The following is a 216,469-nucleotide window of genomic DNA, read 5'->3' on the forward strand; positions in this document are numbered from 1 at the left end:
ATCCATGACCTCTGAGGGAGACCCAGCTTTCTCACACTGGGCCCTACATTATGCTGCAAAATTTGTTGGTAGTCTTCAGACTTCATAATGCCATGCACACGGTCAAGCAGTCCAGTGCCAGAGGCAGCAAAGCAACCCCAAAACATCAGGGAACCTCCGCCATGTTTGACTGTAGGGACCGTGTTCTTTTCTTTGAAGGCCTCTTTTTTTTCTTGTAAACTCTATGTTGATGCCTCTTCCCAAAAAACTTTACTTTTGTCTCATCTGGCCAGAGAACATTCTTCCAAAACGTTTTTGGCTTTCTCAGGTAAGTTTTGGCAAACTCCAGCCTGGCTTTTTTATGTCTCTGGGTAAGAAGTGGGGTCTTCCTGGGTATCCTACCATACAGTTCCTTTTCATTCAGATGCCGACGGATAGTACGGGTTGACACTGTTGTACCTTCGGACTGCAGGGCAGCTTGAATTTGTTTGGATGTTAGTCGAGGTTCTTTATCCACCATCCTCCCAATCTCTCATCAATTTTTCTTTTCCGTCCACATCTAGGGAGGTTAGCCACAGTGCCATGGGCTTTAAACTTCTTGATGACACTGCGCATGGTAGACACAGGAGCATTCAGGTCTTTGGAGATGGACTTGTAGCCTTGAGATTGCTCATGCTTCCTCACAATTTTGCTTCTCAAGTCCTCAGACAGTTCTTTGGTCTTCTTTCTTTTCTCCATGCTCAATGTGGTACACACAGGACAGAGGTTGAGTCAACTTTAATCCATTTCAACTGGCTGGAAATGTGATTTAGTTATTGCCACCACCTGTTAGGTGCCTCAGGTAAGAAACAGGTGCTGTTCATTACACAAATTAGAGAAGCATCACATGATTTTTCAAACAGTGCCATTACTTTTGTCCACCCCTTTTTTTATGTTTGGCAAGAAAAGGACATATTCTGGAGATGTTTTTGAGGTGGAGGTGACATGAACGTGCGAGTGATTCAATATGAGGGGTGAAGGAAAGGTCTGCATCAAACATGACTCCGAGGCAGCGGGCAAACTGCCTAAGAGTTATAGTAAGGCCTGAGACTACAATGGATATATCAGGGACAGATCTATTAGATGGTGGAAACAGTAGTAGTTCAGTCTTAGAGAGATTTAGTTTCAGATAGAGCAAGGACATGATATTAGAGACAGCAGAAAGACAGTCACTGGTGTTCTGTATGAGTGCAGGGGTGATGTCACGAGAAGATGTGTATAGTTGGGTGTCGTCAGCATAAAGATGGTACCTGAAGCCAAATCTGGCGATGATTTGTCCAATGGGGGCTGTGTAGAGAGAAAAGAGCAGGGGGCCTAGGACCGACCCTGAGGAACCCCAACAGCAAGGGAAAGAGGGGAGGAAACAGAGCCAGCAAATGATATGCTGAAAGTGAGCAGACATGCATCTGGCCTACAGTGCCACAGATGGAAACGCTAACGGGGCAAGGAGGATTTACACAGAAAGGTTTCCCTAACCGTCAACTCAACTATACAGATATGTCTCTATATAAGCACTATACTAGGATACCAGCACTATATAGATCTGTCTGTATATAAGTACTATACTAGGAGACCAGCGCTATACAAATCTGTCTCTATATAAGCACTATACTAGGATACCAGCACTATATAGATCTGTCTATATATAAGTACTATACTAGGAAACCAGCACTATATAGATCTGTCTATATATAAGTACTATACTAGAAGACCAGCACTACACAGGTCTGTCTATATATACACAGTCCAGTCACATTAATGTGACCACCAGTGGCGTAACTAGGAATGGCGGGGCCCCGTAGCGAACTTTTGACATGCCCCCCCCCCCTTCCTGACCGACACCGAAGACCTTCACTGACCGAACCCCCCCCCTCCACGCCGCATTCCTGCGTGCTCTATTATGTCCCTCAGCGGCCCCTGCACACAGTATTACACCCCATTGTGGCCCCTGCACATGGGATTATGCCCCATAATGAACATCCATGAACAATTATTATACTCTGGGGTATTTTCAGACCCCAGAGTATAATAATCGGAGACCGAGGGGAGATAAAGACATAAAAAAAAGTTACTTACCTGTCTCCGGCTCTGCTGCAGTCTTTGGTTGTGTTGGCCGTCTTTAATAACGCACGGATGTCACGTGACATTTCATGCCCTCCCTCCATCTGCCCCCAGTTTCATGTCCTCCATCCATCTGCCCCCAGTTTCATGTCCTCCATCCATCTGCCACCAGTTTCATGCCCTCCCTCCATCTGCCACCAGTTTCATGCACCCCTCATCTCTACCCCCATTTTCATGTCCTCCCCTCCATCTCTGCCCCTAGGTTACTGTTGCTCCTCAATTGCTCCACACATGCATACACACTCTCACACACACACACTCTCCATTCTGCATCTCACATCCCCCTCCCCTTCAGTACAATACAATACAATACACAGAGCGCCCCCTGACTACTATTAGACAGTCATTAGTAACAGCAATTGCAGGCAAGTCTGAATACAAACAATGTGTAGAGTACTGATCCATCTACTGACACTGACCTCTCCCTCCTCCTAATACACAGATATCAGGACACTGACCTCCCCCTCCTCCTAATACGCAGATATCAGGAATATCAGGACACTGACCTCCCCCTCCTCCTAATACACAGATATCAGGACACTGTCCTCTCTCCTCCTTGACACCACACATACATACACACACACACACACTCTCCATCCTGCATCTCCCTCCCCCTCCCCTTCAGTACCTAGCAGCACATCTCTCCTTCTCTTTATCTCTTGCAGGACTGCACAGGCTATAAAGACACGCCCACCTAGTCATGTGACAGCTGACGTCACACAAGGTCCTTCAAGCTTTCCCCCGATCTTATCACAGTTACAACAGTTTGTAAGTGATAAGAGTGGGGGTAGCTGTCACCGGGCCCCTAATGTCCCGGGCCCTGTGGCAGCTGCCTCTGCTGCTATGGTGGTAGTTACGACACTGGAGACCACCTGTCAAAATCCAGAATAACCTCCTTTTGCAGTGCGGACCGCTGCAAGACGTGCAGGAAGAGAAGGGATGTTGTGATGATGTTCACTGGGATGTTGAGCCATTCCGACTCCAGTGCCATGGCCAGCTGTGCTAGGTTACGCGGTTGAGCATCCATGGCACGAACAACTTGATCGAGGTGGTCCCACAGATTCTCGATTGGGTTCAAGTCCGGGAAATTTGCTGGCCAAGGGAGTACGGTAAACTCATCCTGGTGCTCTTGGAACCACGCACGTACACTGCAAGCTTTATGATACATCGCATTGTTCTGCTAATAGATGCCATCATCCTGAGGAAAAACAATTCACATGTAGGGGTGAACATGGACCGCAAGGATAGATGCATACTTGTGTTGATCCATCGTGCCTTCCACAATGATGAGTGCACCCAGATGGCTGATGACACGTGCCTTCTGCGATTGGTTATTTAACGTTGACGTCAGAAGTAGGCGGTGGTCACATTAATATGACTGGACTGTGTAAGTACTATACTAGGAGACCAGCACTATACAGATCTGTGTATATGTAAGTACGGTGGGTAGCAAAGTGGCTTAGTGGTTATCAATTTCAATGTGATCCTTGTCCCTCACTTTTTATGGATATGCCATATATAAATGTCTATGTTGGGAAAACCCTTTAGCAGATCAGATTGAAGGTATTCTAGTAATCTTTTCTGCTTTCTCTATCAGTTGTCAAAGGCATTTTCCAGGCTAAATATATTGATCACTTATCCTAACGATAGGTCATCAATATCAGTTTGGTAGTGCCAACAAGGGAGCCTCCACTGATCAGCTGTTCTCTGGAGCGGATACACAAAGAATAGAACCAGAAAAAGACATCTCGATTTTCTGTGTAATGGCCGAGCCTTGTCACTGTAGCTTAGCTCCCATTCACGGACAGGGTTTGCATTGTCCTAACAAAATCGGAACAGTTGACTTGCACACATATATCATAGCAAAGCTGGGTTATGAGCAGTAGCTGCATTTATTTCAAACTAGGATTATGTACTAATGCCTAAAACACACAGTAAGTGTACATTAGGATTATTGTGCTGACATTTAACACCATTACGCTTAACAGGACACGCAGTGCTGCCAACTGGATATAAAAGTCAGTGCTTGAAACTCCACTTAGATTGACAAGATTGTTTGCATGTTATACTCTGTATGTATCACTTAGTCCTGCAAGATCTGACATTGTGTTAAAGTGGTTCTCTGCACAGAATTCTGAAGAGGAATTGGAGGGGTTGGCAATTTTTTTCTTATTGTGTGTTTTTTTTCTTACTCTTATGCGATATTAAAGGGGCTCTATCAGCAAAATCATGCTGCTAGAGCCCCACATATGCGTGCATAGCCTTTAAAAAGGCTATTCAGGCACCGTAAAAGTTATATTAAACTACCCCCCAGTTTTAAAATAATAACCTAAAAAAGAAAGTGATCTACTTACCGAACGTGCATGCTGGGCGGGCATTCAGGGTGTGTCTTCATCTTCTTCCACGCCCCTTCTTCCTCCGATGTCCTCCGGTCCCGTCTTCCTCCAGCGCTCGCGAACGGACAGTGATAGCCTGGGCGCATGCGCAGTAGCTGTAGTAGAAGCCGCATGCTACTGCGCATGCGCCCAGGCGGTTTTTTAATATCAGTGTCCGCGAGCGAGCGCCGGAGGAGGACAGGACCGGAGGACATCAGAGGAAGAAGAGGCATGGATGAAGATGAAGACACACCCTGAAAGCCCGCCCAGCATGCACGATCCATAAGTAGAGCACATTCTTTTTTTAGGTTATTATTTTAAAACGAGGGGGGGGGGGGGTAGTTTAATATAACTTTTACGGTGCCTGAATAGCCTTTTTAAAGGCTATGCACGCATATGTGGGGCTCTATCAGCATGATTTTGCTGATAGAGCCCCTTTAAAGGGGTTGTCCCATCACAAGGATCCTATCTATACTGCTTGTTAATGTGGATGTAAGACTTTTCCTAAATACATTGCTTCAGCAAAACTGGTTTGTTTGTCCACTATCTTACTTTATTCTTTTTTTTTTTTTGACACATCCCTTGACTTATCTGGTCATAAGTCAAGTGATGTATCTGCTGCTCTGAGGGGGGAGGGAGGAGGGGCTAAGTGCACGGGAGCGAGCCTGGAGGGGGGTAGTTTACACTTGGGGGGGGAGGGGCCACCAATACAGACCCGGCATCCGCTGTAATAGAGAGGTGGATGCCGGGGAGTGTAGACGCCAGCACAGGTGAAGCCAGCAGCGGCAGGAGCGATGCTGTTATTCCGCTCCTCCGCCCCCCCCCCCCCTCCCCTCCGGAATAGCAGCATCGCTCCTGCCGCTGCTGGCTTCACCTGTGCCGGCGTCTACACTCCCCGGCATCCACCTCACTATTACAGCGGATGCCGGGTCTGTATTACATTGTGAAGGCTGTACGTCCGATGCCTAGTGCATCGGCAGCGCACACGCAGGGCCAGCGGCATAGAAGCGACGACTGCTCGCCGCTGGCTTTGCATATGTAACCCCGCCCACCAATGACGCAACAAATCCGGAAGACAGAAGAATTTACTTCAGCGAAGACTAGCGAGTATGCGACGTGGGAATACCCCTTTAATGAAAATAGCTGATTAAAAAAGTGGCTCTCTACTTTGGACAATAGGAAGGGTCCCTAGACAATGATCTGATTATAAAATTTGTTCTCAGAAATCCCAGCAATCAGCTGTAATCTGTGGAGACATATGACAGTAATAAGTTTTTTCACTAAACTAAAACAGGTAGCGAGAGTCCTTGTAAGGGTATGTTCACACGGCGGAAAATGAAATTCCTCTTCATTTTCCGCCGCCAGGATTTTTGCGCAGGCTAGTCGTGATGGGGTGCCGATGCAGTGCTCAGCATTCCATCACGGCATGCCACTCTTCATTAGGCCCAGATGAATGGGCCTAATCAGGAGGGTGTCTCGAGCCGTGAACCCCGCAGCTGAATTAGCCGCAGAATCCGCAGCAAGATCGAGCAGGATGCTTCTTTTTGCCGCGGATAAAAAGTGTTATTGCTCTATTCTTCCGCACTCTATACTATCATCAGGTCACGTGATAAGCCTGACCAAACACATGTGATTTTAGGGCAGTTTTGAAGTTGCTGTAGTTGGGGACTAATCAGATTGTCCAAGGTAAAGCATTCCAGAGCACTGGTGCAGCTTCTGAAAAGTCTTGGAGATGGGAATGGGATGTTCAGATAACAAAGGATACAAGTCTAAGGTTATTAGCAGAACAAAGAGGCGGTTAGGATGGTAGACAGTGACAAGAGATGAGATATAGGGGGGCGCAGAACTATGTATGGATTTGTGGGTCAGTGGGATAATTTTATATTGTAGTCTGTGAAGGATGGGCAACCAGTACATCGACTGACACAAGGTGGATTGGTCTGTGTACCGGTTTGACAGAAAGATGAGCCTGGCAGCTGCATTCAGGACAGATTGTAGAGGGGAGAGTTTAGTAAGAGACAGCCCAATTGGAAGAGAATTGCAATAGTAAAGACGAGTCAGAATCAGAGCCACAGTGAGGGGTTTTTATGTTTCTTGAGCACTGAGGTCTATGACAGGTACACCCACCTTAGGCGTGAGGAGGGGGTGAAAGGTGTCAAAGAGTCATTTAGGGTTATTGGAGAGAGAAAAAATGAGAGGTGAAGTAGGCTTGTTTGGCAAGGTGAAGGGCAGAATTATTTGAACATAAACTTGAAGTGAAGAAAATTTGCAGATGTGTTAGATTTTTGCCACAGACGTTCGGCACATCTTGAGCATTGCTGAAGAAAACCTGTTTGAGTAGTGTGCCAAGGTTGCCGGTGTCTGTGTTGGGATTTTCGGATGGTCAAGGGTGCTACTTTATCCAGAGTGGTTTTCAGAGTCTCATTCATTCAGTGGCGTAACTACCGCCATAGCAGCAAAGCCAGCTGCCACAGGGCCCGGGACATTAGGCGCCCGGTGACAGCCGCTACCGCTGCTATCATTATACTCCGGGGTCTTTTCGGACCTCCGAGTATAATGATTGGCGGACCGGGAGAGGTAAGAAACATAAAAAACACTGTTACTTACCTCTCCATGATCCTGGCCAGGCCTCCTTCCTTGTTGTCTGACGTCACATGAACCCGGCCTGCGTCCCGGGTCATGTGACGTCCGAGGTCATTGAACAAGGACGGCAGCGGAGGGCGACAGCGTAGGAGCCAGGGGACAGGTAAGAAACAGTAGTTTTTTATGTTTTTATTCTCTATTCTTTTAGTCTCCGATTATTATACTCTGGGGTCTGAAAAGACCCCAGAGTATAATAATTGTTTATGGGTGTCCACAGTGGGACATAATACTGTGTGCAGGAGCCACTATGGGGTACAATACTGTGTGGAGGGGCCACTATGGGGGATAATACTGTGTACAGGGGCCACTATGGGAGATAATACTGTGTGCAGGGGCCACTAAGGGACATAATACTGTGTGCAGGGGCCACTAAGGGACATAATACTGTGTGCAGGGGCCACTATGGAGGATAATACTGTGTGCAGGGGCCACTATGGGGGATAATACTGTGTGCAGGGGCCACTATGGGGTACAATACTGTGTGCAGGGGCCACTATGGGGGATAATACTGTGTGCAGGGGCCGCTATGGGGGATAATACTGTGTGTAGGAGCCACTATGGGGGATAATACTGTGTGAAGGGGCCACTATGGGACATAATAGAACAAGCAGGAATGCGTAGGATCGGGGTCGGTCGAGGTCTTCGGGGTCGGACGGGGGGTGGCCCATGTCAAAAGTTCGTCACGGGGCCCTGCCATTCCTAGTTACACCACTGGTCTCATTGTAGTGTTTGGTGGCCAGTTAAGGACAGGAGAGAGAAGAGATGGCAGACAGTGATAACTGTTGTGTGTCTGAGAGGTGCTATGTGTTTACAGCCCGTAAATTTCTGCATGTGCAGTAGGTCAGTGTGTTTTGCGAAGATCGAGAGCCTTTCATGGTAAAGTAAAGAGGGATGTGGTCAGAAATTGGTAGGCGAATGTTAGTAAAGTCAGAGACAGAACAGAGCCGTAAGAAGACCAGATCAATGATATTACTATCTCTGTATGTGGGAGAAGACATATGCTGAGAGAGACCAAGAGAGACAAGGCAGATGGGAAGACAGGGGTGTTAATGGGAATGTTAAAGTAAAAATGAGAATAGGAATTTCATAGGATAGGAAGTGACCTAAGAGCTAAGAAGAAAAGGGATCTAAGAACTGGTAGGGTGAGCCAGGGGGGCAGTAGATGACAGCTACTCACAGGGAGAAAGGGTGGAAAAGTCTGATAGTGTGGGCCTCAAAGAGGGGAAAGAAAGCGTTGGTACTGGAGGAATGACCTGAAAAGTACATTGTAGTGATAGAAGGACACCTACCCCTCCATCTTGTCTATCCTCAGGTCTAGGAGTGTGTGAAAATCAAAATAATAATATAAAAAAGTAATAAAAGGAACCAAACCTCAAAACTCAAAAAGAAACATCTTTTATTTGATCCTGTTGGTTTTCTGCAGGAGAGGCAGTGTCAGACTGTTTAATCCAGGTTTGAGTGACATCCAGCAGGTTTAAAGACTTTGAAATGAAGAGATCTTGAGTAACGTCAGGTTTGTTGCAGACTAAGCAGGCGTTCCAGAGAGCACAAGAGAAAAAGACTAGTGGAGGAGAAGGAGACGGCAGACAAAGAATATTAATAAAGTTAGCAGGGTTTCATGATGAGACAGATGAGTTGAGGTTAACAGAAGGAGGATCAGGGTTTGGAGAGACGTCACCAGCAGCTAGTAGCAGGAGTATGGAGAGAGACATCAGATGGTTAAGCATACCTCCCAAGTGTCCCACATTTGGCAGGATAGTCCCGCTTTCATACCCCGGTCCCGCGCAGCTCCCTACATGTCCTGCTATGTCCCTTTAATGTTTTACTGAACAATCATTCCTTCGATCACGCCTGCTCTTATATCAGATAAAAGGCTGTGGTGATCGGAGGAATGCTTTACTATGGTTCAAGGATCTTGTGTGATATCACACGGTCACGTGACTAGGTGGGTGTGTCAGTGTCCCGTGCAGTGAAGAGATGCGTGTAAGGTACTGAGAAGGGAGGGGGTGTGTGAGATGCAGGATGGAGAGAGAGAGAGAGAGAGAGAGAGAGAGTGTGTGTGCGTGTGTGTCTCTGTCTGTCTGTGTTTGTCATTATACTGGGGCTGAGATGGAGGGGGGACATGAAACTGGGGGCAGATGAAAGGGGATATGAAACTGGGGGCAGATGAAAGGGGATACGAAACTGAGGGAGAAATGGAGGGGGGGGGGAGATGAAACCGGGGCAGAGATGGAGGAGGGGACATGAAATGGGGCAGATGAAGGGGGCACTTAAACTGGGGACAACTGGAGGGGAGCATTAAACCGTGGAAGTAGCTGGAGGGGGATCTGTCTTCCTCTAGTTGCCCCCAGTGTAATGTCCCCCTCCAGCTACACCTACGGTTTAATGTTTGCTTCTAGCTGCCCGAGTTTAGTGTCCCCCACTAGTTGCCCCCCGTTTAATGTCCCACTTCATCTGCCATTAATTTATTGTCCCTCTCCAACTACTCCCATTGCTAATGTCCCCCTCCAGCTGCTTCAGTTTCATGTTTAAAATGGGGCACCAGGAGAGGGACTTAATACTGTGGGGAAGATGGAAGGGAACATTACAATGTGGGGGCATATAATGTATGGGTGACTGGAGGAGAATTATACTGTGTGGGGGCACATGAAAAATGAATGAGAATGGGTGGAGTCAACAAAAAAGTGGGCGGAGCTAAATGTGCTACGCGCGCCGCACATTATGTCCCTCTTTCTGTTGTTCAAAAGTTGGGAGGTATGGGTTAAGTGACTTGTGAGATCGTCTAATTGTGACATATTGAGGGGGCAACCTAAAGGAGACATAATGCTGTGGGGGCAACTTGGGGGAGTGGGACATGACACTGTAAGGGCAACCAGAGAGGTGTCGGGGATATGCATCTGAGGGGTCATTATGTGGGGCATTATACTGTGTGAGAGCCACTAAGGGGTGTTATACTATGTGGGGGCCATTATAATTTGTACAGGTCAGGTATTTCTAGGTAGTGGTGATGCGGGGGACACTTATGAAACCTTTTTACAGGGCCCACCAATGTGTTAAAACGACCTGGTCACCCGGTGGATCCCATTATAGTCTATGAAGTTTGCAGGTATCCATGGGTAAATGTTTTTATAGTGGACAGGCTCTCCGTCATTTAGGTTCCCCGGCAGACTTCAAGTATGAACAGACCATCGCAAGTGCGAACATAGCCTATGTTACTGTGTTACTAAGATCATGGACTGTAGGTGTCATGTACAGGTCCATAACGACCATGAAGAATCAGAGTGGAGCCAACCTAAGCTGAGATACTCCCCTATACAAGCCTTATACCAGTCACATAGGTTAACTCTGTGGTACCTATGTTCATGAGCCATTGACTTAATGAAAAAGAAAGTCTTCAAAAAGTAGTAAAAGGGATCTAACCATGATACTAATCAATTCGGATGATGAGAGAGCGAACACCAACAACCCTTCCCCAAAACTCCAACCACATTCCTTCCAAATGGGAAATTAACAAGTCCACAGCTTAAATGGATCCTATCATTAAAACTCAATTTTTTGTCCGAAACACGTAGGAATAGCCTTAAGAAGGGCTATTCTTTTCCTACCTTTAGATGTCTTCTCCGTGCCACCGTTCCGTAGAAATCCCGGTTTTCGTTGGTATGCAAATGAGTTCTCTCGCAGCACTGGGGGCGAGCCCCAGCACTCAAACAGTACTGGGGGTGTCCCCAATGCTGCAAGAGAACTCTCCAGCGCTTCTTCAGGAACGGGCTCTCTTCGTGTCTTCCTCCTCCGGTGGTGGCTCCAAACATCTAGGCCTCGGGCAACCGACTGCGCATGCCCGCCAGCCACAAGAAAATGGCCGCTTATAATACTGTGTAAGTGGCCATTTTCTTGTGGCTGGCGGGCATGCGCAGTCGGCTTTGCCCTAGGCCTAGAAGTTTGAAGCCACCGCCGGAAGAAGACGCGAAGAGAGCCCGTTGCTGAAGAAGATGGAGGCAACACTGGAGAGTTCTCTCGCAGCCTTTCTTAAGGCTATTCCTACGTGTTAGGGGGCATTCACACAGAGTAACGCCGGGCGTGTATCACAGCCGTACATGCCGGCGTTACGACAGACTGCCGAACACTTCCCATTCACTTCAATGGGAGCGCTTGTAACAGCGGCGTTTACGAGCGCTCCCATTGAAGTGAATGGGAAGTGTTCGGCAGTCTGCCGTAACGCCGGCATGTACGGCTGTGATACACGCCCGGCGTTACTCCGTGTGAATGCCCCCTTAGGGACAAAAAACTGAGTTTTAGTGATAGGATCCCTTTAATTTGTCTTACCTCTAAGAACTAAATATGGAGGAATCTGATTTTAGCCAATATTCTAGGAACTCCAGTGACAAGGTATGGACCTGCAAATAAAGTGCTAGAAGTCTCATATGAAAGAGAACTAACTTCTGAACCTAAGGAGAGACACAAGGTTCTTGGAGAAAGACTTTACCATGAAGGCTTAGCCATCTTTTGTTTATGATAATGGCAAACTCAAGAAAAATCATAAGGGCCATGGGACAGTGGTTACTGTCTTTAAAGAAAATCATTGTCACCCTTATCTATGTTCAATTGAAGTTATTGGAATTGAGCTGCAATACCACACACATGCTGTAGAAAGGTGTGGCACTGTTGTAGGAAGAAAGCAGCCATGGTTTCCCATCTTAATCATTACCATTTAAAATGGCTGCAAAGGTGTATATAGTGTAATACTACAATATACAACATTGAAACCTAATCTATGTGCATTGTATTGCTGCTATTGACACCCATCTGTACAGCTAACAGATTGTATAGTAGGGATACTTGATGTATGGATATTCTTTATGTGGAGGAAGTACCCGCAAGCATGCCTAAGAAGAAGTCCAGAAATAACTGTAAATGCCTAGTGGTCCATCGATCTCATAAAAATCCCTGAGCAAGCAGACAGTAATGAGAATAAATGTGTCCATTGGGATAGAGCCATTTGTAAATGTGTCTGCTGGTTATCAGGATCTCCTTCATTAATTTGTGCAATTTAACCATGATATACACCCCGGCTTGTAACCTTTCTACTTTGGGGACTGAATAACAGGAATTTTGTGCCTCCAAATGCCTTTTAAGCAGAAATGCATAAAAGCGTTAAGACTTGAAGGCTAGGACTACACGGCAATTTTGGCTGCTGCTCCTATTGCGTGACCAAAGATTGTAGGATCACCCTTTGACTTCCTCACTAATATAAGTAAGTGGAGCCACATTCACTGAGGGTTCTACAACCACCACTAAAGAGGTTGAGCAATGTTAAAATTTTTGCGACTAGAAATCCCTCGGGTCACAATGTGACTCCATTAACTAACATGATTGAAGGCGTCACCAGGTGATATGGCGATCTTTGGTTACATGACAGGAGTCGCAACCAAAGTCATCTTGCAACCCTAGTCTAAATTTGTCTGGATAATAACTCTCATCATAATACTGGCATGAGTTATAGCTAAAATCTACAACAATACTTGACAGGTGTAGATTTCAATTCTGGCAAATGGGACATCCCAAGATGCATCAGAATTATAAGACGACGGAGTATCTTAAAGGGGTTTCCAGGCAAGAAATCTTTTTTTTTTTAAGGTCTGGTAGTGCTATTAATGAGTTTAAAGTGTATCCATATCCTTTTAGCAGTGTTTTGAGTGATTTCTAGGTGTCTGTGGTATCTTCTGCATTTGTTTACATGTGTAGCTTTCTACTATGTAAATTCCTGTGTAGCTTCCACTCTACCTCCCTGTCAAAGCTCCCCCCCTCCGTTTCACTGCGTTACACCCCCCTCCCTGTCTGCCTAGCTAAACTACACTAAGCTATCCTGCCCACTACTAGGCCACCCCTCAATCCCTGTCTCCCTAGCTAAACTACACTAAACTATCCTGCCCACTGATAGCCCTATCATGTAACTAAGTCCATCTCCTGTCCCATAGCATCATACTTATCAAGCTTCCGATGTGGGAGATGTCTCCTCCTTTCCTCTTCACCGTGCGCAGCCTGGAGACGCTGAAACAGAAGTAACTGTGAGGCTTGCACAGTAGAGATGGATTGCCATCTCTACTGCACATGTTTTGTAGTCATCTCCAGACTACGCAGGTGCTGGAAGAGAGGAGGCAAGGAAGAGCCACTATGGACACAGGAAGACACATAAGTATTGATGTGGATGGGGGAGAAGGGAGAGTACGTTCCATTTCGGAAGAGGTGAAATGGAACGTCACCGGATTACTGGGGCGGTTACCTGACCGCTCCAGGGATATAGGTAATTATACATTTAACCCCTTCCCGCCGATGGCATTTTTTGATTTTCGTTTTTCGTTTTTGACTCCCCTCCTTCTAAACCCCATAACTTTTTTATTTGTCCGCTCCCAGAGCCATATGAGGTCTTAATTTTTGCGGGACAAATTTTTCTTCATGATGCCACCATTAATTATTCTATATAATGTACTGGGAAGCAGGAAAAAAATCAGAATGGGGTGGATTTGAAGAAAAAATGCATTTCTGCGACTTTCTTACGGGCTTTGGTTTTACGGCGTTCACTGTGCAGCCAAAATGACATGTCCCCTATATTCTGTGTTTCGGTATGGTTCCAGGGATACCAAATTTATATGGTTTTATTTACATTTTGACCCCTAAAAAAAATTCCAAAACTGTGTTAAAAAAATTTTTTTCTAAAAGTCGCCATATTCCGACGGCCGTAACTTTTTTATACGTAAGTTTACGGGGATGCATAGGGCGTCTTTTTTTGCGGGGCCAGGTGTACTTTTTAGTTCTACAATTTTCGGGAAATGTTATTGCTTTGATCACTTTTTATTCAAATTTTTATTAGAATCAAAACAGTGAAAAAACGGCGGTTTGGCACTTTCGACTATTTTTCCCGCAACGGCGTTTACCGAACAGGAAAAATATTTTTATAGATTTGTAGAGCGGGCGATTTCGGACGCGGGGATACCTAACATGTATATGTTTCACAGTTTTTAACTACTTTTATATGTGTTCTAGGGAAAGGGGGGTGATTTGAACTTTTAATACTTTTTATATTTTTTTATATTTTTTTTTACTTTTTTTAAATTTTTTTTTGCATTTATTAGACCCCCTAGGGGTGTTGAACCCCAGGGGGTCTGATCACTAATGCAATGCATTACAATGCTAATGCATTGCAAAAATCATCCTTTCTTTTGCAGGCTGCATAGACCAGCCTGCAAAAGAGAGGATTTGCATACAAGCCTGGGAGCCTTTTACAGGCTCCCGGCTGTCATGGCAACGGGACGTCAGCCCTGGAGCATGCTCCAGGAGCCGGCGATCCCGGGCAAAATGGCGGCGCCCATGCGCCGCCGGGAAAATGGCGCCTCCGGCGCCTTTGACCGCGGCGCCGGAGGGGTTAATGCCTCCGATCGGTCCCAGGCATTAGAGCTGGTTGTCTACTGCTTAAAGCAGTAGACACCTGGCGGCTATGGCGGTCGCCATAGTTACAGACCCCACATGCGCCGTACTATTACGGCGCATGTCGGGAAGGGGTTAAAAAAACAAACAAACAAGTAAATTAGAAGTTAATCAGAGGGATGGGATTTAGTATAGGGGAAGAATTTGAGTATATCCCAGGCAACCCCTTTAATAATTCTGGCGAGTCTTATGTTAGAGTAAATGCATTCTCCTCTGTGTGTATAATATATGTACAGTCCCTGACAAAAGTTCTGTCTCTTATCCATGTAGTTCAAAAGCTTATAAACTGACTTTAAATTCAACCATTGGTTTTAGAATTGACTCATATGAAAGCTGAAACCCTCAAAAATGTTTTTTTTTTGTTAGGAAAATAAATTGGCTTCACTGCTGAAATATTGATCATTTAAAGGGGTATTCCCATGTACATAATCATTAGAAATGAGCGAACAGTAAAATGTTTGAGGTTCGATATTCATTTTGAGTAGCCCCTCAATATTCGACTACTTGAATCAAATATCGAATCCTATTATAGTCTATGGGGGGAAAATGCTCGTTTCAGGGGTAGGCAACGTTCGATCAAATTATATGTCAGAATACGGAGTCGCCGCGGTCTCCTTGCTGCGCGGCGCCTCCCTGGGAGACGTGTTAAGAGTTCTATTGGTGGTGCTTAGGTGATTAAGGGTTAAATCTTTTTCTTGCTCTCAGTTCTCCATGCCATTAGCCATCACAGGTGTTGTGGGTTGTTTTCTCTGCTGCTATTTAAACCCTACCCAGGCATGGATCCTTGCCAGCCATTCACTTAGTGTTTCCTGGTCTCCTGCTCTGTCAGATATCCTATCTGTGTGTCTTTCAGTCTGTGTATTAGTTATTGTATACCCAGCTTGTATTTGACTATTCCTTGTCTTCTGATTTGGTACTTTATTCTTATCTCCTGGCTAGAAAGTTTCTGCATTGGTGGTCGTATCCATGGCAACCGATCAAGATAACAGACTGTCACCACTAAGAAAGTTAGAGAAAATCTTTAAAACTCTGCAGAATTTTTAATTACTTACATTTGCAAAAATGTTCAACTTTTAATCATCTACAAATTAAAAAATAATTATGTAGATGGGAATACCCCTTTAATGAACACAGAAAGATCAGATTTTGGCAAGACAAAAGTTTTGTCGCCCCCATAAAGTAATGTGAAAATCAAACCAATAATTCAGTTCAAATACAAAGATATGTTTCCTAACATTGGTGAATGAAGTTGTGGTGCTATTAGAGCCATATTTAATATTTTGTGTGACTTCCATGAACTTGAAGGACGGCATCCATGCGTTTCAACAATGATTCATACAATTTATTAATGAAGTCATCAATAATAGCAAAGAATGCAGTCTAACATGCCTCCCAGAGTTGTCTGCCAAGCGTCCTCTTTCATCCTACCCCAAACATGCTCAATGATGTTCATGTCTGGTGACTGGGCTGGCCAGTGCAGGAGTACCTTCATCTTCTTTGCCTTGAGGAACTTTCATGTAGAGATGGATGTATGAGATGGAGCACCATCCTGCGGCAAAATTTGACCCCTTTTATGATTGGGAATGTAAGAGGAAGCTAATACTTGTTTATATTTTAGGCTACTGATATTGCCTTCCACCTTGCAAATGTTTCGCATACCCCCATACTGAATCTAACCCCAGACCATGATCTTACACCCAGAAAACAGTTAAGTTTGGTGGTGGAATCTTGGATCCATACGGGCTCCAGTAGGTTTCCTACAGTATTTGCGATGGCTATGGTGTAATTCAACTGAAGATTCATCTGAGAAATCCACCTTCTGCCACTTTTCCAGCGTCCATCCGTTTAGTAGGCTGTGGACCTTTAATTGCCTTTTGTTTTGTGATGGCTTCTGGGCACTAATTCGACCATGGAGGACATTTTGAGGCAGAATCCTACAAACTTTTTTATCACTGACGGGTAGTTACTCACATAAAGACTAAATCACTGTAGGAGTAAATAAAATATAACTTTTAATAATCTTTCTTAAAAATGGCCTCGATTTATTTAATGTTTTTTAAATATTTTATTTAAAAAAAACTGTACTATGACCTCATTGATAAAGGGTAACCAATAATTATTAAGTCAATCCCTGTCTGGTACAGCCATTAACAGTTTCATTCCCTGATAGTGTGCCAGGAGCTAATCTGGTATGCCCCAGTACACCTATATATCCCTGGAACTCTAGATGAAATCAGGTGCGAGGAAATCTAGATACAAATCCCTAGTGGTTCCACATGGGCTGTGAGTAAGGCCAGAGGGAGGTCCTGGAGGAGAAAGCTCTGTGAGCAGTCTCTGTTACTGACAAATTAACCCCCGTATATGATAATGACAGCAGGAGCTATATTGAAACGGAGGATATTCAATACAGTACAGTCTCACGTTCTCACAAGCCGTATTCCACTCAACTACACCTCACACAATGCCCTACTGATCTCAAGTATGCTCCAATTGCCTATGTTAACATTGTTGCCACTTAGGGTATAGTTACATTAGCCCTATTAGTCTCTATTCATGGGCTACGTATCCTAACTAGATAAATACAATATATGGTCCCTGATGTATCCACCACCTATTGTATAAGTTTTCCCTCACACTTCCCTCAACGCGTTTCGCTAGGGGTCTAGCCTAGCTCATCAGGAGGATGATAATGCAGGAGATGATAATATTTGCAGTTAAAACTGCATTTCCCGCGCCCTTGATGGTAGGACACAGTATCAATATGTGGCCGGCGAGCCAGACTGCCGTCTCTTTATAGCCAAAACTCCGCCTCAAGACCCGCCTCCCGATGACTCAGCGTGCTCCCATTGGTCACGCCTATTCCTCTGTCATCCGGCTGTCTCGTACGGCGTGTTGGATCCATGAATGCTCACTACGATCCCTGTTTATCTGGCCGGCGAACCACAGGTCCCAGCCAGTATACAAATGGCTTGATTTCTTTGCAGCTACGATTCTACTACTGGCCGGTGAACCACAGGTCCCAGCCAGTGTATAAATGACTTGATTTCTTTGCAGCTACGATTCTACTGCTATTAAAAAATCTCAATCTAAAACTATATCCAAGACTCCCCTGGATCTTATTGATTACATCAAATTAACCCATTCTTCAAAAGGGAAGTTATCCGCATCAGAGTGTGAACAGGGGTTTATTTTCATTCCTAACATGTAGGTTTAACCACATCAAAGTGTTTACCGGGATTTACTTAATTTCTAACATGTAGACTAACCGCATCAGAGTGTGAACAGGTGTTTAATTTGTTCTTAACTTGCAGATCAACTGCCTCAGTGTGTGAACAGGGGTTCATTTTTTCGGGTCATAAATGACTTGATTTCTTTGCAGCTACCATTCTACTGCTATTAATAAATCTCAATCCAAAACTCCATCCAAGACTCCCCTGGATCTTATTGATTACATCAAATTAACCCATTCTTCAAAAGGGAAGTTATCCGCATCAGAGTGTAAACAGGGGTTTATTTTCATTCCTAACATGTAGGTTTAACCACAGAGTGTTTACCGGGATTTACTTAATTCCTAACATGTAGGTTAACCGCATCAGAGTGTGAACAGGTGTTTAATTTGTTCTTAACTTGCAGATCAACTGCATCAGTGTGTGAACAGGGGTTTATTTTATTCGGGTCATAATCAAGATTCATATGATGTTTACACCAAAATTACCCCCAAATATCAATAAACCAGGTTTATTATAATATCATAGCCTCCATTAGTTATCTTTACGGTTCAAAAGGTGACCTTTTGAACCGTAAAGATAACTAATGGAGGCTATGATATTATAATAAACCTGGTTTATTGATATTTGGGGGTAATTTTGGTGTAAACATCATATGAATCTTGATTATGACCCGAATAAAATAAACCCCTGTTCACACACTGATGCAGTTGATCTGCAAGTTAAGAACAAATTAAACACCTGTTCACACTCTGATGCGGTTAACCTACATGTTAGGAATTAAGTAAATCCCGGTAAACACTCTGTGGTTAAACCTACATGTTAGGAATGAAAATAAACCCCTGTTTACACTCTGATGCGGATAACTTCCCTTTTGAAGAATGGGTTAATTTGATGTAATCAATAAGATCCAGGGGAGTCTTGGATGGAGTTTTGGATTGAGATTTATTAATAGCAGTAGAATGGTAGCTGCAAAGAAATCAAGTCATTTATGACCCGAAGAAAAATGAACCCCTGTTCACACACTGAGGCAGTTGATCTGCAAGTTAAGAACAAATTAAACACCTGTTCACACTCTGATGCGGTTAGTCTACATGTTAGAAATTAAGTAAATCCCGGTAAACACTTTGATGTGGTTAAACCTACATGTTAGGAATGAAAATAAACCCCTGTTCACACTCTGATGCGGATAACTTCCCTTTTGAAGAATGGGTTAATTTGATGTAATCAATAAGATCCAGGGGAGTCTTGGATATAGTTTTAGATTGAGATTTTTTAATAGCAGTAGAATCGTAGCTGCAAAGAAATCAAGTCATTTATACACTGGCTGGGACCTGTGGTTCACCGGCCAGTAGTAGAATCGTAGCTGCAAAGAAATCAAGCCATTTGTATACTGGCTGGGACCTGTGGTTCGCCGGCCAGATAAACAGGGATCGTAGTGAGCATTCATGGATCCAACACGCCGTACGAGACAGCCGGATGACAGAGGAATAGGCGTGACCAATGGGAGCACGCTGAGTCATCGGGAGGCGGGTCTTGAGGCGGAGTTTTGGCTATAAAGAGACGGCAGTCTGGCTCGCCGGCCACATATTGATACTGTGTCCTACCATCAAGGGCGCGGGAAATGCAGTTTTAACTGCAAATATTATCATCTCCTGCATTATCATCCTCCTGATGAGCTAGGCTAGACCCCTAGCGAAACGCGTTGAGGGAAGTGTGAGGGAAAACTTATACAATAGGTGGTGGATACATCAGGGACCATATATTGTATTTATCTAGTTAGGATACGTAGCCCATGAATAGAGACTAATAGGGCTAATGTAACTATACCCTAAGTGGCAACAATGTTAACATAGGCAATTGGAGCATACTTGAGATCAGTAGGGCATTGTGTGAGGTGTAGTTGAGTGGAATACGGCTTGTGAGAACGTGAGACTGTACTGTATTGAATATCCTCCGTTTCAATATAGCTCCTGCTGTCATTATCATATACGGGGGTTAATTTGTCAGTAACAGAGACTGCTCACAGAGCTTTCTCCTCCAGGACCTCCCTCTGGCCTTACTCACAGCCCATGTGGAACCACTAGGGATTTGTATCTAGATTTCCTCGCACCTGATTTCATCTAGAGTTCCAGGGATATATAGGTGTACTGGGGCATACCAGATTAGCTCCTGGCACACTATCAGGGAATGAAACTGTTAATGGCTGTACCAGACAGGGATTGACTTAATAATTATTGGTTACCCTTTATCAATGAGGTCATAGTACAGTTTTTTTTTAAATAAAATATTTAAAAAACATTAAATAAATCGAGGCCATTTTTAAGAAAGATTATTAAAAGTTATATTTTATTTACTCCTACAGTGATTTAGAATCCTACAAACTGTTGTAGTTGACACAGGGACTTGAGGTGACCAGGCCTGTTGGAGCTCTGCTGCAGTGGAAGAGGGGCTGGCTTTTCTAACCAACAAACGTTCTTCCTGAACAGTTGTCTTGCAGGGTCTGCCGGACCTAGGCTTGTCAAAAAACATCTTCATTCTGTTCAAATCTTTTTTTTAATTCATTGTACTTGACGCTGAGACACATGAAAGGTGCAGTCACCTCTGCAGTGGACCTGGTCTTCAGCTTCTTGATAATCAAAGCTTTGGTCGCAGGGTCGATTTTTGGCATGTTGTCAGAGGTGAAGTTGCAGTTCAAGTGAAGGTTTGGGGTACTGAAGTTTTTCTTATACACACCCACTTATTAACCGATCAATTAGTGAGCATCGGCGAGGCTGTACACTAGGATTGGGCGCATCACATGACAAGGCGACAAAACTTTTGTCTTGCCAAAGTCTGACCTTTCTGTGTTCATTAAATGATCAATATTTTGCCATTGAAGCCAATTTATTTTCTTAATAAAAACACATTTGGGAGGGTTTCAGCTTTCATATGAGTCATTATTAAACCAATAGATGAATTTAAAGTCAGGTTATAAGCTTTTGATTCCACAACATGGGTAAGCGACAGAACTTTTGTCAGGGACTGTATCATTTAGATTCTACATGCATACAGCACGTCACTCCTATACTACATGCATTCAGCACATGTCACTCATATACTACATGCATATAGCACATATCACTCATGTACTACGTGCAGACAACACACCTCACTCACAAATTGCGTACATATAGCAAACGTCACTCATACAGTGGGTACGGAAAGTATTCAGACCTCTTTAAATTTTTCACTCTTTGTTTCATTGCAGCCATTTGCTAAAACCAAAAAGTTCATTTTATTTCCTAATAATGTACACTCAACATCCCATCATAGAAAAAAAAACAGAAATGTAGATATTTTTGCTAATTTATTAAAAAAGAAAAACTGAAATATCATATGGTCATAAGTAATCAGACACTTTGCTGTGACATTCATATTTAACTCACATGCTGTAACTTTCCTTCTAATCCTCCTTGAGATGGTTCTGCTCCTTCATTGGAGTCCAACTGTGTTTAATTAAAGTAATTGGACTTGATTAGGAAAGGCACACACCTGTCTACTGGTGTACATACAGTAAGACCTCACAGTTCACAGTGCATGTCAGAGCAAATAAGAATCATGAGATCAAAGGAACTGCCCAAGGAGCTCAAAGACAGAATTGCAGCAAGTCACAGATTTGGCCAAGGTTACAAAAGAATTTCTGCAGCACTCAAGATTCCTAAGTGGCCTCCATAATCCTTAAATGGAAGAAGTTTGGGACAACCAGAACTCTTCCTAGGCCTGACCGTCCAGCCAAACTGAGCAATCATGGGAGAAGATTTGTTACTGTTTTCTAGGCCTAGGACCAAGAGAGGGAAAAGAAGCCAAGACAGCAGACTGTCATGAAGAAAGAATAAAGAAAAAAAGAAGACAGGACCCAGATCTGAAGAAAGGGTAGAGTGTCCTCTGATACTCTAAAAACCCCGAAACGCGTCATCCTTCCTAAGTAAAATAAAATACTTACCTTTTTAACCATAACTCGAGTGAGCGCGTTCACTTACCTATATTGGTAAATCCAATATCCAAGCATACATTTAAAAAAAAAGTTTGTTTACTTTTGAGATGGAAGAAAAAGTCTGAAGATATGACTTTATCTTCCATTAAGTAAACAAACATGACAGAAGAAAGCACCAAACATGTTTTTTTTTTTAGATTACATTGACTCTTTTTATCAGCATGTAAATCCGTTTCCATGATGCTATGACAGATGAGAGCAACGGACTTCAATAATGGTAGTTTGAATTTACCCTAAATATGGAATTGTTTTGTAAATGTGTAACATTTGAACCAGCAACTCAGCTGAAAACTTAGTTTTCTCTGCACATTCCCCTCCACATCGCTGATTTACAGCACTTGTATATAGAAATAATTCATTGTTACTGCTCCCAGAAGGCTTGTTCTATCCTGTTACAAATGCTTTAATGAATTGGTCACTATAAATGCATATTTTAATGAACTAGTAACCATAAGATATAGTTTCCCTATTCTCTAAATATCAGACTATGCATTCAGAATTTCCATATACTTTACACATTCATCACATTGCTGCTGCAGGGCCACCAAAATTCATTGCAATTTCATGAAAAAAAAAGTCCCCTAAAGAAAGAACGGAGATTCAACTAAGAGAAAATGAAATATTTTCCGGAGCCACCTGCCACACCGCCATCAGCCAGGTAATTGTATATAGAAATTACCACTTGCTTGTTTAATATGGCAGCACGGCGGAATATATGCTTGTCTGAGAAGCATCCGGAAAGGTTCACAGCTGTGGAACTTTGTGATACCTGTCACCTTTAAGCAGGACTCATAAATCATCACACAAAATGTAAATGATCAGGTTTTGAGAGTAACTGAATGCATAATGATTTCATTTATACAGAAGACGTGCGTCTCAATAACAGAAAGGAGCGGGAGTCCTTTGTTGCTCTCCCCGCAGGAATTAGGTAAAGATAACGGAAAATAATTTGCATATCTTTCCTGCGGCTAGATTGTGCCGTGTTTAATGAGGTTCTTCCTCTGTGAGTTCAGTGTTGACTAGAAATATAGAAAAATTAAGAAGTATTCCAGAGAACGGCACTTCGGATCCAGCTACATTCATTCTGAGATGTATTTGCAGATTCATGTCTTGCTTTGCTGTAGGCCTTTTACTCTTAGAACTTAAACTGGCCGTATCAACCCAATAACGATTTTCAAGATCAATTATACATGCAGTGAAATGACAGCTATATCATTTTGTGCCAACTGATCAACGACTAGCAAGTCAGCACTGGGTTACTCTTCTCCGGGACCGTAGACAGACATTATTAAAGGGAATCTTTCACGAGGTTTTGGGACACTCCTGTTCATCCTGGGGATGTATAAAATAAAAATAAAAAAATCCCTGTTAGTGAGAGATGTGTTCCCAGCACATGCACACAAGTATGCATTGGGTTCACTTCGATATGTACTACGCCAGTGACATTGGAGAAATGCACGGGGTCTGTCAGCACCAGAAATAAGGACAGATGAGAACACTGGACTCTTGTCTTGGTATGTAGGCTAAGGTCCCAGGTTGCAGAGACGCAGCTTTTTTTGTTGCAGATTTTGCTGTGTTTTTTTGAGCCAAAGCCACGAGTGACTACATAAGGATTGGAACATATCTAGTAAGATCTTATACTACCTACTGCTCAATCCACTTCTAGCTTTGGCTCAAACTAAACCAGCAGAATCTGTAAGGGGCGTTCACACTTGTGCCTGCAGTCTGCCCATCATGATTCTGCCGAAATTGCAGAACAACAGCTTGGGGATGGCTTACATACAGTCAGTTTAAAAACCCATTCATTTCAATTCGTTTTTAAAACATTCTGCAGGTTTCCGTATGCAGCCTCTCCACCGTGAAAGTGCTTTTTTTCATGGACACAAAGTTGGGCATGCAGGACTGAAATGAATGGGTTTTCAAACTGACCATATGCAATCTGTCCCCAAGCTGTTTTTCTGCAATTTCAACGGAATCACGGCATGCAGATAACATAGATAACAGGTGCAAGTGTGAACGCCTCCTAACAGAAAAACCTGCATTTCCGCAACATGGGGACTCAGCCTGTAAGCAACTAAATTTTTCCTGTGCTGTATTCAATCAAGTGGTCTGGAAAGCCCTGCATACAGTCAGCCATATATGGTGATACAATGGCATGGCTAAATTGAATTAAGTTTAGCCATTGTATCACCCCATATGGCTAGTTGTTACTTATCCCCATGACATTAGCCTAGATAGGGGCATGTGGTTATTGGTTTTACTGCAATCATGTTTTAAGCATATAGGTTAATTATCAGGATATTTGTACATTGTGCTCATGTCTTACAGCCCCTTTTGGGGGTTTTTTTACTTTCACCTGAAAACACCTTTGACCACTGAGCAACAGTCCAGAACTTTTTGATGATATTCTAATTTATTGAGATGCACTAGTAGATGTTTCAGTTAAACTCATTCTACTTTCTGTTGAATGCCTTTTCTGTCCAACTAGGCTGAAGCTTCTTAAGGAGAGTCAAGAAAGTCTGTAAGGCAAATCTATCATAATTACTTTTAGCCTTACAGGAAACATCATTGCATAAAACATATCTTCATTTTTTTCATCTTTTCTCATCTTTTGTTAACCAGAACATATTTTTGATGTTTTTTCTGTATATCCGAAGAGAAATCTGAGAAGAGAATAATTGTGGAGACATTATACTGCAAGTTGGATATAGATATAAATTCTAGTTTAACAGATGTTAGGATCTCACTCATCCAGGCATAGACAACTGCTATTTATCATGCTTTGGATGCCAATTCTCTGGTATGCAAGACATGAAAAGTGGACATTTCTGTCATACTTGCATCTCTTTTGGCACAAAAACTGTGACTTATCCCATTTTCTGGTCCACTCGCCACAAAAGTGGGCAGATCAGGTAGCCAGGGCTGTGACACTGGACCAATCAAATTTACTGTAACATGCCAGAAAATCTATGCCAGTCTCTAACAAGGCACCTCCTTGTTTCCACCAAAATTATTAAAAAGCCTTAGCCTCTTAATTATTCTGGTGCCTCTTGTGCCAACGCAAAAAATCATACCCAATCTGTTGGCAATAGCAAGTCCAGTCTGAGGCGGACAATCAAAATACAACCCCCCTCCTCGACTCAATATGGGGGGGGGTGCTAGTGGTAACATTATAGTGAATACAATGCAGTAGTAATATTTTGTGCAGTAATACTTACAGGAGACGTCTTCCTACATTTACCATCCCTTCCCTTTGGACCGCCATGACCACTTCTTCCAGCTGTGACTTTACTCAGTAAGGTTTGCATAGACATCTTTGACTCCTCACTTATTTATATATTTATTTATTTATTTATTATGTCCCACAGCAGCCCCTACAGCCTATATTATGCCCCGCAGTGGCACAATAGACTGTGGAGCATAATTGAAGTTTCAGGGGAGCCTCTGGGGGGCATAATAGAGGTTACAGTGGCCACAGTGGCCCACCCATGAACTATTATTATACTCAGGGGTTTTTCAGACCACGAGTATAATAATCAGAGACCCAGGGGAGGTCAGGGAACATAATAATAGTTTTACTCACCTCTTCGGGATCCGATGTTAATCCTAGCAGGCTTCGGGCCTGTATGGTAATGTCCCAGGCATCACATGATCTGTATGGTACTGTATGGGCCTGTATGGTACTGCTAGCACAAGCTTCAGGCCTGTATGGTACTGTCCCAGATGTCTGGGACATTACCATACAGGCCCGAAGCCTGTGCTAGCTGTAACAGGCTGTTATTACTAGCACAGACTTTGGGCCTGTATGGTAATATCCCAGACCACATGATGTCTGAGACATTACCATACAGGATCAAAGCCTGATAGAATTAACATCAGATTCTGGAGAGGTGTGTAACACCGTTTATTATGTTCCCTCACCTCCCCTGGGGTTCCATTTATTATACTCAGGGGTCTGAAAAGACTCCCGAGTATAATAATAGCGGTAGTGGGATCGCGGCCCGGGCCTGCTCACTGCCACCCTCCGCGGCCTATAGTAGAAGAGGAAGTGGGGGCGGCTATGAGCAGACCCGGGGAGGTAGGTAAATAGGCTGCTACCTGCTGGGGATACTCCAGCAGGTAGCGGCCTATTATAAAACAAACCAAAAAAGTATTTAACTTAACGACCTCACCGCTGCTCCTGCTTCCGCTGCCTCTTCACTTCCCCAGCAATAAGACGTCTGTATATCAGCACAGGAGTCGTGATGATGCCACCTGCACTGAGAGGTCTAAACCAGCACAGGAGAGGGCTGCTCGGGTTGTTTTCAGAGTGGTCCTCTCCTGCGCTAGTTTAGAAAAAAAAAATTAAAAAAAAATCTGATTGCTGCGACTGCTGCACCCTCCAGAGTGCTGCCTGAGGCCGCCGCCTCACCTCGCCTCATTAGAGGTGCAGTCCTGAGTCCAGTTGTCAATTTAGTCATACATTTCCAAAGGATTTAGCAGAGGAACAGTGCAATACAGTGTTCTAAGAAAATGTGTTGCAGAATTGTTATTTCATGAGAAATATTAGTATTTACTCATACAAACATGTTAGGAGATCCAACTGATGCTCATTAAGAACACAGCTGGACATCTGTTATAAGGGATAATCCCATAAATCCAAATTGTATGCTTTTTATATATTTGTAGATGCTCTGGATGTTTATCTTATGTTCTCAGACTGTTCAGTCATCATCTTTATCTCTTTTCTTCTCGTGTTCTGGACATTGATTTTAGCTGAGATTCATTTATTTATTCTTTCTCAATGTTCTTTCTTCTCCACATATCCCTCCCGGCTTTCAGTTAAGATCTTTATTATGGTTCTCTGTTCATCTATTTCCTGTTAACTATAGAATCAGAGTTTTATGGAACAGACCTAAAGCAATTCCCCTTGTCTTGGACAAGAGTATTATTTGTGCTATTGTGGCCCAGCTATGAATAAAACTTATTTCTACAACTGAATAGAAGGTTAATGCCTCTATATACTACTATACTGTGAATGATGACATCAATGTCTTATTAAACTGATATCATTATTTATATATTTTGACAAATGACAAGATTATGAGATGACATAAAACTTTCTAAGTAGCAGAAATTTGCACATACATATTGCATAGCCCAGGGAATAAATGGATCTTTATCCCTTGTGTGATACCTAGGTAATAGAACAATGTCTGATCAGTGGGGTCTCACTTTTGTCACTACAGGTGGGGTTTCCACACTGAGTTTCCCTCCAATATCACATTGATGACAAATGTTGGGGATAATCTACACTTAAAGCGTACCTCCAAATATGAACAACTTTTCATAAATAAATATTATAAGTTAATTTAAGAAACATTGTAATTCATCTTATTAAAGAAATATGTTTCCTTCCAACTTTTCAGGCAGAGTTACATTCTATATATCAGTCTATAAAGAGGGAAGGAGGATAGAAAAGACACACAAATAATTGTAGTTTTTACACTCTGCTAGTTTAAACTATTTTAATACTGCTATGTTGTAGATACAAAGCTATGAGTGCACAGAATCAGGCAATAAATCAATTAACCAACTGGCAGCAGTCCCATAATCAACCTTTCCATGGTACATAGAGCTCTATGTGAGAAGAGGATTAGTACTGAATATAATGTAAACTATCAGTCAGACAGAAGATAAGGAGCAGGGAAACAGCTTAATAAGTGGTGAAGTAAACATATATCCATAATAAGGTATATAACAATGTTTATTTAGTCACCTGTATATATCTTTACATATATATTGCTGTTATTACTTATATTCTGATTCTTGACCTCTGTTTTTCCCTATTGACTATTCTTTTGGATTCCGATTTTGACACTTTATTGCTCGACTGTTACTGACCCTTGGCTAGCTGACCTCCCTTCGTTGTTATTGTCTTGTCTGCGTTTTGTGTGCCACATATATAGGTAGGGATCGTCTCCAAGTTGCCGCCTATTGCATAGGATAGGGCCAGGCAAGAGGAAGGGACAGTGGGGGGCTTCAGCTTAGGGCTCACTGTCTCTTGTGCCCCCTTCTCCCCAGGGTTCATCTACGCACTGGGGAACTGCTGTCCGCACTTCCCTAACAGCAGTACTGAACATTACTGATAAAACACATGGGGTAAATAAAAAAAACAAAAAACTGCAGCAGCCTCTATTCTACTTCTGCATTTCTACTTCTCTTAACTGGAGTACCCTTTCCTCTGTGCCTCTCCATAGAGTTCCATAGGTGGCTAACATCTAAAACCTCTGAGCTCAAAGATAGTTTTAAGTGACTAAGAAGGATACAGCAGCTAGTGAACAGTGGAGGGAGAAAAATAGCCTGATAAGTGGATAGAGAATTTTTCTCTGATAAGAGTTTCTTATTTGTGCCACCTAACTGGTTTAGCTTTGGGCAACTCCCAAGGGTGTCCTTAGTTTTCACCCTGCTACAAGTTTACTGCTCAGTTAAGCATTTCATCAGGGTATGTTGCAAAGGAGTAGAGGTCAGGAACAAGCCAAGGTCAGAGACAGGTATCAGGCAGATCAGATCAGCAGACAACAGTGTGTCAGGGTCTGGTGTTGCTAGGTGGGGTGATGTAGACACAAAAGTCCAGTTTCTTTAGTCCAACACAAAGGTAGAGTTTATTTTCACTCAAAAAGGTAGTGCAGCAACAATATTTATTATTCATTTATTATGCTTACTTATATAGCACCATCATATTCCGCAGCGCTTTACAGATATTGTCAGTCACTGTCCCATATAGGGCTCACAATCTACATTCCCTATCAGTATGTCTTTGGCGTGTGAGAGGAAACTGGAGTACCCGAAGGAAACCCACGCAAACACGGGGAGAACATACAAACTCCTTACAGATGTTGCCCTTGGCAGGATTTGAACCTAGGACTCCAGTGCTGCAAGGCTGCAGTGCTAACCATTGAGCCACCGTGCTGCCCACAAAAGGAAACAATATAAAAATAAATACCTGCCCGGCTAGTCTCTAACTAAACATAGAATAGGTTACCTCACCTAGAATAACAGAAATCAAAAAGCCAGTTGAATCACTCAGGACACAGCTCCAAAAATATGACATCTTTTTTTAGCCCTCCAGCCAAGCTCTGCCCCAAAGTCTGCTGCTGGAGCTGGCTTCTTAAGCCTCCTTGACAAGGAGACTTTCTGCAGCTGAGTCACTCACGGAACATCCCCAAATTGTGGACTGGAGGGGGGTGGAATGACAGGTCCCACTACCAACCTACCGGCCATTCCTAAAAATCCAGCCCAATACTGAGCATTTACCAAAATGCTCAGTAGATGAAAGTTGTCTGCTGAGAACAAACATTCCTTCTGGAGTTTTCTCATCTCACCCACCTTAGTAGTCTGGGTGAGATGTACACCCCCTCCATTACCTGACCAGCCATCGGCTTACAAGTGTAATTCAGAAACAAGCCAGTGGTCATCAGGAACCATATACCCCATTCAGCAAGACTAGCAAGCTAAGAACCTTTGTTCAGGCAGCTAGTGAAGATGACCTTTAATAATTCAGATTGTTAGGGATAGGCTGGGTAAGACTTAACTCTTGAAATAAGAGAAAGGGAGTGCTATGAATTTATCCATCCGCAGCAGGATGTGCACTTGCATATTAGCATGGAGGAGAAAGTAGTGCATAGGTTTTAGCAAAGGCAACCTTGTGCCTGCTTCTACTGGGGGTGGTAGTTCAGCAGTGGGTACTACAGTGGGTACAGAATCTATCACTTGTCTGAAATGTCCTCACCCAGCAGCTCATTGTCTATTGTTAGAAATAATAACACAGCAATGGCACAATGTCAAGTTCTGAAAAAGATGTTCCGGACCTGTTATTTTATGGAAAATGCATATCCTGAAAAGTGTCATGTCCTCTTCCACAAAAGTATAACATACATGAAAAAGGTTGTACTAAAACATGGCAGAATAAAGGTAGAAGAGCCACATATTTGAAGTGAAATAAAATACTGGCCCCTGTTGCGTTGCCCCCAGTTTTTATAATGTAAACAGCCAAAAGTAGCAGTGACTACTATGTTATAGGCAGCTTTGATTTTATTGTCTGGGATCAATGTCAGGGTTAGGAAAGGAGGATCGAGGTTTGATAGGGAGGAGGAGGCAAGACGAGAGTTTTAGCTTTGGGACACAATGCGGTTAACACGGGCCACCGTCCTGCGCTGTACTATAAGTCCTCTATTAGGCTTTCCTCCTGATAAAATCACTTTGAAATAAATTAAATTAATAAAGTACCATCTCAAACTACATAATTCTGAGTTCTAGCAGACTACTTACATATTCATTATCACAGTGGGAGCTAATGAAATTCATTGTATTCTGCACAGCTCTACTAAACTGAATATTGTTTAATTGATGGGCATAGGTAATGTACTGTACATCAAAGAATACCCTGCTCCGGCGAGTCACACTGAAACTCGGGCTGAATTTATCCATGTTAAAAATCATGGGAGTAAAATAAAATGATTATTAGAGTACCCATCTTTATTAGAGATGAGCGAACAGTGTTCTATCGAACTCATGTTCGATCGGATATTAGGCTGTTCGGCATGTTTGAATCGAATCGAACACCGCGTGGTAAAGTGCGCCATTACTCGATTCCCCTCCCACCTTCCCTGGCGCCTTTTTTGCTCCAATAACAGCGCAGGGTAGGTGGGACAGGAACTACGACACCGGTGACGTTGAAAAAAGTAGGCAAAACCCATTGGCTGCCGAAAACATGTGACCTCTAATTTAAAAGAACAGCGCCACCCAGCTTCGCGTCATTCTGAGCTTGCAATTCACCGAGGACGGAGGTTTCCGTCCAGCTAGCTAGGGCTTAGATTCTGGGTAGGCAGGGACAGGCTAGGATAGGAAGGAGAAGACAACCAACAGCTCTTGTAAGAGCTAAATTCCAGGGAGAAGCTTGTCAGTGTAACGTGGCACTGACGGGCTCAATCGCCGCAACCCAGCTTTCCCAGGATCCTGAATGGAATACACTGTCAGTGTATTCCCGTATACCCGATATATACCCCGATACCCGTTCCAACGGTGTGCCCCCCCACCTTCACCCCAGAAATACCCTGCAAGTCCCCTAGCAATAGAATTGGGGCTATATACACCCACAATTTTTACTACTGGTATACAGTGCCATTGTCTGACTGGGAATTCAAAGAATATATTGGGAATACAAATACCCTCATTTCTTGCTACTGCCATATAGTGCCAGTTTCTGACTGGTAATTCAAAGAATATATTGGGGTTACGTGCACCCACAATTTTTACTACTGGTATACAGTGCCATTGTCTGACTGGGAATTCAAAGAGTATATTGGGAATACAAATACCCTCATTTCTTGCTACTGCCATATAGTGCCAGTTTCTGACTGGGAATTCAAAGAATATATTGGGGTTACGTGCACCCACAATTTTTACTACTGGTATACAGTGCCATTGTCTGACTGGGAATTCAAAGAATATATTGGGAATACAAATACCCTCATTTCTTGCTACTGCCATATAGTGCCAGTTTCTGACTGGGAATTCAAAGAATATATTGGGGTTACGTGCACCCACAATTTTTACTACTGGTATACAGTGCCATTGTCTGACTGGGAATTCAAAGAATATATTGGGGTTATAAATACCCTCATTTCTTGCTACTGCCATATAGTGCCAGTTTCTGACTGGTAATTCAAAGAATATATTGGGGTTACGTGCACCCACAATTTTTACTACTGGTATACAGTGCCATTGTCTGACTGGGAATTCAAAGAGTATATTGGGAATACAAATACCCTCATTTCTTGCTACTGCCATATAGTGCCAGTTTCTGACTGGGAATTCAAAGAATATATTGGGGTTACGTGCACCCACAATTTTTACTACTGGTATACAGTGCCATTGTCTGACTGGGAATTCAAAGAATATATTGGGGTTATAAATACCCTCATTTCTTGCTACTGCCATATAGTGCCAGTTTCTGACTGGTAATTCAAAGAATATATTGGGGTTACGTGCACCCACAATTTTTACTACTGGTATACAGTGCCATTGTCTGACTGGGAATTCAAAGAGTATATTGGGAATACAAATACCCTCATTTCTTGCTACTGCCATATAGTGCCAGTTTCTGACTGGTAATTCAAAGAATATATTGGGGTTACGTGCACCCACAATTTTTACTACTGGTATACAGTGCCATTGTCTGACTGGGAATTCAAAGAATATATTGGGGTTATAAATACCCTCATTTCTTGCTACTGCCATATAGTGCCAGTTTCTGACTGGTAATTCAAAGAATATATTGGGGTTACGTGCACCCACAATTTTTACTACTGGTATACAGTGCCATTGTCTGACTGGGAATTCAAAGAGTATATTGGGAATACAAATACCCTCATTTCTTGCTACTGCCATATAGTGCCAGTGTCTGACTGGGAATTCAAAGAATATATTGGGGTTACGTGCACCCACAATTTTTACTACTGGTATACAGTGCCATTGTCTGACTGGGAATTCAAAGAATATATTGGGGTTATAAATACCCTCATTTCTTGCTACTGCCATATAGTGCCAGTTTCTGACTGGTAATTCAAAGAATATATTGGGGTTACGTGCACCCACAATTTTTACTACTGGTATACAGTGCCATTGTCTGACTGGGAATTCAAAGAATATATTGGGAATACAAATACCCTCATTTCTTGCTACTGCCATATAGTGCCAGTTTCTGACTGGGAATTCAAAGAATATATTGGGGTTACGTGCACCCACAATTTTTACTACTGGTATACAGTGCCATTGTCTGACTGGGAATTCAAAGAATATATTGGGGTTATAAATACCCTCATTTCTTGCTACTGCCATATAGTGCCAGTTTCTGACTGGTAATTCAAAGAATATATTGGGGTTACGTGCACCCACAATTTTTACTACTGGTATACAGTGCCATTGTCTGACTGGGAATTCAAAGAGTATATTGGGAATACAAATACCCTCATTTCTTGCTACTGCCATATAGTGCCAGTTTCTGACTGGGAATTCAAAGAATATATTGGGGTTACGTGCACCCACAATTTTTACTACTGGTATACAGTGCCATTGTCTGACTGGGAATTCAAAGAATATATTGGGGTTATAAATACCCTCATTTCTTGCTACTGCCATATAGTGCCAGTTTCTGACTGGTAATTCAAAGAATATATTGGGGTTACGTGCACCCACAATTTTTACTACTGGTATACAGTGCCATTGTCTGACTGGGAATTCAAAGAGTATATTGGGAATACAAATACCCTCATTTCTTGCTACTGCCATATAGTGCCAGTTTCTGACTGGTAATTCAAAGAATATATTGGGGTTACGTGCACCCACAATTTTTACTACTGGTATACAGTGCCATTGTCTGACTGGGAATTCAAAGAATATATTGGGGTTATAAATACCCTCATTTCTTGCTACTGCCATATAGTGCCAGTTTCTGACTGGTAATTCAAAGAATATATTGGGGTTACGTGCACCCACAATTTTTACTACTGGTATACAGTGCCATTGTCTGACTGGGAATTCAAAGAGTATATTGGGAATACAAATACCCTCATTTCTTGCTACTGCCATATAGTGCCAGTGTCTGACTGGGAATTCAAAGAATATATTGGGGTTACGTGCACCCACAATTTTTACTACTGGTATACAGTGCCATTGTCTGACTGGGAATTCAAAGAATATATTGGGGTTATAAATACCCTCATTTCTTGCTACTGCCATATAGTGCCAGTTTCTGACTGGTAATTCAAAGAATATATTGGGGTTACGTGCACCCACAATTTTTACTACTGGTATACAGTGCCATTGTCTGACTGGGAATTCAAAGAGTATATTGGGAATACAAATACCCTCATTTCTTGCTACTGCCATATAGTGCCAGTGTCTGACTGGGAATTCAAAGAATATATTGGGGTTACGTGCACCCACAATTTTTACTACTGGTATACAGTGCCATTGTCTGACTGGGAATTCAAAGAATATATTGGGGTTATAAATACCCTCATTTCTTGCTACTGCCATATAGTGCCAGTTTCTGACTGGTAATTCAAAGAATATATTGGGGTTACGTGCACCCACAATTTTTACTACTGGTATACAGTGCCATTGTCTGACTGGGAATTCAAAGAATATATTGGGAATACAAATACCCTCATTTCTTGCTACTGCCATATAGTGCCAGTTTCTGACTGGGAATTCAAAGAATATATTGGGGTTACGTGCACCCACAATTTTTACTACTGGTATACAGTGCCATTGTCTGACTGGGAATTCAAAGAATATATTGGGGTTATAAATACCCTCATTTCTTGCTACTGCCATATAGTGCCAGTTTCTGACTGGTAATTCAAAGAATATATTGGGGTTACGTGCACCCACAATTTTTACTACTGGTATACAGTGCCATTGTCTGACTGGGAATTCAAAGAGTATATTGGGAATACAAATACCCTCATTTCTTGCTACTGCCATATAGTGCCAGTTTCTGACTGGGAATTCAAAGAATATATTGGGGTTACGTGCACCCACAATTTTTACTACTGGTATACAGTGCCATTGTCTGACTGGGAATTCAAAGAATATATTGGGGTTATAAATACCCTCATTTCTTGCTACTGCCATATAGTGCCAGTTTCTGACTGGTAATTCAAAGAATATATTGGGGTTACGTGCACCCACAATTTTTACTACTGGTATACAGTGCCATTGTCTGACTGGGAATTCAAAGAGTATATTGGGAATACAAATACCCTCATTTCTTGCTACTGCCATATAGTGCCAGTTTCTGACTGGTAATTCAAAGAATATATTGGGGTTACGTGCACCCACAATTTTTACTACTGGTATACAGTGCCATTGTCTGACTGGGAATTCAAAGAATATATTGGGGTTATAAATACCCTCATTTCTTGCTACTGCCATATAGTGCCAGTTTCTGACTGGTAATTCAAAGAATATATTGGGGTTACGTGCACCCACAATTTTTACTACTGGTATACAGTGCCATTGTCTGACTGGGAATTCAAAGAGTATATTGGGAATACAAATACCCTCATTTCTTGCTACTGCCATATAGTGCCAGTGTCTGACTGGGAATTCAAAGAATATATTGGGGTTACGTGCACCTACAATTTTTACTACTGGTATACAGTGCCATTGTCTGACTGGGAATTCAAAGAATATATTGGGGTTATAAATACCCTCATTTCTTGCTACTGCCATATAGTGCCAGTTTCTGACTGGTAATTCAAAGAATATATTGGGGTTACGTGCACCCACAATTTTTACTACTGGTATACAGTGCCATTGTCTGACTGGGAATTCAAAGAGTATATTGGGAATACAAATACCCTCATTTCTTGCTACTGCCATATAGTGCCAGTGTCTGACTGGGAATTCAAAGAATATATTGGGGTTACGTGCACCCACAATTTTTACTACTGGTATACAGTGCCATTGTCTGACTGGGAATTCAAAGAATATATTGGGGTTATAAATACCCTCATTTCTTGCTACTGCCATATAGTGCCAGTTTCTGACTGGTAATTCAAAGAATATATTGGGGTTACGTGCACCCACAATTTTTACTACTGGTATACAGTGCCATTGTCTGACTGGGAATTCAAAGAGTATATTGGGAATACAAATACCCTCATTTCTTGCTACTGCCATATAGTGCCAGTGTCTGACTGGGAATTCAAAGAATATATTGGGGTTACGTGCACCCACAATTTTTACTACTGGTATACAGTGCCATTGTCTGACTGGGAATTCAAAGAGTATATTGGGAATACAAATACCCTCATTTCTTGCTACTGCCATATAGTGCCAGTGTCTGACTGGGAATTCAAAGAATATATTGGGGTTACGTGCACCCACAATTTTTACTACTGGTATACAGTGCCAATTTCTAACTAGGAATTCAAAATGCGCAAGGCTCCCGGAAAGGGACGTGGACGAGGCCGTGGGCGAGGTCGGGGGAATGGTTCTGGGGAGCAAGGTAGCAGTGAAGCCACAGGGCGTCCCGTGCCTACTCCTGTGGGGCAGCAAGCATTGCGCCACTCCACAGTGCCAGGGTTGCTTGCCACATTAACTAAACTGACACAGGGTACAAACATTCCTGGCAGGGACACGAGAAGAACACCCCCCTCCTCCTCCTCCTCTACCGCCTCCTCCTCCGCCACCGCCTCCTCCTCCGCCACCGCCTCCTCCTCCGCTGTTAGATTGACCCCAGCTACGAGTTGGAAACGTTGCAGCACTGGCGTTGGTAGACGTCAGCAGGCTGTGCTGAAGCTGATCAGCTTGGGGGACAGACAGCACACTGCCTCCGAGGTGAGGGATGCCCTCCTCGATGAGACGGCAATATGGTTTGAGCCGCTGCACCTGGGCCCAGGCATGGTCGTTTGTGATAACGGCCGGAACCTGGTAGCAGCTCTGGAGCTTGCCGGACTCCAACATGTTCCATGCCTGGCCCACGTCTTCAACCTAGTGGTGCAACGTTTCCTAAAGAGCTACCCCAATGTTCCAGAGCTACTGGTGAAAGTGCGGCGCATGTGCGCCCACTTTCGCAAGTCGACAGTAGCCGCTGCTAGCTTAAAATCTCTCCAGCAACGCCTGCATGTGCCACAACACCGGCTTTTGTGCGACGTCCCCACACGCTGGAACTCAACGTTTCAGATGTTGAATAGAGTGGTTGAGCAGCAGAGACCTTTGATGGAATACCAGCTACAAAACCCTAGGGTGCCACAAAGTCAGCTGCCTCAGTTTCACATCCATGAGTGGCCATGGATGAGAGACCTTTGTGACATCCTACGGGTCTTTGAGGAGTCCACAAGGAGGGTGAGCTCTGAGGATGCGATGGTGAGCCTTACAATCCCGCTCTTGTGTGTTCTGAGAGAATCCCTGATTGACATCAGGGATAACTCAGATCACACAGAGGAGTTAGGGATAGCATCCGATCCGTCACAGCTGGAGAGTAGGTCCACACATCTGTCCGCTTCACTGCGTTTAATGGAGGAGGAGGAGGAGGAGGAGGAGGAAGAAGAGTTGTCCGATGATGTGATGGTGATACAGGAGGCTTCCGGGCAACTTCGAATCGTCCCATTGTTGCAGCGCGGATGGGTAGACATGGAGGATGAGGAGGAAATGGAGATTGAACTTTCCGGTGGGGCCAGAGGAGTCATGCCAACTAACACTGTGGCAGACATGGCTGAGTTCATGTTGGGGTGCTTTACAACCGACAAGCGTATTGTCAAAATCATGGAGGACAACCAGTACTGGATCTTTGCTATCCTTGACCCCCGGTATAAAAACAACATCTCGTCTTTTATTCCGGTAGAGGGGAGGGCCAATCGCATCAATGCTTGCCACAGGCAATTGGTGCAGAATATGATGGAGATGTTTCCAGCATGTGACAGTGGCGGCAGGGAGGGCAGTTCCTCCAGTAGGCAACCAAGTTCTCACCGGTCCACACAAACGAGGGGCACACTGTCTAAGGTCTGGGACACCTTGATGGCACCCCCTCGCCAAAGTGCCGCCACGGAGGGTCCTAGTGTCACCAGGCGTGAGAAGTATAGGCGCATGTTGCGGGAATACCTTTCCGACCACAGCCCTGTCCTCTCCGACCCCTCTGCGCCCTACACGTATTGGGTGTCGAAGTTGGACCTGTGGCTTGAACTTGCCCTATATGCCTTGGAGGTGCTGTCCTGTCCTGCCGCCAGCGTCCTATCTGAGAGGGTGTTCAGTGCAGCCGGTGGCATCATCACTGACAAGCGCACCCGTCTGTCAGCTGAGAGTGCCGACCGGCTCACTTTGATAAAAATGAACCACCACTGGATAGAGCCTTCATTTTTGTGCCCACCTGTGTAAAGCACCCCAACATGAAACTCCATGTCTGTACTCAACCTCTCCAATTCCTCCGCATCCTCATACTCATCCACCATAAGCGTTGCACAATTCTGCTAATACTAGGCTCCCTCCAACATGATTTCCCCCAACTCTGCTGGTTAGAGGCTCCCTCCACCCTGATTTCCACCAACTCTGCTGGTTAGAGGCTCCCTCCACCCTGCTTTCCCACAACTCTGCTGGTTAGAGGCTCCTTCCACCATGAATTTGCCCAAACTGGGCTGTTTAGAGGCTCCCTCCACCATGAATTGGTCCAAACTGGGCTGGTTAGAGGCTCCCTCCACCATGAATTGGTCCAAACTGGGGTGGTTAGAGGCTCCCTCCACCATTAATTGGTCCAAACTGGGCTGGTTAGAGGCTCCCTCCACCATGAATTGGTCCAAACTGGGCTGGTTAGAGGCTCCCTCCACCATGAATTGGTCCAAACTGGGGTGGTTAGAGGCTCCCTCCACCATTAATTGGTCCAAACTGGGCTGGTTAGAGGCTCCCTCCACCATTAATTGGTCCAAACTGGGCTGGTTAGAGGCTCCCTCCACCATGAATTTGCCCAAACTGGGCTGTTTAGAGGCTCCCTCCACCATTAATTGGTCCAAACTGGGCTGGTTAGAGGCTCCCTCCACAATTAATTGGTCCAAACTGGGCTAATTAGAGGCTCCCTCCACCATGAATTGGTCCAAACTGGGTTTTTTAGAGGCTCCCTCCACCATGAATTTGCCCAAACTGGGCTGTTTAGAGGCTCCCTCCACCATGAATTGGTCCAAACTGGGCTGGTTAGAGGCTCCCTCCACCATGAATTTCCCAAAACTTGGCTGTTTAGAGGCTCCCTCCACCATTAATTGGTCCAAACTGGGCTGGTTAGAGGCTCCCTCCACCATGAATTGGTCCAAACTGGGGTTTTTAGAGGCTCCCTCCACCATGAATTGGTCCAAACTTGGCTGTTTAGAGGCTCCCTCCACCATGAATTGGTCCAAACTGGGCTGGTTAGAGGCTCCCTCCACCATGAATTGGTCCAAACTGGGTTTTTTAGAGGCTCCCTCCACCATGAATTTGCCCAAACTGGGCTGTTTAGAGGCTCCCTCCACCATGAATTGGTCCAAACTGGGTTTTTTAGAGGCTCCCTCCACCATGAATTGGTCCAAACTGGGCTGGTTAGAGGCTCCCTCCACCATGAATTGGTCCAAACTGGGGTGGTTAGAGGCTCCCTCCACCATTAATTGGTCCAAACTGGGCTGGTTAGAGGCTCCCTCCACCATTAATTGGTCCAAACTGGGCTGGTTAGAGGCTCCCTCCACCATGAATTTGCCCAAACTGGGCTGTTTAGAGGCTCCCTCCACCATTAATTGGTCCAAACTGGGCTGGTTAGAGGCTCCCTCCACAATTAATTGGTCCAAACTGGGCTAATTAGAGGCTCCCTCCACCATGAATTGGTCCAAACTGGGTTTTTTAGAGGCTCCCTCCACCATGAATTTGCCCAAACTGGGCTGTTTAGAGGCTCCCTCCACCATGAATTGGTCCAAACTGGGCTGGTTAGAGGCTCCCTCCACCATGAATTTCCCAAAACTTGGCTGTTTAGAGGCTCCCTCCACCATTAATTGGTCCAAACTGGGCTGGTTAGAGGCTCCCTCCACCATGAATTGGTCCAAACTGGGCTGGTTAGAGGCTCCCTCCACCATTAATTGGTCCAAACTGGGCTGGTTAGAGGCTCCCTCCACCATGAATTTGCCCAAACTGGGCTGGTTAGAGGCTCCCTCCACCATGAATTGGTCCAAACTGGGTTTTTTAGAGGCTCCCTCCACCATGAATTTGCCCAAACTGGGCTGGTTAGAGGCTCCCTCCACCATGAATTGGTCCAAACTGGGCTGGTTAGAGGCTCCCTCCACCATGAATTTGCCCAAACTGGGCTGTTTAGAGGCTCCCTCCACCATTAATTGGTCCAAACTGGGCTGGTTAGAGGCTCCCTCCACCATGAATTTGCCCAAACTGGGCTGTTTAGAGGCTCCCTCCACCATGAATTGGTCCAAACTGGGTTTTTTAGAGGCTCCCTCCACCATGAATTGGTCCAAACTGGGCTGGTTAGAGGCTCCCTCCACCATGAATTTCCCAAAACTTGGCTGTTTAGAGGCTCCCTCCACCATGAATTGGTCCAAACTGGGCTGGTTAGAGGCTCCCTCCACCATGAATTTCCCAAAACTTGGCTGTTTAGAGGCTCCCTCCACCATGAATTGGTCCAAACTGGGCTGGTTAGAGGCTCCCTCCACCATTAATTGGTCCAAACTGGGCTGGTTAGAGGCTCCCTCCACCATGAATTGGTCCAAACTGGGTTTTTTAGAGGCTCCCTCCACCATGAATTTGCCCAAACTGGGCTGTTTAGAGGCTCCCTCCACCATGAATTGGTTCAAACTGGGCTGGTTAGAGGCTCCCTCCACCATTAATTGGTCCAAACTGGGCTGGTTAGAGGCTCCCTCCACCATTAATTGGTCCAAACTGGGCTGGTTAGAGGCTCCCTCCACCATGAATTTGCCCAAACTGGGCTGGTTAGAGGCTCCCTCCACCATGAATTGGTCCAAACTGGGTTTTTTAGAGGCTCCCTCCACCATGAATTTGCCCAAACTGGGCTGGTTAGAGGCTCCCTCCACCATGAATTGGTCCAAACTGGGGTTTTTAGAGGCTCCCTCCACCATGAATTTGCCCAAACTGGGGTGTTTAGAGGCTCCCTCCACCATGAATTTGCCCAAACTCTGCTGGTTAGAGGCTCAATCCACCCTGATTTTCAAAACAAATGTTGGTGCCAACCTCAACTTACTACAAGGGCCAAATTCACTGCTGGTGACAAGCTCTCCTCACTGCAAGTGCCAAATACACATGTTTCAAGGTGTTTTCCTACTGTCAGAGAGGTGGTATTGAGTGTGTAAAGTGTGTAGTTGTTAGGCTGTGATGTTGGGGTAATAGAGGGTCTTTGGTGTGTTAGATGCCCCCAGACATGCTTCCCCTGCTGTCCCAGTGTCATTCCAGAGGTGTTGGCATCATTTCCTGGGGTGTCATAGTGGACTTGGTGACCCTCCAGACACGGATTTGGGTTTCCCCCTTAACGAGTATCTGTTCCCCATAGACTATAATGGGGTTCGAAACCCGTTCGAACACACGAACATTGAGCGGCTGTTCGAATCGAATTTCGAACCTCGAACATTTTAGTGTTCGCTCATCTCTAATCTTTATGTGTTGCAAATACTTTAAAGTGCAAAAGTTTTAGGCAGTTGTGAAAAAAGTGCTGCAAAATAGAAATACTTTCATAAATAGAAGTGTTAATAGTTTATTTTTTTGTCAATTAAAGGGGCTCTATCACTGGGAAAAGTCATTTTTAACTAATCACATCCTTGCATAGCCTTTAGAAAGGCTATTCCACACCTACCTTTAGTATGTAAATTGCCTGAGCGGTTTTTGAATAAGTCTGTTTTTATTCATATGCTAATTAGACTGGTGCACAATGCTTTGCTATTATTTGCTATTGTTTCCTATGAGTGTATACAGCACAGGCTGAGGATGATGATGATGATGATGACTCAGCTTCCTGTTTGCACATACACATAGGAGATAATAGCAGAGACGAGTGCTGCTGGGAACTTCCTGTGCTGGCTGGAAGCTCATTAGCATATGAATAAAAACGGACTTATTCAAAAACCACTGAATCAATTTACATACTAAAGGTAAGTGTAAAATAGCATTTCTAAAGGCTATGCAAGGATGCCATTAGATAAAAATGACTTTTCCGAATGATAGAGCCCCTTTAAAAAAAAAAAAATGAAGTGAATGAACAAATGACAAATCTAAATTCCATCAATATTTGGTGACACCTTTGCCCTTTGAAGGAGGAGTCCTGGAAGTGATGATATGGACCCCACAGAGCCCTGATCTCAACATCATCCAGTCTGTCTGGGATTACATGAGACAGAACGACTGGTCTAGTCTACATCCAGAGAAACTGCTTATTCCTCAAAAACGTTTGGAACAACTTCCCTACCGAGGTCCTTCAAAAACTGTGCACAAATATACCTAGAAGAATTGATGGAAAGCAAAGGGAGGTCACACCAAATATTTATGGGATTTTGATCTCTCTTTTGTTTGTTCACTTTACATTTTGTTAATTGACAAAAATAAATAATTAATACTTTCTATCTTTGAAAGCATTCTTACTTTTCTATACCTCCCCCCCACACATACCTGCCTAAAACTTTTGCATATTGCTGTTTACCCATTTAATTTTACTATGAGAAAGAGATACAAATGATCAGAGCCTCTATATTCCCTGTTATATTTATCTACAGATATTTTGAACCCTGTTAAATATATTTGTTGGAACCAGTGGTGTAACTAGGAATGGTGGGGCCCCGTGGCGAACTTTTGACATGCCCCCCCACGACACCGAAGACCTCGACCGCCCCCCTCCTCCGCATTCCTATTATGCCCCATAGTGGCCCCTGCACACAGTATTATACCCCATAGTGGCCCCTACACACAGTATTATATCCCTTAGTGGCCCCTGCACACACTATTATGTCCCTTAGTGGCCCCTGCACACAGTATTATGTCCCTTAGTGGCCCCTGCACACAGTATTATTCCCCATAGTGGCCCCTACACACAGTATTATGTCCCTCAGTGGCCCCTACACACAGTATTATGTCTCTCAGTGGCCCCTACACTCAGTATTATGCCCCACTGTGGACACCCATAAACAATTATTATACTCTGTCATCTTTTCAGACCCCAGAGTATAATAATCGGAGACCCAGGGGGGATAAAAAATAAAAAGACACTGTTACTCACCTATGTCCTGGCTCCGCTGCAGTCCTCCGCTGTTGGCCTCCGCTGTAGTCCATCTTCTATGACGTCAGACATCACATGACCCGGGACGCAGAGACGTCAGACGACTAAGCCTGAAGCCTGCCCGGATTGTGGAGAGGTAAGTAACAGTGTTTTTTATGTTTCTTACCTATCCCTAGCCTCCGATCATTATACTCGGGTGTCTGAAAAGACCCCCGAGTACAATGATAGTGTTTGTGGGGCCCGCGGCGTCACTTACTGATCCCGATCCTGCCAGGAGTAACTCCAGCCAGTAACGGCCTATTAAAAAACAAAACAAAAACGCAACGGTAGCGGCTGTCGCCGGGCCCCCTAATGTCCCAGGCCCTGTGGCAGCTGCCTCTGCTGCTACGGCGGTAGTTACGCCACTGGTTGGAAGATAAGGAAGGCTATTATACTTTGGCTCAAGACCAGTGACCCATTGCTTGTGAAAATGTAGGACATCATGTTGAGATCCAGAATTGCCATTCATCACCTTTCATAATCTCACATCTCTCATCCAGAGACTGGGGTCCTAATACAACAGGGACCAACAGGGACAGGGACCAAAGGTCCAGCAGAAGATAACTCCATTTCTGATCATTTGTTACATTTCTATGCATTTTAGAAATTATGTGGTGTGCAATGATATCAAGAAGATTATAGTACTATTAAATGTGCTGTATAGAAGGGGAAGGGGGTAAACCCTTAATACAATTTCCACTGGTTATACCAAAGTATAATGCACTGAGAGTGTAACACCACTGTTAGTGACTTAGTGAATATATCTTATTTGTGTCAAAGTACTATCTTGCTGCCAAGAACTTTCCATATGCAAATGACCTATTTGAAATGGGTGTATCAGCGAATATTCATTTTTCACCTCTCATGACTACGCAGTGGCAGCTCCTAACATAAAGTTTGGCAGCTGGGGGGGTTATAAAATAAAGAGGAATCTAAGGCAGATTTCCACCTCAAATTGCTTTTCACTTTCTGGTGTCTGAAGTGGGGCACTAAACTGGGGCAGATAAAGGGGGACATTTAATTGGGGGCAAAAAAGGGGGACATTAAACTGGGGTAGATGAAGGGGAGACATTAAACTGGGGGCCAATGAAGGGGGGGCATTAAACTGGGGAAGATGGAGGAGTAACATTAAACTGAGGGCAGATGAAAGGGGACATTAAATTGGTGGCAGATTAAGGGGACATTAAATTGGGGGCAGATTAAGGGGGCATTAAAATGGGGGCAGATTGAGAAGGGTCATTAAACTGGGGCAGATGGAGGAGGAACATTAAACTGATGGCAGATGAAAGGGGGACAATACACTAGGGGCAGATGGAGGTGGACATGTCTGCCTCTAGTTGCCCCCAGTTTAATGTCACCCTTCAGCTACCCCCACAGTTTAATGTTCCCCTCCAGCTGCCGCAGTTTAATATCCCCCTCTTGTTGCCCACAGTTTAATGCTCCATCCAACTACCCCCACGGTTTCAAGTTCCCCTTCCAGCTATTCCAGTTTAATGTCCCCCTCTAGTTTCCCCCATTTTAAACTGAGGCACCAGGAGAGGGGCTTCATACTGTGGGGCAATTGGAAAGCAACATTATAATGTGGGGGCATATAATCTTAGGGTGACTGTTGGAGCATTATACTGTGTGGGGGCACATAGAAAAATGGATGAGAATGGGTGGAGTCAACATAGAAGTAGATGGGGTTAAATATGCCAAGGTGCACATAGCGCGCTGCACATACTGTCTCCCTTTTTATTCTTTCAAAGTTGGGAGGTACAGTACAGACCAAAGTACAGACCAATTCTATTCATCTAGTTTGCGTTTAGTTGGACCATCATTTCTTTTTCAACAGGACAATGACCCCAAACACACCTCCAGGCTGTGTAAGGGCTATTTGACCAAGAAGGAGAGTGATGGGGTGCTACGCCAGATGACCTGGCCTCCACAGTCACCAGACCTGAACCCAATTGAAATGTTTGGGGTGAGCTGGACTGCAGAGAGAAGGCAAAAGGGCCAACAAGTGCCAAGCATCTCTGGGAACTCCTTTAAGACTGTTGGAAGACCATTTCCAGTGACTACCTCTTGAAGCTCATCAAGAGAATGCCAAGAATGTGCAAAGCAGTAATCAAAGCAAAAAGTGGCTACTTTGAAGAACCTAGAATATTTTCAGTTGTTTCACACTTCTTTGTTAAGTATATAGTTCCACATGTGTTAATTCATAGTTTTGATGCCTTCAGTGTGAATCTACAATTTTCATAGTCATGAAAATACAGAAAACTCTTTGAATGAGAAGGTGTGTCCAAACTTTTGGTCTATACTGTATGCTCAATAGAAAGCTTATTGTACAGTTTGACTATTGAAACTATTAGTAATAGAATAAAATGTGCATTTTTTTTTAATAGGAACCACATTAAGAAACTGCGGAGGGACTAACATTCAGACTTTACAATAAGAATCAACTCATGGTTTAGATCAAGAAGTATAAATTACATACTGGGGATGAATTACTTTTCACATCTTATGGCAGAATGGCAAATCTTGACATTTCCCCCAGAACAACCCTTCTGAGAGAAGTGAAACATGGCCCGCCAACAGTAAAGCAGCTCTAGTCTTGTGAATGTTTGTACAGGGAAGCTACATATACCAAACCTTTACTGAACTATAAATTTGGACTTTTTCAAAGCTATAATTGGATATGTCAAGAGAGCTGCAAGACTATGATTACTTGCTCAACAACACTGTGAATGGAAAGATGAAAGGAAGAAATGCCTCTGGTTTCTATGAATGGAAATGCCAGGGTTGTTCTAGCAGGGGTATAAATAATGCATCCAGCTCCGTTATTGATTTAATCTTCCTGCAACCACTGAAGAAGAACAGATAACACTTCTTGTAGATAAATATATATGTGTGTGTATATATATATATATATATATATATATATATATAGGATGCCATAAGTATGGATAATGTTTACTGCCTTAAAGGTTTTTTTGCAAGTTAATTATTGATGACTAGAGATGGACGAACCTCTTTGTCACGAGCCAAGTTCAGCCCAAATATCCCAATTTTTTGTCTTTTTAATGACACCAAATATTGGGGAATCGTGTTGGACAAACTAAAATGGCCGCCACAACATGCATTGCGGAAGTGACATTATCATACTCTGGGGTCTCTTCAGACCCCAAAGTATAATAGGTGAAGGCCCAAGGGATAGCAACTCATCGCAGAGGCTACCAGCCAGGTAAGAGGGTGCTATTCCTAAATTATTGGTCTGTAATAGCAACTTGAATATACCAACAAGTTAATTAATGTGGATAAATAATGAATACAAATAATATATGTGGACAGTGGAATCTCCGTGATGGAACTTTGTAAACTAATGTGTGCCAATGTTTTACTTCTGGCATAGATTATAGAATACACACTATTGTTATTCTCATGCAGTACACTATTACCATTTTTATTATTATATGTATACCATCATTATTATTACATGGATATTAAAAATTGATCCAATGCATTTTGTTGAGATTTTTGTGTTGACTTGGACATGGAACATGCTAATTGAGCATTTGGGATGATGTAATACTATTAGGCACTTTTGAATCTTTATGTTTGTGGAACATCCAATATGGATGTGCTAGGAGGATATACTCGAGTATAAGCCAAATTTTTCAGCACAGTTTTTGTGCTGAAAAGCCCACCTCGGCTTATACTCGAGTCAGCAAAATATTATTTTTTTTATTATTTTTTTTTTTAGGAGGGGAGGGGAGGGAGTCTATGACCAGCCACAATATCAATGTATAGAATCTCCCAAAATAAATAAAATAGTGCAAAAAAATAAAAAAAGAAGAATTGAAAAAAATAAAAGTTCTAAATCACTCCTTTCCCTAGAATACATACAAAAGTAGAAAACTACTGTGAAACATACACATTAGGTATCCCTGTATCTGAAAGTGCCAGCTCTACTGAATATAGGGTATCTGCAGTGCTCCTCTTTCGTCAGGAAGGGGTTAATAGGAGCACTGCAGATACCCTATATTCAGCCAGACTGAATTCCAAATGGGGGAAAAAAAAACAGTCCTCAAGCTCAGGGAAGGGGCAGACAGACAACCAAAACACCCCCTCCCCTTTCGCATCCACCATCTACTGCACCCAAATACTCTGACCATTTTAATTTTTGAAAATTTCCGGTAGCTGCTGCTTATTTCCCCCCCCCCCCCCCAGGCTTATACTCGAGTCAATAAGTTTTCCCTGTTTTTTGTGGTAAAATTAGGGGCCTCTGCCTCTGCAGTCCCTCTCTTGTTCTGCAAGGATGTACCGGTATGTTCTTGCAGTTTTCAGCAGCTGCACAAAATTGTTTCAGGGGAAATCAGCCTGAAAAGTGATCAGAGGTCCCCAAAGGTCTATAATGACCTTATGGGGACACAACGTAAAAAATAAATAAAGAAAGAAAAAAGTAGAAAACTAAAAAAATTAAATCATAGTAAAATAATAGTAATAAAAAAAAAATATGCCAATGTCACACACTTATTACAGGTTTTCGCTCCACCCTTTATTTTATAAAGTTTTTTTTCATACCCCTTTGTGCTATTATATAAAAAAAAGTGGAAAAACAGATACATTTTCCCTCCTCTTTTGTTTATATTTTCCTGAACATAAAAAAATGTAAAAAACGTGCAAAAATAAAAAAAGCATAAAAATAAAGCCCTATGTGACACCGAAAAAAGATGCAGAAATTAGTTGAATAAAGCAAATGATAAAAATGTTATAGTCCTCAAAACTGCACATACAAAAAACCCGAAAATGCGTCCAGCACTGGACCAGAAACTGAAGTGGTTGGAAATTCTTCTCTAGCTCCCACTTTTCCTGACCAATCGTTGATAATTTTAGTACCCAACATGATAATTAGACTCTCTACTGTCACATCGGCGATCTCATGCTAAGGGAGCATTCACGTTACCATTAATGACCGTCAGTAGTGTCGTCCGTAATTATTATCCATTACAAGATTTTAGCAACGAGCACTAGCTGAACCATCAGTAATCTGTAAAATTTCCTTTCATTTCAAGGGGATTTTATCTTGTGTCCTTTAGTGTCTGTTTGTGTCCGTTTACACCCAATCAGTCAGAAGTCCGTTTTTTTCCAGTGGACAAAAAAATCCTACATGCAGGACTTTTGTGTCCGTTTGAAAAACGGATTCTTGACAGACATCAAGTGTCTGTTATTTTTTTCTAACATTGAGGTCTATGGGCAACGGACATATGACGGACAGTAACAGATAGCCATTAGTTACTGTCCACTATTTTGTGTCCATTATTTTCTGTGCATGCTCAAAAAGCAGAAAGAAAAAAAAAACGGGCAGTATAAAAAAAACGGGCACTATCTAACACTAAGGGCTCGTTCACATCTGTGCCTGGTCTCCATTATGCAGGTTTCCGTTTCCTGCACGAAACTGGGCAGGAAACGGAAACCTACAGTCATTTTTCAAACCCATTCATTTGAATGGGTTTGAAAAGTGTCCGGCCGTGAGTGCCGGTGAGCGTTTTGTGCTCTCCGCAGCGAAACTTTTTTTTTTTTTTTTTTACCCGGATACAAAGTCGGACATGCAGAACGCTCATTGGCGCTCACAGCCGGACACGGTCTGACAGGTTTCCGTCTTCTGTTGGCAGAAGATGGAAACCTGAAAAACGGAAATAAGATGCTGGTGTGAACCCAGCATCACTGACACTAACTGATGCTAGTATTAACGTAAATGGATCAGTTAAAAAATGGGCACATTAACATCAGTTAGTGTCTGCTAATGTATGTTATTGTAGGTGTTTATTTTATTTTTATTTTTTTTATGGACACCTTCATAACAGAATTCAATGGTAGTGTGAACCCTGCCTAACTGTTCGAGTCCGGGACCACCCACCAGAAAGCCTAATTAGCATATAGGGTGCTGAAATTAACGGCATCAATTGCTCAGGAACATTGGGGGCTAAAGAAAACATTCATCTGTGCTAGAATCAGTGAAGCAGCATCTATTGAAGAATGAAAGGAGTAGTATTTGGTTGAGGTGGTGGAAGGTTCTCTTTAATTGACCAATGCAGTGGCAAAACCAAGTACGTTGCTTGGGGTGGTGTGGGAGGGAATGAAAGGTAATGTAGTTGTTTGCATACAGTAGTTTTTGAAGGCAACAATAGATTGTACTAGAGACAATCTTGAAAATCTGATATAAATACAAGTATGAACACAGTCTATGTTGCTCTAATAGTTGACATGCAACACAAATACATATTTAGTTGTGTTTACCTCTTTTTAGAACTAAACCAGATTGCACAGGGCAGCAAATGATCCAGCAATTTCTCAGGGAGAAGAAAACAAGCCTAGAACTGAGTCAGATTTTACTGAATGCCTAATTTAATCAGAAATGACTCATGCAAAAGAAAAAAGTATATACACGCGTACAGCTGTGCTCTGCAAATACTGGGGTGACTGTGGTAATGGAGATTAATGATGAATGAACTGATCCCATCTGCTAAGACTTTTTACATTGAACTTTTGTGAAGTTAAAGGGGTTTTCCGGGCAGAATTTTTTTTATTTTTTATTTATAAAGGTCTTTTAGTGCTAGTGATGGGTTAATAAGTACACCCATATACCTTTAGCAGTTTTTGGAGTGATTTCTGGGTGTCTCTGGCAGCTGATGTATCTCCTCTGTGTTTGTTTACATAGTGTTAGCTTCCTTCTGTGCAGCTTCCTGTGTAGCTGCTGCACTAACTCCCTCTCACTCATCCCCCCTTCCCCAACACTGAAAGTCTACTGAAGGTGAGTATTTTTTGGGAGAACCTCGCAAGTTTCGGCTCACGAATATTTCCAAAGTTTGCCCGCCAGTGTTATTCGTACAGAACACGTCTGAGCCAGATCTATTATTATTATACTTTGGACCAAAGAGTATAATTAGGCCTTGGGGGTTGGGCAGACATAACAAACAGTGTTATACTAGCGTCATAATGCATAGACACAAGTGGCTTGATACAGCGTGACCCATGTGACTATTGAGGCCCAATCACAGGTCTTAGTGCTCCTGTTTTGGATTGGTACTTTAATCAACGCCGGTATGCTAATTAGTTCTCTCGCAGCGATGGGTGCATCCCCCAGCGCAGGAGATGCGATGGGGGAATATCCATTGCTGCTGGAAAACTGACTGCAGCACCACCTCTATGTTCTTCTGTATCTTCACCTTCCTTCTTCAGCTTGATGTCGGACGCCTGCGCAGCACGCTCTGTTCGGCGAAGACTTCGAGGAAAGTACTGCAAAGTTTGCCGAAAAGAGCGTACTGTGCAGGCGTCCGACATCAAGCTGAAGAAGGAAGGGGAGGATACAGAAGAACATAGAGGCGGCGCTGCAGTTGGTTTTCGAGCAGCAATGGGGACGCCCCCATCGCATCTCCTGCGCTGGGTGACGCCCCCATCGCTGCGAGAGAACTAATTAGCATACCGGTACAAACCGATATTTCGAACGAACGGCGTGGCGGAGAGCATTTCCAAAGGTAGGAGACGAATAGCCTTTCTAAAGGCTATTCCGACGTGTTACCTAGAAAAAATAGTTTTTTAATGGTAGAATCCCTTTAAGTAAAATTGTGCCACCCAAACCTAAGCTTACCTTTAGAAGAGCCCAAACTCTTAAAAATTTATTAGCCCCTAGCAGGCTACGGCCAATCAAAGAAAATACTGGACAAAGTTTAATTAAACCTATTGTAGGGAGCTATAAATGCGGTCACCAAAAGTGCAAGTGTTGCAAATCAATTAAAAATCGTACCACTTCTTTCAATAACAGTGTTACGGATGAACGATTTCAAATTAAACATCATATGAATTGCTCTTCTACTTATGTCATATATCTGTTAGAATGTACTTGTGGGCTACAGTATATCGGTCGTACTATGCTTAAACGGGTTTTATTAAAGATTTTTCAATAAAATACAGAACGAACAGAAGAAATACAGTAGAGCAACAATGCAGGAGCATACAAATCAGCGGGCAGGGAAGCCAAAAGGGCCCCCCTCCGCACAAACCAAATACAGCCCAACAAGAGAAGGAAAAGGGAAACAAGAGAGGGACACAGAACAAACAAACAAGCACGAGACAAATACGGAGAAACAACAAGTAAGACAAGAAAAGCAAGGAAAAAAGGGAGAAAGAAAATAGACGGCCAAGTGACACTCAAGCGAAGGCAGAAGAGAAGGCAGATGATTCCTGAAACATAACCCAGGGACGCCATCGAAGTTCAAACTGGGGATAAGCGGGAGAGTCTTCAGCCACCAAAGTCTCCATCCGCTGAATAAGAAGGAACTCCTGGAGGAAGTCAAGCATGGAGGGGGGAGTAGGGCTGCGCCAGCGTCTAGGAATGACAGCCCTGGCGGCCATGAGGAAGTGCCCCAGAAGGTCCTTCTTAATCTCCGATAGACGGCCAGGAATGACCGACAGAAGTGCCAGCTGAGGAGAAACAGCCACCGAGCGCCCACTGACCCTGGAATACAAAGAAAACACCGCATCCCAGAAGGGGCATATCGGTCGTACTATAACGACGTTATGCGAACGCATTAATAAACATCGCTCTAATGGAATAATGGTTTTGCAAAACATAGTGTGTCACATCATGGGGGACAACACCACATGTGTAATTTTAAAGAATTTTCATTAACTCTGATCGATCATATACCTGAGAACCAACCGAATCGTTTTGAGAGTCTGAGCAAAAAGGAGATATACTGGATATACAAAATTAACACCTTAACCCCTATGGGACTTAATGAAATCTTAGAGCAGACCTGGGCAAAGTCCGGCCCACGGGCCATATCCGGCCCTCTGACTGATTTAATCCGGCCCGCACAGCTTGACTAGGGGGCGTGTCTAGGGGGCGTGTCTTAGTGCCAGCAGGAAGATGGAGACGTGGTGTGTGTCATAAGGTACTGAAAGATGTAAGGTGAAATGCAGGGGGGAGTATGTGTGTGTCTATATGTGTCTGTCTGTCTGTGTGTGTGTCTATATGTGTCTGTCTGTCTGTGTCTGTAAGTGTATGTCTATATGTGTCTGCCTGTATGTGTGTGTGTGTCTATATGTGTCTGTCTGTCTGTGTCTGTAAGTGTATGTCTATATGTGTCTGCCTGTATGTGTGTGTGTGTCTATATGTGTCTGTCTGTCTGTGTCTGTAAGTGTATGTCTATATGTGTCTGTCTGTATGTGTGTGTGTCTATATGTGTCTGTCTGTCTGTCTGTGTCTGTAAGTGTATGTCTATATGTGTCTGTCTGTATGTGTGTGTGTGTCTATATGTGTCTGTCTGTGTGTCTATATGTCTGTCTGTCTGTATGTGTGTGTCTATATGTGTCTGTCTGTCTGTGTCTCAGTAATCTAGGGGCAGCGATGGAAGGGGAATGTTATACTAGGGCAGAGATGGCAGATAGAGGGGGGGACATGAAACTGAGGGAGAGATGGAGGGAGGGACATGAAACTGAGGGAGAGATGGAGGGGGGACATGAAATGGAGGTAGATGAAGAGGGCACTTAAACTGGGGGGGACATTAAACTGGGGACAATTGGAGGGGGCAATAAACCATGGAGGAAGCTGGAGGGGGACCTGTCTGCCTCTAGTTGCCCCCAGTTTAATGTCACCCTCCAGCTACCCCTACTGTTTAATGTCTGCTTCCAGCTTCCCGATTTTAATGTCCCCCTCTAGTTGCCCTCAGGTTCATGTCCCTCTCCAGCTGTCAATTTATTGCCCCCTCCAACTACCCCAACTGTTTAATGTCCCCCTCCAGCTGTCCCAGCTTCATGTCCCCTCTATTTTCCACCAGTTTATACTGGGGCACCAGGAGAGGGACTTAATACTGTGGGGCAGTTGGAAGGGAACATTATAATGTGGGGGCATATAATGTTAGGGTGACTGTAGGAGGATTATACTTTGTGGGGGCACATGGAAAGATGATTGGGAATGGGCAGAGTCAACATAGAAGTGGGTGGAGCTAAATTTGCCATGGCGCGGCCCTCTAGCACAGTTTCAATTTCTTATGTGGCCCCCATGGGAAAATTAATTGCCCACCCCTGCCTTAGAGGATATAACAAAATATTAACTGGAATATTTTGGAGTTTCTGCAAGTTTATGTATTTATCCTTTTTTATATCAAAATTATGTGCATTTCTATTGGATCATGTTTTTAATTGATATTTAATTTCAATTTTATGTAAATTTTATGCAAATTTTATTAACGCATGCAAATTTTATGTATTTATGCACATTTGATCCTCAATGGTTACCATTTGGTATTACACCTTTAACTTATTTATTTATTGATAACCTAGTCTTCTAATGAACTCAAAACTAGTAACAAAACTTTAATTCTCAGAAAGCAGTTTGCTATCAGACATACGCTTATATAATGTTCCTAGCATTACGTTTACAAGTAAGCATATAGTGGGCACCTGTGCATTGTAGATGCCAGGTGGACACGCAGAAGCGAAGCAGCATACTGGTATTCACCACTACACAGGTAAGAACTATAAGAAGCTTTACTACAGCACTGTTTTTTATTGTACCCCGGCCCTTTTTGGTTTAATAGTAACTATTTGGATTAGTAAGCACCTTTTGCTACAGCACTGTATTCTGTATTCTGTATTACTCAGGATCATTTGGTTTAAGAGTAAATATTATTGTGATGAGCCAAACACCTTTTAAACTATTTGTTGGTAATATTGAAACCTTTGGTGCATGTGTCAGTATCTATATGATTTTGGATGATCACATTGGCTAACGATGGAAATTTGTATATGTTGATTGATTTAAATATGTTGCTACCATATTGGACTGTTCTTTTTATAGTTTGTATCACACTTGAGAAAGGGCAGGTGCCCGAAACGCGTTGTGTTTAATAAACTGTTCAAGATCATACTTTGGTGTGCTTGCTTACTCCCTATCCCTCCACTCCTGTCGGGCTTGCCTGAGGAATCACCTATCATTTTATCCATAACAGTCCCTGATGTCATTCAGGCCTGGTTCATATCTGCGTTCGGGTTTCCGTTCGGGGAGTGCGCTTAGGTACCCCCCGAAAAGAAACCTATATGCATAAAAAAGTGGTTACCTGGGAACCCCACGAACCCCATAGACTATAATGAGTCCGCGTGGTTTCCGCTTGGTTTCCGCACAAAACATGCAGAGAGAAAAGTCCAGCATGCAGCACTCTCTGCATATTTTATGCAGAAACCACACAAACCTCATTATAGTCTATGGGGTCCGCGGGTTTCCCTAGGTAACTTCTTTTTTTATGCGTATAGGTTTCCAATCAGGGGGTTCTCAAGCAAACTCCCTAAATGAAAACCTGAACGCAGATGTGAATTGGGCCTCAGAAGGCTGGAAGAGGCCCAAAGAGGACGGGGACCTGCACCGAAGCCCAGGGGAGGTCTGTAGCACTGTTTGATACTGTTTCTTACCGTATATACTCGAGTATAAGCCGACCCGAATATAAGCCAAGGCCCCTAATTTTACCACAAAAAACTGGGAAAACTTATTGACTCATGTATAATATATCATAACACATAAAAGAGGCAAAAATGTAAACGTATGTGTGGGTATACAATCATGTCCAACAGTACAAAACTACCACACAATTGATTAATAAAACATAATAAATTTTTATCAATACCTACTAAAACAGTAGAATCACATGACATATATGAGAGACAATTACATAATACAATTCTGTTGCTATAAGCAAGTGGGGGTAGACGAAACTACATAGTACCAACTAGCCAGTAATAGGTAGAAAACAGATGGCCAATAACAGTTACATGAAGTAGGAATGGTCCTGGATAAGAACAACAATATATAATAATGTATGGTGCAAGATGCACCTAACCATTAACAGTAGTGTGACAAAGCCTGGAACCCAGTATCTCTTCTAGGTGGTATAACAATACAGTGTTGCCATCTTACCTACCAACAAGAAAGGAAACGCCCGACGCGGGTTTAACCTACACACAGGCAGGCTTCGTCCCCTGACGAAGCCTGCCTGTGTGCAGGTGAAACGCGCGTCAGGCGTTTCCTTTCTTGTTTACCGTACAGGAAAAATATTTTTATAGATTTGTAGAGTGGGCGTTTTCAGACACAGGTATACCTAACAAGTATGTGTTTCACAGTATTAATTTTTTATTAATATTAATTAATTTAATTTTTGTGTTCTAGGGAAAGGGGGGGGGGTGATTTGAATTTTTCATATATATGTTGGGTTTTTTTTTACTTTTTTCTGGGGTCTTGAACCCCAGGGGGTCTGATCACTAATGCAATGCATTACAATGCTAATGCATTGCAATACTTTGCAAAAATCGTCATTTCTTTTGTAGGCTGCATAGAGCAGCCTGCAAAAGAAAAGCACTGCAGCCGGGGAGCCTTTACAGAGACGCTGAGGGGAATCCCCGGCAGGAGCACTGAGGGGCGGACCTGAAGGAGAACCTCAGCCGCTGGACCTGAAGGGGAACTGTGGCTGGCTGCCGGCAAACGCGCTGAGGGGAATCCCCGGCAAACTCAGCTGCCTGGATTTTCCCTCAGCGCTTCTGCTGGCGGCCGGCTGCAGTTCCCCTTCAGCTCCGGCGGCTGGGGATCTCCCTCAGCACTTCAGGGCCGCATTTGAGAGAGCGGTCGCGCCCGCTCCCTCCTCTCTCCAGGGGCATGGCGGCGCCTGCCGCTTCCCCGCAGCGGAGGGCATCTCCACTGTAAATCAAGTGCTCAGAAACTCCGGCATTACCACTGTAAGAGTTACAGCGGAGGTGCCAATTGCAATGGCAGAGCGGCACCATTATAGCTACAGACCACTACAGACTACAGCTACCGTAGTTACAGACACCGGGGCGATGTTGTTCATTTCAAACTACAGAAGTACTTACGGTACTTCTGCTAGAAGGCCCCGGTACTTCTGCCAGGAGCATGGCAATGCTGCGGCCCAGCACCCACCCCCGTGTCTGCATGCTGGGTCTGTAACTACGGTATTACCGTAATGACTCGAATATAGGCCGAGGCGGACAAAAACTGTGCTGAAAAACTCGGCTTATACTCGAGTGTATACGGTATATTTGTGTATGTCTGAAAAGACCCCAGATTATAATAATAATTTGTGGGTGGCAAATCCCAAAATTCCTAATGAGAATTTATTCAGTTATCCTTATGTACTGTATGTGCTTTTTTCATTTTATTATTGTTGGGGACCACTCTGCGATATTATACTGTAACCCTAATCCGCCCCTACAAATGTACCTAAAAGAAATGATAGAAGGGTACTTACACCAAATATTGAAGGCATTTAGATTTGTCTCTTGTTCATTTACGTAATTTTTTTAATAGAGAAAAATAAGATATTAATACTTCCGTTTTTTTATTTTGCATTTTTAATTTGCAGTATTTTTTTCCACATTTGCCTAAAAATTTGACACCATAAGTCTCAGAAGATCCCTTTGATAACATTGACAAACAGCAACATCCATATCAGAGGAATCCTAGATGCATTTCTATGCTGCGCTCACTCCCACACACTAAGCAGTACACTATGGTAAACTACATCGAGAAATCTGCTGAGGGCTGCACAAAAGTTGGATATAATTCCGGAGTTCGCATACAAATTCCATACATCTATCACTGTGCCTAGATTACGCTCCATATTTCTGCCACAACGTCGCTTTGCATTTTATCAATTGTCTATGAAGCTTTCAGCAAATCTGTCAGCCACAGGAAATATGTGCAGAGGGCCGCACCTGGCCGACAGGCTGCAATTTGCATAATCATGTGTTACAGAATGAATTTAATGAATGCAAAGAGAATTTGGCTCTTGAATTAGGTTTTCCCAGATTATATGTGCTTTCAGCAGCAGGGGGCGATAATGAATAGATAAATATTTGCTTGCTAATGTCAATGAAATCTTTGCAGAATATTAACCCAGCTCAGTCCTAGCAGAGCAAAGTCAGACATGTTATTTACTAGAACATTTATACATGAAGAAGTCTGTCATCTACTGAAGCATCATACATGCAGAAAAAGGCGTAATGACAAGGGAAACTTATCTATGAAAGATCAGACATTAGATAAAAGTAGGTGGAGCCTACCGGTATAGGCCGGACTGACCAACCAATTGGGTTTTTGGGGTTTGCCAACTCTCCCCTGATGATTTCACCATGTCTAGTACTTAGTTGCCATGATAGATGAGTCCCACCAGAGGTGTTTGCACTGGCTTATTCCACTCTTAATGGCAGGAGGAATAACTGACGCCCGAAAGCACATAGATTGCTAACGTATTTTATATTAGCCAGATTGAGATCATACTTGCCATCGTCTAGAAGGCTCCTGCAAAAAGGGGTAACCTCCTGGCACCCCTGAAGAGTGGTCGAATCTCCCAAGCCTGGCACAATGCTCCTGCATCCTCTGGTCATATTATACATGACATGGACACTTTACATGCCGGGCAAGTCACAAAGATTGTGTCCATGTCACAAAAAGGGGATGTGTTATGCCCCAAAAAGAGGCCACGACACACCCTCAAAAGGCATGGAGCTTTAGTACATGTTTGTATGCCCTGTCAATGAAAGTTGGCAAGTGTGAAATGTTAGCAAAGTACAGCATCAGCAGTGAAAGAGAAAGAAGCCAATTTTTTTGCTACGGGCAACATGGCAACTTTTCCTTTAACAGATTTGATACTTGAAGCCCCGTGTGTCTTTCCAGGATCCACAAATTATTTAAAGAAATGTGAAGTAAATGTCATGGGAATGATTAGCTCGCCTGTAAATGACATTTATAGGTTGTATCTGTAGACAGCCAAGGCAGCGACAACGGGGCCGGGGGAGATAGGAAGGTCCTAGGGTGTACGAGGGGTCACGCAGCTTTTCTCTTGTGTTATGTAATGTATGTTTGAGAAATAGTTCTAACAGAATCCTCGGGTGTATATAGCACAGAGCGGCATCCAACACCCATAAGTACTGTATTAATGTGTGATATATTACTGGATGCCTCTATATAGCATAGTACAGACTTCAAATCACAGTCAGGGCTCGTTCACATCTGCGCCCGGTTTCCGTACTTGAGGTTTCCGTTTCCTGCCTAAAACAGAGGTAGGAGACGGAAACCTGCAGGAGACTTTCTCACCCATTCATTTGAATGGGTGAGAAAGCTGTCCGGCCGTGCGCGGCAGTGAGTCGGACACAGAGTCGGACATGCAGTACTCTGTGTCCGGATAAAAAAATCCGGTTTCGCGGCGGAGAGCCTAAAACGCTCACCGCCGCGCACGGCCGGACCCGGTCTATGGTTTCCGTCTTCTGGCATGCAGAAGACGGAAACCATAGAACGGAGACCGTGAACGCAGGTGTGAACCTAGCGTCAGATGCTGATTTTTCCTTAAGTGGATGTTTCCAGCTAGTGGAGTTATCAAGCAGATGCTGCCTGATAACTCCCATTGAAGTGAATGGGAAGCAGAAAATACTGCCAGCTAGGTGCGGAATTTGGAACAGCATTTGGAAACATTGAAAATTCAGCTTCAAATTCCTGAAGCAAAATTTTTCAGCTAGGAAAAATTCCTCTGTGTTCAATGCCCCTTAGGGAATGTTCACACAGAGTATTTTTCAGGTGGATTTTGACACGGAATCCGCCTCAAAATCCGCCTGCAAAAATAACTCCCATTGACTTCAATGGGAGGCGCTCACTTTTTTTCCCTGCTAGCAGGTTTTTTCCACTAGCGTGAAAAAAAAGCAAGATGCCCTATCTTGCTGCGGTTTCCGCCTCAAAATCCGGTCCAAAAATCCCATCTGAACCCGGCTTTATATTCTCTCTTCTGCTTAACTCACTCCTGGCTTTGACTCAAAAAATCGCAGCTGCAACAAAAAAAGCTGCGTTTCTGCGACATGGGGCCTTAGCCTAAGGCAGAATTTAGACCTTATTTTGAGGCAGAATCCACCTCAAATTCAACTCCAAAATAGGCTGTGTAAACATACCCTTAAAGGGATTCTACCATTAAAACACTTATTTTTCTCGTTGACACGTAGGAATAGCCTTCAGAAAGGCTATTCTTCTCCTACCTTTAGACGTCTTCTCCGCGGCGCCGTTCCGTAGAAATCCCGTTTTTTGTCGGTATGCAAATGAGTTCTCTCACAGCAATGGGGGCGGGCCCCAGCGCTCAAACAGCACTGGGGGCATCCCCAATGCTCTGAGAGAACTCTCCAGTGACGCCTCTATCTTCTTCAGGAACGTCCTCTTCACGTGTCCTCTTCCGGCACAGGCGGTCAAATTTGTAGGCCTCGGGCAAAGCTGACTGAGCATGCCCGTGGCCACAAGAAAAAAGACTGAATCTGTTCACAAATATGTATTTTGGTGCCATGTTATATCTGTGTTATTTGTGGACTGCGTGCATACCCAGGGATGATTCCATTGTGTGCCTATAGACTTCTGTTCATTCTCCACAGATTAATGGTTCATGAAAAAGAATGGAGACCCGTTCTATTTTTGGTACATTTTGCAGACTACCATTGATTTCCATAGGTCCATGAAAATCATGATGCCATCCGTGTACTGTCCATTTTTAACATAGTTATTTACATACGTGTGAGCATATAGAAAAATATAGGAAGTAAAAAATATATCTATTTATAATGGATAAATGGACCTGAAAAACAGATCAACCATGGGAAGCGCGTGACCCTAAAATAAGGAGCATCATTTCTTGTCTATGATTATCACCAAAATCCCATATCTGAAAAAGCGGACATGTGAATAGCGCCTTACAAGAATGGAATAAATTATCAGTTGGAGAAATTTCTACAAACAAAATGGGTCATTTGCACTTGCCCCTAAATTTCATCAATCTCACCATTTAGTGAAAACAAGCAGATATCTTACAAATCATATTTTCTATTTTTTTGTTTTTTATTTTACTGATTATGAAAATGCTGCATTATAAACTCCACTTTTCTCTCAGCAGCCGATTGACTGACACAAGTTATCCAGCTTTCCTGCAATATGGTGACAAAGGAGGCAGCAGGAAGGGACCTCCTAAACTGCGGGAGGTAAAGAGGTCAGTCACACTGGGACGGCCCCAGCAGACTACGGGTTAACCCCGTGTCCTCTTCTGCGGTACCCAGAAAGACCAGATCTGCGCATGCGTGCAGCATCCTTTCTGCTTCTGAGAGCCCCGTAGGGATGCAGTGACGTCACGAGCCATCCCTCCTGCCCCCTCCCTTCCCCAAATACTGAGCCGAGGAGCCAAGAGGGAAGCATGAGGATGGAGTGAGTGGGAGCAGGAAGAGTCCTCCTCCCCCTTTACCCTCCCACCCACCTACCCATCACCTCTCAGCCTACCCACAAGCTAGACAGGCAAGGAATCTCTGTAGTGTGGAGCGAGGAGCACACTGAGGCAGCAGGAACCATGCAGACATCCATGGAGTTAAAGAAATCCATCTCTGCCACCTTGGAGACAGACAAGCCAATGAAAAGATATGGAGCAGTGGAGGAGACTGACTGGAAGGCAGGGGGGCTGGGGAGAAGAAGTAAGTACTGCAAGCAAGCAGTCCTACTACCCATTGTGTGCAGTGTGCCATCCAGTGTGCAGTGTGCAAGCAGGGCAGAAGTGCAGACATGCCCCGGGCACCCACATGCTGACAGTGCCATTCTATAACCATCTGTTTTCCTCTGGTTTTCAGAAGATGCCAGGAGCCAATTCACCCCAGTTATCTGTATACCTGTCCTCAGTCCTGTGCACACTCCAGCTGGTGGATATGCCAGTAATACCTATATATATATTATATGTACAGGTAGTATAAGTAATATCTTTTATATACGGTATATACAGATAGTCCAGGTTGTGTATCTGCGAGTAATATCATATGTATACTATACATTCAGACAGTCCAGCTTGTGTATCTGCAAGTAATATCGTAGATATACTATACATACAGACAGTCTAGCTTGTGTACCTGCGAGTAATGTCTTATATATATATAGACAGTCCAGCTTGTGTACCTGCGAGTAATATCTTATATATACAGACAGTCCAGTGTGTGTATTTGTAATATCTTTTGTATGCCATACATGCAGTAAGTCTAGCTTGGGTATCTGCGAGTAACATATATTGTATATATGTGTAGCTAAGAGCATATGTCTGCAAGATATATGTATATATATATATATATATATATATATATATATATGCAGTTCAGCTTGTGTATCTGTAATATCTCATATATGCTATACATAGCAAGCGTGTGTATCTGCTAGTATTTTATATATACAGTATACTGTACATACAGGCAGTGTAATAATAACCAAGGTCTTTATGCAGAGGATTAAGTTGGGTATTGTGTTATTGGTAGTTGTATATGCATAAGCTGTATGTGTATGCAGTATATAAATGTCCATTCATTTATATTCCATTATATAACCTGTCTGCTCTTATACATGATTGTGTACACAGTTACATAGTATCACAGTCAGTCATTGTACATCTGATGATATTTTGTTACTACTTCGCAAGTGACGTTGTTAGATAAAATCAGACATGTGACTAATTATTTTGGATTTTTGGATCACTTTAGTAAAGCATAGTATATCATACGTTATATCATAGTACATATCATTATATATACTTTTTAGGGTCGATGTCATAGATTAAAGTTGGAGCCCATAATCTGATGATCTCTCTTTGTTTATATATTCAGAGGAGTCTTCTAGTTGCTTATTTTTTTATTTCTTTTTGCATGATAAGTTATTATTAATTTCACAAAAGAATATGGACTACTGAGAAAAGTGGAAGGCGTTAAATAACAATATAGTTGGTTATTTTTCCTCATATTTCTGGTCTTGGTTAAGTGAGATTTCAGAATATTTTGCACTTTTACGTACAGTTAAGAGATATTCTGGAGTATTGCACATAGTAAATGGTCTCTGAAACAATCTGTATCTGCCCATAGGGTCATTTCTAAAATGGGTAAAAGAGGTGAAATTGGATAACAATTTATAGTTTGTAGATTTGGGTAAAAATAACCCAGACTTATTTAGGCTCTGTCGACACCTCTGTTTAATGTCATCATGGCAGCTTTGATGGATATATATCCCATGTAATCCTGAAAGAACTCGTTGATTTACAACTGTGTATAATGGGTCCATCGGGTTTCTGTCAAGAATATAGTTGCAGAACGTGCAATTCTTGGCATCTAAAGGCAACAATAACTCAATTGAACAGAACCCAACTGGAGTCTGAACAGAACCTTAAAGAACATGTTTTAACAACAGGTCAGAGATGCAGAAAAGGTTTTATTATTATTATGCTTATTTTTATAGCGCCATCATATTCCGCAGTGCTTTACAGACATTGACAGTTACTGTCCCATATAGGGCTCACAATCTATATTCCCTATTAGTATGTCTTTGAAGTGTGGGAGGAAACCGGAGTACCCGGAGGAAACCCACGCAGAACATACAAACTCCTTGAAGATATTGTCCTTGGCAGGATTTGAACCCAGGACTCCAGCGCTGCAAGGCTACAGTGCTAACCACTGAGCCACCGTGCTGCCCAGGTTTTCTAATGGATAAAAAGTGATGGCGTTGTGGGCTGGTTTTCACAATAGCTTTACAGGTTCCTGTTATCTATATTGCAGTAACCCATGTCCTATGTCACAACAAATATTTTTTGAGGTATATACACCATTTAATTATATTTATATATTTTTCGACAGTCACAAGTTTGTTCTATTTTCTAAGACCTGCTGGCAGAATGGCAACTTTCACAAGTGCGATCTTCCATTCTGATTCGTACTTTCAACAATAGCTCAAGGAGATCGTGTAGAGCCTACACAGCAGCGTTAATATTGTACACATGGCCAAGTGTTAACTCCACTGATCAACAAACTCAAACACAAATGCAACAAAGGCACCAAAAAGTAAATCCACATAAATACTATGAAAAAACAATGTCATGAAGACAGGATCACTCCAAAGATAAAGTACAAATATTTATTCAGATAAATATAAACAGTAATACATAATATTCGATAAAAGATTAGAATATGAGGGAAACCAATACAGTAAATGTACCATAGTATGGGAGGCAAATATAATAAAGTCTAAGAGTGGTAATAGAAGTCTGCTGGGTTGTCTGTGAAACCATTATGTGAGCAACATATGCAAAGTTATCAAAATACCATAGAAATCTTCAGTGTTAACAAAAAAACACGTAGTGTACAAAACAGTAAACCATGTAACTGCTATAGTGAAAAACGTGTTTAAAACATGACCCAACAGAGAGTGTAATCCACTAGTATAATAAACCTACCCAAACTATGGAACGCCCGACGCGCGTTTCGCCACTTCCTGGCTTCGTCAGCCAGGAAGTGGCGAAACGCGCGTCGGGCGTTCCATAGTTTGGGTAGGTTTATTATACTAGTGGATTACACTCTCTGTTGGGTCATGTTTTAAACACGTTTTTCACTATAGCAGTTACATGGTTTACTGTTTTGTACACTAAGTGTTTTTTTTGTTAACACTGAAGATTTCTATGGTATTTTGATAACTTTGTATATGTTGCTCACATAATGGTTTCACAGACAACCCAGCAGACTTCTATTACCACTCTTAGACTTTATTATATTTGCCTCCCATACTATGGTACATTTACTGTATTGGTTTCCCTCATATTCTAATCTTTTATCGAATATTATGTATTACTGTTTATATTTATCTGAATAAATATTTGTACTTTATCTTTGGAGTGATCCTGTCTTCATGACATTGTTTTTCCACTGATCAACAGCAGCCCAAACAGCATGCAGCTGACATTCTGGAACAATACATCTGCCTAAGTGGAGTGTGACTTATTACAGAGTAAAGGATTATGGTGAATTCATCTAAAGAGGGTTACCTGTGTTAAACAAGCCCCAAAAAGTAGATGACACAGTCTACTGTTGCTGAAAATCCCAGTGATTAGTGGTAACCTGCAGGAGCAATCTCATTGTAACTGTGCAGCCTCACCTCCTCAGGAAGAATAAAGTATTCCATGGTGCCCTTAGAATTGTGTAGACCTTTGATGGTGAACCTATGGCATGGGTGCCAGAGGTGGCACTAAGAGCCCTCTCTGTGGGCACCCATCTGTGGAACCGATTATATTGTAAAGGCCCACTGTGGAGCAAACTGTACTGTGTAAGAGGCACTGTGCAGCAGATTGTACTGTGTGGGGGCCTGTGTGAAGCAGACTGGACTGTGTGACGGTCACTGTGGAGCAGTATCTGTTTTATAGCAGACGTAATAACATTGCACAGTCACTATAATACAGGTCTGTGCGATGCAAATAGTGAACATTAATTGTTCAAAATTATACCAAATGTGTTACAAAGTTGTTTGTATTATTGAAAGCTCTGTTAAGCCCCATTCACATAACCATTTTTTTCGAGTCCCTAATTGTCCGCAATTGTGGATCCGCACAGCATTAAGGTTAAATTGCTGTGTAGGCACTTTGTGATAAAATAGTGGGTTTTGGGTTGCAGTTTGGGCACTTGGTCTCTAAAAGGTTCGCCATCACTGGTGTAAACTATCCTTGTAGCATAGAGACATTCCTCGTCTTCAGGAGACTGTCTTTTTAGTTGCCCTTTCTAGATGGTTGTCTTCTTTTTTGGAAATGGGTTTTCGAAACCCACACAACCACTTTAAATAAACCTGTACACAGTACATGGATATCTTCTGATAGGCTTGAGATGATTTAATTGTATGACTACATTATTACCTGATTTGCCTGAGAACATTTCTAACAATGTAAAATTAAATTAATCAGGTTAACGTATAAAAAAATAACAGAAATAATTTGCCCCTGAAACAATGATTGATAATATGCATACAGCGATCAGCAATTGCCCATGCTTAAACTGGCCATACACATTGGATTAATGTAAATTGAACCTACCAAGTTTGGCAGAGTTGCCAACCATCAAGTATATACGGTTCCTCCAAGCTGGATTTCAACATGCCTAATCCTTTTGGGAAAAGCTACCATGAGAGTTGTCTGGCAGTGGCTTACTCCCCTCTCCTTTTGAGGTCATATGTATACTTGACCAAGCCAAGTTGACATCTATATAGAAATATAACTTACTTGGCATTGCGGTATTTTTTGGTTTGTGGGTTTAGGTAAAAATAGCTCAGACTTATTTAGGCTGTGTTGACACTATTGCCATAGCTTCTGGGTTTAATCTAGGCTAGGCAGTTTTGATGGATATGGATCCCAAGTAATCCAGGCAGATCCTGTTGATTTACAGTTGTGTGTAATGGGTCCATCAGGTTTCTATCAAGTATACTGAATTGAACCTAGTTTGATTTTGTGCTGAATGTTAGCAAAACATGTTGTAACAACAGGTCAGAGATGTAGAAAAAGTTTTCTAATGGGTAAATGGGGTGTCCTGGTGTATTGAAGGTGGGGAGGAGTAGCCGAAAGCTTAAAGGGGTTGCTCAGCCCCAAATCATTATTTCATTGTTGATAGGTCATCAGTATATGATCAGTGGGGATCCGACAAACATCGTGAACTGTTGCGGCAGTTTCTGGGTGCCAGATGTTACAGCAGTGCCCAGGACTATAGCTCTGCTCCTATTACTTGAATAGGAGAGTCTGCACACACTCCCTATCCACTGCTGTAACATACGGAGTCTAGAGACTTCTGGAATAGCTGAACTATGTGGTGTCCGTTGTCAGACTCCCTGAAATCATATACTGATCTCTGGATAGGTCATTAGTATGAAAAATTGATTTGGGATCAAACAATCCTTTCAACAAGCCTTTGACCGACAGCTGTCTAATATGTATGATCATCAGCTTCAGATTCCAAACAAGCAACAGCCAAAAAAAAAATCCAACATGGTAGATGAGATTTACAGCTGATTCTCTGTCACTTGTCAGCACCCAGGACCAACAATCTGATAATAAATTACAAAGTGACAACAGATGCAGTCTGGATTGTTTGTTTCGACTGAGAATTATCTATTGTGTATAGACATTTTCCCTCTCCTTTGTTGTTGAGTTTTATCTATGTGCTGTATGTGGTTTTTGTGCCAAATGCTGTATATAGCTCATGCTATGCCGCTCTCTTGTCTGTCGTAATAATGACCGTTCATTTTGATGATCAGTTATCTGAGGCTTCAGAGGGATCATGAATGGGATGGACAATGCTGGTAAAGAATAAAGGCTGGAGAGTTATTATGTTCATGTTACATTTTTAATCAGGCTATTTTGAGTAAATTCTTCTGATTCCTGTATTTGCAGTGTGGTGAGTCATCCAGACAAGAGATCACACACAGTAATAAGATACCATTAATTTAACGCTTTATATTACCAGTCGTGAACATACCAGAACAGAAAATTGTATCATGTTATGAAGCTAACATCTGACTGGGGGAAGTCACTGTGTACCCTGGCAGGAGAAATGAAGGACACTTCCTTCTAAGGCTTTTACTCTGTTTGTGTGAAATAGAGTACATTGTAGACAATTCCCATTAGAGAAAAACAGGAAAGCCTTTAGTTATAGCCCTTTATAGCAAGCAAAATAAAACCTATATAGAGGATCTTTGGACAGTTTTTTGGCTTTATAATGCTCTCTTATCCTCAAGGAAGATTAAAGAATACCCATCACAATGAGAGTTAGTATAGCTGAACAGAGATATTATATATATATATATATATATATATATATATATATATATATATATGTGAGAACTGCAACTGTTTCACTATTTTTACTACTAAGAGTTTACAGGGAGAGACCATCTCATATACTGCATTGCCGGTAAGCAGAGATGTGTAGCAGTTGCTGTATTTCCATTGTTATAGTCACCTAGAGCAGTGATTCTGATGCCATATGAAAGCTAAGATTCTCAGCTTCCATGTACTATCAAGATCGCCACTGTTCCCAGAACTACTGTTATAAAACTGAAAATATGTCAAAATAAATAAAATACTATTCCCACAAAAAAATATATTCTCAGGACCTTTAGAAATGCACATTATAGAAATTGTAGTACAGGTAATCTTCTTACTGGTGCCTGTATTTTTGAGTTATCTAATTCTTTCTGGTCCTCAGCTATTTTATGTAAATAGGTGATCAATATTATATAAATGGAAATCATCCATATCTTATTGGCGTGGGGTCAAATATCTGGCAATAAATGGCAGCAACACTTGTGTGAGCACTGTTTCTATTTCACGTGCCAGTAAAGTCATTTTCATTCATCATGTGGCCCTGTTGCAACTCAATCCCATTCAATAGAATAGGGCTGCGCTGCAATACCAAGCAGGGCCACTATACAGTTAACAATGCTGTACTTAGTATGTGGTCTTTCCAAACACCTGAGACTCAGAACATGCACCAATCTGATATCAATGACCAATTTTAAGAATTGACTATCAATGTTACAATCTTGGAAAACCTCTGTATCTTCTCGCTCCAATTTTCATGCTTGATCATCACCAAACCTCTTTAGGGTAAGGCCCCCTGTTGCAGAAATGCAACGGTCTTTTTTTTTTTTGTTGCAGATTTTGCTGCGTTTTTTTTGAGCCAAAGTCAGGAGTGGCTTGAAAGGGAATGGAATATATAAAAATCTGCAACAAAAAACACTGCACTTCTGTAACGTGGAGCCTTAGTCTTAAGTCTTCAGCCTAGTCACGCTGTCCCTAGGTAACCACATCTCCTGGGTGTGATTGACATCTCCTTCGTGATGTCAGGGAGTGGACTGTGAGGAAGATCTCAACCACACCCAGATGATGTAGATGTGGTTAGCTATGGGATAGCGTGACTAGGGTGAAGCTGCTCCCTGCCCCCTTGAGCATTTCCATATGATTTTGTATGTTTTCAAACATTTATAAAAAGATTACAAAGGGACGGCAATGGAAAGGTAAGTACTTCCTCTTGGACATGATGGGGACAACTTATAATTGGAAAAACTATCTGACAGATTTGTATTTGGATAGCCTCTTCCTACTGGTTGCTTTCCATTGTCTGGGACCACCATTTGGATATAGCGACATCGTGTCTAGGATTAGCTCTTGATGGCGGGGATGCAAGGGTAGCCATACACAATACATATAGTAACTATCAGCCAGTCATTCAGGCAACTGCTTTTGGCCATGTCTTCCTCAATTTTCAAACATGCATATTGTTTTCATGTTGCTTCAATTGTTTTATTGTGTATCACTAAATAACCAGCAAAATACCAAGACAGTAACACGGTGAAAATATTGAGTTACTGCTGATTTGTGTCACTTGGTGGATTCCTTTGTGTGTTTACGAGCTATGAACAGTCCCTGGCCTGCTGACTGTCGAGATCTTTCAGCATTACAGCTGTCTAATGCAATCTCATGCTGAGGACACTATGTAGCCATGGTGGATTCTTAAATCTGGAGCATTTGGGGATTTGCTTTTTCATAATATTTACAGTGTTGCTGGAAATTTCACTAGAACATTGAGCTTGACATTTCATGCAAATGCTTGTCACAGAGGTATTTACATCCATATACTAAATGTAAAATAGCTTGAGAATATGTTCAGCATGGTAAAATAAACATTAGCTGTTCAAAATTGAGCTTGTGGGCCATGAGATTGCCAAATGGTAGACAGAATAAGAGGGTCAAATAGCAAGTGGGCCATTACAGTGGTGATAGTGATCATGATCACAACCCTCCATTGAAAAACAGTGGGGGCTCATCCACTGTCAACCTATAGAAATTAAAGGTGCCATACACCTTCAATAACTGTGGAGCACTTGCTTAGTCAGCTGTTATTTCAGATGATGCCTGCATACACATGCATATTTGGTTATGCCAAACATAGTTACATAGTAGATGAGATTGGATGAAGACATTAGTCCATCAAGTCCAACCTAAAACCCTACAGTCCCCTATATTGATGATCCAGAGGTAGGCAAAAAAAAAAACAACCATGAGGCTTAGGCCAATTGCTCCATTTTAGGGGAGAAAAATTCCTTCCCGATTCCAATCTGGCAGTCAGTATAAACACCCTGGATCAACGTGTCATTAAACTCTAGCGTCCATAACCCGTAATATTGTTCTCTTCAAGAAAGGCATAGAGGCCCTCTTTGAACTTGTTCTATGAATCCACCATCACCACTTCCTGGGGCAGAGAGTCCCATAGCCTCACTGTTCTTACTGTGAAGAATCCCCTTCTATGTTTCTGGTGAAGCTTTCTCTCCTCCAGACGTAGTGGATGTCCTCTTGTCACTGTCACTGGTGTAAGAGCAGCGCCGCACCTCCCATGAGGCGACCTGAAGCGAGCGCTTCAGGCGGCGCTATGTCAGGGCCCCAGGGAGGGCGGCATTTTTGATTATCTAAGCCAGTCCAGGACAAGCTGTCCTGGACTGGCTTAGCACTGAGCGGTGGTTTGGGGAGGCCACTGGAGCAGCGCTGCTCCAGCAGCCTCCCCTCACGCTCAGGCAGAGAGCAGGTCTTCTCCGTGCCTGCTCTCTGCCTGCGAACGGCGCTAAGCCCCGCCCCTTCACTCCACTATGCCCCTTCGCTCCGCCCCCTCCTCCCGGGGGGGGTGGGGGTGGCTTTCTGTAGTTCGCCTCTGGCGGCGAAAGAGGCAGGTTCACCCCTGTGTAAGAGTAAAAAGATCATTAGAAAGTTCTGTGTATTGTCCCTTCATGTATTTGTACATTGTTATTAGATATTCCTGTAGACGTCTTTTCTCTAAATTGAGTAATCCCATTCCCCTAATTATTTTAGTTGCCCTTCTTTGCACTTTTTCTAGTTCGATTATGTCTTTCTTGTATACTGGGGCCCAAAATTGTGCACAATAGTCTAAATGTGGCCGTAGCAGTGATTTGTATAGAGGCATAACTTTGCTTCAGTTTTGTATGCAAGTCTTAAAGGAGTTATTCCCTGAAAATGATTTATCCTCTTACCGCTAAGACCCCAACCCATTATGAATGTAGTGGATATGGAAACAAATGCACCTCCACTCCTTATATTTGTCAGCAATGCATTCCTTATCCTATGGCACAACCCCTTTAATTGTCCTAATAGGCTTCCTTTAAGTTGCAAATGTAAAATGTCTTGCAAAGTGTGAGGAAGGGAATGATACTTTTTCTCTTTACATGCCTATGCTGTTAAAGGGAATCTGTCAAGGCGATTTGGGACACTAAACCACCCACAGGTCCTTATGGACTGAGGTTTTAGTGTCCCAAATTGCCCTGCTATTAAGCCATCAGTGCCTGCAGGAGAAATAAAAAAGCTTTATAGTCACCCTGCCGCTGTATTCCTCATGCCGGCGCAGTTCTTCACTGAAGCCAGCAGACTACACTTAGGCTTCAGTGTGCATGTCCCGTACTTCTGGCACTTGTACAGTGAAGCCGGGATGTATGTCCTCAACTTCACTGAAGAACTGCACAGGCGCTGGGAACACCAGAGACTCATGATGAGACTCATCGGACATATCTCTAGGTAAGTATAACTGTTTAATTTATTTTAATTGCAAATACGGATGGATTTATAACTCGGTGATTTGGGACACTAAACCCCCAGTCTATAAGTACCTGTAGGTGATTTAGTGTCTTAAAGAGGACCTTTCACCATATTCGGGCACAGGCAGTTCTATATACTGCTGGAAAGCCGACAGTGCGCTGAATTCAGCGCACTGTCGGCTTTCCCGATCTGTGCCCGGTGTAAAGAGCTTACGGTGCCGGTACCGTAGCTCTTCTATGGTCAGAAGGGCGTTTCTGACCATTAGCCAGAGACGTCCTTCTGCCTCGCGGCGCCAATCACGCTGTGCTGTGGAGCAGGGAGGAACGCCCCCTCCCTCTGCTCACACAGCTTGTCCGTAGACGAGCATTATCAGGAGAGGGAGGGGGTGTTCCTCCCGGCTCCACAGCACAGCGCAATTGGCGCCGCGAGGCAGAAGGACGTCTCTGGCTAATGGTCAGAAACGCCCTTCTGACTGTAAAGCGCTACGGTACCGGGACCGATAGCGCTTTACACCGGGCACGGATCGGGAAAGCCGACAGTGCGCTGAATTCAGCGCACTGTCAGCTTTCTGGCAGTATATAACACTGCCTGTGCCCAGATATGGTGAAAGGTCCTCTTTAAATCTACTTGACAGATTTCCTTTAAAGGTACTCTTTAGGCATATATACACATTACTGTATCCCTAGCATACATGCAGGAGAAATTGGTATGTGAAGCAGCTACCCCTAGTGATATCAGCAGATTAATGACATTGTCACATTAAGGAGGTTGTAATGATGTCACAGTTTATTCAACCTCCATTGTTATGTCTGTATTGCATTAGTAATGATTTTGTTAATGAGAACCTTTCAACACAAACCCCAGTTCCCTGCATCCTATAATAGGTTGTAAACCCTTGTTCCCAGCACAGTTGGAAGCCACCATTGTTTCCAAGCAATAATTGCTTTTATGTTCTATTCTGAATGCTAAGTAGGCTGTCTGCTGTCAGGTGGGGAGGCAGGAACAGGTAAAGGGGTGTAATTCTGAGCTCAGAATCATGCCCCTTCTCTCCTTTTCCATGAGACCATTCTCTTGACAATACAAATTAGCATATCAGGCACCAAAACGAATCCCACTGATTCGGAAACGGTGGGGATAAAGAAATTATTCCAGCTATGCCCAAATAAATGAGCAATATCTAGTGTAGGATGTAAGAGTTGGAGTTGGTGGAGGTGGTGAAGGGTCCTCTTTATGCTCCACTACGTTATAATAGTAATTTTTTTTTTTAGTTATATTTTCTCCCTTTGATGTACTAAATACATACATATGCTATGAAAAAAAAAATCCATGTTGGTGTATTGGTAGAATTTAATAACACCATGTATTTTTTAAATATTAGGGAGTAAAATCACCAGATGGATATTCCAACATGTAAATAGAGTTGAGTAGTTAAATAAATGCCAAATTTGTAACCGTTTGACATATGTTTGGCTGAGATATATCCAGATCCCACAGACCCAAATGTGATGAAAAAGCATAGTCAAATGTACTTTATAATACAGTTGCATGCCAAAAAGTCAATTCTTTAAATAAACTGTCAATAGCCAAAGTCGCTAACTGTATAGTTTCACACATCTGTCTCCATGTTTTTGGGGAAATTGTTCCTTTCTCCCAGAAGGTACCAAGCCTAATAAGGACATTACTTGTATACTGAGGCTTTGCTATATTTATGTATCACTGGCAATTGCAGACTTTTCCAAAGTAGAAGTGGATCCATTATGTATGTTATATTAAAATAATGAACAACTGGAAAGGACAAATGAGATTATAATCTCATTTGATGATTATCAACCTCCGGCAATCTAAATCTCCATTCTACATGGTGCTTTATCAATCTACTTGAGGAGATCCAGATGTTTAATGTGTTTTGCTCCTTTGATGCTGCTAACCATTCATATGAATTTATTTGCACAAGTTCATGTCTACTTGCTTGTGCTTATTTTCTGTTGCATGTGTCTATAGTAAGGGTACAACTTTATAAGTAGTTATTACATTGAAAATGAAACAACATGAAATTGAATTAGCCTATGATATGATCCATTGCAATGAAATGGCTCTAGTTCAGTGAATGGTTTCTGTTCTTCTGATGTGCTGTGATATTTGTACAGTAAGTACTTATTAGATGTCTATTGAGGAAAAGTCAGCAAGGCAAAACTTACCATGTGATTTTTACTTCTCTGTTGGATATAACATGATATGACAGAGAGAGAGAGAAGCCAATCTCTTAGCGCTAGTTTACATGGAGTTCACTGCAGTGCACTGGCCTCCCATTGTGGCATTCCGCTCTGAATTAGGCCCAAATGAATGGGCCGTAGCCTCGCGCCGTGGAATACGCGGCAAGATAGGGGAGTTCGCTTCTTTTTTCTGCTGCTAGCTAGTGGAAAAAAGAAGCGAGCGGCTCCCATTGAAGTCAAAAGGAGCCATTTTTGGCAGTGGATTTTGAAGCGGATTCCGTGTCAAAATATGCTGCCAAAAGACCCCGTGTGAACTAGCCCTTAGATATATGAATGTATATAATATAGTGCAGGATTTCTGAGTAAAAAATAGGCTAAACCTTGACAGGACTCTTAGCAAAGACAGTGAGAGTCCTGATTACCCTGCCCACACAGGATGATTGACAGCCGACAGCCTTCTGTGTACAGACACTGATGCTGGGAAAGCTGTCAATCACTGTGTGTTAGTAGCAGATTTGTCACATATCTAGGCTGATTTACTGTTACAAATACCAATCAAAAATAACCTACACATCAATAATCACTAATAAACAATACATAGTTTATTAGATCTTAAACCAATTCATTAAAAACACATAAAAACAAATAGCAGTAGAGAATACAAAAGGGGAGGAGGTCGCACAAATTCCAAGGTGAATAGTTATATCATGTAATTGAAATATATATATTCATATATGAGGAAACAGACCAATACAGATGCATGCATAAAAATACAACAAATATATACAGGGTATATCAATACAATTATATTACTATAACGTGATCACAGCACATAGAATTCATGATATAAATAGAATAATGAAAATAGTAATGTAAATGAGTTGCCATACCCCAACGTTTATATCTAAGAGCTATAAATAACATGATTTCACCAAAGTAAATAAGTAATGGCTTGCTATATAGTGCAGCTATGACAGTACTGAACCTCCATTTATTATGTCTGTGGAGTATAACCCATTTGAGTATAGGTGAATAACCACACCTTGTTATCAGATCAATAGAGGTAACACCACATAGCCAGCAAGATCAATATATCAAACAATAGGTGGACTATAATCCCACCAAGAACATAAGACACTGGACTCAATAAAAATCACATAGTACCTTACCCTGGTTTCTGCTGCCCTCCACCTCCAGCCCAAATGTGTGTTTCTCCCCTGCTTCCTCGGGGGCTCACATTTGTAATTTGCATTACTATTTTCTTTATACTATTTATATCATGAATTCTATGTACAGTTTGCTGTGACCATGTTATAGTAATATAATTGTATTGCTATATCCTGTAAATATTTGTTATATTTTTATGCATGTATCTGTATGGGTATATTTTCTCATATATGAATTGGATTGATTAATATTTCAATGACATGATATAACTATTCACCTTCCCTGGTATTTGTGCGACCTCCTCCCTTTTCTATTCTCTACCGCTATTTGTTTTTATGGGTTTTTAATGAATTGGTTTAAGACCTAATAAATAATGAGTCGTTTAGAATGTTCTATTTGTAGTTATTGATGTGTAGGTTAGTTTTTATTGGTATTTGTATACTTTGGTAAATATCCTACCCGATTATTATGAAATAATAAAACATGATAAAACAAGATGAAAAATTGGTTATTATATTGATTTACTGTTATGACCATTGTAGTCACAGCATTCTGAGGAACTTCTATCCCTAAGAAACACATAAATAGAATTTCTATAATTGGACTGGCTTTCTGTTTAAATTGATAATGAACATTTATAATCTGTGTAACTATGGTAACAAATGTATTCTTTTCAACTAAAGTATTCCATGTAGAGAAATTTCTTGATATCACAGTAAGATCAAAAAAAAAATCAAGAAAAAAAACCAAAACATACTCACTTGTCCCCAGTGCTCCAGTGCTTCAGAGCATGGTCCTGCTGTTTGGCTGTTTTCTTTTGCAGGAAGTCCTCACCGGCTATGACATCCCGTGTCACTTTGATTAGGCCGCCAATTGGCCTCAGTGGTCTGTGTGACAATCTCTACTAGCACTCCGTGGAGCAGAAGGGGGTTAAAGGGCTTATGCAATGAAAATTATTTAGAGATAGAGGATAAATTGCTGACCGCTGGGGTCCAACCCTGGAGACCTCTACTGATGCTGAACACAGGGTGGTGTTTTACCCAGTTGTGAATATAGCCATGGTGGCAGACGCGTCCTTCCTACATTGATTTCAATGGGAATGCCAGAAATAGCTGAGTGCTGTGCTATGGATAGATGATAAATCATTTTCATTGCAAAACCCCTTTAATAAATATAAAGAAACTAAAACACTGTAGTGCAGCTGTCACTCACCAGGTGGCAGTGTGGAGACATGCCTCTTATCCTGTAATATAATACAGTATATAGTGTGTATTGCAGTGGGTAGCAGTCAAGTTTTTTTTTTATATGGAATGTACTCCTGTATGGATGGGGAAAGGAAGTACATAGAATTAAGCTTGACTAGTACTTAACTGGTATGTGATATTATTTAGCTTAAAGAGGACCTTTCACCACTTTTGGGCACATGCAGTGTTATATACTGCTGGAAAGCCGACAGTGCGCTGAATTCAGCGCACTGTCGGCTTTCCCGATCTGTGCCCGGTGTAAAGAGCTTACGGTGCCGGTACCGTAGTGCTCTATGGTCAGAAGGGCGTTTCTGACCATTAGCCTGGGACGTCCTTCTGCCTCGCGGCGCCAATCACGCTGTGCTGTGGAGCCGGGAGGAACTCCCCCCTCCCGCTCCTGATAATACTCGTCTATGGACGAGCTGTGTGAGCAGAGGGAGGGGGCGTTCCTCACCGCTCCACAGCACAGCGCGATAGGCGCCGCGAGGCAGAAGGACGTCCCTGGCTAATGGTCAGAAACGCCCTTCTGACCATAGAGCACTACGGTACCGGCACCGTAAGCTCTTTACACCGGGCACAGATCGGGAAAGCCGACAGTGTGCTGAATTCAGCGCACTGTCAGCTTTCCAGCAGTATATAACACTGCATGTGCCCAAAAGTGGTGAAAGCTCCTCTTTAAAGGGGTTCTCTGGAAGATGGACAAAATAAAAAATAAAAAACATGTCACTGTACATGACAAGTAATGGAAATTTATTGTCAATGGGTTGACTCTAGGGCAGCTGTTCAGTTGGGTCTTCTGCTTTAAAGTATACCTAACCTTTCTATAAAAAAGTGTATATAAATCAACAGTACAGCATGTGTACATGAGGAGTAACAATATTTCTGGCCATTATGTGATTTATATGTTGCCTTTTGTAGCTGTATTTCCCTCTACAGGTTCTATCTCTAATTTTCCTTGAGCTGGTGAGTGGAGTCTTGCTGCTATGATGTCTCCCATACACTACACACATAAAGTAGAGGAGAATCTGTTCCCTAAATCTCTTTCTCACTCATTTAGAAGCAATAACAGCATCATTTAGACTAACCAGTACCATTTAGCTCTTGAAGGCTTTGCCTGTGCCTTTGACTTTTCTTTTGATCAGCTCCTGGTGACTCCTTTCCCTGCACTGTCCATAGTCTTCAATGTAATCCCATACTGCCAGGAGTTGCAGTCCACACTGGTTTTAGCTAAGATTTCAGAGTAAATGCCATTTTAACTGGGAGGGTTATAGTGGAAAATAGCTAAATCGTGCAGAAGTGAAACATTTTTCTCTGGTATACCAAAAAGTTTCTAAGATTTGCTTGCACTATTGATTTATGCAAAGTTTGCTGAAAAGTTAGTGACCTTTTGAATTGAGTCTCTCACCAGTGTCAAGTATGTTAACCCAGTCACATAGATATTTGTGTAACCATATGGGACCCAGTGGCCAGGTGACGCTCCACGCAGTAAAGCTTGATGATTTTCTTTCATGCCTAACAATCTGTGTTCATAAATTTATTACCACTGCCCTCTGGTGAAATGTTGTTAGAAACCTCAATATGTGTATTCAATACAACACTGCTCACAGTTGTCGCCTTAAAGGGGTATTCCCATGTACATAATTATATCTATATTTGTAGATAATTACAAGTCAAACTATGGATGGGTCTGCATCCAGTCAGAGCTTTGTGATACAGAGCCAATCTGAGAGCTGCCTCCAGAGGTCACAAGAAGGGTCAATGCACATAGTTTCTTGGCGACGATTTTGACAATAGAACTCTATTGGGAGGCTTTTTTTGGAGGCTGATTTTGAGGCGGATTCAGCGTCAAAATCCTCGCCAAAAAACTCTGTGTGCATTGACCCTTATGACTGTAAAAGCATTTTTATGCGTTGAAAAAAGTCTTATCTGCATTAATACATGAGACTTTCCCTGATTTCAGTACTGAGCTCTGCCTCATTTTCCCCCCGTTGCAACTGCAGATATCCACTGTATTATTATGGCGCTTGTCTGCAGTTAATATGCGTCTGCAGCATAGTGAGAACCATAACCACCGGGTTGACACTGTTTTGCACTTAGTGCATCTGAGGCCCTGATCCCTTCTCTGTGCTCCCCTTCCTCCAGTCACAACCTTCACACCTCTGTTTACATTCAGATGATAAACGATAAGAAAAGATAATCCTTTAATAGTCCCACCATGGGGAAATGCAGTAATATATTACAAGAAAGAACACATAGAAGCTCATAGCAGATAGAAAAAGATATTAGGAGTCATAGCAAGTAAAAAGAAAAGAAGACTTCAGGATCATTTACTTCTCAGTGTAGAGTGATCTTCACTTAGCCTGATTTTGATTATACAGCCTGACTGTGAGTTTGCAGGAGCCATCTGGGGTCTATGGAGCTAGGGGCCTTGAAAGGCAAAAATAAAGCCACCTTGCACAGTTACACAGAAGCTTAAAAAGTTACAGATGTCCATATATAGCAACTAAAATAATTTTTTGCATCTTTCAAAGTTTTGGATATTTTTGAAGGTAAAATAGAACAAACAAATATTAATTTGGTATTGCTGTGATAGTACTAACCCCCAAAATAAAAAGAACATGTCATTTTTTACCACGTATTAAACTCATAAATTTGCTATTGATACATGGAAGTCAGTTATAGTAATGTTTATTTAATATTATTATTATTATTATTATTATTATTCAGACATATCATTTACTTCCATTACTGTGAATTTTATACATCTCAAATACTTCTCAAAAATATAAGAGGGGTATTTTTACTGTTCAGGAAGAAATGTAGTGTGACTTCTGGCTGCCACACTGTCCAATCCTGAGCTGAGGCGGGGTATTTAATTGAGACTACTCTGATACCTGATATTGATTGTAGTTAGGTTTGTTCCCAGAAATTATTTGGTTATATCCTGTATCCCTGGTTACTGATTTTGGCTTGCTTTCCTGGTCATCTGACTTCTTACTTTTTTGGATTTTCCTGTGAACACCTGAATTCTACCCTGGCTTGGACACTTTTTTTCTGCTGTCTTTAAGCTTCTGTGCTCTCCTGGATTGACCTGGCTTGTATGTTACGCTCTGTCTGTTGTAGGTTTGCTGGTCTGGTCTATAGTTTGCAAGTTCACCTATTTTCTGGCACCAGAAAATAGTGCATTAGACTCTACCCACCAGAATTGTGTTGGGTTATACATAGTTTGTTTTAGGGCCCCTTCACACAGAGTTTACGCTCCGCTCATTCAGACACGTATACACAAGCGCTTCAAAACACATCCAATTCACTTCAATGGGAGCGCGTGTAAAGCCGGCTTTACACGCGCTCCCATTGAAGTGAATTGGATGTGTTTTGAAGCGCTTGTGTATACGTGTCTGAATGAGCGGAGTGTAAACTCCGTGTGAAGGTTCCCTTACTTGTTCTTCTTGATCTGCCATTTTCCTGTAATATATTGCAGTATAAGAAATGGCTTAAACAGAAATCCTATCACTTGGTAATTGTTTAAGTGGCAATTTCATTACAGCTGAACTGACAGGGTTTATGATACACAGCCTTCCATGGGAGACAGGAGAAAATTAACTCATTGCTGTAAAAAACCCCCCAAAAAACAGCTGATCAGGAGCACATAGTAGAGGACAGGTTTCGGTGTGGGAGGCTGTAGCACAAAAGGGGGTATAATTATTATATTTGAGGCACCAGCAGGTGATGGGAATGATAGTAAGCTTGAGTGCACAAGTTTTCACAGCAATGAAAGTGCTGCTAAAATATATGGATGAATGTCTACCTTATAGGGCCCGTTCACATGCAGTAAACGCGAGTGTATTTTGGCAAAATACACGTGTAAAAAATACACGTTTAAAAATAAGACTCCCATTGACTTCAATGACATTTTGCTTGTGTACTTTGCCAAAATACACACGCGTTTACTTGCTCCGCACTGCTCACATGAATCATGCAGACAGGAAAGTAGATTGTGAACTACTTTCCTGTCCGTATGATACCTGCAGAGATCTGGCGGCCAGCACATGGAGCCCATTATTGTCTATGGGGTATGTGTGCTTTTACTGGCACACCGCTTGCAGTTGCGTTTGGTATTCCGTTTCGGGGGGGTCCTCATGCGGACTCCCCTGGATGGAATACCAATGCAGATGTGAACGAGGCCTTAGGATTACCTGAATCAAAAAGTGTTTGATTCACAGCCCCTTGTGAATCGGTCCATCCGTTGCTGAGATATTGCTGGTTTTGTCAATATTCAGATGAGTTCTTTGGAGCAATGGGGACATTGCCACTTAACTTTTTGGAATCATGGTAACACTCCAAAGCGCTCAATTGCATTGACAAAAAATGACATAATCTCAGCAATGGACTCACTGACACAGGGAGAAAACTGTTTGATCTAGGAGACTCTGCAAGGTTGGGTTGATATGCTGGATTCCCTGCAAGATAGCAGATTTCTATAGCTGTCAGAATGGCTGACTATACTTCATGTGGCCAGTTTCAGTAGGAAGGGAAGCTCTGAAGCCTATAATGATTCTCTAATGTGTACAAGCTAAAAGAAAGGGTAGTATTCATGAGCATTCTTTCATTTAGATGGATCTCTGTTTTAGGCTGAGGTCTCACACTGCGTAAATGCAGCTTTTTTGTTGCGGTTTTTTTTTTTTAGCCAAAGCCAGAAATGGATTAAAGCAGACGATAGAAGTATAAGAACTTCCTACATATTTCCCATTCCTTTTGTAGCCATTCTTGGCTTTAGCTCAAAAAGCCACAACAAAATCTGCAACAAAAAAAGCTGTGTTTCCACAATGTGGGGCCCCAGCCTTAATGTTTTAGCGATATTTCATAGCTATAAAATGTAAATTAAGAATCTGAAATGTGTCCCCAGGACCTTGTAATAATATACTAGGCATACATGTAAAGGCCATCCATTAATTGCTTTGGTTCATTGTATGTGAATCATTACTACCCTGCCATGAAAAGCAAGAGAAACATCAGCATCCCTGAGCACAGATCTGTATTTTGTACATTGTACCTTTCCATCAATAAAGTGATTACAATGATGGTCCTACACCCAATTTCACCACAATTGCTCACCGAAATACACCATTACTGCATTATGTCAATTCTTACAATTGATTTACCATTTCCCCTAGGAACGGATTGTAATTAGAGACATGCAGTTATTTGTTGTACAGCTTCGCGCGGATACCCAAAAAGCAGCAGTCAGTGCCTTTAGACATATGATCTGTGGAACAAGGGGAGTTAGAGGAGAAGTAGTGCAGTAAGGCCAAAGGCCATGTAATAATGCCATCTTTTGTTAGATATCATTGATTCCACCTATAAAATAATGTATAACAAATATTTCATTTTATGTAATCGATGTATATGAGATAGGCATGAGCAAAAAATGCAAGGACTTGAATTATTTTCCACTCTATTAGTCCCTACATTGTAAAAACACAGCATTTTATGTTGCAAATTTTGTTGCGTTTTTTGGAGCCAAAGCCAAGAATGGCTACAAAAGGAATAAGAAATGTATAGGAAGTACTTCTCTTATACTCCTACTTCTTGCTCAATCCACTCCTGGCTTTGGCTAAATAAAACACACAACCAAATCTACAACAATAAAAAGCTGCTTTTCCGTAACGTAGGGCCTTAGCCTAAACCAGATTATAGTCACTGACTATTTCTGGTCACGCCACTTTTTGAGTATTATGTGTATGTTCTGTTTTTAACCCTTCGTACCTCTCTAAACAATCATTGTCATCTAAATCAGAAAAATGCATAGATGTGGTACGTTGGAAAAAAGAAAAAAAATATCCAAATATCAAAATAAAATGCATTGTTTGTAGCGCGTTTCATATTTTACTATATATTTTCAGCTAACTATATAATGTATAAATTCTTCCCACATCTCTGCTCGGCAAATGGAAATATTTTAGTTTATATCCAGTGGCTAAAAACCTGACCTAATCCATTCAGCTGGTGCCCAGTTTGTTATTAGGCCAACAAATTTTGCATCTATGAACATAACCAGAACAGATTTTTAACCAGCATAGGTCTTGAAAATCATCACACAAAGGTCGGGGCCCTACGGGCCAGAAACGCCGCGATTTGCCAATGGTGGAAACGCCGTAGGGAAAATCGCAGCATTTTACAGTAACTGCAAAGTGGATGGGATTCTTGCGAATCCCATGGCCACTTTGCGGTAAAAACTCCATTGTGGACACGCTGCAATTTCCAAAACTGGTGCAGTTTTGGAAATGGCAGCATGTCAATTATACCTACGGAAACGTCGGTGGTTTCCCCATAGGTATAATTGTAACAGAAAGTCCACAGAGGAAAACTTTGCAAACTTTTTGTCTAAAGTGCTGCGGGAAGAACTGCGATGTATAACCGCCACGGTTTTTCCTGAAGTGTTTTTTTGCTGCAGGACGTCCCATGGAGCCTTAGACTAACTATTTATATTTGAAAAAATGTTTAACTTTTAATTATCTACAAATATAGATATGATTATGGTCATTGGGATTCCCCTTTAAGCGCAAAAACCCTTTAAGGCTAAGACCTCACGTGTTGAAGTGCAACAAAAAAACATTGCAATGAAAAAAACACAGTTGAAACTCATCATTTTGTTACGATTTTGCAGAGTTCCTCTGCTGACTTTCTGCCCCTATTATAACTGTTCGGAAAGCTCCAGCGTTTCCGCAGCTATAATTGACAAGCTCTTATTTTTAAAAACACAGCTTTTCTTCTGTGGATTAGTCAGAATCCCATCCATTTTGCAGGTACTGCAAAAGGCAACATTTTTGCAACATGGGATGACAGTCGTAGGCTAAGGCCCCATATTATGGAAATGCAGAAGAAAATACACTGTTTTACAGTATCAGTAAATGTAAGCCCTTCCGAATCCCTAAAACAAAACTTCTCTGTTCCCGCTCCCACATTACCCCACACGATATGATGCCATGTCAGGATAACTTTAAATGTCCAGGCACCATCTGCACGTTAAAGGACAAGACTGGTGATGGCTCATACAGTTCTGTTTGTGTAATGACAGTAACCTGTATTACGAAATTGTCTGGCCCCTGTATAAGCAATGCTACCTCCAATGCCGCCCCTGCTACCTCTTGTTTCACCCCCCTCCACCTCATAGATTGTAACCTTTTGTTATTGTATGTTGCAGTATACAGTATGTCAGTATACAATATGTCAGTATACCTTTTTTTGGTGGATGGAATACTGATAATTGGACACATAGCAATTTGTGAGTATCTTGACATCTCCTTAACAAATTTAAAATAAGGATGGATTTTCTTCCTCCCTTGCTTTTACCTACCATTACTACCTGTGAATATAATATGACCCATATCAATCATTTCAATTATACTCTTGTCCGCTGACATGCTTAGTATACGCCGCATTAGGGGCATGCTACAGAAATAAATCTTGCTGATCTCATAGGAATAAGATGTGAGTACAGCAGATGTTAATGTCAATGATTGACTGCTGGGTTAAAGTCTACAAGGCAACTGAAGCCCACCTCCGCCAATTCAATGTGCCATATGGCATTACACGCTTCAGCATGCACTGCACACAGATACAGCTTTGTGCCCAAACCCAGTTTCCCAGCTTACTAAACAGGCAAAAGCAAACCTTTAGTGTCACCAGTAACAAGATATAAAATAAGTGTTTACATGAACCCTTGGTTAAAAAAATTAATATAAAATTCCTAGAAAGATCTAATCGATTTTAAATAAAAAAAAGTTGACCTAATTATCAAAAAATGATTATAAACTTAATACAATATTTTTTATTCCAATTTCTCTCTCTGTTATAGGACCACCATTCCATGCCCTCCCCTTGCCCAGAAAATGTAAAAAAAAAAAAAATTCAGTGTGAATAAGAACAAGTTTTGGATATACTTCAATGTCTTTCAGCAAAGCATTGAACACATGACCAGTGTCAAAGCGGCACCGCATTCAGCGGAGCAATTCAGCTTTGTCATTTTGTCAATTGGTGGGTTCTCCGCAGTCCCTCGCTGGTCAAAATTTCTGATAAGTCACTTTGACATGTTAGGGCCCATTCACAAGGAGTAAAATGGTGAGGAATTTGGTGTGGAATTTCAGTGCTGAAAAAAAAGCCTCCCATTGACTTCAGTGGGTTCCTTTATCTTTTCAGTGCTGAAATTCCACACCAAATTCCTCACCATTTTCCTCCGTGTGACCCTGAGAAGTCAATCTGAGCATTTAAAGAAGTCAGTTTCAGAAACCTCATATGTCTTTTGCAGCTTAGACTACCATGCATCTAAACTGTAGTCACTGACCATAGATATGCCCATAGCTAAAAAAAAAAAAAAAAAACAGCCAGTCTACCAACACTGAAGAATATAAATAGCAGGTGAATTTTTACATCAGAAATTTAAACAAAATATACTGATAAAAACCTGCCAGGTCCACATTGCCAGCTTCTCTACTCTTTACTAAAGACAGGCAGAAAATCACATGAAACGGGGTTGTCACAAATTCTTAAGAGTAGATAATTTACTAAAATAAAAAAATAACTAATATAGTGCCACTGCTCTGGTGGGTCCCATTAGTCCCAGGTGGTCCTAAAGTGATGACATTACATAAATCAAATAAAACCGGTACTTGTTTTTTGTGTTATTGTCTTACTTAGTAGCCATTTTTGAAAATCACAAATAACCCCTTTAAAGCCTGCTAAGGTCAAAGTGTCAGTCCAAGCCAAGGTAGCATATGAACTGTTTTTACCGCAAAATTTTTAATAGTTAGAGACCTAGGGGAAGTGTAAAGAATTAAAACATTCATACTCCTTGCGTCATCCAACGCTCTCTCTCTACTTCCTGCTATCATGACACTCGTGCCCATGTTAGCACTGGTGGCCCAATCACAAGCCTCAGCAGTGACATTGGGTACATGACATCACCAGGACAGCGCTGGATGTTGTGAGGATGCCCAAAAGAGGTAAGGAAGACAAGTATGAATGTTTGGGTTTTCTTTCACCTCCCCTGGGACTCCACCTATTATACTCTAGGGCAGGGGTAGGCAACCTTTTTTGTTCGGCGTGCCGATTTAAATTAAAAAAATCAAAGATGAGGTCCTCGGAGTGCCGGGCAATAATTGTAAAGCTGACGACACCTACACTAAAGTCATATAGCACAAACCACAACATAGGGGTGCTGTCATACTGCGCTCCCAGCCACATGCGCTTACCACTATTTGCCTGGGTACACATGTGCTTTTCCTTTAGAAGCAATGTAAGTACATGCGTAACCCACAATTAGTGGTAATGTATGTGACTGGGAGCAGTGTAAGGTCATACCTGTAAAGCTCTGACACACAATGTACCTGTATGCTCCATCCAGTCCTTGGCCGTTAGTAACTTCAGTTTTCTGTAAGGGAGCGTTCACACTACCGTCGGTGTCCGACAGCTAGTGTCCGCTGCTAATGTCCGTTCAAAATCTTGCACGGACATTAGCATCGGACACTAGCTGTGTCCGTGACATTTTGCATTGATTTAAATGGACATCGGGTGCGTTCTTTTACTGTCTGTGGGTGTCCTTAAGTGTCCGTTCTCAAAGATGTCCGACTTTTCAAGCGGACAGCAAAACCCGACATGTAGGTTTTTCTGTCCGCTTGAAAAGTCGGACATCTTTGGGAACGGACACTTAAGGACACCCACGAACAGTAAACGAACGCACCCGATGTCCATTTAAATCAATGCAAAATGTCACGGACACAGCTAGTGTCCGCTGCTAATGTCCACACAAGATTTTGAACAGACATTAGCAGCGGACATTGTCTGACGGACACAAACGGTAGTGTGAACGCTCCCTAAGTGAAACGCAGATTAATTTGTCACTTTTAGTTCCTGATGGAGCAGTAACAGCAAAACCCCAGCCAGGAATTAATGGGTGTCACACTTTCAACAAAGTGGCCGCACTGGTGCCCAGGAACTGGATTTGGCTTTAATTGCATCTAGTTACAGTGTCACCATCCAATAGAATCACACTAAGGCTGAGGCCCCACATTACAAAAATGCAGCTTTTTTATTGCAGATTTAGCTGCGTTTTTTTTTTACGTCAAAGCCAAGAATGGCTAGAAAACGAATGGGAAATATATAGGAAGCTTCTTATATGTCTCCCTCCTGCTCAATCTACTCCTGGCTTCGGCTAAAAAAAAAAACCCTGCAAAATCTGCAACGAAAAAAAAGCTGTTTCTGCAACGTGGGGCTTTAGCCTAAGGCCCCCGCGTTGTTGGAACACAGCTTTTTTTGTTACATATTTTGCTGCGTTTTTCTGAGCCTGAGCCAGGAGTAGATTAAGCAGAAGGGAAACGTATAAGAAGCTTCCTATATATTTCCCATTCCTTCTGTAGCCATTTTTAGCTTTGGTTGAAATAAACCGCATGAAAATCTGCAACAAAAATGCTGCATTTCTGCAATGTGGGGCCTCAGCCTTACGCCTCCTGCATACAAATGGCATGGATGTGGTTTTCACTGACCTATATGTTAAAAATGAATTGACAGGGCTGCAAATGCAGACAGATATAGGGGATGTATAGGACAGATATAGGGTACGTATAGGACAGATATAGGGGATGTATAGGGCAGATATAGGGGATGTATAGGACAGATATAGGGGATGTATAGGACAGATATAGGGGATGTATAGGGCAGATATAGGGGACGTATAGGACAGATATAGGGGATGTATAGGACACATATAGGGGATGTATAGGACACATATAGGGGATGTATAGGACACATATAGGGGATGTATAGGACACATATAGGGGATGTATAGGACACATATAGGGGATGTATAGGACACATATAGGACCTGCTCAATAGTTTTCAGCTCTTCAATTTGGCCCAGATACACAGCCACAAAAATAATGGCTGTATATACATGAGTCCCCCTTTGACAACAATAACAAAGGATTAAGTCCCGCCCTTCCTATTTCCGGTCGAAGATCTCTTTCCGGTTTTGAGAGTTTGCCATGTCTAGCAGGGGTATAGGCATACTGTTTCGTGGTTACGACGAGCCTGCTGCAGAACCTCATTTGCTAAATGCTATACAGTATATATATTTATTTGCCGAATGCTATATATATGTATAGCATTCGGCAAATGAACACTGATTCTGCAGCAGGCACGTCCTTGCCACGGGCAGGCAAGAGTTTTTCTCATTGGAATGAATAGTCCGATGTTAGACTCCGCCTCCTCAGACGAGCCTCTGGCAGAACCAGCGTTGATTGGCCAAATCACTGGCAACTGGCCAATCAACGCTGGTCTATTCATTTCAATGAGAAAAAGTCAACTGGTAACAGCATACTTACCTGCTCGTAGCAAGGACGAGCCTGCTACACAATCAGCCTTCATTTGCCGAATGCTATACACTGTATAGCATTCAGAAAATGAGGTTCTGCAGCAGGCTCGTCGTAACCCGAGGACCATACCCTGAAGTACATACCCAGCCCTGGTTAATTCACTAAGGAACAGGAAGTCTTCTTGCCGCCCTTCCATTGCGCATGTGCCAACCGGAAGTTCGCAGGGGGACTCATGTATATGGGTCAATTGAAATATATAGGTCTGTACTTTTATCCACAGTTGTAGAGTCTGGTCATGTGCATTACAGGTTAACTCAATGTGCCTCATATTAATAGCAGTTAACCCCATCATGTCCTTCACATTAACCCCCTGTGTGTTTTACATAAGGGACACTGATATGTGAGACATATGGAGGTAATAAGTGAATATCTTCATTATATAGGTCCTTTATTAGTACCCCCATATGTCTCACACCTCAGTAACCCTTATGTGAGCCACACAGGGTTAATGTGAGGGACATGATGGGGTTAACTGCTATTAATGTTAGGCACATGGGGTTACTAACACTAAAGTAATAACCCCAAATGCCTAACAATGAGAATAGTTAGTAACACACGTACCTGGTGTTTTTACTTTCACTTTGCTCCCGGAGCTTCCTCTCTCTCCTCAGGGCTGCAGACGGCAGGAGCTCCTCACATGTAGCAGCAGGTCCAGGGAGCCCTTACCCTGTGCAGTGAGAGGCTCACCTCTGATTGGTGGGCAGTGAGAGAAGGGGGCGTGTCCTCAGCTCTATAGCAGAGCACTGAAGGGACGCTCTCTCTCTCTCAATTTGTATGAAAGTTGCAGGCTGGCTGCCATGCCAGCAAAATATGCCTCGCGTGCCAGGGGTTGCCGACCCCTGCTCTAGGGTCTGAAGGGACGACAGAGTATATTGTGGTGGTCATTTTAGTTTGACCTAGACTTATCTCCATTCATTTAGTTTTGTAAAAAATAACACAAACGGCCATTAAGAAACCGTCGGGCTCCATCGCACATATTACTTCTGATATCGCTTCCGCCTTTTCGGACTATTATAGCTCCCTCTATCATCTCTCCCCTCCTGGACCCCCTCACTCCCCTTCGCCTTCTGCACTTACATTGGCACAATATGTGGCAGAGACCGCTTTGCCGTCCTTGTCGCGTGACGACGCGGCTTTGCTTGAGGCTCTGTTTTCGGAACAGGAATTAGAGGCGGGTATTTCATCTCTTCCGGGAGGTAAGAGCCCCGGCCCTGACGGCTATACGGCTCGATTTTATAAAACTCTTAAGGCTGAACTGCTCCTGCCTCTTTTACGCGCTTTCAACTCAGTCTCTTCTGATACGCCCTTCCCTTCTTCCTTTCTCCAAGCCCACATTACCGTCCTACCAAAGGAGGGCAAGGATCATACCCTCTGTTCCAGCTATAGGCCTATCTCCCTTCTTAACACTGACGCTAAATTATACGCCAAACTGATAGCCAACCGACTTAGCCCACATATGGGGGATCTTGTTCACCCGGATCAGGTGGGTTTTATCCCCTGTAGGGAGGCTCGCGACAATACCCTGAAGGCCTTCTCCGCCATCCGTCATGCTCAACGTTCGCATAAGCCTATGTTACTTCTTTCCTTGGACGCGGAGAAGGCCTTTGACAGGGTGGACTGGGGGTTCTTGGAAGCCACACTTCTTCAACTGGGACTTGGCCCGTCTATGCTCACTCGTATCCGAGCTCTTTATAACTCCCCTGAGGCTCGGGTTCGGGTCAACGGATCCCTCTCCTCTCCCTTCGTTATCTACAATGGTACGCGCCAGGGCTGCCCCCTGTCCCCCCTATTATATGCCCTAGTCATGGAACACCTCCTGGTGGCGATTAGGAAGAACCCTGATATTAATGGCTTGCGGACAAGTGACCTACACCTAAAAGTTTCTGCATTCGCTGACGATGTCCTTCTCTTTGTCACACAGCCCCTTACGTCTCTCCCATCTATCCTTAAGGAAATTGACACTTACAGCTCTTTTAGTAATTATAAGATAAATCTTTCTAAAAGCTCCGCGCTTAATATTTCAATGCCTGCGACGGACCTTAGTTCTCTGCGAGCCTCTTTCCCTTTCCAATGGTCCCACAAGTCGATCCGATACTTGGGAGTTCAGCTTCCTACTCTCCTGTCAGACACCTATTCATTGAACTTTCTTCCGTTACTGCGCACGCTGCGATCTGATCTCGGTCGTTGGGATACGAAGGGTCTCTCCTGGTTAGGGCGCATCAACCTCCTGAAAATGAACGTTCTCCCCCGTCTATTGTACCTTTTCCAAACGGTCCCATGTATTCTCCCAGCATCTTTTTTCACAGCGGTCAAGCAGGCTTTTTGTAAGTTTATTTGGTCTTCTAAACCCCCTCGAATTGCTCGGAATACTCTGTCCCGACCCAAAAAGAAAGGAGGCCTGGCGGTGCCTGACTGCTCTAAGTATTACCTTGCGGCAGTCGCTACGCGTATTCTTGACTGGCACCATTCGTCCCGCTCTAAGCTCTGGGTTGCCTTAGAAGAGTCTTTGAGCCCTATACCACTCACGGCGCTTCCTTGGCTCCACAGGAAATTTTGGACGGACTGTAAGCCCTATTTGCTCCCGTTCATAGCGAGTCAGACTATGGGTGTGTGTCGAATCTATAGTGGTATGCGTTTGCTCTTCCAGAATGACGGCCCTCTGACTCCAGTCTCGGGCAACCCCGATTTTCCAGCGGCGTTTAATTCCTCCTTTCTGGGTCGCCCCCCTGTCCATCCTCTCCTCCGGCTTACACATGTTTCCTCTGCCTCTACTCTCCTTCCCCGCTCGGAGCTGTTGGCTTTAGCCCCCAGTCCGGACTCCGTAACTGCTCATTGGCACTGTTCCCAACTATCCCATTTTTATTTATCCTTGAAGCGGTCGCAGAATGTGCATAGACCGCTACTGCCTTTAGAACGCCTTTGCCTCTCTGCTTCTCGACCGGAACATACGGTCTCTCTTCTATACAACTTCCTGTTGGAGGGTCCGGAGAGTGGCTTACCACCATTCGTGGGGGGCTGGGAGAGGGAGTTGGGGGTGGTGTTCCCGCCGGGTGTGTGGTCGTCGGCCTTCGAAATGTGCCATAAGTTCTCCATCTCCTGCAAGGCTCAGGAGACGAACTATAAAATCCTCTCTAGGTGGTACAGGGTCCCGACTCTGCTCCACACCATCTTTCCAACCACCTCTGATAGGTGTTGGAGATGTCTCACCGATCGAGGTACGATGGCTCACATCTGGTGGGGATGTCCCCTTCTTCGCCCTTTCTGGGATAGTGTGAGAGGGGTTATTTTTCAGGTGACAGGTGTTGCTTTAGAAGATGATCCAGCCCCTCTGCTCCTTTCTCTTTTCCCTCGCAAATTCCGGAAACCTATTCGCAAGCTTTTGGGGTTTATGTTGGTAGCCGCGCGTTCAGTCATCCCGAGACTGTGGAAGTCCCAGTCCCCCCCCACGCTCCTTTCCTGGCTTAAGGAGTTCCTCCATATCCGCACAATGGAGGACATGCTGGCGATGCTTCGCCCTGATGACCGCCTTCACCATCAGACCTGGCTACTGTGGAACATGGTCTATTACTCTGCTGACTTTCGTGCTCTTTTCCCTTCCTCGCCTGTGTGATGTCTGCCTATTTCTTGAATTCTTTCTTGTCAATCACCTTTCTGATGTTCGCATAACCTCAGTTAGTACTTCAGTATTGCGGATTGCTGTTCCTTTTGTTATGCTTTTACAACGCATTATGGTTCTTGTTGCATTTCTCCTTTTTTTTTGTTTCTCTAATTATCTGATCTGCATTGTTCATTGTTACTCTGCTGCGTCAGAGTCCGCCTCCCCCTCCCCCTGTTCCCTTTTCCTGACCCCTTTTTCCCCTGTTCTTTCCCATTGTTTCCCTGATCTTCCCCTGCCTTTCCTCTCCTCCACCTTCCCTTTTGTAAAACCCTTGGAAAATCCTTAATAAAAATTTAATGTTGAAAAATAACACAAACAATTTGGAATATTCAGGTTGAACCTGGCTTGGACAATTCGATTCGCTCATCTCTAGTCATCAGCATAAAAATTCAATTTGGGGCCGGAAAATCCCTTTAAGCAATACGCTACTGAGAACAACCTTTTAAAGTTAAATTATTGCCTTGTGTTGTAATTGCTACTATTTCACTGAATGTCAAAAGCCTCTTTTTTACAAAAAAAAAAAAAAAAGATTCTGCCTCAGTTATCCTTGCAAACCAAATCTAAAGGTAATCTTAACATATAAAAGAAAAGAGACTTGAAATTAACATTAGAAATAAAGCCAGAAAGTTGTAAATCAGTTCAAGTGAGCTACTGACATTTATGATTTGCTTTAATATCAGGACAGTGGATGATAAAGTTGGAAAATCTGTAGTCATTACTTTGCTAATTTTTTTTAATTTGCAAGTGTAATCTGTACTAATTCCGTAAAGGCTCTATGCTATAATACCCCCTGATAAATAACTGGATAAGGAATGTTTTTTCTCTTAATTGAAGGACATTTGGTTTTTTTGATCATCTTGTCAGCATGTTAGGTAAATTCTAACATTTTCACAGAATCACATTAATGACAATAGGTGATGGTCACAGCTTAAAGGGACACCATTCATTTTTTTAATTGTCTGAAAGGCCATCCCCTCTGTAGTAATATTTGTCTATTCACAGTGTCTTTACCTATCCTTTTCCTTATCCATTTAAGTTTTCACTTACAGTTTATAGCAGAAACCGGAAATAGACATGGGTACAGGTACCAGGAATGGCTACACATGCTAGACATGGATAACAGCATTAACATTTATTAGTACATTTGGAGTCTACTTTGTTGACTACACTGCATAGGATTAAAAAAAGACACTAGAGTATAGCTTTATTTCCTCCTTCTGCACAGTGCTCTCTGAACAAGTCACAGAGCATGCCCACAACACTCTCTCATAAAATCAATAGGTCACTTTGCAACTGAGGTATTCCATGTCCAGGTGCCTACTGTAAAGCATTCCTCTAAAGCAGGGGTCAGCAACCTTCAGCACTCCAGCTGCTGTGTAACTACAACTCCCATCATGCTTCATGAGAGTTCCAAGAAAAGCAGAAAAAGTATGCATGCTGGGAGTTGTAGTTTTACTACAGCTGGAGTGCCGAAGGTTACCTACCCCTGCTCTAAAGTCTAGATTGCAGCTCAGAGGAGGAGCTCAAGCAAGGTGCCTTCTCCCAAAAACACGTACAAAAAATGGAGTGAAATATATACAATCAGGAAATTAAAGTATATAACATATTTCATTTCATATATAGTTTTATTTAGTAAACCTGCTAAAAATTATGTAAACGTAGCTGATTTTTGCCTACATGACAGCAATATATGAGAGAGGGATTTGGAGCAGGATTTCAGAATAAAAGTAAGAGTAAATCCGGTGAGAACTTCTAGAAGAGACAGCAAGAGTCCTAATTACCCTGCCCAGACACACACAGCTTTCCCTGTATACAGAAGACTGCCAGTCACTGTGTGGTTGGGGTAAACCAGACTTCTAGTCATTTCTAGGAATCCAGTCAGGATTTACTCTTTATTCAATTTTATATTGCTTAGATTTCCATAACAACCCCACCGTTTTTCTTCACATGATCGCATGACGCTTATGGACCAATGGAAACTTGTAGGATCTTCAGTCTTCACATACACACAACTTTACACCAGGTTTCCACAACAACCAACCTATTCCTATGGGGCCACTACACAAACAAAAAACGAAATATACCAGTGCAAAGCTGAGTCCTTCTACTAGTATAATATATACTGTATGATATAAATCTATATAAAACAGGGCTCAGCTTCTATTCCTCTATTTTGATCTAAGATAGGACAGCATAAATCACCTAACACACTTTAATGGGGTTGTCTCATCAAGACAACCAATGTCCATAGAGCGTATTAGGGCATATTTACCATATAGAGGGAGATGTGCCGATTAGAGACATTAGAGAAATGCCTGGAAGAACATAGCTTCTCCAGAAAAAAAGAGCAGCTTGCCATGGTTGCTGTATGGCCCAAAGACAGCATTTTGACTACTACTACTGCATGTGACTACTACCTCTGTGCCAACATTCATCCCATTCCTGTGCCACCAGTTACAAAACAACTTTTCATAAATGAACATTTAAGGCAAGGAACAACTTTTCACTGAGTTACTTTTTACATAGAAGCCTATAAAGAGGGAGGAGGATGATGCTAAACTGTGCTATACTGTGAGTGAGGGAGCTCTTATAACTCTGCTATGTTTCAAGATAATAGTCTACTGCACAGAATATGGCAATTAACAGACTCTTCCGTCCCTCTCCATAGACTTGTATGAGTGAGGGAAATATGGAGACCGAGTCTTTTTTTAACAGTTTGAGTGAGAAGGAGAGCAGCCTAGTAAGTGGAGAGGGAAACACATTTCCTTAAGAAGATATATTACAAAGTTTATTATATTTACCTTTACTATTCATTTATGAAAAGTTGTTTTATAATTGTAAGTACACTTTATTATGATATATAATAATAAAGAATCATTGCATTGGACAGGGACACTTCAGGGACATAACTCTCTATTATATATTACATAATGATATAAGAATACAGTCCCTTCATATATAATCACAAAATAGCACATTGTTTTCCTTTATAATTCTTTTACCGCATAACCTCATTGTACCTCTCCCACAGGCAAAACACAGAAGATCCTGAAAGTACATCCAAAATCAAATTTCACTGACATTTTAATGAAATGGTAATTTGGTTCTGGACAGCATGCGGGAAAACTTCAGGTTGTCCATGCATCACTGCACCAGACAGTTTAGCTCACAGCAAAATAAATAAATTACAGAGTTTCTCACAGCGGGAAATCCTCTGGATTGGGAGGGGGCAACACACTCCTGTGAGGTCATAAAACTAGCAATTCATGGCTTTAGGCTTTCCTTTTACACCTGTCAAACATCCACCTCCATGACCTCTGGTGAAAAGCCCATCAATCTCAGCAAATACCTGATGTCTTGCATTTTGTACACAATACTACCATTCTTAGCTCTCGCAAAATAACTTTTATTACACCCTTAAAGGGGTGGTCCCATGAAAAGCATCCTATCTATACTGCTAGTTTATTTGGATTTAAGACTTTTCCTAAATACATTGCTTTAACAAAACTGCTTTGTTTGGCCGCTATCTTAATTTATTCACTTCATTGTTGACACTGCATTTCTATGGCCACTGGGCTTATCTGCTCATTTCCCAAGTGACTTAGCTGCCTGCTCTCAGGGGGGAGGGAGGGACTGACAAGTAACGGAGCTCCTCAGATAGGGGAGGGGGGAGGAGAGAGCTCCGGGATTACTGTGCTGTCTTATCTTCAGCTTTTCCACTTATCAGCCGGTTTAATTGAATTTGGCTGATAAGGGCTGAGATAAGGAGTCGTTACCTCTGTATGTAATGCAAGCTGGCTCAAATCTAGCTCTGCTACATCAGTTTCCACATCAGCTTCATACTGTGGTAATGCATTTATAATCAATCCCTCATTACTGACTGCAAACATAGCAGAGCAAGTGAAACCCCGCCCACCAATTTGCCCAGAAAACCAGGAAGTGAAGAGAGCCCAGAGCCAGGCAGGCTGCAGAACAAGAGTTATGGGAATACCCCTTTAAAGTACTGAGAAAAAGAATGTAGCAACCAATCTAATTTTCTAGTTGAGATGAAGTCTTCTGACTTTTCAATATAATTTAAAGGGTTGTTCAGATGTATAAGCGCAGCAAGTGGAGACAATGAAATAAAAAATGTACGTTCCTGGTAGATCTATTTTAATATTAGCTCTATTAGAAACCACAATTAGACATGGGTACAAGTGCTAGACGTGGGTGACAGATTTTCAATCTACTTTGATGACTACTTTGCATGGGTCTAAAGGGATTCTACCATTAAAGCAACTTTTTTTCTAATTACCACGTCGGAATAACCTTAAGAAAGGCTATTCGTCTCCTACCTTTAGATGTGGTCTCCGTCGCGCCGTTCCTTAGAAATACATGGTAATGAGGTCTCGGCAGCAATGGAGGCGTCCTTCTTCTTCATCTGCCTCCTCCCCTTGTCTGTCTTTTTTTTTCTTCGTCATGTCTGACGCCTGCGCTGAAAGAAGAAGAAAGAAGAGGAAGGTGTGCCAAAAGGTGACGTCAGACTGTGCATAGCCGGCCACCGTGCACAATAAGTATAATTTGCATATATGTTTTTATGGTTTTATTTTAAAACGGGAGGGGGTTAAAATAACATTAGCCTGAATAGCCTTTTTAAAGGTTATTCACGTGTATGTGGAGCTCATAGAGCATAATTGATAGAGCCCCTTTAATGATAGAATCCCTTTAAAGATTTCTTTTCACCACCTCCACAAAGTACAGGCCTTGACATGAATTTATAGGTGCTGCTCCTCTGATGTTTGTGGGACATATTGTTCTTCATAATGATAACTTTTATTGTTCTGTACTGGGAAGCTGAAAAAAAATCAAAATGGGGTGGAACTTTCTTCCGCGCCTCATTTCTACGTCGTTTACTCTGCAGCCTAAATAAAGTCACCTATATTCTATGTTTTGGTATGATTCCAAATACCTAATTTATATAGTTTTATTTACATTTGAACCCCTCAACAAAAATGCAAAACTTAAATAATGCAAAATATTTTTATTTTTTTTCAAAAAGTCTCTATATTCTGACAACCGTAACTTTGTTATATTTCCATGTACAGGGTGCTTTGTTATATAGTTATACAATTTTGAGGAAAGTCTATTGCTTTGATCACTTTGTATTCAAATTGCTATCCAAAACAGTGGAAAAATCAGCGGTTCAGCACTTTTGATTTTTTTTTTCCTGCTCCAGCGATCACTGTATTGGAAAAATATTTCTATAAGTTTGTAGATTGGGTGTTTCCTGACACAAGGTTACCTAATGTGTATTTCACTAATTTTTAACTTTTATATGTATTCCAAAAAAAGTGGGATGATTTTATCTTTTAATATTTTTTATTTATTTATAATTTTTTAAAACTTTTTTAATGACATTTATCAGACACCCTAGCAGTCTTGAACCCCTGATGTGCTATTTTAGTTATGTAATTTTAGATGGACAATGTCAGGAAGGGGGGTTATGATCCAGACCTCAAATCAGAGGTGGACAGTGTCACACCCTTTGCCTGCTCCTGCCAGTACAGAGCCTAAATAGCATATCAGACACCAAAACAAACAACATTGATTTCCCTGGAATCCATGGGCCTTAGGTAGATCTTTTCATGGGTTGAGCCATATAGGTGGGTACTTCAAGCAAGGATTCCCGATGCTGCTAGATAGAGTATCACTGTGATTGATAAGCAGGTAAGTAAGAGGATGGTTCAAGGGCTCAAGTTGGCTTGAAGTAGCAAAAATACGAGGGGGCTAATAGGAGGCAGATAAATAGGCAGGCTTGCAAAAATGTGGGTTCATGTTATCTACCACTGAGAGTTAGTGAATGGCTTCACCTTCCTGTTGACCCAATGCAGATAAATTATTTCAACAGCAAAGATTAATATCAGATGACAAATCTCCTCTCACTGAAGAGTCTATAAATAAATGAAATCTCCTTGGCTTCTACTTCTAAACTTCTATATATCCTAGATATATTGCAGAGGCATGAGCAATGTTTCATACAAACACCGGCCCTTTCTTCAAGCTCATTCATTTAGCTGCCAACTTCAAGGAAAACAGTTTACAAAAAACACGTGTATATTTGGTCATAGTAGAAAAGGTGCCAGTGTCAGAAATATGACATTGCTTATATACAGTATTTTCCTTCTGCTTTTTCATTTTAATATCTTTTCAGTCCAGATATAAATGAAATGACTCATGGAAAGACCAGTTCAACGTCGGTTACTTAAAGCGTTTTTACATTTTTGACCAACTTTTTTAACCCCCATCCCATTAGAGGAATTTTTGTTTTTGACTCCCCATTTGTCAGCATTTGCGTCATTAATAAATTTTGGATAATCCCACTCCTGATTATATTTTACCCATATAAGCCTATAAACCGTACACAGTGAGAATCAGGGTACCACCCTCAATAGAGAAGTAAAGGAAAGAATAAAGAAATGCAGGATAACAGAGAAAGGCGCCAAAATTGTTAATAAGTTATAATACAAAATTTATCAATGACACAAATGTTGGTAGAAAATTAAAAGTTGTTTGAAAGTTTAGTTACACTTTAAATCTAAGGCCCCACATAGCGGACCACGTAACAATTCCCTAGAATCCTATCCACTTTGCAGGGACTGTAAAACTGACTGCACAACGTGGGACTCTGGCCTAAAGCAGTGTCAATTTTTACACTCATGAATGCAGTTGTTCTTAAAGAAGAGCCTGAACCATTCACTGTCAGCCTGTATATGTCTTCATGTCGGCCATTGATTTTATTCTTCATGGCATTCCAAAAGAACAGCTGCACAATAAAGAAAGAGCCAAAGAGAAATGAGAAGCTAAATACTGCTCCATGAACATTGACTAAAGATGAGCAAATCTATACAACGCAAATAAAATCCATTACAAATTTCCCAAAATATTCAAATGTCAGCGAGTCCAAAACTTTTGGGATTTGTCCTGCATGAATCACTCAAAATGGAGGTTGCCATTTTGTAGGTCAGAAGAAGACAGAGAAAAAAGGATTAACCCATTTATGCCGGAGGTTGAAATTTTTGAGTTGTGTGCTGTGGGGCTGCCATTCTAATAATGGAACTCTAGGCATAAACGGGTTAAAGGCTAAGGCCCACTTTGCATAAACACGGCGTATTTTCCTGCGCTTTTTGGGCCAAAATCAGGAGTGGCTTGAAAAGGAATGGAAAAATATAAAGGAAGCTCCTAGACTTCTCCCTTCTGTTAAATCCACTCCTGGCTTTGGCTAAAAAAAAAAAAAAAAACGCAACAAAATCTGCAAGAAAAAAAAGCTGTGTTTTTGCAAAATGGGGCCTCATCCTAAAAGAATTATCAAACCCCAAATCGAATTTTCATAGTAATGACCTATCCACAGGAAATGGTCTGTTGTGATCCAATATCTCAGGGTGACAGAAGCTTCAGTGGAATGGAGGTGTGTGCAGCTCTGCTCCTATACAAGTAATAGGAATGGTGCTACCATTCACCAAAACCACTGCTATGGAGTAGAATGGGCTGCTACGCCGCTTCTATTATGTGCTCCCTGTTCATTAGCAGTTTCCGGCACCTGACTGGGCTATTAATCGAAAAATAAGTGTATCCAAACATTAACCTGGATAAGCGACATGATATTTTATGCCTCAGATATTTCAGTTTAGTTATTACAATATTTACGAAAGTATAATAAGCGGAGGTCCATGGGAGGTGATTAAAGATAAAAAACATTGTTACTCCCCTCTCCTGGGCTCTGCCACAACTTCCTGTTCTCTTTAATCCTCCTGACTGATGTCAGAGTCTGTTGAGGCCTGTGATTGTACATTAGTAGTCATGGGGCATTGTGATGCATAGACGCAAATGTCATGATACCATATGACCCCTGTGACTGCTGAGGCCCAGGGTCGTTTTAACACATTGGTGGGACCCCATAGTTATCATGTCCCCCCACACTGATATGTACCACTCAGGTTGCCCCCACAGTATCAAGTCCTGCATGTCCAACTTTGTGTCTGGCCAAAAAAAAAAACGGTTTCCCTGCGGAGGGGCTGTGGGTGGACACTAGCGGTTTGCTTTTAAAACCCATTAAAATTAATGGGTTTTAAAACTGACCTCCGGGAATCCGTCCCCTGTCCACTTTTGCCGGGGCTTAGGACGGAAACAGGGCGACATGGGTGCAAGTGTGATCGCCCCCTAATTGAGGTAAAATATCGCAATTTAGATTGAGATCATGATTGCCCGGCCCTGGTATACCATTTTTGTACTGTCTAGACTCTAAAAAATTGTACCAGACTGTTGTTTCCTATGCAGTGTGGGACACCACAATACATACTGTGCGTATTATTTCAGATAATGAGTCACTGGCTGTAGATGAACTTGAGAGGAGGTGGTGCAGAAGAGGGCATCTCATGATTGCCCGGTTTTTATGTTATTTATTGTATTTTAAAATCTTTTAGCCTTTTTGGTGAATAATAAAGGATATGTCATTCCTTTATAATTGGTTGTGTGCCTATTAGATGTCACTTTTTTTTTTTTAATTACAGTGTGTCTCTCTACTGCACCTTTCATAGTGAATATTCCCTTGTCTATGTGGAGCAATGGATTTCTTAACCAGATGATGGTAGTTAAGTGTAGGTTAGGAGGGAACCTGAATACACGTGTGTCATGTCTAGCCATAGAAATGAAAAGCTTCTTTTTGTGATGATATTGCTTCTGTTCTCTCCAGATTATAGTTATCTTTGGCTGGAGATATAATTTGTCTCCAAGCACGATGCTGTACAGGATTTTTTAAGCTGCCAAAAATCGTTGAAGTGGCAGCTGTAGAATAAGCACCATAATCACTATATGAGTTGTATTGCTACCTTCAGGTCGGGGAGGTGGGAGATTCGAAGAGAAAATTTCCATGTATCCACCTCTTTTAGGAAGAATTGTCATTTATGGTTCTCATCTTGAAACCTTCCATATGTTTTCAAGAAGAGGAGTGTTACGAGCCAGGAATATTTGGCCAATAATCATGTTTCTCTATTCGTGCTTGTACAGTAAATCAAAAATGACTAAAATATATAGTACACTTTTTTTTCTTACTGTAAATCTTTGTGTAATGCCCAAATGTGTTTATATAGGTAAATTATAAAGTACCCCACGTTCCTTGTATGTTGTGCCCGTGTGATACGGTGTAAAAAGGTGCAGTGACCCCTCAAGGTATGATGACCTCAGTGTAACTCTGACATCAGACTGGTCTAACAACTGATTTTACTATGTAATTTTTTCCTGTGAACTTTTCAGCAATGCTGAACAGGGAACCTGTAAGTAACACATAGACAAATGCAACATCACACCTCTTTGGCAGTAAATCTGTGGAGAGGGAGACTCCCTTTCCTCCCATGCATTGTCTGAAGAGGTTATCCCAGAACCAGTGCTAGGCTTTGCAGTGCAACATGCATATATTATATCACTGTTTTGCAGCAACAGGAACAGGGTCTTAACTACATTCAGCTCCCCATGAACCTGTCTGTCTCAGTATGAAATCAGAAACCTACAGAGGGGGGCACATGGATTTGTAGGAATGCTATTTTGGTGCTCACTTATAGTGAAAGTTGAAACTTGTATAGGACAGTAATAGAGTCATGTGTATAATTTTCAACTGCAGTTTCTTGAAAACGTTCAGTTTCTTTTAACTTGGTCAAAGGTTCCTCCACTTGACAGCAACAGAGCGACCTGTCACTTTTACATTAGCGTTGACCGGAATAGTATACTAGGTAAAAGTATAGAACTCTTTATTTCTATATACACCAAGCATTTTGGACTAATTAGATTGGAAGTAGTGGTTCCTTGTAAGTGAGTTCCCCCATGGCACTAGGGTTCAGAATCACTGCCTTCGATTTGACTGCACTTTGAACCATAGTAATACTGTAAGTGACAAAACCCAGATCCTGACTCATTGGGAAAGAAATCAAAAAGAAAATAAAAACAGTACAGGTGAACCTAACCTGTAGTATTGTTAAAAATTGTATGTTTTTTAGCTGCAGCATCAAACATACTAGTTAATGGCTGAAAGACTTGTACGTAAAGACATCTGCTGTTTAATCTGACAGAATAATTTGAAGAGGATATTGTGCTTGTGCACAGATTTCATTAAGTCATGGCCCAACACTGTTTGTTGTAATGTCTCAGCTCATGTCAGACGTACAACCATCTGCCTACTCAAAGAGACTCAAAGAGACAATTAAAGTGAATCACTGTTTGCGGGAATATTTGTTTTAATGGCGATAATTCCAGGCTTGTAAATGGCAGACAATCTCCTAACAACGATCATACTATAATGAGTCAGGAGAAACACAAATAACAAGTAATGTTATTATTGTAATAATACTTCATTATTTTTATACAGCCTTTAAACCTTAGAAAACTTGCTGGCAAGGTGAATGAAGAGACAATTTGTAGAGTCAGATGCGCCCATGCTCTTTGCCATCTATGATATACCTTGTCAATCTTGTAACCCATTCAATGACAGATATCCCCATAGTCACATTCCCAACAAATACTCTGGTTTACTCCACCTCTTGAATGAGTGAGCATAGCGTAGTTCCTGCAAGCTCCCCACTCAGTATAATGCCATCTAGGGGTCCCATACACTATAATGCTCTGCTTAGTGCTTCAGGGGAGCAACCTCGACTCCTACCACCACCAAGCCTGGCTAAGCCACAGAGACCTGAGAAAACCCGATACCCCCCAACCAAACAACAGCCAACCACCAAACCAAAAACACCAACAGATGACTACCAAGGCCGAAATAAAGGCGACCACAGAGGCAAACAGAGAGCAGTACATCGAAGAATGGAGAAACTAAATAAGTAACTCCAAGAAACTCACCGTGTACCAATCCCTGCAAAGGGACTACACCATGGCCACCTACCCGGAGAGAATACGCCATCGCAAACACAGACAAGCCCTGAGCTGGTACAGACTGAGCGCCCACAACCTAGAAATTGAAACAGGCCGACACAGGCAGACGTACAAGCCATGGGAGAACAGACTGTGCCAGCACTGTGACCAAGGGGCCCTAGAAGACGAGACCCACTTCCTGTTACACTGCACCAAATACTCAGCTGTGGGGGCCATCTACTTCCAAAGACTCTCTGCCCACATCCGAGACTTCATATCTGCAGACGAGAATAGGAAACTCTACATCCTACTGGGAGAAGAAGAGGCCACTGTGGAGATCGCTCCCCAAACGTGTCCAGCTGTCACCAAACAAGAGGAAGATGAGACACATGGACTATCAAACCCCCCACCCACCACCCAAACCTTTTTGTGGTCCCTACACCTTATAATGTCCCCGACATGGTGTAATGTCTCCAAGAGCCCCTATTTACATTATAATGCCCCATGACGGCCCACCGCACAGTGCCTTGCGAAAGTATTTGGCCCCCTTGAACTTCTCAACTTTTGCCACATTTCAGGCTTCAAACAGGAAGATATCAGATTTTAATTTTTTGGAGAAGAATCAACAACAACTGGGACACAATTGTGAAGTGGAACGAAATTTATTGGATATTTTAAACTTTTTTAGCAAATAAAAAACTGAAAAATTGAGTGTGCAAAATTATTTGGCCCCCTTGCATTAATACTTTGTAGCGCCACCTTTTGTTGCGATTACAGCTGCAAGTCGCTTGGGGTATGTCTCTATCAGTTTTGTACATCAAGAGACTGAAATTCTTGCCCATTCTTCCTTGCAAAACAGCTGGAGCTCAGTGAGGTTGGATGGAGAGCGTTTGTGAACAACAGTTTTCAGCTCTTTCCACAGATTCTCGATTGGATTCAGGTCTGGACATTGACTTGGCCATTCTAACACCTGGACACGTTTATTTGTGAACCATTCCATTGCAGATTTTGCTTTATGTTTTGTATCATTGTCTTGTTGGAAGATAAATCTCTGTCCCAGTCTCAGGTCTTTTGCAGACTCCAACAGGTTTTCTTCCAGAATGGTCCTGTATTTGGCTCCATCCATCTTCCCATCAATTTTAACCATCTTCCCTGTCCCTTCTGAAGAAAAGCAGGCCCAAGCCATGATGCTGACACCACCATATTTAACAGTGGGGATGGTGTGTTCAGGGTGATGAGCTGTGTTGCTTTTACTCATTTACGCTTTTTTTGCATTGTGGCCAAAAAGTTGTATTTTGGTTTCATCTGACCAGAGCACCTTCTTCCACATGTTTGGTGTCTCCCAGGTGGCTTGTGGCAAACTTTAAACAAGACTTTTTATGGATATCTTTGAGAAATGGCTTTCTTCTTGCCACTCTTCCATAAAGGCCAGATTTGTGCAGTGTACGACTGATTGTTGTCCTATGGACAGACTCTCCCACCTCAGCTGTAAATCTCTGCAGTCCATCCAGACTGATCATGGGCCTCTTCGCTGCATCTCTGATCAGTCTTCTCCTTGTTTGAGATGAAAGTTTAGAGGGACAGCCAGGTCTTGGTAGATGTGCAGTGGTCTGATACTCCTTCCATTTCAATATGATTGCTTGCACAGTGCTCCTTGGGATGTTTAAAGCTTGGGAAATCTTTTTGTATCCAAATCCGACTTTAAACTTCTCCACAACAGTATCTCAGACCTGCCTGGTGTGTTCCTTGGTCTTCATGATGCTCTCTGCACTTTAAACAGAACCCTGAGACTATCACAGAGCAGGTGCATTTATACGGAGACTTGACTACACACAGGTGGATTCTATTTATCATCATCAGTAATTTACGACAACATCGGATCATTCAGAGATCCTCACTGAACTTCTGGACTGAGTTTGCTGCACTGAAAATAAAGGGGCCGAATAATATTGCATGCCCCACTTTTCAGTTTTTTATTTGTTAAAAAAAATTTTAAATATCCAATAAATTTCGTTCCATTTCACAATTGAGTCCCACTGGTTGTTGATTCTTCCCCACCAAATGTAAATTTGATATCTTTGTGTTTGAAGCCTGAAATGTGGCAAAAGGTTGAAAAGTTCAAGGGGGCCGAATACTTTCGCAAGGCACTGTATATTGCCTCACTCAGCCCACACACAGTATAATGTCTACCACATGATGTCATGTCCCCAAGAGCCCCCATATACAGTATAATGCCCCAGCCCCAAACATACAATAGTACCTCTGTCCCCTACACAGTATATTGCCCTCACACAGAATAATGGTGCCAGCCTGACGTAGTATATTGCTCCAGTTCCTACACAGATTTGGGCCTAGGGTTTGAGCAGGGAGCACGTGTCTCAATACTCACTACCCTTATGACATCTTGTGTTGTGCAGGTGCGCACTAACTATGCGAGGGCAAGGCCAGCACCAACAGCGGAGAAGGGATTGGCAGATCACAGAGCAGTGAGTATTCAGAACTATACGGACTGCTCACTCCCCGGCCCAGTGATAATGCACATTGGATACCGCCAAGGCCTGGCAAGCATTGAGCCACTGTTTCCTGATGATAATGATCACCATTTACCAGCGTGGTCATCAGCCAAGTTCAGCAAGGGGGCTGTCTAAACTGTGAAACTACCTCCTTGTGTGAACTAATGGGCTCCACTTACATGGCACCTGTCATCAGATACCAAACAATCCCAGTCTCCAGACATAGATATCTACCAGTAGTCAGCAGAAGAGGAAGGCAAATAATAATATATAACAATATAACATTTTTTTCTTAAGGAATAGTACTTATGTAGTACAATAATTTCCCTACACCATGTAATTTAGCATTAGGTATATTATGTATGATTAGCGATAGATTGCAGGGGCAGTTCTTAATACCAGAAATCAATATCAAGCAGGTAATCTCTCAAGAAAACTCGGCGCTGATTTATAGTCGGTATATGGTGATTAATTGCACATTAGCTGAACTCAAAGGAGGCAATTCATTGCTTGAAGTTCATGTAAAGTGATTGTTTTACAGCACTTAGAGATGAAAGGTGATAATCACATAGAAAGTGACTGAAAATCATTGCTAAGATGGAGATCTTATGTATTAGATTAATGTGATGCTGCTGAGCATTTCATTACCACCGAAAGACCATGGACACCTTCACAATCATTTTATTGTATTAATTCAGTCAGTCCATCTAATATGAAATATTGCAAATATTGTTGGTTAAACATTTTTCTAAAAGTTACCATATTCTGATACCCATAACTTTTTTTTATATTTCTGTGTATGGCAATAGGGGATCTTTTTTTGCAGGACCAGATGTACTTTATAGTTATACCATTTTGGAAAAAAGTCTATTGCTTTGATCACTTTTATTCAAATTTGTAGACAAGTAGAAGTAAAAAATATAAACAAGTCTTTAAAAAATTTGTATAGTTTTAAATATTTGCTCTAGACATCTTAGTGGTGATAGTCTGTTGACTTACCAGATTGCTAATGTATACGTCCATGGAAGCAAGAACTTTCTATGGTCTACCGCTTGTCCAAAAACAGCCATTTAATGTTCCTGCCTTATAACCTGTCCACAAAAAGGAAATCATGGCTGGTATTCAGACCATAGAAGGTTCCTGCATTCACGGTCGTATCCATTGGCAACAACAAGAAAAAAGACTATCACCACTAAGACGGCATCAGAAAATGTTTACAACTTTTACGTTTTAATTATTTATATTTGCCAAAAATTTTAACTATTAATTGATGGCAGCAGAGAGTAAATTGTAGCTGTACTGTCCAGATTTTCAGCAAGAGGGCAGCACAGTACAGAGGGAAATCCAAATGGAATTTAGACAAAACAGAACGCTAGGGAGAGGGGGCCTGTGGAGAATACACCAGTGGACAAAGCAGAATTTTGTCCACTGGTGTATTTTATACATCTCTCCCTCCTTTGGGGAAATCTGCTTCCCAATTGGCATCTTGCAGGCCCTCAAACTGGATGTCCACATAGTTGGGTACCATCGCATTCGCATAGTCCACTCATTATGCCGTATGGTGTTAGTTTGCGTGCCGATCGCACTTTAAGAGTCTGATGAAGGTCTGTGTCTGACCGAAAAACATTTTTCTCTACTTTTGGCTTTGATAACACTCAATAAAGAAGTTTGATAGCACACTCAAGTGTAACGTCTGCCTTCATACTATAAATTTATACTAAGGACCAGCAGGGACTACCTATTTAAAGGGGTTTTCTTAGACCACAATATTGATTACCTACTCTTAGGATAAACCATCATTATTAATTTGGTGAAGTCCAACACCCATGATTAACACTGATCAGCTGTTTGAAGTGCTGGCAGCACTTGGGCGAGTTCCACTTCCTCTTCTCAGGCCAGTGACATCACGTCCATTGGTCACATGGCCATTCTACAGCTCCGTTCCATTCAAATGAATAGTAATGAGCTGCAATGCCAACAACAGCCGCTACACAATTTACAATGCTGTGAAGCAATAAGTATCATAGTCATGGAAACCGCTTTAACCATGCAAGGTCTGCGCACACCACAATGAATGCTCATGGACCCTGAGGCTAAAACCCCAAGTGGCATAAATTCCAGTGAATCCCATACACAACATTGCAGAAAAATACCTGCAGCAAAAATGCTGCGATTTCTAAAACCATTGTGTTTTTGGAAATCCCAGCATGTCAGTTATACCTAAATTAACACTGGCAGTTTCCCTATAGGTGTAATGGAAGCAGAAAGTCCAAAGAGGAAGATTCTGCAGACTTTCTGTGAAAAGCGTTGCAGGAAAAACCATGATGTATTTCCGCCACAGTTTTTCCCACAGCACTTTTTGACTGTGGCCCGCTATGAGGTTGTATTAATTAGTTTTGGTATCGTCATCCAGACAAGCTCCATAGGAAGGCCCTGGGAATAGCAAGCAGGGGAGACTTTTGCAGATTGTCACGATAAATGCCTCAACATTTTTCATTTCTCTTATTTAGATGTCAAGTCACTTCCTAACAACAGCTCCCCTGTAGAGTATTTATTCCCCCCTACCAAATAATTGTTCAGAAAAAGTCTACAGGGCAATTTTTAGACTTTCCCTAGAACAGTAATGAACAATCTGAGCCAAGATCCCAAGCTAAAATTAAGCAGTGATGCTTGGCACAAACTCCTTCCCGGGTTTCATGTATTCTTATGAAATCTTGGAATTGTTATGTTGGGCTATGATATTTCTATTAGTAGCTATAGGTCTAGCCAGAGGTAGATTATGACTTTTGTTTCTTATGTGTAATGCTGCTATTAAATCTATCAGTCAGTATAACATAGACGGGAGTATTTGGAAGCAGCATAAAAGCCTTAATAAACTGACAGCTGGAATCATTACACTAATTGAAGGGTTAGCTGAGTAATACAAGAATGTTAAATAACTAATAATTTATACTTCTCCGAATGCAATATGCAACTTTATTCCTACCCATGATCCGCATATGCATATAGAAGCTAAGACCCATGCTTAAAAGGGTTGTGCCGTCTCACCAAGTAAACATCCATCTTACAGATCATCGGAGTCCAACTGGCTACACCAAAGAAGAAAACTACTGATATTTGTCCCCCATTCTGTGGTGGTCGCACAGTGGTTGAGGAGCGCACACATCTTTCCTTTTATGTCAATGGGAGCCATGGAGATAGATAGCTGAGCGCTTTACTTCAGCTATCTGTGGCACTCCCATTGAACTGAATGCAGTGGAACATTTTAAAGTTAGTTAGTTGTAGCACTGTATTCTATAAAAGTACTTTGAAAAAACCCTAGTCATATGAAAATGAAACTGAAGTGTCCAGTGGACATATCGGGGCTATCCAAGTCTTAGTTAATTTTCTTTTATCTGCCCCTGGTCTGTTGATTGATACAGAGTGGAAATCCAAGGCATGTGTCTTTTTGTGGGTAGAGTAGTATGGGATGATATGTACATGGTATCAGAACTCTTAGACAGCAGAGTGCAACAAGTGAATACCTGTGTTTCTCCAAAAATAAGCCCTACCCGAAAATAAACCTCAGCTAGATTTTCCAGGCTTGAAATATAAGCCCTACTCCAAAAATAAGCACTAGCAATTTTAACTCCTTCCCGAAATCTGTCGTGCGATTACAGCAGATGACGGGTCCTTAAAGATGGCGGCCGCTCTTCTGGAATTAATGCCCGCAATCAGAGTCCATTCTGATCGCAGGCACTGTTGAACTTAAGCCCCGCTTCTTCCCAACAAAGTAGCACAACTGCTATAGCTACTGTACCGGGTCTCTACTGTGATGTACTGAATTAATGTAGTGGACTCTGATCACAGGCATTGTTGAGCATGCCAGTCCACAGCCGCCCTCCCAAATCCACCCTCCAAAACAGAGCAGTTATCCCTGGTACCAATGTTGAAGATTGTCTCCCATGTGGCGAGATCACGGGAGTCGACCTGTTCCTTTGGCAGCTGGGAACCTTATGAAGGCTCCCAGGCCTGTCATAGGAATCTTACTACTGAGGCTGGCCATAGACCAGCCTCAATAGTAATGTAGATAAGTTCCCATAGACTGCAATACGTTGTATTACAGTCTATGGGACGATTGCAGGTTCAAGGTTAATAGTAAAAAATAAGTAAATAAAAAATTGTAAAAGTTCCAAAAATATAAAAAAACAAAACAATAAAAGTTCAAGCACCCCCACTTTCACTACAATACATATAAAACTAAAATATTTCCGTGAAACACATACACATTAGCTATCCTTGAATCCAAAAACTCCCGGTCTACAAACTTAGAAAAATATTTTTCCTCTATGGCGATTACTGCAGCGGGAAAAAAAAAATGTGTCGAACTGCCGATTTTTTTGCTGTTTCTCCTCTGATAAAAATTGAAATAAAAAGCAATTAATTGTGTTATTGTTGTTCATGGAAAAAATTAAGATCTATCTTTAGCTATAACCCCTCATTCAGAGAAAAAAAATAACATAAGATATAATATAATATATTTTCAGAGAAACATGGGTAATGCATTTCATAAATATTGGATAAGTCACAAGATTCTATAGATCACAAACATTAGCAGGAATCATATATAAGAGTAAATTCTGGCGACAGGTTCCCTTAAACCTTTAGACCTTGTACAAGCAGGGCTGCGGAATTGGAGTCATGAAGTCGGGGATGGAGCCATTTTTGGGTAGATTTGGAAAAAAGTTCAACATAAAATGATTATATTATACATTATTAATCAATTCATAGGGCATGGCTTGCCGGTGGTCAGTTTAAAAAAACATTCATTTGAATGGGGTTTTAAAAAAATATATATAAAAAAAATATTTAAAAAAATTAAAAAGTATTAAAAAAATCAAATCACCCTTTTTCCCTAGAACACATGTAAAAGTAGTTAAATACTGTGAAACACGTACATGTTAGGCATCCCTGTGTCCGAAAATGCCCGCTCTACAAATCTACAAAAATATTTTTCTTGTATAGTAGCGGGAAAAAAAGTCAAAATTGCCATTTTTTTCACTGTTTTGCCTCTGATAAAAATTTAAATAAAAAAATTATCAAAGCAATAGCAATTCCCCAAAATGGTATAACTAAAAAGTACACCTGGCCCTGCAAAAAAAGACGCCCTAGACATCCCGTACACGGAAGTATAAAAAAAGTTACGGGTTTCATAATATGGCGACTTTTAGAAAAAAAATTTAGCACAGTTTTGCATTTTTGTTAAGGGGTTAAAATTAGAGATGAGCGAACAGTGTTCTATCGAACACATGTTCGATCGGATATCAGGGTGTTCGCTATGTTCGAATCGAATCGAACACCGCGTGGTAAAGTGCGCCAAAATTCGATTCCCCTCCCACCTTCCCTGGCACCTTTTTTGCACCAATAACAGCGCAGGGGAGGTGGGACAGGAACTACGACACCGGGGGCATTGAAAAAAATTGGAAAAAGTCATTGGCTGCCGAAATCAGGTGACCTCCATTTTAGACGAATAGTGGATTTCAAATCCGGGTCATATGAGAATGTGAACTTTGTGACTATGAGACAGGGATAGCTGTACAGGCAGGGATAGCTAGGGATAACCTTTATTTAGGGGGGAATGTTATTAAAAATAACTTTTTGGGGCTCTATCGGGTGTGTAATTGTGATTTTTGTGAGATAAACTTTTTCCCATAGGGATGCATTGGCCAGCGCTGATTGGCCGAATTCCGTACTCTGGCCAATCAGTGCTGGCCAATGAATTCTATTAGCTTGATGAAGCAGAGTGTGCACAAGGGTTCAAGCGCACCCTCGGCTCTGATGTAGCAGAGCCGAGGCTGCACAAGGGTTCAAGCGCACCCTCGGCTCTGATGTAGGAGAGCCGAGGGTGCACTTGAACCCTTGTGCACCCTCAGCTCTGCTACATCAGAGCCGAGGGTGCGCTTGAACCCTTGTGCACACTCTGCTTCATCAAGCTAATAGAATGCATTGGCCAGCGCTGATTGGCCAATGTATTCTATTAGCCTGATGAAGTAGAGCTGAATGTGTGTGCTAAGCACACACATTCAGCTCTACTTCATCGGGCTAATAGAATGCATTGGCCAGCGCTGATTGGCCAGAGTACGGAACTCGACCAATCAGCGCTGGCTCTGCTGGAGGAGGCGGAGTCTAAGATCACTCCACACCAGTCTCCATTCAGGTCCGACCTTAGACTCCGCCTCCTCCGGCAGAGCCAGCGCTGATTGGCCGAAGGCTGGCCAATGCATTCCTATGCGAATGCAGAGACTTAGCAGTGCTGAGTCAGTTTTGCTCAACTACACATCTGATGCACACTCGGCACTGCTACATCAGATGTAGCAATCTGATGTAGCAGAGCCGAGGGTGCACTAGAACCCCTGTGCAAACTCAGTTCACGCTAATAGAATGCATTGGCCAGCGCTGATTGGCCAATGCATTCTATTAGCCCGATGAAGTAGAGCTGAATGTGTGTGCTAAGCACACTCATTCAGCACTGCTTCATCACGCCAATACAATGCATTAGCCAGTGCTGATTGGCCAGAGTACGGAATTCGGCCAATCAGCGCTGGCCAATGCATTCTATTAGCCCGATGAAGTAGAGCTGAATGTGTGTGCTAAGCACACACATTCAGCACTGCTTCATCACGCCAATACAATGCATTAGCCAGTGCTGATTGGCCAGAGTACGGAATTCGGCCAATCAGCGCTGGCCAATGCATTCTATTAGCCCGATGAAGTAGAGCTGAATGTGTGTGCTAAGCACACACATTCAGCACTGCTTCATCACGCCAATACAATGCATTAGCCAGTGCTGATTGGCCGAATTCCGTACTCTGGCCAATCAGCGCTGGCTCTGCTGGAGGAGGCGGAGTCTAAGGTCGGACCTGAATGGAGACTGGTGTGGAGCGATCTTAGACTCCGCCTCCTCCAGCAGAGCCAGCGCTGATTGGCCGAATTCCGTACTCTGGCCAATCAGCGCTGGCCAATGCATTCTATTAGCCCGATGAAGTAGAGCTGAATGTGTGTGCTAAGCACACACATTCAGCACTGCTTCATCACGCCAATACAATGCATTAGCCAGTGCTGATTGGCCAGAGTACGGAATTCGGCCAATCAGCGCTGGCTCTGCTGGAGGAGGCGGAGTCTAAGGTCGGACCTGAATGGAGACTGGTGTGGAGCGATCTTAGACTCCGCCTCCTCCAGCAGAGCCAGCGCTGATTGGCCGAATTCCGTACTCTGGCCAATCAGCACTGGCTAATGCATTGTATTGGCGTGATGAAGCAGTGCTGAATGTGTGTGCTTAGCACACACATTCAGCTCTACTTCATCGGGCTAATAGAATGCATTGGCCAGCGCTGATTGGCCGAATTCCGTACTCTGGCCAATCAGCACTGGCTAATGCATTGTATTGGCGTGATGAAGCAGTGCTGAATGTGTGTGCTTAGCACACACATTCAGCTCTACTTCATCGGGCTAATAGAATGCATTGGCCAGCGCTGATTGGCCGAATTCCGTACTCTGGCCAATCAGCACTGGCTAATGCATTGTATTGGCGTGATGAAGCAGTGCTGAATGTGTGTGCTTAGCACACACATTCAGCTCTGCTTCATCGGGCTAATAGAATGCATTGGCCAGCGCTGATTGGCCGAATTCCGTACTCTGGCCAATCAGCACTGGCTAATGCATTGTATTGGCGTGATGAAGCAGTGCTGAATGTGTGTGCTTAGCACACACATTCAGCTCTACTTCATCGGGCTAATAGAATGCATTGGCCAGCGCTGATTGGCCAGAGTACGGAATTCGGCCAATCAGCGCTGGCTCTGCTGGAGGAGGCGGAGTCTAAGATCGATCCGCACCAGTCTCCATTCAGGTCCGACCTTAGACTCCGCCTCCTCCAGCAGAGCCAGCGCTGATTGGCCGAATTCCGTACTCTGGCCAATCAGCACTGGCTAATGCATTGTATTGGCGTGATGAAGCAGTGCTGAATGTGTGTGCTTAGCACACACATTCAGCTCTACTTCATCGGGCTAATAGAATGCATTGGCCAGCGCTGATTGGCCGAATTCCGTACTCTGGCCAATCAGCACTGGCTAATGCATTGTATTGGCGTGATGAAGCAGTGCTGAATGTGTGTGCTTAGCACACACATTCAGCTCTACTTCATCGGGCTAATAGAATGCATTGGCCAGCGCTGATTGGCCGAATTCCGTACTCTGGCCAATCAGCACTGGCTAATGCATTGTATTGGCGTGATGAAGCAGTGCTGAATGAGTGTGCTTAGCACACACATTCAGCTCTACTTCATCGGGCTAATAGAATGCATTGGCCAATCAGCGCTGGCCAATGCATTCTATTAGCGTGAACTGAGTTTGCACAGGGGTTCTAGTGCACCCTCGGCTCTGCTACATCAGATTGCTACATCTGATGTAGCAGTGCCGAGTGTGCATCAGATGTGTAGTTGAGCAAAACTGACTCAGCACTGCTAAGTCTCTGCATTCGCATAGGAATGCATTGGCCAGCCTTCGGCCAATCAGCGCTGGCTCTGCCGGAGGAGGCGGAGTCTAAGGTCGGACCTGAATGGAGACTGGTGTGGAGCAATCTTAGACTCCGCCTCCTCCAGCAGAGCCAGCGCTGATTGGTCGAGTTCCGTACTCTGGCCAATCAGCACTGGCCAATGCATTTCTATGGGGAAAAGTTAGCTTGCGAAAATCGCAAACTGACAGGGATTTCCATGAAATAAAGTGACTTTTATGCCCCCAGACATGCTTCCCCTGCTGTCCCAGTGTCATTCCAGGGTGTTGGTATCATTTCCTGGGGTGTCATAGTGGACTTGGTGACCCTCCAGACACGAATTTGGGTTTCCCCCTTAACGAGTTTATGTTCCCCATAGACTATAATGGGGTTCGAAACCCATTCGAACACTCGAACAGTGAGCGGCTGTTCGAATCGAATTTCGAACCTCGAACATTTTAGTGTTCGCTCATCTCTAGTTAAAATGTAAATAACACCATAAAACCAAAAAAAACTAAAAAAAAAACGGTTTCCCTACGGAGAGGCTGCATAAGGACATACAGTATATATGGTATATATTGCAACTCATTTCTGTCTATCAACTATCCAATATAGAAGAAAAATCCAAACTTTTTTTTATTTAATTGGAAAGAAAAGTATACGTATCAATCGTACCGAGTGCTCCGCCCCTTCCATTCATTAACCCATTCATTATAGTAATGTGTGTGTTCTCTGTAATTAATTGCTGGATCTATGCTTGAGGGAGGATGTAATTTATTTACCGCCCCTCTCCCACAAGTATTCTGGCTGCTTGTGTATTCATCCAGGCATCGAGGAGAGTGTGGCAGTCATGCATTTTTACTTCTGCTGGCAATTAAGCTGACATGAAGCTTCTAATATAAAATACATGCACAGAATTTTCTCCAGGACACCGTGTTCTTCAGCAATTTTCCTTTTGCCAGACTGAGTTAATAATAATCACCTTTGTGGATACTTTTATAAAATAGGGCATTGATTTTGTGTTTATTTTTCATGACTTAAAATTGGCATTTGCTTTGTTGTCTGGAAAATAAAAAGGAGCATACAAATCCTAAGAAGAAAATAGCAACTCTAGTCTACGGGGAATACATCGCGCCAGTATATCAGTCTGATGGCACCAATTCAATGCTGTTAGGAAGAGAAAATATAGGAACAAGAGAAAAGAGAGGAGAGAAGAGAGGAAGAGAAAAATATAGGAAAATATTTCTACTTTTCTTTTCAACCAACAAATCTGCAGAAAATGAAGCATTTGGGATTAAACAACAATTATATAAATGGTACTTGGTAGCGTATTGCTGAAGAATTTTTTTCAATCCCGTTGACTGTATACTGAAGAAGATGAAGAGGCTCCTCCAATTCATGTGAGCTAAAATGTGGTGCCCCTTATAAATATTTTGCATTAACCGATTATTTGTATTATACACTCCCTGACTCCTACAATTTCTATAAAAGTCAAACACAGATTAAACCTCCTTCCAAGGAGCTGTCTCATCTTTTCAATGACATTTCCCCAGACCAGCTTTGCCCTCCCTCTTATTCATACAGTACAGGCTCCCTCCTTCTATCCGTTCCTGTGTTGAATCCATAGAATACATGAGTACAGTAGAGTATATTAATTGCTGTATACGGACCCGAGGCAGTATACAGAAGATGCACGACTATGATAATCTTTATATGCTTCATTTATATGGTTCCAAAGGGAAAGGACCCCTCTGTCAAACATCGGCACCCCCATAAACATGATTTCAGGGTACACATTGCATGACTTGGCAGATAGGGACATAATGAAGGCCCCCATGTCTTCTGACAGCAGGGGTCAGCAACCTTCAGCACTCCAGCCACTGTGAAACAACAACTCCATCTTAGTCAGCAGCGTCCTCTTCATCCTCTTCTTCTGGCGCAGGTTTCAGGCTTCTAGGCCATGGGCAGAGCAGACTGCGCATGCCCACAGGCCATGAGAAAATGGCCGCTTACAATACTGTGTAAGCGGCCTTTTTCTTGTGGCCTGTGGGCATGTGCAGTCTGCTCTGCCTGAGGCCTAGAAGTCTGAAACCTGCGCCGAAAGAAGAGGATGAAGAGGACGCTGCTGACGAAGATGGAGGCATTGCTGGAGAGAGTTCTCTCGCAGCATTGGGGATGCCCCCAGTGCTGTTTGAGTGCTGGGGCCCGCCCCCAGTGCTGCGAGAGAACTCATTTGCATACCAACAAAAACGGGATTCCTACAGAATGGAGGTAGGAGAAAAATAGCCTTTCTTAAAGCTATTCCGACATTTTACTCAGAAAAAAAAAGTGTTTTAAAGATAGGATCCCTTTAATCATAAAGAATTTGTACAATTCTATGACTTACTTACTCAGTCTAATTAACCCTTGTTCTGCTATTTTAGCCACAGTCAGGCATGAGGAGTATCATACCACTGGTTTCCATTATGTGGTCATCTCAAATGATGGGTTAATGTGTGCTACATCTCATAGCTGGCTGGGAACTTCAGCACTAAAATCCTTGTTTTATTCCAATTAATTGTGTAATTATTGTAGTCAGCGCATTGCTTCAGCACTATTTATAGACTTGCATAGTGCTTTTGGCCATATTATACAGTGTTTGTAAGTTATATGTAATAGCTGTAATTTGTTCCGCTGGATAACATTAGGAAAGTGTTTACTAAAACAATTTCATGGAAGTTGTTCATACCCAGGGCAAATTTCTGTAAGGACCACATTCTGCAATTACCTATAAATGGAACAAAAATTAGTTTGTTCGGTACAGTGTTATTGTACATGTGTTCAGTGATGGCCTCATTTACCAAGGATACATGGAAAATTACTTGCCAGTTATTTGTCAGTTTCGCCTCACTGCTTATTTCTTGCTTCTAACTGGGTGACCCGAATAATCAGAATTTTCTTTAGCCAAGGCTGAAAGTGCAATTCGTATAGTCCTAGGATTTGTGGGGCTTTATTCACTTCATTTTTTCACATTTATTTACAGAAAAATACAAAATGTTATCGACACCTGTCTGTCAAGGGTGGTGCAGAAAACAAAAAAATCACATTTTTTTTTCTTAACTCCATGTATTCCTTGTATGCCAGTAATCTTCCACATTGCCTCAAAGTTTGTATTCAGACAATCCAGGTGAAGGAGGTGAGGTTAAGGAGACCCAAGCACCCCTTTGTAGGAAGTTAGAGGTGCAAAAGAAGCTCACTCAAAACCAATGGTGGAAGATGTGATCCACACAGCTAGGTAGGAATGCTGGGTTAAGAAAGATTGGGAGATTGGGAGAAGGACAGTAGCAACGTGAATAGAAGTTAAGCTTTGTGCAAACAATGAAGGTCGGAGCAACAGTAGGGTATGATGAGGCTCCAGATGGAGGAGTTTCCAACCAAGGAGACATAGTAAGTGGTATGTAAAATGACGACTCTAAACCCACCCAAAGTTTTCATGTCAACATACCAATCTTCAATTCTAAAGAGGCATAGTAAGAATGGAGATTGGGGAGACTGATGTCCCCTACCTACTTTGGTCCATTGAGGATAATTTAGCTCATATGAAATTGATCAAAAAAGAAGGGAAATTTAGAGAAAAACATCTCTTGGAACTCAAATTGGCAAGACTTTCAAGGGAAAATGGTGCAACAAGCAAATTAGGTGATAGTTCCTGGAATCAGTAAGCCAAATCAGTTTTAATAGCCGCAAGCAGAGGAGGAAAATTATCATGGTAGAGCCTGAAAACCTCCACTAACAGGAAAATATCATGTTATATATCCCCCACTGTGAATACTGTAAAAGAAAATCAAGACCTCACTAAATGAATCTAAAAAAAAAATCATGGGTGTCTAAATGCATTGAGAAACAGTAAGTTTCTTTTTAATAACAAAAGTTTTTTTTTATAGTATAACATAAAAACTAGACTCCTATCTATAACAACTAGACTGTCAACTCCATAACAACAAAGGTATAATTGTGGTTTTTTTCCAGTTTTACCACTCAAATATTTTTTACAGTTTATCATTACATTGTATTAAACATGAAATTGTGTAATTGAAAATAGAATTGTTCCCTCAAAAAAGATATCATATGGTTGTATTGACAAAAAAAAAAGTTATGGCTCTTGTAAGGTGGGAATGAAATAAATGAAGATGAAAAATCAAAAATTGGCAGAAAAAAATGTAATGTTAGGGCATTGGACATATTTAGAAAGTGGCCATTCTCTTTATTCTTAAGCTATAGTTGTAAGAAATATTATTGTATACATGTTGTGAGGAGGTGACAGGCAGAGCACTGGAGTTCAGATCCATTAGCCTCAGGTTTTAAACATATGTGTGGTCCCGGGCGGATCTGGAGTAGGCCTCAGTCAAGGTGTAGATCCTTGGCTCATTACTGGGCCAGAAAAGGCTGCAGCTGCTGCATTCCAGTGCAGTTCCATGGGGTGAAAGGAGGTGGATGGTTCTGTCCTGTAACCCTGAGTCCGGTGAGACTATATTGCTCCTGTTTTGTTTGTGTGGCTGGAAGTAAGCCACACATATAGTAAGTTTCAGTTACAGTTCTGTTTATTTAGTTGCTCGGACAAGCAGGTTTTTATTTTGTTTTTGCCTGAAGTTAAGGCTGTATTTTGTTTTGCTCATTTTGTGCCTGAAGTCAAGGTTTATTTATTTTCATGTTTTTTCTAAATAAACAAGTTTGTTGCATATTTTCTGTCCTTGTCTTGACTGTTTGGGTCTGCACCACTGATTCTTCCGAGCTAACTTCCCCACAATGTATATATACTGGATAGAACTGCACATTAACCAGTAGGACACAGTACAGAACAGGTCATATACAGAGACTGCCCTTGAGATGAATTAGTGATTATGTAGCTGCGGTGGTTGTTATATATACCATTAACTAACTACAAAAATACGTCCTTGCTTTCTATAGCATTTGATTTCTTTACTTTTGGCAATCCTTTACACCACTCCATATAGTATAATATAATGCAATTACGTTGTACCCTTTTGGCTGCACCAGATTGGGTAATCTTTCTAATTTCTTGGCTATCATCCTACTTCTCCATTAGAAGATGATCAACAGTAGAGCAAAGTGAATTTCTGTATAGAATGTAAGAAAATGGATAGGCTGTTTTATAATTGATTGATTTTTGTAAAAAGGCATCTATTATGCGCAAAAAAATCTGAGCTAAAATATTCAGTGTTATTTCGATGTGTTGTGAAGCTAAATATGATTAAAAGCTATTTACTGTGACAGTCTCTTAACTACAGATCAGAAACTGTTAAGCAAAATCTAACCTCTGTTCATTATGAAAGCAGAAATACGGCAACACAAGCATTCTGAGCGGATTGTGTCATCTGTCTTCTTCCTGTGTTTTGTACCAGAGTAGGCAAAGTTTTTTTTATGTTCAGAAAAATACATTTTTGTATAACAGGAATATTTTAACTGATAAGACTCGGGTTCAACTACAATGTCAGCCATTTGTTGGCTGATACAAGGGATCCTATGAGGACCAATTGAATCCTCAGAACATTTAGTTCTTGAATTGCACTACATAAATATTGTACATTTTGTCCATCCTAATAAGAAGCTTAATGGAAAAATGCCATGTGGAAATGCAGCTTTTTTTGTTGCAGATTTTGCTGAATTTTTTTTTTTTTTTTTTTTTTAGCTAAAGCCAGGAGTGGATTATGCAGAAGGTAGAAGTATTAGAATTTCCTGGCTTTGGTTAAAAATCTGCAACAAAAAAAGCTGTGTTTCCAGAACATGAGTCCTTAGCCTAAGACTTGTGGTCAGCTATTTCCATCATAGCTGTGATAGGAGTAACCGTTTCATATTATTGTACAGTTGTCATAGAAATTGTATGCATATCCTAACTCTAGCCATGGCTATTTAAATCAGATGATATGGTATAATTCCAGTTTGTCAAATTTTTCACTAAAATGTCTCATTTTTCCCTGTTTACTGTTTCGCTTTTTATTGAACGCAGCTTCTGACCATTATTCAAAGTTTAAGGGTCCATTCACAGGGAGGAAAATGGTGAGGAATTTGGTGTGGATTTTCAGCGCTGAAAAAAGCCTCCGATTGACTTCAATGGGTTCCTTTTTCTGCTAGCAGAAAAAGGAACCCATTGAAGTCAATAGGAGGTATAAGCATTGGTATAAGCAATAGGTATGTATAAGCATTGGTATAAGCAATAGACATGTATAAGCATTGTGAGTCTTTTTGTCATAATAACCTCCCTTTAATAAGTTCTGTTGTGTTCTTAAATTAATCCACGTGCTACGCTTGGTGCACATAACACTACCTATACAGATAATAGCTTGGGAAAAGTAGTGGTTGTGTAACATAATTTAGGTTTATGTGGAGATAGGAGGGAGTAACTCAAGGCTCCCTGTAAGAGTGTGAGCTCTTGGGATACATACCGTAGTGGTGGCAGCTCTAGGTTGTTGCCAGTGATTGTGCAGTACAACTGGGGGGAATGTTAATGATTCAGATGGATCAGCTGGAGGGTGATCTTGGAATTTTAGTGCCACAATGCACTCACGTACTGTAAGTCCATGCTGGACTCTTCCTTTGCTTATGCTGATACAGTCACCTTCTCTATAAGCAGACAGCCGGGAAGCCAACATGTCACTATAACAGGACATGGCAGCCCTGGTGTATATTGTCACCATCCACTTTGACGCCACAAACTTTAAGATGCTCAGACAGTACTGGGGAATATGTATGTGTGTATATTATATATATATATATATATATATATATATATATATATATATATATATATATATAGTGAAAAGTAAATAAATATATTTATTCATATATTTATTTATTTATACATAGTACATATCAATTACAGTGTAGCACCAGTAAGTTTTTAAGGTGGCATACCTATAGTCTTTAGACAAGAGTTTAGCTCATACTACAGGATAACTGTATGTTTACTCACACGCCTACAGCGTTAGAGCCAATAATCTGTATATAATGCCTCATTATTACAATCTAGAAATACTCTATCAAATTATCCCTTGAGTATATTTTACATAGAAGAGAATAGGACACATTTCAACAGGCAAGCAGCGATGGGAAATTGTATAAAGATGCAAATACAACCCAAGCGATAATACATCTGTCTCCATATTGTGCCAGATGTCTTCATTATAAGCAAAGCAGATTGGGGGGAAACAATGTTCTTTCTCTTAGGAAAACATAACTGGGAAACCGACTACGAAAGATGTCCCAGAGAGAGTGAGGCACAGAACTGAATTAATATCTTTTACTGAATATATGAGGATGGCATTGGCTTGATGTGAGGGTGGTGCTAGAAAGTAGAGGCACTAAAATAAATTTCTAACATATTGTGTAGTCTGGAGATGCTTAACAGAATGTGTCAAGTGTATATATATAAATGTTTATATCCCGCTTGTAGATAACTTCTGGTGTAATAGTAAACTTTACAGTGTTGTGCTGACTTCTTAAAGAGAGTCTGTCAGCAGAAAAATCAGTATCAAACTAATGACAGTACTTAGTAGTGCATCTTCTACACTTTCCAAAGATGCCTTTCTAATTCTGCATTGCAGCTCCATTTTCTTGAAAATCAGTGTTTTATTCTTTAATCTAGAGCAGATAGCGAAAGTTCCAATAGAAAGGTTCTATAGGAACTGAAACATTGCACTTGGAGGCTAATAAAGTCATTCCAATTTCCCACCATTTATGGAGTGCTGCCTGTGACTTCCTTAATTTACTTACATGGTCAATAAGCTGTTGACTAGTGTTGAGCAAGTAGTATTCGATCGAATACCTCGGTGGCATAAGTATGCATGTAATCAGCCGAACACCAAGGGGTTAAACGCATTGAATATTCGATCGAATACTACTCACTCATCACTACTGTTGACCTAAGGGATTTGCACCCATTTTTGCAAAATTTAACCGTTTGGTGCTGCTGTGTTGTGAACGTTATTTTACAGAACAGCTTATTGCTGCTCCGTGTTGTTTGCAGAGTGCTGATGGCTTACAATGACAATAGAGGGTCTCACAAAGTATTGCAAATATTATCAAAACAATCATGGAACCACAGCTTGTAGTCCTTTAGGGACTCTGAATAGTGTAATAAAGTCAAAGGGATTGTCCGGGATAACTACAAATCCCTACACTAGTCTAAACACCCCCCTACTTTCTAGATAACATCATTTATCAAAAATGGACAGTTATCTATATCCCTTCGGCAGTCGTATGACCTCCTCAGGCACATTTTCTATTATCCAATGACGATCCGTTTTCTCATTTCCGGAAACGGATCGTCACTACTACTCCTTCACCTCCATCTATCTCATTATACTTACCATCTAGGCTTCTTCCGGCAAAATGGCTCCTCCCTCTGTAATGAGTCTGTGCACACCGTTGCTGGTAAGTCACCTCTACCGCTGCAGAGAAGGAGGAGTACAGGAACAGTACAGGAGGAGTCATGTCACTGGAAGAAACGTGGAGGGTAAGTATATATGGGTCGGGGGTTGGGCTAAGTAGATAGGGAAGGAGGGGATATCTAAAGAGACAGGGAGCAGGTGTATAGAAGGGGGGGAGAGAGGAAGGAGAGGGGAGTAAGGTGAGAGGGTTAGTGAGGAAGTTACATAGCAGGAAGCAAAAGCAAGTAAACAAAAGCAGGAGATACCAGCAGCTCCCAGAGACATCCAGAAATCACTCAAAACATGGTAAACGGTATTTGGGTGCATTTATTAACCCATTAGTAGCACTAACAGACAATTATTTAAAAACAACTTTTTATGCCTGGAAAATCGCTTTAAGATTAAAAAAAAAAAAAAAAAAAAAAAGCTAGTTTACAAAATAACATCCTGTTGCTTTAATTTTTATTTTTTTTATGTAGATTGTGAACCCCATATAGAGCTCATAATGTACATTTTTTTTGTACATTAATGCAATTATGTACTTTTTTTTTTTTTACAGTTTTGACCCCATATAGGGCTCATAATGTACATTTTTTTCCCTATCAGTATGTCTTTTGTAGTATGGGAGGAAATCCATGCAAACACAAGGAGAACATACAAACTCTTTGCAGATGTAGTTCCTGGCGGGATTTGAACCCAGGACTCCAGCACTGCAAGGTTGTAGTGCTAACCACTGAGCCACCATGTTGCCCCTAATTTTTTTTGACTATTTACAGGTAGTAATATATATGTACTTATTCAGCAGTTTTTACCGATCCCTTTCCTCCTGCTGTATATCTTATATCTATAGTTTCTATTCCTGTCTGAACTGGTGGATGGTGACAAGCTGCCATACACTGCATACAGTAAGTACAGGAGAATCTGCTCAATAAGGGCGGGTTCACACTACCATTATTTAATTTCAGTTGCTCCCATCTGTCTGCTGCAGTTAATAACCATTGCTGTCATCCTATTAATAACAATAGTGTGAACACAGCCTGTAGTCATAACTGTCTCTCTCTCGCTCAGAAGCAGCCCTAGGACAATGTAGCATATATATGGAGATACTAACAAAAAATGAAATTATACATATTTGGTGTTATCATATTTTTTAAACCCATAGAATAAAATTAGCATGTTTTATGCAGCATAAAAATGGCAAAATCCCATCCCCTCCAACAAAGTTAATCAAAATTTATGCACCCACAAAATGGTGGCAATAACTGCACATCCTGCACAACACAAGCCCAACAGCTACTTTGATTGAAAAAAAAAAAATATTCATTAATGGCTCTTGAAATATGGTGATAAAAAAACAATAAAAATAAAAAAAAGCTCAGTCCTGATGGTCAACAGTATTCTTTATAAGGTTGTTTTTTTTTCCAATCAATTGTATTACCTGTCTTATATTTAAAGATTTATCTTCTTCTCTAGACAGTAAGATGCTAATCTGTCTGTAGAAATAGAACCTAATTGTGCAGATTTGGCACTCGGAGTGAAGGGAATGCCACTCTTATTTTGATTCTAGTCATATAGTAATACATTCAGACAGTTTCTGATGTGATTGACAGTCATGCAATACATTACTGTAACTGAACGCTTGAACGAAACTTTTACTCTATTTTATAAATATTCACAAATGTTTTACATGTATACGACTGGGACAGTACAACCCATAGATTGATTGATTAGTTTTAAAAACATCCTTTTTTCAGTACTTTTTTTTTTTTCAAACTTTCATTATTGTTAAGATAAGAAACACGGAATACAAGTAAGGCCGGGGCCCTACGGGCCAGAAACGCCGCAGCAGAAATGCCACTGGAAACGCCGACAGCTTTTTCATAGATATAATTGTAACAGAAAGTCCGCGGAGGAAAACTCCGTGAACTTTCTGTTCAAAGTACTGTGGGAAGCACTGTAATGCATTTACGCTGCGGTTGTTCCCGCAGTGCTTTAGCGTGGCAGTTCCGGCTGATAGCTATCTGATAACTATCAGTTATTGTCCGTTATAAGTCCGTTGGCCATAGACTTCAATGTTAAAAAAATAATGGACACGTGCTGTCCGTTTTTTTCTAAAGGACAGAAATGTCCTGCATGTAGGATTTTTTTGTCTACTGGAAAAAAATGGACTTGGGTGTAAATGGACACTAACGGACACAAGATTAAATCCTATTAAAATGAATGGAGATTTCTGAGGTTCAGCTAGTGTCCTTTGCTAAAACTTTGTAACAGACAATAGTCACGGACACTGCTGACAGTCACCAATGGTAGTGTGAATGCCCGCTAATTTATAAGAAGACTTTTGGCTGCCATAGTAACCAAACTGGTCCCTCGATCTCACCACTCTGGAGCTATTTGGAATTAAGTGCCTACAATTGGACACGTCTCTGATTGCAGGCATGGTCTCTGTTGTCTAACACAGAGCTGTAGATCCCGTTCAGCTTCTGAGTGTGTACCATGTTAAAAAAAAAAACAATATCCACCATATTATGGTGGATGTTGGAAAGAAGTTAACATTTTTGTTTTCCAATAGTAATTCTTAAATGAACCTCATATACCAAAATTGCCTAACATAGAAATTGGTAAGCTTGCAGAGCATCGCAAATCATGTAGCCCTTCACTTACAGTAAGGGAACGCCCCTCTGGCAGTGAAGGACTTTATTAGCATACAGGGTGCCAAAAATAATGAGGTTCATAACTTCGCAACAGTGGGGCTAGAAAGAAGATTTAAATTGCCCCAGGCTCTGTACATCAGCACCTATAACTACTTACTAAAACTGCACAGCCCTGGGGTGATGAAAGGTCCTCTTTAAACATTTCAATTAATTAAAACAATATGTAGATGAAATTTAAACATTTCATTTTATTTTCAATAATACATTCATTTATCCCTAAAATTAGCACATTCACAAGGGGTTAAAGGAGAAAATGTCTTCTGCAGTTTGTGATACAGTTTCTCAAGAGCACAGAAATACCCCACATGTTGGTGTAAACTGATGTTTAGGCGCACACGGAAGGGAAGGAACGTCACTGGATGTTTGAAAATCAGATTTTGCTGGAATAGTTTTCAGGTGTCTCATTCACAGAGCCCCTAATGTATCAACACAATGGCAACATTTTGGAAACTACACCCCTCACAGAATTCATCAACGAGTGTACTGAGCATTTTGACCCCATAGCCGTTTCACATTGGGATGTGTAAATGAAAAATTATTAAAGTGTCACTTTATCCACCAAAACTCAGTTGTTTAAATTTCTAAAATGTAATTTTAATATTTTCATAGAATATCAATATAATGTGTTATTATAAATTTGATTACTCAAGTTATTTATTTTTTCATTTAGTTATGATTCTGGTTGCCATGGCTACCTCTAGGACATTTATATTTCTGCTGTATTTGTTTCCATTTTCAGGATAGATTTGCAGGATTTTGTTGCAGAAAATGACACCACAAAAATTCTGCTGGCAAACGCATGGATTTCAGATGAAAGGGACACTCTGGGGTGTGTAAATCCACCTTTATGTAGAGAGGCATATGCCAGTTCCTGGACATAGCGATGGCAGACAAATGGAAGACTTCTTTTATTTATATTGCTAGCTGCATTGAAAGAATTGTATATAATATAGGGCATGCTAGAATAATAAGTTGTATTTTTCTAGGTTTTTTCTATTTATTTACTAAATTATAAGCAGTTACTAGCAGATAATTTAAATAGTTAATAATATATGTAATAGAATTATAATAAAATTATATATAATAGTATGTAATATACTGTGCTATAATAATTCTAACAATATAATATATACAAATATAATATAAAATAATATTATAGAATTTAGATAGTAGCCTAGTAGTGTTCTGTCAAAGAAACCTAAAAGTTGTTTGACTTATAGATATGGTTGTCATATGTGATTTAGAACCTTGGTAGGATGGTTTATATCATTATATATAAGTATATTTACTAAAATCAAATTTAGTCTAATTAATTTTCTTCTATCATTCTACTAACAATGTATATAATAATAATAATACATCATTATATAATCATTCTAATAATTTAGTATAATATAATATAATAAACTTTAGTTAGTAGCCTAGGAATGTGCAGACAAAGAAACATGAAAGCTGTGTGACTTTTAGCTATGGTTGTCATATGTGATTCCGAGCCTTGGTAAGATGGTGGATACCATTAGAACACTTTTTAGGCTAAGGAAGAACGAGGAGATTAACACTCCAGCGCTGAGAGAAGCAGAACAGAATGATCTTCCCTGTCACACTGAAGGGATTATACTCTAAGGATGCTGCACGCTTATCAACATGAGGCCAAATGTAACCCTGGTTGTTGACGCACTGGAGCGATTACTTTCCTAATATTCTGCTTGGAGCACATACAGGCGGTAATTGCTCCGGTGTGACAGAGAACATTGTATTTATAATTACTTTGGCCAACACTGGTGCACTGTGTCACTTCCTAATATTATCCCCTCTCCTTACTGTAATTTCTGCTTACAAATGACGTAAATGATTGGCTATGGGGGTAACTATAGTCACAGCAGCCATAGCAACTGCTATGGGGCCATCGGGGTGAGGGGGCCCATTCAGATACAAGAACATTGTATCTATTTGTCCAGAATAACACACTTTTTGCTATCTGTATAACGATATTATATTTTGCACTCTTTATTGGACCTTGCTACTTATGCTTATAAGTTCTCATTAGGTGCTGGGGCCTTTCTCTTTTTGCTATGGGGTTTTAGGAATTGTAATTACACGTCTGTGGTTGAAGTATGATTAAGCTATACATGTCCCCATAGCACACACTGGACACTGTAAAATTTCCATTAATCTGTATGTTAATTTATGTTATTACTTTACACCCACATTTACAGCTGTTTTTCCACCAAAGCAAGTTATCCCTTATCCATAGAGTAGAGAGAACTTTCAGATGGGTGGGGGACAACTACTTAGACCCACCCACTAATCAGGAGTGTGGGGGACTTTTGGTTGGGCAGCTTTCACACCACTTTTTTCATTAGAATGGGGAATTCAGAGATAGTTGAAGTATAGGGTCTGAGAAGTCAGAACCTCACCGATTTGCAAGTTATCCCATATCTTATGGCTGTTTAGATCATCAATTGTATCTACATCTCAGCTGAAATCAGAACATAACAGGCTGTACACTGTACGTATGACTAAATCCACGTAAGTATTATGGACCAGGACTGTTTCTCTTTGTTTTTTTATTGTATATATCCGCGCAGCCAAGGGAAGGAGACTATCGACTATGCACTAAAGTTCTTCTTCAGGTCCTTGGCTGCGGGGGCAGAGCTTAGGGGGAGCACTCTCTCTGAGAGTTTGCTCCTTGATAGGAGATTCCTATAGCTGCTGCCTTTGATTGTGCGACTTCCCAGACCAGCCTTTTTGAGGGCGGTCCTCTTTTTTATAAAGTGTTCATCGGCCTCAGTGGTCACAGTGCACCTCCAATTATTCTGTTGTCTTTTACCTATATCATGGAAGAAGTTACAGCATATTTATTTAACCACTGATGATCCATGACACTATGGAGAAAAGTGTGGGCTTTTCTTAGTTATTTGGAACTTCAGCAATGCCATTCTATAGCAAAGACTAACCCTGTTTCTAGGCCTGAGGAGGTGTTGGTGTGGCATCAGGCCACACGGTCCTTGTTCCAGTTCATCTTTCTTAATTGTACACTTGAAAAAGGGGGGTTACCCCAAAACACCTTTTCTGGGCGTCATGTGTTTTTGGCTTAACTGTTCAATAAAGGATTGTTTTTTGGCTGCTATATGGGGAACGCTGTGCCTTGAATCTAGATCTTCTTGTCCATCTGTGTGATTTTGGTCTTTCTCTCTGTGGTTCATTATGTTTGAGGTAGTTTAAAAACCCTCCTCTCCTTCCTGCGCTCCCAAGTTCCCAGTTTCCGGGTCTTGGGAGGCAGGCCAGAACCTCTGCAGCATTGTGCGGGGGTTGCCGGTCTCCTCCTGAGCTGAATGGGTGACCTCCATTTTTCAGCCTAGTGGCGGATCATAGCATATTTAAGGAGGGCTCTGGCTCTGGACCTCCACTGGCTATTCAGTTGTACCTAGTGTCCTGGTAGTAAGCATTTCTCCAGTTCTTTTTCCCCGTGCTCTGACCCTCTTGCCTTGACCTCTGACCCTGCCTTTGCTTCCTGATTTTGTACTGTGCCTGCTCCTGTTTATGACCTCGGCTTGCTTTTAGACCTCTGTTTCCTGAATACCAATTTTGTACTGCTCCACCGCTCTTGTTACCGATTCGGCCTGCCTGACGTTGGAAATGGGCACCCTTAGTTGTTGGGCTCCCTAACACCTACTATGTCTGATGTCCTGGTGGTTACGCCCATGCTATTTACCCATGTTAAACATTGAGGGAAAAATACCAAGTGCTATCAAAGTTCAGATGATTCAAGCAGACATGAAAGGTTAGAATTATACTTTCAGATTGTAATATATTGTGGCCTATTAGAAATTTTCCATAATTGATAAGCCGCTATGCTGCAACAGCAGGTCACTGACATTTCCGGAGTAATATTGTTAAGTTATGTTATACACAATCTGTCAGATCACATCTGAACGTATTAAAAGTAAAATAATCTGGTCAGAATTAACTTTAAGACAATTACAATCTCATTTCGCATATTGATTGTCTAATGGGAAAGTGCTGAACCACCAGAATCTTACAGTATGTTGCCCTGATAGGAGAGGTGGATAAAGTCAATTGGTTTTACAAGGCCAATCAGCTGAGCAGATTGCCCAAAATCCATAGGGGCATGTTTATTTGCTGTGCCCCAAATGGCAGGAGCACCCACTGGTTTAATTGTTGTAGGACATATGTTAGATCACCAGAGGCTGAACTTTTTATTGCATTATATTAACTTTTTGTGATATTTGAGTTAAGTAACTACCCCTTTGGGATTAGGGACAAGCACATGCAGCATATGGAGGAGGGTGCTGCATCATCTTTTTTCAGCTGTACTAGTCTCCAGATACTAAAGCAATAGCGGTCACTATTAGTTACTCATTGTCTTTGCTTCACACTAGTCGTACCTCCTTACAGTTATTGTTTTTTCTCTTTTTTTTTTGCCTCAGTGTTCCAAATTCTAACAAATTTAATAACAAAATTGTGATAAAACCAAAAAAATGGCTTATATGAATACACCTTTCGGCGTCCAAAGCACTGGTTATGAACCCATTATGGATAGGTTTACATCTGCGTTGGAAACTCCATTGCAGAAACCACTGAAAATTGTCAGAGGTACTCCTGCACAGACACTGGCATACCCCATTATAGTTTATGGGGTCCACGGGTAACCATTGTTTTAGTGGCCCGGCTCTCAGGACTTTTTCTAAGCATTTTTCAAGTGGATTTGGGGATGGACTTCCCAAACGGTGAGCAGGTGCAGGTCTGAACCCAGCCTGAGGTGGTATTTCATGGCATCTGGTGTGAAGCTTGAGATCACATGTAGTTAGCAATATTGAAAAACCTCTCTGATTTGCAGTAAAACATGTCGGCTTGATCTTCGGCTCTATCTATCTATCTATTGAGGGGAGCCACTCAAGTAGATGCTTGGTAGCAGTGTAGGAAACAGGGACGCAGAGACGGGGTTGCACACAAGTTCAGAATTTATTCACTTGTGGTGCACAAACTGCCTTTAAAAAGGCACAAACAAAACAAAAGCCTTCTTGACTGAAAACTAACTATAACAGAAAATGTTCCCTGACTATACACTTTGTCAGTGTGGTGCCACAGCTCCTAGCACTTACCCACAACCTAATATCAGGCCTTAATTGACCTTCGTGGTATGGGTCTTTACCATATACCCTTTAGCTGCCTGGCTAGAACATACCTGTTCTCCTGGACCGCACCCTTCACTTTCTCACACTATATATCTATCTTTTTCAGTATACAGTTATAAAAAATAGGTAAATAAATAAAAAAAGAGCAGCACCCATGACAACAGCAGTGGGAACAAGACCTCAGCTATGGCCATCTGTTCGCCTCTGTTTGATAAATTCCCCCATATATATGTTCAGTGACCTCGTATAACCAGATTTACTTTTGGACCCCGTGGTATTAATGGAATGGCGATTCCTGTTGACTTATGTTCTACCAGAAATGATAATGAATAGAGATCTAATCTGAGAGCATCATTTAGTGAATTTGCAGAAGGAAATCAGCCGCATATCTTAACAATCCGCCAGTTAAAATCAGTCCAGCCAGGATGAAATTACAGGCTGCTTGGATGACTGGTAAAATGATGAATTTTGCAGGAGCTCTGTATTTGTGGCCATTACAGCGCCTCATGTAACTTTAATTAGCAAATGTGTGTTGGCAGCCAGCGCTCCAGCATGACGTAAAACATCGCTCCTGGTCCAGAACTGTTCAATTCACTCATGAGCTGTGGGTCACCAATAAAATCTTGGAGGCAGGCTGCTTTCTGTTGTATCTAGGAAATGCGCTTCATAAATTATTTTGGAAATTGAACGGAGAATAAATAATCTAATGGGCAGAGTTACTTTCCTTGACACTTGTTTAGTTGGGAAAAGGAACTTGTGTGTATTTTGTTATTAATAGGTTGTATACACATTAGAGTGTGAACCCATTACAGATAAGGACTGATGGGAATACAGAAAATCCCATAGGCCGACATGGCGTAAACATAGCGTCGTCACAGCAAAGTGGATGGGATTCTAGCAAATTCCATCCCCACTTTGTTGAAAAATATGCGCAGTGAACACGTTGCAATTTCAAAAACCAATATGGGTCCAGAAATAGAAAAGCCTAGACAGGGGCCAGAATTCAAGCCCAGACAACCCATTTAGTATTCCCCCTATTGCCCCACATACTTTAATGCTCCCCTCCACAGTGTAATAGCCCCCATCACTGCCCCCACACCATATTATGGCCCATCACTGGTCCTCATGCAGTATAGGGGACCAGTGAAGGGGCCTCTAAAGAAATTAGGCCCAAACAACCTCTTTAAAGAGGTTGTCCATAAATTGGAACGACCATTCTGGCAGCCAGGGAGGTGTAAAAAAATTTTTAAAAAGCATATGCATCTGTCCCTAGCATCCCCTTGTCTCCACCACTGTCTGTTTGATCTCATGGCGGTGCTTCATTTGTGGAAATCTTGTCCCTGCTGTAATTAATTGAACTCAGTATCGGACTCCCAGCAAGAAGGTGACGACACAAGATTGAATGGACATTGGCTGAGAACAACCGAGTGCTTGGGACAGGTGAGTATTTTTTTGTTACTTTACACCTCCCTGTCCGTCAAATGGGTTGCTCCAATTCTTGGACAACCTCTATAAAAGGTTCATTCATCTTTCTAATATTGATGACCTGTCTTTACAGGCCATCGATACTACATCTGCAGAGGTCTGACAGCTAGGATCTCTGTAGATCAGCTTTTCCAGGACATTTCGGCTACAAGTAATGTTAACAATTCCAGGAGTCATGCTGCTTGCTTGCTATACAGTGTGTTGCGGTGGGTATTAGCAGTGCAGTGGTGCATATTGTATGGCAGGTGTTATTACCCAACATGTTATTACCTGTTATGGGTACAGCTGATCTTCAGGAATCCTGGCTGTGGGCAGTGGGCCCCTAGAAACAATTCCACTGGTGGACTCTAGACATCCTAGTTCAACACTACAAGGGATTGTTGTTTGATGTGCCTAGCTGTGTGTCCCTGCAAATGGCAAAAATTCCAAGAGCTGTGCTACTGTAAAGACATGGAACTGCTATGCCTGAAAGACTGTAAATGTTAAGTGAATTGCAATGGCGTAACTAGCAATGGCGAACTTTTGACATGGGCCTCCCCCTCCCTCCGACCGACCCCTCCCCCTTGTGTTTCTGCACACACTATTGCCCCATAGTGGTCCCTGTACACAGTAATAAGCCCCATAGTGACCACTGCACATAGTATTATGCCCCATAGTGGCTCCTGCACACAGTATTATGTCCCATAGTGGCCCCTGCACACAGTATTATACCCATAGTGGCCCCTGCATAAAGTGTTATGTCCCATAGTGGCCCCTGCACACAGTATTATGCCCCATTGTGGACCACCCATGAACAATTATTATACTCTGGAGTCTTTTCAGACCCCAGAGTATAATATTCGGAGAACCAGGGGAGGATACAAACATAAAAAACACTGTTACTTAACTCTCCTGAGCTCCGGCGCACTCCCTGCTGATGCTGGCCATCTTCAATGATGGAAGAGACGTCACTTGAGCCTGGGCTTGCATTGTGACACATAAGGACGCAAGGCCATACCATGTGATGTCTGGGACGTCACACAAGTAGGCCTGAAGCCAACTACTGCTGCTACCCCGGTAGTTACACCCCTGCCTGTAAGGGCTCATTTACATGATAGGATTCCACAGCCAATCCCTGCATGGATTAGCTGTGTCCAATCCCTGTAATATACAGTGTACAGAGCAGAGAGCTCCATATGCTACATAGTAACTTCATCCAACTGTATCTGTTACAGCCCCGAACAACTGATGCATGTTGGGATAGGCTGTCAGCCCCAAAGCAATAAGGTATATACGCTCTATCCTAAAGACTGGCCATAAAAAAAATTCTGGCCCACTACTTTAACGTCGCAGCCACTTGACTGTGCAGATTGGTGAGAGTCCTACAGGTTATGTTTCAGGTATTAACTCTTAAACTGTAACTATGATAACTAAATTATAACAGAAGTGAAAAATAATGCCATATGTACTAAATGGTATTGTGTGTCGAACTAAAATTACTATAGTGGGAAACAATTATTGGTAACTGGTGCAGCTTGTCTAGGATGATTTTGCTGTTGCTAGTGATGCTAAATCGGTCAATATATAACTTCTTTAGAACCAAGCAGTATTTTTAGTATATATGTATTTACCAATTACCAGAACATGTTCCTTATACAATCATGTGGCTTTACAACCAGGATTACTGCTGTGGATTTGCAGATTTATATGCTATCTGCACATGAAATAGACCCACTCAGTAGAGCTAATCCGCACTTGGCACACCATGGTTTCTACACTGATTCAACTTCAATAATTGACATTAATAATAATTTACATGTCAGTAATTGGTGCAATTTTCTAATTTATTGGGAAAAATTCTGCAGTAGTATAAACAAGGACACGCATTACCCATTAAAAGCAAAGGTTAGTTAAAAGGTGAGTTTTTACGTAATAATCCACATAAAATTTCCATCATAGGCACATGTCTTTAGATTTTTTTCAGAAGAGTTAGATTTCCCTGTGTTAGGTTTCCCTATATCTATACAAATCTACTTGAGCACTGTGTCTACGAAGCAAAGAAAAGGTCTAGCGGAATAGTCATTGGTGTTCACACAGCAGTAAATTGTCATTTAACTAGACATTAGTTTTACAACCATTCAACCAGAAAGTTACCGTGTAACACAAAATGATGGACAAAATTATAGCCTTGTTGCCATGTATAATTCTGAAGACACACAAAAGTAAGAATGTGAAATGGGGGGGCGTGGCTTGGGACTCCATGTAGCCGTACGTGCTGTGGCTCGGCTCCCGTCCCGCCTGCTGCAAATCGGACCTAAATTAGCTGCTCCAGCACCAATATGGGGAGAAAAACATCGGGGCTCCTCTCCTCTGGGAACGTTGCCCCTTCCGCTCCACCTAGACAGCTGGGAATAACTACTTACCTGGTTCCTCTGGCATCCTCTGCCTGGCCTACCACGAGGCGGCGGCCATCTTTGCAGGCCACGCCTCCGCCTCTGCCGCATCCACCTGCATCACAGCTCTCCCCGGGATCCTCCGCAGCCCAGAAGCCTGCCGCTACACTACAGTCGCCTTCCTCGATGGAATCCCGTTCTCTAGACCCAGCAATGGCGGCCATTGAGCTCCCCTCCTCCGAGGCCTCCTCTTCCAAGATGACGCCGGTGGCGGGCCATCCTCCGGCGGCTCCTCCAGCGCTGCAGGTCATCTCTGCTGCCTCCACAGTACTCCCTGCCAGCTCCTCTGCTCCATCTGCTTGCTTCCTCAGAAGCCCCTGCTCCTCAGATTCTGCTGCATCCCGTCCTGGGCTCGAACATGCGGCCTCTTTCAGTGTCCTGGCTCCTCCTCCTCCTGCACAGGTACTCTGTCCTCAGCTAGAGGTGGGTCATTTGCCTCAGGGAACCTGTTCCCCCCCCGTCCTCCTGGGCCCCTAATGTGAACACTGACATGGGGGCGACCCCTCATATGTCCCCCTACGCTGTGACCTCCCCTCACTCCACCTCTCCAGTCTCCCAATTACAGACCGGCCGTATTTGAGCATTTATCTGAAAACCCCTTCCCCTCCACCAAACCCCTTGTGTGTGATCTTCACATAAATACGGACCAAGTTACCTTTGAATGGGTGGGGTCTGCCACAGCTTTATTACATATATATGGCATATGTATATATATATATATATATATATATATATATATCTGACATAAGCAGTAACCCTGTTCCCCTCCTCCTCAGCGAACGTTGTGGTGTGTGCCCCCCGGAGTGCCCCGCCTCCTGGTGGGCACGCGTTGGACTTGTTTCCGGTGGGGCACGTCGCTGGTACTCTTCATCGCTGAGAAAGGGGGCCAAGGTCCTGCTACTATGCCTGCTGTGACAACAATTTAATGCAAATATATATTTACAGCATGTAATTTGCTAACAGAAAGAAAGAAAACAAACAAAACTTTTATCTGCACGGTACATAGTTACATAGTTAATCAGGTTGGATAAGGACATTATTCCCTACAAACGCTACAGTGTTGATCCAGAGGAAGGCGAAAAACCCCGTGAGGCTCATGCCAATTTGCCCTATTTCAGGGGAAAAATTCCTTCCCGACTCCAAATCTGGCAGTCAGTATGAAAACCCTGGATCAACGTGTCCTTAAAATTCTAGAGTCCCTAACCTGTTATATTTTTACTCTTCAAGAAAGGCATCCAAGGCCCTCTTTGAAAAGAGGGGTACAATCATAAATGAAAAGAAATGACTTAGCGGCATGGCTTAGGGGTGGGTTTGAGTTGCTTTGTCAGTGCTGGCAGGGATTCAAAGGAATTTCCCCGCCCAGCGCTGCCCTGGATAATCCTGTGGGTGACCCCGCCCCCCTCCCCGGGCCGCCAAAGAATGGGAATTCCCCCTTGAGGGGAAGGGCATAGGTCACACGGCCGCTCAATATCCTGCTGGCTTATACAGCCAGCCGGCTTGCAACATGAGGATTTGCTTGCTTCTTCATCATTTTCTTCTCCGCCTCAGTGGTTGCAATTCCTCACTCGCTCCTTGATTGCTGAAGTCACTGCAATTTGCCCCAAGGAAATCCGCACTGAAATTGCCTACAGTGTGGTCTCAGCCAAAATCATAGAAAAGATCGCTGCCTTCATCTGGCTCTGGTACCCGGCTCTTCTATTCCTCTTGTCTTTTAGGTCTCCCGGTCAAGATGCGGTGCCTTATGTGCTATGAGAAATGATTGTTCTGGTTTAATCCCATATCTGTGTCTTTTTCTTCCTTAAGCAGGTCCTTTATTTGTTGTTCTTATGTTTTTTGTTTGCATGCGGACAGGAAAGGCAGCTTCCTTACCACCTCTTCCACCTGTTCGGAGACTCTATATTGATTGACTACAGATGGTCCCTCCACGTTACCTCCCACTTGGGGCTTATCCCAGCTGCGGGTCTTAATTAAGGACCCTTTTGGTTGCTGTTGATGTCTTAGATTTTTTGTTGGTTAATTGCCCCTGGCCAGGGGATTTAGTCCTGTCCATAACACAGTTTGTTGATACTGTTTTGTCCTTGATACATTTACTGTTCACTTCTGGATTTTTGTTTCTTATTTGCCTATGCAGGCTTTGTTTCTCCCTTCCCTTTTTCCCTTCCTCCCCTCTCATTTATAGAGTCCATTATCTTTTGATGGTGTTCACCGGGTACCTATGGCCAGCCGTGCTTCTCCTGGATTGGGTGAGATCTGCCTTTGCTCTCTTCTCTATTTATATGCGGGTGTTCCTTCTCTTACTTCCCTATGGCTAAGTGTGTCACGCTGAATGTCAAGGGTCTGGGTTCCAATGCCAAGAGACGTTTGGTACTCCGTGAGCTATGGTCTCTCTGGGCGGATGTGGTCTTCCTACAGGAGACTCACTTTGATCACACGGGTAATTTTAACTTCGCCCATCACTACTTCCCTATTTCTTTCTCTGCTTTTCATTCCCGTGGAAACGGTGGGGTGGCTATCCTGCTCTGCTGCTTCTGTCCCATCTCAGTTTCGGCTTCCCACTTGGACCCTGAGGGCCGTTATATTATTTTGGAAGATCTTCTTCACGGTAAACCAATTGTCCTCTGTAATATATATGCCCCTAACTCCTCCCAGATCCCCTTCCTCCGCAAGATACTGCGACGTCTGCAAGCTTTTTTGGGGTCGGCCCTGTTGTTAGGTGGGGATTTTAATACGGTTTTCTCTGAACACTCTGATAAATTGACTATACCTGCTAGTACGCCGAGTGCCCCACAGATTCGCTTAGCCAGGGAATTCTGTAGATTTATTAGATCTTCTGCTTTGTATGACCTTTGGCGTGTCAATAACCCTACGGCTAGATCCTACACATTTTACTCCCATCCACATAAAACGCACTCCAGGATTGATAATTTCTTTGGTAATATCCTGACTCTTATACTTTTTGTAGATGTGAAAATTGGTCCTATATTCTGGTCCGACCATGTTCTGATCTCTCTCTCACTGTCTTCTGCCTCCGAAACCTCTAAGAGATGTCACTGGCGTCTAAATTAATCTCTTCTTCATTCCCTGTCCTCTAGTACTCTCTTTGTACTCAGCTTCAGGAATATTTTACTGATAATGTGGGCTCAGTCTCTTCTGACTCCACTCTATGGGAAGCCCACAAGGTGGTTATGAGAGGTCATTGCATCTCTCTGGCCACTCAACTCAAAAAAGATAGGATAGCCAGGGAGAAGGCCTTGGTTGCCTTGATCCAGTCCTTATCGGATAGCTTAAGCCGTACCCCATCTGTCTCTGTCCTCCGCCGCCTTGTAGCGGCTAGGGTGGATTTGAGAGGTTTGGCCACTCAGGCTATTCAACACCTTCTCCTATACAGCCGATCCATCCCAATGCATTCTTGTGGTTCCGCCTTGCCTTTCCCCCCTTCCTTCAACCCCTCTACTGGGTCCTATACGTTTTACGAGGTCTATCTGGCTCACCTGTTCTAAAATTTTCCCCTTAGCTTCCAAGTGTTCATCTATGATATCCTTCTTGTACAATCCCCTCCTCCCGGAGGGACTCACTTCAGCTCTGGTGAAGCCCTGGAGTAGGCTAGGCCTTTTCCATATCGCGGACCTAGTTGACCCTTTGACCTTGGAGATTAGACCCTTTAATTATTTTGTAACTGACCTACACTTACCCGCCTCCGAGTGGTTACATTACCAAAAGATTGTCCATTTCGTTTTTGCCCAATTTGGCTTTCTGAAGGCGTCTCGGCTGACATCCTTTGAGAGACTCTGTTGTGCGGGCATCTCCACGCCTGGCCTTATCTCTAGTATTTATTGCTTCCTCTCATCCTCTGGAGAGCGGAGCTCCGTTTCACATAATTATTTGGAGAAGTGGTCTAGGGCATTGAATAGGCAGATCTCGCCCTCCCAATGGCAAATCATCTGGTCTTGTGCAGCTAAGTCCTCCACCTGTGTTACAGGTCGGCACCTTGTATCACATTTTCTGGGAATGCCCGGGGATTCGCCCCTTCTGGTTGGAGGTTAAGTCCATTACGGACGCTTTGTTTATTTCTGGGGTTCCACTAGATCCTCTTACATATCTTCTGAATCTTCCACCTATACATCTTGGCAAACAGTCTTCTAAATCGTGTCTTTATTTATGCACTGCAGCTAAGACGCTTATTGCCCTTCGCTGGAAGCAGGTCTCTCCGCCTTCCTGCCCAGATCTCATTGCCCGGGCAAAAGATGTGCGCAGTTTGGAGAATCTTACGACCTCACTTAACCATACCGTTGAGGCTTTCCAAGCTATATGGACACCCTGGGACGTGTATTGTACTTTGAATGGTCTCTAACCCCCCCTCGTTTTTCCCCCTCTTTCACATTCCAGTTTTCGGTTTTCATGCTCTGTATGCTTCGATGTTTGGTATATTTAAAAAAATCTTCAATAAAAATTACAGTTTAAAAAAAAAGAATGTGAAACAATATACATCAGCAAACCATAGTATGGAAGGAATCACAATAGCACTGGTTCCAAATATATCGTGATCTAACTTCTTAAAGGATTTCTAGTTTAACCATAGAAATGAATGATAAAATGATAACCATAAACACACGGGGAGAGTCCAGCTCTAGCCAGTTGTCTTACAACCAGTCAGAGGACAGTGAGGAAGAGAAGAAGGAATGGCTGGTCTCCTGGGACTAGAGCAAACCAATTCATAATGATGCAGGTTCATTACGTGTTTTTAAAAAATCTCGGGTTCAGCTGAATTCAAGACGTTCCTCTGTGTCTTTGGCCCTTTTCTGGCTTCTTCTGTGTTCTCATGGGTCCCAGGGGACTGTTGATGCTTCACTGGCATGTGACTCCACAGAAGTGGCCTGAAGATGTTGGAGATCATGAATCGGATGCCATGAGGTAATATGAGTATTGAAGATTTGCTGTACTTCCCTTGCCTTCACTTATTGTACTCTGTGATCTGAAGAGTATAATAAAAGTAATATTGGTTTGGATCGAACTAAAACTGGAAGGTGAATCTTGCGAATAATTGCAAAACGAATCTTGCAAGGTTTTCTCATCTCTTCCGCGCGCTTCACTTCAGGGAATGTTACATGACACTGTTGAATCCCCCTGCGGATGGGCTCCTAAGGTAATGGATTTCCTTCCATGTGTAATTGTCTAGGCAGTTTTTCTAAACCAGATGACCACGCCAACTAAGGGCTCGTTCACATCTGCGCCCAGGTGTCCGTTGTGCAGGTTTCCGTTTCCTGCATAAAACAGAGCAGGAGACGGAAACCTGCAGGAATCTTTCTCACCCATTCATTTGAATGGGTGAGAAAGCTGTCCGGCCGTGAGCGGCGGTGAGCGTTTTATGCTCTCCGCCGCGAAACCAGGTTTTTTAATCCGGACACAGAGTCGGACATGCAGTACTCTGTGTCCGGATTAAAAAAAACTGGTTTCGCGGCGGAGAGCATAAAACGCTCACCGCCGCACCCGGTCTGTGGTTTCCATCTTCTTGCATGCAGAAGACAGAAACCACAGAACAGAGACCAGAACGCAGGTGTGAACCTAGCGTCACACTCATGTGGGTATATCATTTTCAAATAAATTTTTATTCAAGATTGTGAAATGTGTATGTCTGTCATGCGTTGTCTTTGTCCATGAATACTTGAAAAACCGGTTTATACCCTGAAACGCATTGCGTGTGTGGATTGACGAATAAAGAAGAATTATTTTATTGAACATCCTTGGGTGAAGTGCGGTCCTTCCTCGTGACCTTGGAGGTTCATCCTTGGTCCTTTCGGTTTGTTCCTGGAACACAGACATATTTATTTATATATCGCTACATTTTAAAGGGAACCAGTCACATGGAAAATGAAGTGCAATCTGCAGAAAACATGTTATATTGCAGGAGGAGCTAAGCATATTCATATATAGGTTTGTGGGACAACATTCAGTATAACATCATTTTTCCATTGAAATCTCTGCCCTTTCTATACTAAGAAGTAAAGGAGGCGGTCCTATCGGTGATTGACAGCTATCTCTGTATGCACAGTCATGAATAAAGGTGCACAGTCATGCACAAAGCTGCACAGTCATGCATAAAGGTGCACAGTTATGTATAAAGGTGCAGAGTCATACATAAAGGTGCATAGTTATGCATAAAGGTGCACAGTCATGCATAAAGGTGCAGAGTCATACATAAAGGTGCACAGTTATGCATAAAGGTGTAGAGTCATACATAAAGGTGCAGAGTCATACATAAAGGTGCACAGTCATGCATAAAGGTGCACAGTTATGCATAAAAGTGCACAGTCATTCATAGAAGCTCAACCTAGAAAGGGCAGATATATGAATATAAATGACAGTTTATACTGAATTTATTCTCACAAAAACTACACATCCATCTACTCAGTTCATTCTATAACATGCTGTCTGCAGATTGCACTGCATTTCACATGTAATAGCTACCCTATAATTACTATATGAGGCAGAATAGGACCAAGGTAAAGGAGGAGATGAAGTTTTAGCCTCCTGGGGTATTTTTTTGTATGAATTATATGTGTTTAGTGTTCCTTTAAGCTTTAAAGAATTTTCTAAAACTTCAATCCCCATTTAAACAATTAGGGATGGCCTATTAGACATCCATTCAGTTAAGTGCTCCCCTGAACACAATATCAAAACAATTAGATGTGCTTCAAAGAAATTGGATATAGTGGTCAATACTAATACAAAATGTTCACCCAGTACCACTGAGGAAGTTGGTTGTTTTATATCTTGCAATCTTTTACGGAATCTGAGTTAATTTGTTGCCATTGGTCTAGATAAAACAAGATAGCGCCACTTAAGATGATGACTCATAATGAGCACTTACAACACGTCAGCGGGGCTGGGTCTGAAAAAATCCTGCTGGAAATAGCTCTATGAAAAAACATTTATAAAGCAACCTACAGAGTGTTACATGGTCTACTTAGGAGGCTGCAGAGTGCACCATGATCTCAAGATATTAGATTCTCTGCCCTTTTAGTAGCAGAGTGGATCTGGGAGAGCAATGACTAATAGACAAAAAGCTATAGAAATTATCATCGCTGTCACTTAAAGGAAACCTGCCTCATGGAAATTCTTTTCCATCTGCTGGTAGCATGTTATAGAACAGGAGGAGCTGAGCAGATTGATGTACAAGCTTGTGGGAAAAGATTCAGTATAACCTGTCATTTATCCATTGAGATCTCTGCTCTTTCTATATTGAGAAGTCAAGGAGGCGGTCCTATCAGTGATTGACAGTTATCTCTGTATTCATAGTCATGGAGGGCAGGCTGTTAGTGATAGGACTGCCTCCTGGATGTCTCAACATAAAGCAGAAACTTCAATGAATAAAAAATCAATTATACTGAATCTTTCCCCACAAACCTATATTAATCTACTCATCTACTTCTGCTCTATAACATTCTCTCTGCTGATGACACTGTAACTGGTTCCCTTTAAAGTGAAGTTTGAGCACTGTGTATACAGTTATAGGAGCTGCCATGATGCGGCTCCCCTCTGACCTGGGGGCCTCGTGATCTGCCAAGAATCAGAGACTATTAGAGCTGTTGGGTCCTAGAGGACCCAGATCAGCTCAGCAGTTATGGGGTGGAAAGTGGCGTAATGATTGAGGTCACAGGTGGTGCAACCGGAGTGGTACGGGGCCCACGGCCAGATGATTTGGGCTGAGGTCCCGGCTACCATGATAGTCGACCGCTATACATATTGTTAATGTAAACATTGTTACATATTTGTCTCCATATGTTTCCACATTTTTCACGCGGAAATCGGGCAGAAACAGGACAAACCCCATTATAGTCTTTGGGGTCTGTAGTTTTATGTGGGTAACCATTTTTTTAAGCTAATTTTTTAAATAAACGCAGGTGTGAACCTAGTGTAAACTGACTGTCACTCTGAAATACCAGTTGAATTACATCCTGTTGCAGTGCGATGGACAGAAGGTCACAGAGGTGTCATATTAAATCTCACATGTCTATGGAGGTCAGGGAGAATGATCAGTATAGACAGAAGAGACTACAAGTAGTTAAATAGGAAGCTTTGTATCTCACACCAAGTTCTTCATTCAATACAGGTTAGTACTTTTGTAAATGATCCTGCTTCAGCTGTTGAGTGAGAGAAATAGAGTTACAGAGCAGATTGTTCTCTTCTTTATGTGATCTGTCTATAAGAGACATTATAGCAGTCAGTCTGAACCCATCAGCTCTGAGACAACGGAGAATCAGAGACAGGGCAAAACTGGCAAAAAATGCAGAATGTCAATCATAAATAATGATCAGAAAAAATTGTTATTCCTATGTAACTCACACACACACACACACACACCACCATACTATTGATTTATGCTTTAAGGGTGAATTCACACTGAGTAAACGCTAGCTTATTCTGAACGTAAAACACGTTCAGAATAAGCGGCGTCTAAAGCAGCTCCATTCATTTCTATGGGAGCGGGGATACGAGCGCTCCCCATAGAAATGAATGGGCTGCTTCTTTCACTCCGTGCAGTCCCATTGAAGTGAATGGGGAGTGCCGGCGTGTACGCTCCGGCATGAGCAGAGCTTGCCGTATACGCCGGCACTCCCCATTCACTTCAATGGGACTGCACGGAGTGAAAGAAGCAGCCCATTCATTTCTATGGGGAGCGCTCGTATCCCCGCTCCCATAGAAATGAATGGAGCTGCTTTAGACGCCGCTTATTCTGAACGTGTTTTACGTTCAGAATAAGCTAGCGTTTACTCAGTGTGAATTCACCCTAATAGTAAAAAATATGTCCCCCTTTTAAGAAATCTCATCCACATGCTGCAGGAAGATCTACATGTCAGTTTATGTTGCAGGTTTTCACCTATGTGCAATGTACAGAGTGAAGTCAGACGGGTGTCTTATTCTTCAAGGAACATGACGATGAACTTTATATCATATGACCATGGATTTATTTTTATCCATTGGGAGTAAACAGAATGAATGACAGCAAGCAGAGATCTAGAAAACCGTGAGGAATTGGTGCAGAAAGTATATTTGAAAATTGTAGTTCCCTGTCGTCCTCAACAGCGGCACAATGTGGGGTATTTCTGCCCCTGTGTGCTGGTAGGACAGGCGGATATTTAATTAGCCAATCAAATGCGTGGCAGGCCCTATAAGAGGGCACAAGAACCTCCCCTCTGCGTGTTTTTTTCTGTCCTGTGTGGACAGAGGACAGGTGGGAGGACTTGTGTCCTCTTAGAGAAGCTCAGCAGGATCACTCACCTCCTGAGCGGTTGTTTTTTTCTTGTCACCTTCTGTGCCCTGCGGGGAGAAGGTGCTTGTTAGCCATGTGTGGCTACCCCCCTCTATCCCCCCTGCCCCCCCTCTCCTCCGCTTCCCCTGCTCCTTGTGACTTACCTGACATTTTGGTGAGAGTCCGGGGACTCCGCATGCCGCCTCTGGTGGCCGCGCGGACTGCCGGCGGGTGGAACCACACTGTTGTGTATCCTGTTCCCCGCCGGCCGCTGTAAGCGCGCACTTCCGGTTTCGCCGGAAGTATCATAGCGCCATGGCAACGGCCTGGCGCTGGCGGCCGCACACTCAGGGAAGATTCAGGCCTTATTAAAGGCCGGAAAAGACGGGGAGATGTGGGGGTAAGTGCCCGTGTTAAGGGCCTCTTGGTGGGGGGGAATGTATATCTTTGCAGACCCCTGATTACAGGGTTAGTTGTCTGGGCAGGTTGCCTCACCTGCTTTGATTGTGGCTCCGCCCACTTCCAGCCGGCCAGAATTAAGAGGCTGGCTGGCCTGGTGTCAGAGACCTTCCTGCAGTATCTGCTGAAGGCGTGCGATTGTGGTGTTCATTGATCTTGAACTCTTTTCCAGTTTGCAAACTTTATTGGGATCCGTCACCTCACTGTCCGGTCTACAGGACCTGGTAAGACTTACCCTTTTTTTAAAAAGCTGGTATGATGTCATGGTGACAGTGTTGCATGGTCTATTATCTCTCTCTGTAGGATATGTCATCCTCTACTACCCCTCCTGGGGATGGTAGGAGGAAAACCTCTTCCAAGAGGAAACATCTTTCCTGCTTCGATTGCGACACACCGCTCCCTGATGGTAGGTAGCGGCTTGAAAGGTTGTGCCCTGCGGGGTACTACTGGTCCTATAACTTGCCTATTTTCAGGCTATGAGTGGGCCCGTTGTCGCGGGTGCAGAGGTCCTCCACCTGTGGAGCCCTCTCCCAGAGATATGATGGCATGGGTCAAGGAGATGGTGAGTTTGGGCATCGCTTGGGTAAATAGTTTTTCCCTTGCTTGTACTCTCCTTTTTGTTTTGCAGGATGATTCCCTCAAAGGGATCCATTGCACCTTGTCTCAGCTCACCAGGAGACCATGCTCTGAGCTCTGTTCCTCGTCTCTCCCCCCCCCTTGTAACACCTGCGGGTGGCAGAGGATGATTCCTCCGAGGACGACTCAGTTATTCCAGCAGAACTGCGTTCCATTATGAACAAACGGGCAGGCTGCTGAAGTCCATCCGGTCTACAGTGGGCCGAGATGTTGACGGGGAAGCCTCCACGTCTGCCTCTGGGGGACATATTGCCTTCCATGCGGACGCCACGCTGACCGACCTTATGGCGCAGTAGTGGAAACAGCCAGAGAAAGGACATTCGCTTTCCAGGATCTTCAAGAGTTTGTTTCCTGTTAACACTACCCAGTGGGATTCCTGGGGGCCTCCCCCGAAGGTGGATTTGGCCGTAGCAAAGCTGTCCCGCAGAACCCTGGTGCCCTTGGAAGATGGTTCAAATCTTCAGGACCCTCTGGATCGTAGGGTGGACTCCGTTCTGAAGAAGGTCTACTCAGCTTCCTCCGCGCAAGCCTCTGTGGCCATAGCCTCCTCTATGGTTGGTGACTTTTTGCGCAACCGCTTAGCCGCCTTGGAGCGGGATATAGACTTGGGCGTAGACAGAGATGAGATTCTGGCCTCTATGAAAAGAGTTCATAGGGCTGCAGATTATTTGGCGGAATCCTCCTGCCATCAATTAAAAATCTCAGCCAAATCTATGGCGTTGTCTACTGCGGCCCGTAGACCCCTTTGGCTAAAGCCTTGGCGGACAGATTTTGCGTCTAAAGCAGCACTCTGTGCTCTCCCCTTTGAGCCGGGAAGGGTGTCTGGCCAAAGCTTAGACGCCATTATGGAGGGATTAGCTGAAGGTAGGGGAAGGTCCCTACCTCAAGCATCCAGGGGCAGACGTGCTCCCTCTAGAGGCAGAGGTTCTTCCTCTAATTATAGACGCCCTTCCCAACAACGGCGTTTTAGATATCGCCCTAGGGGAGCTGGTCGTGGCGCTTCCAAGGAGGACACCAAGAGGAAGCCTGAGTTTCGACGTGGGGCAGCTCCCTGTGGCCCCCCTTCCTGTGGGAGGACGTCTTTCCTCCTTTTCCAGAGCATGGTTCACCCATATCCAAGACCCATGGGTGTTGAAGATCATACAACACGGGTATCACATCGACTTTCATCTTCCACCTCCAGATCGGTTCGTTTCCACCCAAACTCTTCCACCTTCTCAGCAGGCCAGTCTAGAAGCCTTGGTTGCCGAATATGTTACCAAGGGCGCCCTGGAGAAGGTACCAGCCTCAGACCTCGGTCTGGGAGTCTACTCCCCCGTCTTTCTGGTCCCCAAGTTCACCGGGGGCTGGAGGATGATAATAGATCTGAGGTACCTCAATCGGTTTATCAGGAAGAGGTCATTTCGAATGGAAACCGTGGATTCCGTGGCTGTGTTTCTTCAGCCAGGAGAGGTGATGGTTACCCTCGATTTGAAGGACGCCTATCTACATGTCCCCATTGCTCATTTCCACAGGAAGTTCCTCAGGATTGCCGTCGCTATGGCCGGCCACAGGGAGCACTATCAATTCACAGCTCTGCCATTCGGCATCACATCCGCCCCACTGGTATTCACCAAGGTGATTTCTCCGGTCGCCGCGGCCCTCAGACTTCAGGGTCTTTTCATCGTCCCTTATCTAGACGACTGGCTACTGAAAGCTCAGTCTCCTGCTGCCCTCCTCCAGCAGCTCAACCTTGCCATCAACTTCCTACAGGAGTTAGGATTATCAATTGGGAGAAGTCCGAAATTGTTCCATCCACCTGAAGAAAATTCCTCGGATTTATAGTGGATTCAGAAGCGATGCAGATCTTCCTCTCCAGTCCAAGGAAGGAAAGAATCCAAGCCAGTGCACGATTCCTATTGCGCACTCGGCAGGTAACCATCCGGACCGCCATGAGAGTCCTGGGCCTGATGTCATCCTCGGCCAGGGCGGTGCCTTGGGCTTTATGGCATTTGCGTCCCCTGCAGATGGAAGTGTTGAGAACCTGGAACAGGTCTCCACGGGGATTGCACAAGAAGATCTGCCTTTCTCCCGCTACCCGTCTTTCCCTCAGATGGTGGATACACTTGAAAGACGGAAGGTCCACGGTCCCGACAGTGTGGACCCTGTTGACAACAGATGCATCCCAGTGGGGATGGGGAGCCCATTGTCAAGACAAAACTGTACAAGGACGATGGAGATGTCCGGAGCTGGGGTCATCCAATCTCAAGGAACTCAGAGCAGTGTACCTGGCCCTAGTACACTTTGCCCCAGAATTGAAAGGCAAGTCTGTCAAAAACCGGTCAGACAATATGACGGTGGTAGTCTATATAAACAAACAAGGGGGCACCAGGTCACCAACCTTGCTGAGAGAGACGAATCTCATATTTGCCTAGGCGGAGAAGAATCTGGTCCAGTTATCCGCTGTTCACATAAAGGGCTCCCTGAACATAGTAGCGGATCAGCTGAGTCAGGGTATTACCGTATCAGGAGAATGGTCTCTCAATCCAGACGTATTTCAACAGATCGTCCAGAGATGGGGTCTCCCGGAGGTCGATCTTATGGCTACCCGACTCAACGCCAAGGTGGGGACCTTCTGCTCTCTGTACCAGGAGGACAATCCCTTGGCGGTGGATGCCCTGTCCATCCCATGGAGGTTCAGGCTGTTTTACATATTCCCTCCAATTCCAATCATACCGAAGGTATTGATAAAAATAAGACAGGACCAAGCCTCGGGAATAGCCATAATCCCGTTCTGGCCAAAAAGGGCTTGGTTTGCTCAGCTCATACAAATGAGTCAGGGCATATATTGGAGGCTTCCCCCACTCCCAGACCTGGTAACCCAAGGAGAGCTGAGATGCCAGGATCTGAGGAGACTCAACCTGACAGCCTGGAGGTTGACCAGTCCCTATTGAGAAATAGAGGACTGTCACAAGCCGTCTTGAAGACCCTATCCAGCGCCAGAGCAGATTCGACTAACAGGAACTACCGTCGAATAGGTAACATCTTTAATGCCTGGTGTCTGCAGCATCAAGTGGACTCCACCGATCCCCCTACGGAGGCGATCCTGGACTTCCTTCAAGACGGACTAGACAGAGGTCTTGCTGCGGCCACACTCAAGGTACACGTAGCGGCCCTGTCCGCCTATCTGGGGAAGCGTTTGTCTCAGGATCCTTTAGTGAGCACCTTTATTAAAGGGGCAACTAGGCTGAGACCGGTGGTAAACACCCCTGTCCACCAATGGGACCTTATTCCGGTCCTGAACGCCCTATGTGGCCAGCCATTTGAACCTCTGGAAGAGGTCTCCCTCAAGTCGCTAACCGGCAAAATGGCGCTGCTATTGGCAGTCACACCTGCCAAACGCGTTAGTGAACTACAAGCTTTGTCCGCTGAGGAGCCATATACCACCTTTTTCTCTGACCATGTACAGCTTAGGTTCCTCCCTGGGTTTCGTCCCAAGGTGCCATCTGCTGTAAACAGGAACCAACTGATTTCCCTTCCAGTATTTTTTCCGTTCCCTTCTTCTGCTGAAGAAGAAAGATGGCACAAGCTGGATGTGGTTAGATGCCTGCAGATCTACTTGCAGCGCACTCGCCCCTTTAGGTGGACTGAAAACCTGTTGGTCAGCTACACGGGGAAAAACAAGGGCGCCAAAGCCGCCAAAGCTACAATATCCCGGTGGGTTACCGAGCCTATTAGAGTCGCCTATACCGCCCAAGGGCTGTCGGCTCCATCTTTCCTTCATGCCCATTCAACCAGGGCAGTGTCCACTTCACGGGCAGAAAGAAGTGCTTTGTCTGTGGACCAAATATATGCAGCTGCCTCTTGGGCATCTGAATCCACCTTCATTCGGCATTACCGCCTGAAGGACCAAGTGGCAGATTCCACTGCCTTTGCCCAGACCAGTTTAAGTTCGGTCATGGGTTTGTCCCACCCATCTTGGGGACCTGCTTGCTATATCCCCACATTGTGCCGCTGTTGAGGACGACAGGGAACGAGTGATTATGAAGATAATCTTGTTTCCCTTAGTCCTAACAGCGGCACAAGATTTCCCACCCTGGGAATCATATCTTATGTATAAAACTGTATATAAATGTAATGGAGGTACTTTTGTATTTACACGCAGAGGGGAGGTTCTTGTGCCCTCTTATAGGGCCTGCCACGCATTTGATTGGCTAATTAAATATCCGCCTGTCCTACCAGCACACAGGGGCAGAAATACCCCACATTGTGCCGCTGTTAGGACTAAGGGAAACAAGATTATCTTCATAATCACTCGAACTTTTCAATACTCAAATGATAACATTTATTTCTCAATATTGGTCTTTATCTGGACAACCAGTTTGTAGTAATACTACTTGGTTTTCTATGTACGATTGTGTAGGAGTGCCACTATATAGTAAATGATTTCTCCCTGCAGCCTTGAATGACGTTGTTGATGTATAACGCAGGGAGCAGAGCTGTCCTGTGCTGTGTCTTGTGCTCACTGTTGTCCTCTCTACCTTTGAACAACCATAACTTTTTTATTTTTTCATGCACAGAGCCATATGAAAGCTTATTTTTTTGCAGGACAAATTGTACTTCATTTTGGCATATAATGTATTGGGAAGCTGGAAGCAAATTTACAATTGGGTGGAATTAGTAAAAAACTGTGTTTGTGTAACTTTCATACAAGCTTAGTTTTTACAGGAAAAATATTTTTATAAGTTTGTAGTTCGGGCATTTTTGGATGCAGTGATACTTCTGTTTTATATTATTTATTTATTTTTAGGTCTTATCAAGGGCAAGGGAGGCAAGCTGAAAATTAATTTTTTTTATTTTATTTTCATTATAACTTTTATTTTTAGACCCCATAGGGGTCTTGATACCCAGGGAGTCTGATTCTAAAGGTCTGCAACTAAAAAGCTGTTTGATTATTTTCATCCTATCTCCATGTATTCTGGTGCGCTGAAGACAAATAAAATGCAAGATGCAAATAGTCATAAATTTATCAAATCATTAAAATTTTTGGTATTTTTTTTATATCATGGGTTTTTAACCAAATTTAAAGTCCAAATTTCTATTAATTAATTCACGTAAGAGCATTTAAGATAAAAAAAAAAATGCCAAAAAACCTTGACTCTCAAATAAAAAAACTTCCAGAGTGAGATAATGGAAACTAGCATCAACATGTAGCAAGCTGAACGTGCAGGGTGTGCAAATGGTGTGTTGAAAACCTCTGAAACTGGTTCAAGGATAAGAAAATATCTTTCCATTATGGGATTACTATGGTATGGCGAGAGCAAAAGAACCATAGTGACTTTTGTTCATGCGATGTGAAAGGGTTTAATTCCAAATGGAAACATTCCATTTCATACCCCAATCTTCACTCAGCAATTCATCCCATCCCCCCCATGGCACGGATATATCAGTATCGAAGCCCCATACTACCTTGGAAGAGATACCTAACTCCAGTGAAGGTAAAATCATATCTGAACCAGATGACAAATCAAGTTCTGACTTTGAAGATGATACAAGACCAAAATTGTTTTCTCAGGAGGAGATGAATGATTCGGTAAGAGACTTGAATTTTCCCAAAGATTCCAATGAATTAAGCAGGAATTTATTGTTGCCAGGAGTTTCATTTTCATGGTTCAGACATCGTGAAAGAAGTTTGTTCCTTACTTCACCCAGGAAGACAAGTTGGTGAAGGTCTGATGGGTCAATTTAAAATCCAATATGATTCAGAGCAATGGTGTTGTTATGAACCTAGTGCAATAACAATGGACAGTTAGTCCTGGGCAATCAGAATCCCCCACACACTGAGGCAAAACAGCACTGAGTGTCCAACGCCCTCCAAATCGGAGTGTAACCAGGCCCCAGAGGTTTTCACCAGAGCCCCCGATGGTGGAGTTGGACTTGGTAAATTCTGGGACCCTGAATGGCAGCCTCCCAGAGAGCGTCACACACACAGCGCACCCCAAGGCTTAAATACCCTTCAGCCCGTTACTGACCCAATGACCCCGGAAGAGCAGTTTTAGTCCCAGGAGGAGACTGGAATCCCCCGTAGACTATAGTGGAGGTTCCGGCCCACCTCTCCCAAAGACTGGAAGTTCCTGAAACATGGCGGGTCAGCAGCCTCCGGCAGCACTTTAACAGGCATCTTTTTATAGATTCTTCAAAAGGAAGACTCAAAGCAGTTTTAGTCCACAACAGTGGTTTTTACGTTTCCATCCCTGTAGGTCATTCCGTACACTTGAAGGAAACCTACAATTACTTGGAATTGGTTCTTCATAAACTTAAATATGAAATGTTAAGTGTGTGGGGATCTCAAGGTCTTGTGCATGCTGCTTGGGCAACAATCTGGTTATACCAAATACTCTTGTTTTCTGTGTCTATGGGACAGTCAAGCCCGACAAAATCACTGGACCAAGAAGAGTTGGCAGCCGAGGGTGCTAACAGTTGGTACCTCCCTATAAAGTTCTTTTACCATCTCTCCACATAAAATTGGGATTGATGAAACAATTTGTAAAATCACTTCCAAGAGATGGAGACTGCTTCAAATACTAATACAATACACTACATTGCTAACACAGCCTGTAATAGGATCGCAATGATGATAAGCCTGTGAGCCTTCAACAGATTCCAGGCTGTCTAGGCAATAGATCGTTGCACCCAGATCTCCCGGGGATGGCAATCCCAGATAAAATGAGACCTCAGCCATGTTTTACTTAGGCATCAGTAGGGTAAATTTTGGCAATAAGTGTCTATGCTGGCCACTCAGCTGCTGAGCAGCCACCATTCTTAAAGAGCTGATATTTGCCATAATAGTATAGCGATGTCAAGTAAGGGTTAAAAAACAGACACCGGTTACTCTTTCTTATTTTACTGTGGGACACTTCTAGTCAAGTTAAGAGGATTGACAGGGACTGTTGGCCAATAGCTACTGCTCCTCTATTATGTGAACAGTTCTACTTTAGCAGCAACCATTGATTCAGTGTTGTACGGCAGACCTATGGAGAGATATCCTGTCACTGCTGGGGCACCGCTCAAAATTTTACTGACCTGACCTCCTGACTAAATAACAACTAGACTGGTAGTTTCCCAGCCGATGGCAACCCTAGTCTGTACATACTAGCGGTGTTGAATTGGCCAACCAGGATTCTCTGGTGGGCTCAGGCTCCAGCACAATAATGTTACAGAAGAAGTCAGATACGATAGTCTATTTCCTGTTGGTTGTTAGACGGTCAGCCCTAAAAATTATTTTATATGGTGAACTCAAGGAACCCCAGCCCAACACTGCGTACCAGTATCCGTTGACTGCCATCAGGGAAGCAGAATTTGCCCTTACTGAAGGTGTGGGAACAAACACTTTGTCTGGGGCACATTTCCTGGATGCCATGTGTTGCCGGGGTGGGTGATGATAAGCCCTTTTAACACTCTTTACTGTTCAACCACATATATCCCCGATCTATCACATTCATATTGGTGTTACATACCAGAATAGTTGGTAGAATTTTATTTATTACATGCTTGACAATATTTCCGAAGTGGTGTTCAGGAGACTGGTACTCCATGAAAATATTCCATGCCCACTGTGTGTAGATATGTCCCATTCTGAACATTACGACTCTCCTTTGGGTCATAGCCATGGCCCTTTCTTGTGACATAGGCACAAAATGTGCTGGCCACACACTTTTTTGGACATGACCATCACATAAAGCACCCAAGTCACATATAGTATAACTGCTACCGCAGCAGATGCCGTAACTTTCTACTGGCCTGCTATTCCAGGAGTCTGGGAGGCTGGTAAGTCTAATTTACTGTCATCAGTTAAAACTGAACAAGTTTCCCAAAGATTCCCAGAATATAACAGGATAAATATGCTAATAGGTTTTCCTTGATGAAAAATGGAAAACTGTGCCTCTAGAGCCACCAATTGAAATGTGTCTCCTTATAAATCAGTGTCTGACTTTCAAGAAGCCATGCAATATGACTTGGGATAAGCCAAATCAGAAATCTCTTCTAGAGGAAAAAACACCCATTTGCAGTTGTTTCGAGGCTCCTTATCGATGTGAAGCAGGAGTCTGGTTGGCTAGGTGAGAGGCCATTGATGTTGGTCAAGTGAGGTTCCTAAAGAAATAGTGCCTCACCTAGCCAACCAGAACCATGCTCTAAGTAGATAAAAAAAAAACATAAAATCCAGCGCCAAAAAACCCTAAAATTTAAGTTGTAATATTCATATTAAAATCACCATGTAAAGGGCAATTGATGAACTCCCACAGATGCATTTTGAGGCTAAACACCTCCTAGTCATAGAATAAAGTCCGACTGCTACTTCACTGAATTTAAAAGCCAAAAATACCAAGTCCAATCCAATGACATGACATAAAAGATCCTTGAGCACAATAGATACCAGGAACAGAAATACTTAAAATCAAAACCATGACCTATCTAGGGGATTGGGTTGATATGCGGGGTTCTGGTGACAGACTCTTTGTAAGACTCCATACAACTGCAAAGGCAATGTCCACAAAGAGATATATTACCATCCTTGATCAAAATATAAAATACATGTAAAGAAAAAACCAGGATGTTTTTTAAAAGTGGATCCATTCAGTTCTATGCTACCCCATTCCATGTAGCTATTACATGCTATACTTGTATTTTTATAAAGTGCTATATGAAATGCTACATGTACACAACATTGTCTTGATGTGAGATATTGGGCCTATGGTATATTAAAGGGAATGGTGTAGGAAGTGTTACAGGGGTGGTAGACTATTCCTTCCTTTATGCTCACCACTATATGTAGAGGTACAGAGATGACAGAGGATGGATTATGAGGTTATTTGCTCAATGCAGAAGATCTCCGATGCTGCACTGTGCTGGTGACTCATCCCTCTGCAGTACAGCAACTTCTCCACACTTGTCATTCAATAAGATACTTTTATCTGCAGGGAAATGGACAATGGTAGAGCCATTAAAAAAATTCTTTAAAAAGGTTTTGCTGCAGTGTTTTATGTTATTTCTTTGTTGTTGATGCAGTATAGAAACATATGCAGATAATATAGACATTGTCTCTGCTCGGAATCCTTTGATGTCTGCCTCAGTGTTGAGCGAGAAGAAATCTCTTGATGTAGATATAAGAAGCGGCCAGCATTCCATACAAGATAGATCTGCACAAGCCACAATAGAGATCTATAGAAAGCTCAATATATAGAGATAAGTTGTGGCACTTTATATGATGCTGACATCACTATTTTCAAACCACAAGATAGTATCTAAGTCAATTACATAGATTGTCCTGTGACGTGTTGCACAAAACGTAGCATATAATATATACATATACACTACCGTTCAAAAGTTTAGGGTCACTTAGAATTTAACTAATTTTTGAAAGAAAAGCACAGTTTTTTCAATGAAAATAACATTAAATGAATCAGAAATACACTCTATACATTGTTAATGTGGTAAATGATTATTCTAGCTGTAAACATCTGGTTTTTAATGCAATATCTACATAGGTGTATAGAGGCCCATTTCCAGCAACCATCACTTTAATGTTCTAATGGTACATTGTGTTTGCTAACCATGTAAGAAGGCTAATGGATGTTTAGAAAACCCTTGAAAACCCTTGTGCAAGTATGTTAGCACAGCTGAAAACAGTTTTGCTGGTTAGAGAAGCTATAAAACTAACCTTCCTTTGAGTTAGTTGAGAATCTGGAGCATTACATTTGTTGGTTCGATTAAACTTTTAAAATGACCAGAAAAAGAGAACTTTCATGTGAAACTCGACAGTCTATTCTTGTTCTTAGAAATGAAGGCTATTCCATGCAAGAAATTGCCAAGAAACAGAAGATTTCCTACAACAGTATGTACTACTGCCTTCAGAGTACAGCACAAACAGGCTCTAACCAGAGTAGAAAGAGAAGTGGGAGGCCCCGCTGTACAACTGAGCAACAAGACAAGTACATTAGAGTCTCTAGTTTGAGAAATCGATGCCTCACAGGTCCTCAACTGGCAGCTTCATTAAATAGTACCTGCAAAACACCAGTGTCAATGTCTACAGTGAAGATGCGACTCCAGGATGCTGGCCTTCAGGGCAGAGTGGAAAAGAAAAAGCCATATCTGAGACTGGCTAGTAAAAGGAAAAGCTTAATATGGGCAAAAGAACACAGACATTGGTCAGAGGAAGACTGGAAAAAAGAGTTATGGACAGACGAATCGAAGTTTGAGGTGTTTGGATCACACAGAAGAACATCTGTGAGATGCAGAACAACAGTAAAGAAGCCGGAAGAGCCTGACGCCATCTGTCAAGCATGGTGGAGGTAATGTGATGGTCTGCGGTGGCTTTGGTGCTGGTAAAGTGGGAGAGTTGTACAAGGTAAAAGGGATTTTGAATAAGGAAGGCTATCGCTCTATTATGCAACACCATGCTATACCCTATGGACAGCGCTTGATTGGAGCCAATTTCATCCTACAACAGGACATTGACCCAAAGCCACCACCAAATTATACAAGAACTATTTAGGGAAGAAGAAGGTAGCTGGTATTCTATCAGTAATGGAGTAGCCAGTGCAGTCACCAGATCTCAACCCCATTGAGCTGTTGTGAGAGCAGCTTGACGGTATGGTATGCAAAAAGTGCCCATCAAGCCAATCCAACTTGTGGGAGGGGCTTCTGGAAGCATGGGGGGAAATTTCTCCAAATGACCTCAGCAAATTAACAGCTAGAAAGCCAAAGGTCTGCAAGGTGGTAATTGCTGCAAAAGGAGCATTCTGTGACGAAAGCAAAGTTATAAGGAGAAAATTATTATTTCAAATAAAAATCATTATTTCTAACCTTGTCAATGTTTTGATTATATTTTCTATTCATTTTGCAACTCATTTGATAAATAAAAGTCTGAGTTTTCATGGAAAACACAAAATTATCTGGGTGACCCCAAACTTTTGTAAAGTAAGAATTTTTCAAAATAGAAATGTTAATGCTTTATTTTTGTCAATTAACAATTAATTTAGAGTGAATGGACAAAAGAAAACTGTAAATCCCTTCAATATCTGGGGTGACCACCCTTTTTCTGTAATGCAGCATCAATTCTTCTAGGTACACTTGCACAGTTTTAGAGGCTTGCTGAAATCCTTCCATCTCTATGGATAGGACAATATTTAAAATAAATAAATAAACTACATAACCCCTATAAGCAGATTTTTCCAACAAAATGGACTGTGTGTAGACAATCCCTTTAACTACAAAGATTATATTAAAGAGGGTTACCCATCTCCTTGTTTCAGTAGTCTCCTCTTCTCACATCCTGTATTTCTTCACCCCAGACCCTTGCCCCCCCTTCCCCCCCCGGCCACCTCCCAGCTTGCTGAACGGGCCTGAGAAGGATCCAAATACTTATACAGATCAGAGATAATAATATGCAGATGCTTGTAGAGAACAGAATCAGTGTTATCTGTGTGTTTACATATAGAGATAACAGACCGGGCTTTATCAGCAAACTGCTATTAGCTGATCTGATTGTCCTACCGGCAAGAGCAGTGAGTAAGTGACGTCACTTGTCCTATAGGTCCGTGATGATAGCAACACTGTATAAACAATGGGAGGAATAAGTTTACATAGCAGGCAAACAAATCAGCATTTCTAAACCAATATATTTAGGAAAAGTCTTCAATTTACATAAGCTACCAGTATAGATAGGATCATTGAGATGGGACAACCGCTTTAAGCCTGCCAGACTATAATATAATATATAGCACTTACTACTTCAGTAAATAACCTATTGATTTAACTACTAAAGGAAAAATGTATTGAGTTCAGGAAGCAATAAATGAATACCTTGTAGGTGTTTTGCTTCTGCAGCGTTGGCGTCTTTGTCCTAATATTTATCTGGTACATAAATGCTCAGTTTGCAATATATTTTCTTAGAAAATACTCTCATTTTTTAAATCACTGTTGACTTCACAAAATATTACAGTTGTTAAGTCTGGTAAAGAAGCAAAATGGAAGTAATATAAAGACATGATTTGTACGTTTGAGGAAACCGACACCATCTGTAAGTGCTGCTGATCTGTGTCCTACTATGCATTTGCTGACATGTGACATGCTGACAGAATAGACAACAAACGGCTTTGCCACTTTTTGCCATTTATAGAGCTAAAAGTAATCCTGGATTGACATGAATGTTGTGTAAAACAGATGTGAATAATGTAAAGCTTATCTTTAAAAATAGCATTATTATTTTTTCAAGTGGCCTCCGCCTCTCCCCCCCCCCTTCTCCATAGAGTTCTATGTAAAAAGTAACTCAGTCTGATAATGGAGAGTAAAACTGAACAGCCCTCCTTTACCCTATTGACAATGAATTCTCTAACAATGCTTTTTCTAAACTAGTCAAGCCTTGGGTTAATAATATAGGTGAGCTTTGATATAGGATGCTGGTGCCAAATTGATGCACATTTCAAAAGCATGCCGCAATTTACGTAGATGGAACAAAAGAGTGACAAAATAAGACTCTTTACAGTTGTGCCCTATTGTTTGTATTGTAGCTCTCCGGTGTATTTTCTTTAAAGCTACAGCTCATGTTCTAAGCAATGTTCCAGAAAATTAACTTAGCAGAGCGTAATGAGCTACAGATTATAATTATGTGTGTTAAAGAGTAGGTAGGAGAACCATTATGGCGATGATTAGCACAGGTCTTTGCCATTCTCTTATCTTCCCCGTTCAATCACCAAGTACATGAAGCATGTGATAAACAATTTCAGCTGGCGCTCTAAGCATCTTTAAAAATGGCATGCCTTTATTGAGTAATGGTTCATACTGGCACGTTCCTCTCAATTTGCTCTATGAAGCTGCGGGTGTGTGAGCAGGATTTATTTATCTAAGTTAAGGACACTGTACCTAGAGATGAATGATGGGAAAAATAGGAAAAAAATAACGTTTGTCAGTCTGTAAGACTGTAACCTACTGAAATAAAGAGTCCCATATAAACCACATGGTTGGACAAAATGCTGATGCCAATGAATACTCCATGCTCATTGCAAAGTAGAGCTGAGGATACAATTTATACAGTGTTACAGAGCTTAGCAGTGTGGAAATTGTGCAGCTTGAAGGAGGTCCAGCTACATGCTGGTCATGGTGACTTTTTTTGTGCGAAATCCTTTTACAGGCATGGATGGTGAGCACGGGGGGATTCAGCCTGAAAGAGGTTTTCCCATGAAACAAGTTATCCCCCTATCCATAGCTGAGGACTGTACTTTGGTTATCTTTAGTGTTCCCATTGAAATGAATGAAGTGGTAATTGGTAGTCTGAGCAGTTAGACCTCCCACTGATCTGCACCTACTATGGATAGAGAATAATCCCCAAAGAACATGGAAACTCTTTACAAATCTGCACTATTTCTAATCACCAAAAAATTCTGCATAAATTGTACTGTGATGAGTTAAAGGGGTTTTTCAGGATAAAAACATTGATGGCTTATTCTAAGGATGTGTCATTAATTCCAGATGGGTGAGCAACTGACACCCAACAACCTCACAGATCAGCTGTTCTCTGTAGCTGATACTCAGAGATTGGAGCAGGAAGCAGACAGCACTGTTCTTGGTGTAGTGGCCATACTAGGGTATTGCAGATTATTTCCAACTCACTTGAATTGAGATAAGCTGCCATTATATTGAGATGTCATTGTCTTCCTCCTGCTCCAAGTGCCAAGCATTGAACCCACACTAATCTGATATTGATGAACTAACATTAGGATAGGTTATCAATAATTTTACCTCGGAAAACCCCTTTAAGTGGCTCTAGGGACAATTGGTCTTCAAGGTGTCACTGCCAACTCCTATAATATTGCTACTCCATTAACAAAGTCAATGCAGGACTTGCAACTAGAAAATGGGTCAGACCCAGGACATTTGGCAAGTATGCAGTTAGTACTGACGGTGGCCTTAAAAAAACCTAAAAAACAGGGAGACCATGCTGAGTTTTTATAAAGGAGAATCTAATTTTCAAGAGTAACTAAAAGAAACTTAAAGAATGCATTAAAGCTACAAAACAAATGTAAATGAATAAGCTGAAAGGTTTAATGTGTTCATTTTGTACTCAGCTGGAAGTGAAGCTTACCGAGTCATTTTATGTTTCCGTTTACAATTTAAGGGGATTGGGAAAATTGGGCAATTACTACACCAGGAACAGCAAATATTGGTTTTTTTACTAGTTAGATATATCAAATACACATCTTTATAAATATGCGTGGGCATATCGGTAACTGGGAGAGAACATATGACAATTCAGTTCTAGAGCGTTGAAGGCTGACAAACGTGCTTCATGCCATCTCCTCTATAAATATACACATTCTCTCATGGCAGATTGACATAATTGACATGTCAACCTTTCCGTAATGGATTTAAGGTGAATGAAGTACTTAAGTGACATTAAGATGCGAGTCTATCAAACAAGGGCCCATTGAGACTTTTCGGTAAGCCAACAGCAAAGAATTGTGCAGAGATGGTACAGATGTGCCCTTGTCATTGTAGAAATCGAATTTAACTCTTATAAGAGTCTCTCCATACTCGAAGGGTTATTGTTTCACAAAACACACAATTCACCTTATAATTGATTAGAATTCTATATTTAATTCTATATTTTCGATGCTTATTTTCCAGGCCTGATCAACAAAGATACTACCACAGCATGCCGAGCAAATGTCACAGTGCAGTGCTCATAATATCAATACAATAGTAATAGTAACACCAAATACCACACTACAGCACAAACTACCTCCTCAGCATCCAGCAGAACATACCACTCCAGATGTGTCACACAAATACCACTGCACAAAACACTTAAGCGGGAGGGCATCACCAATAGCAGCATTGCCCCTCAACCTTACCCTCTTCTAATAAGAGCTACGATAAGAGAATCCTTTAATAGTCCCACCATGGGGAAATTCAGTGTTTTACGGCAGCATGGATAATACAGTAATATATTACAAGAAAGAACACATACAAGCTCATAGCAGATAGAAAAGATAATAGGAGTCATAGCAACTAAGAAGAAAAAGAAAGACTCAGGATCATTTAGTTCTCTGTGCGGAGTGATCTATGCTTAGCCTGATGTTGGTTATACAACCTGACTGCGGTTGAGAGGAAGGATGTTCGATAATGCTCCTTCTCACACTTGGGATGAAGCAGTCGGTCACTGACAGTACTGCCCAGTGCTATCACAGTCTTATGCATGGGATGGGAGCTCTTCCTTCTGTCACCCACCACCTACACTGGGTTCAAGGGGCTCCCCAGGACAGAGCTGACCTTTCTAATCAGCCTATCAAGTCTATTTCTATCCCTGGCTGGTATGCTACTCCCCAGCAGGCCACTCCAAAGAAGATGGCTGATGCTACCACAGAGTTGAAAAAGGCCCTAAGAAGTGCCCCATGGACTCCAAAGGCCCTCAGCCTCCTGAGCAGGTAGAGCCTGCTGTGGCCCTTTCTGTGCAGGTGATCTGCCCAGTCTCCCCTTTGCCTCTTTACACTTCAGTCAACTGGTAACATCCTCCTCAAACCTTCTTCCATACCTCCCACACTGTCAGGAGAATCCCCAGATATAAGAGATTAGAGAAGAGCCTCTTCCCTCTAGGACTAGTCTGTGATGTCAAAGCATCAAGCCTACAGACTCAGACTGAACTGCTCCTGGGTGAAGGACTTCTGGTCTCTTGGTTATAATGCAAGGTTGGCATCATCGGTGTTGTTTAAGATTTAGAGTACCTGCTTTGTGTTACAGCTGCCATTGGCAGGGACCTGCTCCTCACTAACCAGCCCACCTTACGGTTTAAGAAACCCTGGTATAGACCATCCTCAATAACCTAGTGTAAAACATTCTCATATCCTAGCTGCCAGGCTTCTGTATCTTACGTATACCCGGCTGTATAAACATAGCTGTAGGTCAAAATGGATTCCAATCTTACGGAAACTGATGTTCAACAGAGATTTAGACAGATACTGAATCGTTGACCATTCCCTTATATCTTTATACGTATATACTGAATGCAGCATAACTTTTCATTTTACAATATTTAGCTTTTGTCTTCCTTGCTCCTTAGTGTTTTGGTTTGCGTTTTGTCTTTGCTATTCACATTCCCTTTAATACATATTTCACCATTGGCCTCCTTTTTGATTATTTTGATGAATATTTTAGTAAAGGTTAACCTCATCTAAAATTACAGTTGCTATGAAGAACCCGACATGCAATATTTTAATTGGCTTTTTTCTTCTGTCGGGCATTGATGAGCACATCTCCCATCCTTGTAGTCATTTGATCACTGTAAGCTATTAAGTTTGTGCTGCGCGTGGAGCGGAGGTATAATTATGACATATTGCCATATGTGACACATGTTGTTGTCTTGCAGCGGATTGTCTGACTAATTCTGGCAGTGCACATAGAACGTTCTCAGATCTGCTGGCTCATTGTCAGCTCTGCTGTAGCATTTAATCATGTAGTCAGTACTAATAGACAGATGATATGCATAGGTTGTACATATGGAAATAATCACAGATTTATGTAAACATATGCATCACAATGCTTTTGTTGTTCAACAGAATTACATGCTAGGAGATAGAATACACAGCATAGTTTTATGTTTTGCAGCATTGAGTCACATTGAGTTCAATGATCTACATATACACTCACCGGCCACTTTATTAGGTACACCTGTCCAACTGCTCGTTAACACTTAATTTCTAATCAGCCAATCACATGGCGGCAACTCAGTGCATTTAGGCATGTAGACATGGTCAAGACAATCTCCTGCAGTTCAAACCGAGCATCAGTATGGGGAAGAAAGGTGATTTGAGTGCCTTTGAACGTGGCATGGTTGTTGGTGCCAGAAGGGCTGGTCTGAGTATTTCAGAAACTGCTGATCTACTGGGATTTTCACGCACAACCATCTCTAGGGTTTACAGAGAATGGTCCGAAAAAGAAAAAACATCCAGTGAGCGGCAGTTCTGTGGGCGGAAATGCGTTGTTGATGCCAGAGGAGAATGGCCAGACTGGTTCGAGCTGATAGAAAGGCAACAGTGACTCAAATAGCCACCCGTTACAACCAAGGTAGCCAGAAGAGCATCTCTGAACGCACAGTACGTCGAACTTTGAGGCAGATGGGCTACAGCAGCAGAAGACCACACCGGGTGCCACTCCTTTCAGCTAAGAACAGGAAACTGAGGCTACAATTTGCACAAGCTCATCGAAATTGGACAATTGAAGATTGGAAAAACGTTGCCTGGTCTGATGAGTCTCGATTTCTGCTGCGACATTCGGATGGTAGGGTCAGAATTTGGCGTCAACAACATGAAAGCATGGATCCATCCTGCCTTGTATCAACGGTTCAGGCTGGTGGTGGTGGTGTCATGGTGTGGGGAATATTTTCTTGGCACATCATCTCAGACTGGTTTCTTGAACATGACAATGAGTTCACTGTACTCCAATGGCCTCCACAGTCACCAGATCTCAATCCAATAGAGCATCTTTGGGATGTGGTGGAACGGGAGATCCGCATCATGGATGTGCAGCCGACAAATCTGCGGCAACTGTGTGATGCCATCATGTCAATATGGACCAAAATCTCTGAGGAATGCTTCCAGCACCTTTTTGAATCTATGCCACGAAGAATTGAGGCAGTTCTGAAGGCAAAAGGGGGTCCAACCCGTTACTAGCATGGTGTACCTAATAAAGTGGCCGGTGAGTGTACATTGCTATAATTTAGGGATAGGCTGAGTTAGGGTGCGTTCACATCTGCATTGTTTAATCCATTTTTCTGTTTGTTATTTTTCTGTTCTGTTCTGTAATGACTGGATTGAAACAGATCTGTCTAATGATGGACAACAACAGATTCCAGCGGATCCCCTAGACTATAGTGGGGTCCAACAGGTATCTGTGCCTTCTCTCTGACGTAGCCAAACAAAAAAATTGTGGTTGCAAGACCTTTTAGTCTGCAATTTTAGGGAGACTCTGCAACTGAGGCTGCAGTCAGGGCCGCTTTAACCATAGGGCCAACGGTCCACTTGCATAGGGTCCTATAGTAGCTGGGGCCCCCTTTGGACAGCGGGACAGCTGAGTGCGGGCTGCCCCAACTCGGCTCCAGAGGATGCCTATGAGTTGTAGCCAGTGATGAAGTAAGCAGCCGTCTACTCCCTGCGTCATCATCCAGCCACTGTCTTTGCTTGGATTCTCCTGGGAGCAGAAGGCGCGATTTAGTGACGTCATTTACATCACACCTGTTACTCTTAGAAGACTCCGAGACTAGAGAGAGTGAGCTGGGGAATGGGGAAAGGTGAGTATTAAGGTTTGTTTGTTTTTTCTTTGATTATATACAGCAGGAGACATAAAACTGTGGGGACAACCTATGTTGTGGAGGGACATGATATTTTGGAGGCAATCTAGGGGGGAAGAGGGGCATTCTGTGGGGGCAACCTGAGGGCTGGGAGGACATGATACTGTGGAGGAAACCTGAGGAGGAGATGACAGTACTGAGACAGACTTGACAGTGTGAGGACAACTTGGGGGTGGGGGATACATGACACTGTGGGGTCAACCAGGGGGGTTTGGGGATACAAATCTGTGGGGGCAACCTGGAGGAGACATGAAAATTTGGGGGAAGCTGGAAGGGGGCATTATGGGGCCACTAGGGAGGCATTAGCCACTAATTTGATATATAGTTGTGTGGGAAGAGATTTTGCAGAACTTGTCATGTGTTACTTTAATTCCTTCTCATTCTGGATTTACCCTATAAAACGGCGTAATAAGTCAATTCTCACAATGGGATTGAAGGTCCTTTTTGCAAGAGTTTACAATCTATGAACAAAAAGATCTTCTTTGAGCCATAATGATCTTGTGGCTAGAACTGTACCGAGATTTACTTCTATTCTGTACGATAAGTACGACTCATGTACAAATATAACATACTGTGATAATATATGACATTGAACATTTTAACCATATTTCATAATTTTCTAGTTATATGCTGCCCCCTAGAGCAGGTAATTTGTATAGCAGAGCTCCCCAACTTTTTATAGGTCATCATGAGCTGCTTTCAAATGTGACAGGTGTCATTCAATAACAAAAAAAAAGCCTATTAAAGATCTGAGCGAGTGATATGTCTTACCATACTGTGAAATGCCACCAATATAACTGATGCTAATGTAAGAGGTGCAGGTGACTGGCAACAAACTCACTCAGACAACGGAATAAAACAGGAACGGCTTTACTTGTTATGATTCTTGAACACAGCAACAGGCTCTTGAACTATTGCAACAGGTAAATCATATACTGGAGGGACATAGTCTCTATAAGAACTTGGGTATGTAAAGGAGGGGTATAGCTACAGCTTTAGTGGCACTGTGTCACTTGTTACAGTCTCTCAATGGGCTTTGCTTACTGATCCTGCTGGAGGGCACTGGATTCCTCTGGGGCTCATGCTCTGTCTCTTTCCAAGGTAGTACCTTTCTCCTTATTGCAGTGGGGAAGCTGGCTGCACACTCCTGTGTCTTTTCTGCACTTCTATCACATGTGCTCTGCACTACAGTTACTTGCACTTCCCTGTGTTGCTCTCCTTCTTCAGTGTTTGCTTCAGCACTGCTGTGTTTCACTGGGCTGTTCTGCTTGGCTCTGGTCACTATATGACAGCACTCTTGCTTTCTGTTGGCAAACACTGTTTCTGCTCTCCAGCACTGTAGTCTTCTTCCCCTGGAAACACTGTGTCTCCTCCACTTCCTGTGCCCCCAGCTTCTACTTTCCCAGGTCACTCTATTGTCTCTAGCTGAGAACTGGCTCCCCCTGCTGGATTGGGATGATTGCAGCAAGCCTCCATGTTCTAACAATGCAGCCATACGTCCTGACATTACACTAATACCAATTTTTTGTCATGCAATGACTTCACTAATGCCCCCAGTGCCTTCTAGTACTTGGAGCTGCCAAGAGCTGAAAATCTTTATGCAGGGGGCACAGGGCAACATGTGGTTGTATAGCAATAATAATATAGTGTGACTGCCTATAAATTCACGTTTTTACACAATTACCCAGAAGTGGCAGCTAGAGTAATGGCCAGCAGCCAATATCAGCTCTGATTAATAGCTGTGAAAACTCGGAACATGTAGACATCTCACCTGTGATACAGCCTGCTCTCTTATTATATCTCAGCATATGCTCAAAGAAGTTGGAAGAGGACTTTAGCAATGCTAAGAGCTTGTAAATGTGAAATACGTTACATCATTCTCCTCAATCTAATTACATTCCCAATATGGCCTGGTTCACGAATGCATCAGAGTCTCCATAGAAGACGACGACGACGCAGAATCCGATGAAAATCGGTGGAGAGAAAAGTCTATGGTGTCCAGCATAACCGCTGATTTAGCAGATGGGCTCTCCATCAGTCGGGTCCCCAGCAACTTATAAGTTGCAGGTCAGTGGGGGTCTGACCACCAACAATGAGAAAGGTGGTGTTTTGATCCCCATTCTGAATAGAATGATGATTAGACCCTCCTTCATTTCAAGGTGACCATCAGAGATAGCCAAGTGATGTGCTTCAGCTATCTTTGAATATACTGTACATTGTGGATGTAGAAAAACACCTTTAATATCCGGGTCCTGTGACTACTCGCATACAAGTTCCTGCAAATTCCCATTTCTCTGTCTGTCAGGAAACTGAATGTATTATGCTAATTTTATACACTCTCCACTTCATGTTCTGTACTGACAATCCAGATTGGTATCTGGCACAGAGACAGGAGAGCGCTGCAGTAATGGCTCTATTCACACCTCTTCACAGCTATATGCCAGGTGCATTCCCTGATGTATACCATAATGCTCCAATCTATTCCACCATATAGGTATACAGTGACAAATATCGTCCAGTGGCCACTAGGTTCAAGACCATATACAGAACAGTATAGTTAAATAAGGTCCGCTTATACCAGTTAGAGCCCAGGCAGACACTGTCATGTGAATTGGGTTCCTGGGTATACGTCTGGCATCTGCCCCAGCACATACGCTGGCAGTATTCACTATAGATGATGTAATCCCAGTCTGTGATCAGTACTGTATAAATGTATCTTTTATAGACATTGTAGAGGGTAATAACAACAACGGCAATACAATATAGAACTAATTAAGACAGAAATATAACTCAAGAACTAACTCAATAATGAAGAAAAATTTTGAAGAAAAACCCTTTATTCCACCAATTAACAGCTCTGTTTTAATTCTGGTAAAATCCAAATTCCTGCTGAAAATATTCATTGTTCAGTTTCTTAGACTCATTTGGAATAAATGAATGGATAACAGAACGGGTGGGCTTCAATGTTGGCTTCTGGTGACACTCCCTTTAAAAAGTATAAACTAGTCATTCCTATTCAGGGTGAAAGGCGCACAGTAAAATGTGTAGGGGAAAATATTATTTGACTCCAGTATAATGTATTTCATATTTTCACATTTAGATCAACTTGACATTGTCTCCATGGCTGAAACAACCATGACACCGGAAGAAATTGAACTTGAAATGACTAAAATCCAGCGGCTTCGAGAGGTGTTGGTCAGAAGGGAGTCGGAACTAAAGTTCATGTGAGTTTTTATTTTTTTTGTTTTTATTGGCAATATTTATGGTTAGATTTTACATATGCAATTTAGAAATGTTGATGTGTCTATAATAAAATTCTACATCATATAAAATAATACTACATTATTATAGACGTGAAGGAGAAGAATGTAAAAAGATTTACATTATTAGATTATTATTTAAAGTTGCATTATGTTATGACTTAACTGGTACTGGAAACCAACCCTAGTATATATGGGTATATATATCCTCTGCTGAAAAAAGTTATTAGGGTACATTCACATGCAGCAGATTTCTAGCATTGCAATTCTAGTTATACCAAAAACATAAAAATCACTAGTTAGAAGCACAGTCAGATATGAGAAAACACGTTACATATAGACTATGTACAGGATGGCATACAAACATTACTTAAAGCTAAGGCCCCACGTTGCGGAAACGCAGCATCTTTTTTGTTGCAGTTTTTTGACCAAAGCTAGGACTAGATTGAGCAAAAAGTAGAAGTATATGAGCTTTCTATAGATTTCTAATTCCATTTGTAGCCACTCTTGGCTTTGGCTCAAAAAAACGCAACAAAAACTGCAACAAAAACAGCAGCGTTTCCGCAACATGTGGCCTTAACCTATCACTGTATTTGAGTTTTGCAGCGTCCAGTAAGTTGCTGCACTATGTCATCCACCAGGAACAATGTGGGTGGCTATAGTGCATGTACCTGCAATGTTAAGGGGCATTCACACGGAGTAACGCCGGGCGTGTATCACAGCCGTACACGCCGGCGTTACGGCAGACTGCCGAACACTTCCCATTCACTTCAATGGGAGCGCTCGTAACAGCTGCGTTTACGAGCGCTCCCATTGAAGTGAATGGGAAGTGTTCGGCAGCCTGCTGTAGCACCGGCGTGTACGGCTGTAATACACGGCGTTACTCCGTGTGAATGCCCCCTTACATTGCCCTACCAGTAGTATCAGGCCACAGTTGTCAGTCACCTCCTGTAGGGGCACTATACAGGAGAAAGTGGATGAAACTCTGGACTGGATGACTTGGCCTACCTTCACACTAGTGTTATTACAGTCCATTGTTGCCATCCATCGTAGGTAGCAAAATAACTGACACAGATAGAGCCGTCACTGTTGGCTTCTGCTCTCATTGACTCAAATGTAAATAACTTGACGGACGATTTTTTTTCTCATGTTTTATTTACTTTTGTAGCTGAAGAATAAGTTCTGGATGCAATGTAAAAGTAAAAAAAAACATGGCATAGAAAGTTTTCATTATGTGTTTTACATTGGGATCAATGCAGAGGGATACCTGATGGACGGGGAGCTCTGTCTGCATCTGTCATTTAGGACGGGGCCGCACGGGATGGTAATATTGTGATTTGCCCGCAGCAGAAATGCCACAGAAAAAAATTGCAGCGTGGGGGGACAACACAGTGGCTGGAGCTCGAATCCCGCCAGGAACAACATCTGCAAGGAGTTTGTATCCCTAAATAGGATGCAGCGTTATTTTTTTATTTTTTTTTGTAGATTGTGAGCCCCACATAGAGCTCACAATGTTCCCTATCAGTATGTCTTTTTGGAATATGGGATGGAAATTCATGCAAACACGGGGAGAACATACAAACTGACCCAGCGCTGCAAGGCTGCAGTGCTAACCACTGAGCCACCGTGTAGCCCCATGAATGCAGCATTTTATAGTATGGGCAAAGTGGATAGGATTCTATCGAATCCCATGCCCAATTTGCAGGAAAAACCTCTGTGCGGACTTGCCACTATTTCCAAAACCGACGCGGTTTTGGAAATCAGAGCATGTCATTTATACCTACAGAAATGCTGGCGGTTTCCCCATAGGTATAATTGTAACAGAAAGTCCGCAGAGGAAAACTCTGCAAACTTTCTGATTAAAGCACTGCGGGAAGAACTGCAATGCGTTTTCCCACAGCGCTTTACTGCTGTGGCACGTCCCGTGGGGCCTAAGCCTCAATGTTCGTTGCTCTCTTCCATGACAGGATGAAAGCAACGGACCCATGTGTTAGCATGCAGATCCAACTATGTAGTGTTAGGGTAAGTTCACACAGGGTTTTTTGGTCCGGAACCTGAGGCGGGTATCTGCAACTGGATGCCTGTGCACTGCACCAGCATCCAGTCGCACACTCTGCTCCGGATTAGGCCCAAATGAATGGGCCTAGTTGGGAGGGTGTCTTCAGGCGGGTGTTGCGAGGCAAATCCGCCTGAAATAATGAGCATGTCGCTTCTTTTTCTGGGAGTCGGAATAAACGGCTCCTGGAAAGAAGAACTGAGCGGCTTCCATTGATTTCAATGGGAACTGTCTTTTTTGGTGAACTTACCCTCACAAGGGGCACCAGCAGATAGTCAGAATGAAATGACTGGAGTCAGAAAAACAGAGCTACTGTTTATGTGTGTTAAATATGTGTTAAACACACAATTCCACAGAATTTTATACCTAAAAATGGAATGGTAGACATAAAATTCCATAAAGCAATAGTATACACAGTCCCTCTTATACTGTGTATACAGAACACTGATCATATTCCTTTATGAATACATTCAAAGTGATATTACTTTTTAAGAGTCAGTGCTAGATTTATAGGCCGGTGTTTACAAGCACGTATAACTGCGATTGTCAGCATTTCCGCATTTTAGTGATATATTGGACGTCCGCTTTTATTGCCATGGTAATTATTCAGAGCTATTTCATGAATTGGAAATACATTTGTCAGACAAACTCTTCTGAGTCAGAGAAAGGCAAAGGAGTTTGATTAAAAATCCTGATGTATGTGAACAGATGCTAATATTAAATCTTTTTAAAACTCGGAATGTTCTGATGAAGATGGAAGTTCAATTACCATAGAAATTCTTTTGTCTTGCAGAATGACAGCCCGTATCACAGCTGGCTATGACTACACATGTATAGCCTGACAGTTTTATAATGTCTGATCTTCATTATTTCATGACATCAAAGAAATGATGCTCAAACAGCTTCATCAGAAACACTGACATAAGTCTTCAATGAAAATGTGCCGACATTAGAGTTATTTTGAGGATTTTTGTAAATACAATATGTGGACAGAAGTATTGCAACGCCTACACATTACACCTATAGGAGCTTTTATGACACCCTATTGTAAATCTATAGGCATCAATATAGTGTTGGCCCCACTTTGCTGCTAAACAGCTTCCACTCTTCTGAGGAGTCTTTTTACTAATTTTTGGAACTTATATGTGAGAATTTTTATCTATTTATCCAGAAGAACATTTGTGATGTTGCATGAGAGAGCTGCATTCCAGGCCATCCAAAAAGTCTTGGATGGGGTTGCGGTCTGGGCCATGTGAGCGCCAGTCAAGTTCTTTGATATGAAGCTCACTCCATCATGCCTTTACAGACGTTGCATCGTCCACTGAGCACAGACATACTGGAACAAAAAAATTGTTATTCAGTCATTAAAGGGATTCTATCATTAGAGTCAGGGTTTTAACTACACCCACGTCAGAATAGCCTTAAGAAAAGCTATTCTTCCCCTACCTTTAGAATTCTTCTCCGCGCCGCCATTCGGTAGATATCCCAGCTTTCGTCGTTATGCTGAGTCTCCAGACAGCACTGGGGGCGTCCCCTGAGCTTCTTGAAAACTCTCCAGCGCAGCCTCCATCTTCTTCTCCACCTCTGCCTCTTCTGACGTCTTCATCCAAAAGTGCTGACTGTGCATGTCTGTCGGCCATTTTCCTGTGTCCTCTTACATTTGGTCACAGGAAAATGGCCGATGGACATGCGCAGTTGGCATTTATGGATGAAGACCTGATGGTGATGCAGGAGAGGAGTTGGAGGTGGGGAAGAAGATGGAGAGTTTTCAAGCAGCACAGGAGACACCCCCAGTGCTGTTTGAGCACAGGGGAACGCCCCCTGTGCTGTCTGGAGATTCATTAGCATAACAACAAAACCAGGATATCTACCGAACAGCAGTGCAGAGAAGAATTCTTAAAGGTAGGGGAAGAATAGCCTTTCTAATGATAGAACCCCTTTAAGACCTCATGAGAAGATGACATCCAAAGGTCTTCTATGGAACACTTATTTCAATGGGGGTTCCATTGTGTTCCAAGCAGGTTTCACTAAGCTGGATAGGACATGCTCCATAATTCTTAGCATATCAGAGCGGAGCATTGGAACCCCCTCGTCCTGTACACTTGGTTGTGTGCATGAGGTGTCGGTGAATATACCTTTGCATGCAGTATGATAGTGTCATGCAGAAGTTTTATTGCAATATAATTTCTGAACTGTATGGTGGGTAAGGGCTGTGTACATACATTTTTAGTTTTTGTCACTGTCTTACACCTGGTTCACATCTCTGTTTGGTATTCCGTTCTGGGAGTCTGCTTGGGGACCCTCAGAATGAAATATCAAATGCATTGACAAGCGGTGAGCAATGAAAGCAATGGGGTCCGTGTGTTTTCCGCGCGGTGTCCTCACGAGTCATCCGGAGAGGAAAGTAGTTCATGAAGTACTCTTCTCTCCGTATGAGTTGTGTGGACACCGCGCGGAAAACACACGGACCCCATTATAGTCTATGGGGTCCATGTGCTTTCATTGCTCACTGCTTGTCAATGCGTTCGGTATTCCATTCTGGGGGTCCCCAAGCGGACTACCCGAACGGAATACTGAACGCAGATGTGAACCAGGCCTTTGCGAAGGCTAGCCCTGAATATAAGTAACATATGCGATTCGCTATGGTATACTGGTGTCATTGCAAATAGCAACATCCTAGATTTAGACGATGAATGTATTTTGATGCTTCATTAGAGAACATGGACGCAGCTGGTAAGTCTTGGATTCTTTCTTGTCATTTGCCAAAAGCATAAATCTCATTTGTAATGCCTTGTTAATTTTTATCAGTCTCTATTGGTAAATTAAAAAAAGTAAAAAAAAACAAAAAAAAACAAGATTTTAGGCTGCAGCAACATATGTGACAAGATAAGTACTTGGCTGATGACAGAAGGCAGCTGCTGTTTTGGGGGGGGGGGGTTGTTTTAAAATTTTACAGATTTTTCAAAAGGTTTAGCAGGATATAGAGATGAGCGAACAGTGTTCTATCGAACACATGTTCGATCGGATATCAGGGTGTTCGCCATGTTCGAATCGAATCGAACACCGCGTGGTAAAGTGCGCCAAAATTCGATTCCCCTCCCACCTTCCCTGGCGCCTTTTTTGCACCAATAACAGCGCAGGGGAGGTGGGACAGGAACTACGACACCGGGGGCATTGAAAAAAATTGGAAAAAGTCATTGGCTGCCGAAATCAGGTGACCTCCATTTTAGACGAATAGTGGATTTCAAATCCGGGTCATATGAGAATGTGAACTTTGTGACTATGAGACAGGGATAGCTGTACAGGCAGGGATAGCTAGGGATAACCTTTATTTAGGGGGGAATGTTATTAAAAATAACTTTTTGGGGCTCTATCGGGTGTGTAATTGTGATTTTTGTGAGATAAACTTTTTCCCATAGGGATGCATTGGCCAGCGCTGATTGGCCGAATTCCGTACTCTGGCCAATCAGTGCTGGCCAATGCATTCTATTAGCTTGATGAAGCAGAGTGTGCACAAGGGTTCAAGCGCACCCTCGGCTCTGATGTAGGAGAGCCGAGGGTGCACTTGAACCCTTGTGCACCCTCAGCTCTGCTACATCAGAGCCGAGGGTGCGCTTGAACCCTTGTGCACACTCTGCTTCATCAAGCTAATAGAATGCATTGGCCAGCGCTGATTGGCCAGAGTACGGAACTCGACCAATCAGCGCTGGCTCTGCTGGAGGAGGCGGAGTCCAAGATCGCTCCACACCAGTCTCCATTCAGGTCCGACCTTAGACTCCGCCTCCTCCGGCAGAGCCAGCGCTGATTGGCCGAAGGCTGGCCAATGCATTCCTATGCGAATGCAGAGACTTAGCAGTGCTGAGTCAGTTTTGCTCAACTACACATCTGATGCACACTCGGCACTGCTACATCAGATGTAGCAATCTGATGTAGCAGAGCCGAGGGTGCACTAGAACCCCTGTGCAAACTCAGTTCACGCTAATAGAATGCATTGGCCAGCGCTGATTGGCCAATGCATTCTATTAGCCCGATGAAGTAGAGCTGAATGTGTGTGCTAAGCACACACATTCAGCACTGCTTCATCACGCCAATACAATGCATTAGCCAGTGCTGATTGGCCAGAGTACGGAATTCGGCCAATCAGCGCTGGCCAATGCATTCTATTAGCCCGATGAAGTAGAGCTGAATGTGTGTGCTTAGCACACACATTCAGCTCTACTTCATCGGGCTAATAGAATGCATTGGCCAGCGCTGATTGGCCGAATTCCGTACTCTGGCCAATCAGCGCTGGCTCTGCTGGAGGAGGCGGAGTCTAAGATCGCTCCACACCAGTCTCCATTCAGGTCCGACCTTAGACTCCGCCTCCTCCAGCAGAGCCAGCGCTGATTGGCCGAATTCCGTACTCTGGCCAATCAGCACTGGCTAATGCATTGTATTGGCGTGATGAAGCAGTGCTGAATGTGTGTGCTTAGCAAATTTTGGTTTAATGCATATTGCACATTTTATGTTAGTACAATAAATCTCATTTCAATACTGAAATATTACTGTGTCCATCAGTTATTAGATATATCAAACTGAAATGGCTGCTGCAAACACCAAAATATTTAGAACTAAAAATGATTAAGATTAATAGGGGTGCCCAAACTTTTTCATAGGACTGTATACAAATCTGCACAATCTCCAAAACAGGGATTTACACTGCCTTGCGAAAGTATTCGGCCCCCTTGAACTTTTCAACCTTTTGTCACATTTCAGGCTTCAAACATAAAGATATCAAATTAAAAAATTTTGGGGGGAAGAATCAACAACAAGTGGGACACAACTGTCAAGTGTAACAAAATTTATTGGATAGTTTAAACTTCCTTAACAAATAAAAAGCTGAAAAGTGGGGCATGCAATATTATTCGACCCCTTTACTTTCAGTGCAGCAAACTCAGTCCAGGAGTTCAGTGAGGATCTCTGAATGATAAAATGTCGTAAATTACTGATGATGATAAATAGACTCCACCTGTGTGTAACCAAGTCTCCCTATAAATGCACCTACTCTGTGATAGTCTTGGGGTTCTGTTTAACCCCTTAGCGACCCTTGACGTAACTGTACGTCATGGGTCGCATGGGGATGTATGGAGCGAGCTCACACGCTGAGCTCGCTCCATACACGGCAGATGCCGGCTGTATAATACAGCCAGGACCTGCCACTAACAGCAGCGGTCGGTGCCCGAGCCGATCGCTGCTGTTAACCCTTTACACACTGCGGTCAAACGCGACCGCAGCGTGTAAACAGCGCAGGCGGCATGGGCGCCGCCATGTTTCCCCGATCGCCGCCCTCCTGAACGTCAAATGAGGGCGGTGATCGGTTGCTATGACAGCCGGAAGCCTATTGAAGGCTTCCAGGCTTGTCTCTGCCCGAGATCTATTAGACGATGCCAGAGGCATCGTCTAATAGAAGTGCTGTGATTTTCCTATTCACTGCAATACTGTAGTATTGCAGTGAATAGTATGAGCGATCAGACCCCCTAGGTTTCAAGGTACCTAAGGGGTCTGATCATAAATGTAACAGAAGAAAAAAAAAAGTTTTTAAAAGTATTAAAAAAATAAAAAAAATATAAAAGTTCAAATCACCCCCCTTTCCCTAGATTAGCTATAAAAGTAATTAAAGAACATTAAACATAAACATATTAGGTATCCCCGCGCTCCAAAATGCCCAAACTATTAGAATATTAAAACATTTATCCCGTACTGCGAACGGCGTAGCAGCAAAAAAAATAAAAACAGCCAAAAAGCGTTTTTTTCAACACTTTGCCTCCTATAAAAAATTGAATAAAAAGTGATCAAACCATCAGATCTTTCCCCAAATGGTATCAATAGAAACGTCATCTTGTCCCGCATAAAAAGACACCACAACCAGCTCCATACATGGAAATATGAAAAAGTTACAGGTGTTAGAACATGATGACACAAATTTTTTTTTCTATTTTGCAAAGTTTATCATTTTTTTAAAAGTATCAAAACATTTCAAATACTATATAAATTTGGTATCACCGCGTTCGTACTGACACGTAGAACACAGGTAACATGTCATTTGTACCAAACAGTGAACGCTGTAAAAATTAAACCCATAAGAAAATGGCGCAAATGCATTTTTTCTCCAATTGCACCTCATTCTGAATTTTTTTCCAGCTTCCCAGTACATTGCACAGCATATTGAATGATGCCATTACAAAGTACAATTTGTCCCGAAAACAATAAGCCATCATGTGACTCTGTGAACTGAAAAATGAAAAAGTTATGGCTCTTGAAATGTGAGGAGGGAAAAACGAAAATGCGAAACCAAAAAATGGCCTGGTCCTTAAGGGGTTAAAGTGCAGAGAGCATCATGAAGACAAAGGAACACACCAGGCAGGTCCGAGATACAGTTATGAAGAAATTTAAAGCCGGATTTGGATACAAAAAGATCCACCTCCGAACAGAGCCTGCTGTCTTTGAATCTCCGGCCTACCTGTCCGGATTGAAGCCTTCCGCCATCTTGATTCCGGCTGCTGCACACACACGGAGAGTCCTCTCGCAGCACCTCTCCTCCACTGCACTGCCTTGCTGTTCCGTTCTCTTGTCCAGTGACAGGGGGACAGTGGGCCTTCTACAGACTGCACTGCTTCACTGGGACATCATCCTCAGAGAGGGAATCCTGCGGAGAGGCCTGCTGGAAGTGTCAGCCTGAAGGCTCTGACCTGCATCTGATCCCAGCCTGCTGAAGCGCTCAGGTCGGTAACACACAGGGAGAGACACAGACGCACCACCATCCTCCCAGGCTGCATAGTATACTAACAAGGCTCTGCTACATAAACGTCACCTGCAGCAGACACCAGGAGCCACTGCAGCTACAGCCTAAGGGGGGAGGGGAACCTGGATGTACGGACTGATACTTCTCCACTCAGGACAACAGTAAACTTGCTATACTAGAGGGCCATAGCTGAAGGTCTGAGAACCCTTGCTCTGTCTGCACTATTGATGTGAGCCTCCCTCCCCCTCCCTTTACATCTGGCACACATAGACAGTGTCCCTTGGGACTAACTGACAACACTTCCACTGGTGAAGGGGTTAATGCAGTGTGTAAGGGAACTCTTCTGCTCTCTGAACCCCTTGCTCTACCTGCTGCCTGGCCTCCCTGCATTGCCTGAAGTGGAGACACCTCACCCCCCCCTGCTGTTTGGCTCCCATCCTGACACTTTCTGCTGGGACATTCTGCTAACTCTGTGAGTACTCCCTGCTGTTTTTTGGATTTTCTTACCCTCTTCAGAGACCTTTCTAGCAGGGAATTTTTTTTTTTTTTTTGTTGTTGTCGTGCACTGCAGTGGTGTGAAGGGAGTGCTGAGCCCCTACTCCACCATCATGGGGGGCTCCTCACCTTCCTCCACTTGCTGTGTGTTCCACGTTCTGCAGTATATCCCCACGGAACTAGCACTTCTCCCATTGCTCCTTTTGCACCTCATGGGTACCAGGTTTGATTATGAAACTGTGTGACCGCCTCATGTAAGGCCTGGTGATACTGCGAGTGTACCTTCCTTACCTTCTATGGTCGCTTCTCATTGTGATATGTCCAGAAGACGTCCTAACACCTCTACTGCTCCTTCCCGCACGCCGAGTCGCTCTCTTACTCACTCACCGTCAATCTCTACCTTCCTGTCCCGATCTGGAACCTCGGCTACTGGGTCTGGCACTGATGACATGGCTCCTCCATCTCCTCCGCTTCGCCAATCGCAGCCACCTCCTTCACTGTCTGCCACCCTCCCTGGACATGACGTGCAATCCATGGATTCGGCCTCCCTGCCCTGCTCGGCAGCCCATATTGCCTCTGCGGACTTTCAGCTACTTCGGGACCTTATTCAAGCTCTGCCCACTAAACAGGACCTGGATGCTGTAGTTTCCCGAATGGAACAATCCCAGGCACAGGCCCTCGGTGCGATCCAGTCTGATGTGTCTCAACTTACTACTAGGGCTGACGCTACTGATCAAACACTGTCCTCTTTGGAACAACGCCTGTCTGCAGTGGAGAGCAATCAAACCCACTCTGAGGCCCGCCTTCAACAAATTGCCTTGCTCCTGGATGACCAGGAGAACCGGGGTCGCAGAAATAATATTCGATTACGAGGAGTGCCAGAAAAAGGCCCTCAGGATGATCTGATCAGCCGTATTAATACCATTTTCAATATGGCGACTCAACGCCCGCTGGATGCTACCTTCATGATGGACCGTGTGCATAGAGTCCAACGTTCTGGCCCGCTTGACCCTGCTAATCCTAGAGACGTTCTGTGTAGACTACATTACTTCACGGACAAGGAACACATCCTGAGGTGTGCCTGGGATATGGGATCGGTGCCTTTTGAGAATACCTCTGTCAAGCTCTATCCTGACGTCTCATCCCGCACATTGGCTATGCGCCATGCCCTTCAGCCGGTGTTGACTCTGATTAAGGACTGTGGAGGTTCCTATAGGTGGGGTCATCCCTTCCATTTGATTGTTCGTGTTGGCTCGTCTTCGATTGTTGTCCGTTCCCCGGCGGACTTGCCTGATTTGTTTGCCTCCCTGGATGTGCGCCCTGTCTCAGTCCCGAACTGGCTTGCTCTGGATTCCTCCCGCCCTACTATACCCAGGCGCGGCCGCGGTTCCAGGCGTTCTTCTTCGGCTGCTTCCAGAGAGAGACCTCGGCGAAACTCATCTCCACGACGTCTTCCAATACCGGATCCGCCTGGGTCTCCACTCCGCCAACCAGATCTCTCAGCTCAGCTTCCCATTGAAGCATGAGCCCTCATACCGCCGGTCTTTGATCTGCCCACAGGACAGTGTTAATATCCTTTTATGTTGAGTGGTCTTGGACTTGTTTCGCGGTTGGTGGACATTTTCACTATGTTTATTTTATTTTGTTCTGTGACTACTCTGTTCCTCTTGATCCTGTTCCTGCTGGGCTTTATAGATGGCCCTTGTTGTTGGTATTGCTGTGTTTTTATACAATGTTGTTATTTGGACCTTAGAGTCAGTTTGTAGCCCTGTGCTTCCTATCCCTTTACACTTTGTTGGGGGTGGGGGTATAGGGTCTTCCTTACCAGGTACACTCGTGGTGCTTGCGGGCCCACTTCTCCCCCCATCTTTTCTTACTCCCTCACTCCTTCCTGTCTGTTGTTGTGCCCCTGGCCCATTTGTCTAGGGGTAGTTAGATTTGTTCTACTCTTGGTTCTTTTTCCCTTTCCTTTCTCCCCCCCCCCCCCCCCTCATTCTTTACTGCTCTCCTTCCTCTACTCTGTTACTTTTCTCTCTTTTTTTTTTCTTTCCCTCCCCTTTACCCTCTTCAATTCTTCGCCCTCTCCCCTCCCTCCCCCCTCTCCCCCCTTTTTTTTTTTTTTTTTTTTTTCCCCTCTGCTCCTAGGGTGTGAGCTGGGAAAGCCCGTCTCCCTCCATGCCTCCGCTTGATCGCCTTTCCTCCATCGCTGTGGGCTCCCTCAATGTGAGAGGCCTTCATAGTCCAGAGAAGCGCTCCGTACTCTTCAATCTGCTCAAAGGTAAGCGCCTTCATGTTGTGTTTTTGCAGGAAACTCACCATTGCTCTACCAAGCCATACAAGTTGACTAATGCTTGGTTTCCTCATGCATATCATAGCTCCTCTCCTGATCCGAAATCCAGAGGGACTAGTATCTTGATTTCTCGCTCCCTGCCTTGGGAACATTTGGAGACTCGCACTGATTCTGAGGGGAGACTTGTTATGGTCAAGGGTCGTATCTCCTCTCAGCTTTTTACTTTTGCCTCTTTGTATTTGCCTAACTCGGGACAGGGTCGTGCCCTTAGTTCTTACTTAGGGCTGTTGGACGGCTTTGTGGAGGGCTTCCTGGTGGCGGGGGGTGATCTTAATCTGGTCCTAGACCCTTCATTGGACTCTTCTGCTGGCGTCTCTTCTCACCCTTACTCGCTCATCAGGAGGATTAAGAGGGACCTTCATTCCCACCAGCTTGTGGACTCCTGGAGGTTACTCCACCCATTGGATAGGGATTACTCCTATTACTCTCCGGTCCACCACCGATATTCTCGTATCGACTACCTCTTTATCCGTCACCAACATCTCCACTCTTTGTTGGCTGCGGAAGTCGATAACATTACTTTCTCCGACCATGCTTTGGTTACTTTGTCTGTTTCCTTGTCCTCTCCTATTCCCTTCTAGCGTCAGTGGAAACTTAACGCATCACTTCTTGATGACGTAACCATCCTGGATGACATTAAGACTCGTTTGGGGGAATACTTTGAGAGGGAGGAATTGTCGGGGATTGCTCCTCCAATGGTGTGGGAGGCTCACAAATGTTTTATCCGGGGTATCCTGTTGCAACATGGTTCCCGCTTAAACAAGGAACGCCGGGCTTGTATTGAATCTCTGCTGCAGCGGATCCGCTCATTGGAACTTCTTCATAAACGCCAAATCACTCCTGATGTTTATTCCCAGCTTGCCAGCGCCCGAGAGGAATTGCGTACGCTCGTCACTGATAGGGTGAAGGGTACTCTAGCTAAATGCAGACGTCATTTTTATGAGTTTGGAAATAAGAGCGGGCGTTCACTAGCTAGGGCCCTTCGGGTTCAGCAGTCCTCCACCTACGTTCCATGCATCAATTCCACCCAGGGTACTCGATTACACATGCCCCTTGATATTGCAGCTGCCTTTCGGGACTACTATGCCTCTTTGTATTCTGTAAACTCTGGCCCTTCTCCTCTCCCTGAAGCGGAGTTCCGAGATCGCATTCGTTCTTATCTCTCCTCCTCTGGTCTCCCGTCGTTGTCTCTAGAGGAATTGACGGCCTTGGAATCTCCTATTGTTGAAGAGGAAATTTCTTTAGCTATCTCCAGTATGGCAACGGGTAAGGCCCCAGGCCCAGACGGCCTTACCTTGGTATACTATAAGAAACTTGGCCCTGAACTCCGCCCCAGACTGTTGAAAGTTTTCAATTCTCTCACCGATGGCTCGGCCCTTTGTCGTGACTCCCTGTGTGCTCACATAGCGGTTATCCCCAAACCCGGAAAGGACCCTCTTCTGTGCTCTAACTACCGCCCCATTTCGCTAATCAATGTTGACCTAAAAATTTTAGCCAAGATCCTTGCGACGCGTTTATCGCCCTTGTTAGGAAATATTGTTCACGCGGATCAAGCTGGATTTTTACCCGGCCGTGAGGCTCGAGATAATACTACCAAAGCTATCAACCTCATGTATGGGGCTAAACAATCGGGTTCTCCTCTCATGCTTCTTTCAACTGACGCTGAGAAAGCCTTCGACAGGGTCAACTGGCGGTTCATGGAAGAGACCCTGTTACATATTGGCCTTGGAAATCGCATGATGAGTTGGATCATGGCTCTATACTCTCTCCCTACAGCGATGGTTAGGGTGAACGGTTTATTGTCCCAGTCCTTCCCTATCCGAAATGGCACTAGGCAAGGATGCCCCCTCTCGCCTCTCATTTTCGTCCTGACTCTTGAACCCTTCCTCCGCCAGGTTCGAGCCGACCCGAACATCTCAGGCGCTGCTCATTCTTCCTGTTTATACAAAGTGGCGGCTTATGCAGACGACTTGCTATTTTTTCTTTCCTCCCCTCATGTTTCTCTTCCAGCTCTGATGTCTGCCTTTCAGGTTTACTCGACCCTTTCGAATTTTAAAATCAACTTTTCGAAATCAGAAGCCCTTAATGTGACCCTTTCCTCCTCGGCGGCCACCTCCTTGAGTCAATCTTTCCCTTTTCATTGGGCCCCCACTTCTCTCAAATATTTGGGGGTTTATCTTACTCCGGACCCGAAAGATCTCTTTCGTTGCAACTTCCCCCCACTTCTGGCGTCTATCAGGGCTGATTGTACTCGATGGTCCGCTGGAGCCTTTACTTGGTTCGGGAGATGCGCGATTTTTAAAATGAACATTCTCCCTCGTCTTCTCTACTTGATGCAGGCGCTTCCCATTCACATCCCTCTGTCTTTTCTTAGATCCCTCACTTCCGTCCAACTGAAGTTCATCTGGTCGGGCAGACCCGCCCGAGTGAGCAAGGCTTTTCTCTTTCGTCCCAAGAGTTGCGGTGGTTTATCGCTTCCGGACCTGAAGTCCTATTACTTGGCTACCCACCTGACTCGTGTCGTGGACTGGTGTAGGCATGCTGTTTCTAAACCTTGGGTCTACATCGAACAGGCATTCTCTCCGATCCCTTTGCAGGTTGCCCCATGGTTGGACTCCTCCTCATTGTCATCTCTCTTTTCTCACCCTACCCTTGGTCCCACGCTTCGGATTTGCTCCAGGGGCCTTGTTCGCTCCACTCTCCTCCCTAAGGATTCCGCTCTTTTCCCAGTGCTGGGCAATCCTGCCTTTCCACCTGGAATGTTTGACCGAGTTTTTCGTAATTGGCGCCGTCATGGGATTTTCCGTGCCTGTCACTTCCAGGACGCTGGGGGATGGACTACACTTCTGAATTCCCAGGCCCCTCCTGAGCTGCCCCCTTTGGACGCTTGGCGGGGGATGCAACTTCGTCACTTTTTACATTCTCTCCCTGCTCCTGCAGAGTTCCGCGTCGAACCTACCCCCTTGGAGAAGATTTTTGTTGGTGCTGGCCCCCTTCGCCACTCCCTCTCGCTCACTTACCGGATCCTGGTTGAACCTCCGGAGGACTTTGTTCCGCCGTTCTTGTTGAAATGGGAATCTGACTTATCCCTTTCCCTCTCTCAGGAACAGCGTAGGCGCATTTTTCGCCTTTCTCATACTGCTTCCATCAGCTCTCGCCACCAGGAGGCCAGCTACAAAATCTTGTCCCGATGGTATAGGGTTCCTACGAGACTCCATGCTATGTTTCCTCAGGTCTCCCCATTATGTTGGCGCTGTGGCGACGAGGAAGGCACGCTGCTACACATTTTTTGGTCCTGTCCTGCCCTTTCGTCCTTCTGGGAGGGGGTCAAGCGGATAACCCTCCAGCTTACTGAAACTTCTCACCATTTGGGCCCTGCCCTGTTCCTCCTTAATCATTGTGAGTCTTCTGTAAAGGTCTTTAAGCGTTCCCTACTTAGATTCCTGATCCTCGCTGCCCGGGCTTGTATCCCCCTTTTTTGGAAGCGAGTGGATCCTCCTCCTCTCTCCCTCTGGATTTCGAAGGTCAACGAGATAATGCGCATGGAAAATCTCACGTCTTTCCTGCATGGCACGACTGAGGCGTACATCAAAACCTGGTTCTACTGGTTCAGGTTTCAACAGTCTGCAGAGTACCGGACGCTCCTGGGCTCTGACCCCTCCTCTGATTGATACTCTTGTTGTTCGTCTCAGGTATTTGACCAGTGGTTGCTCCCGAGCCCTTCCCAACTGGCTGTGGTATGGATGACCTGGCGAGCGCTCTCACTGGTTTCCTGACTGCTCACACTCACCCCTACCTACCCTTTCACCCCCCACATTTAGTCCTCTCCCCCACTCATCTGTCCCACTAACCCCTCCCTCCCCCCCCCTTTTTTTCCTTTTTCTTTTTTTTCTATGTTGCTTTCTTTGTCTTTAATTTTTTTTTTTTTTTTTTTTTATTTTTAATTTTATTCTTCTGATTGTATTTTGTGTTGCACTGTGTGCTTTTTCTGTTCGCAGGGCGGGTGTTCGCCTTGTAACTTGTAATTGTTTTTTCTTTTCTTATTGTTTAAAAAAAATTTCAATAAAAATTTGAGTTATAAAAAAGAATCTATGCCACGAAGAATTGAGGCAGTTCTGAAGGCAAAAAGGGGTCCAACCCGTTACTAGCATGGTGTACCTAATAAAGTGGCCGGTGAGTGTATATACATAAAAAAGGGGGTGGACAAAAGTATTGGCACTGTTTGAAAAATCATGTGCTGCTTCTCTAATTTGTGTAATTAACAGCACCTTTTACTTACCTGAGGCACCTAACAGGTGGTGGCAATAACTAAATCACACTTGCAGCCAGTTGAAATGGATTAAAGTTGACTCAACCTCTGTCCTGTGTCCTTGTGTGTACCACATTGAGCATGGAGAAAAGAAAGAAGACCAAAGAACTGTCTGAGGACTTGAGAAGCAAAATTGTGAGGAAGCATGAGCAATCTCAAGGCTACAAGTCCATCTCCAAACACCTGAATGTTCCTGTGTCTACCGTGCGCAGTGTCATCAAGAAGTTTAAAGCCCATGGCACTGTGGCTAACCTCCTAGATGTGGACGGAAAAGAAAAATTGACGAGAGATTTCAACGCAAGATTGTGCAGATGGTGGATAAAGAACCTCGACTAACATCCAAACAAGTTCAAGCTGCCCCGCAGTCCGAGGGTACAACAGTGTCAACCTGTACTATCCGTCGGTGTCTGAATGAAAAGGGACTGTATGGTAGGATACCCAGGAAGACCCCACTTCTTACCCAGAGACATAAAAAAGCCAGGCTGGAGTTTGCCAAAACTTACCTGAGAAAGCCAAAAACGTTTCGGAAGAATGTTCTCTGGTCAGATGAGACAAAAGTAGAGCTTTTTGGGAAAAGGCATCAACATAGAGTTTACAGGGGAAAAAAAAGAGGCCTTCAAAGAAAAGAACACGGTCCCTACAGTCAAACATGGCGGAGGTTCTCTGATGTTTTGGGGTTGCTTTGCTGCCTCTGGCACTGGACTGCTTGACCACGTGCATGGCATTATGAAGTCTGAAGACCACCAACAAATTTTGCAGCATAATGTAGGGCCCAGTGTGAGAAAGCTGGGTCTCCCTCAGAGGTCATGGGTCTTCCAGCAGGACAATGACCCAAAACACACTTCAAAAGGCACTAGAAAATGGTTTGAGAGAAAGCGCTGGAGACTTCTAAAGTGGCCAGCAATGAGTCCAGACCTGAATCCCATAGAACACCTGTGGAGAGATCTCAAAATGGCAGTTTGGAGAAGGCCCCCCTTCACATCTCAGGGACCTGGAGCAGTTTGCCAAAGAAGAATGGTCTAAAATTCCAGCAGAGCATTGTAAGAAACTCATTGATGGTTACCAGAAGCGGTTGTTTGCAGTTATTTTGTCTAAAGGTTGTGCTACCAAGTATTAGGCTGAGGGGGCCAATACTTTAGTCCGGCCCATTTTTGGAGAGTTGAGTTTCATTCTCTTTTGTGTTTTTTTCATTGCAAGCAAAATAAATGAAGATATTAATACCAAAGTTTGTGCTTGCAATCATTTTCTGGAAGAAACTGAGTATTATCTGACAGAATTGAAGGGGTGCCAATACTTTTGGCCAACACTGTATACTCACATACACTCACACATACACATTATTATAGCATACTGTATGTACTCACACATACCTATATACAACCATACAGTACTCACACAGTATACAAGACACATACAGTAAAGAAATGTACACACATACACATTTTTACCAAGAGAATATACTCACATTCTTCAGAAGTGAAGCATCGCAGCAGACGGCTCCTGTCCCCACACGCTACTATCTAAGGTATGACTCACTAGTTTATAAGGGGGAGGGGGAGAGTTCAGGCAGCACGGACATGTCTTTATAAAGTGGCAGCTAGTGGCAGAGATAGCTGGGGCTGGTAAGTGCCCGAAGGGTTAAAAGACAAGCAGCCATTAGCTGATGCTGCAGCATTAATGATGTCCTCCCAATAGGGAAAGTATGCACTGGCAAGGGGCCCTGTTTGCTGAGGACCTGGGCAATTGCCGGCAGCCAGCCGTCTTTAATTATTACATTGTTGCCTGCAGCCTGGGGCCCCCAAGTTTATCGATCCGGCACCTCACACTATTAGCCCTCATTTTGTCAATGCAAATGCTTTGGTTAGGTGCCCGATCGGGGCCTCTGGCCATCCCGATCGGGCCCCTAACCAATGTATCTGCATTAACAAAATGAGTACTAAAAGTCAGGACTCGGGGCCCTCCGGGGAATCCAGTCCGACCCTGGTCAGGGCCCTGCATGGCGTAAAAAATTCTGGAAATAAAACACAGCATTTTATAGTCACTTAAAGGTGAATTCCATCTACACCTTGTCGAAAAATACCCACAGTATACATGCTGCAATTTCCAAAACCATTGTGGTTTTGGAAATTGCAGCACTTCAATTTTATGGAAATGCCGGCAGTTTCCTTATAAGTATAATGGAAGCAGTGAAAAGTGCTGTGAAAAGCGCTGCAGGAAAAAACACTATGCGTTGCCGCTGTGGTTTTTCCCGCATCGCCTTTTTTTGCTGCGGCTTGCTACTTGAGGCCTTAGCCTGATGGGTTTTCTGAGACTATGATATTGAATGCTGTGGCCTCTTCACCGCTTTCTATATTATATAGTGGTTATGCGTTCATTATTGTGACCAACGGACATGATGTCACTGCCTGAATAGAGGAAGTGGAGCTCATTATCATTTTCCCAGACAATCCCTTTAAAGTGGCTTCCCCATGAAGATAACCATATTTAATTTGTAGACAATTAAAAGTTAAAAGGTCCCTAACTTTTCAGACAAATTTGTCTCATTTCATAGAGCATGTGGACTAAAATGTAATGCACTTTAATTAGAAATGTGACCACACCTCTCTAAAGTTCCTGCAACAAGGTGTCACCCTTCAAGCTAATTTGCTGTTCACTCCTTTGTTACCAGAGAAGTATATCCATAGATACAAGATAGATGCAAGACAGAAAGACAGCAAGTAGAGGGGGAAGTTCTTTTCCTTCATCACTCTGTGAATGCAGATGGGAGGGGTTGATTCTCCTCAAAGCCTGCACAGATATGTCTGTAAACTGCTCTGTGCAAGGGACTGAAGATTCTGCAAATCTCACAGCTTACAATGTAATTAAAGTCTGCTATTTGCTTGTATCTACTTCTGACTGCTTGCACGATTGAAGATAGGATATTATTCACGGACAGCTAGCAGCCTTCCTGACTGGACTTATAGATTGTTTTTTTTTTTCTTGTATTTATCCACTTGGTGCATGTCTTTGCCCTCTATTTACAGTCCAGCGTTCCTGAATCTCAATCTGAATCTCTATAGTCACTTGGGTTTTTCACAGCTATTTGTTTGCTGTTGTATAGTTACTCCTGGCAGAATGAAGCTTCATCACCCTGCTGCCAACCCTCAGTATACATTTGTCAGATTTACAAGACTATGAGTCTTTTAGTAAGTGCAATATGTATAGTGCTTTATTTATGGTTATTTCAAGAATATGAATTTCTTTACTTCAACAAATCTACATGTTTTCATAGTTCATGCATTTACCTATGCTAGACAAGAGTTACATATATATAAGTCAGACTATGCTGGTGACTCAGCTGAACACCTGGCATGTTTGTAATTTCAGTAGAAATACAAGATTTCTTTAGGCACATCTCTGGTGTTGACCTATGCGTCACAGACTTCGCCCCCACAGCGTCTGGTTCAGCTGCTGATGATAATATTGTGATCAGATGAGTTCTTTCCTAAATCGCTCACATATTTTATTATTATGAAAGTCTATTACACAAAAAATCTAAGTAGGCCAGAGCATAAAAACAAAATGAAGAAAATAGACAGGTGTGCACTGTACTGTCTGCAATGCAAAAGACAGAAACACACTCTTGAGAGCGCTAAGAGTTACGCATGCTTAATATGCCCCAATAGAATAGAGAACAATGAAACAAAAAAGCAGTGAGCACATCCAAATCACATATATATATATATATATATATATATATATATATATATATTGTAAGCCGATGGCCGGTTAGGTAATGGAGGGGGTGTACATCTCACCCAGACTACTCAGGTGGGTGAGATGAGAAAACTCCAGGAATGTTTGTTCTCAGCAGACATCTTTCGTCTGCTGAGCATTTTGGTAAATGCTCAGTACTGGGCTGGATTTTTAGGAATGACAGGTAGGTTGGTAGTGGGACCTGTCATTCCACCCTTCTCCAGTCCACATTTTGGGGATGTTCCGGCAGTTACTCAGCTGTTGAGAGTCTCCTCGTCAAGGAGGCTTAAGAAGTTGCTCCAGCAGCAACACTTTGGCAGAGCTTGGCTGGAGTGCTGACAGAGAGGACATATTTTTGGAGCTGTGTCCTGAATGATTCTACTGGCTTTTTTGGATTTCTGTTATTCTAGGTGAGGTAACCTATTCTATGTTTAGTTAGAGCCTAGCCGGGCAGGTATTTATTTTTGTATTGTTTCCTTTTGTTGCTGCACTACCTTTTTGAGTTGAAATAAACTCTACCTTTGTTTTGGACTAAAAGAAACTGGACTTGTGTGTCTATGCCACCCCATCTAGCAACCCCAGACCCTGACAATTGGTGGAGGATGCGGGCATACAGCGGTTGCTAGGGGCAACGACACGTCCACTCCTTGCTGGAGGAAAAACATTTTTATGTCCTGGGTAAAGGCTGCTGCCGTTATACAAACCCGGACTATGGAGGAGATACTGAAGCATCTCGTGCAATCCAATGTGCAGCAACAGGAGACCAACCGTTTGCTGTTGGAGCAGATTACGCTTCTTAAAGAGACTGGTGTCACTGGCCTGCAGAGACCTGTGGAGCACAGAGATGAGAAGCAGGCTGTGCAAAGAGCTTTGCAAAATATGACCCCATATGATGAAGTGAAGGCCTTCCTGACTGTGTTTGAGAGAGTGGTCGAATGGGAGAAACTGCCAGCTGCTGACTGGGCAGACGTCATTGCACCCTATTTGACCGGGGAACCCCAGAAGGCCTATTATGACTTCTGCCAGCAAGATGTCCAGGACTATGATAAGTTAAAGGTGGAAATTTTTGCTCGGCTGGGGGTAACCACTGCTGTCCGTGCCCGGCGGGTACATACCTGGAGCTAGCATATGGACAAGCCTGCCAGATCCCAGATGTACAACCTGATTCACCTGGTGAAAAAGTGGCTGGAACCAGACACCTGTACCCCTGCAAAGATGGTAGAGAAGGTGGTCCTAGACGGGTTCACCAGAGCTCTTCCTCCTGCGTTGCAGCGCTGGGTTGGACATGGAGAACCCAAAGATGTCAACCAGCTCGTCAGCCTTCTGGAAAGGTACCTAGTGACTGAGGCGGAACTCCATGATGACCCTACAGCACGACCATCCCCCAGGAACACCCGGTGGAGGGCACCTCCGGTAAGACTGTTCCGTTATTTGAGAGCAGAGGGAAAAGAGCTGGAGATGTGTTTTCTAGGCAGTCCACCAGCCCAAGAAGGGACTCTCTTCTGGAGAAACCAGGGCTTGTACAGTGTTGGAGATGCCATGAGAAGGGACATATTGCTGCTCAGTGCTCAGTCACCTCTGAGTCAATGGACTGTGACTCTGGTGGGCGTCGATCATTATTTGCCAGACCTGTCTGTGCTGCAGCACCAGGACTAGAGACTGGGCCTCAGGTCTGTCAAGTTGAGGTGAATGGCCATTCTGTCCAGGCGTTGTTGGACTCTGGTAGCCTGGTCACTCTGGTGCATGCCAGCTTGATAGCTGGGGACTTTATCCCGAACAAACATATGAGTGTTTGTTGCATCCATGGGGATGTCAAGGACTACCCCATGTCCAAAGTCACAATAGAGACTATATTAGGATCTGTTTATTATGAATTGGGTGTTGTAAAAAAACTTATGCATAATGTGATTTTGGTACGTGATTTCCCTTTGTTCTGGGATTTGTGGGGAAAAGGTACAACCACACAGCCAAAGGTGGAAACCCCACCTACGCCCAAAGTGCATGAGAAGGCCAACACCTTTCCGTTACAGGTCCTAGCTGGAGAGGAGGGTGATGCCTCTTCCCCAGTTCCTGAGCCTAACATACCTGAATTAGAGGTCTCACGGGATAATTTTGGTACTGCACATTTGAGAGATCCCACTCTTGCTAATGCTCATGATAATGTGACAGTTGTTATCAGGAACCTGATGCTGACCACCAATTCCCACATTTTGCTATGAATAATGACCTGTTGTATCTGGTTGCAAAAAGTAATGGGGAAATTGTGGAGCAGCTTCTCATACCAAAGCCATACCGCTTTGATATGGCCCATAATCATGTGCTTCGGGGACACCTAGGGGCGAACAAAACACAGGAGAGGATTCTCCAAAGATTTTATTGGCCAGGCGTGTACAGGGAAGTGAAGGACTACTGTGCGTCCTGTCCTATGTGTCAGGTACATGCCCCAGCCCCACACTTCCATAGTCCCTTGGTTCCCCTGCCCATCATTGAAGTGCCTTTTGAAAGGATTGGTATGGACTTGGTCGGTCCAATAGTCAAGTCAGCTAGAGGTCACCAATATATTCTGGTTGTCTTAGATTACGCTACTCACTATACTGAGGCGGTTCCCTTGCGTAATACGACATCAAAGAGTATTACCCATGAGTTATTCTATATGTTTTTAAGAACAGGCATACCTAAAGAGATACTGACCGACCAAGGCACACCGTTCATGTCAAAGGTTATGAAAGAGCCATACAAGCTGTTTAAAATTACCCATATACGGACCTCTGTGTATCACCCCCAGACAGATGGGTTAGTGGAGAGCTTTAATAAGACTCTCAAGCATATTGTTATGGAATTACTAGGACAGCAATTCCCCAGTAGCTGCTGGAAACCCTGGGGTGGGGCACAAGAGACCGTGATCCCTAAGCTGAAGCCCCCCCACTTTCCCTTCCTATTGCCAGGCCCTATCCTACATAATAGGCGGCAACTCGAAGACGATCCCTTCCTATATATGTGATACACAAAACACAGACAAGACGAACAACAACCTGATGTCAATCACAGGGCAAGGCAAAAATTAACCACTAAATGGACAGAGGCAACAAGGGCAGAAGACGGGTGTGGTGCAAATTCAATTACAGAACAAGAGCCGTGTTCACACAGTTCAACTAAAAACTCTAAGCAAATTATCAAACTGCACATGCCTCCTGCGCCACAGCATGCAAGCAGACGGTGGCGCAGAGACCCGAACAGGCAGAGATGTTACACATATGCTTAAAAAGGTGGTAGAATAAGATGGTCGTGACTGGGATTGCCTGTTGCCATACCTGATGTTCTCTATTAGAGAGGTTCCACAAGGGTCTACAGGTTTTTCCCCTTTTGAATTAGTCTATAGTAGACACCCCAGGGGCTTACTAGATATAGCCAAAGAAACCTGGGAAACTGAAGCTTCCCCAGACTGTAGTGTCATAGAGCATGTAGCTCAAATGCAGGATCGCATTTCAACAGTCATGCCAATTGTAAAAGAACATCTGCAAAGAGTGCAATAGGCCCAAAGCAGAATTTACAATCGTTCTACCAGAGTCCGAGAGTTTAACCCAGGGGACAGAGTGCTTATTTTGGTGCCTACTGTGGAGAGCAAGTTCTTAGCGAAATGACAAGGCCCATATGAAATTGTGGAAAAAGTAGGGCCAGTCAACTATAAGGTTCACAACCAGGGAAAAGGAAGCCTTTTCAAATCTACCATGTGAATTTGATTAAGCCCTGAAACCAGAGGGAATCCTTGGTGGCCTCAAATACAGAGGTGGGTGATTCGTGGCCACCAATCCCTCCAGTCTGTGTGAATGAGAATGTGAATGAGTGCCCCAACAACAATAGGCAAAAGAGTTCCTGCAAAAGAATAGACGCAAGTTCTCTGATCTACCAAGACCGTACACACCTGATAGAGCACCATGTAGTAACAGAACCTGGGAGGAAAGTAAACCTCAAACCCTACAGAATAGAACACAGGCCAGGGAAATTATTGGGAAATGCTGATGCCCTGTCAAGGGTGCATTGTATGATGGCCCCAAATGCCCAGCCCTCCGGTCTGGAGAAGAGGTGGGGGATATGTAAGCCGATGGCTGGTCAGGTAATGGAGGGGGTGTACATCTCACCCAGACTACTAAGGTGGGTAAGATGAGAAAACTCCAGAAAGAACATTTCTCAGCAGTTAACTATTGTCTGCTGAGGGTTATTTCAGAGTTCCAGTTACTGGGCTGGATTTTTAGGAATGACAGGTAGGTTAGTAGTGGGACCTGTCATTCCACCCTCCTCCAGTCCACACTTTGGGGATGTTCCTGCAGTGACTCAGCTGCAGAGAGTCTCCTCGTCAAGGTGGCTTAAGAAGCCAGGTCCAGCAGCAGACTGTGGCTGGAAAGCCAACAGAGAGGTTATATTTTTGGAGCTGTGTCCTGAATGATTCTACTGGCTTTTGGATTTCTGTTATTCTAGGTGAGGTAACCTATTCTATGTTCAGTTAGAGCCTAGCCGGGCAGGTATTTATATTTGTTTGTTTTTTTTCCTTTTGTTGCATTACTATATTTTTGAGTGAAAATAAACTCTACCTTTGTTTTGGACTAAAGAAACTGGACTTGTGTGTCTATGCAACCCCAGACCCTGACTATATATATATATATATATATATATATATATATATATATATATATATATATATCTGGGTGTGAATTGTAGCTTTGTGATATTTTTGATGGTATGTTGCAATAATGTATTGAATGTGTATTGTGAGAAATTGGAATTTTTAAGCTAAGGCCCCATGTAGCGGTCCGCAGCAAAAAAGCACTGTGGGAACAACTGCAGAAGCAAAGCATCACAAATTTTCCTGCAGTGCTTTTCACATAAAGTCTGCAGAGGTTTCCTCTTTGGGCTTTCCAATACCGCAACATTTTTGGAAATCGTAGCATGTCTGTTGCGCATTTTTGTCCGCAATGTGTGGATGGGATTCAGTAGAATTCCATCTATTTTGCAGTGACTGTGTATTGCCACATTTTTTTCCGTGGCTTTTACGCCATGAGGTGCTGGCCTTAAGGAGTTTCCTATCCTGGGAAGGTATCCCCTGTCCACAGGATTTCTGTCTCTGTTCCACAGGATCTTGCACTGATCAGTTATTCCAGTAGCCTCTAGGCTCCAGAAGCTGATACACGAGACAGGGAGTGTTCGCAGGCTGCTCCTATTCAAATGATAGCCCTGTCCACTCTGTAACGGTGGTTGTGGGGAATTGCCAAAACTTCTGTAAGGGTCCATTCACACGGAGTAAACACGCGCTCATTTTGGCAAAATACACATGTAAAAATAAGACTCCTATTGACTTCAATGACATTTTTTTTACACGTGTTAAAAAAAAAACACATCAAAATACACATGTAAAATGTCATTGAAGTCAATGGGAGTCTTATTTTTACACGTGAATATTGCCAAAATGAGCGCGCGTTTACTCCGTGTGAATGGACCCTAATTAAGATTTCCCCAATGTCTGGTCTTAGCACGTTTATACGAAATACATGAATAAAACCCCGCCATTTATAACAGCTCTATGAAAAGCCATAGGTGAAGTCCGCTATGATTTAACATCGCAACTGATTTGCTGCAACAATTATTCTGCCACAAAACTGATCAGTAGAATCTGCAGCATTCCAGCTTATGTGTGAACCTACCCATACGGTTGTAGTGATACAAGATCAGGAAAAAAAATATGTATTTTGCATTAAATGCTTTTACTGATTTATAGCAAAAGCTTTGAATGTTAACCCATGAAGAAAAGTCGTTCTATACAGAATATATGAAATTTACCTTATAAAATTTGCATTTCCTGGAGTCCGGAGGCAGTACACACACATGGGATATTATCCCCCTAGGTACAATTAGAAGAGACAGGTTAACAAGCAATAGTCATTAATTAACAATTAAGGCCCTCCTATAAGAGGAACCCCGCCCTACTCAGCCTCAGTATGGTACCCAAGCAATAAGCAACAAATAGGGTGGGCGTGCTGTACTGCCTCCGGACTCCAGGAAATGCAAATTTCATAAGGTAAATTTCATATTTCCTGTTCGTCCGTCGGCAGTACACACACATGGGAACTTACAAAGCAATATTCCTTGGGCGGGAAAATTTGTTGCTTCCTTAAATACTACCTGACCGAAGGGGGAACCCCTCAGAGACCTTTATGTCCCATCTGTATGGTTTAGATAGGTGTAGTAATGAATGACTATGTTTCTATTTTGCACATTTTGGTACAAGAGCCCACGGACCAACTCTGCCCTGATGTAAAAAGGCTGGAGTAGAGAGCGCCCCCACAGATTCCAGTGGAGATTGTTCTGAGAGGTCATAACAAATCCTAACAGAGCCTTTGATATATCTTGCTTGCATCATCTGCTGGTTTTTCAGCCTTCGAATCTGCCAAAAAAGAGAGAATTAACCCCTTAGCGACCCTTGACGTAACTGTACGTCATGGGTCGCATGGGGATGTATGGAGCGAGCTCACACGCTGAGCTCGCTCCATACACGGCAGATGCCGGCTGTATCATACAGCCAGGACCTGCCAATAACAGCAGCGGTCGGTGCCCTAGCCGATCGCTGCTGTTAACCCTTTACACACTGCGGTCAAACGCGACCGCAGCGTGTAAACAGCGCAGGCGGCATGGGCGCCGCCATGTTTCCCCGATCGCCACCCTCCTGAACGTCACATGAGGGCGGTGATCGGTTGCTATGACAGCCGGAAGCCTATTGAAGGCTTCCAGGCTTGTCTCTGCACTAGATCTATTAGACGATGCCAGAGGCATCGTCTAATAGAAGTGCTGCGATTTTGCTATTCACTGCAATACTGTAGTATTGCAGTGAATAGTATGGGCGATCAAACCCCCTAGGTTTCAAGGTACCTAAGGGGTCTGATCATAAATGTAACAGAAGAAAAAAAAAAGTTTTTAAAAGTATTAAAAAAATAAAAAAAATATAAAAGTTCAAATCACCCCCCTTTCCCTAGATTAGCTATAAAAGTAATTAAAGAACATTAAACATATTAGGTATCCCCGCGCTCCAAAATGCCCGAACTATTAGAATATTAAAACATTTATCCCGTACTGCGAACAACGTAGCGGCAAAAAAAATAAAAACAGCCAAAAAGCGTTTTTTTCAACACTTTGCCTCTTATAAAAAATTGAATAAAAAGTGATCAAACCATCAGATCTTTCCCCAAATGGTATCAATAGAAACGTCATCTTGTCCCGCATAAAAAGACACCACAACCAGCTCCATACATGGAAATATGAAAAAATTACAGGTGTTAGAACATGATGACACAAAATTTTTTTTCTTTTTTGCAAAGTTTATCATTTTTTTAAAAGTATCAAAACATTTCAAATACTATATAAATTTGGTATCACCGCGTTCGTACTGACACGTAGAACACAGGTAACATGTCATTTGTACCAAACAGTGAACGCTGTAAAAATTAAACCCATAAGAAAATGGCGCAAATGCATTTTTTCTCCAATTGCACCTCATTCTGAATTTTTTTCCAGCTTCCCAGTACATTGCACAGCATATTGAATGGTGCCATTACAAAGTACAATTTGTCCCGCAAACAATAAGCCATCATGTGACTCTGTGAACTGAAAAATGAAAAAGTTATGGCTCTTGAAATGTGAGGAGGGAAAAACGAAAATGCGAAACCAAAAAATGGCCTGGTCCTTAAGGGGTTAAAACGAGAATACGGATTCTGATTCACAACCGTTCAGAAAGAAAACCCTCCTACACTAAGACCGGGTGGATCTTATATAATTTTTTTTTTTTGTCAGAGGAGACCTGAGCCCCGGTAAGGTTATTTCCTGGTTGTAACCAAACTTCTGGAAATTCTGTTGATGTTCCCATGGCCACAGAGTTATTTGACTAGTAGATCCGGGTCTCTAGCCGAGAAAAAAGTTGACATTCACTAATCCTCTGCTAACCTAGTTATAGCCACCGTAAGGATTTTGAGTAGATATCCTTCAAGCTTGCCTGAAGAATGGCTTCCATGGGACACCTTTATGACTTTTAGGACCAATGATCTGCCTCATTCTGGGACTGGCGTATCTATTTCCAGCAGTCTATTTATGATTGTGTCTTCAGTCGTCTCATGAGACCCTTTAAGGAAGACTATAGACGTGTATTGATGGTTGTGATATGGACCTTGAGTATTATCTTCCAGGTCTTCTCGTAGTAGTTGAGAGAGATGAAATGACTTCTGGACTTGTGTAAATGGAGGAGCACTCAGATTTATTGATACTTACACTTTATCTCATATGGAGACGGTAGAATGTCTTCCTACAAACCTCCAAGTTACTACTACAGTATCCACATGGCCAATTTTTTTTTTTTTTTTTTTTAATTTCCCCTGGCAACCTTCCAACGTAGATTTGTGAACTTGCACGGAAGAGCCCTTTCTGGAGAAAAAAGGGCATTTCAGACTGGACGTTACCAGATCCTGCCCTTTAAAGGATATGTAAAGGATGACCCTACTAGTCGGACCTATTGTGGCAATATTACAGTTTCCTCCGTTTCCTTGCCAAGAACTTTCCTCCGAACCTTTAGGATGGAGATAGCACAGACAGATCACTGGACCAGGTTATTACCTGATCAACACTGCCAGGTTTCCTCTCAGACACAGGAACCAAGACCTGTTGGTTTTGCATTGTGCCTTGGCACCGGTATCTGAGAATGACCCAACTTCTGAGTAGACTCCTTGAAAGGATTTGGATTCTGACCCTCATTCTCCTGGATTTAAGTCTTATTACCTTTGACTCCTGTAGATGCTATATAGGTTTGCAATAACCGAAGATTCACTTGCCTGCTTGTGCCAGGCTCTTGTGATTCACCAGGAGTGGTTGAAAGTGATGCAGTAGCATCCTAATGGCTTAAATCCCTTTATATTGTAGAGAGTCTTCCTATCCTATATGGCTATCAATATACATATTCTTTGGGATTTCATTCAGGAAAGAGCTTCATTTTCATGCAGAATGAATTGACCAGAAGCCCCTGCTCCTTCCAACTTTTGGATTCACCCCGAATAAGAGTAACATCCACTTCCCTTCAGGGAGATATAAGGAGCCCATTTACCAGGCATAAAATAACTGCGTATCCTTGAAGATGCAGGGCTATTTTAAGACCTATGACAACTTTCTGAAGAGTAGGACTGAGGTGCTCCCAATTTAAAGAAGTCTGAACTGGAAATATAATATTTCTGTCCCATTCTGTAGGGTAATTCCCAGCAACTGGAACATGCAGGCATACATCTATAGGGTTGCGTGAGGACACCCAGCTCCCCTTTGCATAATGACCATGCCTGAGTCCATGGGCTATCATTGTGCTTTCCCTGCCGCTTATGGAGATATCAGATCTACGACTGACCCATGTCTGTCAGCTTTTGAACCAGGACAATTCCGCTATAAACTCCCTGTTGTGGTTGAGTGCCTGGGACTGGCTGTAATGCAGCTTCCCAAACCCTCAGTCTGACCAACGGAGGATGGAGTTTTTTTGTTTTTTTTTTGTTTTTGTTTTGGAGGATTTCCTATTACTCTGTAATGCTCGGAGCTCCAAAGAGTGACCACTATTTAGCGTGGAAGACATCTCCTCTGAGGAACCTGTAACACTATGGATAAAATAAAAGCTCAGACCCCTCCTGCTGGAGATCTGTGCACCATAGCTCAGATTTTGTAGGATTTGCCTACTTCTGGAGTTGACAGGGGCATTATGGCGTTGCCTACACCCTGTCAGTAAACTTGGTATGTCCACAAACTGTGAAGCAACAGAATATCCGCCTGAGAAAAGCAAAGGACAAAAAATTATTCATCTACAATACTCTACTAGCAGTATCCGGGGGTACCCCGCTTATATATAATGTGATCTAAAGCGCTCTATTGACACTTCTGAGCATCACTTTTTTTTTTTTTTTTTGCGGTGCCTGAAATACATTGAATTAGCCAATACGGAGAGCCCCAGCCCTCGATCCAGCGGAGTTGGCTACTGTACAAGCCAATGCCAGATCTAAAAATATATATGAATATACACATACATATAGAGACCTGCAACGAAAGGAGAGAAAAATCACTGTAGGAAAATACAGAATACTCTGATAATACAGCAAACCGGAGGCTCATTACAGGAACTGAATACCACTGACTAATAGATTATGAATCCATAGATTTAAAACCTACTCCTTCCTCAGAATTCAGGGAGGATAAAATGAGAACCTTTTCCCTAGAACTGGACACTGTCCCAGATACAGAAACGGCAGGGTGTATAATGACATACACTGTTGTCAGATGTAACGGATTGTATTCACACCATTATAAGAAGTGGAGGCCTGTGTAAAGACCTATTACACCATTACCAACAGCAGAACACTGTGGCCGTTACATTATTGCCAGAATATGGGTTCCCACTCACATTATTATATTTTCTCACCAGATATCTGACCTGATATATGTGTAACCTGTAATGAATATTTCTCCTTTACATCCGCTCTCTTAATTGCAGATCTCATGTAATATTTTGACTCATACAAGTAGAGCCCACCTTGGACTTAAACATATTAAATATTCATATATGTTAAATCTCATTTCGAAAAAGTTATACTCGATATAAAAGCTTATAATATAGCATTCCAAAATGAGCTTTACTCCAGATATACATACTTCAGTATATCCTTTTCAAAAAATGCTACATATATCAGCCAGAGATGAAAATACCCATGCTTTTAGTATATACATGAGTCCCCCTTTGACAACAATAACAAAGGATTAAGTCCCGCCCTTCCTATTTCCGGTCGAAGATCTCTTTCCGGTTTTGAGAGTTTGCCATGTCTAGCAGGGGTATAGGCATACTGTTTCGTGGTTACGACGAGCCTGCTGCAGAACCTCATTTGCTAAATGCTATACAGTATATATATTTATTTGCCGAATGCTATATATATGTATAGCATTCGGCAAATGAACACTGATTCTGCAGCAGGCACGTCCTTGCCACGGGCAGGCAAGAGTTTTTCTCATTGGAATGAATAGTCCGATGTTAGACTCCGCCTCCTCAGACGAGCCTCTGGCAGAACCAGCGTTGATTGGCCAAATCACTGGCAACTGGCCAATCAACGCTGGTCTATTCATTTCAATGAGAAAAAGTCAACTGGTAACAGCATACTTACCTGCTCGTAGCAAGGACGAGCCTGCTACACAATCAGCCTTCATTTGCCGAATGCTATACACTGTATAGCATTCAGAAAATGAGGTTCTGCAGCAGGCTCGTCGTAACCCGAGGACCATACCCTGAAGTACATACCCAGCCCTGGTTAATTCACTAAGGAACAGGAAGTCTTCTTGCCGCCCTTCCATTGCGCATGTGCCAACCGGAAGTTCGCAGGGGGACTCATGTATAGGATTTTGCATCAGTTTATCTCAGGTGTGTGTGTATGCATTTGCATATTAACTGATCAGCGCCAGGCAGTGCTGTCAAACTGACACAGGCAAACGCCTTTAATCCATATTGGCATTTTGCCAATTTTTTAATGTCTGGAAAAACTAACTCATTGCAAACAACAAGCTGCTGAGATGCTGGAACAAACAAAGGCAAAGCATTAATGGCAGCCATTTTCCTGAATACAGGCGGATCACTAACGCCAATACCACGCAGATGAAGTCGAAGGCAGAAGCCAGTATATATATATTAAGCATATATCATACAGAAATGATGCCATGTATGCCATATCATTTTAGCACTGGTGTAATACATCCATTATATACCATATGCATGCCATATATGTTCATATACACTCTGATGCACCCGTAACAGTAATTGCACTTATAAACTGTAATATTGCACTTGATGGGCTTGAAGACATTAAGGCATCTGTAAAGTGTATAACCACAATACTTATGTCCTGTAAACAGCAATTGCACCTGTAAACTGTACAATGACAGTGTATTCATGGGCTTGTCAGGACACTAACACACCCGCAATCTGTACAATCACAGTGACCCCCATGGGTTTGAAAGATATCAATGTGCATGCCCAACTGCACAATAGCGGTGTTCCCAAGCCATCTATGGGTTGCAAATGCACATGAACTGTGTAACACTAGGTTGTAAACAGCCAACGCACTTTACCCAGTGCATAGCAGCCCTGCACACGATAACTGTGCATGCTCAGTATCCACGCTGCTGCTAGTGGATAAGCATTAAAACAAAGCAAACACTTGCTTTCCCAGTGGAGCAAAGCTCCTACTTACAGTTGGCAGCTCTGAGGGTCTGGCTTGTTTCGGCAAGTGGTGCTTAGACCATGCCCAACACCGGATATTTCTGCTCAGAGTCCATGTTGCCTAGTGGACAAGCATAAAAAGGGTCTCATTGCCATTACCATATCAGATCAGCAGGATTGGTCAGGCATCAGCCTTGACATTACTCACTGCACCCCTTGATGATGTGGCTTGTATTGGCATGTGGTTTCATATAGTTGTGCACATGATAACTGTGCATGCCTGCTCAGAGTCCATGTTGCTGCTAAGCATAACTTGAAAAAGCCAAAGTATACACTTGCTTTTTCCCAGTGGAGCAAGGCTCCTACTCACAGTTGGAAGCTCTGAGGGTCCAGATGGTTTCAGCCGGTGGTGATTAGCCAGGCCAAACACATTCCTGAAGTCCTGCAAGGCTTCACTGTTCTTGCACATGTGCAGAACCTTCGCCAGAATCAAAGATGGTGCAGGCTTCACATGAGGTAAGCATTTACAGGTTTCCACAGAGCTTCCTCATTGGGCAATCTCATCCAGCAGAATCAACTACCTTAGCAGGATTCTGTGGGGAAAAAAAACAGTCAAGCTGAATCGCTACATAGTACAGTAGCCATGCCCTCCTCCAGAAGCAACTGTATTACACAGGCTTCCTGGGGATATGCCAGCCATATCCTTGCCAGCTCCCCCTGGCTGGACTTTATCCTCAGAGTGGGGGAGCTTGTGACGATAGATGAAACCTATTGAAAAAAACAAACAAAAAGAGAAGGTAAGAAAGCGAGTCCTGCCTCTTCTAAGGTTTTAAGAGAAATAAAAATACTGAGGCTGAGTAGGGCGGGGTTTCTCTTATAGGAGGGCCTTAATTGTTAATTAATGACTATTGCCTGTTAACCTGTCTCTTCTAATTGTACCTAGGGGGATAATATCCCATGTGTGTGTACTGCCGACGGACGAACAGGAAATATCATTTTCAGATATTTTTGTGTAACGTATATCTGCATTATTAAATACAGTCCTATGAAAAAGTTTGGGCACCCCTATTAATCTTAATCATTTTTAGTTCTAAATATTTTGGTGTTTGCAACAGCCATTTCAGTTTGCTATATCTAATAACTGATGGACACAGTAATATTTCAGGATTGAAATGAGGTTTATTGTACTAACAGAAAATGTGCAATATGCATGAAACCAAAATTTGACCGGTGCAAAAGTATGGGCACCTCAACAGAAAAGTGACATTAATGTTTAGTAGATTCTCCTTTTGCAAAGATAACAGCCTCTAGTCGCTTCCTGTAGCTTTTAATCAGTTCCTAGATCCTGGATGAAGGTATTTTGGACCATTCCTCTTTACAAAACAATTCAAGTTCAGTTAAGTTTGATGGTCGCCGAGCATGGACATCCTGCTTCAAATCATCCCACAGATGTTCAATGATATTCAGGTCTGGGGACTGGGATGGCCATTCCAGAACATTGTAATTGTTCCTCTGCATGAATGCCTGAGGATTTGGAGCGGTGTTTTGGATCATTGTCTTGCTGAAATATCTATCCCCGGCGTAACTTCAACTTCGTCACTGATTCTTGAACATTATTCTCAAGAATCTGCTGATACTGAGTGGAATCCATGCGACCCTCAACTTTAACAAGATTCCCGATGCCGGCATTGGCCACACAGCCCCAAAGCATGATAGAACCTCCACCAAATTTTACAGTGGGTAGCAAGTGTTTTTCTTGGAATGCTGTTTTTTTTGGACGCCATGCATAACGCCTTTTTGTATAACCAAACAACTCAATCTTTGTTTCATCAGTCCACAGGACCTTCTTCCAAAATGAAGCTGGCTTGTCCAAATGTCCTTTTGCATATCTCAGGCGACTCTGTTTGTGGCGTGCTTGCAGAAACGGCTTCTTTCTCATCACTCTCCCATACAGTTTCTCCTTGTGCAAAGTGCGCTGTATTGTTGACCGATGCACAGTGACACCATCTGCAGCAAGATGATGCTGCAGCTCTTTGGAGGTGGTCTGTGGATTGTCCTTGACTGTTCTCACCATTCTTCTTCTCTGCCTTTCTGATATTTTTCTTGGCCTGCCACTTCTGGGCTTAACAAGAACTGTCCCTGTGGTCTTCCATTTCCTGACCTGGAAACTGACAGGTTAAATCTCTGAGACAGCTTTTTGTATCCTTCCGCTGAACAACTATGTTGAACAATCTTTGTTTTCAGATCATTTGAGAGTTGTTTTGAGTAGCCCATGATGCCACTCTTCAGAGGAGATTCAAATAGTAGAACAACTTGCAATTGGCCACCTTAAATACCTTTTCTCGTGATTGGATACACCTGGCTATGAAGTTCAAAGCTCACTGAGGTTACAAAACCAATTATGTGCTTCAGTAAGTCAGTAAAAAAGTAGTTAGGAGTATTCAAATCAATAAAATGATAAGGGTGCCCATACTTTTGCACCGGTCAAATTTTGGTTTAATGCATATTGCACATTTTCTGTTAGTACAATAAACCTCATTTCAATCCTGAAATATTACTGTGTCCATCAGTTATTAGATATATCAAACTGAAATGGCTGCTGCAAACACCAAAATATTTTGAACTAAAAATGATTAAGATTCATAGGGGTGCCCAAACTTTTTCATAGGACTGTATGTCTACCAAAAGACAAATACAAATTTGCGACATTATCTTCTGAATTGTTATACCAAATATTTTCCCCGGGAGAGTCTTTATTTTCACAGGGATTTACTATTTGTCCATATTGTTTATTCTCACTTTTTGTTGTTTTTGTTGGTTTAGGATTTAACATTTGCGTGAAAATTTGTCAAGAGGGGAACAGACATATGGTGCATGAGTCACTAAGCTGTCTGCTGATCCCAGTGCTCTTATGGTCAGAGAAAAGCTTCAGCATCAAGCTGAAAGTCTAACATTAACACAGATTGTTGCTCCTCGGAGACCCACTATAGCAGGCCACAGAAAGCTCATTTTCTATATGTATGTGCTGACTATGGTGTATACGTAAATAGCATTTTCATTTCTACCTTCTCAGGTTCATATAATTTTTGGAAGGGGGTACAGATTAGATATATACAAGGCTGTTTTATTACCACTATAGTAAGCCAAGTATTTATTCCGAGTGTTTATATTTGAAGTTGGGAAGGAATTTTTTACATGATTAGAAAGTGTGTTCTGAAAATGCTTGTGCCCCAGTGTTGGACTGAGGTTCCTTAGGCCCACCAGATAAAATCATTCTGAAGCCCACCCTCCAACAATTCCTATGAATCAGATCATGGTACCTTTTGAATTTGGATGTTTTCTGTTGGACCAGTCTGGGCCCATCGAATAATCCTCTGGTTCTTATCTGGGTTAGTCCAATAGTTTTGCACCCCAATACTAAAAACAAAAACACTTCTTGTTATTTCTGGATGAGAAAAACATGAGTTCCTCAAGGTCATCTTTCTTATAAAGCTGCAAGTCAAGTAACATCTCATGAAAGTTCAAGAACACTATGTTTGGTCCACAGTCAACCCACAGGCATACAGTAAAAGTAAAGTAAAGAACGTGGGCATTGAAGGACACTTATGTTTAGACTTGTGGTCGATGGTAGACTGCTAAATATGTGATTTTACAGACAGGATCAACGACTCTACATGTGAATGGCCTAAGCAGCAGAATTTGGCCAGTGCACCTAAAGGGGATTCCCAGGACTTATTAATTGATGACCTATATATAAGAAAGGTCATCAAATGAAGATCAGCAGGGTTCTGACACCTGAGACGGTTTCTGCTTGGCAGACCATATGACTTGCATTCATCATCACATGGCCAATTCGCTGCTCAGCCCCATTCAAGTGGGGCTTGGTGAGTACTGAAGAGACTGCATCGCTGACGTTAATGGTGTGTCCTCTTCAAATGGCTGATTGTCGGGTGTTTATTCCCACCGATCACATATTGCTGACCTTTTTAAAGGATCGGTCATCAATTATTAAGTATGGAAAACCAATATATTAAATTGTTGTGTTATATGGCAGAAAAATCTGTCTTTCTGCTGGTGGACTCATTATAGGAACAATCCCACGGACAGTTCATTGACTACATCTTGGCCAAAATCTTAGAAAAAGTCAGCCCTCCTTCTTGCCAGACAGTCTAGTTACGGGTTGGCTGGTGACCATGGCAGGTAAATCTCTGATGTGTCGTGTAATATGTATAGTACTTGCTGTACAGTAAGTGACCTATTATGTGTATGATTTACTGAGTGTCAGTGTCGGATCTCTGTTAGTAAATTCCCTAAATAATGGATCACTCACCCTGAGCTAGTGGTGTATTTCTGCAGACTGTGATATATATGATGTATTTGCTAGAGTAATTTCTCCTACACTAAGACTATCAGTGTGATTTGTAACAGGCAAGAAAACGTCTCTGTTCTAGTCTTATATCTCATGAAGTGAAGCCAGTAAACCGAATTGCAGAATTAATTTGTCCCAATGTCGGGATCTTCGTTCTATTTTGTCTTCTAGGATTGACGACATTCAACTGTGCAAGGAAATTATGAGCCTGAAACAAGAACTGCAGAGCTTAGTGGATGTGCCAGGTAATTGCTCCAATTTGTAATAAAATTTTATATGTATAACCCGCCAGTTATAATGGGTTAAAGTTGTTAAAATAGCTGATTCACACATAATATTGAGATGAAGTTTGGGGTAATGACTGGAAAGGGACTCATAATTCTGATAATAGGATTAAAGACACAGTATACATTGTATAACATTAACATAAAAAACAGGATTTTTAAGTAAAATATAATATCCATGAAGATTTCATCTTGTGGACATTTGTAAAGTGTTAATGTACAAAAGAAGCAAATGACAAATCCTGACCCGATTATGGCTCCGTTTTGGATGTACCATAATAAGACTTAAATAGAGGCAGCTAATGGATTGCTAAAAATCTCACGCAAAGGCTTATGGAGGTTTTTAAAGGGAACCTGACAGGTCAATTTGGGACACTAAACCACCCACAGGTCTTTATAGGCTGAAAGTTTTGTATCCCAAATTGTCCTGTTGTAAACCTCCCCCATTCTATATGAACTGTTTGTGGTTTAATGACCCAAATCTTTAAATGGAGTCTACCACCTCCCTACAAGCATAAGCTCACCATGTCACAGAGCACATCGCAGTGCTTTGTTATATATGTCACATTAGTAAGGCAGCGAGTGCACTTGAGGTGAGTCTTTAGCTCCCTGTCACTTAGGCCCCTACCATCTCCTTTTTGCACCTCTCCATGTAGTGGGAGTTGATTTTCCCCATCACCAGTCATACTTGAGCAGCAAGAGCATTGCTCACAGGCCTGAAGGCCCGCCCCCAGTGCACCAACTTCCTCATTTGCATAAGAGTTTAAAGATGTTTTTCTCCAAATCTACGAGTGACATACATAACACTGGTATGTTGTTTATCACTGTGTTGTGCTCTGTAACACGGCGGTGGCCATTGAATATGCTCGGGGAAGTGGTAGATCTCCTTTATAGTATAAAACCGACAAAAGAGAAATTGTCGCAATAGGTGACCACGAAAAGAACTTGTGGAGTTGGTGCTGGAACTGCTGAATAGGTACTATAGAAGTACTGGTGGTCATCAAATTGTGCCGGACCCTCAGATCATAATTGTACAGTATGAGACGTTTTGTATCCAGTCTCATACTGTACAATCCCTTTAAAATAGATTCTTGCCATGGAGCCTCCATATGAATAACTTGTTGGGTTATTTTACATTCTTTTACAACAGTCGCTACTTGTGTTTTATTTTCCTGTTTTGCTTTTACATGAGAATTTCAAGGGGCTTAAAACCTCTTGAGAACATTAAGCCCTAAACCGCCACCAAGCAAATAAAGGAATTAATGTCCCGTTTTTGCGGCAATCTGCCGCTGATTAGTAATTTCACCATCTATAGAGGGTTCTCGACACCTGACGGTGGCGGGATTATCGAGTACATCATCTGCAAAATAACTGCACTAAAGTGTAATGGTGGCAGGACAACAGAGCTAGAGGCAAATCCCATCCCACACATTTCCCATACTTCTCACAACATCACGCTGAGAAATAAGACCAGCGTGTCAGGATTTTGTTTCATGTAGCAACTCAATGTAATTGTGTATATATTAAAAGTTCATGAAGCAGGGAACAGTAATAGCCTCTAGACATTCTTGTAAACCTCCACAGACTACCCCGTGATACAACTTTATAGGTCTGTTCAATGTTCCTAAGATCCAGGGAGAAAATCGTGATCCAGAGTAGAAAGCAATGCAAATATAATAGTAATATGATAAATTGTAATACATGATATAGTAGTCACAGACAACTAGTGCTAACAAAACCGCTCATTCATCTCACTGATCTACGTTACAGAGAAAGCTAAAACTAATGAGCAGAAGAAGCGAGAAGATGAATTGATCCAGAAGATTCAGAAGTTGGTGCAGAAAAGGGACTTCCTTGTAGATGATGCTGAAGTGGAGCGGTTAAGGTTAGTGTCCTATACTACTCCTCACAAGGAACTGAAAAGACCACAGGAGTCTCTGGAGAGCTGAACACCCTCCATAGACTGTAGTTGACCACAAGGTGGGCACAAGAGATACGTTCTGGGATCAGCTTATTACATGGTTCCCAATACTCCCAGGAATTCAAGGGGAAGGGATTGCCGGTTTAGATAAAATTGATCATCCCCAATTGTGTTATGGGTGGGATCAGGAAAGAGCTAAAGTCTTCCATTTTGTTGGTAACTATGGCTCATTGACAGGGGAACCTTCTAATAATAAGTGAAGGCAAATTTACTGAAGTGGTTATGACTTGATTCTGGTGTAAAATGCACCAAAATGTGAGAGATGATTTTTCTGACTAGTTTGGCAAGGGAGAATGTACGAATATGAATAGGGGCATGGCTTAATGTGTGCCCCAAATGTGCCAAAATTCTGGTGTAAAATTAAAGTAAGTAACTAATAGGTTGCATAAACTTAGACTAAGGGCTTATTCACACCACCGTGCTAGGCCCTCAGCTGTAAAAAAAAGTATTTAGTAAAGCGACTAGCACACAGCTGTCAAATCCAGTCATGTGAATAAGTCCCAAACCGTGTGAAGATGCACCACATATAGTGTAATACATCTGGTTTGTCTAACTATTAGTAGATATGGGCCACTGTCCTATACCGAGAGTATACTCAGCGAATAGTGGGGCAAGGGTCACAGGCTACAGACCCTATTAGTCTAATATCCAAGATTATTACCAGCTCCTAGGGAAAAAAAAGGCTTCTTTTAAGGAATGTCTGTAAGTATTATTTCCAGAATATACTCAAAAAAAAAAAAATTATATATATATATATACACTGTATATATATATATATATATATATATATATATATATATATATATATGAAATTTACCTTATGAAATTAGCATTTCCTGTTCGTCCATCGGCAGTACACACACATGGGATATTACTCCCCTAGATACAATTAGAAGAGACAGGTTAACAAGCAATAAACATCACTTAGATCATTAAGGAGCCCCCTCCCCATAAAAGGAGCTCTGCCCTGAGGCGCTTCAGTATAATACCAAAGCAATAAGCAACCAATAGAGCGGGCGTGCTGTACTGCCTCCGGACTCCAGGAAATGCAAATTTCATAAGGTAAATTTCATATTTCCTGTTCGTCTGTCGGCAGTACACACACATGGGAACTTACAAAGCAGTATTATTTGGGTGGGACATTGGTTGCTTTCTCCAATACCACCTGACCGAAGACCGAACCCTCAGAGGCCATTATATCCAACTTATAATGCTTTATGAACGTAGTAGGAGATTACCATGTTGCCGCTCTGCAAATATGATCCAGCGGGACTCCCCCGAATTCTGCCCAGGATGCCGCTGTTGACCGAGTAGAGTGTGCTCTTACAGAAACAGGTGATGATTGCCTCAGCGTGTCGTAGCAAATCTTGATAGTGTCTTTTATCCATCTTGCTAACGTAGACTTACTGGCCTTACAACCCTTAGCATTTCCGTGAAATTGGACGAATAGTGCCTCTGACTTCCTGTATGCTTTTGATGTCTCCAAATACGAAAGAATCGCTCTCCTCACATCCAGTGTGTGTAGCGCTTGTTGCTCCTCATTTGATGGGTTAGGCCAGAACACCGGCAGGGATATTTCCTGATTCATATTAGAAAGTGACGCAACTTTAGGAATGAACTCTGGTAAAGTCCTCATGATTACACAATCTTCTTCTTATAAGAAGGTATGGCTCTCTACAAGAGAGGGCCTGTAACTCGCTAATTCTTCTTGCTGAAGTAATGGCGACCAAAAACAGGGTTTTAAGAGATATGTGTTTCAAGTCTGCCTGGTCCATTGGTTCAAACGGAGGGCCCATCAATGCTTTCAGTACTAAGGGCAAATCCCAGGAGGGTACAGGCTTGTGTGATATTGGTCTAATATTTCTTACGGCCTTGAAGAATCTTTGGACCAGAGCCTGGTTAATGAAGATTGACTGAAGTTGTGCATTAATAGCTGTAAAATGCACTTTCAAAGTGTTGTACTTAAGACCTTTATCAAACCCTTCTTGAAGAAATTGTAACACAGAAGGAACAACATTAGGCCTTACTTTTTTTGTGCTACACCAGGTTTTATATGTGTTCCATACTCTATTATATACATTAACAGTAGAGGGTCTTCTTGCTGACATAAGAGTTGAAACTACCGCGTCTGAGAGGCCTGAACTTTTTAAGGCTTCCCTGTCATCCTCCATGCTGTCAGTTGTAGTTTTTCTAGCTGTGGATGGAACAGCCCGTTCTGTAGAAGCAAGTCCTCCCGAAGTGGTAGTCTCCAATATCTTCCTTTCGAGAGATACAATGCGAGAGAAAACCATGCCTGACGGGGCCAGTAAGGCAGTATCGCTACTGCTTCCGCCTTCTCTTCCAGAATGTTCCTTAGAACTTTCAGAATGAGAGGTATTGGAGGGAACACATACACCAGATCGTTGGACCTGTATAACTCCAATACTTATGTTTTGTAAACTGTACCAATGACAGTGTATACATGGGCTTGCCAGGCAACTAATATACCTGCAATTTGTACACTCACAGTGACCTCAATGGGTTTGAAAGACTTCAATGTACATAGCAAACTGCCCAATAGCTCACCAGACACCATCCAAAAGCTGTATGCTGTTTATAGGTTGCACATGCACATGAACTGTGTAACAATAGGCTGTGGACAGCAATGCCAACCAGCCCCTGCTGCTAGTGGACAAGCACTAAAATAAACCATATACTTGCTTTCTTAGTGGAGCAAAGCTCCTACTTACAGTTAGCAGTTATCAGGGTCCGGCTTGTTTCGGCAGGTGGCGCTTAGACCATGCCCAACACCGGATACTTAACCCCTTTGAAATCTCGCGAGACTTCCTTGTTCTCGCACATGTGCAGAGCGTTACGCCAGAATCCAAGATGGCGCCGCTTCATGTGAGGTAAGCATTGCCAGGTTCCACTGAGCTTCCTCATTGGGCAGTCTCATCCAGCAGAATCAACTACCTAAGCAGGATTCTGTGGGAAAATCAGCCAAGCTGAAGGTGCTACATAGTAAAGCAGCTCTGCCCTCCGCCAGAAGCAACTGTATTACACAGGCTTCCTGGGGATATGCCAGCCATATCCTTGCCAGCTCCCCCTGGCTGGACTTTATCCTCAGAGTGGGGGAGCTTGTGAAGATAGATGAAACCTATTGAAAAGACAAACAAAAGAGAAAGTAAGAAAGAGAGTCCTGCCTCTTCTAAGGTTTTAAGAGAAATAAAAATACTGAAGCGCCTCAGGGCAGAGCTCCTTTTATGGGGAGGGGGCTCCTTAATGATCTACGTGATGTTTATTGCTTGTTAACCTGTCTCTTCTAATTGTATCTAGGGGAGTAATATCCCATGTGTGTGTACTGCCGATGGACGAACAGGAAAGAAAGATTATGAATGGTAATCTGTTTTCCCTTAGCCCAAACAGCAGTGCAACTTCCTTCCTGCCCTTAATGAGCTGTTAGGACAGGTGGAATTTTTAATTACCTAACAGCTTTTGACCCCTATAAGAGGCCGGAAGACATGCTCCTCCCTTGTGTTAGTAACAAGTATGATATACAGAGAGCAACTTATGCCAAGAGCTACACACACATACACAAAATCTGTACAATAGCACCTCTTAGGGAGGGAGCCTTGTACTGCTGTTTGGGCTAAGGGAAAACAGATTATCATTCATAATCTTTCTTTCCCCCTACGCCCAACAGCAGCACAACTGGGGATTTAGCAAGTATTATCTCCCCTAGGGCGGGACCTCCTGGCAGGCTGATGCCAAGACGGAGTGCCCAAATGCTGTAGCATCGGCCGTACGCCAGTCCAATCTGTAGTGTTTGGCAAAAGTCAGCTGTGAGCTCCAAGAGGCTGCAGCACATATCTGCTCTAGAGAGAGGAACCGTGTCTCTGCCCATGATGTCGCCACTGATCGGGTGGCATGGGCTCGTAGGAAATCTGGAACAGGAAGATTCTGAGCCCGTAGGGAACAGCTGATAGCTTCTCTGATCCATCTAGAGAGGGTTACCTTTGATGCTTTAGCGCCTCTATTGTGGCCAAACACATTAACCAGAAGATTCTCTGATCTTCGGAACGGTGCTGTACGATCCAGGTAGATACGTAGTGCTCTTACCAGATCCAGCGTGTGTAGCTTCTCCTCCTGCTCAGTGGCAGGGGAGGGAAAGAAACCCGGTAGGGTGATCACTTGATTGGTGTTCTGAAGTGTGGGTACCTTCGGCAAGAATCCTGGGACGAACCTTAGCTGTACTCTGTCAGGAAAGAAAGTTATGAAAGGTTCGGAGGCTGCTAGAGCCTGCAATTCGCCAACCCTCTTTGCGGAGGTTATTGCCAACAGAAAGGTCACTTTAAATGACAGGTACTTCCAGTCCACTTCAGATAATGGTTCAAAGGGGGGGCGCACATAGCCCTTGTAGAACCGCGGCCAGGTCCCACCTGGGGACAGGGGGCCGTACCTGGGGGCGGAGCCTGGCAGCCACCTTAAGGAACTGTTTGACAAGAGGATCTTGTGATAACCGTGTCTCCAGGAGAGCAGATAGAGCTGACACTTGAACCTTGAGGGTGGCAGGTGCTAGTCCTCTCTCCAGGCCGTTCTGTAAGAACTCTAGGACTGCATGTCTGTCTGGATCGCGGTGGCTGCCTGTACACCAATCTTGGAATATCCGGGCGATCCTTTGGTAGCTCTGATTGGTTGCCTCTGCTCTTGAATGGGCTAAGGTACTTAGCACTCCCTGGGACAATCCTCTGTCTGCGCGTATGGCGCGGTTAGCCTCCAGGCAGTGAGGTTGAATTTGTCTAGGCCCAGGCACGGCCGACTGTTCAGTGACACCAGGTTCCTGACTGGTGGAAGCCTCCAGTAGTTCCCCCGACTCATAAGGATAAGGTCGGTGAACCATGCCCTTTTTGGCCAGAACGGCATGACCACTATTCCCGAAGTCTGGTCCTGCCTGAGTTTCGCCAACACCTTCGGTATCATCGGGATGGGAGGGAACACGTATGCCAGTTCGAACCTCCATGGTATTGACAGGGCATCCACAGCCAAAGGGTTGTCTTCCCGGTACAGGGAGCAAAACCTTTCTACTTTGGCATTGTGTTGGGTGGCCATCAGATCCACCTCGGGGAGACCCCACCTCCTGGTCAGGTAGTGGAAGATGTCCTGATTGAGGGACCATTCGCCTGCAGTCGGCCGGCCTCTGCTGAGTTGATCCGCTAGGATGTTCAGGCGGCCCTGGATATGTACTGCGGCCAGCTGGGAGAGGTTTCGTTTTGCCCAGGAGAAGATCAGGTTGGTTACTTGCATGAGCGAGGGGGACCTGGTTCCTCCCTGCTTGTTGATATAGTGGACTGTCGTCAGATTGTCTGATCTTACTTTGACCGCTTTCCCTCGTAGAAGTGGTGCAAATGACAGAAGGGCTCGATGAACTGCGGTAAGCTCGCGCCAGTTGGATGAGTGCGTCCTCTCCCGCTGATTCCATGTACCTTGAACCGGGGTCTCCCCCAGATGAGCTCCCCAGCCTGTGAGGGAGGCATCTGTAGTCAACAGGGTCCAGGCGGGCTGGACCGAGGACTTCCCATCTCGCAGATGGGTCCACCAGGGCAAGGTTTGCCGAGTGCTGATGGTTAACTCTATTGGCTTCTGTAAACCTGAAGGACTGTGATTCCAGACTCTCAAGATCTCGTTCTGTAGAGGGCGCATATGCCATAGGGCCCAAGGAACTGCATCTAGGGCAGCGGACATCAATCCAAGGACCTTCATAGCCGTCCTGATGGTGACCTTCCGTGTGGAAGACAAATGATGTGCTGCCCGAGCAATTTTCCTTTTGCGAGGAGAGGGTAGAGAGACCGTCATGTTGAGAGAGTCTAGAATAAGTCCCAGGAACTGAACTCGTGTTGATGGCACCATCACTGACTTCTGCCAGTTTACCAGCCACCCCAGCTTGTCTAGTAGAGCTACGACGGTCTGCACCTGCGTGGTAAGAACCTCCTTTGAATGAGCCTTCAGAAGCCAGTCGTCCAGGTACGGGACTATGAATATGCCTTGAAGGCGTAGGGCGGCAGCGACCGGAGCTATAACCTTTGTGAAGGTGTGGGGGGCGGAGGATATGCCGAACGGGAGGGCTGCGAACTGGAAGTGCGCCTCTTTCCCTTGTATGTCTACGGCAATCCTTAGGAACTTTCGGTGTGCCAGAAAGATGGGTACGTGGAGGTAGGCGTCCTTCAGGTCCAGAGTGACGAAGTGATCTCCAGGGTGCATGAAAGGTAGTACTGACCTTATGGTTTCCATGCGAAACCGCAGCCTGCGGATGAAGTGATTCAGATACCTGAGATCGATGATCATACGCCACTCGCCTGATGGCTTGGGGACCAAGAAGACTGGAGAGTAGACGCCTGTGCCTTGCTCTGCACGAGGAACCATCTCTAGCGCGGCCTTGTCCACGTACTCCTGAATCAATCTCTCCAGATGAAGTTGTTTGGGGCCCTGAAGAGGGCGGATTCTTACCATCTTCTCTGGCGGCTGGGAAACAAAATTAATTTTATAACCTTCCTGGATCGTCTGGATGACCCAGGGGTCCCGAATATTCTGCCGCCAGGCCTCCACATAGTGGGAAAGACGACCGCCCACCCCAGGGGAGGGGGGGGTAGGAAGGGGGGGTGTACTGAGAGGGAATTAGAAGGGGGCATTCTTACGGCCACGAGATGAGCCCCGACCTCTTCCTCTCCCGGATCGCCGCTGGCCTCTGGTGCCTCTCCGGGTGCCTCTTCCTCGAAAGGAGGTACTCCGACCTTCAAGGAGCTGTGGCAGGTTCTTGCCCTTGGAGTCGGCCCAGCCTTCCATAATGTGGTCGAGCTCCCTTCCGAACAGCCGTCCGGGCTCAAAGGGGAGACCACAGAGGCTATTTTTGGAAGTAAGGTCAGCCTTCTAGGGCTTCAGCCATAGGGGTCGGCGAGCCACAGTAGCCAGTGCCATGGATCTAGCCGCCAGACGGGTCTGAAAATGGGTAGCCTCTGTCAGGTGATCCACCAACAGCGTGATGTCGGACACTGCCGCGAGGAGATCATCACGATCCACGCCGGAATCGATGTCCTTGGCCAGGGATGACAGTTCTGCGCGTAAGCCAGTTGCTACCTCATTCGCGACCATGCCCAAAGAGGCCTGGGCAGAGGCGGACAAATATACACGCCTCAAAGATCCTTCGACTCGGCGATCCATGGGGTCCCTGAGGCCCGAGCCGTCCTCTGATGGAAGGATGGAGCGCCTGGAATAACTTGGCCACGGCGACGTCCACCTTTGGTGGGGGACCCCACGCCTTTAGTTGACTTTCAGAGATGGGAAAAAGTGCCTTGAAGCGTGTGGATGGCGCAAAGGATCTCTCCGGGTGCCTCCATTCGCCCTCCATCAGGCGGAGCATCTCCGAAGAGGGCCTGAAGGTACGAGACCTACGGCTAGAGCCTTCCCCGCCTTCCCGGTCTCTGATTCTTAGGGTCTTGAATACTCTGGACATTTTGTCCAGGGGAAAAATCTCCTTCTCCTCCTCCGTACTAGAAGACGACTCCACATCCCTGAGGCGCAGCTTTTCCAGAGGCGGCAGGGACAATTCACAATCCAGCCGTGGCCTCTTGGCCAGGGAGACAGCTTCCATCCTTTTCATGGAGTCCTGGACGTACCCCTTCACCCAGGAAACCATCTCTCGCATGGGAGTTGTTTCAACAGAGGGGGCCCTGCACCCCTGACAGAACCGATATTGGGAGTCATCAGGCAGCGGCACGCTACAGGAAGCGCATGCCAGATGCTTCCTTTTCGAAGCAGCCTTCCTTCTAGGAGGAACAGTGGAGGAAGAAGAAGACATTCTGAGGAGGAAGAAAAGGATACACTAACTACTTACTGCCCCCAGGGATGCAACTCCCCAACCTCCCCCCCCCCCTCCTGGCCATGTCCACCAAACCCTAGTCAATGAAGACAGCTCTCCAGCAATGAAATGACCAGGGAGCTTCACCAACTGATGTGCTTGCAACCGGAGCGACAAGCACTAACTGAAGCTCTAGGGGGACTTAAATAGGCCAGGGGGCGGGGTTTTGCCCGGAGCCCCGCCCAGGGGGCAGGAGCTACAACGGAGCCAGAATCTCCATGAGAAAAGGGGAGGGGGGAAGACGGGGGGGGGGGATCCGACTCAGGTATGGTCCCAAGGACCGGGGGACCCCCCCCCGAACTACCACAGCAATGCTCGTGTCTAGGGGTTATTTCTCTTTCCCGAGGAACCTGAGAAAGGTTCCTAGGTCTAGCGTTCCTATACCTGGGGAAAGCCCTGACCCGGCGCGCCAGACAGACAGGAGTGCGCACAAGCCGGCAGGGTCCCCGCCGGGAGAAGAGGACCCCTGCTGAAAAAAGAAGAGGATGTCCAAGAAAAAGATCTTCCGCTGTCAGGTACGGATGGGGGAGAGTAGTGGACCCCTATAGGAGGTCAGAACACCTGTTCCCCCTCTGACCACCTGTCCTGTCCCACAGGACAGAAAAAAACACAAGGGAGGAGCATGTCTTCCGGCCTCTTATAGGGGTCAAAAGCTGTTAGGTAATTAAAAATTCCACCTGTCCTAACAGCTCATTAGGGGCAGGAATACCCAGTTGTGCTGCTGTTGATCGTAGGGGGAAATTATATATATATATATATATATATATATATATATATATATATATATATATATATATACAGTCCTATGAAAAAGTTTGGGCACCCCTATTAATCTTAATCATTTTTAGTTCTAAATATTTTGGTGTTTGCAACAGCCATTTCAGTTTGATATATCTAATAACTGATGGACACAGTAATATTTCAGGATTGAAATGAGGTTTATTGTACTAACAGAAAATGCGCAATATGCATTAAACCAAAATTTGACCGGTGCAAAAATATGGGCACCTCAACAGAAAAGTGACATTAATATTTAGTAGATCCTCCTTTTGCAAAGATAACAGCCTCTAGTCGCCTCCTGTAGCTTTTAATCAGTTCCTGGATCCTGGATAAAGGTATTTTGGACAAACAATTCAAGTTCAGTTAAGTTAGATGGTCGCCGAGCATGGACAGCCCGCTTCAAATCATCCCACAGATGTTCAATGATATTCAGGTCTGGGGACTGGGATGGCCATTCCAGAACATTGTAATTGTTCCTCTGCATGAATGCCTGAGGATTTGGAGCGGTGTTTTGGATCATTGTCTTGCTGAAATATCCATCCCCAGCGTAACTTCAACTTCGTCACTGATTCTTGAACATTATTCTCAAGAATCTGCTGATACTGAGTGGAATCCATGCGACTCTCAACTTTAACAAGATTCCCGGTGCCGGCATTGGCCACACAGCCCCAAAGCATGATGGAACCTCCACCAAATTTTACAGTGGGTAGCATGTGTTTTTCTTGGAATGCTGTTTCTTTTTGGACGCCATGCATAACGCCTTTTTTTATAACCAAACAACTCAATTTTTGTTTCCAAAATGAAGCTGCCTTGTCCAAATGTGCTTTTTCATACCTCAGGCAACTCTATTTGTGGCGTACGTGCAGAAACGGCTTCTTTCTCATCACTCTCCCATACAGCTTCTATTTGTGCAAAGTGCGCTGTATAGTTGACCGATGCACAGTGACACCATCTGCAGCAAGATGATGCTGCAGCTCTTTGGAGGTGGTCTGTGGATTGTCCTTGACTGTTCTCACCATTCTTCTTCTCTGCCTTTCTGATATTTTTCTTGGCCTGCCACTTCTGGGCTTAACAAGAACTGTCCCTGTGGTCTTCCATTTCCTTACTATGTTCCTCACAGTGGAAACTGACAGGTTAAATCTCTGAGACAACGTTTTGTATCCTTCCCCTGAACAACTATGTTGAACAATCTTTGTTTTCAGATCATTTGAGAGCGGGCTGTCCATGTTCGGCGACCATCAAACTTAACTGAACTTGAATCGTTTTATAGAAAGAAATGGTCCAAAATACCTTCATCCAGGATCCAGGAACTGATTAAAAGCTACAGGAAGCGACTAGAGGCTGTTATCTTTGCAAAAGGAGGATGTACTAAATATTAATGTCACTTTTCTGTTGAGGTGCCCATATTTTTGCACCGGTCAAATTTTGGTTTAATGCATATTGCGCATTTTCTGTTAGTACAATAAATCTCATTTCAATCCTGAAATATTACTGTGTCCATCAGTTATTAGATATATCAAACTGAAATGGCTGTTGCAAACACCAAAATATTTAGAACGAAAAATGATTAAGATTAATAGGGGTGCCCAAACTTTTTCATAGGACTGTATATATATATATATATATATATATATATATATATATATATATATATATAGTGAATAGGTATAGTATAAAGGTATATTATAGAGATCTCATCTTCCATTTATGTAAAACTTGGTTACCATTACGATATCATGAGATACACAGGTTCAGATACTCATAAGTACTGTTTTGGGGTTTTTTTAAACAGAGAAAAGGAAGAGGACAAGGAAATTGCAGACTTTTTACGCATCAAATTAAAGCCACTGGACAAAGTCACAAAACCGGCCACCAGTAAGTACTTGTCCAGTAAACTATGTGCACGGTGACCATATGAGGCTTGTGGGCTTCCCTCATTTGGGTTCTGGCTACTCTACTCCATCCCAAGTGTCCAGCGTTTAGCAAGTCTTAGATACCATGAAAAGGGCTCATGTGCAGAAGATGTGTCTGGGTCTCCCTTCCCATCATTCCCCTCCTAAATATACACATACATACCGTATTTTGCGGACTATAAGGCGCACCGGACTATAAGGCGCATTACCCATGAGCGCCTTATAGTCCTGCCTAGGTCCATCTATAAGGCGCACTGGACTACAAGGCGCAGCGCTGTCCGGTGCGCCTTATATGATTGAAAGCTTCTATTCATTTCAATGGCACGCTTCCATTGAAATGAATGGAAGCGCTCGGCACACGAGGAGTTAAAGGGATTCTACCTTTAAAAGAACTTCCTTCTTGATCACGTCGGAATAGCCTTAAAAGACTATTCGTCTCTTACCTTTTTACCATAGCCAGCGCCGCCTTCTCCCTGAGCTGTGTTCGCGCCTTCCGTGTCGTCTTCTGTGGGCCTCATGGATGACGCATGCGCAGTCGGCTCTAACAGGCTCTCGCAGCCAGAGCCGACTGCGCATGCGTCATCCATGAGGCCCAAAGAAGACGACACGGAAGGCGCGAACACAGCTCAGGGAGAAGGCGGCGCTGGCTATGGGAAAGGTAAGAGACGAATAGTCTTTTAAGGCTATTCCGACGTGGTTAGGGGGAAGAAGTTCTTTTAATGGTAGAATCTAGAGTTGAGCGAGTACTGTTCAGATCGGCTGATCCGAACAGTACTCGCTCATCTCTAGTAGAATCTCTTTATGCAGCGGCCGCCGGCAAAGTCTGCATGCCGCTTCCATACATTACAATGAGAGCGCGCTATTCAAATAGTTAGAGATGAACGAATACTATTTGAATAGCGCGCTCCCATTGCAATGTATGGAAGCGGCATGGAGACTTTGCCGGCGGCCGCCGCTTATCTCCTCGCGTGCCGCTGCTTAACTCCTCGCGTGCCGCCGCTTCAAGCCTTATATAAGGCGCACCGGACTATAAGGCGCACTTTCGATTTCTGAGAAAATCGAAGTATTTTATGTGCGCCTTATAGTCCGGAAAATACGGTATATAAAATATGCACGTGCACATACATACATACATATTCTAAAGAGTTTAGATTCTCTTTTCTTCATTCATTTCATGTTGTTAATTGACAGAAATAAACTAATAACCCTTCTATTTCTGAATCCATTCTTACTTTGCAGATTTTTTTTTCCACACCAGTCTAAAACATTTTCACAGTACTGTGTATGGCTAGCAGGGGCGTAACTACCAGGGTAGCAGCGGTAGCAGCTGCCACAAGGCCCGGGACATCAGGGGCCCGGCGCCAGCCGCTACCACTGCGGGGGTTTTTTTGTTTGTTTTTTACTAGGCCGTTACCGATAATGAACCCTATTTACTTACCGATCCTGGCAGGGGCCGGGATCAGTAAGTGATGCCACAGGTCCCACAAACACTATTATTATACCCGGGGTCTTTTTAGACCCCCAAGTATAATGATTGGAGGCCCAGGAGAGGTAAGGGAACATAAAAAACACTGTTACTTACCTCTCCAGGCTTTAGGCCTACTTCTGTGACATCCCTGACGTCACATGACCGGGGTCTGCATCCCGGGTCATGTGATGCCACTATGGGGCATAATAGTGCACGTAGGAATGTGCGTGGGGGGAATCGGTCAGTCGGGGTCTTCGGAGTCGGTCAGGGGGCCCCATGTCAAAAGCTCGCCACGGGGCCCCGCCATTCCTAGGTACGCCACTGAAGGCTAGCATAAGTATATTCAGAAAATACCCAATGATATACAATGTTTGTATGATACAATATCCATTTCATATCATACCAGCCTGTTGACTATGTGTGTTTTACTGATGCAGGTACCTCTCCCGAGAAGAAAACTGAACTGCCACCAAGTAAACCTTCTTTAACAAAGACAGGAATGGCGATCCTCAAAGATTGCTGTGGTACCACCCAGTGCAGTGTCATGTAACATACAGCTTCAGTCCAGTCATCTGAAGGCTCCTACAAGATGATGGGTTCCTTACCAGAGGGTTCAATGCATCTAGAATCCTGCTACCAAGAACTGTCCGTGCTGTAGATATTACAGTAACGCATTTACCAATAGTGTATCAATAGTGAATCCCTCGCTGTCGCATGGATCACTCAATGAGCATGTTTAAAGAGGAGCGTGTATGTACCAAGATACCTACATATATATGTATATAGGGTGGCCAGCAAACAGCACTGTTTTGTACCAGCCTGAGTGATAACTTAGTAGAAATAGCAGTCTGTGTTCTGGTCTCCTTTGAGAAATTAACATGCGGTGTCAATTAAGACTGAGTACAGCCTATACATGTGACCTGCAAAGGACCCTAGACAACTCATCTCAATGTATAGAACTGACATTAATCTATTAGGAACAAGAACAGCTGATAACAATAATGTGGATAAAAAATATGAAACTCCTATATATTGACACGTAACCCCCGTATTATTCACGCAAAAATTATTAGACCATATGTTTTAGTTCTTCACCCAATATATCCTGTAGCGCCACCTACTGGAGGGGGTAATTCTGGCTCTTAAGGCCAGTGTTTTATATTCTATACTGTAGCAACCGACAGGCATTTGATTTAATGATTCAAGATTGATGAAAACAAATGTCGGACTGATCGGAATAGTCTCAATCGCATTGATGTAGTTTATCACCGTTCTTTGGTTTGAAGTTATCATTTCTGTTATTTGACCCTTTGCGTCAAAAGCAATGTCCCCTTACTAACCCAATCGTCCTTCATCTATTCTAAGTGGATAAGGCGTACATCAACATGGCTACAGCCACACAGATACTTTACAGTATTGATTTCTGGCTTTTTGGATACAGAATCCAGAGTAGACGCCCAAAAAGTTTTATCGGGATATGGGCAGAATGTTTACTTGTAGAAACTTGTTTCCTGTTCTTAGATTCTGGAAAACCATTTGTGTAAGAATTTCACATCCAACACTAAATATGTTCTCTATTATAAAATGTATAGTCTTATAATAAACTACCAAGAAACATCATGCAAATAGGCGATTCTCAAAAGCAGATTAAGGGAAAAGAGCATTATTCATGCAGTAAACCGTCTGCAGAGGGCAATAGTAGGCACTTACACAGCTGATACACTATCCTCCATGATGCCTCCTG

At 43.0% G+C, this 216,469-nt stretch overlaps 1 protein-coding gene across 1 annotated transcript; it reads left to right on the top strand.

Annotated features, from left to right (window-relative positions):
• Positions 1-59,959: 59,959 nt before the first annotated feature.
• BMERB1 (bMERB domain containing 1) lies at positions 59,960-215,903 on the top strand. Its single transcript, XM_075285799.1, has 6 exons — positions 59,960-60,258; positions 163,892-164,015; positions 200,580-200,653; positions 202,463-202,577; positions 213,137-213,219; positions 215,163-215,903. Exons 1-6 carry the CDS (start codon positions 60,138-60,140, stop codon positions 215,273-215,275), a joined length of 630 nt encoding a protein of 209 aa, XP_075141900.1. The 5' UTR covers positions 59,960-60,137; the 3' UTR covers positions 215,276-215,903.
• The last annotated feature ends 566 nt before the right edge of the window (positions 215,904-216,469 follow it).

Source organism: Leptodactylus fuscus, chromosome 8 (genome assembly GCF_031893055.1).
Source record: "Leptodactylus fuscus isolate aLepFus1 chromosome 8, aLepFus1.hap2, whole genome shotgun sequence".
In the NCBI taxonomy this organism is placed as follows: Eukaryota; Metazoa; Chordata; class Amphibia; order Anura; family Leptodactylidae; genus Leptodactylus; species Leptodactylus fuscus.

What these genes read in the sequence shown, in the direction of transcription:
- BMERB1 (XM_075285799.1), top strand. Translation starts at nt 60,138, where the DNA reads ATGCAGACATCCATGGAGTTAAAGAAATCCATCTCTGCCACCTTGGAG. An exon ending in GAGCTTAGTGGATGTGCCAG is followed by an intron (nt 200,654 to 202,462) that starts GTAATTGCTCCA and finishes TCTACGTTACAG; the next exon opens with AGAAAGCTAAAACTAATGAG. An exon ending in AGTCACAAAACCGGCCACCA is followed by an intron (nt 213,220 to 215,162) that starts GTAAGTACTTGT and finishes TTACTGATGCAG; the next exon opens with GTACCTCTCCCGAGAAGAAA.